Source organism: Vulpes vulpes, chromosome 11, assembly GCF_048418805.1.
Source record: "Vulpes vulpes isolate BD-2025 chromosome 11, VulVul3, whole genome shotgun sequence".
NCBI lineage: Eukaryota > Metazoa > Chordata > Mammalia > Carnivora > Canidae > Vulpes > Vulpes vulpes.
In genome coordinates this window covers 99,414,487-99,664,838 of record NC_132790.1, presented here as the reverse complement: position 1 = coordinate 99,664,838, position 250,352 = coordinate 99,414,487, and the positions used below count along the sequence as shown (strand labels likewise).

Below are 250,352 nucleotides of genomic sequence, written 5' to 3'. Positions count from 1 at the left end.
AGAAGCTTCTATTTTGTGAGCAATTGAAGTGCTTGGTTACACCTGAGGGCCTCATTTCCTGAATACTGTGATGACCGGAGACCAGAATAGAATAAATACTTATGGATCAAATATTGCATTATTTTTACCCTCTGAGTTTTTATTTGATTTCTCGGACTAATTTTGTGTTGTATAACTTGCAGCTGCTCTCTTGTTGCCCTATATGCTATTAGTGGTTACTGTTTTCGCTTCCAAGGACATCCATGACAAAGTACCACTAAGGTTAGAGGCTTCTGAGGGGGGGACAGGAGAATCTGCTCCATGCCTCTGTCCTGGTGGGTCGCTGACAAATGTTGGTGTTCCCGGCTCATAAGTGAGTCCCTCCAACTCCACCTGCACCTTCATGTGTCGTCCTCCCTGTGTGTGTGTTTGTCTTGGTGTCCAAATTTCCCCTTCTTCTAAGGACTCCAGTCATGTTGGATTAGGGCCCATCCCAATGAACTCAACTTGATCATCCACAAAGGCCCTTTTTCCAAATAAGGTCACGTTCATAGGTACTGTGGGTTAGCACTTCAGCATCTTTTGGGCGGACACAATCCGGCCCCTTAGGGTGGCACAGCATTGTCAGAGACTGGTATAAGGCAAGGTAAGAAGTAGAAATTTCTTTGAAGCTCTGAGCTGGGCCCTTTTGGGACAAAGTATGAGGCCTGGGGGCGGGGGGAGGGAGACGGAATGCTTCACAAGCCGTGGGAATAGAGATTTACTGGGATTCCTTTGGTTGCTGTCTAACACCTGAACCAGACACAAGTCGGAAGGTTTTTCTGAGAGAGATAAGTAGGAAAAAAAAAAAAAAAAAAAAGAGCTGGATTTCACTCCTGACTCTGCTGTTTTTTCAGCCAAGTAACCTAGTATAAGGAAATTGAATTCTGCAAGCCTCTCTCTCTCCTTGTCTGTAAATGGAAGATCTAATAGCTTCCATTAAATGAAATACTCTATGCAAAGTACCCAGAACCACACCTATAATTTAGCAGAACTCCATTATAGTCTTCCTGGGGTGCCTGGCTGGCTCCGTGGGTTAAGTGTCAGAGTCTTGATTTTGGCTCAGGTCATGATCTCAGGGGCATTAGATTGAGCCCCACGTAGGGCTCCTCGCTGGGCCTGGAGCCTAAGATTCTCTCTCTTCCTCTGCCTCTCTCCTCCTCCCTGCACACACTCATGCTCTCTCTTTAAAAAACTAAGTTAATAATAAAAAGATAGGTATGCTCTACCCCTTTCCTCCCATGGGAAGGGGGTGTCTACACTGTTCTATATACGAGAGCTGGTTGAGGCCAGAGGGAGGGTACTGAGGCAAGTCATGGGTGACACGGGTAGGGCTCCAAGAACATCACTTATGCCTTCGAACATTCCTGATAGGAGGGGAAAAAAGGAACTAGACACAAGACTAGACACAGGAAACAGTGTGCTATCAAGGAAATGAAGAGAAAACTTTGAATCTAAGTACAAGAGGCCTCAATCAATGGTCAGAAAGGAAGAGCCTGGCTTCCCTTGGGCTGTTTCTTTTTTTTTTTTTTCCCCTTGGGCTGTTTCTTAGGGTTCACAGTGACACACCGTTCCTCTTAGTCACGCTGAGACTTCTCAGCTCTCAGTAAAATACGATGTGAGGCTTTAGACATTGTCTATCCAGCTCCCTCCATTTAGAAAAGAAACCGGAGCATGTAGAGACCAGGCAGCTTGCCCAAGGTCACAGCCTCCTTCGTGACAGGTTCCCTGCCCTCCACTCCTATTTTCTTTCCTTTTGGGGTTGTTAACAAGAAAGGGCAAAAAGATCATTTTAATTTTCTGATCATCAATTTCTCTGTATATATGTATAAGTGGGGCTTGATTTTCTGCTTTCTTTTCCCTGCTTCTACCAAAATTGAGTTGTTTGTTGGTGATGAGATGCTCTGTGATTTAAGCTTGGATTATCTGAAATAGAATTCATTACCTTGGGAAGCTTGAAATTTTTTCCCCTTCTCCTTGCAGGGATCCTTCTTTTTTCTGTAAATAGTCATCTTGACATGGTTTATTACTATGTATTCCAACCATTCCTCTAGCTATTTCTTACCGTTTGATTTTGATTTTCATTAACTACCAGGTGTTAGGCAGCTGCTCTGCTCATTTTGGGTTCATCCTAATTTTTGAGTTCCTTCTTTATTAGCCTGGACTGTTTTGTATAGGCTATCTTTAATGGCTTGGCCCAATTTCAAATTACAAAATAGGTTTTAATTAGTTAGATGCTTGCCAAATCCAGTTGAATTAGGAATGAACCATGGTTTTAAAATATTTTTCACTATTTTTTATTACTGGCCTTATATGATGACTTTATTTGTAATGTTGGATTTAAAAAGAAGTTATCTCATAATGATCTAGACTGGGAATGCCAGATAATTCTAAATTTGTTTTTCATGGTGCATAAGACACAGGCATTCAGACAAAGGAATTATTATGTTAGTTTTATATTTCCTAATGAAGCTGGTATCTTACAGGAATTTATTACATACATACCCAGTTTTATTAGTTTCCAGAAAGCAATAGCCTCTGTCTTCCCTCAGTAGAACCAAGTCATAAATAACCTTATTAGTCACCAGGTCAACTTATGATAGACATTTTGGAAGTCTGCGTTGCCACAAATGTTTTATTTTGACGGTTGCATAGCATGTTGGTAAGTCTATTAAAGATTTCTTGGATGGACAAAGTCTTCACTAGCCCAGTTTATCTGTATTGATCTCTACATGACTTATCAAGGAAGACCTGGGGTCCTAAAAAGTGGGCAGTGTAGGTTGGTACTTGCCTGGCTAGACTGAGTCTGAGTTAAGGGGCCATGCCTTTTCCTGCTCTTTCCTCAGGGTCACAGGATTCCTGAGCATAAAGTCCTTTGGAAGAAGTGCTGTTCCTTTCACAAATCCCTCAGTAGTGTCGACAGCTGGATTGCCCTTCTGGGTAATAGAGCAGATATATCTACTTTAGCAACAATTCTGTGTGGGGAGCTCATGAAAGATACTGTGACATATTGACTGAGCAAACTCCTTCACCCTTTCTTTGGATCGGAGACCAGTTAGTCTGACAACCATGTAATTTTTAAGATTTTTACTTCGCATTTTCTTGTACCTCAACTAGTGTAAACAATGTTTCCACATAAAACTAAGTCCCTTTTCAAACCTCTAGACCCATTTAAATATGCCTAACTTGCTCCCACAATCACATTCAGGGAACACTCAAGAACCATCAAGGTTGCTGACCCGCATTGAATAGCTCTTGGCTTCCTCATCGTGTTAGGCTACCTTTTCTACCAATCCTATTCTAGCTTCTTTGGTTTCCCAAGTGAGCGTAGTGACTTGTATATTCACTATTTTTAAAGAGTAGAGTATTTTAATATACACTCCATTCTATAGGAGCTCTGCATGATGGAGCCCACAGAACCATACTGGAATTTCTTTTGTGAGAATCTGGAGAATGAGTCTTTTTTTTTTTTTTTTTTTTTTTTTTTGAGAATGATTCTTTGAAGGACTGATACTCTATTGATACAGTGTTGAGGTCAATAAACTATTCTAGGCTTGAAAAATGGTTTTGGCTCCAAAATATGAAACTCATACATAAATTATATTTCATGTGGGATCTAAGTATATTTCGATATGTTTGATATATGAAGTAGAGTGGGGTGTCTGAAAGTAAGAATATTGAAAGTCTAGGAAGCTTTTAAAATGCCTCGGTTTTGCCCCTGCATGGCTCCCACAGCCCAGCCAAAGCTTATGGGCCAACACCTCACTGCTGTGCCATTTCCATAGTCCCGCCAAAGCCAGTGAGTGCAGGCGGCTTGCACAGGGGATGCTCCTTGGGTGCCTGGCTGTGGTGGCTGGTGGGGTAAATGTCTCTGGGTCCCATGTGCCTGAAACAATCAAGAGACAGTTCCGGGCAGGCTGCCATAGGCAGGGCACTGCACAGACAGCAGACTGAGACACACCTCAGCCTTCCTGTGAAAAAGACCTATTTACTCATCTGGGAACACTTCAGCCTGAGGGGTGGACTCACATCTAGAAGCTATGGGGTTTGCCTCACATCTAGAAGCTATGGGGATGCTCTTAGGGAACAGAGGCCACGAGACGTCATCTTTGCACTGTCCTTTGGCCTCAGTAGAGTTTGTCAGCGCCTCACAGAAAGGAATTCGTACCTTCATTCCAAACCCCAATTTGTTTTGTATCGAGTTTTTATTTAAATTCTAGTTAGTTAACATATAGCGTAATAATGGTTTCAGGAGTAGAACTTAGTGATTCATCACTTACATACAACACCCAGGTGATGCTCATCAAAGTGCCCTACTTAATGCCCATCCACATTTAACCGGTCCCCCCCCAACCCCCCCCAGCAATACTCAGTTTATTCTCTATAGTTAAGAGTCTCGTATGGTTTGCCTCCCTCTCTTTCTCTTTTTTTGTTTTCTCCCTTCCTCTGTGTTCATCTGTTTTGTTTCTTAAATTCCACATATGAATGAAATCATATGGTATTTGTCTTTCTCTGACTTATTTTGCTCAGCATAATACTCTCTGGCTCCATCCATGTTGTTGCAAATCTCAAGATTTCATTCTGTTTTATGGCTGAGTAATATTCCATTGTATACTATGTCACCTCTTCTTTACCTATTCATCAGTCCATGGATACTTGGGCAGTTTCCACAATTTGGCTATTGCTGTTAATGCTGCTATGAGCATCAGGGTGCATGTGCCACTTTGAATCAGTAATATTGTATCCTTTGGGTAAATACCCAGTAGTCCAATTGCTGGGCTATAGGGCACTTCTCTTTTTAACTTTCTGAGGAACCTCCATATTGTTTTCCAGAGTGGCTGCACCAATTTGCATTTCCACCAACAGTGGAAGAGGGTTCCCCTTTCTCTGCATCCTCGCCAACATCTGTTGTTTCCCGTCTGGTTAGTTTTAGCCATTCTGACAGCTGTGAGGTGGTATCTCATTGTGGTTTTGATTTATATTTCCCTGATGATGAATGATATGGAGCAATTTTTACCCCAAGTTTTGCAACTGTCTCTAAGAGACCACCCCCAGATTACCTGGTCTGGAAGCTAGCAGGGTTTATGACCAATTAGTGTGATATCCTACATTAACAAAATGAAAGATTGAAATCATATAATCATTTCAATTGATGTAGAAAAATCATTTGACAAAATTCAACACCTATTTATAGTGAAAAAACTCAACAAAGTGGGTATTGATGGTAAGTACCTCAACATAATGCAAAAGCGGTATATGTTAAGCCTATAGCTAACAGAACATTGAAAAGCTGAAAGTTTTCCCTTTATGATCAGGAGCAAGGCAAGGATGCCCACTCTTTCCACTTCTTTATGTGGAAGTCCTGGCCACAGAAATTAAGCAGAAAAAAAGAAATAAAAACCACCCAAATTGGAAAGGAAGAAGTAAAACTGTCACTGTTTGCAGATGACATGATTTTATATTTAGAAAACTCAGAGGATCTGAATAGACATTTTTTTCAGAAAAGATATACAGATGGCCAACAAGCACATGAAAAGACACTCAACATCACACCTCATCAGGGAAATGCAAATCCAAAGCATAATGAGATATCACCTCACACCTGTCAGAATGACTATTATCAAAAGAAGAAGAAATAACACCTGTTGATGTAAATGTGGAGAAAAGGAAGCCCTCATGTGTCGTTGGTGAGATTGTAAATCTGTGCAGCCACTGTAGAAAATATGGAGGTTCCTCGAAAAAGTTAAAAAGAGAACTACCATGTGCTCTAGCAATTCCACTTCTGGGTATTTATCCACACCCCTCCGCCCACCAGTGAAAATGCTAATTCAAAAAAAAAAATATATGCTCCCCTATATTATTGTGGCCTTATTTACAATAGCCAAGATATGGAAACAACCAAAGTGTCCATCAATGGATGAAGGGATAAAGAAGATCTGCCGCGTGTGTATGCAACAGAATACTGAGAATGAAATCTTGCTATTTGAGACAACATGGATAGAAATTGATGGTGTTATGCTAAGTTACACAGAGAAAGACAAGTACCATATGATTTCACTTAAATGTGGAATCTAACAAACAAATAAAAAAATAAGCAAAATAAAACTCGTAGATACAGAGACCTGGTGGTTGCCAGAGGGGAGTGCGGTAGACGGGTGGGCAAGATGGGTGAAGGCAATCAAGAGAAAACAGATTTTAATCTCTTAACTTTCTTAAAATTAGGGCCAGTGTTGTAGAATGAGGGCTAGCCTGAGCCCTTCCTATCTGGCATATGTTACAGTGTATACTTCACGGCGTATTTCCCAGAATTGCTGGGCGCTGGAACTTCAGGGGACAACAGATTCTTACTGATAATGCTAAGGGCTGTTGCCTTCCAGAGCATTCAAACTGACTGCCGTGGAAGAGACAGTGAATACTCATGAATATCAATGAGCTCTCTACATTTTTCAGCTTGGGACTAGCTCTGGTCAATAAAATGTGAGTGACAATTTTGGGTCTCACTCCTAGCCTAGGTGTCCTGTGTGATTTCCCGGGGATTTCTCTCTATGTCACTCCCAATCCATCTGGTGGGACGCAAAGACTCCCAAGATGAAGAGTAAAAATGCTAGAAGGAGCCCAGATAACAGTTATGAGTCAAAGAAGAACACCGGGGAAATGGCCAGCTGCGCTGGTTATCAGGTGAAGGAGAACAAAACTTCAATTGTGCTTTCCAGTTTGGGGGATGTTGGTTACAGTAGTTAGTGTTGGTTACCAGGACATACCCACCTGTCCTTTAAATTTTATCTATTTATTCATTTGACTGTGAGGGCCTGGAGGTTCATGTGATGGCTACAAAGGACACCAGAAAATCTCTTTATTTTGCTATACCTCTCTTTCGTCATATTCAGTCCCGAATGGGATTGATTTCCATACTGTTGTGTGGTTTGTGGTGTCCAACATCTGACATTTAAGCCCAAGGTTTTTCTTCTCAATAGGAATTAGTCTCACAGTGGCTGCATGATCCCTGAGGTTGTATCACATAGTTTCTCTGGTCATTCATATACAAACATTCAAACTTTTGTTTCTTCCCGGGACTGATGACTTTGTCATGAGTCCTTGTATGTGTTAGCACACAGGTCGAGCTGCTGTAACAAGCTGACTCTGGTCCCCCTAATAAAACAAACTCAGACCTAAACCAGATCGAAGTGTCTATCTGTCTTAACTTCACCTGCCCAGACTGAAACTAGCTCATCAACACCACATTTGTATGTTCCAGGATGTACTGTGGAGGGCAAGCAATCTCCTTAAATAATATGGTCCAGAAGTTGTATATTCGGCTTCTGTTCACATTCTACTTGCTGAAACATAATCACATGTCCAACCACCTCTGACTGGAAAATATAGTCTCTAACTCAGTAGCCATGTGCTCACAAAACTCAGAAATTCTGTTATAAAAAGGAAAAACAAGGAGAATGGGCCCTGGGCCGCAGCAGTTTTTGCTTGACCAATCACAATGGGACATCAGGCCACATGTCAGTCTCCAGAGGGACCTGTTTGTCATATTCTGTACTACTGTCCTTGCAGAGGAAAAGCACTGACATCCCTTGAAATAATCATCAATACATTTACTATCATATGGCAACTTTATATTTTTCTCATTAAAGAACTGATGCACGGAAAATGCATTTTCCTGCAATATGTTTAAAGTGCCATTTTGTGAGCGTCCACTGTATTTGGGGAATAGGATTTGGGGAATCCAAAATAATTCCAACCAACCAATTCGAATGGGTGCCAGCTGTAAGCACGTGGCACACTCATCACTCATATAGGCGCCTACCAGCTGAGGAGCAGCCCTGCCTAGGCGTGGGGCATGGCCATCAGGAATTTGTTTAGAGTGAGATGAGGAACCTAACAAAAGATCCTAAGGGACGTGAGGGTTGGATTTTAAAGTTCGGTTTAGCAAAAACAAAACAAAACAAATTAAAAAAGGGAAGAAAAGAAAGAGACAAACCCTGAAGCAGTCTCTTAGCTGTAGAGAGACGCTGATGGTCACCAGAGGAGAGGTGGGGCGGGATGGGTGATATAGTTGAGGGGGATAAAGGAGGACACTTGTGATGAACACTGGGGACGGTACAGAGCTGTTGAATCACTTTGTGGTACGCGCAATTAATGTAACACTGTGCTGGAATTTAACAACAAAAAAAAAATGTAAAAGTTTGGTTTTAGAGAAAGGAGATACTGAGCTCAGTACATTATGACTGAGAATGCTGCCTCTAGTTCTAATCTGAGTCTTACGTTAAGAGGTCTGCAAGAACAAGGGAAATAAGCACCATATATGTGTATATTCTATGCCATATAGCACCATATATTCTGTTTTTGATAGCACCATATATTCTATAATTAAAGCATGTATATATAATATATATTTAATACATGCTTTAATTATATATATTATATATAATAATTATAATTATATATAATTATATATATAATACATGCTTTAATTATAGAATATACGGTGCTATCAAAAAAAATATATATATATATTCCCCACCATAAAAATAAAAATCATTTGGGATGTGGGAAGAACATAGGGTGTCGATAACATAGTAGTTGATGCAATGGAAAGAGTCTACGCTGGAATCTTTGGCAGTAATAAGAGACAGAGCTCACAGGTCAGATGACAGTGCCCTTGGTGTCTGGCACCAGCACTCTGGGAGCTGTAGCACGGGGAACGGGTCGTGACATCTGTCCCATGGGGAACAGCAGGGGTAGCCCCCTTTGTGAGCACTGGAGCACAATTCTTGCTTTGGGAATTGGCATGAATAGGAAAAGTTTCTGCAGACGACGGGCCGGAGAGGAGGGAATCCTTCAGTGGTCAAGCACACTGGCCTTGGTTTGACATGGAACATGTGTGTGGTCCTCACAGGACCCTCAGAAATATTTGGGAGGAAGTTGAGAAGATCAGAAATTTGTTCCTATCTAACGAATGGAAGTTAAGGCAGAGGGAAAAGGTTTGGGGACATGGACTGTGACACTTTCCCCACCACCAGTCCCCCTTTCTAGAGTGAATGCTCTTCACCACTGCATCTAGGGCTCCTGGCCTTAAGGGATCCAGCTCCAAGCCTTGCTGCCTCACTGCTCTTGGACTTTGTCATGGATTTGCCCTAATTCCCAGAAGAGGGAGGGGCTCCAGCACAGCACACTTTCTATTCAGGGAACAGGTAATCCCGAGGCTGAAATTAAATGAGCCTCCTCACTAAAATATCCTCCCCCGCCCTCATTCTTTTCAACTCTCCTGTTTCTTTTGTGCTGCCTTGACGTCCCTTGGAGGGTACTATTTGCTGCCTCTGATTCAAGGCTCCACAGCAGAATGAGAGCCACACTAATAAGCAAGTGTCCCTTGTTCTAGGCTTTGGTCACCATTTTCTATTCTAATTATGTTTGCTTATCATTAGTCTTGACTCTTACCTTTAACTTGTTAATTTTAATCTGGCAAAATGTTTTACCAGAGGAAAGGATAAGAAGTCACTTTATAAAATAACTCAAAAAATGGCTTTGAAATTGGTTTAGTTGGAATATATCGGAAATATTTTGACAGGTGTGCTTGGTGGTAGAAGGACTAAGTACAATGACATAAACTCAGCTCATGGTCTCCAAACAGAAAAGAATTTGAGAGCTACAACGTACTGGATGCTGTGCCAAGCCCAAGCGGTACGGTGGTGAAGAAAACAGACCTGAACTCTCGTGTTGTTCACTGTTACATCAGCACAATCCCTTTTTTCTTTCTTTCTTTTTTTTTTTTTTTTTAAAGATTTTTAATTTATTTATTCCTGAGAGACACACAGAGAGAGAAAGAGAGAGGCAGAGACACAGGCAGAGGGAGAAGCAGGCTCCATCCAGGGAGCCTGACATGGGCTTCGATCCTGGGTCTCCAGGATCACACCTTGGGCCGAAGGTGGCGCTAAACCGCTGAGCGACCCGGGCTGCCCACAATCCCCTTTCCTGACAGAGAATCAGGCTTTAAATTTCAAATGCACTTACAACATGTAAACTTCTTAGCCTGGAAGTCTAGATCCCCACGATTTGGCCTCAAACTACTTTGAGAAGTGAATTTTCTTCTGGTTAATTTTAGACAACCCAACTGGCTCTTCGAGGAACTGTCCCATTTATCAACTTTGACCCAAGTTGCTGTTCTCTTGGAATTCTTGTCTTGCTATTTTCTCTTTAAAAATCTGTCCATCTTGGGGCACCCGGGTGGCTCAGATGGTGAAGGGTTTGCTTTCAGTTTCAGTGTTTGCCTTCAGCTCAGGTCGTGATCTCCAGGTCCTGGGAAGGGCTCTCTGCTCAGCGGGGAGTCTGCTTCACCCTCTGCCTCCCTCTCTCTTCGGTCCCCTCCATCATTCATGCTCTCTCTCTCTCTCTCTCTCCCTCTCTCAAATGAATAAATAAAATCTTCAAGGGCACCTGGATGGCTCAGTGGTTGAGCATCTGCCTTTGGCACAGGTCATGATCCTGGGGTCCTGGGATCGAGTCCTGCATCGGGCTCCCTACATGGAGCCTGCTTCTCCCTCTGCCTGGGTCTCTGCCTCTCTCTGGGTCTCTCATGAATAGATAAATAAATAAAATATTTTAAAAAATCTGTCCATCTTTAAAACCTAGCTTAATGATGTATCTTACTGAAGCCTTAGCTAATGATTACAAGGGGATGTAGCCTCCTCATTTGAACTTCTTTATCATTTCCATCATGACCAAATCCTGTATCATAGTTATTCTGACTTCAGTTAACCCTCTCAAGTTAGCATTAGCCCACATGTTGCTGTTGTGTGACCTGGAGGAAGGCGCCCCTTTCTCAAAACACCTTACGTTCATCTATTGGAAAATTGTGACATGTCAGAATAAGAAAGCTACAGCCGTCTGTGAGCAAAGTTACAAATACACAAATCTATTATATCTCAGACATATAAGAAGTCCCCTAGATTGTGTTCCTTCAGGTGGCCACCCTGGTTTCACTTACCGGATTTCGAGTTGCCTTTGGTCATGGCCAGTGGTGTGCTGGTAAATGATGGAACACCTGGCTCTCTGGGAAAAAAAATCAATCAACCAACCAATCAATCAACCAGCCAACCCTGATTTGCAGTGTTGGCTGATCTCAAGCTTCCAAAATGATATCAACAGGCTCTCAGAATTCATAAAAATTTAAAAATCAGCTCTCATGGGATCCCTGGGTGGCGCAGCAGTTTGGCGTCTGCCTTTGGCCCAGGGCCTGATCCTGGAGACCCGGGATCGAATCCCACGTCGGGCTCCCGGTGCATGGAGCCTGCTTCTCCCTCTGCCTGTGTCTCTGCCTCTCTCTTTCTCTGTATGACTATCATAAATAAATTAAAAAAAAAAAAAAAGAAAAATCAGCTCTCATGAGCTGGCTCTAGCATAGCACAGGCTGGGCTTTGTACATTTACTTTTCTATCTATAAAACTCAGCAAGAATGAGGAAGCCCTGAACAATGTACATATGGAACTTAACAGGTGTATATTGAAAAATCGGGAACATTCTTGGTGTTGCTACCAAGGACAGCACACGCTTGCCAATGTGACTATCTCCTCTTTATTTTTAATGTTTGAGCACTGGGGCAATATGTCTTTTTTTATGACACACTCCTGAGGCTGAAGTACAGAAGTTCCTGAGAACACAGCAATTCATTAGCTTTGCCCTAAGGTAAAAATAATACCTATAAATAACCTTTCAGGAAAATGCAATATGCCAAGTGCAGTAAAATCTCAAGGCTGCTTTATGATTAGTATTTCCATGGTCCCGGGTTTCTATTTCCTCAAAGCTTTGCCTAAACAATCTCTATTTTAGTTATTTTAGTGGATAAAGCTATAAATATTTTCCTGACATATTCGTGCTTATGCAGGGAGGCCCTGTTGGTAGTTAATTGGTTTGCATGCTAAGATGCAAGGTGGGTGACAGGCAGGGCTTGTTAGGTGTCAAATGCCTGCACTCTATAAGGTGAATTATATTTATTTTATAAAGACCAATGTTTTAGTGTTGTGAGTGAATCAGTTATGACTTCCGATTAGTGGAGAATAATGAAAATTCCTATCCATTTATTTCAAATGGATGCCGTACCATCGCAGATGATAGTAATCATTCTTTGGTTTTATATGGTCACGTACATTTTGCCGTTAAAGGATAATGTCTGAGCTTAGCCTAATTTTCAAGACATTTGAATATTTCTGAAGTATTATGTAATGAATATTTATTTATCTCATGTATTTCCTATGGCTCCTGTAACAAATCACCACAAATGGTTTGTGGTTGAAAACAACACAAATCTATCATTTTACAGTTCGGTAGGTCAGAAATCTGATAGGGGTCTCCTTGGTTCAAAACAAAGGTGTCAACAGCTCTGTGTTCCTTCCAAAGGCTCTAGAGGACAATCTATTCCCTTGCTTCTTCCACCTTCTAGAAGCTGACTGCATCCCTTCCTTGTGACGCTCTCCCTCCGCCTTCAGATCAGCCACAGCTGGTGGGTCTCAGTCTGGCCTTTGCTGCCTGTTTTCATTTTTAAGAACCCTTGGGATGGCGTTGGGCCTGCCTGGATAACCCAGGATAGTGTCCCCCCCCACCCCCCGCAAGTCAGGTGAGCAGCAACCTTTCATTCCCCTTTGCTCTGTACCCTGACATAGTCACAGGTTTGGGGAATTAGGATGTGACCTTCTTTGGAGGACAAAGACGCATTTACATTTTTACACTTAACTTCACAGCAGATAAAGTTTCAAGGGAGTTAAATAGCTTCCCCAAGATCTCTGGGCCAATGCCTTTTTCTGAGCAAGCTATCTGAAGAGAACTTGACTAAAATTGTTTTCCCCCAAATGATCGTCTCACTCAAATCCTCAATTTTGTTCTGAGTGTGTCCTTGCTTTTGCTCTTTACTTTTGAAGAAATCCTCTGCTGTTTAAAATTTGCACGTTTTGCGCCTTTTCTGTTTCAACAACGTCTAGTGAGGAAAATGATTTCAAAGGGATCAAGTGAATGACTCACTCAGAGCAACACGAAAGGCAACAGAGTAAAAAGAAAAAAAAAAAAACCCAACCCCCCCCCAAAAAAAACAAAAAAAAAAAAAAAAAGAAAGAAAAGAAAAAACCAAATACTAGCCTTTTAGCTAAAAGCCTCATGTTTTTAAAGACCTGCGGGCTTAGTTAGTGTCAAGGAAAAGTCAGAGGTGCCCCGACTTTAATACCTCAAGGTATTAATACCTTTAATTTAATACCTCAAAGTATCACATCTCAGTGCGGCCCTTGCTGGGGCCGGTATGGTGTTCATCCCTGGGAGGTGCATGTGATGATGAGGAAATTGAGGCAGAGAGGAGCCCAACGCTTGCGTGTAGACATTTGGCTGGTCTTTGCTTTGACCTTGTGTGTCCCTGGGGCTATCTGGCTCTCTCTGGATTCAGATTTTTCCATAACACTGTGCCCTCGTTCCTCTGCACGATGACATCTTTTCACCATCCCCAAGGAGTTTGTTTTGCAAAGTATCCCATCTGCCTGCCTTCTGGTTTTGAAAAGGCTTTGATCTTGATTCTGATTTTTAACTCTTAGACCACGGAAATGCAGAGAAAGAGTTATTTGCTAAATGTAGTGAGTTAGCACCAGGACTGGAATGAGAGGGGAATTCCCAGTTTCCAGGAGTAGGAGCAATATCCTTAGCACACGACTGCTAGCAGGTGCAAGAAATGCACGGGACTTCTTTCAGAGCGGAGTGATAATGAGTCAACTCTGGAAATAGCATAAGACACCTGAATAAATAAGGGAGGCTCCTCTTTCAAGAAATGCTCACAAGACCCATCAAAAAGCCAACGGTGAGCAGTGGGTAGCTGTGTCAACAGTCTCAGAGCACATATTCCCCTCAGCTGTGTCTGTCATCCCTCCATTGTGGAATTGTGGACTTCTTCCTCTTGTTGACTGATTTTATTTTATTTTATTTATTTATTTTTGACTGATTTTATATTTGAGATGCGCTTAGCCAATATATTTTCTTGCCTCCTTCCCCAAGTGTCCAAATCCCATCCATATTATCACGTGCAACTTCACTGTTACTTCTTCCGGCAATGCCTGGGCAAGGCCAGGAAAGAAAATTTTTCTGAATTCTTGAATTTTGTTTTCTTATGTCTCTTGGCACATCACACATTCAGCTGCATTTATTTGTGTACATTTTGGATGTTTCTACTATTTTAAAAGGTCAGTTGTCTTCATTTATTTTTATCTTCTAGTGGGCCCAGCAAAAGATAATCTAATAGGCCTTTGTATGTGTGATTTGGTGCATCACACATAAAAAGTGCCTGATGTTTCATCAATGTACGAGTGAAAGGATGAAGGGAACAAGTGTAGTTGCCAGCCAGAGACTATTACTTTGTCTTGTTCTTCTTTTCTAATTATTTTTATTTTTGCTTCTAATATAGTGCCTTGAACACAGCAGATATTTTAGAAGTGTCTACTGATATAACTTCAAAATACTTAATGTTCTTTTAAAAATCAAAATGGCTTCTGTAAAGTCCTAAGAGAAATTGGAAAATACATTATTTTTCATTAATTTTTCTTAAAGGATGTGTTTTGGGAATTATTAGCCACAAATGAGTTTATTTTGATAAGCTGAAATGCATTTTAGAGTGATATAGAGAGCTTTGAGAGTAAATTTATGTAGATTTTGTTTCAACATACCCTGGTTTGGTCCCTGGCCTTATCATTTACTACCTGTGTAAATTTGGGCAAATTAGTTAACCTCTGTGAAATGCAAATTCACCATCTGTAAAACCAACAGTACCTCAAAGGTTAGTTATATTAAGTGGAAACTATACAAACAACCTATACTATGTGCCTTACAATAAATACTATTATTTCTCTTCCTTTCCACCTTCTTTTATTCTTGACTTTCAATTTTCTTAAATACTAATTCTAACTAAAATGCGTGCCTTCATTTTGATTCCACAGAATTAAAGTTGACACTTCTTTAAAATTTAATATGCACAATGTAATCCAAACTGAGATGTCTTGCAATGCATTAGGAAGCATCTAGTATTACTAGTGTTTTGGGCATCGTTTTTGCTTTCTCTCTTAGGAATATAAGATTTTTCTTCTTTTGGGGAGCTACCTTTCTCTGAGGACAGGGTAAGGGGATCAACGATCATAATTTCCTCAACCTCACCCCTTCCCCATGCCCTATCCACTGAGGTAGACAGGTTTCCAAAAAGGGCTTTTTCTCTAGGATTTTCATTGGGTTTTCTGTAGGATATGAAGTGTAGATTGTAATGAGATCCTGTCCTTCACCTGTGAAGGAAGCAGAGACTCATGGTTGACCATCATGGCTTTCTTTTGGAGAAAGGAAGTCTGCAACAATAAGGTAGACCCATGGAAAGAAGGCCCAATTACTCACACATGCCCCACATTTGGTACTGTGGATCAAAAGTCTCCAATTTTGGCTAAACTAGCATTGAGTAAGATCTTCACATTCACGACCAAAGTCAAAAATAACCACATGTAAGCAGGGAGTTACCTGAGATTCATTGTACCCTGCTGCCTCCTCCCTGTTCAACCTCTTTAGTTTCTGACCCCAGGTAAATCACGGTGCCTACCAAGTGGAGCATTTAGGTCCAGTCACTGTATGACATACTGGCTACTGTTTCAGTCATAGGCTGTAACCGTAACCTTGACCAGGATTTGGTCAATGCTAGGATTTTGTATGGGGGGGGGGGGGGGTGGAGAGACCAGGTGGGAGAGAGTGGCAAGATTAGCATTTTCGGTGGGGTTGAACAAAAGACCCCCCGAAGCATATGCTTTGTTCTCAGTGACCACTTGGAGCACAGTCAGTAGAAGGCCCGTTAAATTCCTCTGCTCCGTGTGAAGCAGTGTTTGTCAAAGCCACCTTGGGAAACAGTCCATGCTGTGATGAAAGGGGTTCCTGACCAAAATAACTTTACTGGATCCTTGGGTCTAAATTGCCTGAGCTACCAAAACCGAATAGTTTCTTAAATAAACACATCTTAAATTCAAAGGAATCAGGTTTCCTTTTTTGAAGGTCAATTTTCCCTTCGTTCTTCTCCATTTCATCTTCTCTCTCTTACTTCCTCCTTTCTTCCAAATACCATTTTCAAGATGACTTTTAAGGTTAATGTTTTCACCTCACAGAAATACTTTTTTTCTCTCAGAAATATTTAAAATGCAGGAGAAAAAAGGAAATAAGAATCACTACCCTAATCGTTCCTTATTAATTTTGGGCACATAGTCTTCCAACTCTTTCTCTAGACAACAATATTTTAACACAATTGAAATCATAATGCATATCTAACTTGCCTCCTCTTCATATTTTCTTTGGACAAATCTAAGCATTTTCTCCTATTTCGTTTCTTCCTTCCCAATGCTTTGATATTAAAAGTAAAGGTGCCTTGAACATCTTAGCATCACATCTTTGATGCCATATTTCAGGAGACACAGAGCATGTCAGCATGTGTGTTGAAAGATTTACACCAAGGTGATCAGATAACTCAGATACTACACTTGACCCCACTTTTGTCTTCCTGCATTTAGAGTAAATAAACTTTGAGGATGCATTATACTTTGATGTGATCAGATCAGAGATGACATCAAGTGCATTTACAGGAGTCGAATCAGATGGTAAGAGGCCTGATACCTGAAAAAAAATTATTGTTAGTTTCGGGGTAAAAAAGCAAATCCATAAATAGAAAACTTAGTCGCAATTGCTAGACTTCCAGCCTTTTTGCACTGTTCGGGCTGAGGGCCCATCATTAATTCTGGCAAGAGTCAATGATCATTTTTCTGCCAGGCTTCTCTTGCACAACCTAGAGGATCTGCTTTGTCAAACAATAAAATAGAAGCGCAGTAATTTGGCTATAAGGTTGACAATAACAGTAGTATTTCTCACTGTTTTAGAAGAAATGCAAAATACAAAGCAGTTAAAATTAAGACAACATTGTTAAGGAAGAGATTAGAATGCAATATATATGTGGCACTTTGACAACAGTCGTTCGCAGGCTCCTCTCTTCACCTGACTAACCAAAAGTCACATCCGTTAGCCCAGGGATGATGCGCAAAGGCAATTTTAGTTTCTGCCTAAGTCATCTGGTTACGCCTGTGACTCCTTATAACATTTGGCAACCTTTTCACTGAACTTTTGCAAAGAAATCAGATCAGAAAGCTGGTATCTTTGGAAGAATGGGGATAAATAAGAAAATATTGGTGAAATAGTTTATATCATTCACATTTAAAAGACCTGGTTTGAAGCCAGCAGCAAGTGTGAGATTGCAGAAATGAAAGCTCTGTTTGGTCTTAACATTTTTTGAGACATAAACGCGGTGGAGGTTGACATGGGGGACAGGGGAGGCTGGATTAGGCATAAAAGCAATACTATCAAAATGTTTGTTTTTATTTTGTATTTTTGAGACTGGAACTGATAAAACTTTCTGAATTTCCATCTTTGACAGGGTGGAGTTTCATTTCCAAACTAACAGTTATCTTTTACTTTGAGAACTCCATCTGTGACAACGGGAATAAAAGGGCTTTCGAGAAAACCAGTAAGAGCAGCATTGACCCTAACAAGATACAACTTCAGTCCCTGTCCTTTGGACTACGATGTGGTCTAATTGGACTCAGGCATTTACATGAGGGTTTGGAAATTATCTTACCCAACAGTTCTTAACTGGGGAACAGATTACAAGCAAAGTCTCTTTCTCTCTCTGAGAACTACTGATAGAATCAAATTTTCTTTGATTTCAGGTGGGAAAAGAATGACCCAAGAGAATGGATCAATGCCCAAGGTCACCTCGTCATTAATGGCAGGATAGGACTAGAATAGAAGACTCTTCTTCCAATATAGCAGCCTGTCCACCTTATACCCAGAATTCACATGGACATTGATTGCAGCATAGAGGCCGACTCCTTAGCTTTGGTGCTGAGAACGTCTTTCTATCCTCATCCCTTGAGGATATTGGCTCCCAGCCCTTAGTGTCTCAGTTTCTAAACTCTTTCCTTGACCAGAATTCAGCCACAGTGAAATTGGATTTATGTGTGAGATTACAAGTGGGCCTTACCTGATGGAACAATACCAAATGATTGAGAGTGGTTGGGAGAGACCAGTACAACTCAGCAACCATGCCATATGCAGTTAATAATGCCCTCGTGTGCGAGAGGGGGAGTATTGGTCTTTTCACTTTGGGGTATTCCTTAGTCCCAGGAAATTTGGTATTTCTATCCCTAGGAGAGCCAGGCATTAGAAAGGTTTTTTGTTTTCCAGAAAATTTCACTCAAGTCCTTCCATAAGACTGGGACGTCTGACATTTTAAAGAGTAAGGAATCTAGTGTCTTTTTATAATTTGTACTAGTTGCCCTTCAGCTGCTCTGATAGGATAGAAATGACATGATTAAAAGACAGTTGTTCCCTTCAGAACTGGACGCCCCTACTGCTCCAGCCACCGATATTACTTACAAGTGTTTTCAGTTCATTTAAGGAAATATGCCCAGAAGTATACTTCGAATTATCCCTAATAATGGTGGTAGTGACATAAGAAGAACAAGATAAGGATATCCATGGCTAGTTTTAAAACTATATTTTCAACATTTATAATAACTTTATGAAATATTTATAGAAATGAGCTCATTAAAATCTCAAAGTAAAAAAGATGGCATTATGCAAGTTTGGATGCTCATAATTGCACCATTTGTAACAGCCCCAAACTGGAAATTTCTCAAGTGCCTACCATCAATGGAATGGATGAACTGTGGTGTAATCACAATAGAATATTATAGAGCAATGACAAGGAAAGATCCACAATTAAATGCAACAATATAGATGAGCCTCAAAATGTAACACTGAGTGAAAGAAGCCAGACGCAAAAGAAAACATGCTAATTGATTAAAACTGATGTATGCTCCTAGGAGTCAGGGCTGTACTCGTCCGTGGAGGAGAGAAGGGGTGGTTGGAAGAAAGGACTTCTAAGGCACTGGCAGTGTTTTGTTTCTTAAAGGTGCTGGTTACAGGGCTGTGTTCAGCTAGAGAGAGTTCACGTTCTCAGCTGTATACTTACGTTTAATGGAACTTTTGCGTATATACTTTAATGACTTTTTAAACAAAGGTAAATGGGCCTTTTTCAAGAAGAAAACCCGCACTCATATTTGGAATAGAAATTCCTAATTTTCATTTTTGTTAGGAAATACAAGGATTTTGGAAGCACGCCCCTTTTGTAAAATGTCAATTCAGTAATGCAATTAGCCAAACCAGCCAAAAGGACGGGGAAAGAGAAGAAGACAAAAATCTCAAGAAACGAGTTCCTATCAGGGATGAGACAGTCCCCTCCCAGAACTCCATGTGAGTTAGGATTTTAGAAGCAGGTCTGTCCGGGGAGGGGAGGCCTCTCATCTATCTTCAGAAATGCACTTTCCAAAGCTAGACAGCTGGCACAACAGGCTTGGTGAGTAATGAGCTCACAATTTCAATTTATTATCAAAAAATTTCCATCAGATGACAAACCTGAAAAGATAAGGAGATGCAGAGCTACAGAGATGCAATATTGTCCTTTTTATCCTAGCCACCTCAGGGACAGGGTTTATTTTGAAAGTCCTGCCTGTAAACCACAGGTCTCATATCTTTAGACAACTGTCCAATGGCAAGTTTTAACCCAGACTTTGTGCTTAAAGCTTTTTATCAATATGATTTATAAGTTGAAAAAGTCTCAAATCTTCATCTGTACATCATTTTACAGATCTTGGTTCGTAACTATTTATCTCTGTCCGGAAATGTCAATATTCAATGATTACCTATAACAATAATTACTTAGTCATAAATGTAGTTAATAATTAAATATAAAAATTATTATTTATACATTACTACAAATCTCTTAAAAAGATCAAGTTTTGAGAGAGAGCGAGAACAAGAAATTGCTTAGAAAATTGCGGGGAGCCTCAAGAACTTCAGTATCCGTGAAAGCAGGTACAATGAAAAACAGTTTCAAGACATTCATTTTAGCCCTAAGAGTAGCTTAAAATAAAATGATCTCAGAATGAATAACTGGTGATCGGCAAAATTGGTTTAAAATTACATTAAGTCCCAAGGCCCCAACACGTATAAGAATTCTTTGGAAGAGTTCTGTAGGAGTGGAAATGTTGCAAATAAACGTAAAAAATAAGTAGTTAGGCTAATGTGTTTTCAACCCTCATGCCACTGCTGTGTTTGGAGCCAACCGTATGCTTCAATCTCTTTAATCTCCCTTTGATTAGCAATCCCAGTCTACATCAAGTGGTTAACACTGTTTTCAAGAGACGACATCAAATTGGCAGATCATATGAGAAACAGAAATGAATGGTAATATCTTTAGAGATCAAGCATTATTTACACAGTGACAAGTGATTGGATAGACGCCAGACCCCCCCCCCCCCCCACACTCTCTCCACACCTTTTCCAGAATAACCTAACTTCATTTCTAATATGATGCTCTCTCATCCCTGTGCACTACCCCCATGTAATTACAGTGACTTCTGTGTCCCACTTTCCCTTCCACAGGGTCCCCCATTTCTGTGGTGTTGGCAAGTCTAGCCAAGGGCTACAGCGCTTTTTCTGAAGATCACCAAACTCGGCATTTCTTTTCTGGATTCATGTATGAATTCTTGCGGCAATGGAAGGCCTCCGAAAACTCAGGGGAGTTCTGCAAAGTCCCAATAATCCTGTGAAAGAAACAAAAGTCACTGTCAGCGTTCGACCCTTATGCCCATACGACGTAGGAGCTCTACAGAGTTCCTCTATGTGACCCTACTGAGGGAATTTGGAAGTCACAGCTTGAGAGGGGGAAAAAAAAAAAGTTCTACTCATTCACAGGATTTTTAATGGACAGGTAATAAAGGACAGGAGTTCAGAGCACAGGTTTTGAAGACCGTATGGCTTGAATCCTGGTTATGAGTTGTATTTATCTAGCGTTTCGGTGCTTCAGGTTCCTTTTCTGTAAAATGTATATGATAATCGTGCCTGCATCTTACGGTTGTCACGGGGAGTTAACTTATAAACACCCTCTGCGTGTTGTAAAATAAACAATTCACATTCCGAATTGCAGTTGTTACAAGAAGGGTTTGGTCAAAGATAAAATCCTGATTTTTCATTAGATCTTGGAAGGGCTCAGACAGTAACTTAAACATAACAGACTTTAAATAGATACGTGTTGATTTGATCTAATAAGGAAGATCATTATTTTCTTTTTATTTCCAAAAGAAACTTCACAGATATCAGAAACTGGATTCAGCCGGAGTAACTGGAAAGGACTGGCAAGAAGTCAATGTCTTCTTATCTCTGACCCCAATGGGCAAAAACAACACTGTCCAACCCACTGTCGGCACCGAGCAGTATTTGCGGGGAGACCTAGGTCAGGACAGTGATGCGGAGCTGATGTTTTCATCCACCCCAAACCAGCTCCTTCCCTTCTCTCCACCACACCCACCTTAGGTTGGGAGGGAGGGCAGGGAGGCAAACAGACTAGGGTGGTGGGAAGCCCTCAAGCTACTGGCAGGAGAGTATGTTCCAATTACTGAGATCTCTGTACGTGGCAGGTGTGCTAGGTATAAATATTTGCCCTCTTATCTCCTCTAACCCATTCTCCACACGGCTGAATGATCTTTAAAATTTAGATCAAGTCCCCTAATCCCCTTGTTTGATGGGGCCTGAATGAAATTCACCCTCCTTTCCATGGTCTCCAACGTTCTGATGTCTCCGGCCTACCCTCCCGGCCTCCTCATAGTACGTTTCTCTTCCTGTTTCTCATTAGGCTCAAACTACACAGATCTACATTCCATTCATCCAACCAGCCGATTTCTTTCCCTCTTCAGGGCCTACTGCTCCTATAGACCCCACTCCCTGGAAAGATATTGCCCGGTGACGACATGATTTACTCCTCCTCAGAGGCTTTCTTCAAATAATGTCCCAACTAGTTCCTCCCACCAGTAGTAGTCCTAGCAGCTTGCAAAGATTTGTTCTTCTTTACTTCCTGACATTCACCACGCTGTAACCTGAGGGCACAGCACTGTGCATCTCTTGTTCCCTGCTGCCCCCGCCCCCCACTCAAGCCCAGCACAGTGCCTTGTATATTGTAGGGCTTGGGACACACCTACTGAATACATGAGCCTGTCGCTGGTCATGGTGATCACAAGTATAGGAGGGATGGGGCATTATAAAGAAAAATGCTGCTTAGCATTTTTGTGTTTATTTGCTACTATGGACCAACTATGAGAAAAAAAAGCAAGCATTTCTTTTCCTCACCCCCATTCCAGGAAAGACAGATCCATATCTAATTTCTCAAAGGCTGACTTCCTAACGTGTCAACCATTACCACGTCAACTTCTCTCAATCTTCAATATCACAACTTCCCTATCCTTCGGGGAGAATGTAAACTTTGTGTGTGTGTGTGTGTGTGTGTGTGTGTGTGTTTTAGTATTCTTAGAGGAGTCCTAAAGATTAAGAGATATCTTCTTGGTATGGGAGTGTTGAAGTGGGGTGGGAGCTAGCGCTGGGGAATTTACATCTATTAGTCCACCTGAGATGGAGAAAGCTGGCCTCCCCAGTGCTGAGGAGGGGCCCAGTATTGGTGGGTTGTGAGAGTGACCAAGACGTGCCTCCCACACTGAGCAGGGCCCTGAGAGGACCTCTGAAAGGATGGGATGTAATGTGGGGGAGCCTAAGCATCAGGAGCAGTGGTTCCTGAGGCCCTTACCCACGACCACCAGAAGGAAATGGAGCCACCTGACTTCAGATGGAGCCCTTGAACTGCAGGGATAGCAGGAGTGGCCACGGCAGACAGGAGATGCAGGTTAATTCCCTAATTTCTGGGTCTTGGGATTCCTGTATGACTCTAAAATGGAGTATACTTAAACTACTAAAATTAAACTTCTTACCTCCCTGCTTAGGGTGGGAACTTGGAATTTAATTAATTTTCTAAAATAATAATAATAATAATAATAACAATAATGTCTTTTCTTAAATCTGAAGGTTCAAGAACAAATTCACTTGATACTTGGTCAAAAGTGGTCATATATGTGGGAATAAAAAGATTTTATTTTTAGTCATCTCTATATCCAACGTGGGGCTCTAATTCACAACCAACCCCAAGATCAGGAGTCCCATGCTCTACTGACTGAGCCAGTCAGGTGCCCCAAAGAATAAAAAGATTTTAGACATCAGGTGTTTGTATTAGTCTTTAGTCTTTAAGTTCCTAGGCTCATAGACTCTGAGACAGAAGCTTTGATTTATTTAATTCAATCCCCTTTCCACTCGAGGAAGCCTTATGTCCTGGCTTAGTGACAGTCATCATGGTGGCCTGACGGTTCCTCAAATTGAGCAGGAAGCTCCCTGATGGACAGGGAAGGCATCTGAGAGCCACTGACTGGAAGAGCTGCGCTTTTTTGTTTTCGTTTCAATAAACTTTTTTTTTTTTTTGAAGAAATGTATCCTAGATGTAATCATATGGAGACAAGTACTTGAGTAAAATGTCCAGACCCATGGCTTAATTCTACAGTTGTCATAAAAACATTAGGGAAATGAAGAAAACCCAGACGCCTCAAAGAAGGGAAGTCTTCACAGAGCACCAATGGCAGTTAGCAACGTCGCGACACTCAACCTAATGGGCACTCAGCTCTCCATTTCCATTTCAGCTCTTCTCTTTCCATCCAAAGGCTTCACTCAGATAATTTGGTTCTGAATAATTAGGTCAACGTTATACCAGGATTTCGCTTACCTTCCCAGCACTCTAATTAAAGTCTTATTGTTCACATCAAATCTTTGGATGGATGATGTAAATAATCTATTTCAGAAAGCGGGTACATTATTTAATCAAATGAATCCCTCCTCTTAAGAGTGGGGCTATATTTCATTAATATTACATAAGCGACTTACTTGAATTCCATGGTATATGAAAACTGTGCAGTATTTTATTATAACAGAAGATAGATGGCTTTTGTTGATTATTTCTTAAAGTGATTTACTTGAAATTTTTACTTTATTATATAAAATATTTTATTGTACTGTTGTTGTCTATTCCTCTGGCAAATAACCACTTGTTTTAAAAACATCTGAGTGATATGGGGTCGAACATCAAGTGACCGAGAAGACTACTCCTGCCTGCACTTAACTGGATTTTTTAATTACTGAATGAGCTTTTTGCAATTAATTGGTCTTCTGACAACCCTTTGTTCCTTCTTTTCAATGAATGGCTTGGTTACAAGGTTAACAAGCTTCATTCATAAATAAACTATCTAATCTTTACCGTTAACTGTTGTTCATGATTTTGTTAATTAATGTAAGGTCACATTGATCAGCATATGTCCCACTATAAATTCACAAAGAAATAAATATCTGAATAGATTCCCAGATATGAAGATGAACAAGTGCTACAAGGTCCACCAAGATCCAAACTGACATTTACAAAATATCAGAAACCGAAGCTAATATTTAAGGGAAAGAGAGGAAACATTAGTATTTCGGAGGATTTAGCATGCACATACTAAATCATGGAATAGTAGGTAACAAAATCACCATAGTGCTTGAAAATGTCTACATAACACACTAGAAAAAATATCTTACAAAAAGGACTAGGAATTAAGCTCTGGGAAAAAATGCCTTGCTTTATTAGTGGTGTTAGTTCTATAGAGTGTCCTTTTATTCTGCCTGGAAGATGATATTGAGCAAATTAAGCACCTAAATTAGCACCTTTTCTGTTTAGGTAGCATACACACTGATATCACTTTGTCCCTTTGGACTAGCTTTAAAAAAATTATCAGATATATATTGTTTAGAAGTATGACATCTGAATAACTTTAAAGACGCATTTGCAGATTATAGGGTAAATATTAGCAGAACGGCCATTCCAAGCGACTGTGGATGGTTAACAGAAGCTGAATTTCCAAAAAGAAGCCATTTAAATTGTGAGTTCAACTTCTAAAAAACATCAAGGGGGAATGTTTTTATTTTAAATACTAAAGTTTTAGAAATTTATCTAAAGTACATAAGACTTCAGATAGGAGGAATAAAACAATTACAACTCAGACCCAACAAGGTTTATAGATTCAGCTTTATATCAAGTATATTTTGCCTTCTGTTTTAATACTGTGGTATTTAAGTATAATGTTACAAAAACTCCCTCTATTTCAGAAATGTTTCTACAGAAACCACTATGCACAATTTCTCAATAGCAATTCAATGTGTATCAGTTTGTAAGGCTCTTTATAAAAAATGTTTTACTTTGTAAAGCCAGGAAGCAGCCTGTTTCCAAAACTAAATGTAACCTCAACCTTTTGCCAAGGAAATCCCTTTACCTCCAGAGAAAATAATAATTTCCTTGACAAAAGGTTGGCATTCCATTTACCCTTTTTAAAAAACAACACATACTTTTCTTACTATAAACGAAAAATAGTCAAAGAGCCATCCTTCACACCAGAATAAAGTTGCGAATAATTTTACATATTTTATAATAAAATAATGTGTGTTTTTACAGATAGCAAATTTTACATATTTATAATTAAATTGTTTTCAGTTTAAAAATGAGAGTAGAAAACAGTTATGTATTTACCCACATATCATTTAACCAGTGATCAGTTACTGACATTCTGATCTATCCAGACATAAGACATAAGCAACAAAACACCCTGTCTCTCAGGTAATAAAAACTGTTGCAAAGTCCAAGAATTTACTCATGAGGATTCTTATTCTGTTCATACTTATCTTATCTAAAAATAATCCTAGTACTAATTTTCAAACACATGTATGTAAATAGGCACTTCTTTTATATTAACATTAATCCTCTTAACAACTCTCATGATAATTTAATCCTAATTTAAAATATCTAGAAACTGAGGGGATCCCTCTGTCCCGGGATCGAGTCCCGCGTCGGGCTCCCGGCATGGAGCCTGCTTCTCCCTCCTCCTGTGTCTCTGCCTCTCTCTCTCTCTATGTCTATCATCAATCAATCAATCAATCAATCAATCAATCTTTTAAAAAAAAATCTAGAAACTGAGATACAGAGGTTAAGTAACAGCTTATAAATGGCAAAACCATGGGTGGAACTCAAGTGTTTCTTACTTCAAAGCTTGAATTCATTTATTTTTTTATTTTTTAACCATGCAAGTCTAAGGATGTGCTTTCTGAGCTAATCAGAATGAAGATATGGGATGGCAAAAGGCAGGCAATGTATTAACAGAAAACAGAAATAGGGAAGAAACAAACCAACAGGAAAACCCTACTAGAGGCCCTACCTCTAGAAGAAGCCAGAATGAAAAGTCAAAAGAGCATCACCATATCCCCATTGGTGGCTCTGTAGTGTACGAATAAATAGCTCCGCATACTCTAGCTTTTGTACGAATAAATAGCTCCGCATACTCTAGCTTTTGAGGATTCCACTAAACTAATAAATGCTAAAATGTCAACTAATAGTCATAACAATAGTCTGTGTCATTTAAAAAACAAGGCTAGGTTTTGTTCAGGATATTGTGTTAATAAGGCAATAAGGTAGAAAATGTGTTTTAAACAGAGAAATTTTAATCCAGTATTTAAGATAAAAATGTTAATACCCGAGGGACAAATTTTAGCTATCAAAAACATTCAATTTGCAAGCTCCATTTTCTGAGAATATGCCAGGTGTACCAGGTATTATAATAATATTACTTAAATTAATTAGGTTTTTATGCACACACACTTTAGTTCATGGGGCTATGGAGGGTAGAGCTTTGACCTATTGGATTGTTATCATGGTTTATGTGAACTTATAATAATTGCCCTCTGTTGTCTTCAGAATTACATTCCTGTGTTTTCACTTCTGAAGACTTCAGCAAGGAAAAAGACAACTTCTAAAAACGAAAACAGAAAGTTTCTTGGATAAACTACCATGGGAATTGATCCAGTGACTTTTCCTGCTCATTATCTAAAAAGAAGTTAATTTGACTATTCTAGCTAGACTGAATTTACCTTGGATTACAAAGGTAATGGGCATACGATAAACAGTTGTTGAGTGAATGAATTTTGAAAGAGCTGTTAAAGCGAATACTAAATGATGGTGATTACCGTGATGATGAACAAGCTGAGTAAACCCTTTAATTTGTAAATGTGCTATTTTTTGTTTCATAATTGAATGTTTTTTTTCCCCCCCGCAGTATGATCCAGGCAGTATATTTATGTCTATTTTAGGAAGGGATTTTAAAACTCAACCCATTGATTCTCTTTTGTTCTCAAACTTTTCCAACCACGTTACAAAATTTTAACTTTGTTTTTCAGAGTTCCTGAGAGGTGTTGATCAGTAATGAAGTGTTACAGTATGTGGGAAGGGGAGCACTAATAATTCAGTGCTAAACCGGATATATAGGGATCCAGGATTTATCATTTAAATGCTAGTTAGAGTGATTCTCTTCCAGTACAATGCTCTCTTAGATTTTCTGATCTCAGGACTTCGGACTTCTTCTAACTCAACCTTCCCACTCTACAGAGCATTTTCCTCCAGCATCCTTGGCGGTTTGCTGACCTCTGCTTCAAGGTACTCTCCCCTGTAGATCTGGGGATAACTTTATGCTGGAAAGCCTCTAATTACTTCTAATTAAACCACATTTCTCTTTATGTTGAATGCAAATCTTTCTTTGGAATGGCTACTCATTGGTGCTAGGCCTAAACTTTTCATAGCCTCTTAAAAATGTCTTTGTGCTACCTTTAAATATTCTCTGGCATCATCTTGGAATCCATCAAGCACTAAGCATAGGTCACGTGCATTCTGAGGATAAGCGCAGTCAAGGCTATGATCATGTAAACAGGACAGTTATCCTGCTGTGTTCTGTTGATCCTATCCATGACGCTCAAAAGAAAAAACAACACCTGGATTTCCACATTTTATAGTCAGAGTTAGAAAAAGCCATTTCCCAATGTGGAAATAATGGAGTCAATATTGGAGCACCTTGACTGCTGTTCAAACCCACGCACCTGAAATTCCCTGGACTGTGAACATCTGTTTTAATGGAGTTGACGGCATACTCTGGCCTGTAGGTCCCACACCACACCTAGGGATAGGAACAGAAGAAGGAAAGTAGTGTGCTTAGGTTCAAAGATTATTTGTATGGGCAGGCCAGCTTCCTACTGCAAAAATTAAATTGGAATTCTGCATTTCTCAATAATTTACTCTTCAAATAATGTTCAGTGATAGGCAACCAGGGACATAATTACCATTAATATGAGCTGATAGTCTGTTACAAACAATGAAAATCAGTCAAGTCAAATGCTCTGCCACAACTGATTAAAACAAGAAAACTCAGCATGCAGTATCTAACTAACTATGAAATTATAACTCAAAATGATTTTCATATCTATCAATCAAGAAAGGTACAATACCTGGGCAAAGTTGAGGAAGAACAGCTGTTTGTGATTTAGGTCAAGTCCAGGAAGTAGTTTTTCTTCACCATTCTTTTTAACATAATTTTGATAGGCCTAGGCAGTTAATGAAATAGAAACATGATGTTTATCATTTCTAAATTTATGTATAAACCTGAGCAAAAGACCATGCAGTCCAGTAATTAACCTTTTATATCAGGATCACCATAATAATGTATTTACACACGGCAACCTACAACTATTACATGGATTAGAAAGAAAACCAGAATTTATTTTACAAATGCTCTGAAAATGTCAATGGTCAATAAATGTCAGTTGAATGGATGGATGACTTAAACAAATGATTAAAAAAATTATCTAAATGTTGTTTTGTAGGTAGACAGGTAAGTCTAGCCAGTTGGAAGAATGGGTTGCCAAGGGAGTTAGTCTGGAATTGCCATATTTAGCTCAGTTACTACTCTTAGCAAAAAAGATTCACACCAGACTTTCAATGATTCATGCCAAAAGTGAAGGGATTCCTTAAGAGCCCTTAAAAATTAGTATCCTATGATTCTAAGAATAAAGATGAGCAATTATTGTGGCACCCTGGAAGACAGGGCAAAATAGACTGAACCTCAGTTACATTAGGAATTTAGGTTACCTGAAGGTCAGAGAAGGGTCTTAATTCTTAAGGCTTTACAAATACTATTGAACAATAGTTTTCCTCTACTAAAAATATTTAAGGAATTTATGACAAACTTTCTGAGATGTGTTACTTCCAATTTAATACAAATGAAAGTGATCAATTAGATAAGCAGAAGATATATTTCATTTCCTCCTCCTTGCCCTTAACATAGATTTATTGAGTCTATATTATGTAAAATGTTAGGAACGTGGGGAAGACCTGAGCCTGCTCCTTTCCAGAAAGCTTACAATCTAGCAAGGCGACAGGGTATTAGATATTATGATTTCATGTATAATAAAATATTTGCACACTTGTAATTTGCTTTATTATTACAAGTCTAAACTTGTCTTAGGTGAAGCTCTTCATGGAAGTACCGTCATCCCAGATTTTGGCTGCATTTTCACATCAATGATTTTTAATCTGTCTGAATATTAGAAAAATCATGGGAGTATTGAGAATGCCAATGTCTTCTATGTCCAGGCAAGATGGAGTGAGAGGGATTGGAGTTACCTTCCTACTGAAACAATCAAATGATGGACAAAATATCTGAAACAATGGTGTGCATGGCACTGGACATCAGGAAAAAAAAAAAAAAGAGTGATCGCTCTGACATGGTAAACAAATAAAGTATTATTACTATAATTGCCCCAGCTTATTGCCTTAAGCATTTCCAGGCTACAATCTAAAGAAGAGAAATTTAGTTGGAGCCTAAGGGACTGAGTTGAGGAGAAGGAGCTGAGAGTTCAAGGACACAAAGGACAGGGTCCTAAGGAGGAGAAAGCTACATAGAAGAGGATCTCTAGAGAGCAGATGGGCCCCTCAAGTATCCAGCTGAGTATGTAGGATGCATATGAGCACACTACCAAAGACTAGGGAAGGAATTATGAGAAAACGTTAGAGACAAAAATACCCAGTACTCATGCAGGACAAAAAATAGAAGACCTCAAGATCCACAGAGTAGGGTCTTGCCTCAGCATTGGAGAATAATTGTCCCTAGACTGAGCATTACCCAGTCCCATCTAACAAGTTGTAAAACCAAGGTCCAAAAGGATCAAACCATTTCTGAGGAATCTCGTTGTGTCCAAGTATAAAGCTTAAGTACATTTGTAGGAAAACAAAAATATCCAGCACCCAAAGAGGTAAAATGCACATTGCCTGGCATCTAGACAAGTATTACCACGCATTCAAAGAAGCAGCAATATACCATCCCCCAGGACTTTGCTGGGACTCACTCTTTTGGAAAATTTTCAGGCAGTTTAATTTCCCAAGCCTCACACTTTGATCCTTTGTCACTGCCAAGTCACAGACCCTACCAGTCATCTCTCCCACACTGCTCTGAAACTTCCCCTTTCCAGCCCAACCATGGAGGCCCTCCTTCTTCCTTCTAACCCATACATTTCTTTTTTTTTTTAAATATTTTATTTATGTATTTGAAAGAGAAAGAGACAAAGATAGCAAGGGAGAGCACAAGCAGGAGAGGGAGAAGCAGGCTCCCCACTAAGCAGGGAGCCCGATGGGGGGCTCCATCCTAGGACCCTGGGATTATGACCTGAGCTAAAGGCAGATGCATAGCCAACTGAGCCACCCAGGTGCCCCTAACCCATGCATTTCTATGGTGGACAAATAATCCTACATTCTCATCCATTGCATACAAAATTCCATTCATCTTTGTCTTAAAGAAGCCTGGTTCTGTCCTGGGACACTTTGTCCCCTGTACCTTCTCAAGTAGACGCTGCTCATTGTGCCACATGTGAGCTACCTCAGGGTTGGGAGAAACACTCAAAATACTCTCATTCCTTCTTGTTGCTTCCAAGACCAGTACTCCTCTACTCTTGTGAAAAATCCCTACTTTTTCTTGTGTACATGGCATCAACTAGACCATCCTTTAATACCTGCTCTAATCATCAGATAATGACATATTTTATGGAGGATTCACACTGTATCTCTAGCACTGAGAATAGTGCCAAAAACACAGTAAAGTCCTCAGCAAGTATTTGTTGAATGCAAGAACGAATGGAAGGCTAAATGAGATTCTAAGGGATGTTCCAGCAATATGCTCCTCTGGGCATGATAGTCTAGATGACTATAAGGCCATGTGCTAGAGCTGGATCACTTCAGTCCCTCACTGAATCATTGTAACTGTTATGCTGATTATGGTTCCCAAATATTGCTTCACCTGCTGTGAAACAGCAGGGTCCTGAGGGTCTTGTTTACTACACCAATCAATGACTGAAATAATGCTTTCGACGAGACACCTTTTCTAAAACATTTACTTCAGAGCTTATTTCTTAAAAAAAAAAGTTGCTTCCTCTGTGGAACTTGCGTGTCTCCTCATTTCTGCTGATATGGTTTCCTCTTCTCAGCTTCTCAGAAGCCTAGATTGTTCAGCTCAACCATAACCATGTTGCCCTTTCTAGTTAACATACTTACAATTCCCTTTATCCCCATGTGTTTTCTACTTTCTATTTATTGTTCACTGCCTACATTATATGTGCTATTTGCAAAAGGCTTTAAATGAATAATTAAATATGAGAAATAAACATTCCAACCACTAAAATGGGAAAAAATATTATTACTCACTCTGTATGCTTGGCCAATACCTCCATTATCAGCAATATTTTCTCCCAGTGTATTAATCCCATTGAGCTGTTAAAAAACAAAAGATGCTTAAAGGTCCTTACTTACATTTGGATTGTTAAGAAGGATCAACAATGCACTTAAGAGTGGATATATCTATTCTTCAGAAAATTAAAAATAGAAATATTATATGATCCAATAATTTCACTACTGAATATGAAAACACTAACTTGAAAAGATATATTTATTTACTGCTGCATTACAACAGCCAAGACATGGAAGCAACTTAAGTGTCTATGGCGAGACGAATGGATAAAGAAGAAGGGAAATGTGCACACATATGCACAATGGAATATTACTCAGCCATAAAAAGGATGGAATCGTGCCATTTGAGACAAAATGGATGGACCTAGAGGGTATTATGCAAGTGAAATAAGTCAGACTGAGCAAGACAAACACTGTACAACTCCACACATAAATGGAATGAAAAAAATGAATAAACAAAAAGCAGAATCAGAACTATAAATTACAAAAACGAATTGATGGCTGCCAGAGGGGAAGGAGCCAGGGGGATAGAGAACCTGGGTGAAGAAGAGAGGGAGATGTGGGCTTCCAGTCATGGAATGCATAAGTCACGGGAATAAAAGCGGAGCATAAGGAACACAGTCAATGACATTGTAATAGTGACGTAATGGGATAGATGGCAGCTGTATTTGCAGTGAACACAGCACAATGTATATACTTGTCAGATCACTAAGTTGTATACCTGGAACTAGCATAACATTATGTGTCATCTATACTCAAATAAAATAGAGCAGCAGCAGCCATAGCGACAACAACAACAAAGAGTAAATATATCTAAAACATTCCAAGAGAATGCTCACATACATGCTGTCCACCTGCTAGGTCCCAGGAGAAGTTTCCATACTGGTACACCATGCATTGGGATTGGTCTTTAAAATTATTTGCCGACTGTTGAGTCCACCAGTCAACGAGGTCTCCATCCTTGTTAAAATTTCTGCCTGAAATATAACAATTTAAGTAAAAGGGGAACTCATTACATCAAGAATTACACTACGGTAGCTTTAATTCAAAAGGCAAGGACTGAACTATGAGTGTGTGAGAGAACACTCGACTGGACAGGTAATGGGAGGATCCACCCCCCTTTCTCGTCCTGCATTGAAGAAACCTGGACTGTGAGGGTCTGCTGTGCTGATGCACCTTAATCTGGATCCCGGCATCATACCCACGTGCTTCCCGGTAGCTCAGCCAAGGCCACCCGCTCAACCACTCCTGAAACCATGCCTTGTTTCTCTTGGATGGTTTTCATATGGACCAAGTCTGTTTAATTTGTTATTTTTGATTGAAAAACACTATTTCTATTCTGAATTCATTTCATATTTCAAACCCCTCATGAGGCACTGTAGACTCATAGTTTCTCTCTACTTCGAGCACAAAGAATTACCATTCCTCCTGGAGCTTTCCTGCTCACCCTAAATACCTTGATCTTTCCCTTTTTTGAGCTACAGTCGTATTTGTTATATGCTATGTTTTAACACTTCAGTTTATCATCCTTTTAAGTAGTTGCTTATGATGTGGTGAATGAGAAAAGGGCTACAAAGACAAACTCCTTGAACTCACACCCTGATTCCACTAATTCCTAGCTTTGTAACTTCGAGTAAGTCATGCGCCTCTACTTTTTTCCATTAAAAAAAATTGGAAGTGGTCTTAGTACCTACCTACTTGTGAAAATTATTACATACTTGAACTGAGTTCATAGATATGTATTAAGTCCTTTACAAAATTGTATCCTTCCTGTCACCTTTTCTTTATACGGTTCTAAAGTTTAGTCTAGTGAAGGCTTAATTATTTTCTATTTTCTTCCTATCTTCTCTCCACTTGCAAACCAATTTTTGTCATCGCTTCAGCTATCACTTCTCTATGTATCTCGTACCTTTACTTCTATACCTCTCAAACTTCACTGAAACTCTAAATCTCTTTTTGCCATTTGAGGCAGTGTACAAACATTTAAGTGCCCACTATTTACAAGGCCCTGAACTAGGTAAAGGGTGCAAAAAAAAAAAAAAAAATTCTGTCCATAAGCAGTTTAAAAGTCATATTATAGGTACCTTACTTTTTGATCTTACATCTGATTTTTAGACATGGACCCTGTGCTCTAGAAATCTAGATCGATAAGACATAAGCAACCATGAAATAAGACCACACATTATCACTAGTGTCAACAAACATCACAGTGTTTTCTCAGTGTGAATATTTGTGTCATTTTGTCAGAGTGCAAAGCACACATTGCTGAACCCCACCGCTAGAAATTTCTGGTCTTCCTGAGCAACAATTTAAAACGAACACTAAGAGTCGGATTATTAGGCAACGATCCCCTGATGATTAAATGTGTTCATGCAATAATCAAGTATAATAACTCCATTCAGATCTACTAGGATGTGTCTCAGCCGAAGGAAAGTGTCCACTGCACTTTACCATTGTCATCGAAGCCATGGGTGATTTCGTGTCCTATGACCATGCCGATACCCCCATAGTTCAAGGAGTTAGACTGCTGGGCACTGAAGAAGGGGGGCTGCAGAATGCCAGCTGGGAAGACTACAAAGAAAGAAGATGGTTAAAGATGAAGTGTGGCATCCTTCAGTGATGGGGCCTGGGCTGGGCTTTCTGCCTGCCAAGCTATTTTCCAGTATGTCAGTTTCACTTAATTGTACACAAAAATCATCTGGGTGATGAAACAAATGCAGGTCTTTTATGATTGATGACAACAAGGAGTTCATCCCAAAGCGGCACCGTGATCTATGATTTATAATCACAATTCACTTTACAAACTCGGCTAAGATTATTTTTTGCTGTAAGGAGTTTAGAAGAAGGAGGAGAAATCATCATCTTCATTCGGAAGGACTTTTCCCCACTGCAAATATTTGGGAGAAATGGTTATTTAATAACACAAGTATTCCTTTAAAAAAAAAACACAAGTATTCCTTTTAATGTCATCTCTAACATTTTATCCATCTACAATAGCTCGTTAACCAAACAGAACTACTCGATCAAAGGCATCTCTCAATCACATTGCCGTATGTTATTTTTTCAACAAGGCATCTATGGCTATTTATTTCCTTGTTTTTGGTCGTTGTCCTTTTTCTTACCACCCTTATCTGCTCCAGCGCCTCAAATATCAGACGTTTGGGAGCAGGGATTTGTGTGTCCATACATACATCTGTTTGTTTATTTGTTGAGTCCTTTTTTTTTTTTTTTAAATTATCTCAAGCACCTAAAACTAGAATGGTGCCTGGAACAGAATAGTGCTTAGGAAATATGTTGAATAGGTGAATAATCAATTATGAATGAGTGAGCAAATGAATTTACTATGGTGTCCCAGAGACTTTACTAAATAAATACAATTATTTTTATGACTACCCTGACATCTGGATTAACTTGCTAGCTTTCTACACTTGAATGTCACACAAACTTTAAAGTTCATGTGTCAGACATCAAAGTCATCATTTTCCCTTCTAAGCCATCACTCTCTTGACTTTATTTCTCCTAATGGCATTTGAAGGGTCTCAATCACCTGACATGAACATTTCATTTATCTTAGATAGCTTTTTAAAATTTTTTTAAATATTCATTTATTTGTTTGCTTTTTACAAAGTCTTACACAGTCTACCTAGGAAAAGACCAGGTCATGTACCTTCCTTCCAGGAGCATCTCTTCCGATTATCTCCTATGGTCTTATTGCCATCATCCCACTTCATATTACCATTCCTTGTCTTAAGAGTTACTTAATTTCCTACATGATCTTTCTACTTCTTGTCTCGCCCAACTATAACCCATCCTAAACCTAATCCATCCTCCAGCCTGAATTAAAGTACAACTCTGGTCATTATCACTTCCCTGCTCAAAAGCTTTCCAAAGGGTGGTTTTGATGCTTTCTAACTAAATACAGCATCTCCTTCCCAGCCTTTGACTCCATGGTCCTCTCCTCCTCTCATAATGCTCATAACTTAACAATTTCATCTTTCGTGTTTTAAAATTCTAGTACCTACTGAATTATGTTCTGTAATTTAAAAAATCTTTAGTATCAACACCTATTAAAGAAATAATTCCTTAAGGAATTGCTAAGTGGGATTCCAGGAATACAAGAGAAGGGCCTTGACCTTACGAAATCTAAGATCTAGTTTACAGAGTAGCAAATGTTGTTTTTGTTTTTGTTTTCTGTTTTTTAGGTGGGGCGAATGTGGCAGATCCTTGCATGGATTTCAAAGATAAATATTAGATGTTTACAGAGGAGACTTTAAAAAGATGCTGGACAATTTAAGTGCCCTCCAGAGCTTTAAAAAAATCTAGAAAGTTGCCATAGCATCCAAAATGACAAAATAATTAGAACATAAATACTTCTGTCCTTGGAGAATTTTGATGAAAGTTACACCTCACATGTAGCTGCCTGAGTTATCAACAGTGCCAAGAAATTATTTTTAGCTTAAGGTATTAAAATTATGTGCAGTACTTTATTAACTTAAAGTGAATACTATCTCCCACACTATGTACTTTGATTAAAATCCACCCTTTATATAAAATGCTCTTATGAAACGTGCTATCAAGACTAAACATTAACTGTAAAGATCCTACCACTTTAATTATACCCTGATATGTCATTCTTCAGGCAAGTGATAAGATTTTTATGGCTCATATTAAATACTAGTCTTCAAATTCAGCTTTGCAATTTATGATTTCTCCTTTTACACTGTCAGCCAAATCTCAATGATGAGGATTTTCCCCATTAGCTTATTGCAGTTACTAGTAGACTTCACAACTGTCAATAACAACCAACTACTTAGTTGTACTTTTTTTACATTCATGATTGTCAACAAGTCAGTTAATTAAATAAGTCATTGATCCATGAAACAAACAAAAAAAAATGTGTTTCTCCCTACTCCCATGCCCTCCCTTCCCTGGTTTAGTTTTTTAAGGCTGCATGCAAGCAATTCAATTTCAGAAAAAAAAAAAAAAAAAAAAAGTTCAATGACAGGTAAAATCAACTTGGGGTGGAAAAAAGTTCAATAGATTTTTTTTACATGAAATGGAGTATCAATAGGTTTGGAAACATTTACTCTTGATTTTTAAGTCTGAAAATAAGATTCCTAAGAACACGGAGGGTGACGTTAGAAAATTTAATTATTTCAAAGTAGCTATACACCACTCAGGCTGAATATATTAAATAATCCTTGGAAGCTTTCTGGAACTCAATAGAGCAAATGTATGGGGAAAAGGAGACAGTGAATTAAATACTTTTGGATGCCTTCCTCTCCAGGAAGTTGATTTTTTTTTTAATTGACATAAAGTGGCAGGGGTGCACAAAATTTAGAATAGTCTGCCTATATGAGTTATAACAAAAGGTTGCGGCAATTGAATTAAAAAAAAGAAATTATTAATATGAATTACTCCCTATATGATAATAAAACAACTTTTTTGCCATAACACAGAAAGGCCAATCCCAGGAAAAATTGTACATAATCTAAGACATTTGTGTGAGGAAGGGAGGATCATTTATGAGACACATGTTATTCTATACCAACTCTAATTCCGTAATGCATGGTATGAAAATCAAAAGTTGTATATCTATGTATGTATACAGACAGGCACATGTGCAAGCACACATACACACAAACATAGCCACACACTCACTTCTATCAAGAAGAAGGATGGAGGTCTGGGTCTCCAACTATTTTTAGTTAAGACAATCCCCACTTTGAAGATTTAAATGAATTGTCAAAGAGAAAATGTACACATGTCAAAGATTTCTCCTCTTGCATGACACTTTCCCTTCCTCTGAACTGCTGTTATTAGCAGACAAGCATATGAAAAGACATGAACAATTTTTCAGATTTTGAATTTCTATCTGATGAATTTACCTTGAGAGTCTTTAAAAGGCCTTTCTTATTAAAAATGCTTACTGTAGCCAATTTTTGATTATTTGGAGGATAACTATTTTGTGAAAAGTTAGGCCCTTTTTTACCTTCTTTTTCCTTTTGCTGTGTGCTTCTTTGGTTTGAGGGTATTAAGTTCAAATTGAGAACATTCTCTGGTCTTCTCTGATCAGGGAATCTCTAAGGTAAATCAATTTAGAGCCCACTTCAGGGTTATGGAGTAATTCAGAGCCAAACAAGGTACTGTCTTGACCTAAACTCTGTGGATCTGCTCTTGAGAGGGGCTGAAGGGATGAACATGCCAAAGTGGTCCGACAGAGGGTCCATATGGGTCTTCTTGTTGGAGTGAATCAGCACCAGATCTGATAGGATCCAGGGTCCTTCCTGAGCTGGTTTAAAATGAAGCTATATCCCTTAGAGTCTACCCGAATACAGAACAAAGGCCAGGCTGTCTCTATTTGCCTTGGAATTCCATTAAAAGGTCATTATCCTATTTAAGTTCACATCTAGAATGAATTAGATCTTACACTGACAGAACTACTAAATATCAAAAACAGGTCTTCAAAGTTGGGGTTCCTGGGTTGGGGTGGTTGATTAAGTATTAGACTCATGATTTTGGCTCAGGTCATGATCTCAGGGTCATGAGACTGAGCCCCACCATGCTGAGTGTGGAGCCTGGTTAAGACTCTCTGTCCCTACCCCTACCCCACACCTACATGATCATGTGTGCAGGCTCTTTCTTAAACAACAAGAAACCCAAAAAACAAAGTGAAGGCTCTCCAGAGAAAGGCACTTCTAAGGGTCTGAATGGTTTCTAGGAATGCATTGCATTCTGAGTTGATCATTAAACAGACTCTGGTCTGAGCTTAGGTAATCATTGCACTAGCTAGGAAATGTATTAGCTTAGACTTTGAGCAAATTGATTTTAACAGGTACACATGCCTTACTTATTGTTTACATGTTATGTAAAGAAACTTTTCTGATTACTTTATATAATGTATTTTCATGTCATGTACCAAAATCAATTCCAGATGGATTACAGATTTACTCCAAAAATAAAGACCATAAAAATACTAGAAGAAAATGCAGATAATTTCTTACTTTGGCTCTTCCTATATTTAAAAGCAATTGGGGAAACCTATAATCAAATTTTAAAATAAGGGTTATAATTTCTTTTAAAGTTTGTTTTTTAGCTAATGATAAAAATCTTGCAGTATTTTTCATCATTTTTAATCTAATTAGTAACAGAATTCAAGAAAAATGAGGTTTAGGGCAGACTTTGAGAGGTTTATTTTAGAATAATGCTGAAATTATCTTCCCTTTTGATCCTTGACTACACTTAGAAATGAAGGGCTGGACTAGGTGCACCTGGAGAAGCTGATTGTACTGTTTGTTTAGTATGTCTCTGGTAGTACTGAATCTGTTGGGTGCCTTTCTACACATTTAAGATCCTTGGGGAGGAAAATGGGTCTACTGATATAATACTTAAGAAAGAATTTAAAGATCTCAAGGTCTTCTCAGGAGGAGAATCAATATATTTTTGTTATATCAGGCCATTTAGTTATTCATTATATCCTTCATTCATGTATTTATTTCTACACATATTCCTATAATATTACTAATAGTGAACATATTAACTTTTTTCTTTTTTGATTAAAAGTAGTTAAGTAAATGCAGTTCCACATGGTTCAACCAAATATAACTGACTTTTCAACTTTCTAGACCATTGGAGTTGTCTAGAAAAATAGGTGATAAAGATCAGGACCATCCCCACTAGAGTCAGCATACAGAATTGCCTGGAGAACTGGATATCTGCAAAGCTGGTTCTTGGAACCTTAAACCTCTTTAAGTTGCTGATGCTTAGAGTCTTAAAGTCAATATAACTTTATGAAGCTGTAAGAGATGTTTAAAAAGTATTTAGAAATAAAATAAAAGCACTTAGACATAAATAAGATAAACCACTTAGCCACAAATGAGAACATTGCAAAAGAAAGAAAACCACTTAGTGTAATTTGTACTAACTTAAAATTTGCTATTATAGTGAAAAGAGGTACATGGATGCATTTACTTTCAAGGAGTATATTCAATAAATCAATAACTCAGCCTCAGCTGTGCTTTTATGGGAACACTATAAATTGGTCATGCAATTCACTGTAAGCTGGTAACAACAGAGAAATATTCAAGAATTATTTAGGAATAGGCCTTACCTATCTGATTTCTGCCTGACGAATAAAATGCATTGACTACAGCTGCTCCGCTTATCCACCTATGGAAAACATAAGAACTCGTTACAAATTATACTCTTATTATTTGATTCAATCTGCTCACCACAATAAAAACAGTATTACTATTCCAGGGTGAATATTAACTTTCTGTTTGAAATATGATAAACAAATTAAAATTAGCTCACTATGTGAGACATCTCACTTGAAAGTATTTCTACTTCTTGAAGAATCAGAATATATCCAGGTCTGCAATCCATTACTTCGCTTGTACAAAACCCATTCAGATGTATCTTTCTGGAATTGCAATGTATTAATATTATATTGAAATATGTTTACCTTTGTGTTCCTAATACTACTAAATATACCAACAATTCTGGAGCAGGTGACAATACTGAAGTTCAAGTTGTCAAAGCTTTAGATTCACGTATATTTAAATTTTAAAAAAATTTCCTAGTTTATTTTAACACTGAGATACCCTTTGTCAGGTAGTTTCAGGTAATCTGCCTCTGATTACTGTCATCTAAAACTATTTCTTTAAGTGTAGCAGCATTCCAGCTTACGTGATCAAAGGTATGCTTTCTTATGACCACTACAAAATGAAATCCAGGTGGTTCTTTAAGTAGATTTGTCTGTCTGTCTGTGGCATACCATGACTTAGTCTCTGTATAGAATTTGGAGATTCCATAAATACATAAAAATTCCTGACTTCAGAAGACTAATTTAGTTAAAGATGAAAAAGCATAAATACTATAAGACTAAATGAGAAAATGGGGAAACATTGCCTGCTCCCAGGCAATAGTTTGAGGGTAGTAGTAAGCTAAAGAATAGGTGCCAACATTCCCATATCTTTCTGCTCAGATGTTATGATGACAGCATAACAATAATCATTGTTGGAATATTAGTCAGCTTTAAAAAAGAATGAGATCATGAGAGAGAGAATTATGCTAAGTGAAAGATGCCAGGCAAAGAAAGACAAATATGAAATATGATTTCACTTTTATGTGAAATCTAAAAAACGAAACAAATGAACAAACGAAAAGCAAAAACATACTCATAAATACAAAGAATGAACTAATGATTGCTAGAGAGGGGGGGTGCAATGGGCGAAGCAGAGTGGGAGTTACAGGCCAGTTATGGAATGAATAAGTCACAAGGGTGAAAAGTACAGCATAGGGAGGACAGTCAATGGTATTATAATAGAATTGTATGGTGACAGATGGTGGCTGCACTTGTGGTGAACACAGCATAATGTAGAGTTGTGGAATCACTCTGTTGTCCACCTGAAGCTGATGTAACACTGTATGTCAACTACACTTCAATAAAATAAAAAAACAAAATCATGGTTAAGCACTTTTTTTTTGGAAACAAGAGTAATATCCCCCCAATCTTAATAGACCATTACATAAACCTTGATACAGTCATTGATAAATGGACAATGCTTGACTTCAGATAACCTTTCAAACATCAGCACACATGCATACACTTGAGAGCATCCTATATTATTAGCTAATGGCCTCACTGTAGTTATACCACTTTCAGGGCAACAATTAGTGGGCAATTATTATCCTACTCATGGAAGGAGTTTACAGTAATTAGTACAATGAGGTTAAATCAGAACTGTTTCCAGACCCTGCTTTGCAAGGTAAGCAGTACAAAGTCAGCTGCCCAAATCAGCATTTTAGCTACAATTTCAGTAACTATTGTGGGATGTCAGATGGGAGTCCTATTTTGATCTCTTAAAAGGAACTGAGAGCGGACCATATATAAAAACTGTCTGATAAATTCTAATTAAGTATGGGTTTTATCTCCAATAACATGACTAAGACATTCATATAAAAAAATTGGGGAATTAAAAAAAAATCTAGAAAACATCTCCGTAACTTTTTCTTTAGAAAGAAATTCAGTTTGAAGACATGAGGGAGATTTAGTTTGGTGTCATTGTCATTTTAAGCAGAGAAAACCTTTTTCAAACAAGATGGTGTGACTGATATATCAGTTTGTCCTAAGTTCATCACCACCGAGTCATCAGTATTTTAATTTCTTGCAGGTTGAGAATTAGAAGCACAATAGTTGTATTTATTTTAACTCCACTCCACTTGATTCCCACATGATTTGTGACAACTCACAAAAAGAACATGCAAACCCAGGGGTGTTAAGACTGAAATCAAGAGATCGGGAACTATATAAAACAAGTAGATTTTGTCTGCATGACCAAAAAGTATTACAAAAGGAAATACTTACATAAGTAAAAATCATGATCAGGAAAAATGATTTATCAGGACCATGTTTACATATATTCACGTAGCTATTACGACTTAGGGTTCAAATATGGTTCTATTATGACTTAGGGTTCAAATATGGTTCTAAGGTGTCTGGCAGGAGGGGTAAAACGGAAAATGTGCTCACACTACCCCTGAGGAGAAACACCATTCCTTACAGTGACTCTTCAGGAAAGCGTTCCTGTTGTGTCCTCAACATTTTGACAGCAAATATGGCAGGAGATTTCATGTATAAATAGCTTAATATGATTAATTTTAATTGTCATAAAATTGATTTGCTTCCAGGTTTCTGTTGTTTTAAGGTTCACTTTCTCAGTTATGAACTGATTTAGTGACAGCAAATGCTGCATGGACTTTTACAGGTAATCACAAATAATATATAAATTGTTTGGTTCTGAGCTCAGGCACACGCCACAAATGAAAGACAAAATGTGCCCATCCAAAATGTTGTCTTAAGGGATCCCTGGGTGGCGCAGCGGTTTGGCGCCTGCCTTTGGCCCAGGGCGCGATCCTGGAGACCCGGGATCGAATCCCACATCAGGCTCCCGGTGCATGGAGCCTGCTTCTCCCTCCGCCTGTGTCTCTGCCTCTCTCTCTCTCTCTGTGACTATCATAAATAAATAAAAAATTAAAAAAAAAAATTAAAAAAAAACAAAAAACAAAATGTTGTCTTAAAACAAGTATAGTACAGAGGGGAGGAGTTAGATACACGACACTAATGTTTCAGGTGGCAACAAAACTTGAAAGCAGGGCATAGATGAAGTTGATAAACCCTTCTCATGTTTATTCCTTTTGTAAAAATAAATGTCATACCTTTGTTTAGTGCTTTTCTGCTCTTCTGTTATATTACTTTGAGGTGCTTCAGATTGCATTTTGATTCATGTTTATAACTCCAGGAGGGAGTGTTTTACATATTAAAATGTCCACAGTGAATTACACTTTCAAGAAAAATAGATAGCTATTTATGACCACAGAACTCTCAAATAATACTGGAATTATGGTGGTTAGTTTCACAGAGCACTAGTACACTGTAGTGTTTGCCATTTCTTCCTTGAGAACTTTCACGATGCATCATTAGACCCCCCTGGGGTGATTACTCAGATTCAAAAGCACAGGGCATACTGTTCCTGGGAATGACAGGAACTTGAAGTACTATGATTGAATCATTACACCTTTTTATTATTTTTTTTAAGATTTATTTATTTGAGAGAGAGCACGTGTGCACCTGGGGGAGGGAGGGGCAGAGAGAGAAGGAGATAGAGAATCCTTAAGCAGACTCCCCGCTGAGTGGGGAGCCTGATGAGGGCTCGATCCAGGGCTTGATCACAGGACCCTGAGATCACGACCTGAGCCAAAACCAAGAGTTGGCCACTTAACTGAGTGATCCATTCAGGCACCCTTGGATCATTAGGTCTTAAATAAAATGATGATAACACCTCCAGGTTCAATGGTCAGTCATGAACTATCTCACTATGTTAACATAAAGCTAGGGCAAAGAAAATATTTTTCAAGGCAAAATGGTGATATAACAAAACCTATATATTGTTTTGATTTGGATGCAGCCTCAAAGTTTCAGGAAAAGCTTCCATTTATGGAACACAGTAAATCTGATACTGAAGAGCAACACAGAAAAGAGAAAAAGCACAACAGAGGAGAAAAAACCAAATGGTGGTGATTCTTGCCCTAAAATAATGGATAGTGCAGGTTACCTGAAAATACCTTTCAAGTCCAGCCGGAGGCCAGACACTAGCAGCCACCTGGAGCAGGTGTCGGCCCTGAGAGATGAAGTAGTATCCTGCTCTTTGATTTTTCTTCCAGCCTCCAATGGTCTCTGTGTGTAAGAGTTCGTGTGTGTGTGTGTGTGTGTGTGTGTGCGTGTGTGGTATTCAGTGAAGAGTAGGAAAGCAAGAAAGAGGAATTTTTTTTTTTTTAAATTTTGGAGTCATCATTTTCTCAAGTAAACTTATTCTTCTTTGGGGTCATTCAACCGAACAAAAGAAGGGCCACTCTAAGCAGCACGGCCCTCGAAGCTGAACTAGCAGGGTGGATGGGAAAGATGACTGAGACGCCCTTGAGAGGGGCACCAGGTGTTTCTCCTCTCTCTCTTATTACCCTGAAGAACCCAGGCGGTGAGGCAATGAATGCACAAAGACATCATTTTTATAGCAGGGAAGAAAGGCAAAAGTCAACAGCCTGATCCTGCCGCCTTTTGGGATGTAATAAATCCACTGGATTGCAAAAGCACCTGGAGTGAAACTCCTCTTTCACCCACTCATGTGTAACTTTCAAACTTAAAACAACAAAATTGTTAACACCTCCTTCCCTGAAAGTGTTCAGTTTCCCAGCATCTTGTGGTCCCAGAGCAACTCCTTTAAAGCCAGTAGTACAAAACAGTGATTTCTCTATCTTCCTCAAGTACTCAAGGAAAGGAGAATTCTCATTTTGCAACTGCAGTAACCACGAGAACCCTTTACATTTATTAACATTCTCTCACCAAGACTTCCGAGTTTCCTATATGCCTTCATTTCTCTTTCAAACCAGTCATATAAGAGAGACGACATCTCCAGTTTGCGGGTGTAGAAACGAGGCAGGCTTTTCTGACCTTTTCCTGATAGTCTTACAAACTAAGCGACACAACTCAGAAAGGAAAATGTGAATGAAGGAGAAAGAGGGGCCTCTCCTCTTCCATCCCAATCCCCCACCCCTGAGCTGTTGATCTGTACGGTATATAGAATTTCAGTTATTAGGACGAATACCATTTCCTTGCCAAACTCTAAAAAATGCAAGCGCTCATTTTTATTTACTTATCTTCAACACACAAAACTCACTTTTACTCATATATGCTAGCAATGAACAATCCAAGAATGAATTAAGAAAACAACGCCATCTACAATCCTACCAGAAGAATAAAACATTTAGGCATAAATTTAACGGAAGAAGCACAGGATGTGTATGCTGGAAACAACAAAATGCGATTGAAAGGAATTAAGTAAGACTTAAAAACATGGAAAAGATATACCACTTTCATGGATCAGAAAACTTAATTTTTTGAGATATAATTAACATATAACATTAGATTAGTTTCAGGTATGTAATACAATGCTTCGATCTTTGTATACACTGTAAAATGACCATCACTTCAATAAACCGAATTGCCATCTGTCAGCATACAAAGTTATGAAAAAAATTTTTTTCATCTATTTTTGATGACTTTTATTCTCTCAGCAACTTTCATATACGCACAACACATGACTGACTATAATCAGCATGCTGTGCATTACATCCCCAGGACTAATTATTTTAAAACTAGATGCTTGTACCTCTTAATCCCCTTTACCTCTATCACATATTTAATTGGATTGTGTGTGTGTGTGTATATATATATATATAAACAACATATATATAAACAATTTATATATATAAACAATTATATACACATGTGTATATATAATATACACACATACACATATATATACATGTGTATATAATTGTTTATATATCTCAAATATATTCTCCCATTTAGTAGGGGACTTTTTTTGTGTTTATGGTTTCCTTTGCTCCTTCCTTTGCAGAAGGCTTTTAGTTTGATGTAGTCCCACTTGTTTATTTTTGCTTTTGTTGTCTTTGCTTTTGGAGTCAGATCCAAGGAAATCATTCCCAAGACCAATGTCAAGGAGCTTACTCTCTAAGTTTTCTTCTAGGCATTTTATGTTTTCAGGTCTTATATTCATGTCTTTCATCTATTTTGAGGTAATTTTTGTGTATGGTGTATTTCTCTAGTTGCATTCCTTTGCATGTGGCCATTGAGTTTTCCCAACACAATTTATTGAAGAGATTGTCCTTTCCCAGTATATTCTTGCCTCTTCTGTCATAAATTAACTACCATTTTATATGTGTGGAATTATTTCTGGGCTCCCTGTGTGTACCATTGATCCATATATCTGTTCTTAAGCTAATACTATACATTTTTTATTACTATTGCTTTGTAATACAGTTTGATATGGGAGCACGATGCCTCCAGCTTTTATTTTCTCTCTCAAGATTGTTTTGGCTATTTGGGATCTCTTGTGTTTTCCACACAAATTTTAGGATTGTTTGTTCTGTTTCTGTGAAAAATACCTTTGGAATTTTGATAGGGATTGCACTGAACCGGTGGGTTGCTTTGGTAATATGGACATCTTATCACTATTAATTCTTCCAATCCAGGAGCATAGAATATCTTTCCATTTATTTTTGTCTTCCTCAATTTCTGTCATACATGTCTTTTCAGTGTGCAGGTCTTTCACTTCCATTTTTCTCCTGAGGTTGTTTGAACATCTTTACAACAATTACTTTTAACTAGAGATAAATTACTAATCTCCGTTTCACTAAGATTTTTTTTTTCCTGAGGTTTTAACTTGTTCTTTCACTTAGAACATATTCCTCTGATTTCTCTTTTTGTTTGACTCTTTTTGTTTGTTTCTATGAAAAGAATGGACTTGTGGAAGAGAGGAGTCTTATCTTTCAACTTTGTCCTAGGTCTCTGTTGTCTCTCAACCTTTGTAATTGTCAAAGCAACATGATTTATTCTTCGTAGGCCCCAGTTGTTGAGGGTGTGCCAAGACTTGTCAGTACTTCAAAAGGAGGAATCTCATTTAGTACTCAGGTTCAGGTTGATGGGAAGACCCTCAGGCAGCAAATTCTAAAGTGTGTAAGTATATGTAATTTTGAGGGACTACAATTGTAAACCCTACTGGCCTCTAGACCAAGTGATCGACAGGTGTCTCTGGGTTATAGCTATGAAAACTGGGACTTCAGAAGAGTGTATAAACTCCTTTTTGGTAGGTACTGGGGAGAGTAAGGCTGTGGGAGAGCACAAGGATAGTGTCCCCCAGCCTGCATTCTCTGAAAGCACCTCCAGAGCCTCTAGATTTGTGGTAAACCTGAAGTCTGCCCCTCAGACTGAAGCTCTAGGACAAGCAAATGGGCCTTTCTCACAGAAATACTGGAGGTGATTTTCAATCTGCTGCGTAGTGCCCTGAGGGTGGCTGCCTGCCAAAACCCATCTCTCAAATTGTTACAGTCTATGGAATCCAGGAACACAAGCCCCTGGACCACCAGAGCCAGGAAATTAAGCAAAACCCCCCATGTATACTGCGTGTGCTCATTGACTTCAGCAAGGCACCAGAATAGCACAGAACTGAGGCACTTTTGTGTACGTTCTCAAGGTAGAGAGAGAGCAAAATTGGCACCCACCCACCCCTCCATCCCTGCAGAGTCCCAACAGGCTCATGCCCTCTGACAGATGCATTGAGATCAGCAAATGAATTTCCTTCACATATAGTCCAGGCCCTTTTCAAACTGTTCCTTTTGTGCTGGTCCCTGGAGTGAACTGAGTCTGCAAGCAAGCCCGTTAAGAGAATTATCCTGGTTCCCTCCGGCCCTTTGGGTCTCTTAGATTTAAATCGTATTAGTTTTCACAGCCAACATCTCTCCATTACAGGTCTTACAGGTTGGGGCGCCTAATGTGGGGAACAATGTCCTCACTCCTCAGGAAGAAGCTCCGGATTTATGACATCTCTACTGATTGTGGGTCGCTGTACCAGGAATAGGGTTTTTGGCAACACCACCTATCTGTCTCTCCCACCCATCTCCATTTGGCCATTTTACTGTTTGTCATGAGGAAACTGCCCAGCTGTTTTTCAGGTCTTTATCAAAGGGAATTGTTCCCTACATAGCTGTAGATTCAATGTGTCCATGGAAAGAGGTGGGTTCTACATAGCTGTAGATTCAATGTGTCCATGGAAAGAGGTGGGTTCAAGGTCTTCCGGGGCCACCATTGCCCCTTTGAAAGTGCTCCATCTAAAATTGCTTCACGCTCAGGTTTCCCCCTTACCCTAACACACTTGAGGATGCTGACTTTGCCACTACATGAAGTCATTCTAGAAGACCCATCATGACCAGACTATAACACCAGCTGCTATTTGATGAGCACCTGAGTTCTAAGACAGGCACATTATACAAAAATACAACCCCACAAGGCAAAAATAGATGCTATTTTCCTCAGTTTATAAAGGAACCACTGAAGCTCAGAGATATGCAGGTTGTCTAAGTTTATACAGTAAATGGCAGAGCAGGAATCTTAACCCGGGGCCGCCCACTCTGTCTAACTCCCACTTTCCACCATGCACCCATCCCTTCTGACTGCAAAGCACAAGCTCTTTCCACTGTTCCACTAAGTGCAAAATTTTTACCCAAAGGTAAAAAAAGCACAGTAGGACCAAAGAGCCCCTTTAAACTATTCATTGTGGTTGCATAAGAGTTGTTAATAGACTGAAGTACTCTGAGTGACTCATCCGATTACCTGAGAGATAAGAGAGCCAGGACTCCTATTCTGACGTGAAATTGGGAAAATCCACTTCTCTTTCAACCAAAAGCAATAGAAATCACTAACCTGTGTGATATATCAAATTCAGAGAAATTCCCAAACTGGGAATATATAGGTGGGTGGATCATTTCTGTCAGAATTTTCTTTTGGTGACTTTTTTCCTGATTTAGAATAATCTTGGGATCTTTCAGGAAAAAAACTGAAACTTCTTCCATCCCATATAACCCTTAGCAATGACATAACTTGACAGGATTGTCTGTCTAGCTCATTAGACAGTAGCTCCAGGAAAGCAGTGATGTTCTTTTTTTTTCTTTTAATTGCAGTGAGAACACTTATCAGAAGATCTATCTTTTTAACACATTTTACCACACTGAAGTATACATTATTGTAAACTATGGGTATGATGCTGTACAGAAGATCTCTAAAGGTTATCGATCTTGCTTAACTTAAACTCTACACCTGCTGATTAATAATTGCTTAAGAACCCCTCGCCTCCAGTCCCTGCTAATCATAATTCCATTCTTTGATTTTATGAATTTGGCTATTTTAGATACCTCATATAAAGTAGAATCATGCAGCATTTGTTTTTCTCTTTCTGGCTTATTTCACTTAGCATTTCACTTAGCATAACATCTTCACATTCATTCATCCAGGTTGGTGCATATTGCAAGGTGTCCTCCTCTTTAAACGTTAAATGGTATTTCATTGTTTGTGTACACCACCTTTTCTTCATTCATCCATCTGTCAGTGGAAACAGGTTGTTTCCACATCTTAGCTGTTGAGAATGGTGCTGCAATGAACATGGGAGTGCAAATATCCTTTAGGAATCCTGATTTCAATTCTTTTGGATATTGGCTATTGGATTTATATTCTAAATATAAATGTATATTTAGAAGTGGGCTTGCTGGATCACATGGTAGTTCTATTTTGAATTTTTTGAGGAACCTCCACACTGTTTTCCTTAGCAGCTGCACCATTTTGCATTCCTCCCAATGGTGTGTGGGGTCTCCAATTTCTCTACATCCTTTACCAATACTCGCTGTCTTGTCTTGTTTGTTTAATAATAACCATCCTAACAGCACTGATGTGTTAGCTTATTGTGGTTTTGATCTGCATTTCCCTGATGATTAGTGATGCTGAGCATCTTTTCATGTGTCTGTTGGCCATTTGTATGTCTTCTTTGGAGAAATGTCTATTCAAGCCCTTAGCTCATTTTTTTTTTAAAAGATCTTATTTATTTATTCATGAGAGACACACACACACAGAGGGGGCGCGGGGGGAAGAGACAGGCAGAGGGAGAAGCAGGCTCCATGCAGGGAGCCCGCGGTGGGACTCAATCCCAGGTCTCCAGGATCATGCCCTGAGCTGAAGGGGGCGCTAAACCGCTGAGCCACCGGGGCTGCCCCCTTAGCTCATTTTTAAATTGGCTTATTACTTTTGTTGTTGTTGCTATTGAGTTTTAGAAATTCCTTATATATTTTGAAGATTAACCCCTTATCAGAAATATGATTTAGCAATATTTTCTCCCACTTCATAGGTTGCTTTTTCATCCTGTTGATTATTTCCTTTGTCCTTTGCTGTGCAGGAACTTTTTAGTTTGATATAGTGTCACTTGTTTATTTCCTGCTTTGTTCTCAATTGTATCTCTAGGATTTAGAACAGTGTTGGGAACATGATAGGCACTCAGTACATATCAGTGGGTCCTCTAAGCTCCAAGAGACATGACCATTTCATCCTGGGACTCTGGGAGCGGGGAAAGGCACTAGACTTTGGTTATGCACTGATACTATGCAGGCTGTAGAGAGCCAGGCCACCAAGAACCATGCACCAACTGAATGCCATCCCCTCAAGTTTGTACACTAGCGTGAAAGTTCCAGAATTCTTCTGCAAAATTCTCCTAGTTTAAAACTTCAACCTTTAGGGGATTCCTGGGCAGCTCAGCAATTTAGCGCCTGCCTTCCACCCAGGGGTGATCCCGGGGTCCCAGGATTGATTCCCACGTTGGGTTCCCTGCATGGAGCCTGCTTCTCCCTCTGCCTGTGTCTCTGCCTCACTCTCTCTGTGTCTCTCATGAATAAGTAAACAAAATCTTAAAACAAAAAAAACAAAAAAAACAAACTTCAACCTTTAAATTATTTAACTCTCCTATTTCCCCTTCCTCTCTAAAAATAAAACAAAAGTTAAATCTTCCTTGGATGCTAATTAAAAAGCAGAAATGCTTTTACCCTTATCATGAGGAGCACTAACTACTGTATAGAATTGTTGAATCACTATATTAATGTGGCCTGAAACTAATATAACACTGTATATGTTAGCTACACTGGAATTAAAATTAAGATTTTTAATTAAAAAAAAATAAAATAAAAATTTTAATTTAAAAAAAAGCAGAAATGTTTTTTTACTGATAAAATGTATTTTGCTCACAGCCCCAAAACACACTGGAAAAACACAAAGCCTATTGGTTTAACGGGGGCATAAAAGATGGAAAGCTAACATTTTCATCTATTATAGGATGTGTAGAACATGAGTGTTCCAAAGCAGATACCACCATGGGGAACTAGAATGATCTGTCCAAGTCTGGTCTCTGTTATTCTGTCTTTCTGGGTCAGTAATACTTGATAAGCCAAATAATCTTTTTTTGTAAACCTTCCCCCTATACCTATGCTTCTGGAGACTCATTTGTGTGTCAAGTCTCCAGCCCTCTGCACCTCTCAAGTGTCCACCCTGGACAGTTCTTGTCAACTGACCTCTGTGCCACCCTATTTCCCCAACCATATAGAATAGGATAGCCCTGCATACTATTTTTCTTTTGATAATTGAGCTCACTGATGCAGGACCTCATGAGAAAGAAGACTGGCTCTAGAGGTATCAGTGAAGGGGAAGAAACATCCAAAGGGATATTTTAGAAAGAAGTGAGGTGCTTCCTTACCTCTGAATAGTATGTTCCTTTTCTCTTGAGTCACTGGATGTACAGAAGCCAAGGAGGAAAACTTGGCTTTTAGCAAAACTTCCCAGTTAGGGCATAGAATTTTAATGCTGGAAAGAACCTAAGGGATGTTACAGAGTCTAAATCAACCTGCTCATTCTATAAGAAGAGAAGCTACTTGCCTTTTAAAAGGCCATTGGTAGTAAATGACAGCACTGGGACCCCGAGAGAGGTGATTCACCGCAGTGGCAAAACTACGGTGTCACTTCACGGGGCACCCATTCATTGGCTTATTACTTTTGTTGTTGTTGTTATTGAGTTTTAGAAGTTCCTTATATAGTTTGAAGACTAACCCCTTAGCAGAAATATGATTTGCTCCCTGAGATTTTTGGTGGTGTTGGCTTCTCAGGAAAAACCCCCAGAGCCTCAGCTGTCGGGCTGTGGGCCTCAGGACTCCGCTTGTTTCAGGGATCGCCACCACCCAATTAGCTCAGATCAGGAACAGCAGTGGGCTTGAAGGAATAAAGGAGAAGACAAGGGAACCAACCGTTTTGTTGTGTTTTGATTCTAGTGACTCCTCTGATCACATCAATATTAATTTAAAGGCTGACTTGTTGTTTCCGGAGAACATTTCACTAGAAAGTAAAGGTCTAATTGTCGTTTTAAAAAAGTGCCATCTTTGTCATAGCACCAACCACACTCTGCCTTTTATCAGATTTAATTGTTACTCACTTGCTCCTTTCCCCCAGATTGTGAGCTCCTGGAGGCGGGGCCACACGTTATTCATCTGTACACTCTACAGTGTTTAGCACGTGCTCTGCACGTGGCAGCCGCTCAATAAAATGCTTATTGAACTGGTTCCTGTCAATGTCTCTGTGTTTTAATTTTGATGCATAACAGCGGGAAAAAGAACAGCAATGAAATAAGTCTTTGTAGTTTCTGGTAAGTAACTCTGCGGCTCAGCGGTCATGATCTACAAATACTCCCCATCACAATCATATCACGGAAAGTTCTGTCCCGAGAAGCTAACAGAATAACATCAAGTATAAAAAAACAAGAAAGGGGATTCTTTTTTTGTTGTTCTTGTACATTTTTCTCTTTTTTGAGTTTTTGTGTTGTACTGACTCTAAGTGAATAATCATGTTACTGGAAGTAAATTACTATAGATTATATCTAAGTAATTTTGCCAATGGATATTACATCCTCACTTCAGCACTACTATTATCTGATAACATGACATATTTGAAATTCTTTACAGACGGGCACCAAAAGCCCAGAGAACATAATGTTTGAGCTAATTCTGGGAACACCACGCACTCAGAAACCACATGAACCAAGCTTTTTAAATTTAAATCGCTGCCCTTTGCAGTCGTCAGCTGCTCAAATGGGCAGAAGGCCCTTTGAGTGAAATGATTACATCAGGTGTATCACATACAGACTTTCTGACTTTCTCAATTTCTTGAATCTGTTCAACAGGAAGAGCAGCAGGTGCATAACTGGTGAAGGTGCATAACTTTACCAACCATGATGGTGAAATGGCTGGATGTGATGGTTTTTACCTTGGTAACTTAGTTAACCTCATCAGCATGATCACAAACTAGCTATTGTATCCTTTCTGAACCCCATAAACACTGAGGAAGGGTCTACATTCCGTTCATCATGATTCAAGCTCTGGTGACACAAGCACTTGGTTTCTGCTTCCAACAAGAGCTAGTGCAGGTGCGAGGTGAAGAGAAAATGCAAGGGGGTGCTATGATTAAGAAGTGACATCTCAATTGAGCCCAAAAATCTGTAGATTTCCTTTAAATGGACAAGGGCAGAAAGGGTGGTCCAAGGTAAGGGACAAAGAGGAAGAAAAGATGGAGCAGTGACTTAAAGTACTTCCTGTGGCTGGAGCTCTGGGCAACACTGCGGGGGAGGATGAATCTAAAGGAATTCTGGAGAGCTACGGGGAGGAATGCAGAGCCTGTACCTGTTTCATGAGACAGGTAACAGGGATATACTGAAAGGTTTTCATCGGGAAATAATAAGATTCAATCTGTGTCTTTAAAAACATCTCTAGGGCCACAGTATAGAGAATAAGCTGAAGGAAAGTAAGTTGTTTGGTGATAAGATTAGGAAAAAATTTGTAATAACTCTGGTGAACAATGAGACAGGTTTGAATTTAGTCAGTGACAGTGGAGACGGTAAGACGGAGAGCCTCTCACAATACCTATATAATATTTAATTAGCAAGTGGTGGATATAAAGGTCTTTTTTTTTTTTTTTTTTGAATGGGGATTTGAAATAGGTATCACTATAGATGTCAGAGGTGAGAGAAAGGGCTCAGTCTAGGATGATGAGTTCCTGATTTATGTCTTGATAGATATAAGGTGAAAGTTGCTGAAAGATACGGGGAAATAGGAGGATATGGGGAGAAGGATGATCAATTTTTGCCCAAAATGACAAATGCTGTGTTTGTAGGGTCAATGGACCACTTACACAGAAGTGTTCCATTTGTGTTTGAACATAGACATTTGTGTTTGAAGCTCAGCAAACGAATCTGGGCCAGGTACAAATAGTCTGTGGTCGTGATGGCAGAAGGTGTCAAGAAGCATACACGTTTGCCCAGTGAGGGGAAAAAAAAAAAAAGGTCCAGAAGTTAATTATTTGGTTAATTGACTAAATTAATTTAAAGTAATTGCTGCCTTGAAATCTTAATGCATCATTTTTCTATAATACCCTACAATGTAAACTTTACATAATCAATAGTTTTTCTAATCTTTGTCGCATCATTTGTGGGTATGGACACCTATTTCTCCTGCAAGACCATGAGGGCGAGGACCTGAGCATCTGAAAATATAATTCTCTGAGAGGTAACTACAAGTTATGAGAACAAAGTACAAGCGGTGGATGTTATCTGCCTGGACAAGACACAGTGAGGATTTAAACTCGGTTCTACAGAAAAAAGTAAGGAAAACATAGTGGCTTCATCGCTGTTAGCCAGGTCCCAAACAGGCCCAAAACCGTCGCTACAAGAAACCTCAAAAAATACAAGAAAACTGTACAGCCCTGAGGATTTGATGCGATCACTGTCAAAAGTGCTTCCGGCAGTTAGGAAAACAAAAACTAAATTTTAAACCTAAATTGTCAAATTAAAGCATCACCCTCTAAAAAACAAAAGGTCACAAGATTAAAAACGAACAGTATCATGAACAAAAAGGAGCGAACGCCAACTCGGGGGCTTTCACTTGAAGTTGGGGGGGGGGTAATGAAAGAGGATACCAGCACCTGGGTCCCCACCCACGGGAAGTCCATCACAGGCAGGGGTGGTGAAGTGGAGGCCTCGGTACTATTTCTAGTGCTCCCCTGGCGACTGGAATGTGCAGCCAGAGCTTAGAGCTCTTGTGCTCAACCCACAGGCAGAAGAAGGGGAAGGAAGAGAAACTAGCCTGGCGTGGCTCGGAAGGCCAACAAGCCATACTGCACTTGTGATCGACTATCAAGAAGCTCATGAGAAGGACTCAAAAAGTTCTACTGAGCTTTGCATGCTACTGATGAAATGTTCATTAAAATGCTGTAGGGGCTCCTGGGAGGCTCACGCAAGCGCCTGCCTTCAGCTCAGGTCATGATCTCAGGGATCTGGGATCGAGCCCCACGTCGGGCTCCCCGCTCAGCGGGGAGTCTGCTTCTCCCTCTCGTTCTCCCTCTGCTGCTCCACCCCCCGCGCCCCCCCTTGTGCTCTCTATCGCTCTCTCTCACACACAAATAATATCTTGAAAAAAAAAAAAAGAGTCGTACACAGCGCTCGCTTGTGATTATGGTAAGGGAAGAGGACGCAGGAGAAAATCAACACATGTGATGAAAGGGAATGAAAAACGCACAGTATATTATAAAATGATTCTAGAACTTGGGACTACATTAACTTCAAAAGAAAACATCAAGTAATAATTCAAGCACTATTTTTAAAATTACGAAACATTCGTCTGGTGTCATGTGGGTGCAGGTGATCTTAGCTGTTTTCAGAGACACTGTCTGACAATATTTCTCTGTAGATATTTCACACAGTACAGAGAATTATTAAATGTAAGCATATGCATTTTTAAAGAGATGAAAATATTCAAACTTGTAAGAAACTTCTCAGATGGTAAACTTACCCACTGAATATTCCCCCCCCCCTTTTTTTTTTAGATTTTATTTTATTATTTATTCATGAGACACACAGAGAGAGAGAGAGGGAGAGGCAGAGACACAGGCAGAGGGAGAAGCAGGCTCCCTGCAGGGAGCCCAACGTGGGACTCGATCCTGGGACCCCAGGATCACGCCCTGGACTGAAGGCGACGCTAATCCCGCTGGGCCACTCAGGGACCCTCCTGAATATTCTTTTTGATGACTTTTTGTGGGTTTCTAGACATAGGATTTCACAACTGATTCTAACACAAACCTACGCACCCATTGGCCTCCCTCCTTTGCTAGCTAGGACACTGCACGTTCTCTGGCACCGGCAGCCCCGTTTTCAGAACCAGACAATATGACATTTGCCACAGTACAGACCCTCAGGTCAGCCAAAGAAATCAGCCTCTCTTTCAGGGCACCTGACGTGTTCAAAATGCTCTGTAGGGATTGAAACGTATTCGCATTGTCATTTAGGAGTTTTGTCCAACCTGTACTTGGTTTCTCCTAGAACAGAACAGCCTGTCCTCAAGCAGTCCCACATCACTTTGAGCCTTTCCTGGCACATTTCCTTCCTGGTGGTCGAGTGTACTATAGTGCGTCTTTCTTACCCTCTGCTGTTGTAATGTGATACAATCAAAGCTCACCCTCAATTCTCCTAGTTCCCAATGACCACTGGACTTAGTATTCTAAAATATTAATTTAATAAATGAATAAATGAAAGAATAAATGATTGCATGAATAACCCAAGCACCTCACTGTCCTGTTACTTTATCCGTTACCACACAAATCAAGTTAGTACATTTATTTTTCATTTGCTCACTCATTCATTAATTCACTTTTAACTACAAACCTTCTTTTTTTTTTTAATTGCCAACATATAGCATAACACCCAGTGCTCATCCCATCAGGTGCCCCCCTCAATGCCTGTCACCCAGTCACCCCCCCACCTCCCTTTCCACCACCCCTTGTTCCTTTCCCAGAGTTAGGAGTTTCTCATGTGCTATCTCCCTTTCTGTTATTTCCCACTCATTTTTTCTCCTTTCCCCTTATTCCCTTTCACTATTTTTTATATTCCCCAAATGAATGAGACCATATAATAACTACAAACCTTCGATCTGTTCAGCACTGCGCTGAATAGTCAAAAAAAAAAAAAAAATAGCTCCTGTTCTCCAGGAGCTAAGAGCCTAGCAAGAAAAAGTCAACATAAGCAGTTCTAGGGATCTAAGTGCACAAACACACGTCGATAAATATGTTAGCCACACCCACTTAGTTGAAAACTGAAGACTGAATGGACGTTAAGGCTAAGATGAAGCACTAATGCCACTAATAAGCAGAGATTCAGAGCACGTGAAGGTGACCCTCATTATCTCCTATTTGGCTGCCACAAGGTTGAGGGAAGTGTTACGGGGCAGGCTAGGAAGAGGACGGAGCTCTGGGATGACTGGCCCACAGAAAACAGGTGACGCTGAGGGCACAAGGCCATTCTGAGTGTCACAAATGTGGCCCCAGAGAAGGCTTGCAGGAGCTCTGGGTTACTTAGGCCAAGGTGCTCTTGAAAAACTTGTCCACAAACAGAGGAAATCAGTAGTCACTGAGAGGAAACCAAAGAAATGAGGTAGCCTGAGGACACCTTAATTTAAAAAAATGTTAAATTTTGGTTACATCTTTGGCCCATCTTTAGTATTATGGTCTTAAATGCTCTTGGAGGTACTCACTCCACTGAAGGACATGGTACTTTTTTCTAACATTATTCTAAGTTTACTTCTTTTTCCAAACCCAACAATGAGAACGAACATATACGAAACAAATATACGTACTCATCCTTGTCCACTTTTTCTCGGAGCTTCTTGAGCTGTTTATTTTGGCTGAACTTCAAGTTTTGAATTATGTTTTCAAAGTATTCATCTTCCCTGTAGTTCAACTATATTGCGTAAAATATTTTGAAAAAATTAGTCAAAATTTTGGCTGAAAATGTAGGGGGTACGTTCTTGAATTCTATCAGTTAATAAAGTTAACAGAGAGCATTAAAACTTATCAAAGAAGGATTTAATTTTAATTAGCCTCGTTCTATAGTACAGGTCACTGCTGCTCTAACTGAATCACTACTTTAGTCTATTTTTCTGTGACTAATCAAATGAAACCAAGTGTCAGACAAGCTTCCTACATGGTATTAACCCTTACATGACAGGTGAGACTGGAGCCCATTCTTACTTAGCACTTATTATGTACCAGGCACTGTCCTCAGCACTTTATGTATTACATGTTTTTAATCCTTATAATCTTACGAAGATGGGCTGTTATCACCATTTTAAGGCTGAAGAAACCAAGGCAGACAATTAAGTCACTTGCCCAAGTTAGTGAGTGGTGGAGCTGGGGTTTGAACCCAAGTAGTTGTGTGTGAGTCTTTACTCTTCTAGACTCCTGACACAAAGGCCCCCAGGACTCACATGCCGCAGGCAGTTCATTTACAAGAAACAGTCAAGCTTTCTACTTGGAAAGAGAGAGGACACTGTGGCTTGCAAACCCCCATGGTAGACCAGTAATCAATAGATTAGGAATCACCATCATCCCCAGTTGTAGGTGAGGATCATCTTGTTGTCACCAGGGTTTCAAAGTCATTGTGGGACCCATAAGGTTGGCAACAGGACCCTCAACTGAGTCTGAAATCAATAGTGTAGCGACTTGCATCAATTCTGTTCTCTTTTCATCGTTTACATGACCAGGGGGAATAAAATCGCTTCCTGTTTTCAAATAGTGGGTTTTTGTTTTGTTTTGTTTTTTAAATACAGAGACATGACCTGGTTTTTAGCCAGGGGAGGAATAACTGGAAAGTGAAGGAACACTGGAGACATGACTTTTCGGGCCTGTACAGATGTGATAAGGAGACTGAGAGCTGCCTGGTGCTCGTCACTCTGATGTCGACCCCTTGATGCACTTTAAAGGACACCAGGTTTTTCCACTACTTTTCTTTTCTTTTTTTTAAAAAAAGACCTTATCCACTACTCTTCAATGGAATATATGGAAACCAAAATAACAAAAACCAAATATGAAGCAGGCCAGTGAGACAAAAGGCTAGAACTAAAACATAGTTTCAGTTTCAGTGTAAAAGACTTTATATAACAAGACCTTTGGCTTTAGGCTACTTCACAGAATTTTTGGCACCCCATAGCTAGAAATGACATTACCACCAGCCCCAGGTATGATTAGTGCAGTCTTCATAGAGACTTACCTCCAGGTATTCATTATCCAGTTTACTATCATTTGAAATGATGTCATCAGGATAGCCAATTCTTTCTTTAATTGCTAAAGCCTATGAAAGTTAAAACATTGAATGTAAGGGCAATTATATAACTTTCGAATGCAAACCTTATAATTGGTCCATGACTAGCAGTTGAATACCTTGCTTACAAAAATAGCATTTGACAACACTTAAATAGAGATCTTTGAAATGACTTCTCCCTGGGGTTCAAAATAAACAAAAAAACAGCTCTGAAATCTGGTTTCTAATACCCTATTCTCGTAGACTCCAGCTTTCCCCAAATGAAAACTGACAAGTCCTTGTTCCACATATATTGTACTTCTATGAACTTTTTCCCTGAATGGCTTTTTTTTTTTTCAATTTTATAGGAGGAGTAATATTTAGAACTTCCATTCAAGGAGCTTATTATTATCTTTCCACTCCACTGAGTTGGCCGAGAAAACAGATATGGGCTTATAGGTTTAGTGCTAATATTCTTTCTGAATATCGAGTCCTGGGGTTTGTATGTTCTCTTTTGGTCTCCGAGGCCAGTGTCCCTATCTTTCCACAGCTAAATGGATGGTATTATTTAAATAAGTAGAGAGCAGGATTTTCCTTGTTACACCAGCCCATGTTTTCCACTTGCTTACTATCATTCCTAATTTTTACTTTTATTATTTTAGATGTGTTTACTTTTATTATTTCATTATTACTGCTTGTTTCCTATAGTGATTTCTACTTGTATTTTTCTATTTCTCTCATTTTCCTCAAAGATATTTGAGTTTTGATTCTATCATATTACATTGTTCTTAAATAATTTAATTATGTTACGAATCTGTTTCATAAGCACAGTATTTCGGCAGCGGATCAGACAGGGTGTGTATCAATAAATCAGTTAGGTCAAGCTCGTTTTCTTGTAGATTTCCACACCATTGCCCATTACAATCAGCCTCCTCTCGAAGGTTCCTTATTTTCTAGAAGACATTTCTCCGAAGAGAATTTTAAGGGACACAAACTCTACAGAAATAAGTCTACATAAAAAAGGATTTATTGTCAAATACTTTGAGTAAATACTGTGACAAAAGCACCAAGCAGGCTTCTTTACTGCAGTCTAAAATGTAATGAGTATTATTAAATATGATGTCTTGAAATCATTCCCTAGGAGCATGTAATCTAGTCTAGGATGGGACCAGGGTAGCCTTCCTACAGGAACTGTTTCTTAAATTCTTGGAGCGTGGGACTCTTTTTCATGGAACTACTTGTGGGTCACTGGCTTATGATACCACCTTGGGAAATGATCGAGCGCAATCCAGTTGGCTACATCAAATAGAACCATGTCACACATAGCTAGAACATTAAAGGAACATATGCAGCCTGAACTTCTGAAGACCTAGTCAGTGATGGAAAGATAAGTATACTTCAATGTCTAAATTCTAGATCTGACTCAGCCAAAAAGACAGCCCTTCCACGTGATTTAATCCCAGAAAAGAACTAGACTGCGGCTTGGTTTTCGTATTATAATAGTTTCAGAAAATCTTTCTGTATCAGTTTGAAGAATGGTGTGTTCTTCTTGCCACCTCAACTGTAGAGGAATTTTCAGGTCGCAAGTGAATATTGCTCCCAAAGCATATACAGTTTCCACTGAATATGTTCCTTCTAGTTTTATATAGTTATCAAGACAAATGATCGTAGTAAGTTTAAACCTAAGATTTCCTTAAACATCTGACACCTTTGTTCTTATGCAAGGTAGTAGAAGTCCCAACAAGAGGTGCACAATGGGGGTAGGTAGGAATAATTATAAAAAGGCTCCCTCAACATCTGTTTAATTGTAGATCACCATGTAATACTCAAGTAATGCATCACTTTACCTTTTCTTGACAGAAATTTATTATGTTTCTCCTTAGGTCATATAAAAATCTAAATAAAGCATGTTTTTAAAAACTGAGCTGGAAATCTGTGATAAAAATTGAAAGGATATTTTTAGGCTTTGGTAGAGTCCTTTTGGAGATGCTTTATAAAAAGAGGAAAAATATGAACCACTGGTAGTATCTTTCAGTTCTTTACTTGTTCATAAAAGATTTTCCTCTTGTTTTCTAAAGACACCTTTTAAAAAAAGGAAAATCAAGGATCTTTCAAAGTTTTGAACTAAACATGGAGAGTAGGAGCTATTTTTTTTATTATCTCTTTACAAAGGGATAATAAAGGAGAAAAATCATAGAAATAAATGTTTATCCATAAAAACTATTCTTGGAAACATGACATCTTGAAGGAGACTGCTTTCATTTTATGCAATCCTTGAATTTTTTTTCTGAATTTCCTTAAAAGTTCACCTTTTCATATAAAGAAACTGTTTAATAGTTAGCTTCACCTATTCACTTATTTCTTTTACCTTTTCCTCAGCTTTCTTTTTCGTTTCAGCATCCATCCAAGTGAGGTCATCTAAAGTCTGAATAAAAACTGCACGGATCTGTGTAATCAAATCCTCAACCTAAAACCAAAAGAACAAAAAAGAAATTTAGCCGTGAATTAATTTTTTGTAACACAGATTTTTTAAAAATTGGGCTATAAGCTGTCTTTGTAGGACTCAATAATATGTTAATATGTGCAAATTTATAGACAAACTATGATCTAAACAAATGGATATATGTGGATAATTATATTTTTAAAGGAATCTTACCACTATCAACACTAATGATTAAATAGGTCTTACCTATGCATTAATTAAAAACTCATCTTTAGAATGCAGTGGTTTCCATGATCACAAAAAGAATTTACATAAAGTAGTAATGCCATCACTGTTAATAATTCAATTAAACATGAAGTAGCATTTTAATAGTTTTTCTCACTTTAAGTTCCATTTCAATAACAATGAAAATGGAGTACATTTTTTTATAATATTTCAAATAAACACTAGTTTACTTTGAAAGCGTTTCAGAAAACACTGATTCTTGGTCAATCTTGCTAATAGAAGAGACTCTCCAAATGTCCCGATCAACAGAACACATGAGTGGGTATTCTGAACACACCTGCTTCTGGAAAATGGACAATTGGTTTTGCACTAGACAATATTAAAGAAATAAACAAAACCAGACCCCTGGGGGAGTGAGGAGGAGGAAATTCACCAAGAACTAACAACAAATTATGATTCTGAGAATTTCTGCCAATTAATAAAATTTAGCCAAATTATGAACTCTTGTAATTGCACGCTGATGCAAACAACTAATTGTTAGAGTACCATGCTGAAAATATTACCACATGTTTACTCTCTCCAGCAAATGCTGCTTCCACATACAGCCTTCCCACAGCATTTTCCATATTCCCATTGACATAGTTCGCACAACGTCTCCATGTTGCTGTTTCTGATGTTGTGCCATAAAGGGCCTAGAGGTAAGAAAAAGGAAATGGCATCTGTCCACAGGTAGATGGCCACAGTAGGGGAGAACATACATTCCACAGGACTGTTCCTTATGACCTCTTAACTTCTTGCAAATGTTCATTGCTTCTCCTCACAAGGCATGTTGTCCATGCCTATGACAAAATGCAATCCAATTGGATTGTTTACTTATAAACAATCCGAAAACAAGGTATATTTTCGGTAGCATATCCCAGTAGAATTTTTGGCTATTACAGGTGAATATCCTTCCAGACAGCTTTAGAAGACAACAACAAAATGCCCCCACCCCTCCGCCACCACCAAAACCAAACAAAAAAATAATAGTTCCAACTGCATAAACATAAATGTGAAGTAATGTTCAACTTATGTAACAGGGGAGAAATCTGGTATACAAGAAAACACATTCCTGTTTCTTTTAATGTTTTAGCTGAACTTAGAAGAACTGTATGTGTGCAAATAAAAGTACTAATGAAGGGATTAGCTGAAGTACAGGAAATTGAGCAAAACATCATTTTTATATTCTGTAATTTGAAAAATTTGTCTACATTTTCTTTCAAAGGGTAAATGCTAAAAATTTCAAATAAATAGTTATTTCCTTCCTAAAACACCAACCAGTACATTTGTCAAAATTACTTCTTCAATCCCTCTCGCCCTCTCCCCTCACCACAGGACTGATAGGATGACTGTTTAAATAATGAAGTTGCACCCTAATAAAAGCGTTTAAGGTTGTCCCCAGGTAGGTGTAGTCTCAGTGGGTTGTCTACATCAGTATAGTCCATCTGTCTGTATATCTAGCGTGCTACAAGCACCTAAAAGTCAAATGAATTGAGAGAGATACCCTGGCAATCACTTTCAACACAACAAACAACCAAGCCAGTATTCTCTCAAGAACCGCTCCAATGACCAACTGCATCTCCTCGCAGGGCAATTCAATCATGGTGCCAGAGGTTGGCAAAGCCCACGAGAGCTGGCTTTCCAAGGCAACATGGCCTAAACACAGGCAAGTTAACCAACATTTGGCATGTTGACTCTTGGCAAAGTTCACCACATTCTAGCAGTGGACATGGCAAGCCTTCATAACCATGTATCTCTTTATGCTCTAAGTCTTAAGAAAAGAGATTTTTTCTTCACCTTGCGGAAAGCATTTCGGGACTCCTTGTAGTTTCGGCTGAGGCTGCTTACAAGATCCATTATGAACCGCCAGGACATTAAATTTTGAAGATCTCTGTATAAAAAAACCCACCACCCAGCAACAGAAAAGATGAGGCTGCAAAGCTTCTAAAGAGTGATATTAAATGCAAATTTTGAGGACATAGGCACTCTGACATACCCACCTGGAGGAATATTTGGTAAGAATGAGCTTAAGTTTGGTTAAATATTCTGGAGCATAAACGACCACTTCTTCCTCATTTGGAATATTAATATTCACAGTTGACATGATTTCATTTGTGAAATTTGACCAGCTGAATGGCTGGAAAAAAGCAGGCACAAAACATTCAGTAATTTTGGATTTCTCTTCTTGGTTCTAAGACTCAGTTATGGTTACGGAGTCAGACATGGGTAGGGTGTCAGGTGAACCACCATATAATTATCACAATGGTCAGTTTGAGATCCGTTTGCAATTAAATCCAACTATTTAAGAGCAAAAGCAAAGCCTCCAAGCATAGACAATATACAGCTAGGAATCAAGCTCAATAGCATCTCTCTGGGTCTAACTCACATAAAAGAAAAAGAAATTTAGCTTTAAAATAAAGCTTCCTTTGTTTATGCAAAAATTTAAATGAGTAAAAAGCGTTTATCTTTTAAATGTGGATATAACAGGCAACCCATTCAAACACAGTAATACACCTCAGTGGCGATCCTGCTCTACATGAAAGCACACTGTTGTCATAGGAGAGGGACAGGAATGCTATAGACACAACACAAACGGTCCAAGGAAGCCAAACAACACATGTGAAACTATCAATATTGAGTCTGCAGGAATGCAATTTTTGGACTTTGGAGGAGCTGCTAAAACATGATATCTTATCTTTTATTCTCTAAATGGGAATCATGGTTATTCAACTGGTCCGTGGATATAAGAAAAAAAAAAAAAGGCACAGAATGAGATTATGCAAATCTTGCTAAAATGCCACATTTCAGCATTTGAGAAGTTTTTACACTTGTTAGTATATGAATATACTGATCACTTATTAAGTGCTATATACTTCTCTTGATTTCCCTTCGTGGTTTGGACCATTCTTTCAAAACATATTTAATGTTATATTAGACAGTTCTATGTGACAAATTCCTAACAATGGGACATGCCTTTAAAAAGTCCCCGCCCCCCCTTCTTTTACTATAATTAGTGCCAAAGAGGATTCTATCACTGAATGTGATAGTTTGTAGATCTTCCCATGGATCTGGCCTTATTTCCTAATACAAGGATATATGCATAGTCCCCCAAAGAGACTATTACATCCTAGCTAATGAATTACTACTGTTTATAAATAGAATTTGTGAGACGGATTTTTCTTCTTAGTTCTTGTGTACTATTTCTCCATCATTGCTTTCGACATCTTGATAGATGGCCTTGATGAGAATATGGCAAGTTCTATAAACAAATTATCCTTTTTAGGAGTTAAAAAGAAATCTAGTAATTTTATTATTTGACTGTCCAAGTCCAATGGCTTTATAATCATCTCTCAGGAGGATTTTCCATTTTGATGTTTTCCAGACCCTTTGCTACAAGAGTTTCTAGTATCATTGTATAGCTGCCTTGAAAGGAATTTTACCTTTGAAATTCACTCTAACTTTATATAATAATACAATGATTTCACGAATTTTTTTTCAAGTATTTTTTTCTGGTTTTGCCATGAAGTCAAATGGCTGGTGTCATCTAAAATCATTTTGAAGTTCAATTTATTTCAATAAATAAGTAATCCCTGAATTTTAACAAACTGTATTTCAATGTTTTAAGTTTAGAAATGGCACAATAACAGAGGACATGGAACTTGCTACTTACCTTCCCATCAATCTCTAGTGTAAAGTTATTTTGGATCTGGGCTAATGTCATTTTGTTATAAAGAAGCATGGGATCATTTCGATCTTCAGGTTTAGTTGTAGCCTATGGATTTAATTTTCAATAATTATTTTAGGACTAAGAATACTTTAGAGAAATCTAACTCTACATGAGGGAAAAAGGAATATGGAATAAGTATAATTTAAGCGCTATTTTGCATACTGTTTTTATGATTAAAATAAATACGTATCAAAAAGAAAAGCGAAATTTAAGAGATTTTAAGTATATTCAGTAATAATCATCAAGATCTGGCTGCCGTGTCAAGTATAAGATTCTTCAAAAATCTTTTTATACTTTCACAGTCGCTGAACCACATAGGCAGTGTCCACAGGCCTCTTTCTTTCTAAGACTTATGGCTCAGTTGTTTCTGTGATTGTTTTCTAAGATAACTTTCTAAAATACTGTCATCTGCAATGTATCTCTCAAATACTGTCTCCCACGTGCTCATCGCCCCCATTCAGTATCCCAGTTAAGATCCAGACAAGAAAAATAGAAAAACCTAAAAAGCCACAATGGTTTCTGCAAGAATTTGAAGCAAGTAAGAGAAAGAAATTCCTAGTACACATCACAATTATCTGAGGAGAGTGCTAGCACTCCTACTTCTGTGACTGTCCTCCTATCCTGCTGCCTCACCAGTTTAGTGTACTCTTACTCAACAGCATCCAGTTTTAATTACTTGCTTATTTTTTCACTGAATCAAAAAAAAAAAAAAAGAAATGCAATAGCAATTCCCTATCTAGGGGTGGAAATAGGAAAAGGCAAATTTAAGTCAAGAGAGACGAAGGGCGTAAGTTCAATATGGGAATTATTTCTCAGTGACGATGGCTGCAATCTCCTCTTTAGGTCACTTATTTATTCACTGCTTAAAAAATTATTCATGAACATGTGAATGGAATAATAAACTGGATAATGCCAAAGATACACAGGTGATTCAAAGAAGACTAAGACCTCACCCCCACCTAAGTCTAAGAGAGGAGGAAAAACACAGACACAAATGATTTTGAGGTAAGATACAACTGTCCGAGAGCTATGGCTGATCAAAGGAGAACATGGTCTAGGAAGGTGCAAGTGGTAGAAACCCAGGCCAGCAAACAGTTTTCCTCTAATAATTCTGTTTCTGGCACAGAACCACATGGAACCCATCCAGCTGCCGTTCATCCAGCTGCAGCTCCAAGCAAAGTCTGGTTCCAATTGGAGATTTTTGGTTTCACGTAGCTCCAGGAAAGCTCAAATGGCCCTCCAGGGTCTTTAGTCTTCAGGATTCTGATGGCAGTGGCAAGCACACGGGGCTGTAGGAGCACAGACCGTCTGCAGTGTCAGAGGGGGCCCTGCAGATCGTGGACAGAAGCTGACCACGGGCTGAATCAGTAACCTTGATGCTGCTTAGACAGAGTTCGCTCCTTGAGACTCTAGACTCTGTCGGAGGAACAGCAGACAAGAAAGTGCCAACTCAGACTCCAGGTTCATGTGAAACTAGAGGGAACTCAGGAAAACACACTATGGGCTTTGCTGCGAACAACCCTTCCTGTCGGGTCCTTTGAGCCAGCCTGACAGTCGGACCTCGGTGACATCGCGTTGCCATGTGGCTATGTTCAGGGACCAATATTTCTAAGCAGAGGGATGCTCAATCTTCGTGATCACCCTAAACTTTAAAATAAAACAAAGTAACACAATACACATCAAAACTAAAACAGCGCTGCTGAACACTTAGCAATCACACGCGCCCTGAGTCTCGAGCACATCTCAACAACGGTTCGACTGCAAGTAGTTGGGCTTTTGGTACAATCCACTTATCATAGGTAATTAAGTGCATCTAGTTTAATATTTGTCAAACTTAGCTATGTCTCCCGGATGTCAGAAACCTAGCTCACTACAACACTCTACAGTTTCAAAGGTCCTCTTCATGTCAATGATTCATTACTGAGCTGTGCATTTCTACAGGTTGGTTAAAAGTTGCACCTTTGACCTTTACAGTATGATAGAGAGGAAAAAGAAAGAAAAGAGTGGCAACACCATGCAATGTATTAGAGAAATTGTGTTTTACACTGGCAATTTCTTTTTCCAATTCCATAACTCTGTTCATTTCCAAAGAAAGCTGGTTCTCATCGATGAGCAGTCCTTTCTCCTTACGAATCAATCTGGCCACAGAAATCATAAAATCTTTATACGCTGTACAAGCCTGCAAGAAATAAGTAGCAATGAGTTGCTGGAGAACATTCTAAGTGTTTAATCATGTTAATTTAACTTAAATTTCGTTTATTAATTTTCAGTAACACATGAAACACAGTAAAGTAGGAGTCGTTTTCTAAATCCTAAAAGAAGCGACCTGTACAAATTCTTACAAAGTCGTCATGGGTTTGAGTTAGAGCAGAACAAACGAGTATCACTTTGGAAGTACTAAGTAATTTATAACCATTTGGTTCGGCAATTCTGTAATTTTCTATTTTTAGTCATCATTTTGAATTGCCTTACTCAGAATGCAGTTACAAAAAACATCTGATAAACAATAACCTAGCATTTTTTCTTAAATAATAGTAAGTTCCTTTCCTGAATTCCATTTCTCAAGTTTTCTCTGCTACCATCTATCTTTTTAAACTGTTCATGAAGAGATGGCCACAAACTCACATAATATTATCAGGGCATCTTTGTATCTATTTTGGCCAAACAGTTGTTTTTTGTTTGTTGGTGTGTGTATGTAAATGAGACTGTGTTGTGTTCTCATGAGGTCCACCAACCTGGAGATTTTAATTAATTCTATAGCTGGCTCATGTTAATATAAAATTTCTAGATTTGGATATCGGCTCTTTTCTAAGAACTTAAGTTTTTCTTGTTTTACCTCCACATGCATTTTAACTTTGTGAGGTAAGCCATAAGCTGGTTATGTTATCAACCTTTTATGGACTATAGAAATGCCTTATTCAAATTCAGAATGGCGTCAACACCAGGAAACTGAATACCACCTCCGTAAGTCTCAACCCATCTAATAAGAGATTGTTATTAATTAATAATATTAACAGCCAATTAATTAATAGAAATAATTCGACCATTATTATCCATCAGCAATTAAAATAAATTATGCTCTCACCTTGTTAAAATTTACTAAAAATTCAACTTTCTAGCACCAGCTTAATGATAGACAACCACAATTGGGGTAGTCATGCCACACAAGTGTGGGATTAATGGATTAATGGGCACTTCTGGGTTTCTAACACCATTCCCAGGATAAATGTGAAGGAAGGTTATACAGTGCTTCACACTTTGTAGTTTTGAGAGGGTTTTATACCCCCTACTCATTGGTTATCAGTGAGAGGGGCAAAGCGATATTCACTGTGAGCACAAAGGGCACATCTGAATTTACAGTGACTCATCAAGGGATCAAACATAAAACTTACAGGGAAATAATTATTTTATCAAGCGAGGTGTATAGGTATTCTCAATCTGAAAATCAACAGGACAACTGGAGGTAAAGTTTAGATAGGGGCATTCCATAACTTTCAATAAATGGTAAATAAACAGTTCCCCAGGAAGAAGGTTTCCCTTTCCACAGATACCCTGTAATGCTGGGGTATCTCACTAGCATTTCTATGCATGGATCTGCTACTCAACTGAGCAAACTATTTTCAGCTGCGAGTCTGTATTAAGAACCTAATCACTAAGGTAACAGGGAGAAAAGGATGTTTTTATGTATATTCTCATCCAGTCCATTCTTTTCCCATTAAAAGGTAATCAGAATTCTTGGTTCACTTGGAAGTAAACAACATGTCTGAGCTCATACCTCATGGGACCAACTATTCCAAAGTATAAGCATGCGGTGTTTTGAATTAACTATATTTCAAATAATATAAATTCATCTGCATTCAGTGGGGAATTACTAGCGGCTATGAAGGAAACGGTAATTTGAATTTTCCAATATCAGTCTGCTGAGGTTTTTGTTTTTTTTTATTCTGTGGGATGCTTTTTTGTTAATGAGGTGAGAAAGCAATAACAGGAATGCTCTCTCCTGCACTTCACAGACTCTGCAAACTGGTTCTACCCCTACTCCTGTATCTTTATCTTTACAGGTACATTTAAGGACTATAGAACTTGGTAGAAGGCAAGCACAAGAACTTTGGATGGTGCTCCTAGTCACTGAGTAGGAAAAATTTCTCAGAAAACCGGAAGCCTGGGTTATCACCAGCTTCTGGGATGCCTGAATATTTAATACAGCTACGTGGAATACACCACTTTTTTTAATGAGCTCCATTACTTGGCAACTATTCCAATGTGACTGATTAAAACATGTGTCTTAGTATCTTGATTATCTCTTCTGGCTTCTAAATTTATCTAGTACCTGTCAGAACCCAGGCTTCCTCCTGCTGTGAAATCCTTTTTTTTTTTTTTTTTTTTACAAGATAGGATCCTACCCTAAGGTTTTCATTTTCTTCCTTGAGGTACATTGTAGATATGTAATATGCCAAATGATAGTAATTGTCAGGATTTGGGGAGAACGTAATCAACATGTTTTAACATTTAAATAGTACATCGGGTAGGATATTTTCAAGATTGAAATTCAATTTTCCTCTTTGGTCACCGAGAGGGCAATTAGTTACTAGGACAAGGGTCAGAGCCGACCGTCTTGACAGTCATAAGGTAGCCTGGTTGAAGCCTTCGTGCGGTGAGTCCTTTATGTGAAAAGGAATCTACTGAAATATCTACGTAGCCCTTCTTTTAAAAAATAAAACATTGTAAATCCCAACTCCTATAACAGCAGGTTCAAAGATGATCATTGGTTTTACATGGTTTTACGGTAAAATCCATAAGAGCAATTTTGTGAGTTTGTGAATTCTGGGCTTTCAGTGAGATGATATTTACTAACACTTAAGACCACGAATTGTCACTCTAAGTAAAACCATCTTCATTTTGCAGGACCAACCATTGGCATTTATAAATTGACTGTCTTCAGAAACTGGGCTTCTCCTACTTGGAAAAAAGCTGGTATTTGTTGGTTGCCAGAGAGAAAGACAGCAATGACATGTGACTACCGTCCTTTAAACTTTAGTATCTTTCGGATCCCTGGGTGGCTCAGTGGTTTAGCACCTGCCTTTGGCCCAGGGCCTAATCCTGAAGACCCGGGATTGAGTCCCACATCGGGCTCCCTGCGTAGACCCTGCTTCTCCCTCTGCCTGTGTGCCTCATGAATAGATAGATAAAATCTTAAAAAAAAAAAAAAAAAACAACTTTAGTATCTTTGTTTATGAATAACAGCAAGACCCAGCGATGAACAGATAGCTTTCCAGTTAGACTGGCTGATATTTTGGTACTTCAGTGTGACAACCACCTAAGGGAGGATCAGGAGTTTCACTTCTAAAGATTCTTTTCCAGGACACCCAGCTCTTACCAACTTTCTGCCTTCCCCTTTCTAGGGGGGGCATGTGGAGCATGACGTAACTGAAAAGTCCAAGAACCGTGCTATCCTCAGCCACGGATGTCCGGGGATTTTTAATAAAGTTACAAAGAAAGTTCCCTGAAGGAACCCACAGGGGACACCAAGCAGGAAAGATAGGTTTCCCATCAAAAAGATTCGTTCCTTTTTCTCCTCCCCAGTTTAAGCATCATTGTCAGGGAGCGTGCAGCTGCCAGCAGGTAATGACTGGCTCCCCCAAAGAGGGAGTGCAGATACACAGAATCACACAGCCCCTCCTGGGGACCAGAATAGGGAAAGGGCATCCGATCTGAGCAGGAGAAACACAGGACACAAGAGGATCCACTGTGGACCCGCATGGGGATTCCTCGGGGCTTTCATCAGATTATTAATGAGGAGAGCCTGGGAACTGTGAGCACCTGCTGTGTAACTTCTAAGCCTACCACACATTTGAGAAGATGCATATAGTTCTTTTTATAAACCAGGGTCAATCCGTCTCAAAAAAATTCTCTTGTCAACGCCATACAACCAAGATGAGTCTTGTCATACTCGCTAAGTCTCAAGTTTCAAAGCTCCTTTGTGTTTTGTTAAATACAGATACCTGGACTGGGTAAAACATCCTGACTGCTAGTCACCTGGTGCCCAGAGGGGACAAAAGGAGGTCAGCAGTTTCCCTCGTAGGATCTGTTTTATCAAGTCAGCCAAGCAGCAGCCGGAGTGATCTTTTTAAAAACCAAAATCAAATTACATCTAAATGATCCACCTACCCCTGTCCCCAGTCCCTCACTTTGTACCACAGTACCTTGTTCTGTTTCCTTTCTATCACTACTGTCTGCATTCACCTTATTTCCTTAAATTATTTGCTGGTTTCTTTGTTGTCTATCTCTTTCCATTAGAACAGGAGTTCCAGGTGAACAAAGACCTTTTCTGCCTTGTTTCCTGATATCTCTACGGCTTAGAAGAGTATCTGTCACATAGTAGAAGCTCAATAATTATCTATGGTTTTTAAAAAAATGAATTTAAAATTTCAGTATATTAAGTACATTTCCCTCACTTTCTAGAAGTCATCAGACTTCTATTCTCAGCCCAAGTCTGGAACAGTTTCTCTCAGCTTGTATTTTGGATAAGTGGGCAAACAAAACTCTCTCTAGGTTTAACTCAGTTCCAGCTTGCACCTGCTCATCTAAAGGACTGCAAACCTCAGCTTGTGCTCTTTCCTTCCTTTCTGGTCTGCATTTTCTCTTATTCAGGCACGCAGATCCTGGATCATCTCTTTCTGGCTTCCAACCATCCTTGGCCAGGTTCCAAGTCCTCTATCCTCAACCCTCAAACATCTCCATTATTTATAAACTCCCGGTTTTTCTAAAAGGATTAAATTCTTCATGACTCTGAACTCCTTCTTCCCACCATGCCTCAGAGCACTATGTCCTACAGTTCTAACTTCCAGTTCCTGCCTCACCTCCCCTGGCTCTCATCTGCTACCCCAGGGGTTTTCTCACTTTTCTTTTTGCTCTGAAATGCTTTGTGCAAATAAATATCTTGTTGATGTACAAGCACGTAAAATAAATCATGCTGGATTGTCTTGAAGTATGCAGACACGAGTGTGTGGCCCCACAGACCCTCTTCCGACACCCACGAAGAGGTCGTAGGTTTGGAAACCACCACTCTGGCTGATGCTAACGTCTCAGGTGAACATAGAGCATAACCATAACTATAACCCAGGGACGCTCAAATATTTAGGGTTGCTAACCTACAGAGTTCTTTACAAAAGAGGATACGGTAACAATTAGCCTTGATAATCTACAGAGGTAAAGAAAGGAAAGCCTTGAAGACAATTCCAGTTTATGCCCAAATACAGAGTTCAGAGACTCTTCTGAAGGTGAGCGATTTCTTAAGAAAATTCAGGCCGTCATTCCGTTCAGTCCGTCAGTCAATATACAAGAGCTTCCTCACATAAAGCTGGTTCCATTGAAAAATCCCATGAGTGAGATGATTACTTTTTTGGGGTAATGTCTATGTCTCCTATTGTTTTCCTTGAATAGAAATTTATACCCTTGGAAGGGCTAGAATTCTTTCAAATCTCACTACTTCTGTCCTTTGAGGTAGGGGTGTGTCATTCAAGTTAATCAGAGTAGGTTTCTATTGCTTCCAACTAATGTTCTTAACTGACACATGGATCTTTTAATCTGTGAGTTTAAGCAAGCCATTTTACTTCTTTGGTTCTCTTTCCTCATTTGTAAGATAAGGGTTAATGGTTTGGACCAAACTCTAATGTCCCATTTAGCTCTTCAAGTCTGCCTATGTGCAGCCTTAATTATTAGGAAAATATGATCCTGGGGCACCTGCGTGTTGCAGCTTGTTAAGCCTCTGACTCTTGATTTTCGCTCAGGTCTGATCTCAGGGTCATGAAATCAAGCCCTGAGTCGGGCTCTGCATTCACCTCAGAGTCTGCTTGAGTTCCTCTCTCTGTCTGCCTCTGCCTCGCTCCCCGGCTCTCCTATAGTTCTAACTTCCAGTTCCTGCCTCACCTTAAAAATAATAAATTAAAAAAAATAATAAATCTTTTTTTAAAAAAAAGAAATAAATCACTTAAAAATTAAGTCTTTTTTAAAAAAGAAGATATATGATCCTGTCATGTAAAAAATATAAATATATCTATATATGTTTCTGGTTTTTATTGCCTTAGGGTATGTTCCCTCTATGTGAGGGAAAGAAGAGTAAACAAAAAGGAATGCAGGTATTTAAATTTAGAATAACCAGATGAATACAATATGCATTTCTCAAAATATAACATTTAAAATTGCCAGAATAAAAGCACATAATAAGTTGGAGAGGCAAGAAGGTCTTTTAACAAGAGAAGGAGGTTTTTCTCTTGGAGGAAGAAGGAAAGAAATAGTTCTTGAAAAAAAAAAAAGCCTCATCTATTTTCATTACTTACTGGTGTAACAGCACAAGGCATTTTACTATTTTGAATGCCTTCACAACACAAAAATTCCATTTGGAGGGTATCAAAAGCAAAAAGCTCCACAAAAAGAACAAAACAAAATAAAGTAAAAAAAAAAAATGGAAAAAAACCAAGCTTCCGTGAAGTAGAAGCAGCAAAAGCTTTCTTAGTAATATGCTGTTAAAAAAATAATAATAATTGAGCTGTTTGCATTGTTCATAAGAAGTTTGGTTTAGGATTGATTATCTGAATGAGCTGGATATCCCCAAAAGGGGGGTCAAGGAGGACCTAGGGAAATGGGCTTAGGTACTGATTTGATCAAGACCTATGATGAGGGCCCTTCTGATCAAAGAGGGGGTGTGACCCTCCCTCATCCCCAGCCCCTGAAGCATAATCTGCAAAACCAGATTCCACAGTCTAGTTTGAAAATCACTGGCTAGAGTGTCAGACAAAGAAGCCAGACTTCCCTCGTCAAAGATGGAGCACACGTCTTGCTAAAAAGTTGGTGACCTCATGTTGAACTTCAAAACTTTTCTTATTTATTTCCAATAAAATAATGTGGGACCCACAAGTCGAGGACCCACCGAATGAGTGAATATATCTCAGGCAAACTGAATATAGCAGAGGAAGAACTGGAGATTAAAAAGAGGAAAAGTGACACACGGTTTGTAAGATGTTTATAAGATGCTTGGGAAATAGAGTCCATCAGCTACTGATGTTCTAGAGCTCACATCTGCCCCAAAGTCAAGGTTAGGAACTAGGAGGGACCTCTAAGAAATGGGATGTTTCTGCCTTCCTTTTCTTTCCTCACTTCTCTACCATCTGTCCCCTCAACCACTGATTCATCCTCTGATTCATTCATTCAGTATTCCTTTGAGCATGAGTAAGAGTCAGAATCCAGGCTGGATACTGGAAATAAAACAACAAAATCAGTGAGACATGCCACCGTTCCCACTAATTTTACAGTTTCCTATGAGGGGTTGGGGGGAGGGGAAATTACTTAAAATAAAAAAGTATCCAGAAAGCTATGTGCTAGGGGAACATAAAGGTATCTTCATCTAGTTAAAAGTTCCAGGGAAGGCCTTCATGAGGAAGCACTATCTATCTATCTATCTATCTATCTATCTATCTATCTATCTATTCATTCATTCATTCATTCATTCATTCATTCATGAGAGAAACAGAGAGAGAGGCAGAGACACAGGCTCCATGCAGGGAGCCCGATGCGGGACTCGATCCCAGGAACCCAGTTGAGGCAGACTCAACTGCTGAGCCACCCAGGTGTCCCAAAGAAATAAAATTTAATGGTTAATTTTAAAAGGTAAAGGAGACGAGCACCTGGGTGGTTCAGTTGGTTAAATGTCTGCCTTTGGCTCAGGTCATGATCCTGGGGTCTTACGATGGAGCGAGCCCCCAAGTCGAGACTGCTTCTCCCTCTCCTTCTGCCCCTCCCCGAGCTTGTGCGAGCTCTCTCTCTCTCTCTCTCTCTCTCTTTCTCTCTCTCTCAAATAAATAAATAAAATCTTCTTTTAAAAAAATGAAAGGTAAGGAGAAAGGAAGGGGGATGGGCAGATCCAGGTGTGTGTGGAATGTTCCAGGCAAAGGGAACAGCATATATAAAGGGAGCAAATCAATGTAGACCAGTGATTCACTGATATAATCGTATCAAGACTTCTTCCAGCTTTATGCCTTCCACTGGATGTCGTTCCGTTAGCCTATCTTTTTCATCATTTTTTTTTTTTTCACGAAGCAATACCACACTGAGGAAAAAGTATTTAAGGGGGTTAACTTTTTTCAGAGACAGCAAGGCAGTGGGAAAACTAGAATCAACTTTTACCTGATAGCTGGCTGGGGATGCAGAATAGAAAGTAAGTGCGGGATTACAGGTGGAAGTGACTGGGAGACGGGAGCAAATATCATGGGGGCAATAAGGAAAAAAATTGGAATTTCTCCTGTAGCCACATACACTCCTCTAGGGGTCCCCCCTCCCCAAATAATGGATTTTAAAAGAGGAAGAGGGTCCTGAAGTATTCTAGTAATTACCCGTTTCCAGGATGACAAATGTCATCCCACATGCCAACTCCTTTCCACTGGCTGCTGGGAGCTAGAGCGCCGACCTGAGAAGTACCCCAGGGACCGAGGTTAGCAGGAAGGGACCGAGGTTACAGGGACCAGTAGCCCTCTCTACGGAAGCGGGGCAAGGCAGCAAGCAGGCTGTGTGTCTGTGACTCTGATCCAGATCATCGAGGGGCACCTAATTTGAACCAATGACTTCTGGGCTGCAAATGCCAGTGCTGGGTTTTCTCTACCACTCGCTCATTCAAAGAACCCTCCTGGTTGAAAGTCCTACTCTCCGCAGGTTGGAATGAATGATCTGATGGGAGGTGCAACAGACAGGGACGAAAGTTCTGGCTCTGGTTCTACGATTGCTTTGCTGAGTGTTCCAGGGCAAACCTGCGAGCCTCAGATTCCTCTCCCATATTACTCATTCTAGATTTGATCACCGACGTGTAGTTTGGGTATAAATACCGTATTTCCCAGACCAGAGGATGCAAACTGTGGCAGGACTGCTAAATGACTTTGGGGTCCAAGATTCCCTTTTTTTAATGAGTAGCAGAACTTTTCTTCCCCGTCAACCAGATTCTAAAGAGGCACCTACCTCCATGGCCCCCCACATTACGGCTACGTACCCCAGCCTCCTTGATAGTTAGCAGTAGTCACACGACAATGTGCTAACCAATGGCCTGCACGCAACTTCTTCTGCATCCCTTATATAAAGAGGAATCTTTTCTTTTCCCTGTGGCGTGAAATGTGAACAAAGCATTGGGGAACCAACTCTGACCAAACAGACTCACACAAAACACGACAAGAGGTTGATGTTGGCAGGAAGGTGGTCAAAGAAGCTGTGGTTCTTTGGATTTGGAAGCTGTAGGTTAACAGGAGACAGAAATACTCTGTTGGAGCTTCACTATTTTTAGGTCTCTCCGTTACCATAGCTTAGCGAGGACCCAACTAACTTACAAACTCAAGCACACACAGGGACCAGGAAGTCCATATAAATCGATCCTCATCTAAATAAAGACTGTTCGAACCTGGAGAACAAATGCAGCAAACACAACAGCCATGTCCAACCACTGCCGCTTGGGAATACAGGCCTAGAGTTTCCGGTCCTATAAAGTTATCAAGAGATCTGGATCCTCAAGTAAAATCTTACGATTTTTAAAATTACAGGCAACTGATCCAGACTTTAAAAACACAACACAACTGCAGGTTGAACAAAAATGCCTTGATTTGGACTCAAGCCTATGATGGGCCAGTTTGTGACTTGTTCTAGACTACGAGAGAGCATGTTCTAGACTATGAGAAAGCACCGAGTATAAAATGCACAAAAATACACCATCATCTTAACGCTGCTTTTTGAGGGGAAAAAAATAAACTTTATCACATTAAACGTATACACTGACTGCCAGGTAATCCTTGATATCAGAGACATTAAAGTACAAAAAAAAAATGCACGTATTTATAGGATTGGAAAAACCTGATGTCTTTAGGGCACAATCTTAAATATGAAAAACATTCCAGTTGATGATGCTGACAATGAAATATAATGAGTCAAAATTCCTCAATCACCCTCAACTCTGCAATAGGAAGTAGCTCGAAAACCCTATAATAGCTGCAGCCCACACAGTAACTAGGTTTATAATGAACTCAAATACCCCACCTCCATTTGACTGTCTGTGCTCCTGATTGTGGCCTTTTTTTTTTTTTATAACACATCTTTCCCTTCATTTCAATGCAGCGGAGCCCCTCAAAAAGATATTTTACAGTGAAGTTAGTCCCTGTCACTGGAACTTAATAACTATGCAAAATGGGTTTTGGCATAAAGGAATTAACAATTCCTTTAACAATTTTAGCTGAGCGGGAAGTTCAGCCACCCTGCTCCACTGTCCCCATGAGGACCATCACCTTAACGTCTGAGTTACAGAATCGTCACGAGGACGGCACTGAGAGAACGAACACCTCTCCCAGGCACCTGATATACCTCACAGGGCCGCGTGCATCCTGTGTTGTGTTTGACACCAATCAGCCCAGGCAGATGGACATCGTGTGAGGGCAGCAGGGCTCTGGGACACCACGCAGCCCTGCAGGACGTCCCGCAGTCCTGGGCGGAGGATGCCCCTTGGCCCACTGACCCGTGTTGGAGGCAGAGGCTTGCCTGAACCCAAAGCTTCCACCTCGGTAGTTCCCTGAACGTCACATCCACGAGCTCTGAAAGTGCACCGTGGGCCATGATGCGTCTCACAACAGGCCGCTCCCGGATCCTCGTGGGCACCACCCGACACCATGATTCATGCATCTGCTCACTTTTTCTAAGTGATGCCATTCATAGAGGAAATGCAACACTTAACATTCACTTTTCCAAGTGGGTCATGGGACTTAAATGGTTAAGCACTGAGACCCGCACATAAGGAATTTCAAGCTTCCTGATTTCTCAAGAGAATTCCATTCATTGTGTTGAGACTATCCATTCAGCCAACGGAAGCTCAACGTGATGTCTTGGTTGGGAGTGAAGGACACAGACAGTCACGTTTAGGTCTGCCTTCGTCTTTTTCATTATTTCTAAGTTCACACCAATCGCTCCCGTAGCTTTGTGGTTTTGTTTGTTTGTTTACCTCTTCATATATTCCAGTGCAGACATAGTAGTCTCTGGACGGGAGGCCAAGTCGAGGCTGGTCGATCTATTAAAAAAAATATGCAAAGAGGAAAAGAAACGGTTCAGTTGATGTGGGACAGTTGGACCAAATACAAGCCCGGCTGTCTGTGTGCGAGCAAGATCCTAGTGTCTTTGCTGTTTAAAGGGGGGACGATCAGACCACGAGTGAATGAATCCAGATGAGCCAATGGTTTCCCCGCTACTTGGAAGGGTTCCGCCGATGGGTAATTAGGTAATCTGGAAGATTCTGCTGCAGGTATTGGAGGAAAACCAGAGAAAACTTAAATGAAAATGCATTGGGAAGGATTTTTTTAATGCAAAACAGAAGGGACAGGTGGACAAAAACATGTTAGAATCTAACATCGGGAGTTTCTAAATGACACGTTTACAGGACATTTGGCTCCCTGGGATTCTAATATGCCCTCCTGGGGGACGATCTCTTCAACTCCCACCCTTAACTGGGACGGAAAACAAAACAAATCACCCGAAAAAGTGGAAATGTCTATGGTAACTCTAGAACTGTCTGGCTGGTGGAAATCTTGCCAAAGATTTTTTTTTTTTTTTTTAACATCCCCTACTCTAGGGGGATAAAGGAGACTCCTCCTCGGTTCTCGCCTGCTCTGCTCAAATCCTGGCAGCTGAGCGAGTGAAGGAGGAAATGAGGCTCTGCGAGTCCCCGGGCCTCCAGTGAGAGCCAGCTGGGCACACGCACAGCTCTGTGGGATTGCTTCCTGCACACTGCAGGGCTAGACGGGTACGGGGCACCCTAGAGCACGAGCAGGTTAGCCCGAGAAAGCCGGCAGCTATAGAGTCCAGGACAATATGAAAGAAATAGAATCCAGAGGATGGGGATGGAAAGAGCCAGAAGGTGTCACCACAGGTAGGGCTCCGTCCATCCCTCTTCCAACCTCCCAAGTCTCCCTAGGACATCTCTTTATGGTGATGGTGGAGGATGCTGGCACTTAAGAGCCAAAGAAGTGAATTCTTTGGAAGAAAGGGAGAAAGAGATCTGCTGTAGAAGAGAGCTGGGTTCGATCCCTTTTATGATTTTCATAAAAATGGTCCTGAAGATTCATACAGTTGTGACATAAATATGAATCTGTGGCTAGCAACTTTTGGGGTACTTTCTTTTACAGGAAACCAAATAAAAGCTCTGTAAATTTCATTCCAAACATACTCACTAAGTATTCATCTCATCTTAGGTGGCATCTGCACTAAACCTAAATGAATGGCTTATATGAAAAAAAAATCTAATAAGTCCATTTTAAAAGATTATTTTACTTACTTTCACTGGAAAAAAAAAAGTTCAGACATTCCTTAGTAACAACCAAAATTGTTTTTAAAAAAAATCCCTCTTCTACGTTCTTTTTGGAAGCAATTAGAAATATCTGGTTTCTAGACTTGCATTACTTACGTAAACTAAACTATGCTACTTTCCTGAACATACAGAGAAATCAAGTGCTATTTCTACATTGGAGGCCATTTCTTTACTTTATGACATGAAGGTGCAGCATCTAGACCTATGGTAGTAGAAAGGAGAGATAAATGTCTAAAGCACAACATAAGAAAATACTTTTGGGGCGCCTCGGAGGCTGACTCAGTCGAGCATCTGCCGTTGGCTCAGATCCTGGGGTCCTGGCATCGAGCCCCGCATCAGGCTCCCTGCTCAGGGGGGGAGCCCGCTTCTCCCTCTCTCCCTCTGCCTCTGCCCCCATGCTCTCTCTCTCTTTCTCTCTCAAATAAATAAATAAAATCTTAAAAAAAAAAAGGAAAATACTTTCAAAATTGGGAATCCAGGTATCGGGGACAGAGCACGAATTTATGGCTCTATTGCTCATGCAATTCAAATGAGAATATGCATTATTTCTAAACATCAATTACAACAATGTGTGTAGACGTTTTATTAAAATTTAAAGACGGCCTTGGCCGTCAGCCACACAAACTTACATGAATTATATGGTTCACAGAGTTCTTATCATCCGTGCCAACAAAAAAATTAAGAATGACTTTTTTCCCATATTTAGAATTCAGTTGCGCAATAGACTTCTCAGCTGTCCAAGAAGTACCTAAAGCAACAGAAGGCGAAATATGCTTTTAGAAGCTGTAGGGCATTAATATGATACGATCACAACACAGGTTTCACGCGGAAATTATTCTTTAGAAAAGAAGGAAAATTGCCTTACCATATGTTTGCTCCCAATTATCCGTTGCTACTGGCCAGTCATAGATATCTGGTAACAGACTGAGCAGAGGTTGTCCGCCTCTGCTATCAATAGCAGCTTTTGAAAACAATAGAAATAGAATTAATTATGAAGTCTTCGCATAGTTTGGCACACAGTTAATGAAATAAAAAGGAGAGCACTTACACTCATTTATACAGGATCTGTACAACGTTTTTGCTTTCTGCACTGCTACTATATCCTCAGTTTTGGGTTCCTGAAGAACATCTGAAACCGAGCATTTAATAAAATACATCAATGGAACTGCTCATTTGCAGCTATAATTAACATTTTCAAAGTAGTTCCAGGAAAAAAGCTTGCCTTTGTGTGTGTGCGTTCAGTCCCTCCCTCGCCCTAAAACCCTACAGGATAAACTCCACCGCTCACCAGATCGCTATTCCTAGCACAGAACTGGGAGTTGGTTTCGTTAGCCAAGTTAGATGAAAGTCTTTTGGACGAGATTATCTTTTTTTTTTTTTTTTTTTTTTTTGTGAACAGTGATGCATACTGCTCTGTCATGCGTAAGTTACTTTTTTTTTTTTAAATCGAGAGTAAAAAGAAATAATGCAGAGGAATATGGACTTTAATACGATAGTCTTCTTGATGGCTGGAAATAATGATCTTCGTGTGACTGTACTGCTCATGCTCCAAATACATCGACCAAACTCTTCTACTTGTTTGGATGTTTGAAAAGTAGCAAAAAATTGTTTTTCTACGAAGTAACTGCTAGAAGAGGGGAACACAAGGTGAAGGATGGCGGACAAGACTTCCTCAACTTCCCCAGGGAGAATGTCTTAGCTGGATTAGAATAAATATACCTATTCCGGGATGCAAATGTGAGTAACGTCTTCAACACGGTACCGACCTGATACTGACTTCACCCCAAGCCAGGGTTGGAAAGACACTGGAGGTGGCGTTTAGTGGCAATCATTAATTTCTTATTATGTGAAATGGCACACAGAGGCCACCTCTAGGGATGACAGAGGTTTATCATAAGGGCATCGTACGTGCCCCCCCCAAGTGAAAGGGGGAAATGCTGAGATGCCAACATACCCACTTCAGCCTTACCACCCCCAGGGTGACTGGGTGGTGAGCCACTAAACCTGGAGGGATTATCGCCTTTAATCTTCTGTGACATTCTCTGTAATGGCTTAAGAGTTGCAGCTTTGAAAAACTGGGTATGTTAAGAGAGAAATCTTTGATGCATAGACACAAACTCCACTAACCTTTCAAAACGACTTCAAGTTCATCTCTTAAAATGTCAAAGTTACTGTAACGGGAGCTAGTCTCAGGAATGACGTTGCGTTTCAACCAGCCTCCACAGGCGTATTTAAAAAAGTCTGTACAGGGCTCAGCAGTGGCATCCATGTTCTGGATCAGTCGAGCGGCTGAAAGACCAGAGAAAGAAGATACAATGGAGGGGGGGGGCTGAAGTAGTTTGGAAGGGGGAACAAGTGCTCTGTTGTTTCTCCTTTATGATCAAGTCAACTGGCCTGACACTCCCTTTCCTTACTTAATACAACATCAATTGAAGAAGAATGATGACTCTGCGGGTAAAGTCCTCCTTCCCCTTATCATACTCGGTTGGGTGTATTCCTGAGAGGTCTCGGCCCTCCCATCGTACATCTCGCCCCCACCTTCACATAGATGAGGTTCTTGCTAGTTCATATCTCAGATGAGAATAAATAAACAAATAAAAGAATCCCAGGCCGCCCAAGCTAGCCCAAGCCTGGGGCTGACACAAGGTGACTCTTCGCCCGAATAACTTCAGCTGCTGACTCTACTCTTCAAGGTGCTGTGACTTTGGAATGTCTCTGAGACTCTAAGGGATGTGGGATTGTTTTTTGAGTCTTTGGTTTTTTTGTAAGTAATCTCTACACCCAACATGGGGCTCGAACTCACAACCCTGAGACCAAGAGTCGAATGCTCCACCGACTGAGCCCACCAGGCCCTCCCTGTGGGACTGTTCATGGGTTTTGTCATTGTGGGAAAGATCCGAAGCTGCCATTATTACTTCTTGGACCTTGCTTACAATATTTTCTGCAATTCAAATTTGACATCTGATTTGCATTTGTTTATGTAGAGTCTGTCGTTACAAGATTGGCTGAAGCTCGTTAGCTTTTCTTATGTCCACTCTTTTATCTTTGCAAAGTACGATGAAAATGCAAATGAGCCCACACTGAGTATTTCCACTGTGCGCAACTCTGACGTGTCCTAGGTGCTGCGGTCGGTAGGAGGATGTATAAAATATGAATCGCTGCCATTGAGGAGGATATTACGGAGGCCCAACGCCCCCAGTTTCTACACCTGGAAGAGTGAGAAAACCTTCCCACTGTCCTCCCTCCTATTTTTTTTTTTATCTCACGCAAGTAGAACTGTTTCACAGGAAAAACAAAAGAGCGATTGAGAATTCATCTGTATCAAGAGAGTAGAAGATCTCAAACGAGCTTTTGAAAACACTTCGCTTTCTGAATAAATAAGTTCAATTAATTAAAAACTTCAAAATGTTGCTGAGATGTGTGGATTTTTTTTTTTTTTTCTTTTTCAACTGGAAGTGGTTAAGTCTATTTTCTGGCCAAATCGCAAGCCCCTACTTCTCACCACCTCCTGGAGGTGTTTTGGCTGCCACCTCTGGCTCCGCGTCTTTGACGCTAAGCTATGGGTGGTCTCCAGACCACTCCCCTCCTCGTGGCCTCCCAGGTTTGAACCTTGGGTAAAACTCTGTATTTCCCTCTTCCCTTTAGGCTTATGGGTAACTCTTTGGCTTCTTTTCCATACTCTTGCCATGATCGTTTTATATTCTCACTCCCTTTTAACTAGAAGTCACCCAACTCTGCATCTTGCCAGTACCATCTCCCTACTTGTCTATTCCAGACCCCTTTCACAGATTAAACTTCCCCAAATGCACTTTTACTAGCCACTCTCTTACCGGAAGAACGGCAGTGGCTTGACATTGCCCAGGTTAAATTACAAAACTCTACGATTTGGCCTCTAGATCTTTCCTAGACTAATCAAAAGTCTTTCTACCTTCTCTCTCTCTGCCCCCCACCCCTGTTTTTTTTTTTTTTTTTAAAGATTTTATTTATTTATTCATGAGACACAGAGAGAGAGACAGAGACAGAGACACAGGCAGAGGGAGAAGCAGGGTCCCTGCAGAGAGCCCGATGTGGGACTCGATCCCAGGACCCCAGGGTCACGACTTGAGCCGAAGGAGACGCTCAGCCACTGAGCCACCCAGGTGCCCCCTCTCTGTGTTTTTACACAAATTCTCTACTCCAACCAGATGGGCTTGCTCCACGTGCCACAAACTCTCCTGTGTTTCTCTACCAGGTGCTGTTGCTTCTCTCTCCCTCACCTTACCCTTCTAACTTCTCCTCCCTTTCTTCCCAAACGCTACCCACTGTGCAAGGATTGGCATATGTCCCATCTCTTCCCTGAAGTTCCCATGACTTCAAACTTCAGGGAGTATTTCTTCCTCTGAACTCCTGAGAGCTGACGACCATACACAGTACTTAATGCTCAGATGAGGTATCTCCCTGTGGACACCTGCTCTGTCCTCCTAACCATGCTGCTGATGAACTTAGCCTCTTTGTATTCCCATCACCTCATAAAAGGCATGCACAAGTGGTTATGTGTGATGACCGTACTGAGTCACCTATGAGTCCTCACTCCCTCCTCCTACACACCCCCCCTCCCCTGCTCCTGGAGGTCAGACCAGTTCTCATTCATGGCCTCCAGTCCATCCCATCCTTGCAATGCCCACTGTTTCTGCTCTGTTTTGGGCCTTCTTTCTCTTAGGCTCTATCCATGCCCTTTTGCCCAAGTTATGGCCCCAGACCTCTCCCCGCTCCAATCCATCCTGTGTGCCAGTCCAATTAGTGTTGCCATAACATTTCAGTATGCCATTTCCACTCCAAGGTTTTCAGTATGCTCCATGTGCATTTATAATAAAGTCCAGAAAATACATAAACATATACAAATATATAATAAAATCCACACCTGAAACTAGCATAACACTGTATGTTAATTATACACGAATAAAAAGAAAACAAGTAAAATCATAGATGGAACAAATGACTCTGGGAGAAATTAAGGGAAAAAAAAGAAAGAAAATGTCCAAATGCCACAACATATTCTCACTCTGATGTATCTAGTGAAGCTTCTCTCTCCCTACTTCTTCACATGTGCCGTCTGCCCCCACTTAAATGACTGTGTTCAGTTTCTGCTGTGAACACTTTATAAATTTCTGCCCTTGTGACTTTGATGATGGTGTGTTGACCCCTATTAAAAATACCCTTTTTAATCTGTTCATGTTTAGAGATTTCAGGCATTTTCAAGGCTCAGTTCAAATCCTCCTTCACGAAGGACTGTCCTTACAAAATGTGTACCAGCTGCCATCATATTCATTTTTGTTGTTTTTGGAAAAACCATTATCCCCTCATCGAGACTCTGTGGTTCTGGAAAAGAAGGGAATGCGCTTCTAGGCCTCTTACAGAGCTTAATGCTGCACTCCATCAAGATTTGTCAGTAAAAAAAAAACTCTAACTTGAAACATCAGGTAGAGATTAGGGAATTGACTTTAAAAAGACAGAAAAAGTAATTCCCTTAAACGTTGTAGGAAATGAAGATATGATGACAGGGGAAGTGAAAATAAAGACCCTAAACACTTGGAGAATTACCATGTAAAGTGAAAAACCAGAAAATTGGAGCCTGAAAGAAGTGCTAACCAAAGACGTTCTAAGCATACATTTTTAGTAATTTTATGTAACTCTTGTCTTCTAAAATACTTTTAAGTATTGAAACTGAATGTTGTAGAGGCAACTGCCATTTTGGGAGCACTTCCATTTTCTTTCTCTCCCTGGGGAAATGGATGGTTTATGTCCTAACACTGCGTGAAGCAATAAGCTCTGAGGAGGGAAGAACAGTGAACAAGTAAGGAGTAAGTAGAACGAACAAGGACCATAACGAACAAGCCTCACTGTCAATTTGGAAATGTTGCTGCTCTTTCAAACACCTTCAACGAAAAGGAGGAGCGAGGGGTGGAGCAGCTCCATGCTCACGAGCACGAATCCACTGCCATGTGAATGCCTCCACACTCTTCACATCTCCCACGAAGGGAAAAAATGATCCTTCCCCTCTGAGGTTGAGTTTGTACTTGACACCCAGTTAAACTACGTGTGTCTGGAAAACAAACCAAAGAAGTGGTATTGAAACAATCTGTGAGGACTATGCGGGCCAGAGATAGGGAGAGGCAACCGTGCAAACTCCTTCCTGTGCCACTTTCTAAATTTCCCTTTGACCAGAGAGCTCCTCTGAGCATGGGCGCTTCCAATCACTTCAAAGAGAGCTCGCTGTTCTGGTGAATATTTTGGGGCCATGGGCCAAGGCAAGTCATGGGCTAGCACTTTTATGCCGGGTCTTTGATCAAACTTCCTTTAATCTCTTATCGTGGGTTTGATTCTCATTTTGCACCTTATCCTCCGGACCTCCTCTGTGCTGACTTTCCTTTGAAGTCAGCGGTAGACTTGTGGGTAGAAGGGCTGTAGGAAACAGACACACAACTGTCAAACTGGTTGTAATTGTTTTTGTATTTTGCACTTTGTTTTGAATTACTCAACCTCTCCACATAACCACACCTGGGCTCTTCAGATGTTTCCTTATCTGTGATTCTGACTTCTGAGTAAACAAATGTGGTTTCAAAACAAATAAAATTATTCACCTTAATAAGCAGACATAGTAAAAAAAAAAAAAAAAAAAACGACATAGAAAAGGCAAACGTATTGACACAGAATGTTGTTGACCAGATGTTTGTGGAGTGAAAGAAACAGTATTTATGCCTTCTAAAAATCTACATAAAAGCACAGAAAGTCTAAAAGACATTCACAGCAGTTCTATCTGGATTGGTGGATTATGAGTGTGTTTAATTTTGTATTAGTTGCTTATCTTTATTTTCCAATTTGTATTAGATGAGCATGCACTGCTTTTGCAATAAGAAAAAAAAAGCATTTTTAATTTAAGAAAATAGTCACATAAAGACAAGAAAAGTAATCTTCTATTAATAATGAGCTTATTTCTTATGAATGACAATTCCAAATGTTCCAGGCTGATAATATATGACACACCATTTTTTTCCCCAACTAATCTTCTTGTAACATTCTCCCAACTTACTTGACTATCGGAATTTTAAAACAAGCTCAACTACCATCTGCGAAGTTATTAATTACTGTATTCATTACCAAGGGTCCATTGTGTGGGTATGGATTAGAAGATGCTTTATAAACTGGGAAAATGTTTGGGATCCTTAAATCGGGCGGTCCTGTTCTGAATCCTTGGGCTTCACCACCTTTCGGTTGTACAAGATTAAGTAATTTCCCCGAGATCAAGCAGCTAGTAAATGATGGAGCCCCAGGCCTTGCACTTAGGCTCCCCTGGCTCCCAGTTCACCACTCTCTTCCCTCCATATTTTGGATAGACCAGGTGGAGCTTTGTGAGAAGCAGTGATTTGCATTCTCCCTTTCTTCTTTCTCACTCTTTATTTTCCCCTTGCCCTCCACTTCCTCCCCTCCCAGCCACTCTGTAAGCACAGCTTTTCTCCTTCGCCAATGGCAATCATATGACCAGCAAGCAGCCCTGGGTCAAAGGTAGGAGAAACATCAAGCCTAGGAGGGTCTGTAGTACCCAGGAAGAAGGAAGAGGTTAAAACAACAACAACAACAACAGATGAATTCTTCACAGCAGGGCAAGCAGACAGGCAAGAGGCATGGAGCCCATTTGTACTCAAAGGCACACCCAGAAGCACATCTTCCTGAAGTGGGCATGTAGCAGGATTCCAGCCTAACTCATCTTTGGGGGTGATCCACTGGATCACGGAGAGCGAAACTTCTCAGGGATGCGTTTCAGAGCAGTACTTTTCAACTCCGGCTAACCATGTGAATGACCTCAGAAGCCTTTTAGGTATCCAGATGCCCAAAATTCACCCCTGATCAATTAAACCAGAATCTTTGAGGTGGTCCAGGCACTTTTTAAGGCTTCTTAAGCGGTTCTCATGAGCAGCCAAGGGAAAAATCATCAGATTAGAAAAAAGAGAAACATGGAAAGTGAGGACAAGAGAATCCAATATCAGAACATAAACACGGTCTCCCACTTAGATGAATCGGGCATATTTCTTCCTGCCTTTCCAGGCTGTGTGAATGGGCTCCCATCATGACAACAAATATTTCTAAGTGCACTTCGGGCCCTTATAAGGCCCAGCACAGTATTGCAGGAAGTCACACGTGTGTCTCCTGTGTACAAGCGCACTCTCACAGGCCTCCACAACCTGTCACCCCAGCCCCCTCCATGAGCCAGTTCCTGGTGTAGGAACTGTGTGAAACTGCCTTTCTTGCATCTGCTATTGTCTTGGAGGCGTCCCAAGGAGACTCCTGGTGCCTCCAGGTAAACAGCTGACTTATATTTTACCTCTATGCATCCCTCTCCCCAAAACCCCAACGACCAATAGGCCTGGTTCTGGGGAGATTATCATAGCAAAACTTGCCCTCTATTCAGAATTACTTCTCTGATGGGCAAGACTTTGTTCAAGGGACATTTGTGCTGCGCTTGACTTTCTGTTCCTCAAAGATGAGCTCCCTCTAATCTCCAGAGCCTCCTAGGCCTCTCAGGCAACAGTCCAGAGGCACAGCTCCTCCACCAGTTGCCAGACTTGATGAGACATGATGAAACTCCAGTTACATTGGAACTCCTCTGCATGTCTCCTCAAGAAGAAGCGATCCTTGATCTGCCTTTGAATGCCCATGGCTTCCATGCCACAAGATCCCTCTTTCCTACCTATGCACCCTGTTTCTATTTTTTTTAAAGATATTTATTTATTTATTTATTTATTTATTTATTTATTTACTTGAGACAGCGAGAGAGCATGAGCATGAGCAGGGGTGGGCGATGGGTGGGGAGGGGCAGAGGCAGAGGGACATGCAGCTTCTCCACTGAGCAGGAAGCCTGATGCAGAGCTCGATCCCATAATCCTGGGACCATGACCTGTGCCAAAGGCAGACACTTAAGTGACTGAGCCACTCAGGTGTCCCTATACTCTGCTTTCCAAAAACATCAATAGTTTGCTAACTGAAAATAAGATTTTTGGCACTATGCACAAGAAATATTTCAGTGTTTATACATATACATTCCCTAGAGGCTAGTGTTCTGCTCGTGTGTGTGTGTGTGTGTGTGTGTGTGTTAAAGAAATTTCTGCATGTGTCAAGTGTTCCTGGGAAATTGTCAGTAAAATAAGAGAAATCTGAAATAAATATGATTGCTACAAGTAGCAAATAAATAAACTGGATATCATAAAGCTCTGTGCTGTGGCATTCTACTGTGAACTTAACATCTTTTTTTTTTCTTAACATCGTTCAATAGTGGTTCCTATTTAGTATATCGTTGGTGCTTCTCCATGAGAACGAATACATGGGAATTATGAATATGGTCAATTCTTTTCATTCGATGGAGTTTGTTCTAAAGTCACAACTAACACTGAATAAGCAAGTACAGAGTCATTGACCCTTGAGGAAATACAGGGTCAGGGTCTTACAAGTCTCTGATTACACAGCATTTTCATCAACTAATCAATATATAATCTTGCTTTATGTGTGTTTCTATGTAACCAAAAGACATTTTGGTTAATATATATATAGTTGACTCATTAATACTGAACTCACAGCCGATAACACTAGAACTCATGACTGAACAAAACTTATGTAACACAGGGTTTTTTCTTCCTAAGGCACAACACAGCTTTCTGGTGCTCAGAAACACTAACAGCACTTCAGCAGTGTGTCTGGGAGGCATTTTAAAGTGGGAAATCACCAACAAAAAGCACACAAAAAATGAAGACTATGGCACTAACTAGACCGAGAAAAGGATTCTTGTTTACAGTCCTTGTTGGACCGAAGCCGGGGGACACACATGTAGGGCAACTCCCCTCTTTCACCAATCTGCTCAGGTCTACAGATGACCTCAAAAACACTGTGGGGTTGATTCGGGGGTTACAAAAAATATTTTAGCCCGTAGGGGAGTTAGCAAATAGGGAATTCGCAAATAACTAGGATCAACAATACTTTTGTCTGTTTTTCCTTTGAGATTTTTAAACTACCCAGAAAATGTACAAAATAGGCAACAAAATTAGGTGGGAAAGGATTCAAATGATTTCATCCTCAATTACTAAAATTCTATTTTAGTGTCAAACATTTTAGATAGGTTAGTTATTTATTTACAACCCAAGTGCCACACGCCCGACTCTACGAAAAAATGTCTGTCCTGACCCTCTTACTCTGCATAGAGTTAAGGTTTAGGGAATGGCACGTGACAAGACCGTTTCCAGCTTGTTCTCTCCAAATCAGTCTAAGCCCTTGGCTTTTCTGACCCCAACCATGCAACATTTTCATTTCGTTACCTTAAAATCACTATAATCAGCCTGACTTATGACTGTTCTGGGCGTGGCCAGAAGAGGTCAGAGAAATGTTGGGGCGCCCAGGAACAAATGCTCTTGTAAAGACCTTAGGACACCCGTTTCTGACCCAACCTCCCGTCCTAAATGTTTGTTTTATTAATAGACACTAAGCCTGATATTACTTATGAGGCAAATTTGACAAGTTAGAAATCTCTTTTGACAACATTCAGAAAGTATTGCTGACCTCATTCCCCTGCCGCTACCCTCCTCCCACCATCCCCCAGCCAAAATTAAGGCAAAGTCAGAACGTTTTGAAAGAACACAAGGAAAATGCAATGTAATCACAATGGGTCACAAAGGACTCCATTCAAAAGGCAGTAATGTGGAAACTAGAATCTAGGGGACCATTCCTGAAGGGAAAATGATTGAAAATTAGCAAGCACACAGACTAATGCTAATAAAAACCAAATGGTTTCGTTACAAACATTCCGGATTCTTCCACGGTCCACTCCTCACTTTTAAATGAAATCCTTGTCTCCAAATTGCTTTTGTGATACCTTGGTTACAGAAAGTTTGGGGGTGAATGTAATCTAGATTGCTAGTTTATCATTTAATCAGCCGCTCCCTGTCAACCACTCTTTAAGTTCCAGCTAAGCCACGGTCAAATCTTTTTTTTTTTTATTTTTTTTTATTTTTTTTTAATTTTTTTTTTTTAAATCTTTATTTATTTATGATAGTCACAGAGAGAGAGAGAGAGGCAGAGACACAGGCAGAGGGAGAAGCAGGCTCCATGCACCGGGAGCCCGACGTGGGATTCGATCCCGGGTCTCCAGGATCGCGCCCTGGGCCAAAGGCAGGCGCCAAACCGCTGCGCCACCCAGGGATCCCCACGGTCAAATCTTATACTAGTCTGATCAGCACTGAGAAAAGCCATCACTACACATTTTAGAAACTGTGGATTTATACAAGTAGATCAGAGGGAAGCACAGTGAATTTACTCCGTAGAGCTGCAATGCTCAAGAAAGGAGACCAACTGCAGTGCCTGGCTGGCTCAGCTGATGGAGCATGCAACTCTTGATCACAGGGTTGTGAGTTCAAGCCTCATGTTGGGTGTAGAGATTACTTAAAAAATAAAAAGTAAAAAAGAGAGAGAAAGGAGACCTATTATTTTGTGTTTAAGCTTGAGGAATAGTTTCTAACTATCTTATATATGCATGTGACCAATTTACTTTAAATGCATAGACGAAAACACACACGTGAGCATGCACATACTTATAAACGTTAACCTGGAAATCCATTTGCTATCAGATTTACAGAAAAACTCTCTATCAGATTCACATGTAGAGTGTAAACTACAGGATCTTCAGTTGGGTTCAATCAGAGATGCTCATGTACTACTAGTACTACCACTACTACTACTACTACTACTACTAGTCAATGGTTGACACGTGTCAGGCACCAAGCACTTATGGCTCGAGAGGCATTTTTCTAAATTCTTTAAAAGTTGTTTTCATTAAACTGTATATAGCAACTCTGTTTTTGGCCCCATTTAGGACTGTAGAAATTAAGGATGGTTGTTGAGCAACAAAACCAAGGTTTGACCTCAAGCAGTGGCAGCCAGAGTCTGAGCTCTTCCATGATGTTAAATTGCCTCTCTGGATTTAATTTCTTTTCCTTATTAATTGCTCTACACAGTTAGACACATCTCCTCTATTTTAAGGAGATCTAGGCACAGAATGACTACGTGTCCAAGATCGCCAATATGACTTTAGATATGGCGTAGATCTAATTTTAAGTTGATGTTTTTAATTCAGTAATATTCACAACCAAATAACATTAAGGAAATTTCAGAAGCTACACAGACAGGAGAAGATAATCCAAATTAAATTACACAGCAACCAGTTGGTGGTGGTGGTGGGGTTTGATGCCCAATTAAGGTTCTAATTGCTCTATAACATGAGTATAGCTATGTGAATTTTTTTCACTTCATTTGGCCCTGACTTTTAGAATTTGTTGAGATAATCACAGAAATCTCAAGTCTTATGGACCCCCAATAATAATCCTTATTTGGCTCTCCCCAAATTAGTGAAATTCTTCAGCCTTGTCTTATAGCCCATTTAAATGAATGGCTCACAGCCAAGAGCGGACAGTCAATACTTTTCCAACAGGGATTCCTCCAAAACTCACAACCCAAAACATTCTGTTAATAACTGAAAGCCCTGAAACTGTGTTACAGTTAAAGTGCCATAGGTCTAAAAATAATTTTTCTTTTCCAGGTCCAATTTGCATTTTGAATCCTAAAAGATTCTTTGCTAGCAAAAAGCTATTAGACAATCTACTGCAATTTAAATACAATATATCGCTTAAAAATAAGTTTTCATGGCTGCGTGTTGATCATAATGTTAATGAATAAAAATGCTCCTTTGTGAGGAAAGAGATGGTAGGTGATGAAAAAGCCTCCGTTGTGCCCTCAGAACCACCCCCACCCCCGAAGCAATGAGCTGACCTACCCATGCTTCTCCCACTTAAACTTTTTGTTATTTCAGATCATGTTACTGTACAAAAATGATCAGAGCAACTTCAATAATAGGTAACTACTGAGAATAACTCAAAACATTTTGCCTTTGCATCATGTTTAGTTAGAGAGTGGTACGAAAAGTTCACAGCAGGGAGATAAGCTGGGTTATCAGTGCTTTTAGAATACCGAAGTCAAAATCGGTAAGACAGCTCTAGTGAGCGCTCTTCCGTTCAGTAGGTATAACGAAATAAGCATTTAGTTGACACGAGGTCAGGTTTGCCTCCACATGTTTATATTTTTTAAGGAATAAATAGCTCTTTTATATTACCTAAGACACAGAGGATTATGCTAAGTCATTGGCTTTCTCCAAAAAAAAAAAAAAAGAAGAAAAAGAAAGAAAAGAAGAAAGAAAGAAAGAGAGAGAGAAAGAGAGAGAGAGAGAGAGAAAGAAAGAAAGAAAGAAAGAAAGAAAGAAAGAAAGAAAGAAAGAAATTTCTTCTTGTGGAGCATGGAGACTCCAACACTTTTCATTTCATTTTAACAAATATTTTCGAGTACCCTTACGTATCGGACACTGTTCGGAACTGAATACACAGGTGAATACTCCCTGCCCTCACCAAGCCTGCAGGTTTTCCTCTGAAACAAGACTGTTTCTGGCCTAAGGTAAGCGAACTCCCCTAATGTAACTGTCATCTAGACACGCTAGCTTCTCATTTTCGAATTGCTAAACTCAGCCAGTATCCCAGGGACGAGGAAAGCTCCAATTTTGTGGGTAACCTCAGCCAAGGAGTCCCGTGCAGCGTTTCCGAGTGCCTCTGCTTGCACGGGTGAGCTGGCCGGGAACGGGAATGAGCACGCTGTGAATGAAGCAACCAGGAATAGGGAGCCTGAAGACAAGGCAGGTGAAAAACAGCAACGCTTAGCTAATGCAGGTCACCCCAGAGAACAAATGCACTGGGGAGGAGAGGGGAAATGGGTTATGGAGAGGGATGGAGCTCCCAGAGAGCCAGAGGCGGACAGGAAGCGCCCCACTAGCGGTAATGTAGGTCCTTGAGAGCTGGAAATGCTTACCTGGGTAGGAAATGATTTGACCATTCTCCTTGAGACAGGAAAAGAGCAGGAGAGAGAAATACCTCCAGAAACTGTTTCCTTGCTGACCTGATTCTAAGCTTAGGAGGGTAGAATTAACAACGTAAATGAAACAACTGGGAACCAAGTGACTGCCTCTGCTGCCAGCAGAGACAGATGAGACAGAGAAGAGCTGAACTTAGGACCCTCCCTAGACAGACACAGAGCCAAGAAATCTCACTTCCATAGACAGGACAAAGCCACCATGAGGACACTTCTTTGCTGCCATATTTGTGTATCAGGTGCCCTAACAAACCACTTGGCCTAGACTAAGCAGTGGTTTCGTGAACCTCAAGACAAGGAACACGAGAGTAAATCTAAGAGAATAATTTATTTATTCAACCCATACGTATGGACAACTTACTATGTGCCCTGCACCACACTAGCTGCTATAAACAACGATAACTAAGACAAAAAGAGTCAGAGCTTTTATTATATGGGGCAAGACTAGACACGAGACGACTAACCACAGGTGAGATGTGAGTTATGGGTGTAGAGGGAGTGCTGGGAGGGAAGGAAGAATTAGCTAGGCAAAGGTGGAGAGAAGAGCATTTCATTCATTCCTTCATTGGCCATTCAACAAATATCTGAGTCAGGTACCAGGCTGTGTTCCCAGTTGAGAAGGTGAGCAACAGCCTTGACAAAAGAGGGCAGGACTGTAAGAGGCTGTGGGTGTGAATAGGTAGGTCAACCTCTGAAGGCAGGATGCAGAATGGATAAAGGATGAAGAGCTACATTCCCAAAGCTTCAGCACCCCAGGAGGAGCCCTGCCTGTCTTTGATGGAAGCAGACGGGTGAGAACTACTTGGCAGGGGCTTAGCCTTTGTCACCTTGGCCGGTGAAGGGTAGGGATATGATCATGGGAAAGAGGATTTACTCTTGCTGAGGCTGCAGGAAACAGCCAGCCTAGTCCTGTAAGTCCTCATCCCTGGGTGTCACGGAGACAGCTTTCCTTTATTTTCTATCTCTACGGCTGGTCACCAAGTCCTACAGCATCTCTTGGACACACGTCCTGCCAAACTGGCTTATGCTTTCAAGAGCTCTAGCTTGGATGGATCTTCTGCATGAATCCAGAGACCTTGTGGACTATAGAAGTTCAGCTGCTGGCTGACCTCCTCCATGTTCCATACATCACATCACTTCAGATGACTGTACAGTTAGGGGAGAGGTGGATCGGATCACCGACAATGACTAGAGTTAGAGGTAGGAGACGTGCAATTCCTGAGAAATGACTCAAAGTACATTCCACAGATTATAAAAGCAGTAATAATTGTAGGTATGCTCCCCCACCCAGAGCAAGGGATCTAATCCCAACTCTTTGTACGATGAGTCAATGACGGACATTCCAATAACGGACATTCCAATAACGGACATCCTTCTCAATTAAGTGAGCCTTCTCATAGTAAATTATCACCATCTGTTATTTAAAAGCTTTGAAAAGCACACATGTACTCTATCAGCATCCTAAAACATTTTGATGTCGGCTTCTTTCTTCTGTTACTAAGCTTGAAGTAAAAAACAAAACAAAACAAAAAAAAAAACACTTTTAGTGTTCATTGAAAGCCAGGTAGGCAAGATCTGAAAAAAAAAAAAAAATTTTTTTTTTACTTTTTACACATAAATTAGATTTCCTCGTATTAAATAAAACAAGACAAACACCTGATTCCTCCCTCTAAGTTTTTAAAATCAATAGGTGTGGTAATTGACGGGTGATGGAAATGGCGGATCCTTGGCTTCCTGTGTTGACGTACAAAATGAGTGAGCCGTCCCTCCCTCGGTAAATGAAGAAACATCTTTCTTTCATGTAAAATGTTTGTCATGTACATAACCTGGGCTCAGGTAGAAGCAGCCTGAGCCGGTCCAGTGGGATGGATGCTGTTTTAGAGAGACTATAAGGGTCAGCAATGGGGAAGTTTCCAGCTAAGAGCAACGGAGGGATGAGACCCCACAGCCAGGTGTGTGACAAAGGAGCCCTAACCAGCAGCGTGCTGATCCAAGAAAGTTCTGCAAGTTCTGGCAAAAGGTAATAAAGTCAAGAGCTAGGCCACATTTCAGTTCCAGAAGACAGGAAAGGAGAAGCAGAAACTCCATTTCCAGAAGCAGGGAATGAGCTGAGAGTGAGGTTCCCACCCCCCCAACACATACACACGTTAGGAGCTCACGAGACATGAGACTTGGAGCCAGAGCCACTGACCGTGGCCCTCATGAGGGCCTGGGCCTGCATGGAACCCAAACAGCTTGTCACCTTTGCAAATCTTTTTACTTCTTGGTGTTAATTTTGACAACCGTAGTTAACATAGATCATGCCAAGTTTCATGGCATCTATTTCTACTATCTTATATTCCATTTTTTTAAAAGATTAATATTGGGACGCCTGGTAGCTCAGCGGCTGAGCATCTGCCTTCGGTTAAGGGCGTGACCCCGGGACCCGGGATTGAGTCCCACATCGGGCTCCCCGCAGGGAACCCGCTTTTCCCTCTGCCTGTGTCTCTGCCTCTCTCTGTGTCTCTCATGAATAAATAAATAAAACCTTTAAAAAATATAAAAAGCAAAAAAAAAAAAAAAGATTCATATTTGCATGGATATGAGTTTATGGGGACTTTCAAGGTATCACTTGTGCCATTTCTTCTTGACATACTGTTATATCCTTGCTATGGGACAGTATAGATAGTGCTTTGAGAAATTTTCCATTCAGTTAATGACTTTTGCTATATTACTTCCTTTACTTGATCCACTCAAATATAATCACATTATGTCTCTGAACAAATACAATTATTAATATTTTGCTCCTTGGCTTCTAAGTTAGTGAAATCATTAATTGCTATATACACATGTTTAGGGATAATGAATTCATCTGGCTTCAGACTAGCAGACGTATCCAAACGTCCTAATTTCACTCAGGTAATTTCATCACACCAGAAAATCAAGCCCATGGATTTGACAAAAGCTTCCTTTTCTGGAAGTATTTTCAAGTAACTATTGCATCCTCGAGCACATCTTATTATAAGTCTTTAATGATTTGGGAGTTCTTTAAATAAGAATTTCTTTGAAGTTCAGGAAAGCCTTGATTAACAAAAGAAACTATTTAAATATAGGGTTTGGGGCATATCCATCATTTTATAGTTGGTTTGCTTGTTTCTGCTTTAAGCATCAAGCGCAGAGAAACAGATGCACGGCTGCTAATTGATTTTGATTTGACTTCTCAATGATCTAGTCTGTACTGCGGACTGAATCCCCTTTTTTTTATTTTTTAGCTTCCCAGCTAAGGTCCCACGACCGTTAGATTCCTCTGGACTGAAGTTTTTAAGAAAGGTGTTGGGGTATCTGACCAGCTCATTCGGTAGAGAAGGCGACTCTTGATCTCACGGTTGTAAGTTTGATCCCCAAGTCAGGTGTAGGGATTACTTACCTATGACGTCTTTAGATAAATAAATAGAAATTTATAAAGAGATTTTGATATTTAAAATGTGACAGTTCTGGGTTTTCTCCTTGAATTTTGTAGGAAGATCGCGCCTCTAAGAGATGTTTAAACAAATATTTTGTTTTAAGGTAAGAAGTCACCGATTCTCTCTGAGTGAAAAGCTAAGTAAAAACGAATTCCTTAGTAATTTTATCAAATGGAGCTGGACAACACCAGGCCTGACCATTTCCTCTTGCTGGTTGCTACTTACTCCCCTGAATTATACGATTACATGTGACAACACGTGAGCCAAAAGCCCTCACCGGTGTGAACTAGTTTCTAGGTTAGGCGGCCCCTCCGAAGACTCTAGAATCTTACTCTTGTCAGCAGACATTTACCTGTATTCAGAAGGGTATCTCCTGCAGACTTTTCTCTGGACTAGGAAAGGTGTGGGTCTGGGATGTGAGACGAAACAGGGTCAGAAAAGCATTTTAAGTACTTGTGTAATAACTAGTATGAAGGGAGGTATTTCAGTATTTCGCCACCAGCTCTCTGCTTTACCCAGAACCCCCCCTCCTGAAGCTCCCTGGCCCTCTAGCATTTCGAGACACCCAAAGGCAGAACTAGCCTTCTATTATCATTCCTAGAAGCATCCAAATCATTACTGTCCACTGTGTTTATTTAGGCTTCGGCCCGTTGACCATTCCAACCACAATTACCTCATTTCTTTCATTTTCCAGACATTCATCTCTATTTGGTAAAGACAGACGCTTCGCTCAGTCTTCCCCTCCCTGAAAGTTCCACCATCTTCCCAGGTAACATCAGAGACTATGGAGACCTCTTCCGCTCCTCTTCCGCTTTAGAATTTCTTAACTTCTGGGGCACCTGGATGGCTCAGTGGTTGAGCATCTGTCTTTGGCTCAGGTCATGATCTCAAGATCCCAAGATTGAGTCCCGCCTCGGGACTCCCTCCCTATGGGGAGCCTGCTTCTCTCTCCTCTGCCTCTCTGTCTCTCATGAATAAATAAATAAAAATCTTAAAAAAAAAAAAAAAAAAGAATTCCCTAACTTTCTGAACTGTCATGACCTTCAGCTCCACTCTCCATCAGTCCATGCATTTTATAGTAACATCCGGATGTTACCATCACCTAGAACAGTTCTACCTTTGAAATCTTCAGCTTGAGTAACCTGTGCTCTGACCTTCTGATCCTTACAAGTGTTTTCCTTTCTTTATTCCCTCTATTCCTGCCCTTGAACTTCCCTGAGAAGTCTCACCCCACGCCTACTCTATTTTCCCTTTGTCTTTTTTCTCTATCCAGCCTACACTGTATAGTGCCATCATTTAAACCATCATCTCATCGAAGTATTTCATTCCCCTGCCCCCTGCAAATATATCTATGCTGAGTCCATCCAGCTGCCCTCCTTTCTCCTCTAACTCTAGACTAAGATACTTAATAATGTATTTTATACATTGATTGATTGACTGTTTCCTTTTTAATTGACTGTCTCCGTTTTTTTATCTTGTGAGCAGGGACTTTGTGTTACTCACTTCTACATCCTCAGCAACTAGAGTAGCGCTCAACAAGTATCTGTTGAAGAAGTTATTGGCGATGCTGGGAAAATCCCATAACTGCCTGGTTTAACACCAGTTCAAATAACGGCCTTCAGTTTCAGCACAACCTCGCCACACACATGGCCCTGGTGAGCCTTCTTCCCCTTTACACACCCCCCGTTTCCAGCCTTCGACATTCTTGCTTTCTCCGCCAGCTCAGCCCCAACGGCAGATTTCGCTTTTTACTTTACAGTGAAAAGTGAGGTAACTGGGTGATGAGCAGCACACCTCCCTATCCTTCCCAGCCTCCACATGTATTTGCATCCAGACCATCGTTGCCTCCTTCCCCCGGGTGAGAGAGGAAGAGGGGCCCTCCTCTGTCTAAGAGGAGTCCTGCTATCTTTCCCCTGGATATATCCTCTTGTGTGTCCCCATGAACAAGACTTACCAATTTTTCCACCTTCTACCTGAAACTTCAACTTCTCTCTGCTTTCATTTCTTATCTAATCAACCACTCAGCTGCACTTAACTCCAGCAATCTAATTTTTAACATACTCTCTTCCTTTTGCTTTGGTGATTTTACACTGCACTGGTTTTCCTTTCTACCTCCTTGACTCCGACTCCTCCTCCGACTCCTCCTCCATCTCTTTTGGAAATCTTCATCTCCTTCCTGGTAAAGCTCAACCACATCGTCCATATGCTGATGATTCCTGAATCTTTATATCCAACCCTAATTTTGCCACATAGGAGACTCATGAGTATCTTAAAATCTACACCGTCTCAAAGGGGACTTTTTTACTGCATGTGAAAATCTATTCATTCTCTCCACTTTGTGATCATTCACACCCAGGCAACCATTCGTTCTCATCCAGATGAGTGGGCAGGGGCCTAATTTCCTGCCCACAGTCATTCTTTAGTTATAGCCAGTGATCCTTCCCAATGGTTCTGATCAAGTCATGCTTCATTTAAAACCCTTCCTTCTGTAACTTCTTGGTGCTATTAAGTAGAAGGTCCAAACACTTTAACATGCACTATGAGATCCGACTCCTGCTTATCTCTGTGCCAACGCTCAACACTTCCCCTTCCCAACCTTGCTTTCACTTCCCCATGCACACCCTCTATGGCTTAGCCCTACAGCTATTCCCTAAGTTCCTCCATCTTGCCAGGCTCCCCCCACAACATACGCACACATTTGGGACATGGAAATATTATTCCCTCGTATGGGTAAGTCTTTGCCTCCACTTTACCAGGTGTGAGCTGGATAGCAGGCAAGCTTGAGAACGCTACACCTCTGCTTCAAATCCTTCAGATTCTCCCTGTAATGTATCTATTTATTTCCTGTAGACTTCAGGAGAAATTACAACCCATATAGTACATGACCCAGCCCCCATTTGCTTTTCCAGTATCATGACTTACTAGCCAGGTGCATCCTCCGGCCATCACAAACCACGTGCAGGTCCTAAGCTCACCAAGCCCTCACTGGCATGTTCCATCTAGCCCATGTACATGCTACTCTCTGCTCCACTGGTCTGGCAATCTCTGACCGTCCCTTCAGAATGTAGTGGGTGATGTTTCCCCTCGAGAATGCTTTCCTGGCCCATTACCATCACTCTACCTGCCCATTCCCACGACCGGTCTGGCTCAGGTGCTCCTTTCTCAGACAGCCTATGGCGCATTCTGTCCGTCTCTGTCATAGCACTTACCCAATCCATACAGTAACTTTGTTTCTTGGTCTCTCATGCTGACTGGCTTACCACTTTCCTAAGGACAAGGGGATACCTGAGTGCATTTCCTGGGTGTCTAGACAAATGTCTAACAGTTAGAAGGTGCTCATTCAATGTTTTGGGGGGGAAAATCAATAAATGAATGGAGAGATGAATGAGTAAATGAATGACTGGATGGGGAAAGAAGTGGCCCTGAAGTCTCTATGAAAACATTCATGCCCACATTATTCCTGGGAAATTCAGGAGGGCATTCCAGGTTCAGCTGCTCCATTACGAGCAAACAGACCCGTGCCTCACCCACTCTTACTTAGTTTTTACTGGGTGGCACAGCCTGACATTGTACCTGTTAAAGCAATTTGCTGGAAAACATAGTTTCTTTAAAAAAAAAAAAATGCAAACATCCATGTCATTCTCATGGACCTAATCCATGTCATTCTCATGGACCTAATGTCAACTGATTTACTTAACATGTTTTTCTTCCTGACACCTCACAGAGACCATTCCACTGAAGGAACAGGAACTTTTGTGTGTCAGGGAGGAGAGATGGTTTGGCATGGGTATATCTTAAAAATCTTCCCAAATTATCCTAATAAGCAGCCACAGTTGGGAATCACTACTCTTCAGCACTTCTCAGACTTTACTGTGCACACTATTCTCCTGGGGACTCTGCTAACATTGCAGCTGCAGATTCAGTAGATCTGAGGTGGGGTCTGAGAATGTGCACTTGATTTTCAAGTTTCCCAGCTGACGCTGATGCTGATGCTGTTGGTCTTAGACCAGACTTTGGGCATCAAGGGTCTAGTTATTGTCCTATTGCCGCAGGTCTCTGGCTTATTTACTTTTAGGGGTTGAAACAGCGGTGAGGGAAAGGCTAAGGGTGAGGATGTGCAAGGGCAAGCATAGCGTAACCATGTATTCAAATCAGCGTACCTGCGGCTAGGTTTTGCTTTATAGCAAACATGGGTCTAAGTGCCCATTTCTGATTGTCCTCATTTTAATTTCTTCACAGGCTGACCTGTCATTCCCCCATGCTAAGATAGAGCACAAAAGTCAAGGAAAATGTTAATAAGGGGTGACTACTTTTACCTGAGGATACACAGCATGTGCTACTCTCTTGCCGTGTCTCCTTCCCCCCCTTCTGACCCACGCTTTCATCTCTAAAAATATATTGACTGCTTTTTGATTCTCAATAAGTAGCTTTAAACAGTGCATCTGTAAGTTGCAGGAGAAAACACATTAAATGGAATATATCTGTGCATTATACCTACGGGGCATCTCCCTGAAGGATGTGTCATGTGAAATGGGCTGTCATTAGTCTTTGCTGTTTCTCTGTAAAATGAGACGCTATAACTCCAATTTTGTAGATAAGGAAAATAAAATGCAGGAAGCTAAACTGACTTAATTAAGATCACACGCTAACAACACAGGATGTGGCCAAACCTTGCAGCCTAGCTCCCCCATGCTATGTTGGCTTGGTGGAAAAAGAAGCAGTAGTCTTTCAAAAGATTGGGCCTTAATTATTCATAACACTTGTATCTCTTTGAAATAAAGCTTACCACGTAACAAGCCTTTCTTCTACACGTACCTGCTGCTGGAATTTGTCTATATTCTAGTCATCCAATTGCTAACCTATTAAAATGAATTCAAAGTGGCCTTATAAGGCCACATAAATTAACTCTTATACATTGAATGAGAAAGAAAAAGGACAATAGGAATAATCCTAATGGGCCAAAAGGCATACAGAGAGGTCCTATAATTACAGGGTAAAAACAAATTTGACTCTCACTAGCAGTCAAGGTGAAAGGGGAAACATTTCACAGAACCCATACATAGAACCAACACCTTCCTCCAAAAGCCGGTCTGTCCATGCCAACTGCTCTGCGGTAGAGACCTTAGTCTGACTTCCTTTCGATAATGGCTGGTCCACCGAGCCCTCCGATACCACATGCATCTCTGCCTCCCTCTGACAGTGAAACCCCAGCACCTGCAAACAACGCTTCCAACGTCCGATTCCCAAGTAATTTTAACTTCCTACTTGATTTTCTGTTTCCAAAGACTTTCATCAACATCACCCTCAGAAAATCCAAGAATAGACACTTGCTCAAATGGAGAAGCTCGAGTTATTCAGTGAAGATTGGGCAGGACTGAAAATGACACATAATTATTTTGAATTGCAGAAATGGGACTCAGCATTTAATAGCAATCAGAAGATCAAAATATAATGACTTCTAGGTGGACACTGGGGAGATGAAAAAAAAGGGACGGGGGGCGGGGTTGTTCCGTTTTGTTTTTCAACAGTTGTATTGGATTCCAATTTGCACACCATAAAATTCAACCGAGACTTTTTAATAAATGTATACGTTTGTACAAAACCACCACCACAATCCAACTTGAGAAAACTTGCACCGCCCAAAAGGCTCCCTTGTATCCACTTGCAATCCCTGCCCCACTCCCAGCGCCAGGCAATAGCTATTTTTCCTTCTGCCTCTGTAATGTTGCCTTCTCTGGAAAATTCCTATAAACTGAATTGTATATAATATGCTGGTTCCTGCATCTGACTTCTTCTCCTTAACATAATGTCTTTGAGGTTCATGCATACCGTTGCACGTGGCCACTTTTTACTGTTGCGTGGTATTCCGGTTTATGGCTATACCACATTTTGTTTATTTACCTGTCGATAGACAGACATTTGGGTTCTTTCCATGTTTGGCCTATTACGAATAATGCCATAGTGAATAATCACGTAAAAGTTCTTACAAGGACACGTGTCTTCATTTCTCTTCGGGAAATACCTAGGTATTTCCTAGGTGTGGAAGTGCTCAGGTCGTACACAGAGAGTGTGTTTAACTTTTTATGAAAATGGCCAAATGTCTTCCAAAGTGATTCTTCAATAGTCACCTGCGATGTACTGAGGTATTTTCCATTCACACCAACAGTGTATGATGGCTCCAGGCCCCACACCCTCCCTGACACTTAGTACTATTATTACTGTTATTACTTTATCACAGCCTCTCTAGTGGGTAGGAGGTGAGGGCGTTTGAAGTAGAGAGAATATATTCCAGTTTTCAGATAGTCAAAAGTGGGGTCAAAAGCAGTCTCCCCCACTCCATCACTACACTGTATCTCCTTTTCTAAATGATCGGAGAGAATAAAATCTTTCAGGATTCAAGGGTTTGAGAATTTTCCCCTTATGATTTTTTAATTCTCTATTTTTAAATTTCCCTTAAAATAATTGATCAATATTATCAACTTGATCTTCATATTCTATCAGAGGGTTACCAGAAAGCCCCTTGCTGGCCCACGGATTTGGTGATGACCAGAACTCTATGTGGCCGAGTATGGTGCTAGGGTCCTCATCCCAGCCTCAGCTACTACTTATATCCACTCACCTTCACTTCTAGGTAATTTTCACAGCTGCAAAACAGACCTTAGGATTCCAAATGAGCTTACCCTGCTTTGCTATCTTTTTTTTCCCCTTTGACCATTTCATTCAATTTATCTATGCTTTCCATGCCTTGACTATGCATTAAGGGGAAAAGAGAAATGACGGCGCACTCCTGCTTAACTTCTACCCAGCAGGTAAGAAAAATATGTTACATATGTTTGTATTTATCACCTAATTGATTCCCTTCTTGGAAAGGATTTGATTGACAGATGCTAAGTTTAACCGGAGAATTTTTAAAGCAAGTATCACCAGGCAACTGTCGGGAGAATGGTGTTGGGAAAGCTGCCCAGAGCCAACTGTCACAGGCCACATTTACATTAACAAAGGTGTGGTTCAGCTGACTTGCCACTAAGACACCTGCTGCGTCCTTATTGCCCCAAGGATTTTTTCCAATCTTAATTACATAATGAAATAGCCCCATCTTCCCCTCTGAAGGGCTGCTGCGTGCCTGGTGGCCCCCCAGAGCCGGTCTGCAGTCTGCCCTGTGCTGAGCCAGTGGTGCCATTTTTCTTATGGGGACTGTCTGGGCGGGTGACAGGCAAGAAAGGAGAGACCACGGCCAATAGCGAGCACCCAGGAAAAGGCCAGCAGGTGCCAAGAGACTTCACCTAGGGCGTTACCAGAATCTGACCCTCGCAAACATGATCAGGAATGTGAAGGTTCATATTCAGAATATGAATACATTATCTCACTCTGCTGAATAGATCTTCCAAGTGAACGGAATGCCTCTTTTTTTTTTCTATGAATAATTAAATACTCACCAAAAGTTTGCCTAGTAGGAGAAAGAAAAAGGTTTACCTGGTGAGTAGAGAATTAAAGAGGAAAGGAAATAAACAGCTCTGAGAGGTTCCAAGAACCAGTCTCTCGGGGCTACCATAATTATGCAGTATACAACCCGCACAACTGTACAGACGGTCTTTCTCTTGTGCATTGTATTGCTCGTGTATCTTGACTTGGCTTCTCTATCCCCTGGGGCATCTAAGCCAACACTGTTAGTATTTGCTTCTCTAGACCCCTTAATTCCAGGCTGTATTTGGTGTACTAAAATCACAGATAAAGATGCTCAATGTTCTCAGTAAAATAGCCGGTTTCTGGATGGATGAGAGATTTCGTCTCCTCCGTCTCAGTGTGGATGTAATTATTTCAACTCTGACAGTCATCTAATGCCTCTAGCATTAGGTTCTAGCAAGAGGGGAGGCCATCTGCTTTCATCCGTACGGACACAGGGTATTAAAAATTTCATAGAGTCCTAGTCTCCCCCAGGCAACATGGAGAAGTCATGAATGTAAGTTCCAGAACCAGGCTGCCTGGGTTGGAATCCTAGCCCAAGTTTGTTCATCTGTAAAAATAACATAGAATGAGGGGCACTGGGTGGCTCAGTAGTCGAGCATCTGCCTTTGGCTCAGGTTGTGACCCCAGGGCTCTGGGATCAAGTCCCACATCAGGCTCCTACATGGAGCCTGCTTCTCCCTCTGCCTGGGTCTCTGCCTCTCTCTCTCTCTCTTCCATGAATGAATAAATAAAATCTTTAAAAAAAAAAGATAAAATGATGGTACCTACGTCATGGGGTCATTATGAGAATCAAATGTGTTAATACATATAAACTGCTCACAACAGTGCTAGACACATATATATTCAATATTAACTATCATTATTTTATTATATTATATTCCACTATTTTTCTCCTGTATTCTATTATTATACTCCTCTATAAATCTGTATAACGTTCCTTCCTGATACCTCCATATGACACACCTCAATGTAGTAATAAAGTAGCAGCTTCATTTATTTACTTATTTACTCATTTATTTATTTACTTATTCATTCACTTATTTATTTGCTTATTTACTCACTTATTTGCGTGTGTATGTGTGTGCACGTTTTAATTCTTCAGAGATAGCCTTAAAATAGGGAACTATGGAGGGTGCATTAGTTCCCTCTCACTGCTCTAACAAACTGCCCCAAAGCCAATGGCTTAACTGCCAGGGCTCACTGTCTTACAGTTCTAGAGGGGTTGGCAGGGCTGCATTCCTCCTGGATGCTATGAGGGCCACCCACTGCCTCCCCCTCCCGGCTTCTCAAGGCTGCTCCCATCCCTTGGCTTGCAGCTGCTTCACTCCAACCTCTGCTTCCCACGCTTCTGTGGCCACATCCCCTTCTCTTTCTAACCCTCTCTGCTCCCTTCCCATTAAAAGAACGCTAGAGGTTACATAAGCCCACCCAATTAATTCAGCATAATCTCCCCCTTTCGAGATCAAATTTGCAAAGTCTCTCTTTTTTCCACATAAGGTAACATACTCACTGGATCCCAGGATAGGAAGTGGGTACCTTCAGGGAGGCATTGTTCCACCTACCACAAAGGGAAAAGCCCTGGATGATCTCTTGAGATCATTCAGGCCAGTGGCCACCTCGTTAAAGATGATTCTACTGTCCCACGGGGGACATGGCAATATGTGGAGACATTTTTTGGTTGCCTCAAGTTGGGAGGGGAACGGTTCTAGACATCTGGTGGCTAAAAGGCCAGGGCTGCCACTAAACATCCTAAAATGTGTGACACAACCACTTCCCCCAACAAAGAATTATCCAGGCCAAAATGTCAACATGATGAAGCTGAGAAGCCCTGATTTATACCATGTGATTCCTTGAAATCCTCCGAGTGGGGAAAGTTATGATGCAATGGAAGCCAGTTTGAGGATTTAAATTTACACGGAGAAGTCTGAGAAATCAGAAGCAAGCGCTATAACTCCGTGTTTTTGATGATCTTATATGGTAAATAAGAGATGAATAATATTACTCATGCCTTAATAGTAGGGTTTTGAACACCGCCTTAACTGGCTATTTGTTAAGTAGTGTTTGTTTTATTTTAGGTTTGGTGTAATCTTTCATGCTGCTGCGTCTCCTATACACGCAAATTATCCTTAAGCATATGTTATAAACATCACTTATGTATATTATAAATATTTAAATGTACAGATGCTCAGATTTTAACGTACCTAACACCAGATACATTTCAAGATGATCCACGGCCTTCTGCAGTATTTCATTTTTGGCTTAGTATGACTTGACCTTTGACCTCAAAGGATCAAAGAGTTTGTTTTGGTTTTTTTCCTGGCTTAGAATTTATTTATTTATTTATTTTAGGTTGACTCTACGCCCAATGTGGAGCTCGAAGCCCAAGATCAAGAGCCGCATGCCCCACCAAGTGAGCCAGCCAGGGACTCCCTGGTTTGTAATTTAAACAAATCTGGTAATCCTTCTGCGTGGGCCAGAGAGCAACAGGCAGGTAGACTGTCTGTGTGTGAGCTATTGCGGCGATTTCCCATCAGGTCACTCATATTGAGTTTACAGGGCTGGTTAGGCTGCTAGGAATCCTGTGGGCAAGGTAGCAGGCTGTTTTTCCCAGAGCTTTATTGGCTCCATAAAGTCAGCCTGAGCTCCGTAAAGATGTCTGGCCATATGTGAGTCTAGGCATGTTTCTCTCAGATGCGACATTTCAGCCCAAGCCTGGGTGTCATAACCAATGTTTCCAGTCGTGTCCACGGCGGCCCTCTGAGGCAGCTGGGACTCTAGGAGCCCTGCAGCTTATTGATCACGAGCCATGGCATCCTCATCCACCAGGAGAAAGATTTAAGTCAGAACCAGCCTTCACAGGATCGTGGGCACCTTGTCTATCAATACCTGCTTTTCCAATCCTCAAGAACGTCCTGTGCTTGGGTTGGAATTTTCTCCCAGTCTTCTTAACGTTATCTAGGATTGTCCGTAGAAGACTTGCATCCTTTTCAACATCCCTTTTCCCCCCATATTTCTTTTCCTCTCCAGCCATTTACTCTGCTCCTTCTTCCCTTTCTTTAATACTTTGTCCTGTCCAAGAATTCCCCTAGAATTTTGTTAATTTGGAACAACTTCTGAGAACAGTAGTTTTCTCTTCTATGGCAGAAAAGGTTTACGACCCAGCAGGGGACTGTGGGTGTGTGAGCCTGCATGGGTGTGCATGGGTGTGAATACTGTATCCCTAAGAGTGAGTTTCATCTTCATTTTGTTCTCCCAGGAAGCACAGTAACTATAAATAATCAAAGGAGTCTACCAGCTTGTAAACAAACAGAGCTGAATAAAAGAAAAAAAAAAAAAAACCAGAGTTTTTCAGCAACTTTGTGTACCAGCCACACTATTTCTAGCCTATCCATGTCTCTGCTGAGAGAAACAGTGTTGGGAGGAGGTGTTTTACATTTGGTGTGATTTCTGACCTACGATGAAAGGATACACGTTAAATACGCCTTAATGAATTGAGATTTGCCAGACACTACTCAAAAAAGCCAAAGCCCTACCCCTAAGCGGTAAGTCCCATATGAGATTCCAGATTCCAGATATCACACTGCTCTTGGGGGTCGGTGCCACTCGAGGAACCTGCCCAGATCTCTATGCCTACCCAGCCAAAAAAATTCCATTTCCTCAAAAAAATAAGAAAAAAAAGAAAGAGAAAAACACAGTGAGAAGGAGAGAAAGAATGAAAGAGAAACTATGGAGACTTAGAAGACACATCAAGCGTATTTAGGACAGAGAAATTTGGAGACAAGTAGAGGTCCATACGTACCGACTGGGAGTTTCTGGAAACAGGACAGGGAATGAGTGCATAAGGGTAGCTGGTAAAGAGAAAAGTGGGGCAGGGTTTGGGGGAGGAGCAGATGGCAACTCTGACGGCCTGGGCACATTCGAACTCTGGCGCAGGGACCCAGGCCATCCCTAGGCAGGTTATCTGTGTGCATTTCCTGGGGGAATAAAGCAACTTCTTTTGTTTCTGGGAAGGCCCGTGGATGGGCAAGTCCCTGTTAGTACGCCAAGCAGCCACTGGCCCATGTCCCAATCAGGCCTCCCTCCAGCACCCCCCACATCAAGTCTCAGGTGTCCTGCCGGGGCGCATGAGATCCAGAATGACTACGGCAATAAAAACATCAAAGAGCAATACAGAAAAAGCAAAAGGCAAAACATTTGGAACATTAGACTTTATCACCTAAAATCCCAAGATATTTTCTCATCGTTATTTTGCAAAGGTCAATGAATAGCAAAAACCCAGATAAAGCCATCCAATAGCAAGTGGTTCAAAATCATTAGGGACAGGTTATTTCTTGGAAGAAACGTAAACATTATAAAGGGGGCTTACGATCTCCTGCCGAGGGAGACAAGAGGTAGACACCTCGTCCGTATCCGAGGGTGCTGCTCAGCGACCACCTTTCTTCTCCTGGTCACGATGCTCTTCTTTTTCGCACCAGACGCTAACTGATGTGACATCTTACAACTCCACACGCTGTCTTGGTTCCCTTCCCTGGCTTTTCTTTTCCTTGCACTCTAATTCTCAACATCGTCTTAAGTTTGGCCCTTAATAGCTCATCTCCGTCTGGGGAGCTCAAACACTCCTATGACTTCCCGTATCTCCCCCGGACAGATCCTAAATGCACCGCATGACAGATCGTCGTACACTCCGTGTCTATCTTTCTGCTGTCCATCCCCACTGGCGTGTAACCCCGGGCTCAGACCCAACATGCCCTAATCCATATTAATCACATCTCTCCCTAAAACAAACTTACCTCCTACCATCTATTTCTGTGCGTGTTGCCACCATTCTCCTGAGTCCCTTAGGTTTTAAAATTTGGCCTCATTTCCAAATCATTCATGTCCTTCATTTAGCATGTGCGTTCCACCGAGCCATCCAGTTCCCCGTTCACGTTGTCACCTAAGCTCTCTCGCCCCACCATGGGCTGGCTCCTCGCACACCTGCGTTCTGGCAGCAGCCCCCACCTGCCCACACTCTCCGGATCATCACTTCTTACTCAACCCACCCAACCCGGCATTTCTGGAATCACCTTTCAGCTTTTGCCTTATCGAACGATCTGTTCTGGAAAATATCCATTGCTCCTTCTTTAGGACATCAAGGCTAACGTGGATTTTCAAAGCTCTCCGTAATGGGTCCCTATCTATCGAGCCTACCTGTTCGCTGCTTCTCAACAACAGGATTTACTCCTATTGCTCTTTCACCCTGTATGGAATTCCCTCTTCTGTACCTCTACTTCCAAACCCCAGCCCTGTTTCGAGGGCTCCCCCAAATCTCCACTTCTCCTCCTAGCTTTACAGACTACATTTCACTCCCTTCTTAGTTCTTACCCCCCTGATGACCTGCATTGAGAAAATAACAGAATGACAGGATGCTCATTATTTCAATGGGTTGATTTTCTTTCTCCAACTACACAGCAAGCTCCCTACGCTAGAGATATAGTTCTCTATCACCCTACCATACACTCCAGGTATGAAAAGAGTGAATTCTTTTTTAGGATAAACTAGCTAATTGATCTACTACTTAAATATTCTTAGATTTTCCTTGACTATAAATAATGAGGTATGATGAACAGAAGTATAAACAAAGAAAATGTAGAGATAGTTGCCTTTCAGCATCTGATTTTTCAATGTTATACATTACTTGTAAAACTATTAAATTTAAAAACCATCTTCTTACCTGATTTTATGCAGTCTGATGACTTGCAAATACCATCTAGAAAAAGAAGGGTATATACATAAATATTTGCGATCTGGTTTTCTAATTTCTCCCTCTCTTTTGTTCTTTTAAAAACTGCCAACTAAATAATCAATTCCTTAAAGCAAAAACTAAAACCTGAGTATTATATATCATTGTCAATAGCCAGAAAAAACACAGAGAAATAAAATCGGCAAATTCTAAATTTAAATTTTTTTATTATGAAGAAAACAATGCATTTACTTTATCGTCTCTACCCACTAAGACCTAGGTCTATTAAATTGAAATAATCAGTCGTTTTAGTCTGGTAATCTTTTTTTCTCCTATTAAAGAACCAATCTTTTCTAATCCTTATTGTGAAAAACTTCTAAGACTCAAATTAGACCTCTTGGATTCCTGTGAAGCCCTTTAGAATTTCAATGACACAACAAATTTCACTAATTGAAGTTGGCCATAAAATTGTGTACATTTGAATCAAATAAAATTTTACCTTAGAATTCTTACAGAATAAGCATGAGCGTGCTAAATATACTTGTCAATTAATATTAATAACTTAGCTGAAACATAAAAGACATTGTACTTTAGTCAGAGTTAATTGTTTCAATATACTGATGTTCCATTTTATTTTTTTAATTTATTTTTACTTTTTTAAGATTATTTATTTATGTATCTGTAAGAGACATGGAGAGAGAGGCAGGGAGAGGGAGAAGCAGGCTCCCCGCAAGGAGCCCGATGTGGGGCTCGATCCCAGGACCCCGGGATCACACCCTGAGCTGAAGGCAGATGCTCAACCACTGAGCCCCCCACGTGTCCCAAAGTTCCATCTTATGAAGGAATCTTTATACCACCATCTTTAAGCATCGCTCTCCTTACCACATTCTTTTGATAGATGAAAAAAGCATAAGATGAAGGTTCTACTCTCTTGTGCATGTCTGTGTGCACAGGTATGGGAGTAACTCACCATCATAGGTTGCATAGAGTGCGATCATTGTCACGGCGATGATGGTAAGGAGCAGGACAAGGACGGAGAGACTGATCTCCAGGGAGGTCCATCGTTGTTTCTTTGGCCTTGGAGTGCTGATATCAGTTATATCCATCTGACTTTCTGATCTGCCCATCACCTAAAACCTGTAAAAAAAAAAAAAAAGTATTTAGATAACTAATAATAACAAATTAATAAATAGATAAAAATAGGAGAAAAGAAAATGTATGTACAATTTTCTAAATGCTCAATGTAGCTAAATTTAAAAAAAAGGTTAATTCTTTTTAGATAGAAATAGATTTTTGTTGTTGTTGAAAGTCAGGATTTTGATTCTGAACACATAGAGGATAGACCCGATGAATCTGACACGACAAGCCATAATCTTTTTTTTTTCCCCCGCATATATCACTGAAGATACAAACTAAATTAGAGAGGAAGACTCGGCTAAATACTCACATAAGATTCCTTCGGCAGTTCATTAGCAAATAATTGCTGTACCATCATAAAGCAAAGTTTTAAACTCACTCTTCTGAACTTTGGACAATGTCAAAGGTGAATTTTATATCTTGGCCAGTGACTTGCTTTACAAGCATAGAAATCAATGACTAATACTTTGAGGTTTTGACTAAGCAATAATTTGAAACATTGATACAGATAAAAACAAAAAGGAACAAATACTTGTGATAGTTTATTTTTAGTCTTAAAAACAACTTTTATCGTTACAGTTCAAAATTACAGCCACTGCCGATGTGGGTATCTATTAACTGGTTGGACAACATTCTGAAAATGGTCACTCACTAAACCAAAAGTCAGTGGTTTACACCCAGGGATGAAAGATATTAACCTTAATCGATGTTTTTTTTTTTTTTTTTTTTTTTTTGTGTGTGTGTGTGTGTGTGTGTATGTAATTGAAGAAAAAAAATATACATGATTTAAAAAAATCCTACACTGCAGGTCAGGGTAGTGATGGTTAAGACAGGTATTTAATTTGTATTTAAATTAATATTAATACTTCTACTAATAGCTGACATTTATTGAGTACTTCCCACATGTCAGTCACTAGTTCTTAGTGCTTTACATGTACTAATTGATTTAATCTCTGTAAGGTGGGTATTAATATTCTGATTCTATACTTCAGGAAACTGGGGCACAGAAAATTCAGGTAATTCGCCCAACTACACAACTAGTAAATGTCCTTTACAAAGAACACAACTTGGTCACTGTTTGAAATATATCATCACACAATAAAATCTATTTTAGATCTTATTGCAGAAGTTTTGGGGAGGGGAGGGAAATCGAGGGTGTGTAAGCCTAAATATTAAATTTCATTATGTTTCTCGTAGAGGCCTCGTGATTCTTTATTGACCGTCCACCAAAGCTCAGACTTCAGTTTTTCTGCATTTGACTGTAGAAAAGAGCATCGTAAACTAACAGATTTGCTGTTTACAGCTCGATACAAAGTAAGCATATACTTTAGTCCCTAGATGAAGTGACCGCTCAGAAATACTCTTATAGTTAAAGGTCTTTGTTAAATACCCACAATTCCCTGAGAGTCTGTTTTGTGGAAACTGAGGCACAGGACAAAGTAGGAATCGGGTCTATATTTAAAGTACGGCCTGGGAGATCCTGCTGATAACCAGGAATTTAATCTCCCCAGTGAGTTATTAATAAGTGAACCACAACTGGACTTTAGAGTTCTGGATACAAAGTCTTAAGCATGCTGTTCTCTTGATTACATGAGGCTATAACCAAGGACAGACTATCAAATAAAAATATTTTATTAGACCATGAAAACTGTGTCTGCTCAATAAAAGTGGAATGTAATGTACCTGAATGTTAAAATGTCTTACTTAATGGTTATGTAACTCATGTTGGCTTAGTCTCACAGCCCCTGGGGTTATGATATGGAATTGCATTGATCGTGGTCCTTGGAGTTTTAATAGGGATGGTGATTGGGGAAAGAAAAGATGGGACCAAATTTAGGACTTGGACACCACACGGAGAGATTAATAATAAAAGGAATAATTTTCCCAGTTTCCCCAGAAGAATTCAAAAGCGACCTAAAGAGCATCTTGAATATTAATCACCGTTCCCTGTCTGGAGCATTTGTCCTCCTGCTCTGATATTTCAGAAGACAACCTAGAGAAAAGCATTTCTGAAAGAATACCATTCACTTCTCCTTTTAGTTCTTAGAAACAACAATCGGTTCCTCTAGAGCTGGGAACCAGGGCAGCCACAGGGTTAAATTTAAGTGCTCTTTGGCACCACCAGGCTTCCAACTAGCAAGAAAACTAGTAGGCAGGCATGCTTTCTCCTTGCTGGGTGACTCTTTCCTTCCTTCTCCTCCTTACCCTTGGGATTGGGGTACAGAGGCAGCTGGGCTCTCGATGGTTGTGCACCTAATCCCTGCAGAAATTGTTACGGGGGGAAAAAGGCAGTGACTAAAGCTGTTAGTCCTTTCACTGGCACCAACAGACTATCCTCGGAATCACCTGCACACTCTCCACCTGCCTCTCTTGCAAACGCTCTGCAAAATTGTAGTCTTCTGCTCCTAAGCAGCGCTTCTGAACGGCACCGATCGAAAACAGAAATGATGCAAGTGAAACTTCCTAGTAAACTTTGTCCCTCATGTCCAGATACCTCTGCTGGATTCTCTATGTTCTTGCAAGAAAACGGGGCTCAGAATCTCGAACAGCAGGATGGAACCTATCACCAAGCCCCAGACACTGGAATATCCACCTCGACTACACACAAGCCCATTTTAGAGAAGGGAGGGGAGGGGGTCATTATACAGAAGAATACAAAAACATTATAAAGTTGATACTTACAGCTCCGTATCAAAGTAGGATGTGCCAAAAAAACACCTACACGTTTATAAACCGCATCTCAATCTAGAGACAGGGTCGGAAAGCTCACCCCAAAAAGCAGACGCTTCCACAGGAGAGGAGAGGACAGAGGATTAAGAGATGTGACCCAACAAGCAATCTGTGAACTTCAGCTGGGCGACATCACCAAAAGAACACTCGATTCCTTTTGCTTAGGTAGAAACTGCGTTTCAAAGCAACAGAAAGCAGCAATTCTTAACACCGGTTGAGCACAGGCATCACTTTCTGATAGAGTCAAATCAGAGCACCTACAGCACCGCAGTTCTGTTCAAGGGAAGTCTAGAAACCAAAGCAATTTCCATCTTCAGGGCGCTTCAGCGCTTTGGCATGCCCGCAAGTCTCCGGAGGTGCCCTAGTAACACAGTGCGCGTGATGGAAACTGAGGCACAGGAAGCAGGACAGGCGGGTTCGCATGGAGGCTGTGGCTGCAGAAGCAGAGAAGCCAGGTACTCAGGAGACATCACCTCCTTCTTTTTTTTTGGGGGGGGGACATTAATCTGCAGGTGTCCCCGGGGTGGGGGGCCTGGGATGTGGGGGTGTGGGCCCCGAGGGCCAGCCGCCTGGCTCCCACATGCAGGGCAGCCGTTCAAGGAAAGTCACAGCAGCAAGTTCAGGGAGGAACCGGGGAGATGTCGGTTTGCAGGGGGACCGAGAGCCACGGCAGGGGGGGCGGGGAGGACCCGCAGCTCCGGCACCTGCTGCCCCTACAAGTCAGGTCCCACCTGCATCACCTGGAGGGGTGGGGGCGGGGGGCGGGGGAAACGCCGGGTTGCCCGCACCCTGCTTGCCCGGAGGGGACGCAGGGGGTCGGGGAACTTTCATCCCCGTAGGCCCCCCGCGACCGAAGCCCCCGCGTAGGGGGCATCCCCGCGGGGCACGGAGGTCGGCGCCCCAGGAAGACCTGGGGTCATGCGCGGCGCTTGCGGCTCGGGAGAGTCAAAGTGGCGAGAGAGTTCGGAACCGGGAGGAGATCCGACAGGGACCGAATGGAAACAGACCTTGCATTTAAAAAAAAAAAAAGAGGAAAACCCCCCCAAATCGGCGTGCGCGCTGCGGCTGGCGATCCCCAGCGCCCCACGCGCCCCCCAGGTCGGCGCCCCCGCGGTTGCAGCGCGGACCTCCCCGGGGCAGGGGCTACCCCCTGCGCGCCCCCCCCCCCCTGCGCCCCAGGGCGCCCCCCGCGCCCCCTAGGTCGGCGCCCCTGCGGTTGCAGCGCGGACCTCCCCAGGGCAGGGGCTGCCCCCTGCGCCCCAGGGCGCCCCCCGCGCCCCCTAGGTCGGCGCCCCCGCGGTTGCAGCGCGGACCTCCCCGGGGCAGGGGCTACCCCCTGCGCGCCCCCCTGCACCCCCCCGAGCCCCAGGGCGCCCCCTGCACCCCCCGTGCCCCAGGGCGCCCCCCAGGTCGGCGCCCCCGCGTTTGCAGCGCGGACCTCCCCGGGGCAGGGGCTGCCCCCTGCGCGCCCCCCCTGCGCCCCGCCCCCGCGCCCCAGGGCGCCCCCCGCGCCCCCCGCCCGCCCGGGACTCACCGCGGGGTCCGGGACAAGTTGCCGGCTCCGACCAAGGAGCCCCCCGGGCGCCGGGCGGCGGGTGCGTGCGCCCCCAGGGCACCCCGGGGTGCAGGCGGCGGGCGGGGGCGGGGTGGGGGCGCCCCGGGAGCCGCCCCCGGGCACTCACCGCGGCCTCTGGCAGCTCCCGCGCGGGGACTCGCGGCTGCTCCCGCTGCGCCCGGGCGAGCTCGGCCGCGCACATCCCCGCGCCCCGCGCCCCGCGGCCCCCCCGCCCGGCGCCGCAGGACCGGCCGGCGAGCAGTTCCCCGCGCGACCTGCAGGGCTCGGCCGGCCTCGGCGCCCCGGCACCCCCGGCCCTCCCCGAGGGCTCGGCCCAGAGCCCCCCGGACGCCGGGCTCGGGGCGCCCCGCACGCAAAGCCCGGCCTCCCGCGCCTGGTCCCTGGGGCGCCCCCGGGTCAACCTGGGCTGCAAACGATGCTCTGGTCCGCACGGTCTCCTCCAGCTCCGCGCTCCTTCCTCCCTCCGGCCAAGCTCCCTGGCTCTCTCTGGTTTTTTTCCCTTATGTTTTCTCTCTCCCTGCCCCCCCCCTCTTTTTTTGGTTATTTTCTTGCTTTCTTTCTTTTGCTTTCCTGCCTTTCATCACCCCCCTTCTCTTGCCCTCCTTCCTGTCTTTCACCCCCTCCCCACTCTCTCTCCCTCTTGCCCTCCTTCCTGTCTTCCTCTCCCTCTCCCCGCTTTCCCTCTCCTCCCTTCCTTCTCCTCCTTCCTTTTTCTTGGTCAGACCGACAGGATGGCAAGAGCTGTGCTGTGTCCTGAGACGCCCCCCTCCCGCCTCCTGCCTCTGGGGCCCCGAGGGGGTGGGTGGCCTCCTGCGGGCCTGCGGGTGCGGAGGGAAAGTCGCAGAAAAATGAGCTGAGGAGCTCGACCTACTGTGGAACCCGAGTTCTCAGGTGTCTGCACCCTTGTCAGTGTAATGGAGCCAAGCAGGGCCCCATATTCCTGTAAGATCTGCAATTCCTTCTCAAGGAAGTCTGCTTGTTTGTTTGTTTATTTCTTTTTTAAAGAAAATACTTTTTTTCAAAGGCAATTCCTTTGTAAAAGCTGCCCCCCTTAGCAGCTTGAAGTGTCCAGGAGCTCCGGAGAACTACCCTCCTCAGGGGTGTTTTGACTGCACTTAGTCAAGGCCAAGCACCCAGGAGGAGCCCTAACACTGATCCCTTTGCTCTTTCTAATCACGCCTAAGTGCAAACGCAGAGACACACGCACACCCTGGGGAGGTCCCACCGAAATACAGGTGACTCTTCTTGAACTTGCAATGATCTGCTTTTAACATCAAGTGACTGACACTCCTTTACCTGGTAGAGCCGAAAAGCAAGGAGAAAGAGTGATGCTTGCTATGAAATAGTAAATGGAATACAATGGAGACACCCTTTTTAAAAAAAAAAGGATAAAACAATCATAAATAATTGGATTAATGTAGATAAAGCTAATATATAGGCTTCAAAGGTACTCTCTCCCTCCCTCTGTGCTTTGCTCTTTCTCGGTGCGTGTGTTGGATGCCACTTAATCCTCACGACAAACCTAAACTTCGATGTAATTGCCTCACAAATGAGCATAAGGAACTTGGCTAAGTTAAAACCACCGGGAGCTGTTTCAATTGGAATGTGAACCCAGTGCATTCTTTTGTTTTGTTTTACGATTTTATTTTTAAGTAATTTCTACACCCAGCGTGGGGCTCGAACAAACCCAGATCAAGGGTCTTGTGCTCTGCCGACTAACCAGACAGGTGCCCTTGACTCTTGATCCTTTTGATTCAAATGCTGAGTTTCTGGTATCCTCATGTTACAGAGAGGACTGAAGCATATATAGGTGATTCACTAAATTTACTAAAATTCATTGTGTGAGAAATCTAGATCTTCTAACACTCTACTGCTTAATTTTTATTACTGTTCAGCTAAATCACCAAAATGTTATTTCAACCTTACATAATCAACAGTGAACTTAAAAGAAGTCAGAAAAATCCTTTCTTTCTTTTTTTTTTCCACGTAGCCAGTCCTCAGTTTCTTCATAGGGAGCCCCATATATTAAAAATGTAATACTTTTCTTCTCATTAACATAATAATGAATGTTGGGGGGGTGCCAGGGCCAGAATAATCCCCAAATTTGCATATCAACAGGAAATGCAAGTTAAACTCATGCCTGATCTTTACAATTCTATTTAAACTTTTCAAGCTACATTTTGTTTTCCAATTTGCACAAAAATTTTAAACAGAAAAAGTTCTTTTGTAAGGTAATAGAATATCCTTGCAGTTCATGAATATCTTATTACCGGTAGGAAATAAGACAGTCTGGTTGTATATAGTGCCTCTAAACTTATAGCTGAAAGTTGAAAATAAAGATTAATCCATTTAAATTCTTTTAAACATTTAAGATGTTAATGAGAACTTTTTGGACTATTCAGTTATTAAGCATACATCATAGTTTTAGTTCTGTCTTGTTGCAAGAAGAGAAACCCTGCAGGAAGCCAATTCACCGATCCACTCTTGATAGGGGTATTTTAAAGGAAAAAAAAAGAATGAATATAGAGTATACAGCAAAAGAAAAATAGCATGGTTAATTATTTTTAGACTCCTTTTCAGCCGATAGTCAAGTGTATTTCCCATAAGAAGTCTTAATCTCATTAAAGTTTACCAGAAGTTTAAGGGTTTTATCAAAAAAGCTAAATCCCTTCCCAGAAGGAAGTGATGCAAGTTTGAGAAGATTTCTCTTTTAAGGGATCTAATAAAGAGCCCCCAGGTAATGAAACTCAGAAAACTGAGATTTACAGAGGTTGGCCAAGGTCATGCAATTTGGTGAGTTATACGGATGGAGGAGAAAGCCAGTCCTCCTGGCCACCATGCAGAAGTTATTAAGAGTGGAATGCATTGGTTCTAGCAACTTGCAAAGTAGATCCTTAAAAGCTGCCCTTGTATGCAACACTTAACACTGCTTGATAAAAGTTTTTTTTTTTTTTTTTTTTAAGGTCCTTTAAATGCACCACTGAGCCAGCAAGAAGGTGAAGGAAAAAGCCAAAATCATAGAGCCAGGACTTCCTGAAGGCTTGTAAGTACTAAAGATGGCACTGTCCTGGGGGATCTACCTATCTCTGTAGGCCTCCCCAAACCTAGAGCTGCAATTGTAACAGGGCTTAGAAGTGCCAGGGACTCCTTAGAGAGCAAGGTGAAAAGTCAGGTCAGAGACTCCTGCGTAAAGCTGAGGCCACTGAAAAGAAACATATGTAGTGCAAAGGTGAACTGGCAAAAAGAAAAAACCAGAAGTCGAACTATTCCCACCCCCGCCCTTCCCTCGCCATGCCAAACATAAATGTTTGCTTTTGTCAGCTTGACTCAGGCAGGTATATTTATGCCAGAAAGCTTCTGCTGAAAATTCATAATCAGGCCAGACTTCAGATGGACAGTAGGGCTAGGATTTACACTAATTATGTGGCATGAAAACTCCCAAGTTAAAAATCTATAATAAAGTGGTTCCAGCTGGACTATGCCAAACAAAAATGGAGAGAATTTTATTACTTAACTCTCACTAAAGGAACTTACTGAAAATGAACTTATAAAACAAAATGATACTGAAGTAGGAGAGCTGAAGGGACTCCATTTTAGAAAGGCTCCATCTCTGCTGTTTTTCTGCTAGGCCCCGTTTGCTCACGTTCCATATTTTGCCTCTGAATATGCCAAAGAAGTTATGTTCCCACTTCAAGGGGGAAGCAAGAAAGTTAATCGTTTTCAGAATTTTGTCCTAGGCCCCACACACCTGATAACACCTAAGTTGAGCCAGATCCCAAACACGTTCCCAGACATTACTAACCTTAAACAAATCTCAGCTAATGCTGGCATCGATACCCCTGCCTTCAGTAATTCATGGAATAATACCTATTGTTCACCCAACACTCACCTTTGATTAGACCCTACCATGGATTCCTGAAGAAATACATACCCTAGATCTTTTCCAACATAAACCCCTAGCCCCGGGCCACGATGAGACCCATTCTCCTTTCCTCTCCGAGTCTTGCAGACATTCCATCTGCTATTCTCTGTCAGCCACCCTATTCGATAAACTGTTCTCACTTTCTCTGGCTCACAGTTGATTTCTAATCGAAGTGAAGCCAAGGACCTTCTTGATATGTCCTGTGGGACCCTCCCCTGTGTTCTTAGACTCAGCCTGCCTGAGTTAATACTAGATAGATCAGATATTAAAGGAGGGATAAGCAAAGAATATAGTAACAACATAGGTAAATCTAAGCAAACACTAGCAAAAAAAAAAAAAAAAAAAAAAAAAAGTCTGGGCGTACAGATGGCCAACAGACCCATAAAAAGGTTATCACTCATCATCAGGGAAATGCAAATCAAAACTACAATGAGCTATCACCTCAGACCTGTCAGAATGGCTAAAATCAACAACACAGGAAACAACAGGTGTTGGAGAGGATGTGGAGAAAGGGGAACCCTCTTGCTCTGTTGGTGGGAATGCAGACTGTGCAGCCACTGTGGAAAACAGCATGGAGTTTCCTCAAAGCTAAAAAATAGAACTACCCTATAATCCAGTAATTGCACTACTAAGAATTTACCCAAAGAATACCAAACTGCTAATTCAAAGGGATACGTGCCCCCCAGTGTTTATAGCAGCATTATTAACAATAGCCAAATTATGGAAAGACGTATTGGCCCAAATACGTCCATTGACTGATAAATGGATAAGGAAGATGTGGTATATGTATACAATGGGATATTACCCAGCCATCAAAAAAAGAATGAAATCTTGCCATTTGCAATGGCATGGCTGGAGCTAGAGAGTATACTGCTAAGCAAAATAAGTCAGTCAGAGAAAGACAAATACCATATGATTTCACTCTTATGTGGAGTTTATGACACAAAGCAAACAAGCAGAGGGAAAGAAAGAGGCAGACCAAGAAACGGACTCTCAGCTATAGAAGACAAACTGCTGGTCACGCAAGGAAGATAGATGGAGGGGATGGATTAAATAGACGATGGCATTAAGGAGAGTACTTGTGATGAACACCAGGTATATGGAAATGTTGAATCACTGTACTGTACACCTGAAACTAATATTATGCTGCATGTTAATTGGAATTTATATACAACTAAAAAAAAAGGGGAGTGGGGAGTAAAAAAGAACAACTAAAATACTAGACATAATGGTGTATAACTTGAGAGTTAATTAGACTTAAAGCACTCTAAGTGCTTACTTGTGTTGTTGGTGTTGTGCCCAAGATTGCAAATCCGAGAAACCACCAAGGAGTCGACACGGATGCAAGCGCACGCACGAGGGTTTATTAGCGAGCTTGAACTTGGGTCCAAGTCTACCTGACACAGCGGAGCAGGGACTTGGACCCCGAAGTGGGTAACAGCTGGGTTTTTTATGGGCTGGTCTAGGGGATTTTCAGAAGGGGTGGAGGAATTTCTCAAGTTCTGTTTACATTCTGACATGGGGCTTTCAAGGGCATTGAGCTCTGTTCTCATTCTAATATGGGACTTTCTACCACAGGCCTGAGCTCTGTTGTCTTTGATATGGGATTCCCTGCCGAGGACATTCTGCAGTTTCTATAAAGTTCAGCTCTTATTCACAGGGGCCTAAGATGGCTGTACTCGTGCTAATGTTAAACTTGAGGTGGAATGGCCTTGATTTTTCTCGGCCTCCACAGTTGGAAAGGAGGATAATGATACTATTAATTTTAGATTTTATTAAATTGATTATACATGCAGAAATTACTAGTATTAACCACTCAAAGAGGGGAAATACAGTGCATAAGGTCAACTGTTCCAGAGAGAAGAAAACTAGAATTAATAAAGGGCAATCTAAAGGAAAATAAGAAAAGAGAAAAAATGAAATATTAGAAAACACATACAGAAAGTACAAAAATAAGATGACAGGAATAAACCCAGGTTTATCAATTACAATAAATATAATTGGACGTAATTCTCCAGTTATAGGGCAAAGATTATCACACAATAGATAAACCAAATGCAGCTACCTTCTATTTAAGAGACAAACTTAAAACATAAGAGTATAGAATGGTTGAAAGCAAAATGATGGATAATAAAGATATATCAAACAAATATTAACCAAAAGACAACTGGTGTAGCAATATTGTAATCGGACAAAATAGACTTAAATTTTACCAAAAAAAAAAAAAAAAAAAGGAGAGAGAGAGAGTACTCAGTTCAGCAGGGTAATACAATTCTAAACTTGGTTACTTCTGGGAGCATTCGTGTTAAATAGGACAAAAAATAACAGTACAATAGGAAATTGATAATTCACCACGATAAGGATGATTTTAATATGCTTTTCTCAATATTTCACAAATCACGAGCACAAATCAGTAAGGACATAGAAGATCTGAATATCAGTACTAACAATGTGTCTAATAGAAGTGTATTGAATATTTCACCCAAGAATTGGAGAATACACACTTGTCCTTGACAAGTAATTCTTATGGAAGGTGTGGGCTAGAGTTTGGGCAAGGGAGCTTCTACCGGAGGTTGTATGTTAAAGCCTCCCCCCTCTCTCTTTTTTTCTGTTGAGATTTATCTCCCTGAAGTTTGCACTTCAAGGAATGGCCTAGATAAGATGATAAGAGTTAGTTTAGCTTGGGGGAGAAGACTTAAAAAAGAAAGAAAATCCTATCAGGTTTTGAATATCAACTTCTAGTTTGGCCAAGAATTTTTAAAAATCCTTTTAAATATCTTTCAGTTTCAGCGGGGAAGCAGTATATATTTCTGGCGGTACTAAACACCTCTCTGGACTTAAGAGGCATCCAAGAATTGAGGGCAAAAGCTATTTTATTTTTCTCTCTTTATTGAGCACTACAGACAGACCTAGAAGAGCTAACTCTGGTGAGAATCTCCACTCTTAGCTGGTTTCTGACAGTCTTCCTAGGATTTTATCCACGGGCTACAAGTGGGTTTAAAGCAGAGGGTGTATCTCCAGTATGTACCAGAATTTGGCAAGGTTTTTCATTAATTTTAATTTGAGTTTGTTACCCTTAGCTGTTTAAGGGGAAAAGACACAGCAGTTTATCAGATAATTCCTCAGAGTCTTGTCAACTCTGAGAGGGGTCCCTATGGAGGTTGTCCCTTCACGGTAAGGCCACTGACTTGGTGGACTTTCATTTACAGTCTTGTAGTCTCTTTAGAGTGGAAGGACAATTTAGACAGAGGATAAATGATAGAATGAGTGCTATAAAAGAGGAAAGTAGGAGTTGGGTCCATCTTTGGTTTTAGATACTTTTTGTGTCATTTTTGTGTGGGTGATCTTTTTTCAATGAAGCTATTTTGGAATCTTGAAGCCTTCTGAAGCCTTCTGCATACCAATTAAAATAGGTATCTCATTCTGTTTGTTTAATTTGGGAACACTATTTTTAAGTGCACTTCTTAAACGATCTTATCTAATTGGAACATTCCTCATAATGGCCATTGTAATTTCCCTCCCTGAGGGCTGGCAGCAATTTTGTTGGACCCTTAACCACAAAACAGAGTTCGACCCACATTTCCGTCCAGCCGTGTTTTGGGAACCCCGACCTGACAGTTACTAAGTTCTCAGGAGACAAAACAGTGATGTCCAATTCCAGGGTTTCAGGGTAAGATTTTGTCATTTTTGTAGATATTTGTAAGTTCCAGGAGCATAGCAATTAGACTTCAAATAAGCAGGTATGCTGGAAGGTGGCACACTTAACGCCTTCGAATTTAAGGATCTCATTCTTTTTCAGCTAAGCCTTTGAATCTCTTGGAGCCAAACTGATACCTAATGAAGATGTGCCACTGGGGTGGAGATCGTGCGGTGTTTTGGGGTGAACCTCATTGCACAGAGATTTTTCTTAAGGTTGGCAGGTGACCTAGTGTCAAGCTAACCTGTTCTGTGACCAATTTATCCTAACCTGGGAGTCTTTAGTGAAAAACATTCTAAAAGCTTTTAAGTGCTCAATTCATGCCCATCAAGTTTTGTGGCCTTTTATCATTCAAGATTCCCAGGAACAGCGGCTTTTACTTAGTGGACCCAGTCCAGCTTAAGCCACATCTAGTCTGATCCTAGATCCAGTGCAATTCTTACATTGGATCCAATCTGATCTTGGACCCAGGCCAGTTTGTAAGCTGAACCCAGTCCAACTACGGGCATTTCCCAATGCAGAATCTAGGGATTGGGGAGAGGACTGAACCAGTGGACCCCCAATGAATGGGGATTGCAGACTGACTGCAACAAATGGGGAAATACAGCTGCCGCCAGCAGTTCCCAACATGGAATCTGGGGAAGAATTCCGAACAAATGTAGAGCTGCCAACTAAACTACCAGCAGTTCCCAATGTAGAATCTGGGGACAACCAAGGGTTGGGGTTCCTAATCAAATAGGGAACTGAATGGAAAGTCAATTAGATTGGGACTTGACATAAAAAGAGTGGAGCCCAGAACTGAGAGGAACTTACCTACAGCCTTGGAAATGGCGGAAAAGGCAATCGAAGGATTCTCAGGTTACCACGCTGGTTTTTCTTGTCATCTCTGAAGCTATCAGGAGTTTGCTTCTGATGTTTGCCACTGGTGCCACCAAATCTGTTTTAAAAAATTCAGCAGAGTAAATTTGAAGATCTAATTGGCTTTATTCAATGATTCATGAATTAGGCAGCATCACAGCTAGCAAAGAAGAGAGGAGCTTCAAAGAGCTGTGCAAAATGGGAGACTTTTATAGGAAGAGGGCAGGGACAATGGAAGAGTGGGTTATGTCATCTTCCGTTGGGGACAGAAAGGGTCTATCCGGTGGATTACTTCACTACTGCTTAAGCCAGATTGACCGGTTTAAGATTACATTCCTGGGAGGGGTTGAAATCACAATTACACTAGGCCTGAAGTCTTAGTTTGCTGAAGTGGGGCTTAGCACAAGTGACTCAATTTAAGACCTATTTCTTCTTTTTTTTAGCAGCATGTATAAGAGATCGTCTTGATGACCTTGCAATAAGGAATGATTTCAAGCCCAAAAAGTTCAAAACGTAAAAGAGTCTGATAAATTTAATTACAAATTAGATTCTATTTGTTTGCTAAAAAACAAAACAAAACAAACAAACAAAAAACCTTGTAGAGAAAATAAAAAGCAGAGCACTAAAGAAAGATCTACAACATAAAATGGAAATTAATTGGAATATATAAAGGACTGCAAATAAAAGCCAGACAATTCCCCCAAATGGAATAAAGACAGACATTAAAACAAGCCTAAATAAAAAAGACCATCGCGTATAAGAAGATACACAATCTCCTTAATAGGTAAACGCCAATTAAAACTCCAATGTAGACCCAAGTTTTACTCAACCTGACTTCTTACACATCACTGGGAAGATTAATAATTTGTACAATCTGCCAGAAGAAAAAAAAAAAGTCATCCTTGTAAAAGGCAAACAATATTATGGACTATCTTTTCAATGGGATTTTGAGCATCAGCTAGCACAAAAGTAGGAAAACTTGGTCTGTAAAGGGCCAGATAGTTAATATTTAAGACTTTTCCACATACATTTGTTACATATCTTTTTTTTTTTCCTTTTAAAACTCCTTAAAAACATTTTAGTATCTTAGCTTGTGGGCTCTGTAAAAGCAGGCTGCTTGACCACTACTGGATTTGGTCAGCCAGCTGCAGTTTGCAGATTCCTGGCTTAGCGATCCTCCAGGATAATCTGACTTTATTGGTGCGTATACCCTGGGTGACTTTCTACTGACCATGCTATTTTGCAACTGGAAAAAGGGAGCCTTTATTGGAAACTAATAATAATGCAAATGCATTTGTTTGGGAATTTGTAGGAAAATGATAGCAACGGAAATTATTCTTGTTTAAACAATGCAAATAAATCTTTTCTGGCAAAGACACTAATGATTCCCATTGAAAAGATAACCCCAAACGTAACCCCCAAAGATAATCCCTGTGTATATTGACAGGCCAGTATAGATTTGGAAAAAAACTACACTTTAGCAAACTATTTTGGAAAACATTTGCATTATCTGGAAAGTTGAAAAAGCACATGATTTATAATCCAGCAATTCTACTTTCAGATACATATTCTAGAAAAGAGCCTGCACATGTGCACCTGGAGATATGAGCAAGACTTCATCACAGCATCATCTGTAATTAATAATAATAATAATAATAATAATAAAAAAACACTAGGAACAACACAAAAGTCCATCGGTGGGAGAATGGGTAAAATATTGAAATACATTCAAAAGGTGGAATACTAGGGATCCCTGAGTGGCTCAGCGGTTTAGCGCCACCTTCAGCCCAGGGAGTGACCTCGGGTCCCAGGATCGAGTCCCACGTCGGGCTCCCTGCGTGGAGCCTGCTTCTCCCTCTGCTTGTGTCTCTGCCTCTCTTGCTTTCTCTCTGTGTCTCTCATGAATAAATAAATAAAATCTTTAAAAAAAATAAAATAAATTTTTTAAAAAGGTGGAATACTAGAATTCGACACAGAATGCAAAATAAGCAACTGCAGTCAAATCAGTGTGGATGATTCTGAAAAACAATGTTGAGCGAAAAAGCGGGCAAATCCTGGGCAGGATTGTATAGATACGAAGAAAGGAGATGATGATTATGTAATCAAGGAAGCCCTAGATGAGTGGGTCAGAGAAGCGCAAACAAGCATTTACAATAGAACATGGTAATTTTCATAACTGAGTTATATACAAAGTTCATTTGATATGTGATAGGGGACTTTTCACCACTGGGCCTATCTGATTACTTCATCACTTAGCACTTTTTTTTTTTATTAGATTTGAGGAATTCGCCAGAGAGAGAAGAGGATAAACGCATTCAAGATGGAGAGAACTTAGAGAACATTCTCTCTGTCTCGACTCATGCAGGAGATGCAGTGTAGTATTTTGATGACTTCAAATGGTTTGGGGTTGCTGAGCACGGGAGGGATGGCGAGGGAGAGCCCACCGAAGAGGTCGGGGCCAGATCATGCAGGACTTTGTGCCTGCTGACAACGGTTGACGCTCTGTTGCAGGCCGGAGGAAGTGGTAGCACTTGTTGAGGGGGCAGGAGGCCCAGCTGAGGGCGCCCAGGCTGCGCCAGGACTCGAGGAAAGGTGGACGGGGAGGCAACAACGCGGGCAGAGACACCTGCCAGGGGCCACGCAATGATCCCAGGAGAGCTGCTTTTTCAAATAACCGACTGACCTCAGGCGGTGAAAGGTTTTTGAGCGGAATCCACAGCATTTGGTGGGTGTTTAAACACCGAAGGTAAAGAAGCAGCAGGAATCTAGAGTGACTCCCGCAGTCTGGGGCAACGAGGCCAACCTGCCCCTTGCCTGAGACAGGAGACAGTTGGCGGCCAGCGGTGGATAGGACGTCGGGTGGCTTGCTGAAATTGTCGCATGTCTGCCACGTGATAGAATCCAACAGGGGCAGGTTTGTGTTAGGGGCCGGGGACACCCGGTGGCTCAGCATTGGAGCATCTGCCTCTGGCCCAGGGTGTGACCCCAGGGTCCCGGGATCGAGTCCCACATCGGGCTCCCCACAGGGAGCCTGCTCTTCCCCCTGCCTGCGTCTCTGCCTCTCTGTGTCTCTCATGAATAAATAAATAAATCTTAAAACAATTATTTGTTATGGGCCAAGTGCAATCATTAACCGCGATGATGGGACAAAGAAGGCCCTGAAATGCCATAGCTTCATGACCCTGTCACCAGGCCAAGTTTTTGACCATAACTGACTTGACTGAAACCTGAATTTCCAAATGTGGATGGAGCCCACGCTCCGGCTACGCTGTCCCATGTGCTCCGATAGTGCGGGGCAGGACCCCCATGCGGACACGCGGCACCTTCCCCTGCATGAGGCCATGACTAAGCTCAGTTACAGACCTGGGTCTCACCCCCACCCCCAGGTCCCTAAGCAGCCAGAAATTCCTCTATTGACCAGGTACAGAGAAGGGGGATGCACGCTTGGCATCCACAAGCCTGGCACCCGTCCTAGCTTGGCGGGAGGGCTGTCTGTGGCAGGTACTCCGAGGGGGCCACCGCCACACGCTACGGACGTGGGCCTGTGACCCCCCCGGGACACCTCTGGGCTGCATCTCCTGCGGACATCCGAGGCCGGCCGGGAGCTGAGCACTAACCGGGCAGCCCCAGGGGGAACCCAGACTGGGGACAGCTGTTCAGCCCTGGCACCGGGCACCTCGCCAGCTCTCCTGCTTTCTGACTCTGACCTTGAACAGGGGCGCTGAGTGCAAGCAGTCGACGGGGACAAGCAAGATAAAGAAAAGTAATGTGGCTTCTAAGCAACCTCCAGGTGGGAACGCTTGCATCTCACCTCGATCCAGTCACCTTGTCAATATAATCAATTCCCAACCCCTCTTGGATCCGTAGTTTCCAGGAAAAGTGCCAAATGAAATAGAAATATCTTGATGGTACTCTTAGGGTTTTTGCTTTATCCCATAGCATTTCATTTGTGAAAATAAAGCTGACCTTTAACCCCGCCGTTCTTAATCCTTTCCACCAGACAGTCACTCTTACCAGTTCAGATTATTGCATTTATCCATGTTCTTTAAGTCCTAGGGACGCCTGGGGGGCTCAGTGGTTGGGCGTCCGCCTTAGGCCCAGGCCGTGACCCCACATCGGGCTCCCTGCATGGAGCCTGCTTCTTCCTCTCCCTCTCCCTCTGTGTCTCTCATGAATAAATAAATAAAATCTTTAAAAAAAATCCTAATGAAAAATCTTTAAAGTTCACCTTGATCCACACATGCATATGTACGCACACAGCGGCTTTCAGTGCACATTTGTATTATAATGTTTAAAATACCTGAATGCCAAATCCTAGGGAACACTCACTGCTGTAACTAATTGTTCTAAGACACGTTTTAATGTAAAACAACAACAACAACAAAATATTTTCCAGAATGGTGATGCGGGAATACTATTCCACAAGTTTGTTCAGTGTGCGTTACTACACTACAACTTTCAAAATTAAGCCAGAAAAAAAATTAAAGGGATGAAGGTATTAATAGGATCCATTCGCCCAGGGCAAAATGCATGGAACTGAAAGCTCCAAAAACGTTCAACAATGTGCTCGGTCTTGTTTTTGCTCCTATCAAACGGATCGTGTTATTATAGAAGAGTTTTTGTCTGTCCCCCAGCCCACCTGTGATATCTACGGTTATTGATGGAGGCAGCAGTTACATTCCCAAGGGAAACTAATCTCTTCCTGTTCCCCCTGGTTGTGCCCATTTCCTGCTGCCTCTCGAGCCGGGGAAGGGAGGCAAATCCCAATAAGGTATTTCTGCTGGGACTGTCTGACATCACAAAGATAAAGGATAGGTTTAGTCACATTCTTGCTAAATTGAGTCAGTATCAGGGTATTAAAATAGCTAAAGGTAACGGAGCCTATCCCCAGTCTGTTAAACTGACAGTCTTGCTTTTTACTCATTTGAAACTCAGTGGGTTTCTTTCTGCTAAGGAATTCAGGGTCAGATTAATTTCCCCGGTAACTCTTTGAAGTGGGTGTTAATAAAATTAAAAAAGGTTTCTCCATAAAGTACGATTTTTCTCTTCCTCTCATATCTCCGATAAATTGCTAAGGCCCAAGTTCACACGCTAGCAGGGAGTGATTAATCGTACTCTAAAGTCTCAAAGAAAAAGGGTCAGGTTAGCACTCTTCCATCACGAGGATGCTTATCTTCCGTCCAAATCAGTCTCTTGGGGGCTCAGCCTGGAAAAACCTCTCTGAACTCTGAGTCCCCCCCACCCCCCTCTAATCCTCTCACCTTGTTGCGGAAAAGCCTTCCTTAATTTTCTCCATTTTTTCTAGCCCTGTGATTTTTTTGGTAGAAGTCTTCAATACATATATTTCACCAACTTTCACTTCTCAGTTGCACAACACGGGGCTACCACTGGGCTCTTCCATCCTTTTTTTCCCTCCATGTGTCCACTGGACAAAGCATCTTTCTTCTCCTCTCATCTCCCTACCATGTCTTCCTTGATTGCTCTTATCCGTCCGTTTTTATAATTTCGTGAGGCTTATAGACTCATAACTAACTAACGAGCCTTCGACAGTTCGTCCAGCCTGTTTCCTGAGCCGCAGACCTACTTTTGCTTCCATTCGCAGGACCCTTCCCAGACCCTGCTCCTGTGACCCAGCCAATTTTACAGAATCAGCATTGCCCAAGCTCATCGAGCCTCGGCACATCCAAGTGGTCTTTCATGACTTCTTTATTATAGTAAGTTCCCGCGTCCTAACATGTTTAATCTCTACAGGATCTCTTGGATTCTTTCCCTACGTTCCATTCCCAAAGCCAACACTAGCCAGCATGAATTCTTTTCTCTTATTTTTTCCTGGATTATTATATCAATATTTTAACTATTATCCTTACAAAAAAACCCCCCACAATTTTCATCTTTTCCTTATCTCAATTCATTGTTTACTTTAGTCCCTGGTTGACTGCTGGATGAGGAAGGGAAGAATTATCCCCTACGAGTTTAGAAAGAGGCATGGCCTTATCGATGTCTTGCTTTTGGACTTCAAGCCTTGAGCTGTGAGACAATACATCTCTGTTGTTTTAAGGTGCCAGTTGTGGTACTTTGTTAAGACAGCCCTAGGAAACTAATACTGACATCTAAGAAGCTCATTAAATAGATTGAGGGGGGAAAAAAGATCTTCCAGGTGACAGTACATTCAAAAGGGTAGAGAAGTGGAGGGGTACCTAGAGGAATCCTATCAAAGCAACTGAATTGCTTAATTTCAACAGGATCTGTGTAGTTCAATGAATAATAAACATACAAATAAACAGTGTGTGGTGTTCCATTATTTCACACAGTGAATGTGTACCTCAGAATGAACAAAAGAAATGAGACACAAACCTTAGCCTCTTTTTTTTTTCCTGAGCCTGTCTCTTTGTGCCTCTCTTCACTGAGTATTTTGCCAATTGGAGGATGTATACTGTTGTGAAATATGCCTTTTTAAAAAAACAAACAAATAAAAAACCAAAAAATCATGGCTTCTAAACATAAGCCAAACACTTTATTTGGTTTTCAATGAAAGAAGCAGGTATCTCTTCCAATATGGACAAAATACTGCATATATTTTAATTACTGAGAGATCTTTTACAATTTGACACCTTCCTCATGGGCTTTCAAGGGTAATTTTGGCTCCACCTAATTTTTGCCTATCTAGATTTGAGGATCCCACTCTTTAGTAAGACTCAACTTTGTTGTAAAAGGTTATCTAATGTCCAGTTTTCTGTTCCTAAGGCACCTCAAAGTTGGTCACTCATCACCAGGGAGATGCAAATCAAAACTACAATGAGATGTCACTTCACACCTGTCAGAATGGCTGGAATCAAAAACACAAGAAACCACAATGTTGACGAGGATGTGGAGGAAAAGGAACCTTCTTGTGCTATTGTTGAGGGCGCAGCCACAGCAGGACACAGTATGGAGTTTCCCCAAAAAATTAAAAATAGAATTACCCTACAATCCAGTAATCGCACTACAGGATATTTACCCCCCAAAACACAAAAACAACTAATTCAAAGAGACACACGTACCCTTGATGGAAACAGCCCAGGTGTCCATCGATAGATGGATGGATAAAGAAGAGGCGGTGTATATACATAATGGGATATTGGTCAGCCACTAAACATAATGAAATCTTGCCATTTGCAACCACATGGATGGAGCTGGAGAGTATAATGCTAAGCGAACTGAAGTCCGTCAGAGGAAGACAAATACTATGTGATTTAACTCATATGTGGAATTTAAGAAACAAAACAAATGAGCAAAAGGGGAAAAAAGAGAGAGATGGAAAAGAGACAAACCAGACTCTTAACTACAGGAACAAACTGATGGTCACCAAAGGGGAAATGGAGGGGAAGGGTGAAGCCAGCGGTGGGGATTAGGAGGGCACTTGTCATGAGCACCGGGTGATGTATGGAATCAAAAAAAAAAAAAAAAAAAAAAAGACCTCAAAGTTGGAGGGTAGAGTGTAGGTCATCAACAGACCAGCAATTTTTATTTTCTTTACCAGGCCAGGGAAATTCTGAGACAGCTTAACAGAGGTTTTTTTTTTGTTTTTAGTTTTTTTTTTTCAGAGCTTATTCACGTATGACATTTTTAAGTATAAAAAAGAACTGCCCCATATATTAAATAGCTACATATATCATCCACATCAAACAACATGTGCATGTGTGTGCACCTACAGTGGGGAAACTGAGATGACGAGAAATCGAGGAATTCTCTGAAGTCATAGAACTAATCATGGGAAAACCAGGATATGAATTCACATAGTCTAACTTTGAATTTAGCATTTTTCTAACTTGAGTATGATGATTGTTCTCTCTCTCTCTCTCTCTATATATATATATATATGATTTTCCAGCATGGAGTTTCTCCACAGGGAAAATTTTGCTTTCCAGGCTACATTTGACAATGTTAGAAGACATTTTATTTTGAGAGGGTGCTGGTGGCATCCGGTGGATAGAGGCTAATATCTGAACATCTTACAATATATAGGACACCTCCTCAGAAAAAAGAGTTATCTAGTCCAAAATGTCAGTAAAACCGGGGTTAAAAAGTTGTGATTAGGATTAATGGCTAATAATAAATACGATTATAACATATGCTAAGAAATAATTATTTCTAAGCAGCGTTTCCTTTACTCTTGAAATATCCTTGATTAAGTACCTAGTATTCTTAGGGCACCTGGGTGTCTCAATGTTTGGGCATCTGCCTTTGGCTCAGGGTGTGACCCTGGGGTCCCGGGTTTGAGCCCTCATCGGGCTCCCCGCAGGGAGCCTGCTTCTCCCTCTGCCTGTGTCTCTGCCTCTCTCTGTTTGTCTCTCATGAATAAATGAATAAAATCTTTTAAAAAAAAGTACATAGCATTCTCAGTTTACAAATGAAGAAGCTAACATGGAGAGATGAATTTGCCTCAGCAAGTGACCAGGGCTAAAACTCAAACATGGGTATTTTTGTGGCTAAAGGCTTTACTTTTAACAAGACAGTCTAACTATCTCACTGACCGGAAGGTCATCCTATGGTAAAATGTGATTCTAAATAACTTTTCTGTTAAGGATTATTTTATGCTTTGGTTGCCTTTGCCCGACAATAACTATTGTATCCTTTATAAGACAATGATGTGGTGTAAAATTTGCTGAGATCAATTTTAGTTGGCAGACCAAAATCAATCATATAATGAACACAGGACATGTTATCCTGCCCGAAAAATAAATGTCCCTGCCTGATTTATACCTGGAAGAACAAGAAATGTAATTTTAAAATCCTTTTACCTCTTTTAAGATAAAATTTATAAGGTACTTCTGTGGTCACTCGGCAGCTTTTATCCACCTATATCATTGTTGAGAAATTCCTTTTTTTGTTTTTAAATGACTGAGAGACCTTAAGAGTTTGAATTAAAAAAGTGGTCATCAATAATAGCAGGCCGTGTAATTCAGAACAAAATTCCCACTGTGAACAGCAGAAAAAGGAAGAGAATATGATAAAATAGTGAAAAGAACCATGGGGTCAAGATTCAGGAGAAAGAGGTAACCCAGAATGTGAGTCCCTTTCTTCTTTCTTTCTTTCTTTCTTTCTTTCTTTCTTTCTTTCTTTCTTTCTTTCTTTCTTCTTTCTTTCTTTCTTTCTTTCTTTCTTTCTTTCTTTCTTTCTTTTCTTCTTTCTTTCTTTCTTTCTTTTTCTTTCTTCTTTCTTTCTTTCTTCTTTCTTTCTTTCTTTCTTTTTCTTTCTTCTTTCTTTCTTGACTTTATTTATTTATTTATTTATTTATTTATTTAGAGAGACTGTGTGTGTGTGCAGAGGCATAGGGGAGGGGGAGAGGGAGAGGGAGAAGCAGGCTCCCCACTGAGGAGGGATCCCATATGGGGGCTCAATCTCAGGACCCTGGGATCATGGCCTGAGCTGAAGGCAGAAGCTTTCCCCACTGAACCACCAGGATGCCCGTCACATATCACCTCTTGATGAGGTCCGAGAGCCTGAGATGGGCAGGGCTTTGACGATTTTGTACAGCAAGAAGATCAATGGACACCAGAGCCCACCACAAGAAGGAAACTAGTAAATCCCTCCGTGTTTTGTCTTAAAACCTCAAAAGGATATAGCCTAAGGAGTTGGGTGTACTGAAAACCATCTGCCCCTTCCAGGACACTTCAAACAGCTGTTTTCACCTTGGCACATCTTTTCCACATGTTGTTTGCAGAGCCATCCTTTTCTAAGACATATCTCAGACGAAGCTGTGAAAGATTTGGAGTCTGTAGCTCTCCCTGAGTCAGGCCCCCTCCCCTCCCCACCACCATGTTGCTCCTTACTGTCACCAGGACCTCCCGACTTCCCCTCCAGCACAGACATCGGTGCTCACTCTCTGTCTGGGAAGGACCTGAGAGCTCTGGAAATGATCTTGTTCAAACCCCCTCATTTTGTAAACGAGTAAACTAAGGACCAGAGAGACCAACCTATTTGCCCTAAATGATCTGCAGGAAGGTAGAAATGCCCGTTGAAAATTAGTAAACCATCATAACCCTAAGTATTTCGTGTAACACTTTAAGAAAGCTTCTAGCAAAGGCAAAGGACCTTTAGTAATGGGATTTCAGCTTTCAGCCAGTCCAAAGGGACATTCACAGATCAAAGAGGTTGTCTCACATAAATGAAATTATGTAATTTTGCTGCAACCTCTCAGAACCTCATTTTTGTCTCCAGCCTCCCAAAGGGCAGGTATAAAGGTCTGTTTTGATTTGTTTTTAAGATTTTATTTATTTATTCATGAGAGGCAGAGGGAAGCAGAGACAGGCAGACAGAGGAGAAGCAGGATCCATGCAAGGAACCCGATGTGGGACTCGATCCTGAAACTTCAGGATCCTGCTCTGGGCCAAAGGCAGACGCTCAACCATTGAGCCACTCAGGCGTCCCTAAAGGTCTGTTTTTAAAGTCAGTAACCTATGATCTCATGGCCCAAGGTAATTTTAGGTGGCACAAAAAGTATCTGTGGCCACGTTCTATCTACCCTCACTCTTGCCACTCAAGAGAGCAATCAACTGATTATTGACTCTTGTTTTGAGATTCTGGGTCTAGTCTCCAGGGGCCAAATATATTCAATGACCTTTTTTACTGAATTCTTATATTATTAATTTTTTCATTTTATTTTCTTGTGTTTACTAAACTAGCTGTGAATAATGAGAATTTTTGCTTCAATCATATATATATATATATATATGATTTATTTCGTTCTTTTTAAATTGAATTGACCACATATCAGTTTTTATTTCCCTAGAATTTAAGAATTGTATATTTTTACCGTATTGATCTATCTTTGATTTTTTAAAAATAAATCCTACATTTTATCATTTAATACACTAGTGATTTATTTCAGATGGTGGCATCTTTATTCATAAATGAGGTAAGGCCTATAGTTTCTATTCCCTGTGGGAGGCAGACAAGGTAATGGTTAATAGCTTGTCTTCTAGAACCAAGTCACTGGGTTCCATCTCAGTTCCACTATTTACTAATTGTGGGATCTTGGAGAAGTTACCTAACCTCTCTGTGAATAAGTTTTCTTATCTGTTAAAGGTGATAATAATAGTATCTATTTCATAAGCATTTTGTGAGAACTAAATGAATGTATATTCTTAGAACACTTACAATAGTGCTCATTATACAAAAAGTTCTTCATAAGCGTTAGCGATTTTCATGTCATTCTGGCCAGGTTAACCTCATAAAACACACTTGGAAGGGATCCTTCTTTTTCCATGATCTGGAAACACTTAAAAGGCAGAATAATTATTTATTCCTTGAGGATTTGAAATAATTCAGTTATGAAGTCACCTGAAACCTGTATCCTTTGGCAGGGGGCCGAGGATTACTCTTGGACAAGTTCACATTTTCTTTATCTTCTTGGAGTTGTTTTGAATATGGGAGGCTTGCTAGAAAATTACATGTACTATTTGCAAAATATTAAGATTTTTCAAGTGTATCAATATAGTGGTTTTGCCTTTAATCTTTTCCTAATGAGATTTAAAATGTATTTTTTCATTTGTGGCCTTTTCAAAGAGTCAGGTTATGGTTTTGTTTATCAACTTATTCTTTGCTTGTCCTTTTTTCCCATGTAATTCTGGTGTCATTCCTTAAAATTATTTTCTCTTCTTGGGTTTTTCTAACTTACATTAAATGCTTTAATTCGGGGGTCCCTGGGTGGCTCAGTCAGTTAAGCTTTCTGCTCAGTTCACGATCCCAAAGTCCTGGGATCAAGCCCCAAAGTCCTGGCCCTATGCTCAGCAGGGGAGTTGCTTCTCCCTCCCCCTCTGCCAGCTGCACCTCCTGCTTGTGTTCTCTTTCTCTCTCTGTCAAGTAAACAAACAAATCAAGTAAACAAAATATTTAAAAAATAATAAATAAAATTTGCTCTCTGATACAATGCTGGAAAATTGCTTTATTTTATTTTTTAAAAGATTTTATTTATTTATTCATGAGAGACAGAGAGAGACAAAGACACAGGCAGAGGAAGAAGCAGGCTTCATGCAGGGAGCCTGATGTGAGACTTGAGGATCACGCCCTGAGCCAAAGGTAGATGCTTAAGCACTGAGCCACCCGGACATCCTGGCAAATTGCTTTAAAAGTGTAAATAAATAGTTAAGGGATGTGTTCCTTCTCTTTTTCTAACATGAGCATACTATATTTATATGCTATTTGTTATGATTATATTCTCATTAATCAGTTAATTAATTTACACATATTTATTTAGAACTAGATGTTGTCTGGGGTGGTGGCAATGGGCATAGGCAGTGAAGAATAAACAAAACAAACATCGCCTTCAGGAAGAAAAAATGTGGTTGGTTAAATGTGCTTTGAGGAGGGTGAGATGCTCTTCCTCTTTCTTGGATCTGAACTGGATAGAATGCAGTTGCCTAACAGTTGGGGTCAATTATGATCAGGATTTTTTATTCAAAATGTAGACAATTTTAACTGGACTGAGCACATGTATTATTATTGCTCTTATCAATAAGGATTTATACGAGTGTGTTTTAATCAACTACCTACTGATGCATCGTAGAATATATGAAGGCTAACGTCCTCTTTTGTTAAGTAAACTTGGCCTAGGCTTTCAGAAGCAAGACGGTTAAAAAAAAAAAAAAGCTATATCCTAGACCCTTCCTTCTCTAAAAATCAAAAAATTAAAAAATAAGTCTAAAACAGCAACTGCAAACAGGAATGAAAGAAAATTTTAGTACAGCAGCAGGAGTCAAGCAAATAGATAGAGAACTTAGCCAGAAAAAGAGAGAGGTAGAATGTAATAGGCATTGTGAGGATTCCTGCCTCCGTCCATCCTGTAAGCTGTGGGGGAAAAGATGAATTCTATCCTAAAAAATATCACTGATCTTCACCCCTTCACTCCTCCCTGCCCCTCCCACACAGTCATTATAATTTTAAGAAAAATGAATGAATAGAAAAGTCAGCTTGGGGAAAACTCTCAAATCCTTTGAGAACACAAAATATAAACTCTGTCTACCAGCACAGCAGAGGCAGGCAAGTCCGCTAGGGATCCCCCAACGGGAGGTGAGCTGAGTACAGAAATCCAAGAAGTTGTAATAATCATCCAAACTACTTGGTCTTTTAAAAGTGCTTAGGGATCCAGTATAAAGGATGCCGAATGAGAAAATAAGATAAAATCATCTGAGGGAAGATGCACTTGGAGAACTGTAGGTGAAAGCCAGTCAATTTTCTTTTCTGTGATCCAGCCTTATGGTTAAAAACAAAAAAAAACCCCTTACTGGGAAGAGATTGTGAATAAGCTAGACCTAAGAGTAGCTCCATGTTAAAAAAGAAAAAAAAAAAAAAAATAGGAACCAAAACCTAAATCCCCCAAATCTGTGGACTGACTAGAAGGAGTGAACCAAGGCCCTGAACATTTTTTTTAAGGCAAATGAACTTTTTGTTATATTTTTTGTACAACATACACTTAGGGAGTCATAAGTGCACATCTCAATGAATTTTTACCAAGTTAAGACATCAGCGCAGTTACATTAAGAAATGGAATATTGTTAGTGCCTCTGAGGTCCCGCAGGGCCTCCTTCTAGTCACCTCCTACTTGTCCTAGAAGTACTCGGTATTCTAATTTCTGATCCCATAGATTAGATTGGCCTGTTTTCAAATTTTATATAAATGGAGAATTCGTGCAATAGATTCTGTATTAGTCTATTTGGGCTGCCAGGGAAAAACATAGTTGACTTCTGGCTTAAGCAACAGAAATGTACTTTCTCACAGTTCTGGAGGTTGGCAGTCCTAGATCAAGGTTCCAGCCAATTTGGTTTCTGGGAGAAGCTCTCTTCCTGGCTTGCAGGTGGCCGGGGGTCTTCTTGCTGTGCCCTCACATGGCAGACAGAAAGCAAGTTCTCTCGTGTGTCTTCTTCTAAAGACCCTGATCCTATCAAGTTGTGGCTGCAACACTTATAACCTCTTCTAATTTTCACTGACTCCTAAAGCCCAAATGCAGTCACGTGAGGTTAGGGCTTCAACATAGGAATTTTGGGTGGACACATTTAGTCCATAACAGATTCTCTCTTCTTGCTCAACACTGTTTGTGGTTTCTGTTTGTTCATTTTTACTACTCTATGGTATTTCATTGTGTGAGCATATCACATTCCCCCCCCCCCCCCCCCCATTTTATAGTTGAGATATTTGAATGGTTTCCAGTTTGGAAGTGACAGTTTATGTGTCTTTTAGTGAACACATGAATACATATGGTGAACACATGAAGATAATACCGACGTTGGGTATGTATCTAGAAGCTGAATTGCTGGGTCATGGAGTATACGTATGATTCAGGTTTAGTAGATAGATACTGCCAAACAATTTTGCAAGATGGCTGAACTAGTTTATATTAGCAATATATGAGATTTCTGATTATTTTCAATCCTTGCCAACTCAGTCATTTCTATTTTAGTCTTATGTTTATCAGCCAAAAGATACTCATTGAAGTCTTTTTTTTTTTTAATTTTTTTCCCCCTGAGTCATTGAAGTCTTTAGGCCATTTTCATATATAGTGAATTTCTAATGATGATATAAGAGAGTACACAGGCAAGGTCATCTATCTGTGATTGTTCATAGCTGGACTTAATTCTTCCCATTCATGCACACAATAAGGGAAATGAGGGCATTTGTACCAAAGCTCTATAGAATAAAAAATTTGGTCTCAGTAACATGGAAGGAAGACAAGAAGAACATACCAAAATTATTTAGGACCAAAAGAAGGTTTTGACAAAATTTCAAATGAATAGCAATGAAGGCAAAAAGAAATGGCATGAAACCTACATAGTAGCACTATAATAATAATCATTAAAGAAAGGAATTAGTATAAAAATTCTAACATAACATCATGCATTAAAAAAAGATCAAAGAAATAACAGTAAATTGCATTCTGCATTAGTATCCTAGGGCTGTGATAACAAATTACGACAAACTAGGTGACTTGAAACAACAGACATTTATTCTCTTGGAGTTCTGGAGGATAGTTTCTGGTGATTGCTGGCAATCCTTAGCCACCCTCTCTATCTGTGGACCTATCAAACTAGAAACCAAGTTATCAGCTTTGAAAATATAATGGTAGGTCAGGCATGGGATAGACATGACCATTCCTAAGGGAGAAATTAGAAGGACAAAAGGAGCCAATGGTCTCAAGCAAGTCTGAAACCCAGCAGGGCAAATTCCATTAGATTCAAGGCCTGGAAATAATCATCTAAGGCTTGATGTTCTATCTTCTGGGGCTGCAGTGGTGGCCTTACCCTCTCTGGCCTCTGTCTTTGTATCTGTAGCTCTGTCCTGGAACCATTCTGTTTTCTTGAAGGTCAGCGCATATTTGCAGCCAAGTAGTTTATCAGCTTTTTTTTTTTTTTTTCCTTGTAGAATCTCAAATGCCTGACAGCCTTCCTTCACTTTGTCCCATCCCTGTTCCTTCTTAGTCAAGGCTGATAGTGTTTCTGCAGGTATAATATTCTCAGAAGCCTTATTAGTCTCCCATGGAATTCACACCAGTCCTTGCCATCATACAAGAAAGTCCTCCACAAATCTTTCCTGGCTTTGATTGGGATGGGTGATTTGATCCATGAGTTATATACCTCATCTATTCAGCAAAAGCTCTTCTAGAATCCTTGGTGCTGCCTCTAGAACATACTATCTAGGTAGGCTGAGAATTTTCCAAATCATCAAATTCCGCTTACTTTTTGTTGAATAAGAGTTTCTTCCTTTCTTTCTTTCTTTCTTTCTTTCTTTCTTTCTTTCTTTCTTTCTTTCTTTCTTTCTTTCTTCTTTCTTTTCTTTCTTTCTTTCAGTTCCTTTCTTGGTTTATCTCTTTCTTTTCACATTTGACTATCAGCTTGAGCAAGGAGACACTACATTGAACCTAACACATTTGCTTAAAAATATCCTCAGCTAGGGCTGCCTGGGTGGCTCAGTCGATTAAATGCCTTCCTTCAGCTCAGGTCATGATCCCAGGATCCTGGGATCGAGCCCTGCATCAGGGTCCCTGCTCAGTGGAGAGTCTGCTTCTCCCTCTCCCCACCCCAACCCCTGTGCTCTCTCTATCTCTCTCTCTGTCTCAAATAAGTAAAATAAAATACAAAGAAATATTCTTAGCTAAATATCCAAGTTCCTCACTTATAAATTCTACTTTTCACCAAACTATAGAACATAAATCAGCAAAATTTTCTGGTGCTTCATAACAAGAATAATGTTTCTTCCATTTGACAATAACATATCCCTCGTTTCCTCCTGAGACCTCACCAGAAGCAACTTTGGTGTTTGTATTTCTACCCAATATTCTGTTCATGATGACAGATGTATTCTCTAAGGTGATAGAAACTTTGTCTACTGTGCTCTTCACTTCCATCTGAACCTTCCCTTGAACTACCTTCAACTCTCACATTTCTGCCAACTACCTCTTCAAAGCATCTAGAATTTTCTTTTTAAATTTTTTAAAAAATATTTTATTTATTTATTTATTTATTTATTTATTTATTTATTTATGAAAGAGAGCAGGAGGTAGAGTGAGAGGGAATCTGAATTAAACTCCATGTTGAGCACAGAGCCCAATGTGGGGTCGGTCTCACAACTGCAAGATCATGACCTGAGCCAAAAAACCAAGAGTCAGATGCTCAATTGACTGAGCCACCCAGGCATCCCAAAGCATCTAGCGTTTTCTGTGAAAATTCTTCCAGACTCTACCTATTTTCCAGTTCCAAAGCCACTTCTACATTTTTGGATATTTGTTACTATAGCAGCTCACTTTCAGTACCAAAATTGGTATTTGGGGTAGTTTCTTAGAGCTGCCATAACAAATTACCAAAAGCTGGTGGCTTAAGAAGAAGAAGAAGAGGAAGAAGAAGAAGAAGAAGAAGAAGAAGAAGAAGAAGAAGAAGAAGAAGAAGAAGCCTATTCTCTCACACTTCACTTCAGGAGTTCAAAATCAAGTGTCGACAGGACTGGTTCTTTCCAGAGTTTCCGGAAGAAACTCTCCCATGTCTGTCTCCTAGATTCTGATGGTTGCCGGCAATCCTTGGCATTCCTTAGCTCATAGAACTACTACTTCAATCTCTGCATCCATCTTTACATGACCTTCTTCCCTGTGTCCCTCTGTCTTTTTCTGTTTTGAATAAGACAGTCTCATGGGATCCGGGGCCCCCTCTAAGCCAGCATTACTTTATCTCAATTATTGGCTTAATTATATCTTCAAATACCCTATTTCCAAATAAGGTCATATCTGAGGTTCCAGGTGGACATAAATTTTGGGAGGACACAAGTCAACCCACTGCACACACCATAAGAGATCTGACCATAAAAGAATTAGGAAGAACCTGATTTTGGCAAAAAAAAAAAAAAAAAAGGAGAGTAAGTGAGAGAGAGAGAGAGATACAAACTAAAATAGTGAAATAGCAGGAAGATGAAATGGGAGATTTCAGGGCTGAGGAAGCAGGGTGCTTACTACAGAAGTAAGGAATAAATTAGAATTAGTAAGGATTAGAAGAGTCATGTCAAAAACAGAGTTTCTGAAATGAAGGAAAGGTTTGGGATCATCACAGTGATCTCACATAAAAGCAACTAAGATTAAAGCAATTAGAGGACAGGTCATAGATGTGGAGAACAAAAGTCAACCCCACATGAAGATCTTCAGTATCTATTAATAAGATAACTAAACACTAGGGTAGAAAAAAAGTTATTCTAAGATAGGATAATGAGTATTCTTGTAAGAAAAAGGAAGAACTGAAACTATGGAATAAAAGGCCCACAGCATTCCAGGAAAAATTAATAGGTGTTCATTAGCAAGGGATATTCTGCAGAATTTACTGAACTTTGAGAACAAAGAATTCTGCAAAAATATAGATATAAAAAGGCTATATTTGGGAAATTTCAGATTTCCTTAGATTTTACAGTAAGGCAGTCTCTACACAGCTCTGAGGAAGGCGTTAATAAAAATGTTATGCAAGCCTTGTCATGTAAGCAAAAAGACAAAGGATCTTTATTTGTCTGTCTGTTTTTAAGTAAGCTTTATACCCAATGTGGGGCTTGAACTCACAACCCTGAGATCAAGAGTCATGTGCTCTACTGACTGAGCCAGCCAGGAGCTGCTAAGGCAAAGGTTATCTTTAAACAGATGCAAAAATCTCAAGAAATAATCTTACTAAAGCCCATCTCTCCCACTCATCACAGTGAAAAAATGCTGCACAACAAATGAACAAAAATGTTCTCAAGTGCTTGAGGACTCTAAAAAGAAACAAAAGCAGAGAGATGGTGAAAGAGCAAAAACGGAGTGAAGTGTGCCACATGGAGTGAGTTTCTCATTTCCTTATGAGTTTATCTTTCCTCTGTGGCCCTGCTCTAAGAGTAGTCCCCACAGAAATCAGGGGAAGGGGCTGCCACAAGCTGAGGAGTGTGAGTGAAGGGAATTCCTGGACAGGAGAGAAGTGGAGAAGGGAATTTCTGCTTGGGTACATGATCCTACACATGTCTCAGCCTAGCTCCTGGTCTGTGTGTGCACAGGTCAACCCCCACATAGCAAGGCCTTCAAGAATGAAGCTGAGCTTTGGGCCACAGGTCTCAGCCTCACCCTGGAATAATGCCTCCCTGGAACAATGTCTACACAGGAAAGACCCAAACAAAGGCTTAAAAAGATCTGATCTGAAAACAGGACTACTCAAAAAATTCTCATACTAATCTATGAATGCACAGGCCAGACCTGAAAGACATTAGAGCAAAATCTCAGAATATTGAATGGAGATTGGAATTCCCACTCACAAAAATAAGACCAATCTTACTGTTTAAGTCTTTTTTTTTTTTTTTAAGATTTTATTTATTTTTTCATGAGACACACACACAGAGAGAGAGTGAAAGGCAGAGACAGAGGCAGAGGGAGAAACAGGTTTCCTGCAAGGAGCCTGATGCGGGACTTGATCCCCAATCCTGGTATCATGCCCTAAGCCGAAGGCAGACGCTCAACTGCTGAGCCACCCAGGCGTCCCCTGTTTAAGTCTTATTAGTTTCTCCAGGGGATTTAAACAGGGCCTATAGTCTACACAACAACTTTCGCAATGTCCAGGATGCAATAGAAAATTATAGTATATACACAGAACCAAGAATATGTGTCTAACTCTCAAGAAAAAAAGGATGAAGAGCTGTCACCCCTGAGATGTACTGAGGTAGTGGGAGCCTCGGGGACTTTCCTGCAGCATGGCGTAGAGAAAACACTTCTATAAAGAATGGAATGAAAGAAGTCTCATCAGATAAGTAGAGTCTGTCAAAAGGGAATAAAAGGAAATGTTGAAATGATAACCAAAATAACTTAAAAAGTAAACTTACTGATAGATTCACGTGTTGAATTGAGATGACAGAGGAACAAGTCAGTAAACGAGATTAGTCAATAGAAATCATCCAACCTGAAGAATAGAGAGAAAAAAAAATCTCTTTTTTTTTTTTTTCCCCAATCGGGGAGAAAAAACCCAACCAAACAAACCACTTCAGCTCTCAGGGACTCATGAGACAATATCAAAAGGTCCACAACATGAGTAGAGTCCCAGAGAGTCAGTACAAGAGAGAGAGGCACGAAATAGTGGCTGAGGGAAAAAAATGGCTGAAACTTCTCAAATTTGTTGAAAGTCATAAATTTATAGATTCAAGATTAGCAAGCCCCAAACAGGATAAACTCAAAGAACATCAAGGAAAATAAGAGAAGTAAGAAAATACTTTGGGCTGAATTACATTTAAAAGACAACTTATCAACATTTATTTATTTTTCTTTTTTCTTATTTTTTTGCAACTTATCAACATTTATAAGATAAAGCTGTGCTGAGGGAAACTTACACCTTTATATGCTTGATATTAGGAAAGAAGAAATCTAAAATCCATGCTTAACATTCTGCATTAAGAAGCTAAAGAAAGAGCAAAACAGATCCAAATTCAGTAAAAGAAAAGAAAAAAATAAAGAAAATTAACAAAGTTAAAAGTTGGTTCATTGAAAAGACCAAGAAAATGGACATACTCTTAGGTAAAGTGATCAAGAAAAGGGAAAAAGATGATAAATTGTCACGATCAGGAAGGAAAAAGGGATTAACACAGAGCCTACAGGTATTACAAGGATAATTAATTTGAAAAAATTTCAAACCACAACTTCCTAAAAGTTTACATTTTTTTACTAAGGAGACCTTCTGGTAAACAAAATATCAAACTAAAATTCTGTAAAACATAGCAGTGGTGTACACTAAAAAATGTTCAAATAGTTTCATAGATAATTACAACCTGATTTAAAAGTGTTTCAGTGAGAGGTACCTGGCTGGCTGAGTTGTTAGAGCATGTGACTCTTGATCTCAGGGTTGTGAGTTCAAACCCAGCATTGGGCAAGGAGATTACTTAAGTAAAATTAAAAAATATTTATATATTTCAGTGAATAGTAAAAACAAAACAAAAAGCTTCCATTACTAGTTCAGGAGAAACGTGATACCAAAATGTGCCCCTTGCCCCCTAAAATTATAAACTATTCTCACATATAATATTGATACAAGTATCTTTTAAAATTTTGCAAATACTATTAAGTAGTGAGCTAAGGAATACTACTTCCTGACCTGGTGAGGTTCATCCCAAGAATGCAAAGATGTCTACACATTAGAAAACTAATTAATATAATTACTCATAATATTGGCCTAAAAAGAGGGAAATAATCAGTTTTACCCTTTCAAATGAAGATACTTGACAAACACTCAGCATAATGAGTACTTAATGGAGAACCACTATAAACATTCAAAATAAAATCGGGATGAAGGCAAGGATTCCTAAGGTTAACAATATTATTAATATTATTCAGGAAATAATAGTGAGTACAAATTAAACAAGAGAAAGAAATAAGAAGCATAAACACTGGAAGGAAAAGAGAAAAGAGAAAAAAATGATCATTTGTGGGTAAGATGATTATCTACCCTGCCAGTTTAAAAGGACCACATATAAAATAAATAAATAAAAAAATAAAAGAACCACATATGACACAACCTTCTTACAATTGATAAAATAAATTTTAGCAAGATGTCTGATCTCAAATTAATATACAAAGGTCAGAACCTTTTCTAACAGTAAACAATAATATGTTGGTTAAAAAGGAAGAAAAGATCCCATTCACAATGGTTATATACAAGATAAATACTCAATAAGAAATGTATAGAATCTCTAAGACTTTTATGACTACATTTTTGAAACTATTGAGATTGATAAAGGAAATTAAACCTCATTTGTGGATAAATAAGAAAAATGGTCAAGTAATCCTAATTTAACTTACTAATTCAAGTCATTCAATCTGACGGAAACACCAAAAGGTTGGGGGGGAATTGGACAAAACGTTATCAGAGTAAACTTGTGAAAGTAAACATACAAATATAGAAAGGACAATCCTGGAAAAGAAAAGTAATAAAACTAGTTTTATTATCTATTTTTGTTTTGTCTATTATTTTGTTTTGTTTTGTATTATCTATTATTATTTTGTCTATTATTATCTACCAGGTAATAAAACAAGTAATCAAATTAAAATACCTAAAAGAGTTTAATACCAGGAAGAAAAATACCTAGGAAACATAATAAAGGATCCAGTGATTGGTGCAATTATTTATAGAAAATTAGCATATTAGGAAGGTGCCATATCAAATCAGTGGGGGAAAAAGATTCATAAACAACATTAGAAAAATTTGCTAATGGTTTGGAAAAAAAACATGAATAAATTTCGAATAAATAAATAAGTATATTTGGAATAAATAATGCTTAATGTGAATATCAAAATAATTTCTAAGTACATCAAAGATTTTTAAATAAAACTATAAAATTACTAAAAGAAAAATTGAGTAAACTTACATACAATCTTGTTATGGGGAGGCTTCCTAGGCAGGACACCAAACACCAAAGCCACAAAAGTCAAAAAATTGTACTTGCAGGAAGATTCTAAGCATAATTCTGTAAAAAAAAAAAAAAAAAAAAAGTGAAAAGACTAACTTGGAAAAGTATTTGTAACAGATAAAGCTTATGAACGGCGAATTTTCTAAGTTTCCAAATGGTTTATGCAAATGGCCACATAAAAGAAAATGAATGCAGAAAAACATACAAATATATGTAGAAAAACATGCAACGGCGTTAAATACTTGGTGGAAAAAATGTAAATAGCAAAAGACGTGACAACATACTCACTTTCATTCCTAATTAAAGTCAACAAAAGCAAAACATTGGTAATCTTTTTCACCTTTCAGATTAACAAAATCAAAAAAGGTTTGCTATCCAGTGTTAGGGAGGGTATGGAGAACTAGACACGTGCAGACGCTACTGGCAGGACAACAAAATATATCATTTCTTTGAAAGGTATTGTGCCAACAGTTAACCAAATCGAAAAAAAAAAATGTGAAGATTCAAATTCTCGTTGGCATACAATGCAACTTGTGTAAAACATTAAACGCGTATATGTACATAAACGTGTGTGTATCTTTCTCGAAGAGAGACATTTTGTTTTTATCATATACAGATTTGTTTACAAATTTTTCCTTTTTTTTAAACCATTGCTCTCTTGTTTTAAAATTTTTAAATTTAATATGAATTAATTCACATATAGTGCATTATTAGTTTCTGGGGTAGAATTTAGCAATTCATCAGTTGCATTTAACACCCAGTGCTCATCCCATCAAGTGTCCTCCTTAATGTCCATCACCCAGTTACCTCATCCCCCCACCCATCCCCCCTCCACTAACCCTCAGTTTGTCTCTATCTTAAAACAAAAAGAAATTAGCCAGGCCCCTACCCCTCACATCCTCACAAAAGATGAGCAGGCTGATGGAAGGAGTTCTGTGACTGAAATTCTCAGCAGCTAGTTTGCATCCTTTTTCCTGAACTTATCTGGCAGGAGGATCTGAAAGAGCAGTTGGGAAAACTCTCCGTTTCTGAGTGTCTGAGCACATTATCTCCGTGAAGATGAAAGCCAGCGTGGTCATTAAGACGGCCAACTCCATTTGACTAATTTCTCTAAACTCCTGAATTGAAATACTCTTTTGTTAAAATAATCTTTCGGAGCTAAGTAGAGTTCTTGTGAAATGACAAAATTCAGTTGCAAGAAGATTAAAAGAAGTGGTTCAATAAAAGTTTAGAAACATTTAGTGTTTGTCTCTTTCCTCATCCCAGATTGAGACAGTGTGATGCTACCGACAATCTCGTTTTCTCTCTAACTCTACGTGACCATACCTTTTAGTACCTTGATACACAGCCTTTGGGTCTTCATCATTTAAGAGGTGGGTCCTTGCGAACTTCATTTTTTTTTTTTCATTTTCATGTCTTCTCTCTTCATCTCTAGCTCTTTGTCTTCTATTAAAATTGAACTCCCTCTTCGTTCTTTTCATTCCTTCCTCTAACACACCACACTATGCACTTCTATTTAAATAGAGACCCTGGAGTTTGAAGACAATTTCCAAAAGGGCTTTGGGTAGCATGATATGCCTTGAATACTCTGCAACATGGTCTGAACCACCATCTCAAACATAAAAGTGACTGCTGCTGGTCTTGATTGCTTTCCCTTATTAGCTTTATTTATCTCATGGCAAAATCTTTCTTTTCTCTGAAAACTATATTTATGGATCTTTTTTAAGATACAGAAGAGTTTTGTATTATAATAAGCGCGATGTAGCCTTCTGCTACCCTTCCATGTAATCCCTTCTGAAAATTCGCTGCAAGGGAAATAAATAGTCAAGACACCAAAGAAATTGTGACCTTTGTAGGTGTTTTGGCTTTTGTATGATCTTTACTCTGGAACCAAGTTTAAGGACCTCGTCATCACTATATTTAATATCGCCTGCCCATGCATTTTGTATCATATTGCCTACTTTTAAATTTTTCTATCACTTGTCACTGTCTGGAAATATTTTTTGGCATAATCGTATGTTATCTGTCTGGTTCATAGATTGGAGGCCAATTTCCCGTGAAGTCAATGAAGTTTAAGCTTTAGAGCCCCTGTCTTGCCTGGGGCCCCTGTGAGAGCAGAGTTTCTGGAAGCGATGGAGTATTCAGGGTGAAGAGGTGAAAGCAGGCTGCCATCTGGACGCCTTAGCATGTAGGCCTATCTAGGAACTTGCCTACGGATATCTCAGAAGAAAGGGACCTGAACTTCTAACGCCCAGAAAGTGGTTGGAATTTTTTCCTCTTCTTCCAAATAGTGAATCCTACCGCATCTGATTCTGCATCCAGAAATTGTAGGGTTTTGTTTTGCTTTGTTTTAGAGAGGGTGTGCCAAATTACATTCACTGAAGGTTCTACAAATGTAAGCCCCGTGAAAAGGCCATGTCTGTTGCTTTCATTATTCTAACCACAAGACCTACAACAGTGCCTGAGCACATAGGAGATGCTCCATAAATCTTTGTTGACAAAAAAAAATTAAGATGAGGGAGATCAAGAAGAAGAGCAGTCCAAGACTGCTGATCTGGGGACAGATATGGCTTATTTAAGGAGCTGTAGAAAGTTTAGCATGGTTGGAGCATGTGGAATGACAAAAGAGAGAGAGAGAGAGAGAGAGAGAGAGAGAGAGAGAGAGATATGTTGGAGGCATATGCAAAGCCCAGAAAATTCTAGGTGCATTGGAATATTTTAAACATTTAGACACGACTGGCTTTATTTTTTTAATGACACGAACATCCCCCCCCCCCCCCCCCCCCCCCCAGTTCTAGTGTAGTTAACATACAGTGCTGTATTGGGACCTGACTGACTGTAAGTAGATGGCCTTGGTTGCTGCTTAGAGAATGGGTTGGAGGGAGAAGAAATAGTGAGAGCAGGTCTACGGGGCAATGATGGTGGGGACATGGACCAGAGTGACAATCAGAGAGGGAGACTGAGAGAAGAGTTTTAGGATGGATAGGGGAGACCAAAGCAAGAGCATTTTCTCCTGGACTAGATGTGGAAAGGGAGAGAGAGGAAGTCACAGTGGCTGGTGGAGTTTTGTGTTGAATAAGATGCTTTTTCTTATGTTGCACAGTGCAGGGCAGAATGCAAACAGAGAGAGGGTCTACACTTAGTGTAGCCACGTTCCTTCTGTGCAGAAATTTACATCTCAAGGGCAGATTTCCTTAATGCTTTGAAACACAGATTCAAAATAAACTAGCACTATTTGGCTTTTTTTTTTTTTTAATTATTTTATTATTATTATTTATTTATTTATTTTTATTTTTTTATTTTTATTTTTATCTTTTTAAGATTTTATTTATTCATGAGAGACAGAGAGAGGAAGAGACACAAGCAGTGTTTGTCAAAACAAACAAACAAACAAAATAAACTAGCATCGGTCTTGCCTTGACTTTTATCCTCACATACAAATTCTAAACAGTTACTTAAAATTTCTAAATCACGACTTTCTTTATAAGGCTACAGGGAGGAATCAAGATAAAACAGAAAATTTTAGTAATTTTCCAAATGTATTTCATTTCAAATAGACTTGAGAAAGGACTGGCCAGGATTTTTCTTTTTTCTTTTTTTTTTTTTGAGATAATTTTGAACTTACAGGACAGTTGCAAGACTACTATAAAGAAATCTCAGATTTTTTTGCCCAGTTTCCCCCCAAATTATTAACATTTGCTATATTTGCTCTACTGTATCTGTCTTGCTCTTACTCTCCTTTTCTTTTTATCTCTCTTTCTATGTATATATGTATATGTACATAATATATATCATGTATGTACACATATATGTATGTCTGTATATGTATTTAATTTTATACTTAGATATTATTCTCTTTTTGAACCACTTGAGAGTAAGTTGCAGACGTGATGTCCCTTCCCCCCTCAAATACCTCACTGTGGATTTTTTAAAAACAAGCAAATTCTCTTCCACAACCACTGAAAAATGATCAAAATCAGGAAATTATCTTTAATAGAATACTATAATTTAATCAATCAACTTCATAGAGATTGCTTTGGCCGTTATTTTAAAGTTCAAAGACCTAGCTTAATATCTTTTCCCAACAACGTTATTGGAATAAAAATGGGTATTTAAAAAAATGAGAGGCATTTTTCAGTATCAATTGACTGAATCTTGTTTTAAATTTATGATCATTACCCTTCAAGCAGGTCCCTGGTGCTACTTCCTGGCGATTCTGCTGGATGTCCTTGATCTATTTAATTCTCACTCTCCTAATTGACATCTTTTCCATTTTTGTCACATGGCTACAACTTTGTCTTTACTCTCAGCTGATGATCTAGCTTTTTATTTCACTGAGAAAAGAGCAACCATCAGAAGAGGATTTCCACAGAGTCTCATCCCAAAGTCTATCAAATAGGGACGCCTGGGTGGCTTAGTGGTTGAGCATCTGCCTTCTGCTCAGGTTGTGATCCTGGGGTCCCGGGATCGAGTCCCGCATCACGGTCCCCACAGGGAACCTGCTTCTCCCTCTGCCTGTGTCTCTGCCTCTCTCTGTCTCTCATGAATAAATAAAATCTTAAAAAAAAAAAAAAAGCCTAGCAAACCACCTTGTACCTACACCTTCTGCCTCATTTTCCTGCCACCATGAAAGAGTTCTTTTCCTCCTACTTACGGCCCACATTTCTCTTGGCGCTGGGTCTGTTTCCCATCCTCAAGTGCCTCCTCCAACATTTAAGTTCTGTGGTTTTCTCTCCCCACTTTCGAGTCATCAATATATTCTTCATTAGATCATCCCCTTGACCCTATAAACCTGACTTCATCTCTCGTTACCACCATCGCTCCCAGCCACCACCCATTCCCCTCACAATAAACACTACTGAAGAGTTTTGTACACTCACTGCCTCTTCTCTCCTAGTCCCTTGGGCCCACTCCAGCTGGGCTAATTCTCTGCTACATCTCCACCCCAATTGTTCTTACCAAGATCATCAGTGACCTGTGTTGCCAGATCCAATAATCATTTCCCAAGGCTCACTTCATTGGCCCAGCAGCAGCATTTGACACAGTTGATCGTTCCCTCCTTTTCGAGACACTTTCTTCACTCGGCCTATAAGTTACTCCTTTCTTGTGGTTTCCCTCTCTCGCTCGTTGCTTCTTTTCAGTCTCCTTTGCTAGTTCTTCTTCTGAGCTTTTCTTTAGGTCTTTCCCTCACATGGAATATAAGAGAGTTGGAAATTCGTTTTGTTTCCTCTTATCTCTAGCACCGGGAATGATGCACTCAATAAATGCTTATTATTTTGCTAGTTGCCTATGACATAATTTATATTATTTTAATATATGCTTAATATGTAAATATCTTAAACATTAACTATATTTATTTTAGATATAACATATAAATTATATTATTAATATTAATAATCACACAAATATTTGTTGAATGAATGAATGAATGGATTTCTTCTTGAGGCATTATACACACATATACATTTTATGTTCTCTCGCTTCTTTCTATGGAAGTTTTATTTTTTCCTCCTGAATCATCTGTCTCCATTGTTGCTTGAATGTCCTCATCAGAGTCAGCAAATGCTTACAAGCACTGTCGCACTCCCTCTCGGAGTCCACGGTAAACATAAGTGATCCATTCTAGTTTCTTCAGCACTATTATGACCCCGTGCACTTTACCATCCTGCTCAACGCAGAACTCCAGGCAGCCACCTCTAATTGATTGGATTTGGCAGGAAATGTGAAACCTGTTTGTTATCCTAGATGTAAATTCAAACTTTCTTTGGTTGTTGTTTTAGGCTTGGTTTCCAAACTGACCAAAAGACATGGACCCATGGGGTAAAATGGAAATCACATGCTCTTTAAAGTTCTTCCAGCTTTGCTGAGAAGGACCAAAGAGGCAGAGAGTGCCTTAAATAATGACTACTGCATATTTTATTAAAACTCTAGGGCTTTAGTTTAAAAATAAAACTCCCAGTTCTCCTTCATCTGTGCCTTAAAAAAAAAAAAAACTCAATTTAATTGAATCATTCTTTCACAGCCTCCTAAAATCTAATTGATCACAGATCTCAAAGGCAAGTGCAGAAAACCCTACAAATTGTTTGCTTCCTTGTACATAATGAGAGCCTTTTATGAACCACACTCTGTACCTCTTCTGAAGCGAGAAGACTCCAGGAGGCCGGGGAAACCTTGTTTCTACCTTCTTGCTCCCAAAATCAAACTGATAACCATGGTCCTTGTTTCTAAGGAGGTTTTTGAATGTAAGGTAAGGTACCTAGTATTACCAGGGGATTCCCACCAGGATAGGAAAAGTAAACCTGAAAGGAAAAATATATCCTCCGCCACGTGTCTAGAACTCAGAAATTTACTGGTGACTAGTTTCTCAGATGGTTGAGGAGCATGCTGGCCCAATCCTTCTTCTCTTCCTTTTTATGATCTGTCACGACCCTCTGGTCCTTGCTAGACAGGCAAAGTGTTCCTGTGTTAACTCTTCTCCAAAGACCAGTTCCTCAAAACCTGAATCCGTGAAGTTGAGAGGAAGATGTTTCTCGCACAGGATTTTGAAGGTCATCTTTGTCCTCGTGGACATTCTAAAAATCTGCAGCCCGATTCTTTAAAGCAACCGGCCAAGTTTTCTAGATATGTTAACTGAGGTACTGCTCTAACGTTGGTGTCGTTATCTTCCGCTTAAGGAATTTCTTCCAATGTAGGTATAATTAAATTGCGTATCACCTCAAATTTATTCTGGCCCAAGGGAAGGAAGTTGCGTGGGATATTCATTAATTTTTTAATTAGCCTTTTGGTGGTTACTGACCTCTGATAGATTAAGTTTTTTAATAGAACAAAGGTATATTTGTTCATTGTATTCACTAGAAGCTAAATCTTCTTTTTGAAGTGCTCATAGTTGCTTCATGGCAGCATTTTCTTATTTGTTTAATCTGCTATTTCAGCCTTGAATAAATAAAAATTTTTTTGGGGGGGGGATATATTAATTTGCAAAAAAGCTGAATATAATAGACTTAGCCTCGATGGTGGACAGCATTGTTTATTGTACATCAACAATACGTTCCGAGTCTGGAGTATTTGCGCTTATCCTGTTCACACTGGGTCAGTAAGAGACAGTGAAGAGTGATAACTAAGGATCATTTTGCTTCAGCTTGACTTTGATCCTGGACTTTTCAGACAGTCACTCCATTTAGAGTGACTGTAGCTTCCACCTCCACTTTTTTCCCTTTCTATAAAATGTGGGTAGCCTTCTTTCAAGGATGTAGTCAGGTATTAGGCTGAAACACGGAAAGCAGATAGAAGAGTATCTGGTCCACTGCATGGTCCCCTTGCTAAATGTGCCAGTTACACTGCTTCCTTGCTTCTCCTGATTCCTGTCTTTATTTATTTGTTTGTTTGTTTATTATTTATTTATTTATTTATTTATGGAATTCAATTTGCCAGCATATAGCATAACACCCAGTGCTCATCCCGCCAAGTGGATTCCTGTCTTTAGATTGCCCTCCTATCCCCTCTACCTCCAGATCTTTCCAGGGCTGGCTCATTTTCAACATTCGCAGCTGGTGAGGATTGTAACCACCCCATGTAACTCGCCTCTCTAATTACAATAGTACATATCACCCCATTTTACGATCCTCATAGTTTTTATCAATAGTCACTATAACCTTGTTTTTCTGTTTACCTGTTTATTTTCTTTCTCTCCTTTGTAGAATTGAAGTTCTTGCAGAGTAGGGATATTGTCTATTTTTCTTTTCCCCAAATCCCCAGAACCTAGAACAGGGAGTGACACATAACGGCAATCAAATGAATGAATAAAGGGTGGTTGTCCCCTCTTTCCTCTGGCTAAGTCCACTGGCATTCCAAAAGAGAAGCAGAATCATCTTTTTTTTTTTTAATTTTTATTTATTTATGATAGTCACAGAGAGAGAGAGAGAGAGAGAGAGAGGCAGAGGGAGAAGCAGGCTCCATGCACCGGGAGCCCGACGTGGGATTCGATCCTGGGTCTCCAGGATCGCGCCCTGGGCCAAGGGCAGGCGCTAAACCGCTGCGCCACCCAGGGATCCCCAGAATCATCTTTTTAGTGTGGCATTTACCTACCCATAAATAGACTGCTAGAAATTAGTAAATAGAAGGACGCCTGGCTGGCTCAGCGGTTGAATGTCTGCCGTCAGCCTGGGGTGTGATCCTGGAGACCCGGGATCGAGTCCCACATCGGACTCCTTGCAGGGAGCCTGCTTCTCCCTCTGCCTGTGTCTCTGCATCTCTCTGTGTCTCTCATGAATAAATAAATAAAATCTTAAAAAAAAAAAGAAATTAGTAAATAAGTAACTGAAAACAAGGCAAGGAAGTGCATCTCCCTTTGTTTGATTGTGCTGATTAGGAGTAAAAATACACCGTATGTAAAAGATTCATTACATTCGTTCAGTCAGTAAACCTATTATGTGAGCCCCTATTCTGTCCTAAGACTTGGGCTAGTTATTGAGGTTAAAATGCTTAAGAAGAGAGTTCATATTTAAAAAGCACCTAATGTAATTGGCACAGTGAACCATTTATTCACTTAAACTTGTGACTTTTACTCTAGTTATACCTTTATGCTTTATTAAAATGGTAGGTAAGCCCAGGCCAAGGGATTCTGGGGAAGATAGCTTAAGGCAAAGAAATCTGTAGGGCAGTGACATTTGAGCTGGACCTTAGAGACAGAGTGGAGATTTCCAGGGTAGAGAAAGAAGGAAGGGTATTCAAAGAATGCAAGTAGCGTGAGCCAAAACCCAGAAGGATCCTCCTCCTCCTGTGTGCTGGGGATAGGGAGGTAGTGGGCAGGAATCAGCCAGTAGCCTAAAAGGCTGAACATGTGTGGGGCGGGGAGCGGGGGGACCGCTGGTGGTGGATGGCAAGACTAGAAAGGTAAATTGAAACCATGAAGAACCATAAATATCTTGCCCAGGGCTTCGACTTCAAACTGTAGGTAATGAAAGTATAAGCTGAATCAGATCTGCATTTTAGAAAGGTCATCACGACGACTGTGTTGAGGACGAGAGGGTTTCTAGAAAAGGAAAGAGACCAGAGACAGTGAGAGATTAGAGCAGGAATCCCGTCTAGTAGTCCAGGCAGGAAGCCCTGATTCAGGGAAGTTCAGTAGTAAAGCGTCAAAGAAAGAGATGAATTTGAGGGAAATTCAGTAAGAACTGCGCCAAAGCAGAGGAGTCTGAAATAGCTGAATATATTGACAAACCCCAGGAAGACAGAGGGAGGAGCCAGGCTTCGATTTTTGGGATGTTGCTAGTGAGGTGCCTATGAGGTGTCTAGGCTTACAGACCTGCTGAGAAGCTTAATGTTTGAATGAATGGTTGTTAAAGTTCAAATTACTGTCGGGGGGCGGGGGGGTCAGACGGACGGAATAAAGTAGTGAGTCTGCCATGAACCTGTTTCGTTTGGGGACATAAAGGAGGAAAGAGGAGGACGCGTCGTCGACATGCCTGGGCCTACGTGTTTTTATGACTTTATTTATCGAGCATCACATCCAGACACTGAGTAACTAATTAAGTTGTTACTCAAGAGGCTTATTTATTATCATTATTATTATTATTATTATTATTATTATTATTTTACTGGGAAGAGCAGGAGTCTGATTCCGCTGTTGCCCTTGAGCACAGCGACGATAGGAACAGTTTGATCCTCACATAGTGACCATTTATTAATTGCTGACTATAGGATGAGCTCTTTCCACGAATCAACTCACTTTGTGCCGTGGGTCCGATCCTTGTCCTGTCCTTTTACAGAAGAGGAGACGAAGGCAGACAAAGAGGGACTGGCCCAAGTCATGCAGCCAAGCAGTGGTCCGAGTGGGACTTGAAACCAGGCACCGTGGCCCGGGCCAACCTTTCCCCTCTCGGACCCATCCTGCAGCATATTGCAGCGCCCGTCAGACTCTGTGGCATGCCCTTGAACCCCGGCCCATGCTACATTCTGGAGTGACGGGGTCTTCAGTTCCTTCAGCCCCTTGATTCTTCTGACGGCTGAGCTGCAAGGGCCTCCATAAACAGACACTGGGCTGGGATTGTGCCCCTTTTGAGGGCAACAGGAAACAATCACCCCCAAACCCTAGGTGTTCAGATCTTGTACTAGCAATTTCCACCCCCCAGAGAAAAGCTCGGGGCCCGGAAGCAGTAGACCAAGTCCACGGAGGGGCCGCTAAAATTTAAGTGTCGGGGGCTGCCCTGGCCAGAGGAGCAGAATGTGCCCGTCCTCTTCACGCAGCCTCCTCTTTGGCATTGCCACTGTCTCTACAGGTTGCAAGAATCTGACCCCTGGTGCCTACTAATCTCTACAAACATCTGACACCCCCCGGTGTCTACTTTGCCTCTCCTTTGACCTATGCATTGCTCCCAGGTGCTGACTTACTGTGCACCCTGGGGCCAAGACTCAGAAGAACCAATCATGCGCCCATCACCCTTTATCAGCTAAGCAGAGGCTTTCTGTCATGTGTCCCAGCTCTATGTGTCCTCTCTGTTGGGAGGCATGTGACCGCCAATCTTTGAACAAAACAACTGAACTACTCACAGTCAAGAGCCAGGGTAGTAGATAAGCTCCTTCAAGTTCACGGACAATATATCCTTGTATAGGCCTCGTGGTTTGCAACGAGTCACAGATCCTCAGCGGGCCTGCGGCCAGGCCACGGCCGGCCCGAATTCCTGCCGAACAAGGAAGCCCACTCCTCAAGGTCCAGCCGCGACAATCGGCGTCCCCAGCTCGGCCAGCGTGGGGGCGGCATCATTGTTCCTCACACCCCAAACCCCACGGCCTTTATATTCCCACCGCATTCCACGCTGACCCGCTTCCAAGGAGGCCTTTGTGTTCTTATCTCAGGGGCCTGCGAAGCTGTGAAGTCAGTGCCCTGCACACTTACCCCGTGTCCACACGCAGCTGAGCTGCCTCCGGAGCAGAGTTCTACTTTCTTGGCACGCGCCCACCTGGCCCCTGATCTCTGAGGTCCGGGGTGCCCTTGCCTGAGGCCAGCCTGGGCCTCTCCTTTGCTGCAGCCCTGCCCTCCCGTCCGGCCTTGTCCAGAACTCGGGCCTGGCCACTGACACAAGGATGCCCCACAGTCCCCTTCCGTGACTCAGACCTTTGGCCCCAGGAGGCGTTACCCCCCCCCCCAATGCACAATGCACTTCATGACGGTACTTTCACTTTTTGATCATTGTTTTCAATCTGTCTTTTTTTTTTTTTCCAAAACAAAATCTTTTTATTTTTAATTTTCTTAAATTTGTAAGTTTTGGTTTTATTTGAATTCAATCTGCCAGCATATAGGATCACTCCCAGTGCTCATCTCGCCATGTGCCCTCCTTAGTGCCCGTTGCCCAAGTGACCCCATCCCCACACCCACTTCCCCTCAAAACTAAATCCTACTGAGAGATTAAAAAAGTTAAAGATATAATATTGAGGGCAGATTTGGACGCTGAGAGCTGAAGTCCTTATCTGGCTCCTCCTCTGACCAGGAATCCTCCACCAAGGAGTGAAGACACTCTGAAGAGGGACAGCTTGGCAAACACCTGATCAAATCAACATCAATCTCCTTTCTTCCTTCTTTCCTCCTTCCTTCCCTCCTTCCGCATTCTTTCTTGTGTCCAGAAGGCTCTACTGTTCATTTAATAATCTTAAAACATCCTCTCTGGTTCATTCTGAGAACATTTTTTGGTCTCTTCTTTGTTAATGGATCCTTCAACTTTTCCATTGTCTCCAAAAACACTGATTTTCCTGAATTCACAACATTTCCCTATGTTTCCATTCAGGACTTTTGCTTTTTTATTTATTTATTTTTTTTTGAATTTTTTTTAAAATTTTTTATTTATTTATGATAGTCACAGAGAGAGAGAGAGAGGCAGAGACACAGGCGGAGGGAGAAGCAAGCTCCATGCACCGGGAGCCTGATGTGGGACTCGATCCCGGGTCTCCACGATCGTGCCCTGGGCCAAAGGCAGGCGCCAAACCGCTGCGCCACCCAGGGATCTCGACTTTTGATTTTTTAAATACGTGTTTACTGAACACTTATTGTGTTCTCAGTCCTAGGAAAGCAAACATCCTTGCCCCCCTGGAGCTCCCGTTTGGGTGATGCAAAATAGATGGTCAGCACGATAAGTGAGTAAATTATTTGTTAGAGATTCATAAAGAGTAGAAAGAAAAGTAAATAAGGGAGGTGAATAGGCAGCGGAGGGGAGGGTTGTCTCCGTTTAAAATCTTGCACGTTGCAGGCTGTGAGCAGTGACAAAATCTTAGGGTTAACAGCATTCCAGGTAGGGAAGTGCTCAGCCACCAAGGCCTTGGGATGGCCATACATGTGGCGTGTTGGGCAAACAGCAAAGACGGCACAGTGGGTAGAGGCTTGTGAACAAAGCTGAAAGCAGGAGATGAGTTCAGAGGGACAAAGGCTAATCTCATAGGGTCTCACAGGCCATTAAAAGGACCTTGGCTTTGGTCTTTGTGAGAATGGGAGTCCCTGGAAAGTTCTGATGATTATATGCCTTGGTTTATACTTTCCAAGGATCACTCGGCTGCTGGAGTTGAAGAGATTGCAGTGGGGCAAAGACAGAAACACAGAGGCCAGTTAAGAGGCTATGACTTTAGAAAGTCCTTGACTCTTCAATTTATCTCAACTAATACACCGTTGGCCCCTTACTGTATTCCAGGCACTGAGTTAGGTGCGAGGGGGAGAGGAGGGAGACAGCAGTGGTTAACAAGGCTCATTAATTTCTTTGACTAGTCTCCTTCCACATCAAGACTCTTCACTAGCTTACAGATGTGTATCTTCTCCACACTCAACAACTCTGTAATTCTTTCATCCTGTGCTCCCACTTCCAGGGAAGAGATGCAAGAGAGAAGTCTGCTGCGGAAGGCCTGCATGCAACCTGGTGTCCTTATGAAAAGAGGAAGCTTGAACCCACAGAGAAACACCAGGGGCATGTGTACACCGAGGAAAGACCATGCAAGGAGGCAGCAAGGTGTCCGTTATCTGTAAGCCAAGGAGAGACCCCTCAACAGAAACCAGTCCTGCCGCCATATTGATATTGGACTTCCATTCTCCAGAACTTCGAGAAAATAGATTTCTGTTGTAAGCCACTCAGACTGTGGTAGTTTGTTACAGAGTCATGGTTCAAACCATGCAAACTAATACACTATAGTAAGGCAAAACAATCACTTGGATGATAGGAAATTAAGAGGACTTTAGGAATATCGAAGGTAACAAATGGAATATACACATGCACACACACACATACACGCACGCACACATGTACCCACACATCTATGTATATAAAGAGAAAATGAAATTAAAACGTCTTGATTACTGCATTTTAAAAACAGCTCCATGGAACAATAAAGTGTATTTAGTGTGACCCTACAATTTCACAACAAACTTTTCTCAGGAAGGGCTTCTCTGCGAGGCTCAACTTGCCACTGCAAGTTTGTTCCAATTAACACGACAGACGGCACACTCCTGTTTACTGTGGAGTTGTATTAAGTGTAGGCCCATCATTTGGAATCGTTTTCCCAGAAACGGTGACAAAAGCAATGAACCCTAGCAAAGCAGTTTCACTCCGCGTGGGTGGCTTTCCGAAGGGCTTTGTCTGTTTCCAGCATCCACACAGGCCAGATGATAGGAATCCTTTTCACCTTCAGAAATCTGCTTAACTCTTCGTATTAAGGGGCCTTTTTTTACTCTTGGTGGAAGCAAATGCACCTACACCTACTTTACTTATACCCTCTGCCGTCCTCCCTCACAAAGTAATGATTGTGAACTTTGAAACAATCACTTAAATATATGTGTGTGGGGGTGAAGGATTTGCAAATCAAATCACATAGTTCAGCTAAATATAGCCTTTGTCAGAAGAAGTAATTTGCGAGCAAATACAAATTAAGAACTAGAATCCGCCGTGGGCCACGGCTCGGGAATAGTGTCTACCGTGTTCAGAGAGTTTATAGATGTGCGGCCCTTGTCCATGAATCCCGACTGACCCAGTGATGGACAACTCTGGAAAGAAATCACCACTATGCCTTGAGTGGAGGTGTCATTCCATGTTACCATGTGGTTCTTGAAAAGGTGAAAACAATCAAATCGAGCTAGAATGACTTTGGGGGTACGACCAAGACACGAGAGAGTTTAATGTTTTGTGAGGGACTCATCCACACTTACCTACGAAGAAGCGACTGACATTGTCTTTCTGCTCAAGGATACGTTCCTTGTCATGCTATTGTCCGCACAGTGGAGCAGGCATGAGATACCCGGGGCACATCCCACTTCTTCGTGACATATCAAAATTTCTGGGCAGCAGGAATCTCCACTTTGGGAATCAGCTCACTCTTTGCTATTATGCTTTTTTCTTCAGGATCCCAGGATCTTGTATGAAATTGAGTCTGTTGCCCTACATTTGGAATTTCTTTTTTTTTATTTATTTTTTATTTTTTTTTTGGAATTTCATTCAAATTCAGTTTTCCCTCAATTTTATGGGCATGTCTACGTGTACTCATTCATGTGGGCATTAGAGCTTTTTGATAGTTTGCTGCTGTCTCTCCGTGAGGACATCTGTATTTAATCTGACCCTGATCGGTCTTTTTTGCACTTTTTGTTATCCCTTCTACATGAGAGTGGCAGGTAAACACATCACCAAAACTCTGATAATCAATATTTTCCTGTTTGATAGTAAATGTGCTGTTTGTGCCGTACAGAGCATCCTAGGTCACATGTCACAAGGCTACCCTGGCTGGGTGACCACACACACTTGCCTTTCTTCTCACTAACAACAGTAACTATAGCCTCAATAGTTACAGCAGACCTTTCAGTAAATACAGTATAAACTTTTAAATTCAAATGTAGGAGGTACTTCTTGCCTAAACGTAGCATTCTAAAATATCGTATTATATTCCATCGGGAGGTATTTGTTGAGCATTCCTACTATGAATGAGAGAACTTCTGGGTACTCAATAATGAATAAAGCATGTTTCTTTTCCTCATGGGTTTATATTTCGGTGGGGAACTAAGCAAACAACTAAGAAGGAAATCAAGATAAATAAAATAATTTCAATTTTTAATGAGCTCTATGAAGCAAAGACAAAGCATGCAGGTTCAGATTTTTATACTCCACTGAAAGGCTTTTATGGTGAAGAGTAACAGGATACAATTTACACCTTAAGGAAACCCCTCACTGGTTCCCTATAGTAGTGAGAATGGCTCAGAGGCACAAGAGTGGGAACAGGACACAGTTGGAAGGTTGTGTGGCAATTTGGACCCAAGATGAAGGTGACTTGGTGCCAAGGGGATGGAAAGATGAGTGATATGGTGGCAAGGGGATGAGAGACAGGGAGACATCAAGATTGCTCCCGGGGACCTGGCCTGAGGACCCCACTGGATGGGGAAGCCATGTATGAGGTGAGAGAGTTTAGGGGGCATTGAACTTGTTGGAATCGAGGTCTCTGTGGTACGGTGTGTTGAGCTGGCAGTTTGGGCTGTGAGCAGAGTTCACAGGAAATGTCATAGTGGGAGGCACAGAGTAGCATTTGTCAGCATATTCCCAGGAACGATAACCTCAGCAACGGAGAGGAACAGGCTAGAGAGAAAGAGAGGTCAACTAAGAGCCGCCTGGATGACTCAGTTGGTTAAGCAACTCCTTGCAGCTCAGGTTGTGATCCCAGGGTCCTGGGATGGAGCCCTACGCTGGCTTCCTGCTCAGTTGGGTGTCTGCTCCCTCTGCCCCTCTCCTGCTCATGCTCTCTCTCTCTCTCTGTCTCTCTCTCAAATAAATATATAAAATCTTTTTAAAAAGAGACAGTAAGAAGGAAACTAGCTTGGAAGCTGCTGTTTTGAGGAAGAGTGGCATCTAATGGTACCAAGAGATGAGTGAGATGAAGACAGAGAGATATCCTTGGACCTGAGAGGTGCCTCTGATTCCTGACTTAAAATGTGGATAGCAGTCGTCCTTACCTCATGGGGGTTTTGTAAGGAGTTAAGGGCTCTAGACAATCAAAGCCTTTCGAGGTGGGCCCGATAGGTTTCATTCAGCTTCTGAGCATGCACTGGGTGGCAGGCACGGAGCTAGGCATGGAGAGCTGAGAGTGGATGAACCCCCTGTCTGACCGGACAGAGAGACGAGGCAGACAACAAGCAACGACGTCATGAGGATCATAAAGAAAAATGAAGCACCATAAGGGGGGATGAGGAGAGCACAGCATGGGTGAATCCCTTTAAGGGGGGTCGTCAGGGTGGTCAGGAGCAACCCCCGCAGATGTCTGGGGTGACAGCAGCCACCACAGTGACAAGAGGTAGGACACCCCCGGTGTGTTCAATGGACAGGAAGAGCCTGGGTCAGAGGGAGAGGAAATAGGATCAAAACCAGAGATTTATTATGACCATCATTGGCTTTAGCGCCAAGGACATCTGAAATGACTTGGCCTGGGTTCAGGGTGGTGGTGTGGAGCGGACTGATGGAAGTATGAAGAAACCAAAGGAAAGAGAGAGAGAATGAGAGAGAGAGAGAGAGAGAGAAAGGAAAGAGAAGCAACGCTGGGCTGGGAGGGAGAGGAGACGTGCGGTGGGGCCCTGGTGCTTACCAGCAGCTGAGGGCCAGAGGAGGGGAGCAGGGGTGAGGAGCTTGAAACAGAGCGACGCACGGGTTTTGTGTTGCTCCCTTGAGTGAGGGATACTAAGGCGCGTGCCTATGTTGATGGAAGAAGCTGCTGGAAGGAGAGGCTCTCGAAGTGAAGGAAAGGTGGGGGAGGCCTGGCTTTCCCAAGAGGCTGGCCAGGCAGGGAGGAGGCCAACTTTGTGGAGAGTCTGCAGGTGAGGCCCGGGAAGGGTGAGGAGGCTTCCCCTGAGGGCTTCGGTGGAGAACCTTCGAGGCGCTAGCAGCACCTGGGCAGAGGAGGAGGCTTCCAGAGAGACAGGAGGTCTATAAAGCTTTTCTTGGGAGGCAGGAGACAACATTCTAGCAAAGCATGGAAGCATTTGCAGCGTCCTATTGAATACCCTTCTGAGGCTTCAGATCAGAAGTTCAAAACGCAACAAGTCAATAGGGTTTGCTTTCATCTTCTTGGACCACTGCCCCCGCCCCATCCAGCTTCTGGCCACAGTCGTTCACGTATCTCTTCTGAAAGAAATCAAAAGGGGGGGGAGGGATGGAGTGTGAGTAAGGATTTAGCCCATGGGAAAAATAAAAAGTAGAAAAAAAAAAGGCAAAAATTCTTTTAAATTGTTGCTGTTGTTTTCCTAGGAGGCGGCATGCGTCTTGCTTATCCACACCTTCCATGAGTATTAATTAAAAGGAACTTTGGTATTTAATCAGCTGCGCGCTTTGTTCTCCTGGGGTAGCTTCAGGAGCGTTACCGTATGTCTTGTGAAGATAATGACATTCTCCTTTTTTGTTTTTGTTTTTTTGTTTTTGTTTTTTAATGCAAACAAAACCACAATATAGCTGTTGTTTTCTTGGCGTCCAGCAACGAGTCTTCTTGGTCAACTGATACGTGCACCTCCCAGGAGCACCAGGTGGGGCGGATACTTGAGAGCTGTTGTAGGGCTTTGAGAGACTGTACAGGCCTGTTGGGATCCAGGAAAGTGCAGGGTACTTCGGGCTGGTTTTGTCCTCACTTTGTCGTTTACACATAGAGGACAGGCTCCCCGATTCTTGGATTAACCAGCACACGGACTTGCCCCGTAGCGCCAGACAGCAAAGAGTCTCCAGCATATGGTCATCAAAGCAGATGCAGGAGAGTCATGCTGGATGGGAGCAGCTCAGGATGAGGCGCGCCTCCTTCTCTGCACTGAGAAGAGAAAGGACATTGAACTCATAAATTAGCTACAATTACGCCTTTGTACCATGTCACTAGATTCCAGTAGATGCGTGTCTTTATTTGCTCACAGGCTCATTCCTCACTGCTGGCAAATTTATTAGACGTATTACTCAGAGTTACAAAGAATAGCACTTTTTCTGTTTTTTTATGTTGTTGTTGTTGTTGTTGTTGTTTTTGCCGTTGAAGGGATGAAAATTCCCTTTGTTTGCTCACCTGGTACCACATGGAGCAAATCCAGGTGAATCACGCAAGTTTATCCAAAGGGAGGCTTATGCACAGTTTGGAACTGAGGAGCAGGAGGAGAGATGAGGAACTGGCCTGCGTTTCACTTATTCAGTGATTCAGAATGAGCCTTCCCGGGGGTCTCCCCCAGAGATGCTGAGCACAGGCCGCTCCTGCCTTCACTCTCACTTGCTTTGCATCAAAGCTTCTGAGTTCTCGCCCCCCCGCTCGCCCACCCTAAGTTTAGAATTAGAGGAAAAATCCAGATTAAGCGACCAGCTCTTCGGATTCTGTATTTGGGAGCTTTGTTTTTCAGACTGGCTGTCCGCTGGTGAGACAGGGAGGGAGCAGGAGACAACGTGGCCCCGGGGACACCAGAACCTGTATGAAACACAGAGTTGGGGGGGCACCTGGGCTTCTGACCGAGCTTGTCCATGATCCGGGCCACACCACTCGGGGGTCCCCCCTGGGGGCTGGAGTCCAGTGGGGAGCCCGGGCTGTTGGGTCATTTGGATGATCCTTCCTTGGGTGCAGGGAGTGATCCAACCCCCAGAGGGAGAGGGAAACATGGAATAGTGGCTCCCCGTCCCCGAGGGTGACAGGGGCCGACACCAGGACTCCGGGTCAGGAGAGTGGAGAAGAGCCATCCAAGCAGAGGACACGACGGGTAGTAACTCAGGGGCCCGGGGCCCCCAAAGATTAGCTCTGTCAGGCCCAGAGGCTTGTCTGTTGGGCACAAAAAAGAAACACAGGAGGGAAAATAGGAGCCAAGGACGTTTCTAGATTATTACATGGCTCTTCTATCAAATCACAAGGATTGTAAAGGGGAAATGCAAAACAATCCCTTTCCTGTCCCATCCATGTAGCTCTGGCTGTGGTTTGATCTTGCAGAGCGACACTAACCTGTGTTAAGGACCTAACAGGTGCGAAGCAGCGTGCTTTGTCTAACTCCCAAGCATATTCCTTGGGTTTTACAGAAGAGGAAGCCGAGGTTCACAGAAGTTAAGAGAGTTACCCGGCAGCAGGCCATCCTGCGGAGTCAGGACTCGGAGCTGGGCCACGGCCCGGAGGCTTCCACCAGGCCGTGTGGACACTGGGTCTGGCCCGTCCACTTGTTTCTCGCACCCACCGTGCCTGTTAGTCCAGTTCATTAGATTTGTCAGAGCGTCTGCTCTGCTGTTTGACAGCCCGTGGGCCACAGTGACAGTGAGGATGGCCTCGAGGCCGACGTGTCCTCCTGCATCTTCAGCCCGGGGAAGCCGGCACCCAGGCCCCGTGGCCGGGACCCAAGGGTTGACAGGACCCCAGCTCACTCCATCTAACCTGCTTCAAAGGACACGGAAGAGACTTCCTTCCATCTCTACTGAAGCAAGACACTCTGGCCACGTTGGAGATGCTTCTCGATGATTGCATTTCATTGGACCTGTTAGCGCCGAGGGTGGAAGAGAATGACTTTTGCATCCAGCGTGAAAATGTGCTGTGTGAACTCTTGAATGTGGGCGGCTTGGCTCGTGATTGAGGTTAACTGAGGTCGGTGGTTTTCCGAGTGTTGACATCAGGAATCACAAAGAAAGCTCACCTATACGGAAACATGATTAATCCATAGATAACTCGGAGGTTTGAAGAGTGCCAGCTCTCATGAACGAATAGATGGGATCCTAATTTTATTCTCCCCCCGAGTGCTTGCACCGACCTTGAAATGCCACTGATGTGGATGTCGGTTTAATAAGACAATATTTAAAAGCTCACTAAATAAAAATTGTTTATTTGTGGCATTATTATTATTATTTTTGATTCCTCAAGACTGCTGCTGCCCCAGGAGGCCGCATTTCTTTTTTCTTCGAATTGGCTATTATAAAATATCTAGCTTTTAGTTTTCTCGTGCTGTATGAAGTCCACTAAACCACGATAATTTATAACTTATCTTATCCACAGCTGAGTGCGGCTTAAGGACCAAATTGTCATGAAGCCACATGACAATAATTGGACTGTTCTATGTCACACTGTGAATTTCTCAAGTATTCAACATCTTGTTTTAAACAGATGCTAACTACAAAAAAAAAAAAATTGTTTGGAACACATCAGTCATTTCCATCTCTTTTTTTTTTTCTTCTTTTTCTCCCTCTGAATAAGCTTTTAAATGCCCAAGGATTCCTACAGAAATAAAGTTTCAAAAATTCCAGCAGATCTGGGGTGCCTGGGTGACTCAGGTAAGTGTCTGTCTGCCTTCAGCTCAGGTCATGGTCCTTGAGGCCTAGGATCGAGTCCCCATTCAATGGGGAGCCTGCATTTCCATCTCCTCACACCCCACTTGTGCTCTCTCTTACTAACTCTCTCTCTCAAATAAACAAACAAAATGTTTTAAAGAGATTTCAGCAGATCATAGTAATCACTTAAAAGCTTTATTTTATTTTTTAAAGATTTTAATTATTTATTTTTTAGAGAGAGAGAAAGAGAGAGTAAGAGTGCAAGAGCAGGGCAAGGGAGAAGCAGACTCCCTGCTAAGCAAGGAGACCCCCAAAAGGCAGGGTTCAATCCCAGGATGCTGGGATCATGACCTGAACCGAAGGCAGATGCTTAACCATGTGAGCCACCCAAGTGCTCTGACAAGAATTAAATTTTTTCTAAATAGTCCCGTTAAAAAATGGAATTAATTATAGCAATATTTTACTTAACCTGGTGTGTCAAAGATACTATCATTTCAATATATAATGAATATTTTAAAATGCTAATAAAATATTTTACTTTATTTGTATTAAATTTTTGAAATTCAGTGAATGTTTCATTATTATTATTATTATTATTATTATTATTTTATTTATGATAGTCACAGAGAGAGAGAGAGAGAGGCAGAGACACAGGTGGAGGAAGAAGCAGGCTCCATGCACCGGGAGCCTGATGTGGGATTTGATCCCGGGTCTCCAGGATCGCGCCCTGGGCCAAAGGCAGGCGCCAAACCGCTGCGCCACCCAGGGATCCCCCAGTGAATGTTTTACACTTATGGCACCTCCCTCTCAGTTTGGAGTGGCCATATTTCAGGACTAAATACCCATATATTGCTCATGGCTACTGTATTGACACTGCAGGGTGATGCTGATAGCAGAGGTAATTTGTTAAAACAATGTGAGAAGTTATTCAGAGCTCATTCTATATTGAACAATATTTCTAATACATTTAATTTTATTTGATTCTACTCTATAACTATTTCTTGAACAACTGCTAAATTCAAGATAACATTCCAGGGCCATAGGGTCTAAATATATCAAGGGAAATAAGCTAATTCCTGCCCCTAAGGAACCTGCTGTCCAGCGGTATGCAGAATTCCTACAAATTGTTTTAACATTGCTATGTGATGAATCCATGCCAGTAATAGTGCTGGGCAATTTGAACTTAATTCTTCCTTCATTGTGAAAAGCATCACTTTTGAGGATATTTCCTTGTACATACTCTGTATAATGTAGAACCAAAAGAAAAATATTCTGAGCCATAGCTCTGCTCATGTGTTTGGCAGGAATGATGACAAATTTTCAGTGTACTTTACAAATATCTAAAAGGTTGGGTTAGAATAATATAATAATTAAGAATAAATAAATAATTTTGGGGGGCACCTAGGTGGCTCATCGGTTGAACATCCAACTCTTGACCTCAGCTCAGGTCATGATCTCAGGGTCATAAATTTAAGCCGTGCCTTGGGCCCAACTCTGGGCATTTTAGTAGGCATGGAGCCTACTAAAAAAAAAAAAATAAATAAAATGAATAAATAAATAAATAAATAAATAAATAAATAAATAAAAATAAATAAATAAATGGGGCATCTGGGTGCTTCAGTGGGTTAAGTTACAGACTCCTGATTTCGTCTCAGGTCATGATCTAAGAGTTGTGAGCTCAAGCTCCGAAGTGTGCATGGAGCCTGCTTAAGAGTCTCTCTCTGTCCCTCTGCCCCTCCTTCTCCACTCTCTGTTTCCTGTTCTCTAAAAAAAATAAAAAAATAAGTTTAAAAAAGAATTCTCTTAATTATTCCATATTCTGTAATTTATTTTATATATTTATTTAATATTTAAATCTATAAATTCATTAATGTATTTATTAGGAAATTTTAATCAAGTTGTGGCAGCCTCGCTTACGGTGGATACTGACCCAAAATCTATTGAATAAATAAATTCCTTTCTGGAATCACATTCTGTTAACTACTATGAGTGATGAAATAACTGGACCACAGATCCCATTCTCAAGATATTTACATGTTTCGTAAGACAAATGAAACATGTAAACAAGGGAATATTGCCAGGTAGGAGGGGATTGGTGTTATGAGAGAGACGGGAAGGTGCTGTACAAGTTCATTAGTGAGAAAAGGAAGATGAGAAGTAAATGTTATGTGTGAATTTCAAAAAACAAAACAAAACAAAACCCCTGATATTTTATTCGAAAAAAATCCAAAAAAAATCAAGGTTTTATTTGAACCACTTCAGAGATCTACCATCCCATTTTTTCTTCCCCAGATGACCCTTTTCCTCTCCCGCTTTTCCTGCAAAGATAATGTCTAAACACAGGGGGTTCAGGGGACTTGTGCATCTGCACAGTGATGAGAAAAAGCAGGGCTGTTACGGACTGAATTGTCTCCCCATCCCCAATTCCAATGTTGAAGCCCTGCTCTGCAATGTGGCTGCATTTGGAAAGAGGGTTTTTAAGGAGGTGTTTAAGGTTAGATGAGATCATCAGGGTGGGGTCCTAATCCAATAGGACTGGTGTCCTTTTAAGAAGAGCTACCAAAGAGCTCTCTCTCGCACACAGAAGAAAGGTCATGTGAAGACATAGTGAGGAAGCAGCTGCGTACAAGGCAGGAAGAGAGTTCTCACCAGAAACCAACCCCGATGGCACCTTGACCTGGACTTCCAGCCTCTAGGGCTGTGAGAAAGTAGATCTCTGTTGTTTCAGGTGCCAGTCTGTGGTATTGTGTTACGGCAGCCCTACCCGATTGATCCAAGGGCCTGTGGAGGTAGGTGTTCCTGTTGGCTAGTAGTAGGGGTTTCCATGGGTTTGCTTTTCGAGAGCGGAGGTAGGGCATGGTGATTGGAAGGGCATCAATCTTTGATTCCTGGAAACACCGATAGGCAGAGTCTGGCACACATTGTGTTTAGACTTCTTTACAGATTTTCTTTCAACAGCAGCAGGTGTAGAATTTTCAGAACGGCTATCTCAGGGAGGAGAAGATAAAAAGGAAAGTGTAAGCTAGAGAAAGATAGAAGCAAAGGGAAACCTAGTAAAAGCTTAATTCTTGATATATGGTGACGTACAAAGATGTATGACAGCACAGATAAACGGCTACTACATAGAGTAGGCATGTTAAAGGCTAAGTGACTGGAAACCTAGAGTCTTGATAAATACCAAACCAACTCAAACTATGTTTAATGGAAAGCATTTGTATTTACCAAATCTCCGTGATTGAGAATTTACTATATGCCGGCACATGGGCTAAATAAAGACTTTACATATTTCTGTTCACTGAATCCTTATGAGATGCTGAGAAGTGAGTCACTATTAGCATTCCGTTTTGCAGATGAGGCTTAGAGATGTATAGAAATTCGCCCGGTGTCCCAGAAGCCACGATAGAGCTAGGACTGAAGTCCAGGTCTGTCGGAGTTGAGGCCGGAGTGTTAGTCACTGCAAAATACGTCCTTCCAGAAACAAATGAAGAACTTTTAATATAAGGCTTCTCTACATAAGGTGGCAACATTCGGCATCTTTCCTGCATAAAACTGAGTGTTTTTAATTTGTTATTTGGATGATCATCATATTCAGTGGTCGGTATTTAACTTTTCTTTTAGATGTCCATTCAAAAAAAAAACAAAAAACTACAATCAGAGATGAAGATAATAAAAGTTTGGCAAGTTTTGGGGTCATAAAACAAAGGAAAAAATAAACCTGAAAGTAAGAAATCTTCTCCAGGGGGATGCCTGGGTGGCTCAGTGGTTGAGCATCTGTCTTCGGCTTAGGGCGTGATCCTGGAGTCCCAGGATTGAGTCCCACATCGGGCTCTCTGCATGGAGCCTGCTTCTCCCTCTGCCTGTGTCTCTCTCTCTCATGAATAAATAAATAAATAATCTTAAAAAATAAAAAATAAAGCCTAAACGTGATTTAAAAAAAAAGAAAAAAGAAATCTCCCCCTGGGATCTTCGTCAGGTTTCACTATTTATCAGACGACATGTGGAACATTATTTTAAAACTCCGAGGCAGAGTGAAATAACTTACCCACTTATCAAAAGAGTTTCCTGTTTAAATTATGTCTTTCTCAGAAATCATAGTCTGGGAGACAATGTTTCTAAATTTCCATTTTTTAAAGTTGTCTTTAATGGCTGGTCTTAAAATCTTTATTGGATCCTTTCAAATTCTTCTTTTTTTTTTTCCAAAAGGGTATGCAGTTACTAAGTTTACATGTACTTCATCTGAGTTTTGTTTGAGGATTTCTCTCAACAACTTTGCCAGGATTTCTTTTTCATATCCTGGTTGTCTTACCACGCTAAGGGAGAGCATGGCCTGCCTCTTGATTACCCAGAAAGGAAACGTTTAGGTTGGTTTCAGTCCATTTACAGTATGTTGTTGGAGGGAAAGAGGAAGCTGGTTATGAAGACCGTTTGGGTGCAGTGCTATAAATTCTTTAGACCTTCAGAGGTAGCTTATGAAATTGGAGAAATTCCCACCCACAACCACCCTCTACCAATGATCTCTGTATCCCTACGTCTTACCACTATACTTACATATCAGCTCAAACCTAATCATAATCCAGGGGACAAAGGTAAATTGACAAAGAAAGTAATTACCTTCAGCTCAGCCTGAACCATTACTGCAGGGGGCAGATAGTGAAGTATTAACCATGGAAATAAGCAAAGTAACTAACAAATAAAACTCTTGGCCCCTTACATGATCAGCATTTCCAAAAAAGTCTTCCATGGAACAGAAGAGACATTTATCTCCTTCTCAGGCTCTCCTAAATTGGAGAAATCACAACATACCTCACCTTTCCCTTGGAGATTCACAATTCGTGGTACCGAGAAGGCCTTCAGTAAGGAGACTGCCTCGGTGTCACTTAACCTGAATCTTCTTGGGGGACAGAATTTTTTTAGAATCCTACTACGGGTCTCTAGAACATGCGGGAGGATATGCTACTTTAACCTTATCTTTCTGACTCTCTTTTAGGAATATTGGATCAAAATACTAAATTAATTTAACCAAGTATTTTCCTTTTCAACTTGGGTGGCTTTTAGTAAAAAAGGTGACCCATTGGAAGTAGCTGTCAGAATTTGACTCTTCCAAAGAACTATCTATGTTCAATTCCAAAATTATTAAGTCAGCAAAGGAATGTGTCCATATAAACAGTGTTTTAGAAAAAAAATGAGCAGAGAGAGGAAGCTGGGCACTCAGGGCCTTATAAATAATATGACCATTCATTCAGAGCAAGGATCACACCCATTGTTCCTGTGTAATTATTAGTAATGTAATGTTCTCCTCCATTCTCAAAAAAGCCTTGGTAAAGACAATAAGTTATATGGCCCCTTACATGTCACTATAAAAATTTGATGAGTCTGTCATATGCACAGGACTCTGACTGTCTCTCTCTGGGGAGGTCCAGTGAAGCCAGGAGAAGAGTTAATCTCAAACGTTAAAGCCTCAAGTGAAAATCTGGAAGAAAATTACTGAAAACGTTCTTAGATTAAGTCCATTGTCAAAACTATAAATAGACAAATGATAATTAAAAGAATGAAGTGAAAGTTTCGTTACATTAAGAAGTCTGTTGGTTAAAGAGCTAACAAATGGGGAGAGTGGGAGGATTCCAAGTCAAGACTCTATATTTATCAGTATAATTTGAAATACGTCCACCTAAACACAAAATTCATGGACAAATGAACTCTCACTTGTATTTGTTAACCTTTTTTAAAAAGAGAATAGTTTAACTTTCCTCTTCTGATTCCCAAAACTCAGCATGCTCTGGGCACGTGACAGAGACTTTGTTCTTGGGAGTTCTGAGTTCCAGTGTCCTAGTTACCAAAGGAAAGTCATGAGATGATTTCTTTGCCAAAAGTGATCACCCATGAGATTAGGTAACTGAAGCCTTTTAAAGGGTCATTTCATCCCTCGTCAACACTGTCACTTTCCTGAAAAATCAAGCTCTTCTCTAAGAGACCTCAGCCCTGCCTTTTGCCAGTTTAATTAAAACTACACCAAGGGTAAATAAACACAAGAGGAACTCTCACACTTTGGTTATTTTCCTTTATTGTGCCATAATCAAAGAGGGTCATTAAAATGTCTAGGGCTGTGGAAGCGTTCCAAAATTAAATTTGTGGAAGTTTTTCTATGAACACATTGTACTTCCTTTTCAGCCTACGTGTGGGTCAATCAAGAGACTTAGTGTCAGAAAGTCACAGATGATGAAGCCTGTGGCTTTAATTCTTTTTCTTTTTTGGACCATGCTTTAATTCTTCAAATAAACATAGAATGGTCCTGGAAATAACACAGATATTCCACAATGTTCCCTAGTATTTTGGGGGGCAGCGGTTATCACCTGGGAAATCTGAGCTCAGCTGGTTGTCTAGATGAGTGGCCTTATGTATCAGATTCTCAGCAGTAGCAATCAGTCACCCTCAAGGTCATGAAGACTATGTAGATGGACCAAAATGACATCTTTTATAAAATAGAGGTGTTAAAAAGCCTGCTCACAAAACTGAAAGGGGAAGGATATTTGCTTCCTTTTTTGACAGTCTGGCTGTCAAGACTGTGTGCCCCTACACCAGAGCTTTGATTTTCATGAATAAGAAATGCAGATAATAGAAAAACTAAAACCAAACAAACACAACAAAAATACAAAAGAGTTACTACCTCTAACACCTCTCTCATCAGACCACATTTAATGCTCATCAAGAATTTCTTTAAAATGAATTTAGAGGGAGGTCTGGGTGGCTCAGCAGTCTGCCTTCGGCCCAGGGTGTGACCCCGGGGTCCTGGGATCGAGTCCCACATTGGGTCTCCCGCAGGGAGCCTGCTTCTCCCTCTGCCTGTGTCTCTGTGTCTCTCATGAATAAATAAATAAAAATCTTTTTAAAAAGTAAATAAAAATAAAATGAATTTTGATGCTTTTGAATCCCTACTGCCACTGCCACAGTTCACAGCCCAGCTTTTCTTGTCTGTACTGTTAGAATAGCTTCCAGCTTTGTCATGGGACTCTACTTTTCCCCTCCTCAATAGGTCCTTTAGCAGCTCACTGGAAATATTTTTTAAAAACCAATTTTGATCATGTCACTTTCCTATTGAGCACTTAACATTGTGACTAGTACATATTTATTTATCACCAAATATATAAAAAATGCTATGAGATGATTCTTTCTTGTCATTTAAACTTTTTCTTCTTATAAACTTTTTCTTTTTATACCTATAAGCTCTTTTAGATTTATTTTGTCAGGTTCTTGGATATGTCACTCCTGAAAATGCATAGGAAGGAAAACATAAGCCGCAGGTAGGCTCAATGACAATTATGTCATAATTCCTGTTGTGAGACACTATCCACTGAAAGATATAATGTAATGTCAGAATTGTCAAAAAGTGAAAAACAAACATCTTAAAATCAGTAAGATATGGTGAATGCTTACCATACGATACATCAGTTGCATTTTTTGGCATTTACTCAAAAAAGTTAAAAACCTGTGTCTGCACAAAAACCCACAAAACCCCATAATTATGATTATTTGTAACCACCAACCTTTGGAAGCAACCAAATTGTCTTTCAGTAGGTGAATGGACAAAAAGAACTGTGGTACATCCAGACAATGGAATATTAGTCACTGCAAAAAAAAAAAAAAAAAAAAAAAAAAAAAAAGAAAGAGCTATCAAGACATGGAAAGACATGGAGGAAACTTAAATGTAAATCACTAAGTGAAAGAAGCCCATCTGACAAGGCTACATACTGTAGGGTTTCAACTACATGACGCTCTGGAAAAGGCAAAACTTTGGAGGCAGTAAAAAGATCAGTGGTTGTTGTGGGGTTGGGAAGAGATAAATAGGTGGGGCGCAAAGGATTTTTAGGGCCATGGAAACACTCTGTACGATACCATAATGATGAATACATTTTCCCAAGCCCATAGAATATACAACATCAAACGTGAACTGTAACGTAAAGTACGGGCTTGGAATGATGATGTGTCCTTGTGGACTAATCAGTCATGACGAATGCACCATTCTGTGGGGGGATATCAACAGTGGAGGAGGCTATGCATGTGTGGGGGAAGGAGTCTATGGGAAATCTCTGCACCTCCCTTTCAATTTTGCTGTGAACCTTAAATTGCTCTCTAAAAAATTGAAGTTAAAAAAAAATAAATAAATAAAATAAAATAAAATAAAAAATTGAAGTTTAAGTAAAAAAAAAAAAAAAGAAAACACCCCAAAACGGTGAATGTTAGTTTCATACATTCCTCACACCCCTCTTCCCTGTTCCCTCACCTTTGACTATAGGTAACATAAGGTCTGAATCCCTTGGCTTGAGATTCAAGGGCTTTTCGTTTCATAATCTAGCCCACAATTGATTTTTAAATCTAGCTCTTTCCATCTGCCGGCGTGTCAACGGGCTTGTACTTTCCCATCCCTCTGCTCCATGCCCCTTTCCTCCTTTCCCTGAAATCCTGGATTTGATGTCTCCTTCTTTATTTTCTCTCTGCACCCTAACACTACTAGTTCCTCCCTGTGCCCCCCATGCAGCATCATCCACACACTCACAGAGACGGCGTGTTAACTCACTGCTATGTCAGTGGCCATGACTGTGGTGCTAGGACAAGGAGAAGCTTCATGAACACATTTGGACTAAATTGTACTAAAAGTAAGAAGTTCATTCAAGAATAAAATAGCAAAATACATACGAAGCATTGCGCCGTCATCATCATCATCATCCACCAAAGCCATCTATCTCTATTGCTTCTGATAAAACTAGATTAAAAATAGGCCTTGCACGTGTAGGTGACAAAGGCTGGTGTTTCATATTATCAGTTTCCTCTGGGGCAAACTTGCTGCTGGACTAGGAGTGATGCTCAAATTTCTAGATGAGCAGCACCATCAGAGGGCCCTCGGGCTGCCTTGAGGTCATGGCATCGGTTGGACAGAGGCCTTTTCCAGGAGATGAGGAACTAACTGGGTCTTTCCTGAGCCTGAAGTCACCTCTAGGTGACAGCCTGAGCCAGGGGTCGAATGCTCCCTCCAGTCCTCATCCCGCTAAGGTTATCGCTCTGGAATATTGACTTCTGCTGTGTTGCTTGCTCTCGAAGTGTTTATTGCAAGGGTTGCCTTCTTCTGCTCGTTTAATACTTTTGATTGTTTTCATGAAACAATAAACAGAGACATTTCCCACAACAGTTCACCCCTCTTCTCTCTTTGTGTAGGAGAAGGATCATACGTAGTTCACAGTCTTTGTCTTGTTTTAACCCTTGAAAATCTTTTTTCTCCTCTATATTTAGAAGTACATAAACCACTATCACGTAGCTGAAGTTAGACACAAGTAGCATCTGATTAAAGCTGGCATGGCATTTTTTGAGAAAAATACGCTTTTTAATGAAGCCAGCTAAAATATATGCACCACAGACTCAGTTGCGTGTTTTTGTGATTTATGGAGAATTATTTGAGGTGTTTCCTGGCATTTTGTACTAATTTGTTCGTTATTTATAGTACTAGTTATTGTCTTTTCCAGATACGATTTCATTCTCAGTGGCACTGAAAACATGTTTTGAATAAATCTTGGCAAGAATAAAGGCATAAATACTTGAACTTTGTTCAGTCAAAACATAGCTGCCTGCTTCATTTGGAAACTAGTGCACTAGAGCAGCTTCGCTGTTTTTCAGAGCTCTCTACCAGGTTTATAGTAGTGCTTCTTTCAAATCATGGATCTCCCTAAATTTGAAGACTTAGCTGGCAGGTGCCTGGTTGTGCCCAAGAAGATAGAGGAGCAAGTTAAGGAAGGCTAGTCAGGCAGTGCCCCTTCCACCCTCATGATTTCTATTGCAAATACAGTCCCATTTGTGTAGCCAAAGTAGAATGATCTAGGAATTTAAGCATTCGTCTTGTTTTCACATATAATTATTCGAGAAACTTCTTTCGAAATGATATTTGTATTTATTTGAGGCACACACACTGAGTCGGAATTTGTTAGGGTAAACAAACAACAGCAGAAACAGGCTGGACCAGCTGCTCCAATTATGGCAAGGGTAATCAGTGACATAGCTAATTTTAGAACTCAAGTGTCTGAAACTACAGTTCACTTGATCCTGTGTTCTCTCCGGGGAACCTGTGGAGAACTGCTATCCCCATTACATTTTCAGTGTGACGTTGGTGCTGCTGCCTGGTGATGAACCGGCTGAGTTCACCCGCTGATGGTCTGGGCTGAGTCCTGTCAGGGGCAGGTAATGGCACCCCATTCTGAGCCAGGAAAAGACCAAGATCGCTTCTTCAAGAAAATATAATCTTCTAATAGTTGTTTAAATAAGCGAGAGCCTTTTGAAGCACACTTCTGACTTATTTCTCATTTAGGCAATCTTAGATATATTTCCAGTTGATCTGATATCTCAAAATAACCACTTTTCTCCCAGCTTACTATTGGTGGATTTGTTGAACGGATGTGTTTCATTTACCTCTGTCGCCTCCCAAGGACCTCCTGTGGGTCCTTACATGCCCGAACGGTATATCCAGGGTGGTGGTTGAATGACATTGGGATAGGGCTCCTTCCCTCTCTTTCCCTTTTCCCCTTCCCCTTTCCCCTCCCTGTCTTTCCACAGGTCTTTTTTTCATCTCCTCACTTCTCTTTTGTAAAGCAATGAATTATTTTACCAAAGCTGTATGGCCGATGACCTGAAAATTTAGTTTCTTTTGATTTTTTCTCAGCAGCTTCTCAGTAGTACATGTCACATTGGGCAATTTTTAAGAAAATGTCATTCAGCCCCTGTAAAGCTCAGCTTTTTGCAAATCTTTATAGAAACTATGTAAATATTTGCATAAATCATTATAAAAATTTCAAAGTTATGTAACACAATCATAGAAACTTTATATAAATCCTTAGGCTAAGATTTTGATTCAGGAACCTTCTGAGTGTTATTGCTAGGACAGTTATCATGGCCAATTTTCAGCTCATTTGGCTACTTCACACTGTCCGCTAAGTAAACAGTTGCGTAGACAAGGCCAGCTCCATCCCTTCTCTGGCTACATATCCAGAGGTCCAGTGAGGAGAATGTAGAAAACTTTTTTTTCTTTCTTTCTTTTTTGTTTTATTTTATTTATTTATTCATGAGAGACACAGAGAGGCAGAGACACAAGCAGAGGGAGAAGCAGATCCCAGGATCACGCCCTGAACTGAAGGCAGACACTCAACCACTGAGCCACCCAGGCGTCCCTAGAAAACTTTTTTCTACTTAGCTCTGGGACAGGTCAGCGTAGGCATTATTTCGTATTCCATAGCGGTGACTGATGACAGCATGAGGGGCTAGGATATACTCTACTCGTATTCCTGTGTAGGTTTAGAGACAGATGACTTGTGGAAATCTCAGATCGAAGAGAGATTTGTAGTTGTACAAACTCATGGTCAAGATACAAAGGAATTCAATAAATAGTTGTGAGTTGAGTGACTGACCAGGGATTTAAGAGCTTAATTTTAAAGATAGTTTAGAAGAAATATAAATGTTTTGGATTGTACTCTTAATGTTTATTGTTTGCAGCTAATTTTTTAAAAGATTTATTTATTTGAGAGAGAGAGAGAGCGCGCGCAAGTACAAGGGACAGGGAGAGGAAGAGATAATCTCCAGAAGACTCTGCACAGAGCACAGAGCCGGATGCAGGGCTCCATCTCACGACCCTGAGATCATGACCCCAAGAATATGACCTCAAGATCGTGACTCCAAGGTCATGACCAGAGCTGAAACCCACAGTCCCATGCTTACCCAACTATGCCACCCAGGCACCCCAGTGGGTTATTTTTCTTTTTATCAACTATGGCATCTAGGACTCTGAAGACAATAATACTTTACATGTTCACTGTGCTTTATACTTTATATATCACATCTCCACTTATTCTTTTTCTCTAAAACCGTAAGAGGATAGGTGCTATTTTCGCATAAAGACCACACAGACATGAGGTTATATGAGATAAATGTGTTTTAGTAAAAGTTGCTAGAATTTAGTAAAAGTTGCTTGATATGTATATATATATATATATATATATATATATATATATCTCGTAGGCAAAGGAATTCTTATTTGTCTATCATAAAAAGTTTTGTTCTCTCCAACCAGGCAGGGTGTTATAGAGGGAAAGATATGAATCTGCTGTCCTGAATCCTGGTTCCATCACATATTAATGGTGTGATCTTGGGTTTACACACTAATCTCACAGTCTCATTTTCCCATTTAATAATTATAGCAATTATTCTACATAGGTACTGTTAGGATTACATGAAATAATATAGACAAGGAGCCTGGGTTGTCATAGGCATCAGTAGAATCAATTTCCTATCAGAATCTGTACCAATGCATCTAGACTATCTTTCCCGATACGTGTATTAATGAATGACACTCTTTGAGAGATAATTAGTTAACAACTCTGTCTATGGCTTTGAAAAAATGGGAAAGTAAGTGTTCATGATTTGGTCTATGCCACAATCAAACCTGGAGCTCTGACCTTGTGAGCAAACAGTAAAGAAGGCTAATCGGTTGCAGACACGGGACGGTTCATTGTTTGACCATTGAGGGAAACCTTGGGACTCTTTCTTATGTCTCTGAGAAACTGGGGTGCAGTGAACTCCCTCTCAACATTCAGATCTAGCCCTATTCTGGCATAATTGTGCCTCAGTTCACTCACCTGGTACAAATGGAACAAATTTAAGCCATTAAACAAGTTGAACAACTATGGAACTCATTAGATTCTTTTTTAAAAATATATATATTTTATTTATTTATTTGACAGAGAGTGAGCACAAGCAAGGGTAGTCGCAGGCAGAGGGAATGGGAGAAGCAGACTCCCCGCTGAGCAGGGCACCCCATGTGGGGCTCGATCTCAGGACCCTGGGATCATGACCTGAGCCAAAGGCAGATGATTAACCAACTGAGCCATCGAGGTGCCCTGAAACTCATTACATTCTACCTTGAGTATTGTCTTGCAGATTAAAAACTCTTACACCGAGGGAGAGATCTGATTGTAGAAAGAATGGACATAAAGTTTAATAGAAAATCCTCTCTTGTTTGCTATTGATGATGTGAGGAGTTATCAGTGAACCTTCAACCATCAGTGGAACTATAACGGTGGTTGGTATTACTGAGTGATTGGATTATGAGTGATTTTTCATCTTTGCTTCTTTGTGCTTCTATTTTCTTAAGAAAAATGAGGTGAGAGTAGTCAATGAGTCAGTAGATTAATCAAAAATACATGTGAGAAAAGGATACTGTTTTGAGAATTTGGGGAAATAGAATAAAGATACCTTCACTTAACTCCTAGGGATTGCTTTTGTCCATTATGTTCTGAGCCTTTTCTGCTCAGAAGTTAGATTTTTCTTTTCCTGAAGCAGCTCTTTCTGCCCATCCATGGATCTCATCAGCACAATCTGTAGGATTTATACGCAGCTGGCTTTCCCCGTTTTTACTTTTGAATGGGTAGATTATTTCTTTCCAGCAGTTCTGTTTTTTTTTTTTTCTGATTGACCCAAAATGGGTGCAGATGTGGTAAGCACATGCTAAAAGTTGTTGAATATTATTTTCACCCCAAAGAAAGGCCTGACATAAGCAGTTTCAGATTGTGTGAATTCTTGATTTCACAGTGGCCTTCCAACACTGGCTCTGTTGCCAGTGATAACAGAAACCAGGGAGAGACCTTGGGAGGTAAACCACAGATTTACTTAGTTTCCAAGAATTGATGACCTCATCTGTTCCGTGGTGTGTGATTTTGTGAAACGCAGAGGTGTCAAATGAAGTTTTGCTTTTCAGAATTGGTGCTGGGGGCTCAATCACAATGGATGGCATTTTCCCTATATTTTTTCCTTTATTTTTCAGGGCATACTTACAGATGCCAACTTCTCTTATTTGCTTATTTACACCAAAGATAGTCTCTTTGTGCCAATTCCAAATTCCAAATTTTTTATTTGGTTCTAATACCTTTCTGTTAGCTGCATGGTATATTGAAGAAACATCAAACTAGGAGTTGAAAATCTTTTTTCCTCTTGTGTGTGAAATGAATATATATTGCAAATATGTAATTTCTGAAAAATAGGATAATGTACCTTCTACCCAACACAATCTTATTGTGTTAATCTTATTGCTCCTAAAGTGTTTTTTAATACTTATGGAAACATGTTGTGAAATAGCATCAGTGTGACTACATATTTTTTTTTTCTTTTTTGGTCTGGAGACGAAAATTATACATTCCAGAGGTTCTCAGAGAGAAAGCTTTCATGTTCCCACAGATGACTTTTTTTTTTTTTTTTTTTTTTTACCTGAGGAAATTAATAGCTTCCTTCTTGATAGGAGATAGGCAAGGAATTGATTGAATTAGTATACTTCTTTATTGTCTAAACATCCAAGAGCCAGATTAATGCACTCATTCATTCACTTCTTTAACAAAAATGTATTGAGTACGTACCAAGTACTTTGCCAGAAATCAGGGACACAGTGACATTCAGAGAAACAGTTCCTGCAGCCTAGTGTGGAGATGGTCAAATAAGCAATTGCCATAAGACATTGGAGAAACCCCTGAACCTAGATTTGGGGGTCAGGAAAGAGATTTTGAGAGGAAAAGGGGTCTAAAACACAAGGAGGTGTTATCCAGATTTTTGCACTGTTGGGAAAGGACAAGTGACAGAGTGTGCATGTGTTTGTACGTGAAGGAAAAGGAGAAAAGAAGGGGCCGGGGAGCATTAGATAGTTAACTGCTTAAGTCTACATTTGGAATGAATTAAAATAACAATAAAAGCTGGTGGAAACTTACTCCATGATCATCATTAGGGTCTTACAAGCTTACTGGCTAGTTCCAAGGTTTGCTTTCTTGGAACGTATAAAGAGAATTTAATAAATTTCCCCTTAAGGGGAGGAGAAAGTTAATAGACCACTAAAAGGGCCTAATTTACCTCCCAGGATTAGATTACTCAGAGTTAAAATAGGGCAATTAAGATGCAGAAGCCATGTTTAAAAAGCTAGGAAGTATACTCAGTGCAACGCTAAAAGGGCCGAGTCCTTCAGAAGGCACTACAGTTTGTTCAATGTACTGAAGCTTTAATTTCTCAAGAACCTCACACCTTGGTTTCAGCTAAAAAGAAAATGAAGCAAGTCATACTGATTCTGTTTTTCATTGTCAGATGCAGTCTTCCCTGTATTAGATTGTTTGGTTTCACTATTGCAAGGATCAAATTCATGCTGTAAGAGGAAAATCAAATGATCTTTCTGAAATATGTCTTGGATTTCTTTTACCAGCTCCAAATGAATGAGTCATAATGATTCCATATGACGGAGCCACGTTCTAAGCTCAACTGCTAGCCCTGAGATAATCCCTCCTGATTATTTGGCCTATTTTCCTAACTTTTCATTTGAACCGCCATGCAGTGTCATTTCTCACCCATCTGAGAGTCCAGTGGACCTCTTGGTGGAGCTGGTTCTGGATGCCACGATGCTCCTTTAACTTTTTGTAGAGAGATCCAATCCAGTTTCTAAACACGCCTGGTCTGGGAGGGGTTTGAAATTCTGCAAGTTCTTTAAGATGCTTAAATTTCAATTCAAGGACTGGGGCATGCATTAATTTAAATTATTTAAAAGACAGTGGACGCTTCAAGTGGTCGGTCCTTCAAACTTGGGATTTATTCGTTCATTTAAGACCGATTCACTGAACATCTATGACACACCTAGCACTGTTTTAGATATAGTGTGGCTGAAAGTCAAGACATACTGATTCTGAGTCAGGATTTCAGTATTAATGACACAAATTCTACTGATCTGTCAAACACGGCAGGGACCGTCCTAATCCTGGCTCTGCCACTCAGTAGCTTTGTGACCTTCAACAGACCTCTTCTCTGTGACCTTCAGTTGTCACAGTCTTCATCTGTGCTCAACAACATTCACATTTACCAGTAGATTGGAAAAGACTGGAGGCGACAAGCTGAGCAGAGGAGGAGCTGCTTTGTGAGCTCTGGCCTCTCACTGTTCACCTGCCAGGTACTACCTTCCAGGACCAGCCTACCCACGGGGCCTCCTCGGACAATCTCCTCAGGAGTCACTTCACGAACTCCTACTTTTACATCAGGCCTGACCTTTAACAGGACTTCCTCCAGAAGCCTTTCTTGACATCCTCTGTGGCTCTACACCCCCAGGAGGCATTTGTATGGGCCCTGTACTACCTCTGCCATAGCCCTTACCATGATTTATCATGACAGATGTTTCATCTGTCGTCTATCTCTCTGCTGGAGTCGAAGCTTTAGGAAGGCAGGCCATGTATCTGCTCTGCTTTGTGTTATAGCCTTAGTGTTTAACACAGTCCATTTATCATTGTTGAGTGAATAAATGAGTGAATGAATGAATGAATGTATCCTTACAGGCTGGCTAAAGAGGCATTTGCAAAGGAGACCAGAAGGGAGCACACTTCGTCCTTATTGGTTGCCATGCGCTAGGACACCTGCAGTTTAATTGTAAGGCTTATGACCATGTTATGGGACAAGAGGTAATGGTATTTTGATCCCTGTCTTCTGCAGACAATGAGGGTCAGAGAGTCATCACAGTGTTTGCTCTCCCAGAAAGTAGGAGGCCCAAAATTAGAACTCAGCTCAGTTTGATGCCAAGCGCTCTGTTCTTTCCATTAAATCACAGCATTTCTTAGCACTGAGAAACTCTTTTGGAACTTGCAGCAATGGTAACCGGGATGAAGGCCACCTGGAATTTGATCTTCGTGGGTGCTTTCTCATATAGTTTATTTTTCATTTCTATCTGCTGCTTTGCTCTTATCAAATAAAGATAAACAGCAGCTGCTACTGTGCTGTTGATTGGGATTTCTATTTGAAAATGAAATCTTGGGCATCTGTTCTTTCCTGTTCTATTTTATTATGGAAAAAATCTATTTTTTTAATTTTTTTTTCAAGAGGTAATGCATGTCTATGGTAAAAATGTAAGCAATACAAAAAGTCATTTCTTTTTTTTAAACACATGATAGCATACTGTGCTTATCTCTGTATACTTTGCTTTTGTCAGTGAATAATTTATCTTCAAGATTATTCCATATTGGTTCATAAAAATACATATTTCACTGTTTTAATGATCGCATATAATTTCATCTTATTTGTAACACACAACTGGTAGGTGTAATAATATGATACACACAAAAAGTACGCCAACATCAGAGGTTGTGCTATTTACCTGGTGAGCTTGAGACTGTTATTTTCGTGAACGCAGGTTAAATCAAACAATATGACTGGTAAAAATAGAGTAGAAAAGTACAGTTTATTTTTATATTGAAAAAAATAAAAATACTTAAAAAGTTCCATTCTTTTTATTGTTAACCATTATGGTCAAGTATCACTTAGAGTCCCAGAGTTTTAGAAACAAAAATCATATTGGGGGTGATTTAGTACTGTGGTTTTAAAGAAATGAGGGTGTATGTGTGTGTGTAGATTTTTCTTAAAAAGTAAGCTTATACAGAGGCAAAGTCATGATTGTTTGTTGAGCACATGCTTTGGGCCTGGAACAACATCATCATCATCATCATTATCTTATTGCTCACAACAATCTTAGAGAGGGGTACCATTATCATACTTATTTTATAGGTGGGAGGCAGAAACGCAAATTCTGATTCTAAATCCTGTGCTTATAACTGTCACACACCATTTTGTCTACCAGCTACAAAATAACTCAATTCCAGAAATGGTCTCCATGGCTACCCACTTAGCCCCCAAATTCAACCTTGAAGTTCCCGGAAGGGGCTCCTCCAAATCTTTAAGGATTTTTCAGAACATTTTTTTCTAATACTGTTCATTATTTATTTATTTTTATTACTTTCAGAGGTAGAATTTAGTGATTCAGCCATTGAATATAACACTCAGTGCTGTTATATCACATGCCTTCCTTAATGGCCATCACTCAACTATCCCTTCCATCCTCCTTCCCCTTAGCAAACCTCAGTTTGTTTCCTAGAGTTCAGCATTTCTTATGGTTTGTCTCTCTCTCAATTTTCACCTTATTTTATTTTTCCTCCCCTTCAGTTATGTTCATCTCTTTTGTTTCTTAAACTCCACATATGAGTGAGAACATACGGTATTTGTCAGAGCATGTATTTAAAATCCTCACAGAGTCTGTGCCATGATTAATAATCAGCCACTACTCATTGGTATGGCTGTACCAGTTTTAAAAATATTAAAATATTTTTGAATGGTCACTAAATAATCCCACAAGAACCCAGCCACTCCCTGAGACATGCTGGTTGTTATGGTCTGATTTGTGTCCTCCCCCCAAAATTTATATGTTGAAGTCCCAACCCCCTATCCAGGATCTCAGAGTGTTTAACTATGTTTGGAGATAAAGTCTTTGAAGAGGTGATTAAGTTAAAATGGGGTCATTAGAGTAAGGCCCTAATCCCATCTAATGGAAGTCTTTATGAGAAGAGGAAGAGATACCAGGGCTCTTTTCTCCGGCTCCATGCATGCACAAAGGAAAGGCCGCGTGAGGACACAGTGAGAAGACTTGCCATCTGCAAAGCAAGGAGGGAAGCCCCAGAAGCAATCAAATGCATTGACACCTTGACCTTGATCTCCAAGCTCCCAGAACTGTGAGAAAATAACCAACTCTTGTTTTAGGCACCCAGTCTGTGTATTGTGTTAATGGCAGTTTGAGCAGACTAACACACTGGTCCTGCTCATAATCTGGAGACTAAAGAGTCAATGCCCGGCAACCAGCAGAGGGCCTTCCCAAGGGAACTTGATCTGGTTGGTTAATCCATGTAACTGTGCCCCCCCTAGGAATAGATATTTTGCTTGTTTGCAAAGAACAATGCTACCATGAGTTTTCTTGTACATATGTCTGTATGCTCATTGTATTTTAGTATTCGTTTCCAGAAATGAAATTGACAAAAACTACGTGTATTTTAACACTCTTCGTAAAATAGTTAAAACCTTTTCTCCGGGCAAAGCTGCATTGTGGAAGACACTAGCATATTGGTTGAGCTCGTTCTGGCTTCCTGACATTCACAGCTACCTTGCCTTTGAAGAAAAAGAGTTTCAAAGTAGGAAGTCTTTCAAATGCATTAGGGAGAAAGAGTTTGATATAATCCACCGCCTGATAAATGAAACCCAAAGCCACAAAGGGAGGAAGTGTCTAAGCAGCTCTGACAATGGCTTTGGGTGTGAGCAAGGCCACAGAGCACCATCGCTGAGAATAGAGGCTTAAAATGATGCCTTTTTCCCTTGGGCGTCCTTTGCCCACAAAACTTATCCATGATGACAGTTTACATTATGTTCATTCCTTCAGGAATAATTACTGTGCCTCCATGTGGAAGTTTTCTCATTCCAAAGAAGCAGGATCATCCATCATATCAATGTGATATGGTTTTGCCAGATGCCAGATGAATTAGCAAATGGTATCCAATACACACATTCATCAATTCTGACTAGTGCTTAAATAAAATCATAAGGATATAGCTTTGGAAAATACTAGTGGGCTTTCAACATATTTGAAAACACTGTCCAGACAGATAGATGGTTCTTTTAGTCCCTGAAAAAAATTTAGAATTAAAATAGCTTTTGTCAAAAAACTGGCTCTTCTTGAATTTAAATTGAAAACGGCCAGAGCCAGAAATTCTCCAATGGGAGTGTACACCAACATCACCTGGAGGGTTTGTTAAAACACAGATTACTGGGCCACACCCCCAAATTTTACACTCAATAAGTAGAGAGCGGGACCATGGTTCTGCATTTCTAATAAATTGTCAGATTACTCTGATGCTCCTGGTCACACTTTCAGGTTTGTTATTCTCCACGAGCCTTTTACAAAATTTAAGTCACATATGAATCACCTAGGGATCTTTTTAAAATGCAGATTTAGAGACAGCAGGGCTCAAAATTCTGCATTTTGACAAGCTCCCCGATAATGCTGATGCGGCTGGTTTGCCGATCGCACTTAGGGAATCAAATTTCTATACAACCTATAGCCCATTTTAATTGTCTGACAGTTTGGGAGGTTTCTGATGAAAAGATAAAGGTAATTAAAGGAATGTTTGGACTTCACCCAGTTTCTCTGTTAAATGTGAAAGAATGTTTTGAAACTGATTGCCAGGCCTTTTACTATAACTTGGCCCATGATCCTCTCACGCAGGAAACATACTCAGTTTGACCCATTCTTGCCACTTCCCAATGTTGCTGAGGCCTACTTTGATTGATTTTCAACTATATGTCAACAAACAGAAACCGGGCATGGAATGTTTTTGGTCCTTGAGACCACATGGGATGTGGTTAGAAACTAAGGTTTAGAATAAGAAAGTCTCCTAAGACACAAAGCCCAAGACAAGTGTGCTACTTCCTCTCTCTCTGTCTCTCTCTCCTTGCTTAGGAGAGGCAGGATGGTGGAGACAGATTTAAAGACTGTGAAAGGGAGAGAGGGAGATACTTGATGGTGACCGTTTTCTAGGAATAGAGCATGGACTTGCTGGAAGCTAGTGCTCCAGTGTGGGGAAATTTCCCATAGACCCAACGTCTCCAGCTGAGGGCTTTGAATTAAGAAAGTAGAGGTCTCTCAGTTTCTCAATCTCGATGCAAAGTCTCCAGGAAGGATGTTAGACTTTAGTCGTTGGATTCCAGGACCCATCCTCTGTCCCATGCTTCACATACAGGTTATATTCTGGGGAATTTGCATTGCAGAATCACAGACTCTTAGAGTTGAGAAGAACTTGAAGAGTTATCCGAGGCTTTTTCTCCTCTGAGACCGCTTCATCACTCATAAAACTCACAAGAGATAGGTTTACAACCCATCTATCTCCAAGGCAACATTTGCTAGATATCAGAACATTTACATCCAAAATCTGGGGATGTTCCGACTCATATTAGGACATCTAGGAAGTTTGATAAGCATGGACTCAGTTACTGCTGAAGGGGATGAGAGATTTTATGAAACATTTCATCCAAATGTAGAAAAATCTGAGAAGAAACTTGTTCCACTATTAATTTTGCAACCCTTAGCTCTGGATTCCCTGAGCTGGTGCTAGATTCAAGTGCTCTTTTACAGCAGGCCTCCTTCTCAGACTGCATGTCACTGGCTTTGGTTTGGAAAATATAGTACATAACTAGCAAGTTCACTTTCCTGGGGGTTGACATCTCCTTGTCCCCAGAGTGTCTCTCTCTGCCCTGATGGATCCTGTCTGCCCCCCTGTCCTGGATCCAGTTTCTATGTTGACACCCCCACTCTCCTTGAGGCCCTTCAGACTAAGAATCAAACACTTGGGAAGCTTTCTGAGCCTCATGCATCTATAAGCCACGATTTGTGTGGGTTCAGAAAGGTTAGCCCAGAGTGTTGCAAGGAATAAAATACAGATTCTGTTTTTTAACTTTTTTTTATTACTTTTAAGCATCATCAGTAAATTGCTTCACCTCTTATGACTTAAAGCAGACCATTAAGACTTAAAAAATTCACAGCCATTCCTCAAATCTGAGTTCCTGAAGGTCTCCTGTCTGTATTATCTTTTCCAAAACTATATAATCAAGCTGTGTAGCCAACTGTGTAACTGAACTCTAAGCAAATATTAAGATATGTTCAAGCTTAATATTTTCTGCGGTGTATAATAAAAACATAATTATTCATTGTTTAATCATTCATTAATGGATCATTTATTCAGTGAGCACTTAGGTTATTCTGTACCCACAATGTTAGATACAAGGAACACAAAAACCAATGAGGCATGGTCTCGCCCCTGACGGAACTCACTGTCTGGGAGGGGGGAGGTAGGCATTAGTTTCTTCATTCATTCATTCATTCATTCATTCCAAGAATATTATTGAATTTCTATCATGTTCCAGTCACTGTTCTAAGCACCGAGGAGCTTACATTTTAATGGCAGGGGCTGGGGGCACGGGAAGGAAGGAGACAGACAATAAAAAAGTGAACAAATGAGATCACATTGGGTAAAAAAAATAATCATAAAAAAATAACAACAACAAAGGAACAAACAAAAAAACATTAAGACAAGGTAATGGGACAGAGTGGTCGGAGAAGGCGTTGCTTACCAGGTGATAATAACAATGAGATTTGAAAGGCGAGGTCTTGCAATGGTCTGGAGGAAGAACATGGCAGGTGGAAAGAATCAGTGGTAAAAAGGTTTGAAGTCCTGGAGAAACCCTGTATGTTCCAGAGAACAAAGTCCAGGAGAGTCATGACTCCTAATGGTAGTGGGAGGAGCTAAGATAGCATAGATGGTCACAGAAAGATGGGCCTGCCTGACACTGAGGAGGTCACGCAGTCTTCACAGCGAGATGGTTTTCGTAAATTCTTTAAGAGTGGGAGCCTGTGGTGGCTCACCTGGGAGAGTCCTGGGGCTCTTGCCTGAGGAGATTGAAGCAATGAGTGGGAAGGGAGCTGGGTGGAGAGGGGACGTGGTAGCTGGGGCCACACAGTCGGAAAGCTTCTTAACATTTTATGCATTCCCATAAATGATAATGTCCCAGACAACTTACATGCCTAAAGATACTGCTTTCTAATGATTTTCCGTAATTAGATATACTTTGGCTCTGTCCTTTTCTGAGTGATCACAAATTCCAACTTACAAAGTCTTCACTAATGAAATCTTCATACAGTCATACCGTGTTGTCAAGGCACTTGCGATCTACGCCAAAAAAGCTTTTTCTTATCATGAAAAAAATCTATCTTTAAAAAAACATTTATGTGTGTGTATGTGTTGTGTATTATTTTTTTTCTTTTTAACAGAGATATTGAGGGATAAAGAAAAAGTGAATTTAGTCACCTTGATTAGTCCTTCCTGATAAGGACTGTGGGTTTTCTAAAAATGTTATCTCCCTTGTGGCTGGAAATAATTTAATGACATTAATGCTTAAAAATAAAAAGGGGTTTAATGCAATACAAGATTAAATAGCAGAAGTATTCGTATGGAAGTGTGTGTGTGTGTGTGTGTGTATGTGTGTGTGTGTGTGTGTGTGGGGAAATTGCAATATTTTAAGACAACAAATGATCCAGGTGTGCCCGTGGGTTTGAGTACCACCATCGCCTCGGGATGTTACTATTCCTCTTCTTTCAGGTTCTCAGCACATCTGGGGCTTTATGGATAAAAATGACATGTAATGGAGCTCATTTTAGCATCACCCTAAACCATCTGATGCATTCAAACCTCTCTTCCATAGTCTGAGAACAATGTGATTCTGGGTTTTAAAATCCCGCTTGAGTCTATTCCTGCCTTTCTGAGTGAGACCAACAATGAAGCTGGTGTTGTCCACCCCAAGCTGCCCAGCACAGGTGAGGGCTTTGTGAAATAGGTTTCATAATTCCTGACACATGCATTCATCTATGCATTCATCTACGCTTCCTTGCATCCCTGGGCAGCACCCCCCCCCCGCCCCCCCCGCCTCGAAAACTTTATTTTTAACTAAGAGGATTGCAAAGCTTGGTATTTTCGAGAATTGTGGTAGTGTTTGTGGTCTTTAAAAAGTAAATTACATTCTTATGCATAAGCTAAGGTTAGGAAAGCATGTAATATTTTCTCTCATGTTTTATCTTTTAATAGAAAGATTACAATAATAGCACTTTAAATTCAACTCAGATAGCAGTTTTTAACCAATTTTTTAGGAACTGTATTTCTCGTTCTATCTTTTCGGTACACATTTGAATTACTTTTAAACTTCCAAGTACACCACGTTCCCCAGAGGTTGCCTTCATGGAGGATGGAGCATTTTCCAGTTAACCCTGCTTAGTGGCTGAAATTGCTCAATTTGTTTAAGATTGCACCTGAATTAATGCGGTGAGTGAATTACCTATTACTTTTTAAAATTCAAGACACAGCGCAACCTTTTCAGTTATTCAGGGCCAGCATGAAAGCATAAGTGGAGTGAATGATGTGACATATAATTTGAAGAGAGATGCTAAGAGACACTCCTTTCCATTCCCTACCCCTTTTTCTCTCCTCAGGGCCCCAAATTTCTCTATTAGAAGGACTTTGGGGCTGGAAGTATGAGAATAGAATGCAAATACCTATATTAAAGAGTTAAATGCAAAGCAATGATTAATCTCTGACTTCTCTGTGGAAATGTAGTCCTCATGTTACTTGGCAAGAACTTGGTGGTGAGGGATCACATTGGCAAGTGTTTTATTTATTAGAATAGTAGAGGACGGGGCACCTGGGTAGCTCAGTGGTTGAGCATCTGCCTTTGGCTCAAGACATGGTCCTGGGGTCCTGGGATTGGACTCCCTGTGGGGAGCCTGCTTCTCCCTCTGCCTGTATCTCTGCCCCCTCGCTCTGTGTCTCTCATGAATAAATACATAAAATCTTAAAAAAGAAAAGAATAGTAGAGGACATACAAGTCCTAATTTTCTTACCCTTTTTTTTTAAAAATCCAGAATGTATGTGAAGAACTGGGGAGCTGTAGAGGGAAAAAAGGATTGTGTAAGTAAGTGGCAGAGGGATGAGGGCTCCTCATGTGCCTGTTTGACTCAATTCTTCCAGAAACTCTTTCCATCTCTGCACACTCATTCCATTTTTCAGATTTGCCCTTTCCGACCTCCACCCAGCCTCTTAATGGAATTCTCTCCGTCTGCAAGTCTCAGTTTAAATGCTGCTTGTTTCCAGAACTCTTCTCCAACAGTGATTCCCTTCCTCCTCTCTTGATTCCTGAAGTGCATCCCCTGTACCTCCACAGCACAATGTGTGCCTCTCTTGCAGTCAGCTTTTCTTACAGGGATTTTTCGGTTCTCTCTCTCTCTCTCTCTCTCTCTCTCTCTCTCTCTCTCTCTTGCCAGGTTGTGAGCTCTTCAATGGCTGGGACGAAGGGTCCTTTTTTCTCTGGAGGACCTGGCCTAGTTAGTCAGTAAATGGAGAATAAATGCATTTCAGTGCGGCTCTTGTGTGCTTCCCACTTGTTTATGCCCTATATTAGATGATAACCATTGCGGGATCAACTTCCATTTCAATACCTTTAATTTTTTTTTTGTAGGTTTTTTAGTCATTACTACTTTTTTTTTCACTCTGAGTTCCTCACAATCCTTATAAAATGGAAACTGCATATGTAAAGTCTAATTCTGTATTTATCACTGTCCTCCAGCCCTCTGGTCAACCTGACTGACGGCTGTTCCCTGCTTGACAGAGGAAGAGCAGCTATGGGTCGGGTTGAAAACCTCCACCTCCTGACCTCTCTCACTTGCTAGGTTTTGCTTCCCTCTTCCACATGAGACTCCTTCTTCACCATGCTACTTTGCATTTCATTTGTTGTGTGTCCTCTGAGAGATTGTTTCATCATGCTTCTCTTCTTTTCTATATCTCTTGGACCACTCCAGGGAATGCTCTGGCCAGCATGTAAATATACGCAAGTCTTTTTTCAGTAAAAAACTCATAAGCACATGTTCTTATATCTCTGTTCTTCCTTCATCTTTATTCAATAAAATAATTATTACTCGCAATCCGAATCTCAGTTTTCATTTACTCCTGACAAATGTCATTGCCAAAGTGAAGGCTCGTTTTGGTCTTCAATCTTACTTTTATCCTTGCTACATTTGACTATAGGGAACATAGTCAAATTTCTGAAACTTTCTGCTTTTCCAACTTCCTGATTTTCGCTTACATCTCCAGCCAGTCCCTTGAGCTGACTCTCTGAGCCACTCTTTTTCCATTTGCTGCCTCAACGCTGATATTTTCCAAGGCCCTGCTCTTGGCTTGCTTCTCTTCTCACTTTGCACATTCTCCAAGGGTAATTTCTTCATGCACACGGCATCCACTCCCAGCTGTGCTGAAGGACTCTCAAATATCTATGCTCATCCAGATTAAACTCAGCAGGTGCCCAGTCTGGAGCTCAGGAGTCCTCTCAAATTTTCCCTTTTTTGTTGTCCTACAGCTAAGCTGACGCCGAATAGCTTCTTCCTGCTTTCTCCAAAAGAGAAAAGAGGGGATCGGGATGAAGAAAAGTTTCTCACTTGTGGAAGAAACACGGCCAGAGATCGGGTTCAGAGCACCATGCTTGACCTTGCCTTGGTGAGCATAGTGTACGTGAGTGAGGTCTTCTCAGGGTGTGTTCTTCCCCTCAAGGGCTGAGTGACGGCTCCCAGGAAGCCTCCTTATAGCCATATGTCTCCTCTCCTATCTCCTCCGTCTCACTCTCATACCTTCTCCCTATCGTACCTTTTCTTCCTTTGCCTCCTTCTCTCTCCATACATGTGACTTTCTTCACATTGGAGAAAACATTGCATATTTGAATGGACTAGAGATAGAAGGTCTTTCATCCTGCTTTTATTGTAGATTTTTAAGATTGAACTTACTTGGTAAGAGGAACTCCTCAGGGAAACAGATGGTTCACCAAACGTCTGTTGGCTTTTGAGTCAACATCTCTAGACAGAAATAAAGGGGGTCATTTTTATCTTGCTTCATCCTCTGTGTATATATATTTTTTCTTCTAGGAATCATAGTGGGGAGGTAGGTAGCCAAAAACAGGAGTCAATTATCCATGGACCTCTAGTCAATATATTTTTTTTTAAAGATTTTGTTTATTTATTCATGAGAAACACAGAGAGAGAGAGAGAGAGACAGAGACAGAGACAGAGACAGAGACAGACAGAGGGAGAGGCAGGCCCCATGCAGGGAGCCCTACGTGGGACTCGATCCTGGATCTCTAGGATCACACCCTGGGCCGAAGGCAGATGCCAAACTGCTGAGCCACCTCGGATCCCAAGTCAATATAATTTTAATGTGAGCACGTCTCTCTTTACCAGCAACCACCAGTTGTTTTGATTCCATCTCCTAACTATCCCAACAGTCGTCTGTGATCACGGTTCTTTTATGGCCCTCGTATTAAGAGGCTCAGTCTATTTCTCTATTCCTTGAATTGGGTCAGACTTGTGACTTGCTTCAGCTCATAGAACAAGGCAGAGAGTGTGTGCATCCTGACACAGGGTTTCGAGGGGACTCACACTTGTCTTCTCAGTTTCTTGGAACCCTGCCTCCACCACATGCGCAACTCTTAGCCAGCCTGTTAGAGGATAGGAAATGACGGGGGTCAGAGAAGAGGTCACCAGAGCCACCTTGGATGAGCCAGCTCTCAGCTGCCAGCTGGCTGAGACACGTGCATGCATAGGCCCACCGAGATGGCAGTCTGGCCCCAGTCAGCAGAATCCCAGCTAAGATCAGACCAAACTGATGACCTTCAGAATCATAAACTCCTTTCTCAACCTCAGCACAACTGATGTTTTGGGCTGGCAGATTCTTGGGGGGTGTTCTGTGATGGATGGTTAGCAGCATCCCGGGCCTCTACTCACCAACAGCAGTAGCACTGTGATAACCAGAAATATCTCCAGACACTGCCAAATGTCCCCTGATGGTGCAGACACACTCTCCCCCCACCCCGCCCACACACCACAATTAAGAAACAGTGAGCTAAATCAATGGCTGTTGCTCTAAACCTCGAAGTTTTGTGGGATAGTTTGTTATATAGAAAAGCTTATCGGGCAGCCTGGGTGGCTCAGCAGTTTAGCGCCTGCCTTCGGCCCAGGGTGTGATCCTGGAGTCCTGGGATCGAGTCCCGTGTTGGGCTCCCAGCATGGAGCCTGCTTCTCCCTCTGCCTGTGTCTCTGCCTCTCTGTCTCTCTGTTTCTCATGAATAAATAAGTAAAATATTAAAAAAAAATAAAAGAAAAGCTAATACAATCCCTATTTTCTAGTACCAGTGCCTATTTTTCTAGTACCAGTTATCTTAGGTCAGGTCCCTATAACCTTTGCCTAGATCACTGCCAGTTGCCTCATCAGGCCTCCTACTTCCTGTGGTTTGTTCCTTTAATCCATCCCACACATTTCCACCAGTAGTTAAACAAATAAACATACAAACACAAATCTGATCATATCATGTCATCCTTAAATAAACTTTACTGGTGCCTCATTGCCTACATGGTACAGATCCAAACTCCTGGCAGAAAAGTCCTTCATCATCTGGTCTCCCTGCTACGAATCTGATTTCCCATCTCTCCCATACACAACTTGTGTCAGTGTCATAACAGTATTTGCACGCTCTGGAATGTGTCTTATCTTTTCATGCTTTTGTACCTGAAAGTTAACTTTAAATAATTCAGATCCTGCTTTCTACTACCTGTATTCTGAAGGCTTTCATATATATATACAGCTAATTGCTTCCTGCTAGATTCTTGCTTTTTTTTTTTTGTAACAAATCTTGGAGTTATGCACAAATATACATGTATAATTACTATACACATGCACTTACATAGAAAATCGGGGGAGATTGGAATTCAAATTCCAACAGTTTCGCTTTTGTGGAAGTTTGTGAGCACTCTTAAAACTTATTAACTTTATGACTCTTCAGAATATATCCTATTACAGCAGATATTTGTTTTATTAGATATTCATTGTGCTATTTTTATCTTGACTTGGTAAAAACAATCCAAATTCTTTTTAGAGAATTACCTTTCTTCCCTAGTGTTCACGACTAATACAGCAATCAATCAGGATATCTTGACCCTCTCTAGCTAAGGGATGGGAGTGTGACTTAAACTAAGGCCAATCAGTGATCACCTCCAGGATGGTGACTATTGAGCAGAATGAAGCAAAATTCTAAAAATTGGTTAGGGCTTTGGGGTGCCTGTATAGCTCAGTTAGTTAGCATCTGCTTTCGACTCAGGTCCTGGGATCAAGCCCCACATGGGGCCCCTCCATCAGGCTCCCCGTTCACTGGGGCACTGGGGAGTCTGCTTCTCTCTCTCTCTCTGCCCTGCTCCTGCTCTCTCTCGAATAAATAAATCACCTTTTATAAAAATTGGTTGAAGCTTCCTTATCCTGTGATGGCTGACTGACTCTTACATCTTGGTCTAGGTCCTAATGCCTTAATTCCTGTTGTTTTTAAGCCTAGTGCATCTTTTTCTTTGGTTTTGTAACTATCTGTGATCCTTACAAAAAATTCTTTTTTCTGCTTTTCTTATTTGGAGTTGTTTTCTACTGCTTGCAGCCTAACAACCCTAAATGATATCCCAGGTTGCCTAATTTATTTTTCCCACAATAGAAAAATAATAATTAAAGCATAAATACAGCAAGAATGAATAACTACAGTCAATGTGTCCTTTATGACCTTAGATACATTGACAAAGCTTCCATTGCTTTTCAAATGAAGATTAGATTTTATCTCTTTGAAGTACATCCCAAACATAGATTTATTGTAAAACTTCATGCCAAGCTATCTGAACCTTTCTTGGTCCAAGGAAAAGTTGGGCTGCCACGAAACCAATAATTCAATAGTACAGACATCATTGGGTCTAGACGTTCCTGACTACGACATGCTAGATGTTTGGGATGTATTACATTCCGATTATTTAAGTTCAATATATCCAAGCTAAAGCTCATTATTTGGCATTTTGTATGGAGTATTTTCCCTTGAGTTTTTTTGGAATAATGACAGTAACGTCATTTTCTTAAGGACTTGGAAAGGTAGTACTGACATTCATTCAGAGGTATAACAACTTAGTATTAGTGTTTCCCTTTCACCAACTGTTATACAGTTGACATCTCTGTGACTTTTTGAAAGAGAAAATTGTAACTCATTTTTTTAATACATGAACTTAGTCCTTAATACATCCTTTTTTTTTTTTTTTTCTATTGGAGGAAGCTCCTTGGAAGCCTATTTCCAATAATACATAATTGCTCTAACTAGTTCTTATATTTATTTTAAAATAATAATATTGAATTAATTTGCAAATGTTTAATAATATATATCTTTGAGTAAATCCGTGTGGATTTTCCCCAAGCCAGTCCATTTAGAGTTTATTATATCTTTGCTTTATACATATAGCATATAAGTATATATACATATATATTTACATGCTGCAAGTATTTATAAGCTTTATTATAAATCAGGAAGTTTAAAGAGGGTTTTTTTTTTTATATTGTATGTTACTTCTGTTTTAAACTCCCCACATACAAATAGAAACAATACTATGAGTTTTCTTCCTCTGGCCTACAATGAGACTCCACAGGACTTGCTTAGGGTTTTGAGAGACCCAAGGATGTCCTCTTGAAGTAGTTATTAGTGCTATTCTCCTAAAGTTTCCTGTTATCTCCTGTTCTGGATACATGGGATTATTACTTCTCATTCCCACTGTGGCTCAGTGGGACTATGTGATTGATTTTGGCTAATAATTTTTATGCAGAAGTAATGTGTGTTACTTACGGGAAAATCACTTAATTGCCAACACGAGAACTTTTAGTATTCTCTTTCCCCCTGGCACATTTGAGGGTAGGGCACTCATCAGGATGTGTGGTATGATGGGTGCTCTATGACTGCATACTATGAGCACAGTAGCTGGATATGTAGATTGGACACGCACCAAAAACTTGAGTATTTTAAACCAATAAGATTTTGTTGTTTTTGCAGCATAATGTGGTTCTTCCTGCTTGATACACCTCTCCATTTCTGGAGAGACATTCTCCTGGAATCTTTACCTTTTCTTCTAATGATAAACTGTGTTGGACAAGCAAGAAGAAAAGCTGAAGCTCTGTCTCTTTTGCCAACATCTAGAGCTTTTATCTTGGCCTTCCATAAATTTTTTTTTGCAAACACACACAACCTTCCTGCTTCTCTCTCTACCCACTTCCCCAGACCCATAAAGCTCCTGAAAGCTTGGAAATGCCTTAGGTAAATTCCCATCACACAAACTCCACTCCCAAAAGGTAGAATGGGAGAAAAAAAAATCTGCCCCTAATGTCTACCATATTTCTTTTTATCTTTTAAAATTCTTTCTTTTCACCAATTGAAGTTTCTAATACTTCAATCTGTTTTATATCTTCTTGCAAAAGGAAAAGAGGGAATAGCGTTTGCTATCTTTTCTGACCCCTAGATTTAATAAAGTGTCTTGCTCTTTCCCTCAGTCTTTACATTTCTGTCATTGTTTGCTTCATCTTGCTGCCTGCCATGTCCTCATTCTGGAGAACGCTTAAGCAAAATGTGGATGAGGACACAACACATGGTTTTCCTAACATTTTCTTCTTCCAGCATAAATCATGCCCTGATTTAGAAAAATTTGCTCTTAGAACTGGTGGTTACATTGAGACTGTTCTGATTGCATTTATGAGATTTGGAGAGTGATAACGTTCAAGTCTTGTGATTCTAGAGGGATTGTAGATCTGCAAGTTGACAAGAGGACTAAGAAACCTTCATTCTTCTATTCCTTCTATTTAGCTTGAGCTTAGCGTCCAACAGAGGCCAATGAAAGTGTAGGAGTAGAAGGGAAGGGTAGGTCTTGGGTCACAGGTAGTGAATGAAGGAGAAAACAGTACACAATCTGCAGTTTCATACTTTCTAAGGCTATAGTGGGACAACTGAGATGTTTTTATTCTGGAAATTCAGGTTGAAGACTTTAAAAAAAAAAACACAACACTGATTCTGGGGAAAAGTAAATTTCTTCAGGATGTATTATTTTTTCCTTTATAGCTTCTTAAATTTTTTTTAATCTATTGCTTTTTACAGAAAATCAGTCTTTTTTTTTTTTTTTTTAAAGATTTATTTATTTGAGAGAGTGAGAGAGCAGAAGCTGGAGGGGTAGTAGAGGGAGAGGGACAGAGAGAATCTGAAACAGGCTCCCTGCAGAGCTCAGAGTCTGATGCAGGAATGGATCCCATGACTCTGAGATCGCTACTTGAGCCCAAATCAAGAGTCAAAGGTTTAACTGACTTCACAAGCCCAGGCGCCCTGGGTTTTTTATTGGCCTTTTTTGGAAAAGGATGGGATATAAATAAAATTAAATAGTTCATGTATCTCTATTTTACTCATCAAACTGCTGGGAGTGTTCTGTAGGAAAGCATTCGGAGACTCTGGTTTGACTCAGTGGTGACTGACTAGCCAGGACAGCCAAAGATTTGGGTGATCTAAATGTGTCATCCTTGTTCTAGAAAGTACCTGAGGGATAATGTTTTATATTCTTCTACATCAAGGAAGAAATATTCTCTGTTCTCAAAATACAATTATGTATTTTCCACTTTAACACCTCTAGAGAAAGAGTTAAATTAAACATTTTTGTCTCCTGCAGGTTTTTTGTTTTTTGTTTTTTGTTTTTTTTTAGTCTAGAACTTTGGAAAGTTGAGCTAGAGGCAGCATTGTGTAGTAGAGTATCTTTGAAGCTGTCTCAGGAGAGTTTTTGTTTGCCTGTTTGTTTTTATTAAAATCTCACACAGATCTCCAGTACAAAACAGGCAATAGTGGAACTATTTGGTTTAAAGAGGAAACAATGATCTAAGACCCAAATTCCCTAGACCCCTCCCTCTTGCCCTTTGGCACACTTAAGGATCTACTGGGCTTTATCGAATGCAGTTGGAAGCTCCAAAAGTGACCTGTGAGCCAGATAGGCTTGAATTCAAATACCTTGCTTGCTTCCAACTATGTTAAAGCTCGGACAACTTGTTAGCCCATCAATGTCCTGTTTTATCAAATAAATAGAGATAATAGCCCTTAGTTTTTGAAATTCTTGTGAGATTGAATTGAGACGGAGAATGTGATAGATGCTCAACAACGATGATTTGTATTTCTTCTGCTTGAAACTAAATCCAATGTAATGTACCTAATTCTTTAAAACAATGAATGGTTAAAAGTAATTTCTTGTCATTATCCTTCAAATATTTGTAGATTGCTATGGATTTTCCTTCTTTTTTTTTTTGTTGTTTCAATCTGCTCTTATCTTGTGCTTTCTTTTATTGTTGATATTATTCATTCATCTGGCGAAACAGTGGATAAAATATCTTCCCTTTTATTTTATATTTACTACATTCCCATCAATGGTAATACCTTACTTTTGGTAATTCAAATAACCAATACCACCAATAATCAATGTCAGTCTTAGAATTACACTGTTGGATATAATTTAGTTGGCTTTTTCATAAATGATGTCCAACATATCTTCTATAATTGCCTAATGTGTATTTCAGTAATTTTCCTCTTCGTAAATTATTTGCTTAGAACTTTTATATATATGCTACTTTCATGAATCTCAAGGTTATACATTGTTATATCATGTGTATGTATGTTCTTGATATGAAGAAAGTATCAGTGAAAATATAAAATTATCCCTTAAAGTACTTTTGTCCTCACAAAATTAGCTCAAAGGTATAATTTTCAAAATTAGCTCAATGAGTAATGGGATGCTATTTGTGAAGCCTGCCTGTTTGCTTTTCCCTCTACTCTTTAGACTTAACTATTGTAAGATGCTTTTTCTTCTTTATCCTTCCTTCTTTTAGCCCATTGTTGGCACTTTTGCCATAGTCATTAACTATTGCAGGTTTTTAAAATGTTGGGCATCATTCTGATTTTGCAATATTTGTTATGAGCCAATGCCTATTTCCTGCTTTCCAGTAAACTTTCTTCTCTAATTGTTTTTGCTCAAATGTTAAGAAATGTGGAAAATAGATTCTGTGAAGAAGTTTAACAGTTCCTAGACTGATATTAAAAAAAAAAAATTATGGTGCTATTTATTTATGGACTTTCAAAATACTGACTTTCATGGGACTAACCCTTGAAAAAGTCCCATCTATGTAAAAATGAGACAGACTGGAACAGAATTTATTGTAAAGAACTAAAAAAAAAAATAAATAAAAAAAAAAGTCTTTTTCATTAAGTCATAGTTGATTTTAAACTGAATCCCCCACCTAATGAAAGCACAATCTTTGATGCTTTTTGTTTATTATAACTTCTCATCAAAAGGGAGTACATAAATGTGAGAGATTTGGAATGACTTTGTTGGCCAATGTAAGATAAAATACCCTCTATACATAATGAAGAAACAGTAAGACTTTAACAAAAAATCCAGCTTTTAAAAAGACCAGGGAAAATAGGATGAGAAGAAAAAAAAAAAAAAAACTTAGCTTAGGGCAAAATTATGAGAGTGAAAAGATCTACAACGAATAATTTTTAGCAACCAAAATCAAGTTTACATTCCGGACCCATTAGCTAAATCTAGAAAGGAACTTGACATTCAAATGAGGAGCTGCTTGAAGAGTTTAGACAACCAACCTTCTCTGAGTAGATATTTAGGTAAAAGAAAATTAATGAGCATGTTTTACCCCCCCCAAAAAAATTCTCTTTGACATAGATTTTATTTTTTGTTTTTTATTTTTTTGACATAGATTTTGATGAGAGAAATGTATGCTCTAGAAAAGTAGACTAAAGGAAAACAGCTGGAATTCTTGTAGGTTATACCTGAGGTGCCTGAAGGAAGCCTTAATATAGTTTGCTAACTGTTGCCAAAGTGTTACCAACAGGTCTCCGCATCTTTGAACTAAAACACACCAAGTTTATTAAGGAAACTCAAAGTAAGATCCAAGCTGGCACGGCGTTTCCGGGCCATGTGATCCAATGAATTAAACTTCAGTCATCACTTCCTAAACAAAGGGGAGCTGAGGTTCTCCTGTGGGCAAAGCTTCCCCCTCTCAATGCTCAGGGCTGCCTTTGAAAGGCCCTGTGATGGGGCCCAAGGGAGTTTTGATTAGAGAATCACAGGAAATGTTTTTTCCACCTTCCAATAAAATTCAAGGTTTTTATAATAGGGCCATTCAGGCTTTCTAGAACTGTTTTTGCTTTAATAACTTATTTTGTATGGTGGGGTAAATAATTCACAGTGTAGAATGAAAAAGGAATGTGCGTGCGTAAAACTATTTGCAAGGAACTTGTGTTAGTAATTATAGCCTTTTAAAAATCTCTCTGTGATGTAGTAGAGATGAGTCACTTAGCTGAGCATTTTTATGTTGCTTAAATAAGGAGGGAGCTGTTTACAAAATCATCCTGACAGGAAAAAAGTCCTGTGGTTGACGACCTTTCACTTAGCAAAACACACATTGGCATTTTACTACCATATTGGAAAACGTCTGAGAAAGTCTCTCTGTGTACTTTTAAAGTTATTATCTTTATTTCACAGGCGAAATTTTAAAAAGTCTTCTACATATGTGTATTAATATTTCATATTTAAATATAACCTACTTAAACATTTGTTACAAACCCTTGGTCTTGGAATCAGGAGACCAGTTTGACAAAAACAAAAAACAAAAACAAACAAAAAAACCCCCAAACAAACAAGCAAACAAAATCCCTTTTAAGCTTGTGGCTTTCACCAGTACTTTTGTTATGTAGGAACTTTAACTCTTTTATGAATTTTAAAAATCTGTATATGAAGCCATTTAATAATCGAGTTGTAGGTTTTCTTTTTCTTTTCTTTTTTTTTAAGTTTTCTTTTTAGATTAGAAAAAATTAAGTCAACTCTACACTAAGAAACTATGGAGTGTCGCGGATACCAGAAAGATGATGGTCTACAAAATTTGGATCCCATACCCCAATCAATAAAATATTTTGAGCCCACAGGATTTCTTTACGTACATTATAAAATATACATATAAAGTAAGGTGAAAGTATGATATACACATAAAACAGCATTTTCTTAAAGTTGAGTGAATGCAATTACTATAGATTGGAAAAGTTAAGAGAAATTTAGTGTAGGAGTTCTGGCACAGTTCCAGAAAGCCCCTCGAGGCAGGTAGGGGTGGGGGGTGGCACACATTGCCCAGCTTTTGTGGCTTAACGGCTGAAACATGGCAGGGGCAGGTAGGCGTTCCCCCACCCAAAGGGGGGCCCTCCACACTCACTCGAATCAGAGTCCCTTGTGTGTTTTTTAAAAATACTGATACCCTGGTTCTAATTCTGGGGATTTGGCTTCAATTAGTCTAATGGGGGAAAAGACTAGGTATTGCTATTTAAAAATCTCCCCAGGATTTTTGTATGTCTAGAATTGTTGAATCATTATGCAGTACACCTGAAACTAATGTAACGCTGCATGTCAACTATATTTCAATTAGGGGGAAAAAAAAAAGACAACTTTCTAGTTCCTTTATGGTTAAGAAGGTAAGAGAAAGGGGCCTGTGGGTGGCTCAGTCCATTAAGCCTCTGCCTTCGGTTGAGGTCATGATCTCAGGGTCCTGGGATGGAGCCCCACATCTCATGGGACTCCCGGCTTCTCCTTCTCCCTCTGCGCCTCCCCTCCACTCATGTGGGCTCTCTCTCTCTCTCTCTCTCTCATAAATAAATAAAACCTTAAAAAAAAAAAAAAGATGTCAAGAGAAGCATAGTTTACACAAACAATGTATATAAGAAAGAACTGGTTTAGGAAATGGAGAAACAAGCCACTGGCCAATAAATAAGACAAAATAAATCTTCCCAGGAGAAGTCAGTATACAGCTGGGGGGTGAGAATTACCACCCGAGACCCAGGGCAGCTCCCCTCTCCTTGTGTGGGCTTCAGTGGATGTTCCCAGCAGGAAGCGGCTGTGGTTCCCAGCCCAGGGCCTGGTGGGACAACGTAGTGGCCGAGGGGACAGGATGCAGGCACCGATGTGCATAGTCTCTGGTGACTGCACTGTCCTGGGAAGGGGTTGGTTTGAATGAAGGGAAGCAAAAGCCATGCCCCCCAAGATTGCAGCCAGCGGCTGTCATGCAGCAGGGGAGGTGAGGGCCAGACTGGCTTCAGAGCTCAGCTGGGCCCGCAGGAGAATGTTCCAGGGCCTGAGATCCTGAGTGAGCAGGTGGGAGCAAGGACTACCCATCGCAGCTTCAGTGAATGTCATTCCCATGTCATTAAGCCCCCGCCAGCCCAGGGAAACTCAGGTTACAGCATTAATATTGAAACAATAACCAACTTCTACTGAGAGCTTCACGATTGACAAAGCTCTTTTGTATATATTACGTTACTCGATCCACGCTCCATCCCTGGGAGGTACCAGGGTAAATGCTCTTAGTTCCATTTTATAAAAGAAAATAATGAAGTTCAGAAATGTTAAATATTTGCCTGAGGTCATACAATACTAAAGGGCAGAGCCAGAACTCCAACCTGGGTCTCTCAGCGCTCAACCCCCCCTTTTTTTTTTTTCTTTTTCACCGTGACTCCAACTGGTAGAAAATGCTGGGTTGATGCACAGATGAGAATTCCCGTGAATTTGTGCGCTTATCGATTTCCCTAGAAATGGGATAAACCTCTCTCTGGGCTTGCCAGTGTTGCTCTTTGCCGTAGCCAAAGCTAATGTTTAGCCACATCGGTTGTTAAAGTGCTGGAAGGCCTCTTGCTTGTTTAGTAGAGACTGTCCTGAGCCCCCTAATCCCTTGGCCACCACAACCCGGGCAACCCTAGTTTTTCCCCAGGAATCCCCTGGATCTCTCAATGATCCAACAGTGAAGGGGTTAGTACCTGGCAAAGCAAAGGTACCCCTGGCTCTGGCTCGGTGTTCAAAAACCAGAATGGGTGCCTGGGCTGTGAAATCTGGGGTTGTTAAATTTTAGAAATATTACCCCTCCCCGTAGGCATCCACTTGCAAATTCAGGTGTTTCGTCCACAAATTGGTTTCATTGATAATGATGGGGTATAGGGAATGAATCAGCAAAGCATTGATCCCTCCCTCCTCCATCCAACAATTGGTTTAATCTATGATCGAGTTTTTAGATTCTGTCTCCTTAAAAATCTCTCTGTGTGTTTCTTTAGAAGATTTTCACCACCTCTCACTTAGATTTGCTAAATATTCCATCCTTTATCTACCCTCCCCACTCCTCCCCAAGTTTGTTCTCAAGCTGCCTCCAGTTAGCTGTAAAATTTGAATCTGATGGTGTCCCTATTCTTTTAGACACTATCAAATGCTGCCCTTATCAATTGAAGTTTTTAACACTTTATTAACATATAACAGTGTTTGTCAGGTGTACAGTATTTTTTTTTTTTGGTATTACATTGTGAATTTTATTTTCCAATTTTGATCAATAAAAAAGAAAATAATAAGCTTAACCAATCAAAAGAAGTACCAAAAAAAGACATTCACATGCACGAAAGGTATAAACAGTGTAGACTCATTTCCAGTTGATTGAATTCTACTTTCACATTTAAAATACAAAATACATCTTAATTTGTTAGGAAATGACCACGTTTAGCATCAGGAAAGGAGCTTTAACTTTAGCTTTTGATCATGACTTCAATACCTTGTCAAAAGAAATTTCATGGAAACTCTATGTATGTATCACTGTCAATTAATAAAAGATTAATTTTGAAAAATAACCAGTGATTTGACACACATGTACATTGCAATATGATTACCACAATGAGGGTTAGTTGTCACCTCCATCACCTCACCTGATTACCTCTTTGTGTGTGGTGATAACATCTAAGATCTGCTTCCCAGCGACTTTCATGTATCCAACATGGTACGTTAACTATAGTCGCCGCACCACGTATCAGATTCCCAGAACTGATTCATCTAATAACTGAAAGTTTGTACTCTTTGAGCCATTCTTCCCTAATTCTCTCATCCTCCAGCCCCTAGCAACCACCATTCTGCTCGGTTTCAGAGTTCACCGGAATCTGATACAAGACCCCCTACTCTGGTCATGCTCACTTCTGCAGCTTCATAGGTCACTGGACATAATTCTTGTGCCCACGTCACAGTGAAATACCCTGAGCTCTCCAGCTAATATACCCATAAACGTCAGCTGGCAGGTACCGCTCAATGGTTTTCAAAGCAGTAGGAATCCTGAATCTAAATTTGTATGCCAGCTCCCAAACGAGAACCATGTATCTGCATACTGCAGCTGAAGGCTTATTTGGAGCTGGATAATCTGCAAGAATGGAGACATCATTTTCAGGAAAGGACTAGTATTGAGTGAGTTCTGGGAGGTTTCTTTTTTATGTAGAGATGGATTTTATTTATCTATTTTAGTTTATATTTTTATATATTTATTTTATTTTATTTCTTAGAGAGGGATTTTAAGCATCACTTGGATATTTAAATAGTTAGAGACACATTGATGTCAGCCATTAGTTGGGAATAAGCCTGTGTTATAACTTGCCCGACTTTTTTTTTTTTTCTCGCCAGAGTCTAGTCTAGGCAAATGGAATTTGAAAAGGGGCTCCACTCACCGAGATTCTGTGAAAAGCCACACAAGAAGAGGAACAAAGAGAAAAATAATTTAAAAATAAAACCGTTTTCCCATCTCTCAAATGATGTGAGGAATTCCTATTTTAGAAATCAAAAAAAGAAAACCCCCCTCAATTTATAAGTGCTTGGCTAAACATGTAAGTCTCCTAAGCATTTTATGGTTTGTTTTTGATACTCTTTAATTGCTAAGATGTAAACTAGGACATTTCAATAGTCTCTTCACTATTTACCCTAGTTTATAACCTTGAAAGAAACAGATTGTCCCGAAGCATTTTTAGTTGGGTTGATATGTGTGGAATCTTTGCCTTAATGGATTTCAGGGTTAAGGGTGATGCTCCAGATCTCTTGTAGAAGAGGCAATAAGCATTTCTAGTGTTTTATCCACAGTTCAGGGAATCAAGACGTGCTCAGTTCCATCCCTTCTACTCTTTGCACTGAAATAACCACACAGCCTCTCTTACCCTTGAAGTGCAAACAAGGAATTATATGCCAAGTGACATATAAGGCCATGTAAAGTAGGATGTATGTGCAAGAAGCGTGTACATTTAAACATACTTAGGGCGCCTGGGTGGCTCCGTCGGTTAAATGTCTACCTTCACCTCAGGTCATGATCCCAGGGTCCTGGGATGGAGCCCCACATCGGGCTCCCTGCTCAGTGGGGAGCCTGCTTCTCCCTCCACCCCTCCCCTTGCTAGTACTCTCTCTCTTTTTCTGAAAAATAAATAAATAAAAATCTTTAAAAAAATAAACACACATAAAGTTTCACAGTTCGTACAACATGGCTTTGAATGTCTAGTCAGAACAGGAATGAAGAAACACTGAATAATAAAACAACTCTCTCTATATATATATAAAAATATATATTTATTTATTTACTTTTTAAATTAAAAAGCATAACCATATTTTGTTGAAGTTCTTCACAGTTTGCTGGAGGTAGAGTTCAAAGGGAGTTTTGTTAGAAACTTGGGCAAGGTGAGAATGGGTGAGGTGAGAGTGGCGTTTTAGTGCACGGGATCCCATGTTGGGAGAGGCCTGGGTTTCCTGTGCTAACTTGCGTATCTGCTCAACGCTGATGCACAAATCACCTTTACTTAGTAGTCTGGTTTCGGAGCTCTCCCAGGGCTTCTAAGTTAAAAGAAAAATTAGGTCAAAAGATCTGACAGGTTTGTATGCACGTGTGTGTGTGTGTGTGTGTGTGACTTGATTTACACAGAGCATCGGTGTTAAATCACATTCACTCGTAATCTGGTGAGCAATGTCAATGAGAAGAAATAAGGTTATATGAAGTTGGGACTATTTTGAAAATTCCGGGACGTCTGGAAATTTTGTGAAATGTTATCTCAACCCTTTGACAATTCTCGTCCAGGCTTCCGATCATGTCGTTGCTGGTTCTCTCCACCTAACGGTATATGAAGATCCTTCCTTCCCTTTCTTGAAGGTCCCTTCTCTCCTTTTAGAGTTTGACAGTATCAACCAGGAACCAATATAGGACCCTAGCAGGCAAAGTGTATCCACTCCCTCTGTTATTGAAACTTTATTGGAAATACTGACATCCTTTGGTATGAGAGAGAGAAATATCCCCACAGCCACAAATTGTAATGTCTGGTTCAGTTCTAATTTAAAAATACTGGAATTGGCAAAGAAAGGACATTTTCTACTAGCAGTTCTAACTCCAGCCATGCTCTACATCTCACGCTGTGTTTTCCAGAAGCACTGTAGGTTGGATATAGCACAGGTAGGAGTCCTGGTTCTGCTTCTGATGCTTGCTTGAATGCTGCTCCATCCCTGGTAACTTCTCCGAGCCTCAGTGTTCTCATTTGTCAAATAAGAGTAATAGCATGCGCCCAGCTCCCTTTCAGGTCAGTGGAGAGGTTTCCCATGAGTGCATGGACACAACAGCACTTCCATAGCAGAGGATATCGCTGTTCCACTGAGGAACCAGCAGGAGGCACGGTCCAGGCCTTGGCAAGAACATGGAGTCTTTGCACCCTTGCCTTTGCACCCTTGCCTTGTCACACTCACAGCTTCTTTTGGAATTTGAGTCTGAACCATTTCTATCTCTTTTCATGAGAGCAGGAGCCTCATTCCAGCCTCTGGCTTTGAGAAGTGAGAATTTCCATTGGCTTCTTGCACGAAATATTGTTGGGCCCCCTCTCTCAGCATGGCTAAACCCATGGCTGCTATTGCCTGTTGGCTTTGTCCCTGCTTTTTTGCTTTATATTTCTGTCCAATAAAAATGCTTATCTTGTTTTGGAGATGGGCTATGTTTCTGTTGTTGTTGTCTCTGTTACCAATATGCGTATGTGTTCGGAGTAGAGAGTGTGCACCAAAGCCTGAAATTATGCAGCCAACTTGGCCGGAATGAAGCATTCCTTGGTGCCAATGTTTTATAAATTGTACATAAGGTTCAGTCAGTTATAAGACATCATATTGTTGGGTTTAAGAAAGAAAACCTAAAGTTCATCTTTTTCTGAACTCCACCTGGCATCATGGAGAATGTTTGACAGTTCAATGATGAAATCACTTTTAGAGTAGGAAAGGTCAGTAACACTCAAAGCGTGGTTTATGAACTCTGCTGGTCCACAAGCTGCTACTGGTCCAGGGCAAGATAAGTTCAGAAAGTGACAGTAAGCACCGGGAAACTTTTAAAGCATTTGACAAAGTAATTTTCGATTTGTTGTATCTAATAACTTAAAGAATAAGCTTAGGAGAACGTGGGTGGCTCAGTGGTTGTTGAGTGTCTGCCTTTTGCTCAGATCATGATCCTGGTGTCCTGGGATTGAGTCCCACATCGGGCTCCCCATGGGGAGCCTGCTTCCCCATGTCTACCTATGTCTCTGCCTCTCTCTCTGTGTCTTTTATGAGTAAATAAATAAAATCTTAAAAAAAATAAAAGAATTAGCTTATATTTTTTCTTCTTAATTTCATTTTTTTGAACTTTACAAAATACTTATAATGGCTTAGAAATTGGTAAAATTAGGCCCTTTACCACAGATAGTTTAAGAAGTACTGGTTTCTGCTGTTACTAATGCTTATCATATTTCATCAAATATGTTTTCATCAATTTAATTCATGCTATTATTTTATAGCTCACAAAAGAAGAAAACAATGCAGCCAATTAAGCTGTATGCAATCTTTCTATATCACTTAGATTTTTTATTTTATATTTATTGGAGGATCTCTTTAAGACTTTTAACATAATTTAAAAGATCATTGATGACTCTAATTTAGGTATAAAAAGGAAAATATGAATGCAATAAATTAATGAAGATTTTTTTTAACTTCTTCACATTCAGAGTCCAATGTTTCTGACTCACTCTTAAGTTAGAGTTACCGATGTCTGTGTTTTTCTAGACCATATTGCCCTCTGGGTTTTCAGAAATGTTGAGGACATGGAATTTCTTTAAAGATTTTAAAAATATAATTTGTAGGTTTTTTTAAAAAATGCCTAAACTACTGATCTTATTAGAAAGTGTCAATAGACAGTTGCGTGTATTTCAGGAAGGAACCATCATAACGATTCACACTTGTGTCATCTTTTCTTAGGTTTATAAAGCATTTGATTGTTGCATTGCAAGAAAAAATGGAATTGTGAATATCCCTTCAAAGATGAACATCTGCCTCTTTAGTACGAAATGTATATTCAACTGCTGTGTCTCCATGTCTTCCTGTACACATGGTAACCTTGGGGGTTTTAATGCTGAGTTATACTGTAATCTTTTAAAAGACATTCAAAGAGACAGTTAAACTGAACATATATGGTATCAACCAGGCATGTAGGTCAACTGAAGTGATGAGAATATGAAAGCTAAAGCTGAGCCCTAGATGCTCAGGGGAGACCTGGCTGACTTGACTGTGGTTTATGATCATATATTGTAAAATGCATCCTAATATCATAGAAGATAAGATGTGAAAACAATGTGTCTTTAAATTGATGAAATATGGTAATTTGGAATTAATAACTGTTAAGAATGATCTGTTATTTTACCTGAATAACTTAAAGACACATAAATTCCTAATTAATATTCCTAGGGGAAGCTCTAAGCATATTTAACTCATCTAAATTAAATTCTTTGAATTTAAAGGAGTATCTGTATGTCGACTGCAACATTCCATTGACTACTTCAACTGGCCAACTACAGAGTTTACTAGATATCTAAGTGGTTTAGTTTACTGAGTTATTTACTCCAAAGATGGAGTGTGTCTAGCACTCCATAACAAACACTCAGCACTTAATTGTGTGTATGGTATTAATCATAGCAACCTTTGAAGATAGGTAACTATTGGTTTCCCCATTCCCCAGCTACACTTTCCTGTAAGAATAGTCAACAAGGGCACAGACAGGTAAGCAGATTATGGGGCCAGGACTCAAACAGGTAGTATATTTGGCTCAAAGGTCCAAAGCCTGAGGTTTTCTTAAATTACACTATACATCTTAACAAGTGAAGTTATTTCGGCTATATCTGTGGTTCTCAAAAGAGCCTGTAGTTGATTAAAAAAAGAAACCAAAAAACACACACAAAACAATCCCTTAAAACTTTCCAGATCTTGAAAGCACATAATAGGGGGAAAAAACAACAACTCTGAATTTAAACAAACCAACCAACTGGGCTCACTCGACAAGGTCTTGAATATGTGCAGAACCAGTTGAAGAAAATGTAGTCCATTTAGAGCCTTTATCAAATCTTAATAAATGCCTTCGGCAAACAAACACAATCAGAACAAAAACTACTTTCCAGTACCACTGGAAGGAAAAAATGTTGGCAGAGACTATGGAAATGTGGTGACTAGTAATTATTCAGTTGAAGGGGAATATAAACTGGGACTTACATAGAATTTGGATGCCAAGCAAAACTATTACAATGAAATTATAGGAGACCCAAAGTAAGCCAAAACTATTCAGGCTATAGTGTTTCTCCACTATTGTAAATACAAAGGTGAAACTGAATCACCAAGGAGAACAAAGCAGGTAATGATACCAGCTATTTCTCAGGATGAAATTCTAATAAAAACCAAACTGAGTTTGTTAAAACTCAGTTGTCTGAAGTAGACCTATTTCCTCTTGTTGGAGGATTTAAATAATAAACTTTTCCTTACCCAAAATACAGCATATAAAAATATCCATTGGCTAAATATGAATGAATTTTAGACTTTTCTGAAGGTCTTCATTTAAGAAATACATTGTATAAACATAATTAAAAAACAAAGATTTTACATGTTATAAAAGGAAGCAGTTATATTTCACAGAAAATTTCGATTCTCATGAGTTAAATGGCTTTCCAGATCATTGTTTGATTAGGAGGTTGGGTTCCAAGAAAGTTGATAAGGTAGGCAATGGCTAAGTATAGATTAATAAAATTAATGAATTAAAAAAATTGGAATGATGACATAAATCAATACCAAAGATTTTATTTTACCAGGTTGTTTAAACTAAGACACAAATTCACTTACGTTGGTACTACTTTTTTTTCAAAAAATCATGTATCATTTAGAAAACAACACAGTGGGAAATTAGGAAACTATCCACTTTGGCTAAGAGATAATATTACAACTTTTATTTGTATTTTAAAATATTCAAATTAAATTTATACACACATATTATGTATCATGTTTAAATAAAAAATTAAGACATTGCCCTTTATTAATTTTTGAGGCCTTTATTGGTCTGAGTCCTCACTTGTTCAAGGTATTAAGGTTGGGAGACGTTTTCTTCCCAAAGGATGAATTCCACCCTATGATGGTTAATTTTATGTATTTTTTTTTTTTGGCTAGGCTAATGTGCTAGATATTTACACATGTACACACACTGACACACACACATACACACATCTATATCCTGTTGGTTCTGTTTTTCCTGATCCAATTAGATACAACCAGCCTGTTGTAGAAGTTTGATTATCAGGAAGTCTATTTGTAAAATGAATTTACGTTAATGATGAATCTTGCCCTAAGTATATATAGGCTGGGAAATAATAATTCGTGATTTTAAAAAATTACTTCTATAGTCTGTAAATAAATAGTGGGGATACATACAAAATATATTTTAATGAAATGGATGGTTATTCCAAAAAGTCTGGAGAATAATTCCAAATAACTGTCAAACAGAGTGATTATTTTTAAAAAGTTGACTGGTAAAACCAAATATGTTAAAACTAATTTTTGTTATTTGAACTTAGAATAGTGGTCACTCTTAGAGGGGGTAGGTAGTGAAAGGTGCAAGAGGGGCTCCTAGTGCTGGTGAGATTTTGTTTCTTGATCTGGGTTTGGGTACACAGGTGTGTTCAGTGCATGAGAATTCATTGAGCTGTGTGAACAGATACTTTATCTTTGCTAAATTTCATAAAAAAATTAACAAAAAATGGCCTCAAACCTGGAAAATGTATCCCTTTACAAGTTCTAAGAGCAGATTAAGGCTAACTTCGTATATACACCAATTTTGACTATAAAAGAGAACACAGAGAGCAATTACTTTTAACCATCAAGGATATATTGGCTAGGACTTCATATTGCTTGGAAATTTTGCATCGGTGTTCATGAGGGATATTAGAATGCAGTTTTCTGGAGTGTCTTTTCAGAATTTGGTTTGAGGGTCGTGCTGACATCATATAATGAATTGAGGAGTGTTTCTTTCTCTTCAACTTTCTCAGAGACTTTGGTATTGATAATATTCCTTCCTTCAATATTTGGTAGAATTCCATTTTGTGAGAAAGTTTTTAACTATGAATTTAATCTTAAATAGATTAAGATAAATCTAGATTAAGATTAGGGCTAGTCTAGTGATTTACTTCTTGAGCGAGGGTTGGTAAACATTTCATGATTTTTTTTCCTTTCATCTAAGGTGAATTTATTGGCATAAAGTTGTTTATAATATTCCTTTTTTATCCTTTTAGTGTCTGTAGGATGTGTAGTGATGTCACTCTCTCTCATTTCTGATGTCTTCACTTTGCTTCTCTTGATCAGTCTGGCTACAAATTTTTCAGTTTTGTTGATCTTCTTAAAGAATTAGTTTTTTTTTTAATTTCATTGATTTTCTCTACTGTTTTTCTGTTGTTTGCTTTATCGATGTTTGTTTTGATCATTTCCTTTATTTTGCTTAAGTTGAGTTACTTTGCTTTTTTCTAGTTTTTTTGTTTGGTTGTTTCTTAATGTATAAATTGAAATTATTAGTTTGATGCCTTTTTTCTTTTCAAATATAGTCATTGTTGCTATATTTTTTCCCTAAGTACTGTATCCCATATTTTCATTCAGTTCAAAATATTTTCTGATTTCAAAATTTCTTCTTTGACTCTTGGGTTATCCAGAAGTATATTATTTATTTTCCAAATATTTGGGATTTTTCATATATCTTTCTAATTCTACTACTGCTACTACTACTACTACTAACACTAATACTAACACTAATCTAATTTAATCCCATCAAGGTTATATAATATTTTTTTTGTATAACATGAATCTCTTCAGGATAAATAAAGCTTGTTTTATGGCTTTGACTATAGTTTATTTTAGCAAATGTTTAATTTGCACTTGAAAAATGTGCATTTTGTTGTTTATAGGTGGAATGTTCTATAATTTCCAATTAGATCAAATTGGTTGATAGTGTTATTCATCTCCTGCATCCTTATTGGTTTTATGTCTTCTCATTTTATCAACTATTATGGTTGATGATGTTGAGATCTCCAACTATAATTGTGGATTTGTTTATTTTTCTTTGCATATTTATCAGTCTTGTTTCATGCAACTTAAAGCTTTTATGAGATGCAAAAAATATAGAATTCAAGGTCTTTTGAATGAATTGAGTCCCTTATCATTTATTAAATAACACTTCTTATCCCTGGTAACATGCTTTGCTCTAAAACCTATATTAGCTGATATTATTTAATTTTAGTGATCAATGCTAAGCTGGTATATATTTTTTCCCATCTTTTAACTTTTGGTCTAGTTCTGTTTTTATATTTAAAGTGGTTGTCTTCTAAGAAGCATATATTTGTGTCTAGATTTTTCTTAAATCCAATTTCTACCCTTTAATTAGATATCTAATCATTAACTATTAGATATTAGATGATATAGATATTAGATATCAGATAACTAATAATTAATGTGATTATTGATATTGTTGAGTGTAACTCTACCATCTTGTCATTTGTTTTCTATATTCCCACATGTTCTTTGTTCTTCTTTATTGCTTTTTCTGACTTCTTTCAGATTAGTATTTTTTATTATTTCATTTTACCCTTTTTATTGGTTTGCTAGTTATAACTCTGGTGTGTATGCATGTGTGTATGTGTACATATTTAGGGTTGTTTAAGGTTCAAAGTATACATATTTAACTTACCACAGTTTGCCCTAAGTTGTATACTACTTCATATATAGTATAAGAGCCTCACAACAGTATATTTCCATATCTCTCCTCCTGGCCTTTGTGATATTGTTGCCATACAGTTTATTTCTACATATGTTATAGACCCCACACAATACACTATTATTTTTTCTTAAGCTTTCTTTAAGCAGTCCCAAGTTATTGGGATACTTACACTCATCCGAGTAAGCATCTGCCTTCAGCTCAGATCATGATCCCAGGGTCCTGGGTTGGAGCCCTGCATTGGGCTCTCTGCTCAGGGAGGAACCTGCTTCTTCTCACTCTGCTCCTCCCCACCTACTCATACTCTCCCTCAAATGATTAAAATCTTAAAAAGAATAGTTTGTTATCTTTTAAAGACATTTAAATAATAAGATAGAAAGTCTTTCCAATTACTTTTTCTGTTTTTACTCTTTCTAGTGTTTTTCATTTCTTTGCATGGACTCATATTTTCATCTGGTGTCATTTTCTTTCTACTTAAAAGACTACTTTTAATATAGTCTTAGAGTAGAAAGTCTACTAGCAATAAATTCTTCCATCTTTTTAAGTCTGAAAAAGTCTATTTTACTTTTGTTTTGAAAAATATTTTTCTTGGGTAAAAAATTTTAAATTGGCAGATTTTTAAAAAGTTCACTCTCTATAGTCTATAGCGTCTTCTTAATTCCTACCACACCAATTCAAATTTTCTTTTTTTTTTTTCAATTCAAATTTCCATGCTTAAAATTTAAGGCTCATCTTATGAACTTAATTGATTGTCCCACTATTGCTTAAAAATAATCTTCATATCCAGGCATGCTATTCTCCTTCTTTGTCCAATGTTTATTCTCCTCCTCTTTTCTGTCATATTACCCCCATTTTAAGTTCCTGTCTTTATCATTCTTCAAGTTCTATTAAAAGCTTAAAGTTGGGGCACTTGGGTGGCTCAGTTGGTTAAGCGTTCAACTCTTGATTTCAGCTCAAGTCATGATCTCAGGGTCATGAGATCAAGCCTTGCATTGCGCTCCATGTAGGGCATGGGGCCTGCTTAAGATTCTCTCCCTCTTGGGGGCACCTGGGTGGCTCAGTGATGAGTGTCTGCCTTTGGCTCAGGTCATGATCCCAGGATGTTGGGATCAAGTCCTGCATAAGACTTCGTGTGGAGAGCCTACTTCTCCTCCTGTCTATGTCTCTGCCTCTCTGTGTGTCTCTCATGAATAAATAAATTATATAAACATATTTTAAAGTCTCTTCCTTAAAAAAAAAGAATCCCTCTTCCTTTGCCCCTCCCCCTTGCTCACATGCACGTGTATGTGTGCATGCACATACACACATACTCTCTCTTAAAAAACTTAAAGTTTACCTTAGGCTTACCTTCCCCAACAAGCCTTTTTTTTGCTAGTTATTTTGATTTATTTTTTTATCACAACATATTTTTTAAAGATTTTATTTATTTATTTGAGAGAGAAAAAGTGTGCACAAATGAAGGGGTAGGGACAGAAGGAAAGAGAGAGAGAGAATCTCAAGGAGACTCCTCAGTGAGCATGAAGACCCATGCAGGGCTCAATTTCAAGACCTTGACATCATGATCTGAGCCAAAATCAGGCGTTGGATGCTTAACCAACCAAGCCACCCAGGTGCCCTTTACAATCTTTTTTTTTTACAGCTCTTGGACTATCAAAAATTTTTGTTCTTAATTATATAGTACAGCTTTTTATTGTTCGTGGTCTTATCTTGCCTATTTGATGAATGCTGTTTGAGAAAAATGAGTAATTTATACTGTTTATACCCTCTGCACCAATCCTCTCCTATGCTTCCTGCCCCTCTCAGTTTTGTAGGTGTTTTTAAAAGACTTGATTAACAAGGGACTAAATAATACACTGCACTGCACATATATTAACTTTGGGAAAGTGAGAGTAATTTATTAACAGGGTCAGGAGTTGTACCAGAAAGTCCAATTTCCTAGCAAAAGATACACATTCCAAATAGGAGCATCGAGCTTTGGAGGGAAAAAATTGCAATTTCAAAAATCGTGGTCTAGTTTTGGTTTTCATGATTCTTATAATCATTCAGAAGCAATGAGACTAACTTTCCAGCAGGGATTGTGACACTCATTTGGCCAAAACATTCTTCACATGCAGATGAAGATGTGTTATTAGTAACAATATGGGCTATATTAGACCCCCTTGGGTCTCCTACCAAATTAATTTCGTGAGAGGAAGACAGAAGTCTGAAATATTGACACTTGTATTATGTTCTCAATTTCCAGTTTTAGAAATAGTATTCCTTTCTATCTCTAGGTGTTCCAAATTAATGTTATGTGCATTCATACCAAGGCTTGCACACATATATACAAATTGAATAGATAAGAATTATAATAAAGTGACCATTTTGGATTTTCTAGGCATCATCTTAGTTTTCTAGCTATAACCTCCAGCCCATGAACAAAGACCTCCTAGTAACAACCAAAATATTTATGAATACATTAAAATTTATCATCAACATCAGTTGACACATTTAGACATTTTCGCTCTCAATTTAGCATTAACAATCAGTTTTTCTGCATTTATATGAATAGTTTTCTGATTCAACTCATGTACCTATCAAACTACTACATTAAAAATCCCAACATAATGATTCATGCTAAAAAAGAAACTGGGTTTATACCAATTTATTTGAGCTATCTTTTAGTATATAGACACTGCACTGTAATATATGAGACATGCATTTCCCCCTCTGCATGAGGCCAGTGGTGTTAAAAATAGAAAAAGGGAAGGACCCAACCCATTTATGTAAAAAAAAAACAGGATTTTATTCATGATTGTCCAGAGATTTATACAATTATGTTCATATTTTATGTGGAAGATTCCTCTGCAGATAGCATGTAGTTAGTGCTCATATAGCCTGAGTTGCTCCACTGAAAAATGGTTAAATATATTTGGGAAATCTTTCATACTAAGTATCTTTCTTGGAGATTCTTAGTGAATATTTATACATTAAGAATTTTAGATGTCTGCATAAAAGGAAGCTTGTTTTAAAAAGCGTGTATTTAACTTGGCATTTTTGAAATATCTCAGTGAGTATAGGCTACGACTCTACGTGCCCTAAGTTCGGTGTTTTATAGGGCTAGCTGTGGGAAACCCTGAGCTAGCATATTTATTGGATTATTTATTTCTTATCAAATAAATACCAGGAATTAGTTCCCTTTTATCCTAACCTGAACACATGGGAAATATGTGGATGAGTTAGTGCAGGGCTTTCCAGTGTATGGCATGTGCTTCACCTGTGTTCTGACTGTTGGAATAATTAGTCATCTCCTTCAATACGTCAGATTACTCACTCTACCACACATCTCTTGAAATTTCTGCCTAATGCCTTTTTTTTCCTAGAACTCATGCTCACAGCAGCAGCAGGTGCCTACTAGTTACATTTGTCCTACATGATGGTAATTTCTAGCAGAGTTGATTAGATCAGAAGGGAGCATCTGACCCAACCTGGACTTGTCCATTTCTTTCTTTCTTTTCTTTTCTTTTTTTTTTTTTTAGGATTTATTTATTCATGAAAGACACACACAGAGAGAGAGAGAGAGGCAGAGACACAGGCAGAGGGAGAAGCAGGCCCCCCACAGGGAGTCCGATGTGGGACTTGATCCCAGGACCCCAGGGTCACAACCTGAGCCAAAGGCAGTCACTCAACCGCTGAGCCACCCAGGCGTCCCTGGACTTGTCTATTTCTTATGAGAGTTAGGAATTAGGTTCTAGGAGGGACAGTTAGTCTCTGTGTGAGGCTGGAACTGTATCATGGTCACAGTATGTTATGTGAATGGAGTAGAGAAAGCCAGTTTTGAGAAGGGTGGAGAAAAAGACTCTTCACATTGCTGCCCTTCGGTTTTAAAATACAATATCTATGTAACCGTGTATCTATCTATGCATCTAAATATCTATTATCTCTCAAACTTCTCTCTCCCTATCTATCTGAAATGCCTACATATAAATCAACGCTTCATTCACTCATACATTTTTAAATTTTTTATGGTAAAGTTAATTCAAGTTGTTTAATATTTCTTACTTCTCCCAAACCACGACATCACATAACTTATATCCCGTTCCTTTTAATCTCAGTTTAGAAATTCAAATTAATCCAACATTTCCAATCATGTTCACATTTACTCAATTCTCACTAAATTTTTGAAGTGTTTTCTGTGTCACTCTTTAGGAAAGATCCTTAACTACTTTTAGCTTCCTGAAATGTGACCAGTTAATACGCCTGAGAGCACATTCATATTTATTCTTGAGGTGAGCATAAGGCTGGAGTAGCTGTAATGCTTTGCCAGAAATCTTTTTGTTAAGGCAGATACAAGAAGACTAAGGTGTCAAAAACAATGAAGGGTCAAAGATTTTATCACCTGCAAAGCAAAAAATTAGTCTTTACAGTTTCATAAATGCTAGTAGAAGACACAAGACTCCTAAGTCTGAGACAAAAGATTTTATTACAGTAGTATCAGAAGCCAGAGTATCAAAATTATTTTGTGCCAGTCCTCTGAGCCCCGATTCCCACAGGATAACTTGAAGAAGGTCAAGTGATACTGCACACATAGTGGATTGCACTGTCCGAGAAAAATCTCGAGCTTAGAGAAACCATATATAATGGGCAATAAGCATGCCTGTTTTTAACTCTACAGGGAAACTCTATCCCTGTCTTCCAAGGCTATTTGCTCTGCAAATATCCACGATAGGGCACCTGGGTAGCTCAGTCGGTTAAGTGTCTGCCTTCGGCTCAGGTCATGATCTCAGAGTCCTGGGATCCAGCCCTCTGTCAGGTTCCCTGCTCAGTGGGGAGTCTGCTTCTCATTCCCTCTCCCTCTGGAACCCTGTCCCCAACTCCTGCTCTCTCCCTCAAGTGCTCTGTCTCTCTTAAATAAATAACTAAAATATTAAAAAAATATATCCATGATAGTCCAGAACCAAGCAAATCTTTGCTTACAGGAGTGTAGAATCATGAGAGACCGTGAGTTGTCTTCAACAGGGAGAATTTTGGTTTGAAATTTCTTCTTTGAAATCAAGTCTTATAGAATAAACAGACAGATCAATGGGACAAAAATAGATTCTTCCCTATGGAAGGATCGAGTTGGTTTTTACTGTCTGAATGAAAATGTTATTTGCTGTTATTTTTGCAATGCAATTCTGACACTGACTACCCAGAGTTAGTATGGAATTCCCAGGTTAAGGACAGAATTCTCCATGGTTCTCTCCTCATTTACATACCAGGCACAGGCTCCAGTGTCCTTAGGTTACCTGCACTTCTGACCTACTACAAATTCCTGGGTTCCCACAGTCCCCTCAAGTTCAATAATTCAATAGAATGACTCACAGAACACAGTCAAGCACTATACTTATGATTACAGCTTTATAATAAAGTATATAAATGAGTACCAGCCGAAGGGCGCAGTGCATAGGGCAGTCTGGCAGGTTCCTAAATGTGAAGCTTCCATGTCTTTAGAACACGTCACTCTTTTGACACATCAGTGTACAATAACCAACCAGGGATGTTTACCCAAGCTTCAGGTGACCAGAGTTGTTTTTTACTGGGTTTTCATTAGACAGGAATGGTTGATTGAATCACCGATCACTCCTCCTTTCTCAGAGGTTGGCAGATTGAATTGGTATCACGTGGCTCAGAGTCCCAATCCTCTAATTACATGGTTGGTCTTTCTGGCATGACCAGCTCCCATCCTGAAGCTAACTAGGGGTCCTCCTTGAGTCACTTGTTTTGCATAACTCAAGTGTCATCAGGGGTCCACCATGAATAACAAAGACATTTTTATCACTCAGGAAACTCCAAGGGATTTACAGCTTTCTCCTGGGAATCAAAGATCAGATAAATTCTTCATTATGTAACAGTTTCTTACTTATTTTCCCAGATACGTATTGCAATAATTTTGTAAGGCAGAAGAAGAGAAAGAGGAAGAAGGAGGAGAAGGAGGAGAAGGAGAAGAAGAAGAAGAAGAAGAAGAAGAAGAAGAAGAAGAGGAGGAGGAAGGAGGTGGAGGAGGAGAAAATAATATAGAAAAGAAGGGAAGAAGGAAGAAAAGACTATAGATTGGCATTGTAATAAACCAATAAATAACTTGATAAAGAATACGTGACTTTCCAATTATTTATTTTTCCAACCAGAACAATGATGTCTCTATGCCACGCTCTCTGATAGTTTTTCTCTCCAATAGTTTCCTCAAATAGATCTGATTTTTCTAATCAAGGCTATAGGTAGGCATTTTGTATTTTTATTATTATTGTAAATTATATTGTTATTTGATTTTCCTATTATTAGCATATGGGGTTATTATTAGCTGAGTATATATCTGTATCTAGGCATTTGAATTGCTTAGTTAGTTATTTATAATAATTTTTAAGGAATTCTTTCTTTCTGTTTCCTATCCTTGTGCACAGTAAGAATTTCAGGAACAACACTGAGTAAAAACGGGTGATAGCGAACCTCCCATTTTCTTTGTGGTTTTTACGGGCATTCCGCCAAAATTTTGTCATTTTATCCGTCATGTGATTTTGCTTTCATCCATTTTACATTTTGATCCTCTGCGTGACATTTCAGTTAATGACTTCTGCTCCATGGACTGGTCTCAATAGAAGCACTTACCTTAACAGTATTTTAGGTAGATTATTTTTTATTATGATGGACCGCTCTACACACAGCAGGACATTTAGCATACAAAATAACAATGGTGCCCCTCTGATAACCTGTGACAACCTCCAAAGTTTCCACACATCCTCACTGGTCCCCAAAGAAGCAGTATTACCGCTTTTTGAAAATACCTGCTTTAGAAAATGTAAAAAGGCCAAGGCCAACCCATGTTCTAGGCCCATGAGAAAATTCTCGTACACTGGCATCACCACATGTTGTAAAGGGCAAATGGATCTTGAATAAGAAATGTTCTAAGGTTTGTTATATCATTAGGAGGATATTGGAAGTTCTGGCATCCAGATTTCAAAATTTTTGAGTTGGAAAGACTGTGACCCTTTAGGGAATTACCTCTGTTCAGATGCATCGTCTGTCCACCACTGGGAGCATCCAGAGCACACTCTTTCCTCCTGCTTCTACCCTCAGCCTGGCTTCACTCTCCACTTTGGGAGGAAGCTCCATGGCCCCAGACCATGGAAGGTACAATTCGGATGCCTCATGGTTTCAGACGCAAAAAGACATTTGAGGAATGAAGGTTTCAACAGTGCCAATTTATTTCCTTCCTCCAAATCAACGTGTTTCTGTTTTCCCTGAGTTGAGGACAACTGGAGGGGTCTCAGCCTGGTTCAAGGGGTTGAATGTGCCAGCAGTAGAATGCATCATGTGTTTTTATCAGCTCAATTCCTCAGCTGAGTAAGAAACACCGGTTTCTTGCAAATGATTGGCCTTTTAAATTAAATTTTATTTTATTTTACTTTTATTTTCTGGTCTGAATGTGATCTCTGTCCTGTATTATTTTTATATTTCACTTTAATAGCATGGGGAAGAAACCCTTCTTCCCCTTGACCCATCTTAGATTTATTGACCAAGGCCTAGCAAATAAGACTGATAAAAGACAGATAAACAAGAGAAAAACAGAGGCTGATGAACACGTACATTGCACATACACATGGGAATACTCAGGGGTGGGTGAGTGACTTAAAGGGGTGCTTAGAATTTGAGCTCATACACCCTCTTAGCAAAAGAAAAATAAATTTTTAGAGAAATGACAAGACAAAGGAAAAGGACTGCATTTCCACAATGGCACATGTGGGAAGGTAAACGTGTAGGGAACTAATGGAACATAGGGCTAGTTAGTAGGATTCCTTATATAGGTTCCTCTGGTGCCCTCTCTGGGCTGATAAGCATCTAGAGCTAGTCTTTGGGGATTAACTTCCGTCCTCTGGCAGACAGGAGAGGGGCATCTTTGCAAATTTATGTTCTGCTTTTAGGCAAATGGAAGAGGACAGAGAGCTTTTCTTCTATCTGCTTCTTTTCAATTGCCTTCAGCTCACAATAATCTGTATGCCAGAGTGGCGAATTTTGGGTGGCATAATGTTTTATCCTTAATAGGAAACTGAAAGAGAAATTCAAGTTTTTATGTTATCGTATTCAAAGAAACACACTCTGCTTTTTTGCTTATATGGCAAGATGTATTTATTTATTCATTCACGTAAGGAATATTGGTCAAATACCTACTGTGTGTATCAATCATTTTCAGGGGAGCTGGATTCCCGACTCTGAAGCTACTCCCTTGGGGATTGATTACCTGAGAACGAATCTGCTAAGATAGAGTGAGATGGGCTTCATGTGTTGATTTTTAAAAAAACATTTGTTCAACATTTTGACGAAGGCCGTGTTTAGTAGAATACCTCATGCTTCATGAATAAAAGCAAGTTATTATGACAAGCTTTGCAGTTGGAACTGACAGCATTGGACTTAGGGATACACTGAGTAAACATAAGAATTATTATGCTGGTATCATTGCTAACCTGACATATTTTAAAGCATATTATTGTTAAGGTATATCTTATGTGCCAGAAAATTATGTTTTTGCTAGGACAGACATATCTCTAATGACTGAAGGATATTGAGTCTGTGTGCTGAAGGCCTAAGTCATATTTAAAATTTATCTTTAAACAAAGCCCATCAGTTGGCACCTTTAGTAAATTTATTTTTTAAATGTGGGATAAGGACTCTGGCTTCCCAGGCCTTCATCAGAAAGCTAAAACCGAAAAAAAAAAAAAAGAGCTAAAACCATTTTTTTTTCTCCAGTGATATTTGTCCCCTAAGAATTACATTTTAATATTTTGTTGGTTTTTTTTTTCCTGGCTCTGTTTAAATGTTTAGTTCCCAATGAAACTTTTAAAAATTATATTTTGATTTTAATTGTCATCTTTTTATTTTAATAGGATGTCATGCTCATTGTCTTTTGATTTTTTTTCCCCACCCCAACACTGCTTATTAATTTTACTTGTTCGCTTTGGTACATCCAGTGAATCAGTATTGATACAAGAAATGTCTTGTTTTAGCTCCACTCGGAGATCTCAGCCCTGAATCTTGTGCTCTTGAACATGGAAACACAGCAAAGATAATTAAGAGACACTGTAGCTTAGTGCTTGTGAGTCTAGCTCCAGAGTCGGACTCCCTTGGGTTGAAATGACTATTCTCTCCAACTGTAAGCTCGTTTCCACATTTGGGTTTCCACATCTGAGAAATGGCATTTATAGTAAAACTCAGCTCACAGTCTTCTTGGGAAGATTAAACGTGTTAAAATATATGAAGTGTTGAAAGCAGTAGCTGACTCACAGTAAATGCTATGTAAATGTTTACTATTACATAGCTTTGAATTCAGTTTTATCTTTTCCCTTGATATATTTTGAATTATTTCCTTGTATCTTGACTTGCATTTTGCGCAGTCATTCCGTGTGCTAGGACAGTTAGTTAAAAAAAAAAAAAATCACAGTTTTGTTAAGAAAGACCAGCATCTATGGAACTACCATAATACATTTTAAAATTCTGCAATGTCAGGAGATGCTAGGGAGACTCTCTTTAAATATCACATTTTTTTTTTCTCATACAAGTTCGAGAATGAAACCTCCAGTCATAAAAATCTAAGTTCCTTAGGAAGAGGTGGTGTTTTCTCCTCAGACTGTTGCCTATGAATGATTGTTTTGGAATTCTACTTTCCAAATTGGGTAGGTGCCTAGTTTCTGGCTAGATGTCCAACACATCCTGTGGGTGAACTGGCTGTAAATCTCTCCAATATTGTGTATTCCAGTGATTTCTACAGGGTCATCCTCCGAGGGCACAGTAGCTGATGAGGGTTTCTCTGTGAGACCCTTTACTGTTTCTCCCACACCAATGATCACCTTTAAATACATTTGCACTATGAAAACATTTTCTGCGTATCTGTGATGGAATATAGGCAAGATTGGGTTTTTGAACTAAGGAAGAAAAAAATTTAAGGAAGAAGGTCTTCAGGACAAAAATAGGTTCTTGAGGGATACTTGGGGAGAGTTGAATTCCATTACTTTATTATGTTTTTTTCAAGGGCATTACCACGGCCAAGATATGAAATAACCAGGAGGAATATTACTGAGGTGATGACAAACTTTTCCAGTAATAGCTACAAATGATATCATTTTCTTCCAAACCAAACTATTGCAATATTTTTAAAGGGAGGCCTAGTAACATCGCAATATCTAAAGGAAAATAAAAAGGTAGAGAGGCACCCTCCCTAGTAACTGATTGCACCCCAGAGACCATAGGAGATTGAAAGCTTTCTAGATAAGTGGTTTAAGGTGAATTATTTCAGATGCGGAAAGAATGTTGAGGTGTCTGGTAACGAAAACACATTGAAATAGTGATACGTAATTAGAGTTTTGAAATTTCAAGTATCCCCTAACGTTCATTCAGTTAAAAGTAAGAAACATTTACAATTATAAAAGAATAAAGAGACATTAAGTCAAAACAATAATTTGTTTTGGATTAGAGTTATAACGTGATGAGACATTTTCAGGCTGAAGAATATGAAAACACAATTGATTTCATAATTAAACTACAAATACTTGCAATGTACTATTGTGCATTAGAACTGTTTTTAATCAATGATAACATTGATATTTTTATGGGCATTAAGGAGTTATTGGATGCTAATTCTGACTTCCAAAGTAGAGTTAAAAGAACCGTGTCTAACACAGCTTTGACCACCTTAACTCTTATCATCAATAATTGATAGGTAAACACTTTCCAAAGGCTTTGCAACCACACGATTTGGGGAAAAATACGGCTTTGACTATGATTAGACAGAAAAGGTTTGTCCAAATCAGGTGTAATAGAGTCTGTATAATGAATTTCTTTATCAATGTGATGACTGGCTTCTGCTGCCAAAAGGATGTAAAATCAGTTATGCCACATACTATGCTTGTCCCTGCTGGACGGGGCTAAAGCGATGGATCTTTTCTTTTCTGGGTCTTTATTTAAATTCCAGTCAGTTAACACACAGTGTGATATTAATTTCGGGTGTACAGTACAGTGATTCAGCACTTGCATACAACACCCCATGCTCATCCCAAGTGCCCTCCTAATCCCCATCCCCTCCTTCACCCATCCCCCCACCCCTCCTCTCTGGTGACCATCAGTTTGTTCTCTAGAGTTAAGAGTCTGTTTCTTGGTTTAACTGTCTTTTTTTTTTTTTTAAATCCCCATTATATTCATTTGTTTTTGTTCTTAAATTCCACATATGAGTGAAATGATATGGTATTTATCTTTCACTGACTGATTTAACTTAGCATAGGACTCTCTCACGCCATCCACATGGATTCCAAGCAGTGGAATTCTTGGCTCCATATCCATTGAGGAGTGTGTTTTCCCCTGACGAAGGTGTCTCCTGGCCAGGACAGCAGTGATAGGCGACAGTTAAGGGAAGCACAGAGGAGCAGCCTGGGTGTCCTCTGGCAGCCCCTCAGCTCTCGGGCCACGGGACCTATAGGCCATGGGACCCATGAAGCAACCCCATGCATAGAGCGGTAGAAAAGAGAACGAATGCTGAGCCTCATGGCTTTTTCACTTCCAGAACTGCAAATGGCTTCATGTAACTACAATAAGCGTTTGAATTTGTATCAATTTAATGTTGCAAACATCACACACACACACACACACACACTCCCCTATTGGGTTTATAGTCTCCTCATACCCTACTCTATTAAATTACTGATTATATCTTAATAGTATTATTGATTTGTTTAAATCTTTTAGCCTCCAGTTTAATCATGCAAAATCTACTCTATCTTTTCTTATTAACATATACAATTGTTTTAATCTAATTTTCTCCTCACTTATGCAGTTCATTTTGTTTTCTTTCATAACTTTTGTTTTCACTCCATTGTGTTTATTTTTATTCTGGTTTCTTATTTTGTCTTTTATCTGGTAGTATCTTCTTTCAGCTTACTTAATTTGAAAAATGCTAGCTAATGTATTACGTCTCTTCCCTTTAAATATCTTTTATTACTCTCCCAGTTTATTAAATTATAGATGGGAAACATGGCCCATGCTATAAAGTTAATTTGTGCCTCAAGAAGGGAAGCTGATGGCTTTTGTCTATGTCTCCTTGGCTTTTTTAACATAGCCTATCAAAGTGACCCCCAAAAAACTGGTAAATGAATTCAATAGTGAAACTGAGTTTCACTTATAGTAAGTATTCAGTTCAACTTTAGGCTTCAAATTTGGGGATAAATATGAAATTTTTCGTAGTGAAATTTTACTATAAATTCTGCCCAGTGACTTCATGCCTTTATATATTCCATACTGAGGGCTTGTTGGAGCATGTTTTATTTATTTGAATTTTACTTTCATGTGTTAATTTATTTTTAAAATTTAGATATAGTTGACTTGCAACATGTATTAGTTTCAGGTGCACAACACAATAATTTGATATTTGTATATATTGCAAAATGATCACAGTGAGTGTAGTTAACATCCATCGCCATACATAGTTAGCCAATTTTTTCTTGTGATGAGAATCATGTGTTTATTTTGGAACTGAGGGAACAATGTACAGGAATGTACAGGGTACCTTTTGCAGCTTTCAAAAATCAACTAATCACAAACAATAGTCATACAATAGCTTTTTCTAATTGAGGCCCTATTTGTCCTTTCATAATCGACTTTTCATTCTCAATGTACAACATGAACAAGTTTGTTCATGAGGCTGTAGGGAACTCACCAATGTCAACAGAAGAACTGAACGAAACCCAAAGCAAAAGTGCAAAATAAATGTAAAAAGCTACACATTAAGAACTAGAATTTGGTTGGGACCCAATGAGAACTGACACAAAATTTTCACCCATTCATATATAATGATTTTTGCAGATGCTAGTTAATGATTTTCACTTCTGCATTTTTCACAAGCCCTGGAATTCATCAGATCTGGAAGCAAATGTTTCAACAGTTCCCAGAGAATTTCTGGCCTACCCATATCCAGGAAGTTATGGGAGTCTCATGAGGAATCCTGTTCTTGTAATAGTTATGGTCCATTTTGCAAGCTCTAAAGAGTTGAATTGGGGTCAGCAGCAGCCACTATTTATTTGTTACTCACCAAGTATCAGACACTGTGCTAAGCACTTTTTATGTATCGTGCCATTTATGTCTTACAAGAGCCCTATTAAATAGGTATTATTTCTCCATTTTCTAAGGAGAACTCTGAAACTCAGTTAACTTACCTCAAGGTCACATAGCCAGTAAGTGGAAGAAATGGGACTGGAATTCAGGTCCTAAATGCTATATTCCTTTTTTTTTTTTTTTTTTTTTTTTAAGATTTGTTTGTTTGAGAGAGAGACAGACAGACAGACAGAGTGCTTGAGCATGGGGGGAGGGCCGAGGGAGAGAAAGAGAGAGAATCTCAAGCAGACTCCCCACCTAGCAAAGAGCCTGACTCAGGGGCTTAATCTAATGACTCTGAGATCCTGACCTGAGCTGAAATAAAAAGTTGGCCACTCACCAGATTGAGCCACCCAGGTGCCCCAAGGCTACATTAACTACCAGTTAACACTGTCCCCAATAAGTACAGCAAAATTCTGAATACTTAAACTCTAAGAAGAATCTTTAATGGGGAAAAACTGAGAGTTTTCCTCTAAGGTCAGGAGTAAGACAGGAATGTCCAGTCTCACCACTTCTATTCAACATAATACTGGAAGTCTTAGCCACAGCAATCAGACAACAAAAAGTAAAATAAAATAAAGTAAAATAAAATAAAATAAAAGGCATCCAAATTGGTAAGGAAGATGTAAAACTTTCACTATTTGCAGATGACATGATACTTATGTAGAAAACCCAAAAGACTCCACCAAAAAACGACTAGAGCTGATAAACGAATGAATAAATAAATCATGTGAAGTCACAGGATACAAAGTCAATCTACAGAAATCTGTTACATTTCAATGCGTCAATAATGAAGTAACAGAAAGAGAACTCAAGAATCAATTCCATTTATAATTGCACCAAAAATAATGAGGTACCTGCAAATAAACTTAACTAACCAAAGAAGTGAAAGATCTACACTTGGAAAACTATAAAACACTGATGAAAGAAATTGAAGATAAGACAAAGAAATGGAAAGACGTTGCATGTTCATAGATTAGAAGAACACATTGTCAAAATGTCTATATTACCTAGAGAATTCTGCACATTTAATGTAATCTATTTACAAATACAACAGCATCTTTCACAGAACTAAAACAAACAATCCTAACGTTTGTATGGAACCACAAAAGACCCCAAACAGCCAAAATAATCTTGAAAAAGAAAAGAAAAGCTAGAGGCATCATCACAATTCTGGACTTCAAGCTTCATTACAAAGCTGTGATCATCAAGATAGTATGGTACTGGCACAAAAACAGACACAAAGATTGATGGAACAGAATAGAAAACCCAGAAATAAACCCACAGCTATATGGTCAATTAATCGTCAACAAAGCAGGAAAGAATAACCAGTAAGAAAAAGATAGTCTCTTTAACGAATGCTGCTGGGAAAACTGGACAGCAACATGCAAAAGAAAGAAACTGGACCACTTTCTTATACCATCCATAAAAATAAATTCAAAATGGATGAAGAACTTTTATTTATTTTTTATTTTATTTTATTTTTAAAGTTGTTTTTATTGAAGTTCGATTTGCCAACATGTTAAATATGAACCTGAAACCATAAAAATCCTAAGACACAGGCAGTAACTTCTTTGACATTGGCCATAACAACTTTTTTTCTAGATACGTCTCCTCAGGCAAGGGAAATAAAAGCAAAAATAAACTATTGGGATGACATCAAAATAAAAAGCTTCTGCACAGCAAAGGAATCAACAAAACTAAAAGACAACCTACTGATTGGGAGAAGATATTTGCAAATGATGTATCCAATAAAGGGTCAGTATCCAAAATAGATAAAGAATTTATAAAACTCAACACCCCAAACCCAAATCATCCAATTAAAAAGTGGGCAGAAGACATGAACAGACATTCCTCCAAAGAAGACATACAGATGGCCATTAGACACATGAAAAGATGCCCAACATCACTTATCATCAGGGAAAGCAAATCAAAGCTACAATGAGATATTATTTTGCACCTATCAGAATGATTAAAATCAACAACACAAGAAGCAACAGGTGTTGGCGAGGATGTGGAGAAAAAGAAACACTAGTGCACTGTTGGTAGAAATGCAAACTGTTGGTAGGTGCAGCCACTATGGAAAACAGTACGGAGTTTCCTCAAAAAGTTAAAAGTAGAAGTATCCTATGATCCAGCAACTGCACTAAAGGCTATTTATCCAAAGAATACAAAAACACTAATTCAAAGGAGTACACGCACCCCTATGTTTACGACAGCATTATTTGCAATAGCCAAGATATGGAAGCAGCTTAAGAGTCCATCGATTAGTGAATATACACAATGATACTGTGCATATACACAATGGACTATTACTCAGCCATAAAAAAGAATGAAATCTTGCCATTTGCAATTACATGGATGGGGCTAGAGAGTATAATGCGAAGTGAAATAGGTCATTTTAATGTTTTTATTTAAGAAAAGTTTGAAGAAAATATAAGATTTCAGTCATATGTGGAATTTAAGAAACAAAACAAATGAGCAAAGGGGAAAGAAAGAGAGAGAAACAAACCAAGAAACAGACTTTTGACTATAGAGAACAAATTGATGATTACCAGAGGGGTGCGAGGAGATGGATGGAATAGGTGAAGGTGATTAAGCAGTGCTTTTTTTTTTTTTATAACATTTAAAAAAAAATTTTTTTTTAATTTTTTATTTATTTATGATAGTCACAGAGAGAGAAAGAGAGAGAGGCAGAGACATAGGCAGAGGGAGAAGCAGGCTCCATGCACCGGGAGCCCGATGTGGGATTCGATCCCGGGTCTCCAGGATCGCGCCCTGGGCCAAAGGCAGGCGCCAAACCGCTGCGCCACCCAGGGATCCCGCATTTTTAAAAAATTTTAAGTAAACTCCACATCATGTCGTCATGATGAACATGGGGTGATGTATCGAGTTGTTGAATCACTATATTGTACACCTGAAACTGATATAACACTGTATGTTAACTAACTGGAATTAAAATAAAAACTTAAGCCAAAAGAAAAAAAAAACACAAAAAAACCACCAACAACCTTGAGAAGAGCAGGCATATAAAATTGTTGTATGTTTTCAGGTTAACTTTGAATCGTATTAAGATTTATGGGCCAAACCAGCCTAGAAGCCATAGTTACCAACGGCAAATGACATAACATATCAGGTGATAAAGCCAAAAATTTCAATCTGTAAAAATTAGATAGGTGTAATTTCTTAAAACTCCATAAATCATAAGAAGTTAATCACATGCATTAACTTTCCTTTTAGAACTCCAGGCTTGCCCTGGCTTAAGCATCCTTGGGGGTTTAGCTCCTCTACCTTGACCTTTCCCTTCCTCCTTTGTTGTCAGTCCCTTCCCTTCTCTTTTAATGACAATTTGCACAAGAAACTTTACTTAAATAAAAACATTAAATGTTACTATAATTCTCATTAAAATATCTGAATTCATAAATAGAACCAAAATATTTTCTGTGTTAAAATCTTGGATTCAAGGACAGGGTAGAAATTCCGATAGCCTCTGGTTTTCACCTCATGATTACTAAATCCTAAAGCATTCTTTCTCACATCTCTGAAATAAGAAATTATCTCTTTTATTTAGGTCTTTGTTTCTTCATCTGGGCATAACTTTAACTTTCACTCACTCTTCCTGCAGCTGCACTGGCTTTCTATAAAGCTGTTCCTTCCATCTCATAATGGTCACGTCTAAGTAGGACCATTTCCCTCGTCCTCCTTTGGAGGGTCGGCCTTGGAGCTTCTCTCTCAAATAGCGTAGTTCATTGTCATTCAACCACCGTTTATTGAGCGCTTCTCTATGCCAGGCAGCGTGTTGAGTGCTGGCTGGGGTATAAATATAGGAAGACCAGTGTCCTTTCCTAGGGAACTTACAGTCAGCAGATGAGCCTTTCCTATCTGACTCTTATTTTCTGGTTCCCACAGTCCATCCAAACCGAATGTTCCTCCCGGTCACCCTGTCTGCTTGGTTATCCCTAGTTAAACCTCAAGACATTAGTTGACAGCAATGTCTGAGTATCTGAAGGGAGTTTCTACCACAGTCTTCTGTGGTTTCCCTGGAAACTTCCTTATCAGAACTTCTGCTGCTTTCAGCAACATCCTAACTCGGCCTCTCTGGCCAGCAGGCTCCACGATGGCTTTTGTGGTACGTTGCTGACACCCATGTTAGATGATTCTCGTTCATGGAAGGAAGCAGATAATGAACAGTAAGTTAATATTCTATCAGGGGAAGCTTTGCTACTTTGCTGCTTGAGAGCTGAAGAATTTCTATCTTTTTAATGGGCAGGTAGTAGTGAAGCATGAAAGCCCTGGAGTCAGGTTGCATAGGTTCGAATGCTAACCTTGACCACCCCTACCTGTGACCTTGGGCCACTTATTTAAACTCTCTGGGCCTCACTCTCCTTTTCTGTTAAATTGGATTTTAGATAGTGCCTACCTGTCAGGGTTGCTGGTAGGATTAAACGAGATCCAGCATATAATGGATTTAGAAGAGCTCAGGTAAAATGCTAAATACATTATCTATTATTAAAAAGGATTCACATTCTTTCATGGCTTCAATGAAGATTGATGTGAAATTGGCTTAGGATTTGCTATAGTCCTCTGTATCAAGATCCCCAGATAATTATAATGCACGTAGAAAGTTCTAATGATTTGATCTAATATTTCCACTTGGGAGATGTATCCTAAGGAAATAATTTAAGATGCAGACAAACATAGCACAGAAATATTCACTACTTCAATTATTTCAAAGAGCATAAAGCCACCTCTAGATGTATCTTTCCCTCATATATGAATATATATTGATGTACTAGTAAAAATTCTATTAAAATACATATTGAACATATATATTTAATATGTAAAATATTTATTAATGATATAAATATATAAATGTATTTAAATATATATTAAATGCATTAAATATATACATTAAGATATATTGAATATGTTGACATATATATTTAAATATGTAATTAATTAGAAAATTTTTCTTGAATTTCAATGAATGTTTATTATTTTATCTACTAATATAACATCAATTACTTTTTATTTAATATATATTCATCAAAACTCTCCATATAAATGTTTTCTGTTGAATGGAAATGATCTTAACATTAGTGAAGAAAACAGACTAGAAAATTGTATACATAGTACAGGCATAACTCTGAAAAACAGAGCAAATTTACTTGAGCTTTTGGAGGTAAGACTTTGGGTGATCTCTACATTTATCTATATCTAAACCAATTTTTTTTTTATGCACTGAGCCTGTTATTTCATAATCTTAATGAAAAAATATATATTTTTTAAATGGACATGGACAACATAGTAGTTTTATAAAATACTCTCTGCAAATTGAAATCCAGTGGGAATTTCAATTTTTGTAAATCCTTTGGGGATTCTAAAATGTCTGAACAAGGGGACTGTCTGTTTTTAATAATGTGCCTCACTTAGTAGAAGGCTTTGTACTCTGAACGTTTCTATTATGAGTTTTGACATACCAACAGACTGGTTGATGAAATCTTTAAAGGTTTAAATTTTAGTAGTTAAGCAGAGCAAATGAAAAAATTATGAGTTCTTTAATACATATATATGAGTCTTATTCTGATTCCTCCTTTCTTTTTCTTTCTTTCTTTTTGGTTTAATGAGGCTACTGTGTCTGATAAAAATCAGCACACTACATTATGTGAGTTTTTACAGACCTGGGAGCAGATAGATGTAAGGGGATAAAGAAAGAGAAGCCTTGAAGGACAAGGAAGGAAAATATGAAGAGGCCAGCAGAAGCTAAAGTAAAAGCTCCAAGAGTGGTCCCTGGCAGCATCCAGGACAGGTGGAAGTTGTACAGCTTCCAAGACCCCAGGGTATTTTCTTGGAGAGTGACGGGGTAGATTTCTGCAGCTGGATCTAGAAAGGAGGGTGAAACTTAGTTGGCCTGCCCCTACAACAGCTTCCCAATCTTAAAGTCATTGGCCTTGTCATCACCATTCGCCAAGACGAGGCTCTAAGACAGCGCCTGAATATTCTGGAACAGATCCAAGTGGGTAGAATCAGAAGATGGTTAAGAAGCTGCAGAACCATTGCTGGCTGTAATTTTACCCAGTGCCCAGAGCCTTATCTTGGTTTCTCCCCTTCCTTCCAGGAATAGAGACTGTCATGTTCAGAGGACTGGTTTCCTGGGGCCACCCAACAGTGATGTGAAACCACAGCACTCTCACAAAGTTCTCTCGTCCACCACTCTCATTTTCTGTGCTGAAGCTTGAGCCCTCACCTAGGAGTCATGAGAAGAGCTGTTGTTTAAAGAAAAACAGAGCTGTAGCAGAAAACCTCCAGTTTTGGCAGGAAAAAAAAAATACAACAAAGATGTTCAGCAAAGATAGTTGAGTTCTGTAGAGACTTTGGTGTGGTTCGAATCCTTTGCCCTATTTGCGAACATCTTTTTCTTTACTGCTCTTTGTTCATGACCGTCACCATCATCATCTGCTGTGATGCTCGACAAAATGCTTTCATGTGCACTATTCCATTTAATCTTCACAGGAACCCTATAAAAATTATTATCTTTGTAGAGATGAGGAAACCAAAACTCAGAGACAAGTGATTTTTTCCAGAAAGCTACTCAAATTTGTGTTTTCTGACCCTCGTTCATCCATTTGGTTCTGGAATTGACATGCCTTATCATGTCACCTGTCCCAAATGACAAAATCCTGGGGCTGACTTTGCTCACACTCAGGTGTATCCCAAAAGCTTCTTTTGGGCACCTTGGTATTCTACTTATTGATGCTTATAACATGCAGGAGTCTGAGTGGGATAGGAAGGACTCTGACAGAGAGCTGTTGCTTGGGTCTGGGACATTATTTTAATCTATTTTCACTATACTAAAGTGGCAGACCATTGGCAATATTGTACCCTTAAGACTTTCTCGATATAGTCCCCATAAACACACAGTTTTTTCCAGTGCTTACTTTTGGTAGTAAAAAAAGGAAAAAAAATGTTATTTTAGGCTCAGAAGCAAAGACTAAGAAGGTTATGGGCACAAAATACATTGTCACAGTTCTCCAAATCTTCATAGACCCAGTAAACATTTCCAGTCCCAGAGCCCATGTTGGCTCTCGACAAAGAACTCCAAGCCCTGTTTATAACTTAAAAAGACCCCCTTTACCCAGATAACACCTTGGTGTCAGACTCTGAAAAAACAGAGCTGTCAAGTGTCAACATTTAGTGGAGAGGGGTCAAATTAGCATTTCCTCCTGAGAATTTTCTCTAGCTTTTTCTGTTACTGGCTCTGGCACTCAAAGAAAGCCAGAGCTGTTTATTATTCCCTAGACCTGGATGGGAAAGGACTCAACTGTTGCTCTCAGAGGATGGCAAAACTACTCGATGGCAAACGTGCAGGGGAGGTGAACACTCCCAACTCTGGCAGGATCTCATTTTTTTCCTGTCTGTGTTGGCTTGTTCAGTACAATACGACAAATCTTAGAAGGTTGTAAAAAGGGGTTAGTGAAGTTATATCAGTTTGAGTCTCACTGAAACACATTTTTATAGGATTTCATGTTTTTAATTCAAATATTTATTGAGCACCTACTCTGCGTAAGGCACTGTGGGAGGTAAAAAAGATGACTTATTCAATCATATTATTCCTTCCCTACACCTACCTCAAGACCAAGTACTAAGCTGTAACCTTAGGGCTAAGATTTAAACAGAAAATACATGAATTAAAGTGATATTGCGTAGCTCTGCTGAACTAAAGCAAAGGTGGAGATTCAGGGAAAGACAGGAATGAGGAGTCCAGGTGGTAGGAAAGGGTGGGCAGTCTTTTCCATCCTAAAAGTAAACACCTCTATAGACTTTAGGTCTTTGCATTTTGACTCATGATTTAAAGTCCTTCAAAGGAGAACCCAACTGGTTTAGCCTGCGTCATGGGCCTACCACTTGACTACAGGCACTTGGATAGATGATCTCAGCCCACACATCAATGAAGTGGGAACACACTCAGAGGGGATGAGAATCCGTCACCCAATCGAGAGAAACAAATGCAGACAACCAAACCCAGCAAACATACATTATGCATGGCAAGACACAAAAAGGCCTTTTATGTCTAGGTTGGTTCTGGAACTTTTTTAAAAGGGGAATTCTTACTTTAGGTTATTTCCAGAAGGATTAACTCTCTTCTGCTCCCCGACTCCTCTCATTTGCCCTGGTGTCTGTCGGCTCAGGAGGAATCTGGAAATGCACGCCCACAAACGCGTTGCTGATGTGTAGTAGTAAATTAGGCGGACTGCGGATGAGTAAGCCACAGAATCCTTAAACAAGTCATGCTTTTGGCTTTGTGGTCTTCTAAGGATTCATTTGCTTTTTATCTGTGCATCTGTGCTGAATTGTGTAGTTTTTCTAAGTAATTTTTTTTCCCCTTTAATTCAGAAAAGTGTGTTCCCTCACCTCGGGGTCCTCATTCTTTTGGGCAGTATGATGGCTACATCATTCAACATCGTTAAGACTAATTTTTCCCACTTACCAAATGGGCACTAGGCCAATATAAGTAAAATGATCTCTTCTGGTCTATATACTTCTACAGACAGACAAGTCCTTACCTTCCTTCATGAACCTTAGTCAGATTGGCCCGGGGAAAAAATAATTGAGAGTCGGTCAAGTTTAACTCTGGTGCTTACCCTCTATTCCTTTTGTTTTTCTATTAGATTTTTGTTTTGTTTTGTTTTCCTGTTCTTCATGCCCATTTCCACATTACCCATTTTCCCCCTGAGCGAGCTCAATAATACAAAAAGTGAATGGACAATATTTTAGGAGAGTAAGTCTTAGGAATACAGACATTACATCCTGAATCCCACTTTTTTCCTCAGGTTGCTCAAATCTCACTGTAATTCCAGGACCCATAGTTGTGATTTGGCTTTCAACTATGAGAAAATGGACTTCTCCACTGAAGCTGTGAATCAGATGATCTCAAGATTTGTATAGTTGGCTGCTTCCACATTCTGAGGATTTTAGTCACTTATTTCTCAGCAAGAAGAGGGATTCCAGAGTGGTTCACATCACGTCGTACAAACCACATCTGATTATGTGACACATCATGAATTTGACTCCCTAGGCAAATCAAGATTCCATATAGTATTACATTCATTTTTTTATGACCCATAGAAATTTTTCTTCCTTTGTAAATTTAAATAGAATGGTATTTTAAAATCCTTAGGCAAGTCCTGGTGGTTCCTAGACATTTTCTATTCCTTGCCCTTTTGTCTTGAGAAAGAATGGCAAACCCCTGCTCTTTTATCCTTGGATGCACCTCCAAATCCTTTTTGCTCACTTAATGTCCTATCACTTGTGTGGCTGATTGGGTTTCTAAACCGAAAACCAAAAGCTTCGTTTTTGGAGTGAAATCATTTCTCCAAATCTCTAGGTATCTCTGGCAAGCAACAGAATTTCCCCAGACTAGTATTTTATAATATTTATGACGATTGATAACAAATCATGACTAGGACAGTATCTCTAGATTCATCTGGCTTCAGTGAATTTAAAATAATTGTTTGTTTGAATATACTAGCATCCAACATCTGTATTAATTTGCTTTTGTTGATAGCGTAAGATTCTAACACACCTAGGAGGACCAAAAGCAAAACCTCTTATAAAGATTTCATAACCATGTATATTGATGAGCTAGGCCTGGGAGAAATATTAATAGTAATTTTTGAGAAAATACTCTCTAAAAAATTTATTATATTAAAAAATAAATAAAATAAAAATAAAAAACTTACCAAATTGAAATAATTTCAAATTTTATTTTTAAAAAAATTTTTAAAGATTTTTTATTTACTCATTTGATGACAGAGAGCAAGAGAGCTCAAGTAGAGGGAGTAGCAGAGGGACAGGGAAAAGCAGGCTCCCCACTGAACAGGGAGGGCTGTATCCTAGGACCCTGAGACCATGATCCAAGCTGAAGGCAGATGCTTAACCGACTGAGCCACCCAGGTGCCCTAGTAATTTTGAATTTTAAAAAGTGTAATAGAAATAGTAAAAGGAACACTTATATTATCCTTTTATGCAGGTTCACCTCTTGTTACTGTCTTATCTCATTGACTTTATCATTCGTCATCTGCTCTCTCATTGAGTACCTACTCTTTTGCCATGGTCTTTATCTGCTTGCTATTTCTAATCTTACCCTAGATACGGATTATATTGCATAAGGTGCAATATCATCTATATCTAAGATATAAGGGAACTAAGCTTTAAAAGATAAAGTGGACGTGTGATTTTTTTGCCTCTTCACCTTAAAAGTATGTCCTCATTTTCCATTGGAGAACTTGTATTCTCCATCCACGTGGTTCAGATGGTTGGCTCCTTCCCTGGCTCTATGGCATTCCTGTTCCGGGCTTAGCAAATGAGGGCAGGGCATCCCTTTTGCTGCAGCAATTGGTTCAGAGATGGGCATATGACCCAACTCAGGTAAATTACAACCAATCAGCATTAGCCTCAGGACATTTTTCTGGAACACATGGGAATGCAATTCTTTTCCCCTTGGAGTTGTTAAGCTATCAAATGTGAATTTGGAGCTGTTAGGAATCTTTTTCTCCCACCTTGAGGAGAGATATCCTGAGACTGAGAATAAAGCCAACAGAGAGGAAAGGAGGACTGACAAAGAGAGAGCTAGATAGTTCCAGAATCAATATTTACAAGGTAGTCAGCCCTGAAAGCCAACAATTTTCCTTTTCACTCAAATCAGGTTGATTTCGGATTGTGTCACTTGTCACTCAAAACATTCTGACTGAATAAGAAGCTATGACCTTCTCCAAGATTATAAGACTATTAATTATTAGGATCTGGGATTTGAACTCAGTTCTATTTTAGGACAGACTATTCCCTCTTTCAAGTAGAGAATATGCCTTTAAAATTGCTACTGAGAGCTGAGGAATAAGGAGGAGAGAATTGCACACATGCAACTTTTCAAGAAGTATTATTTCAGGAAACCAGTTTGTTTTTCAACATGTCTGGCACATGTCCCTGCAGAATATCATGCTGATTGTAAAATTCACTGAAGAAAGAAGTAGAAATCAGAATAATTCCTGTGTAACAGTTATAAATTAATGAGGAGGGAGACATAAAAGTCATAAAAACTAAAACAGGAAAAAAGACAAATCGAGTAGTTTGATCGTTTTAAAATGAATGAAAAATTACTGAAAATTTTCTGTCTGAAGTAAAAAGTCAAAGGCCATATCATACCCTCAAGTCATTATTCATCTCTAGTATTTCCAACACTATCTGAAGAGTGACTGGCCTCAGATCCTTTAGGTACATAATACTAGAGTTATCTTAGCTCTCTCTTTCTTGACTCTATTAAAATGTCCTTAAATAACTTCTGATGGTTCTGTTTCTAGAATATAATTTTGTCTTTAATATCTTCATGGGCTGAGGCATTTAAAATCAAGCCAGGACTGCTGCAGTAATATATTTGCCATACTTGTAGTTTAAGACAGTGGGACTTTGTCACCTAAGAATGTACTAAACTAGGTTTTTTTTTTTTTTTTAGCTGTGGGCCTGTATCCACAAGTACATCATAGAATTAATTTAGTAGGACATGACCAGTATTTATTTTTAAATGGAATGGAATGGAATAGAATAAAAGAAAACAGGAGTGTTGCAAGGATCGGTATTGCAATGGAACAATTTCAAGTAGATATGGGGATGAGTATTGATATAGGCATCGAATTAGATCTGGGTAATAATAATAATAATAATAGTGTATGTGTGTATGTGGGTACTGAGTTGTCATAAAGAATATATTTCTTTCAGTGGGTTTGAATGTTTGAAAGCCAACAAACTGAGCAGTAATCAATCAAATCAATCAAAGAGAATATATTAGCAAAGTGTCTAGCTTGTGCAGACATTGCTGTAGGAGTCATCATTATAAAATACAAATTTGCTTTTGCACAAGTCTCACTAGGAAAATTACAGCTGAATACAAATTTGCATAAGTTCTAAGCACTTTCAAATGTGCTTCAAAGTTGGCCACCAGATGATACTTTCTGTGAAATAATCTTTATCTGTCATTACTCTCTGAACATTGCTTCTTTCTTCTTCTCTGCCAAGTGACAACACTACTTCCATTCAGAATCTCTTTCAAAATGTATCATCTCCACAAAACAATGGGGAACTTTGTCCTTGGAGAAAATTAGCTTATACCTTATTTAACCAAAATATTTTTTACTTATTACTAAAACAGAACGTGTTTATTGTAGAAAATACAGAGGAAAATAAGTAGAAAGAAAGAAAGAAAGAAAGAAAGAAAGAAAGAAAGAAAGAGAAAATCATCCATAATGATCTAGAAGTATCCATTATTATCATTTTTGGGTAGTTAGAAATTTTTCATTTTGAGATATTGTAAGGGGAAATCATCATATTTCCCTTTAATTTTTCCTATTTAAAGCTTAAATAAAATATAAACAATATGGGCACAAATATTTGATAACTAAACAATTATTATCACTTTGAGACTTAAGTACTAGAAGAACAGGGATTTCATCATGATTACCTGTGATTAAAGGGCTTTTATAAGAATTGATGTAACTTACTATGTTTCACTGATTGAGTCAATTTTGCTTTAATTCAGAAAAGCTGATTTTTGAGTGTGACAGTAATGTTTTGGCTTGGCGAAAATACGATACACACAGTGGTTAAACCTAAACCTGGTGATGGGTCGAAAAATTCATGAAAACAAAACGTGGGAAATGCTGGACTAAATCCTTTAGAGAAAAACAGGATTGGACTTGTAAATTTAGTTCAAGTTTCTACAGTCTTCCCTCTCATCTCTGCTAACTATCCTTCCAAATAAATTAATGAGAAAGTAAGAGTAACAAGAGTTTTTTCTTTAATGTTTATGTATTTTCATTCCCTTACTTGAATATCATGGAAAGTAAATCTGAGGTTATGAATATTTAATTTCACGGTCTAGTTTACAGTCTCATCCCTGTGTCTTGTCCCCACACTTTGGGCCACATTTGAGCTTCCTTTCACGTCAAATGGTGCTTTGCCCCGAGGCAGGGAACTGATGGGTTTTAGGAACAGAATGAGGGTTTTCCCCACTGGGAATAAGTAAAGGAAAAGAAAGTCAGCTTTTGTCGAAGAAAGCAAAAAAGTCTGTCTAGAAGTTAGAATAAAAAATAAAACTTTTTCAGAAATCTTTGTTATTTGATGTAGAAACCAAGGCAATGTTTGAAGTTAACAATTTGGCAGTTTTTATTCAATGCCTTCCAGAAACAGTAATATCTATCTGTAAGCAGCAGTGTCCTGGGGTCTCTGTGGTCTTCTCTAAAAGTCTTTCCTTATCACAGGTCATGAAAACTTGTGATGGGAATTTGACAAAACACTCAGTGTTTAAGAAATTAAGATTTCTTTCCTGGGGGAAAATATTTTTTTTTTTTAAAGTACTGCATATTTCAGCAAATATGACCTTTAGGGAACTGGAAAATCACCAAAGAAGTGGAAAGAAAATCATTCTGCTACATCCCTCTAGGAAAGATCTGTAAAAATAGAGGCCAGAGCCAGCTTTTGATTGATTTTCTACCAAAACTAACAAAAACAAAAAAATCAACTACCTTAGATGGAGGACGGAGGTTAGTATCCTATGCTTATAGTCCACCTTGTTTTCCATGGACTTTGCATGAGATACCTTGCATTTCATCTCAGGCAAGTCATTTGCCCTGTAAGTCCCTGCCTGACTATCCTCTTCCCAAGGAAAGGGTGGAAGGCAGCATCTGTTGAGCTGAACTATTTGAAATTCCTTGCAATAGGTAGTAGGCACTTTAGATATGTTATTGCTTTACTCCCTACAATTCTGCTTTGAGGTGAGCGCCACTACCCACAGGAAGCTGATGAGAAAGGAGGTCAGAGGGCAATGTAATTTGCCTAAACAAGGGTCACTTAGCTTGTCTGTGTTGGAGTTGGGGTTCAGATAAGGTCTGACTCTCACAACAGTGATGAGCTCATCAGGAAATAAAAGTTATAAAGACATTCCTGAAATGTTTTCTCAGAGGTTCAAAATGAAAAGTGATTCACTAAATGTGTTAAGGTGGAAAGGGGATCTCTTCTTCCTGAAAGAAACAGGAAAAATGGGGGAAAGCTAAATGTAGAAGATCAAAATTAATTACTGCAATGAAGAACGAAGTCAACTGTGTACAACACACAATACACCTGGGGCAGAATAAAAGCAGTGATTTGCCTTTTAATGAAGAATGGCAAGATGTAGTATATAAATGCAATGGTATTTCGGAATAAAAAAGGAAATTTAGAAACTCAAGGGAACACAGACTGCCGCTTTTTTAAGTTTTGGAATTCTTTATTGTCAAGTGTTAGAACACTTTAATAGTGTCTGGCCATTCAGACCCAAATTATGATTCTACGACTTTATTTTTGGTCAGCTGTGGGAAATGAGTGCGTGAAATGAATTTTCTAAGTTCATTTACAGTTGTACAGAAGTACTCAGGTCTTGCTTTTTTGCAACCTCAAATGTTTGCTCCGTGCTCTAAAGGACTTAATTCATTTAACCAGTTGGTGTATTATTAAGAGTTCCTTCTCTCTGAGATTTAAACCAAATACACGAAATAAATACCGTTTTTTTCTGTCTTTGAGTGAGCTTATTATGTATGTAAATAATCAGCATTCTTTTTTTTTTTTTTTAAGAAACATTCACTGAAAGGCAAACTTTCACTATATCTCTGGATAATTGACCCAAATCTCTTGGTTGAGCAAAATTTGTCCAGTTGGTCACTCCAGAAATACTCTCTTCCACTTGGAACAGTCTAGAAGTGAAGTTAACCAGGGTCCATGTATTACTCACGGGCTCTGCATATGAGCAGTGACAAAAAGTCACACACAAAAAAGATTACTCTTCTAATTCTTAAGGGTTCAATATTTTTACTTTTAAAACTTTATTTCCTTTAAATCTACACTAGGGATCCAATGTACACAGCTGTGCTTATACAGCACATGGTTATAAAAGTATCTCTCAGAATATGAAAGAATTGTAACTCACTAAATAGCAAAATTCATAAATGTCAATTAAAGTAATATTGAACCATTCTCATATTCCACAAGTGAAAAACTGTTAGGGAAAATTAGTTAACTCTCAAATATTAATACATTGCCTTTTTGTTGTTTTGCATTGTCAATCTTCATCTTAAAATTTCCCTTTTAGACATTGTCTGACTTTTTAATCACCTAACTATTGCCCAAGAAAGGTACCTGGGGATTGGTTCAATGAACAGGCTAGATACGAAAGAAACTTTGAAACTTAAATCAATCTTAGATTAATTACAATAATGGACAGACTGGGCTGGGATTAGTGTCATTTGCCTTGGAGCAAAATTTAGGGGCGCATGAAGAAACTCAATAGTTAAAATAATATTTTAAAAATAAATAAAAAATAAAAAATCCATGATGTACAACATTAAAATTTTAAATAAAGATGAGCTATTGTTTGTGTATTACTATCTTGTATTATTGTATGACTGGAATAGTTGTTTCCCATCAGCCCATCGTTCCCAGCCAGTGTGGCCCTCATAGCACCTGCCAGGTGTGTGGATGAGGATGGACAACTGTGTGTGAACAATATTTTGATTGTAGAACTTTTTCCACATGGTTTAAACTATAAGGGGATATTGTGATAAATACAGATGCACACATATTTTTACTTTTTTCTTTTCTTTCTTTTCCCCACATATAGTTTTTTTTCTTTTGCCTCACCCCCAAAATGGCTCTCTGCCTAGCACTGATCATTGAGTTCTAAGCAGTTGACAATTCAGAATTCCTCTACTCACATTTAGGTTTGAAGATTGTCATGTTCAATGTTCTAGGGATTTGCTTCAGACAAGCTAGAGTTTATTTCATGGGACTCTAAAGGAATTAATTTCCCTATCAGCATTTGGAATGGATAGTACAGTAATGTATAGTGTATTTCTACTCTGAGCACATAGATATATGCCCAATCCTAGCATAGTGCTTGACATGAATTAGCTGCCCAGTACATGTTAGTTCTCTGAGCTTGCAAAATCCCAAAGGTGGAAAGAATATTGGGGCTTTAATTGTGAAGTAATAGTAGTAATAAATAGTAATCATTACATCCTTTTTTTGGCTGGTCTTATCTTTCAAGGCAAGGAAGACCTGGGTCCCATCTCTCAAAACCAAAATTAATTATAACCAAATATCTGTTCCCTAGCTCCTTTCCTCTACAGGCAAAAACTAATGAAAGACGCAGCATCTAGGTTTCTACGAGATTATGACTTATCTCACTGTGTGAAACTCCTTGAGGTCATGTTCGGTGTCTTCACTATCATACAGTCTTTGGATAAATACCTATTAAGTGCTATGACTCTGAATTGCAGCAATAGCCTAACCACCAACTTCTGGCTTACTTTTGCCAGGTTTCAGAGGATGGTGGCTTTCACGTGCCTGGCTGGTATCTGTCTGGTGAAGCATAATGCTTCGTGTGAGGATTATCAAAAGCACCTGGAGAAAGCCAAGTCCCCAGGAAACTCAGCCTGCACTGTGCTGTGTGGGCTCCGAGGGAGAGACTAAAAATATTCCCAGGCAATATTACCTTGTTGTTTGGTTAGAAGGGTTTGAGGTAGCCTGAATCCCTTACCTACATGGTGAAGATCTTTTTCCTGCATCCAATATCAGATTTAGAGAAAAATGAAAACTTGTGTATTACAGAAAAGCCCAGAAATACAGAGTGAAGAGCAAGGTGTGATGCAATTTTTTTTTTTTTTTTTGAGTGGAATATTAGCAATTTACCATGCCGGGAGCTTAAAGATCTACAAATAAATTCTGAGTTTCTGGTACCCCCCAATTGTCCCCAGTTTGCAGATTTACTGATGTTGTGAAAAAAAAACATAATCCAAAAGTATAATAATGATGATGAAAATTTTAATCTCATTATCAGGCTGATAGGCCATAGATTAGGGGATAGGAAATTTCAAGGGTCATAAGCAACAATCTTGAGTATGTATAGTCTTAGAAACAAGTCAAGGAAAAAGCAATCTAGATTAAGTAATGGAGAATGTTTTCTCATATTTACCTTCTGGTTTTAAGGGCAGCCCAAGGAAATACGTCTAAAGGAACTCCTTGAGGATTCACAATGATGGTTATTTGTACATGCCCCCCTCCCAAACACGTAACTAGCCTGTGAAAAAACCAAAAGTCAACCACATGATGCTGCTTAAAACCTAGTGAGTTGTTATGCACACAAGTATGTATTTAATACTTTTGAAGTTAGATTTTGATATTGGTTAGGCTTATATGCAAACCTCCTATTCAGCAATACGTTATATGCTTTTGAGTTTTGCTTAGTAGAGAAATGTATATATATTTTTCTCCAGATCAAAAGACTTTTTTCCCTCTTACTATGTGGTCATTAATAATCCTGCTAAATTTAAAATGTATTCATCGATTCACAATGTACAATTTAAATGGTGAATCTCTTACTGTTGTTTACCCAAGATATCCAAAATCTGAAATGAAATACTATCTTGTCTTCTTGCCAAAGAACAAAACACAACCAAAACAACCCCTCAAAACAAAACCCAAACAAAAACCCAACTGTAAACCTTATAAAATAGTGTTAGTTATACAGGATAAAAATTTGGCCATGTATTATTGATTTTACAGAGGTAGTCTTGAAGAGTATAAAGCTGGCTTAGAGTGTCCTAAAACATAAAGTTATTAGAGGAAATATTTTTGGTGCCTTGAGCACAGAACAATTTGACCTGGATCTCGAAAGCCATAGAGCCTAGTTTAAAAGTGATAGGTAGTGGCTGAGCTGGTATTACTGCTGCTCTAAAGGGAAAAAGAATTTTAGTAGCATTTCGCACTTGAAGTCCATTGATTGGAATGGAAGGAGGGTCTGTGAGAGAAACTATAAAAGCCAAGGATCAGTCGCATTTTCTTTCAGTCTAGTTGGCTGACGCAGTAATAAGTCAAACACTTTAATGTACAGCATTTGAAAATAGAAACTTCTAGGACTCCCTGACCCTCTCAGTGTATTCCCAATAGAGATGTCTGTGTTGTGATTCCAGCAGGAGAGACACGGTTGGTGTACTCAGGCCCATGCGTTGCTCAATGAAGAGAAGAGAAATCTCCGGCTTTCACGTGTTTTTAATGAAGTCTCTGACAATCTTGACACTTAGTTTGGTTTTCAGCTGGACATGGAGAGGTTGTTAACTTCCCAGATCGATTTAAGTCATGTTAAAAATACTCTGGTATGCGTGGTTGGTTAACTGCAGGTGTTTGGCTGTGAACGTTGAGGAAGCACAAATATGCAGCTAGAACATTGTGGTGATGTGATGGGTGTATAATGATTGGAGCGGAAGCTCAGAGAAAACATCGTTTATTACCAATTTATTTCCTTTTCAGAAGTGTCTCTGTGATGCCAAACATCTGGACGGAAAGCAAGAAGGCTTCGAGAATCCTTTGCAAAGATTGTTTTTCTCACCCATCCATTCATTCATTCAAAAAAACATTTATCAGGTATGTATTGTAGGCTCCCCAAAGAGCTTAGTAGGGGAGGAAGCTATGCACACATCCTAATATTATTACAGAACTTAGAAAGAAACTGGAGAGTGCCACAGGAGAAATGCAAATAGACTATTACACCTGAGCAGACTAGTTATCTAGAGGTGGGAAACTCAGGGACGCCTTCTGGAGGAGACAGCATTGAGCTGAACTTTAAAGTGGATGTTTTCATTCTAATCAGAATTTAGGCTACGTAATAGAGTTTTGATTTTGATTGCAAAGTGTAGAAAACACAACTACAACCTGACTTAACCTACTGAGGAGGGCACAATCCATTCGAGTAGGATGGTTCTCATTCAAGCCACATGACTGGAATACAGTAGGAGCGTTTTCTGTAAGATTGAGATGGGGAGTGGAGTGGTATGCTCGCTCCAGAACATGAGGAGAGATCGGTCTATAAAGCTGGTATTTATTAAACAATAGTGTAAGATGTGAGGCTGTAAAGGCAGGTGCATCTGTAAATGTCAGAAGAGAGAAGAAAAAGAGGTAGAGAGTAAGAGGGGCAAGGGAAGATATAAAGGACTTGGATTTTGATCATGACAGTGAAGTTAAAAGAGCTGGTATGTATTCTAGATCCTCGATGTGTACGTGTGTGTGTGTGTGTGTGTGTGTGTGTGTGTGTGTTTATATGTGTGTATATAAAAATATATAAATGTTTTAGTGATTTCAATATCTCCATTTTCACATGGTCATCTTTTCTGTGTCCCTGTGGACAATGATTTTAAGGCCAGCTGCTTGTGGACTCTGAAGGAATGAACGAACCCATCACATGAATATACTCTCTTATCCTCTGTAGGTAAATCCTTAAGACACAGCATAATCCACTTTCAAAAAGAACCAATTTTGGTTAAATGTTTTAATTTTTTTCCTTGGCGCATCTGACTCTTAAGAATTCAGATAACTAACTCAATGTTTAGGAAATGTTTCTCCTCTAATCAAAAACAAAGGAGCTAAAAGAAATATGTATTTTAAGGAAAATTTAATTATATAATTTTGGATTACCAACAGTTCCTTGCACACACACACACATGTTGTTTTGTAAAAACTGGAAAGAACTCCTTGAGCATTTTGTCATAAGAATAGGAAGTTCTATTTTGCCAAGTATAAGGGAATGTAGATGCCAAGAGTTTCAAGTTTTTCTTAAAATGAAGTTACAACTCATATTTGAGGAAATTTGTCAAAAACCTGGCAAAATGTCATCATTGGGAAACAAAAGCAGCTTATCACTGATGGATTCCTTGGTACCTAACAAAATAATCAAAAGGGCAATACGGCAAATGCAGATGGAGACCTGGTTCTTCAAGACCGGCAGCTAAGCCATCATGATCTCTGAAAAAAAAAAAAATCCCCACAAATGGGGGATTTTTTTTTTAATGTAACCTTTCATCAAAACTCTGCAATCATAACCACTAGCTTACATTTCTTCAGTGCCAGGTGCTTTGATAAGGGCTTTGTAAACTTAATTCAAGGTAATTCTATCAACAGCAGTAGGAGGTGGGTGTATTGTCACAGTCACGTCACTGGTGAGAACTCTGAGGAGCAGAGATGTTAGGTAACTTCCCTAGTTCATAAGGCCAGTAAGAAGTGGGTCTGGGATTTGAACCCCAGGATCTGCCGTCAGGGCCAGGCTTCCATCTGGCTATTGTGATGTGTACTGCTAGAACATAAATGTATATTTTCTAAGGAAAGAGCATGAATACTAGTGATCACTGAACCTTGCTCTGGTGAAAGGGATTTTTGGTATTCCACTGGTTCAATGTGGAAAGTTCAGTAGATTAAATTATGGAAAATTTTCTTAATTCTAATTTATTACCCTTATACCTGTACTACTGAGTATTTTCTGCATTCCTGACTGCTTTAAATAAACAAAAGCTAAGGGTTTTCTTTCCATTAAAAAACAAAAAACAGAAACAAAAACACGCGCATCAGGGCACCTGGGTGGCTCAGTCTGTTAAGCATCTGCCTTCGGCTCAGATCGTGATCCCAGGGTCCTGGGATCGAGTCCTGCGTCGGGCTCCCTGCTCAGCGAGGAGCCTGCTTCTTCCCCTTCCTCTTCTCTCTTCCCCTCCCCCTGATTGTGTTCTCTCTCTCGCTCTGCTGTCTCTCCTGGTGCTTAGAGCTGCAGAACATTTATGGGTTCCAAGTAACTTAGAAGGTTAAAGCCTCATCTTCCCCTGTAGCATCACCTTCTTAGGAAATTAAATTTTGGCTAATTACCAGGCTGGAGGAGTCCCCCGACCCTGCCACAAATGTCACTTATTTATTGGATGTGTTACTTATTACATCAATAAAACTGTAGGACTTAATTACTCTTGCTCTTTTCTAAATATAAAGAGAATTCGTTGACTTGAGCAGGTGTTCATGAGAGAGGGTAGATGTTTGAAGTGAACTGGGTCGTCTCATATGCCACTTGAAAAATTGGCCTGAATTTCAAGGATGCATTAGAAATGTCGCTGTGTAGTGTCTGAGTCCCCGTAACCAGGAGCTCTCCAACTCCGAAGGGCATTAAGTGCATGACTTGAAAATGCTGAAGTCTACTTGGTGTCCGTCAGCCCTCGTTTCACCTAGTCCTGTCCCTGCCAGTTGCTGATGGAGGCTGGGATGCCAGACCCCCGAATCGAGGAGCTGTCACCTTGACAAGGTATCGCTCATTCTCCTTCCTCCATCAAATGGGGGGCTTAGTTAAGCCTGATTTCTCTACATAGAATTGTGACTTCTCTAAATTGCTACTGCCTTTCTGACACCAGGAAAAACCCAGCCTTGTTTCTGATGTTTCTCACTGCATTCCAGGAGGATTACCAGCTCCCGCATCTGGCACACTGACTTTCTTGGTTCCACACCCTCCACTCTTGGTCACCCCTCATACACAGGTGACCTCTACCTAATAATAATGAACCCATTCTCCCTGTGACTTGGTGATTAACCGCCAGGTCTTCCCCGGGAAGAGTTTGGAGGAGGAGGAACCATTACCTTTGTCTTCACATTTCCTCACTCCATATCTCTCTCTGCCTCAGTTTCATCTTCTGCAACATTAGGACAATAGGCACAGTCATCCGTAGTACTTGACGTGTTTACGGTTGCCTGGGGGGTTGATGTATTCATATTTTAAGTACTTTGGGGTTGAATAGCCTCCCTTTCTCTAAACTAGACGGGTCAGTGAGATACTGCTGAATGCCTTCCCAGTGCTCCTGTCTCTGGAATGTTCTAGTTAGTGAGGCTCACATGAGTTAACGCAGGGCCTGGCGTTAGCAGACTGTTGCTGGTGGTTGTTATGAACAGTCCTGGTAGTATTTTTATTGCCCTGGCTTGAGCTCAGTCAAAAAAGGCGTGTGACCAGTCTCCAGCGACAGTTCATGGTAGCCTACAGTCAATAACAGCCTGTTGGAGAGGAAGAACTCAAATATACTTATTCGATAATTTTCATGATATCCACCATGTGCCAGGCACTGCGTTGCCCGGTGACAAGTCCCATGACCTAATAAAGTCAGAGGAGCTGTGTTAAAAAAAATAAATAACTGAAAGTGTCACAAAGATATATCCAGAAAATAATGTGGCGCGCGCCTAGGAACTCGGTCAGTGGAGTGAATGGTATTTCCTTGTCTACCATGGTTGAAGCAAAGATCCTTTCCCCAACAGAACTCCTGCCCTTGCAGCCGACAACATTTTTTGTTCTCTTTGCTCTTCTTTCTCGTCCTGGCTTCCCATGGACAACCTCAGTGTCTCACTTGCATAGGGCCATTTGATCATTTCTCAGACATGGTGAACAGTTATGCTAAGTTCTTCTGACCTTGTGTATCACAGTTCTCGAGTCTCCTGTTGGTTCTCTAAGTCGATTCAGTCTAATGGATTTGTTTGGTGTTTAACCTGTGTTGGGTATTGAGGTAAAAAGGTGACTATTAAGCTGTTGTTGTCCTTTGAGGACCATTATAATTCCGCATGGAGGAGACAAACTCCAAAGTAGGGCATCTCACTATGCTACGGCGAGCCTGAGTCCACTGGGTACCATGGCACCCATTGATGTTACAGCTTTGCCTCCACCCCCTGTTTCTCATCACGGCTCGTACCACCCATTATGTGAAAACACCGTGTTCCTGACTCACAGTCTGTAGGAGTTGTACTCTGAGTTTTATATTCTGTTTTTTTTCCAGTACTGGTAATGGGGTTGTCCTGAATCATTTATTTATACTCTCTTGGCCAGTTTATTTTGACATATGACATATATTTACTGATGGAGAAAACACATGTAGTTGTGAGTGTGGTGCAATGTTTTTCCTTTGGAAATAGAAACAAGGGAGACGTCATGTAGGTTTTACTAGCTAAATAGTTATCTTGATGTCCTTCGGCGGACCCAGAGTACTTCTGCATTATCCCTTCTGTGTGTGTACGTGTGCACACATACATGTTGTGAAGGATGGAAAGAGTATGATAACATCTATTCAATGTACTTATTTGAATAGTATTTGGGGTAAAGGAAAAATGTGGCACATCACTAATTTGGCCCCTTTGACATGTTTATTGCCAGATTCACTTCTCTGGACTAAGCATCTATATTTTCATTAATCTTTAGTGTTTGCTATAAAATAATTTCTTATTCCCTGCATTTTTAAATCAATCTGGATCTAGGTTCAGTCAACATTTCCTACAGTGCAGGAATTGCTTTCACTTTATTGATTTTTGCATGGCTTGCCTAATTCTGGAATAACTTTTATTTCCTTACGTTTATTGTGCCTGTATTTCTGGCTGGGCAAGCAGCCCCACTGCCAGGCTCGGGTCTCCTCCCAGTGCTTCTGATCCCTCCTTTACTTTTTCTCCATCAGTCTCTGCCCTCTTATTCTTTCCCATTTGGTTCACGCTGTTTATTCCGTCTGGAATCCTCTCTCCCTCTTCCCTTTTCTCTGCCTAGAGAACTTCTCCTCTCTCAAGGCCCATGTGACATGTTGTCCACTCGAGATGCCCTCTCCACCATTCCCACAAGTGTGGGGGCTCCTGCTCTGGGTTTCCACTGCATCCTATACCAACCATGGATGTGTGCAAC

The 250,352-nt window shown here is 40.0% G+C and overlaps 1 protein-coding gene and 2 long non-coding RNA genes across 17 annotated transcripts; 2 read left to right on the top strand and 1 right to left on the bottom strand.

Annotated features, from left to right (window-relative positions):
* Window positions 1-19,474: 19,474 nt before the first annotated feature.
* MME (membrane metalloendopeptidase) lies at window positions 19,475-157,160 on the bottom strand. Of its 15 annotated transcripts, XM_072727204.1 has the most exons (27): window positions 156,956-157,150; window positions 156,610-156,740; window positions 153,731-153,819; window positions 146,020-146,118; window positions 124,105-124,228; window positions 111,200-111,366; window positions 110,221-110,256; window positions 81,739-81,900; window positions 80,660-80,740; window positions 80,477-80,572; window positions 80,241-80,359; window positions 78,253-78,318; window positions 67,279-67,413; window positions 65,178-65,279; window positions 63,508-63,644; window positions 63,305-63,398; window positions 62,032-62,160; window positions 61,169-61,267; window positions 58,771-58,851; window positions 57,359-57,462; window positions 39,798-39,856; window positions 34,139-34,258; window positions 32,531-32,664; window positions 31,646-31,711; window positions 28,402-28,497; window positions 27,997-28,073; window positions 19,475-20,726 (listed from the first exon to the last, which is right to left on the bottom strand). In XM_072727204.1, the coding sequence occupies exons 6-27, from the start codon at window positions 111,354-111,356 to the stop codon at window positions 20,627-20,629; spliced, it is 2,250 nt and encodes a 749-aa protein (XP_072583305.1). In that variant the 5' UTR covers window positions 111,357-111,366; window positions 124,105-124,228; window positions 146,020-146,118; window positions 153,731-153,819; window positions 156,610-156,740; window positions 156,956-157,150; the 3' UTR covers window positions 19,475-20,626. The 15 variants fall into 15 exon arrangements, with proteins under 15 accessions (XP_072583305.1, XP_072583308.1, XP_072583307.1 ...); XM_072727207.1 differs by lacking the exon at window positions 153,731-153,819 and having other exon boundaries at window positions 156,956-157,127; XM_072727206.1 differs by lacking the exon at window positions 156,610-156,740 and having other exon boundaries at window positions 156,956-157,127.
* LOC112911329 (uncharacterized) lies at window positions 114,426-126,554 on the top strand. Its single transcript, XR_003233359.2, has 3 exons — window positions 114,426-114,551; window positions 118,636-118,715; window positions 126,425-126,554. It is a non-coding gene; the product is annotated as an uncharacterized lncRNA (long non-coding RNA).
* Window positions 157,161-176,436: 19,276 nt separating the features above from the next.
* Window positions 176,437-219,610, top strand: LOC140594468 (uncharacterized). The gene is made up of 3 exons (XR_011995315.1): window positions 176,437-176,534; window positions 208,813-208,945; window positions 219,519-219,610. It is a non-coding gene; the product is annotated as an uncharacterized lncRNA (long non-coding RNA).
* The last annotated feature ends 30,742 nt before the right edge of the window (window positions 219,611-250,352 follow it).

Excerpts from the sequence above, each read along its gene's own strand:
- MME (XM_072727210.1), bottom strand. The coding sequence starts at position 111,356 with ATGGGCAGATCAGAAAGTCAGATGGATATAACTGATATCAGCACTCCA. Across the intron at positions 80,360-80,476 it reads TAATTGGGAGCAAACATATG|GTACTTCTTGGACAGCTGAG; the intron begins GTAAGGCAATTT and ends CTGTTGCTTTAG. Across the intron at positions 61,268-62,031 it reads CTGGAGAGAGTAAACATGTG|GTTGAGGATTTGATTACACA; the intron begins GTAATATTTTCA and ends TTTTGGTTTTAG.